At 44.4% G+C, this 288358-nt stretch overlaps 2 protein-coding genes and 1 pseudogene across 2 annotated transcripts in view; 2 read left to right on the forward strand and 1 right to left on the reverse strand.

The window, feature by feature from the left end:
* The first annotated feature begins 30014 nt into the window (after positions 1–30014).
* LOC127184222 (high mobility group protein B1-like) lies at positions 30015–32191 on the forward strand (annotated as a pseudogene).
* A 19546-nt stretch (positions 32192–51737) lies between these two features.
* On the reverse strand, positions 51738–181897 carry Lrrc1 (leucine rich repeat containing 1). Its single transcript, XM_051140113.1, has 14 exons — positions 181498–181897; positions 132619–132736; positions 102972–103050; positions 98739–98828; positions 80569–80625; positions 80332–80395; positions 79933–80007; positions 77736–77880; positions 74105–74223; positions 72641–72724; positions 63027–63142; positions 55414–55586; positions 54404–54540; positions 51738–52744 (listed from the first exon to the last, which is right to left on the reverse strand). Exons 1-14 carry the CDS (start codon positions 181654–181656, stop codon positions 52586–52588), a joined length of 1575 nt encoding a protein of 524 aa, XP_050996070.1. The 5' UTR covers positions 181657–181897; the 3' UTR covers positions 51738–52585.
* Positions 181898–279796: 97899 nt separating this feature from the next.
* Positions 279797–288358, forward strand: part of Klhl31 (kelch like family member 31) — a 19462-nt gene continuing 10900 nt past the window's right edge. The window contains exon 1 of the mRNA XM_051140326.1: positions 279797–280075. The gene's annotated coding sequence lies outside the window, so the exon portion shown is untranslated. The remainder of the gene's footprint in view (positions 280076–288358) is intronic.

The raw sequence follows: 288358 nt of genomic DNA on the forward strand, positions 1-288358 counted from the left end.
CAGCAAGGACAAGGTATGCTTTCACGTTCTCAAAAAAAAAGAAAAGAAAAAAAGCCTTGGACTCCCGGAAGGCAAGCATGCCTTGTATTTACTAAGACTCCCCCACCACCTGGTTCTGATGCCTGCTGCGGAGGACCAATCTCTCTCAATCTCTCTCTCCATCTCTCTCCGTTGCCCTCACCCTCACCCTCGCTCACCAGTCATGGAGGGTAACCGATGTGCCTAACGTCACTCCACTGAAGAGATCTGAGTTTCCCTTTTCCAGTAGCTTTTTGACTCCAGGTGGGACTTTGTATCCACTTCAGAAGACAACTTTAAATTATATTTTCCATTATAATTTAAGTTATACTGAGGTGGCTTTTTAAATTATCTACAACTGTCTAAAATGTTAGCATACCCACCCAGAGACTATTTAAAAGGCAGCATGAGGCCTCAGGGAACATAAAAGAAGTCAATGCCAACTGAAGAGAAACATCATTCTGTTTGTGTCCAGGTGAGATAAGACTGATACTCAACCTAGTTATATAAAGTCACGGCCACTGCAGAAATTATTAGCTCCTAAACCAAGTTTCCTTATGCATACTACACTGTACATGGCTAACCAAATGATTTAATATATTATATTGATGTAATTACCAGAACTTGTCCTTTTAAGAACTCACTTGCTGAAATCCAATGACCACTCCCAACCATGGTGTGTGTGTGTGTGTGTGTGTGTGTGTGTGTGTGTGTGTGATATTTATAAATAGATATGCATATGTTTGGCTTGCAAGCTCAAAAATGACAGCAGTGATATTTTGAATTTTTAAGTACGACTAAACCAAGAATTTGCCTTTTTCTCATTCCTAGAACACAGTGCCATCTGTTGGTACCTTGAGATAACACACGTCTAACATTAAAGCATTATTTGTAAGTAGGCTTGTCATTCAAGTGATACCATAGCATCCTAGGTAGGCTTCACAAAACTTGACCTCCATCCATAGGAACTGTGAAAATAACATTTCTATGTTTCCCAGGCTTCTATGTCCCTTTCTTTTCTCCTTTTCTCTGTGTCCAAGGCAGATCCCTCCCCCCATCCCCATCCCCCAGTCCTCACCGCCACCCTCAGTAAGTCTCAAATCTTTGCTCTCCCTGCCTGGGCAAACTTCTGCCTTCCTGACCTGCCTTTTCTTGTAGTTGTTTTCTTCCTCTAAGACTTATTCCCTGGCTAACTCCTTTGATCCTTTGTAGGGCCACCTGCTTGCCAGCTGCACCTACTCCCCTAAAGCACTGGCCCCAACATGCAATGTTCTCCCTGCGTGACGTCTCCGTGTCCTTATAAATTCTGACCAATCGCTGTCCAGCAGAACAATAATACAAGTCACATGTGTACCTTTAGATTCTCCGGTAGCCCTTCAAAATATAAAAAAGAAACAAGCAAACTTCCCTCCTGTGCTTCATCCCAAAGTAATTAAATTTAGAAACATTAACAACTCAATCTTTGTACTTTTACATTGCCTTCGAAATCCAAGATGTGTGCTATCTGTGTAGCATTTCACAATTGGCACCCGTTACCAGCACACAGTCACTACATGTGGCCAGAGGCTATTGTAAGCATAGTGCCACTCTGGAGGCAGGGTCTGGCATCTCCTCATACTAATGAAGGTTAATCACGTCCTTTAAAAGCCGCTTCAGATGGTCAATGCTATTAGGTTTTCTCTGGGAAGACCTGCCATCTGTAGATTATACATGGGCCCTGGGTAAGTAAACACACAAACACGTTTCTCTCATAAGAGAAAGTTAGAGAGGCTCTGTAGTACAGCATAGCTGTGCCATAGTCCCTGGCTTTTGGTGATCAGCGTGTCTCTTCATCGCTCCCTTCCTTGAGCTCCTGTGGGCTTTATAGCAGCCCTCAGAAGAGTTAGGTCAGGTGCTGCTTCCTGGTTTACACACTTCAGACAGTTACAGAACCTACCAACAGTAAAAACTTAAGTCACGGCCACCTCTAAATTAAACAGATGTCTTCTCTCTTGAAATGGGTTCCCATTGGCTGTCACTGTTCTGCCTCTGAACACTGAGAATCAATTCCTAGATCATTCAGTTTTTAGTACGCTACTGTCTGATATTTGTAGTTAACTTTTGTTTTGTTTTGATCTGCCTTAAGTGGCTGGTATATAGACACAGAGGAAGAAAGCCCTGTTCAGAACACAGAGTACTAAACAGCATCAACACCAAAGGAATGGCGCTGGCAATACACAAACACATCCAGGCACCGTGATGAGGGCCAACATGTACTGATGTGCAGTCAGACTGGGTATCACATGACCCAGAAAAGTGCCAAGTAAAAGTATAACCTTGAACTTTCCATCTGTGAACAAGAGAATATTAGTGAAGCTACTGAGACATCTGAAAGAGGAAGATGTGACTGAAGGAGGCGGGCCCTAGCCCAGGCAACCCTTCTCAGCTAGAAGGTAAATGTCATCTGAGCCTGCTTTCTTTCTATCCCTTCCCCATAATTACAAGGATTTCTTTTTACTTTTAAAGCACTCAGAACATTCTAGAAAAGGCTATTAAACACTCTGGTAGCAGATAGCTTGAGACTCAAGCCCACTTTTTTAAAGTGGGTGGCTTTTAAGACAGACCGTTTCGCCTCATTTACACGTAATTTAGGCAATCCCACAGCTTCCAGAAAGATCTCATTCCAGAGAGAGAAATAAATCAGAGCTGCAGCTCATGACCCAGCCTCAAGCACCCCTGAAATACCACCAGTGTGAGACATGTATCCTCGCCATCAGTCATACCTCGGGTGGCCCACCTCTTCCGGGTAAGCCTGGCATTTCTTTGTTTCCCTGAAGCAACTTCAGGGTTCAGTGAGGCACCCTAAAAAGAAAAAAATCTTGTCAGAACTTTCCACCCACATTTCACACTTGAGGTCAAAGGAAAAAAACACAAACCCACCCAGCTGAGACACGGAGACTCAAGTCTGGTTACTTCTGTATTTGCTGAGTCGGGGACTTCACCGGTGTTTGATTTCTACCTGTGACAAGAAACAGCAGCGGGTATGTGGGATCACTGCATCATGGTTACTTTTTGGATGACCACACAGCACAATTAAGCAATGATTAGGTGCCACTGGGCCTTCATGGTAAAGCCTGGGGTGGGGGTAGGGGCAGTGAAAAATGGCTCCTCAGAATATTTGCACTTGAGCCCAGAACTTGAGACTGCTTCACAACTGGTGAAAATTAACTGTATAGTCTCCTTATACTTTTTTAAAAATTTATTCAGATTACTCAATTGTTATCACCTCATTTTTATCCTCCTGTTCTTCCCTCCCTCTTTCACCTTATTCCTCTCCCCTAGGTCTGTGACAGAAGGGGACCTTCTCCTCCACCATATGGTCACAGCCTATCAAGTCTCATCTTGGTAGCCTGCTTATCCTTTCTCTGAGTGCCACCAGGCCTCTCCACCAAGGGGAAGTGGTCAGATATGGGGCACCAGAGTTCATGCCAGAGTCAGTCCCTGCTCTCCACATAACTGTGGAGAATGTCCTGTCCATTGGCTAGATCTGAGTAGGGGTTCAATGTTTATGGAACTAGAAATGATCATCCTGAGTGAGTTAACCCAGACCCAGAAAGACTCACATGGTAGATACTCACTTATTATTGGACACTAGCCCAAAAGGGATGGCCAATGAAAGGCTTCACTTACCAGGAGGTCAGGATAGATGCAGGGACTTCCTATTGGGACTCTAGGTGAGGGAAATATGGGAGAATGGAGAAATAGTAGAACCCAGGGGGTCCTAGAAACCCACAAGAAGAATATCATGATGGGTGGATCTGGACCCAGGGGGTCTGCTCAAACTACTGCACCAACCAAGGACAATACATGCAGTAAAGAAAATTGTGTCATCTCAAAAAACAAAAAACCAAAAAACCAAATCGCTTCTACAGTCCACTCAATTCACGCAGCATGCAGCGCTTTCTCAAGCACACAGCCTTCTGCTAGCCCTTTGAGAGAATGGGCATAATACTACACGGCTCCAGTCTCAAGGGACAGACGCTTTGCTTGAGAGGGAAACACATGAAATGTGCATCCCACTGAATACAAAGGAGTAATCCAAGAGTTCAGAGGCTAGCCCAGAGCCTGTGATGTCACATACCCAGCCTGGGCAAACAGAGCAGTCACTGTACTCACTTCATCTATGTGATGGTCAGCACTATTTTCCTACAGTTAAGACCCAAATACATGGGATAGGAATTGGTTTAGCCTCAACTGAATGAAAGGCTGTAAGAGATTCTTGAGTGAGGGGCAGTGTGGAGATGGTTCTGTCAGTAATGTGTCTACTGTATAAGACTGATGGTCAGAGTTCAGATCCCCAGCACACACACACGGCAGGCAGGCATAGAAGTAGCTGCTTGTGGTGGAGGAGAGAGAAGGGAACTGGAGAAAGACAAGTTCCTGAGGCTCATCGGCCAGGCAGCCTACCTGACTGATGAGTTCCAGGCTTGGTGAGAGACCCTGCCTCCAAAACTTAAGTGGAGGGCAATTGTAGAAGACACCTTACATTGACCTCTGATCTCCACACACACACACAGGTGCACACACACTTATCTCACTACATACATACATACATACATACATACATACATACATACATAGAAAGGCTTCCTGGAAAATACAGTTTTATCATCTGAAGTAAGACTGGAAGGAGTGAGGAGGGCCTCAGCCCACATAAGAGGGACCATGAGGAGGAGAGTAAGCCAGGAGCATTTAGAAGACCAAGAGAGGTGCTGTTTGTCCTTTAAAAGTAAGAGAGGCTACTTCAAGGATGAACGGCCATTACAGAAGACCTGAGCACCAGATGGAGTGTGAAGAGCCAAGCACCAGATGGCCTGGTTCTATGCTTTAGGCAAAGGTGAGCCTTTGAGGATACTTGGGCAGGAGGTTGTGAGGGGAGCATTTACAGGGTTGATTCTGCAGCACTCGGAGGTATGACTTGAACCGGGAAAGACTGGGAACAAAGTGGCCAGGTACAAAGGGATACTGGTGAGAACAGAAAGAGCCGCAGGGGCACCCACAAAGGGTGTGGCAGCTGATTGGATAGGAGAGAGGGCATTGGAAGACAGTGATGACAAACAAGAACAATGATGAAGCCAGAGACACAAATCATCAACAGCTGTCGGGAGGGAGGCCTGAAGAGGGAACAGAATTCTATTCTGGAAAGAGACATTAAGAAAACAGGGCAACATTCAAAATCAATCTTCGAAAGAACAGATGGTGGTTGGAAATTAATGGCAGAGAAGGTGTTTAAGCTTGAAAAATACGTTAGGGATTCTCAGGTCATTGAAGCCAGAGGAATGAACACATCCACAAAGCAGATCAATACACACAGGAAAGACATAATGAAAAAGACATGCATCATAAGCAAGGCCTTCTCAAGGCATCTGACCGTCTCCCCACAACAGGAGGGAAGGAGAAGTGTCCATGTGACACAGGAGGACAATTGATGTTGTGTTTTGGGGGGAAATGTGTAAACAGATACGCCCTGAGCTAGAAGTCAGAGGGAAAGTTTTGTACAAGCGGGGTGTATCGTCATACAGGAAACTAGAAAATTCTATGTGTTTCTAGTAATATCCAGTGCATCGTTATGAGTAATGTTTGTTGTCTATAGGTCCGTATTAGCTACTGTTTTGTTGTGATAAAACACCATGACGAAAGCAACTTAGAGAAGAAAGAGTTTATTTGGGCTTACTGTCCCAGAAGCTTAGAGTCCATCATCATTGCAAACATGACAGCAGGCAGGCATGATGACGGGCACAGCAAGCTGAGGGATCCTGTCACAAATCACAAGGAGGAAGCAGAGAGAATGCTACAAGGCCTCTGACCCTTCAGAGCCTGCCTCCACTGACACGCTTCTTCTAACAAGGCCACACTTCCTCCACCTCCTGTAGTGGTTTGGGTAGGAATGGCTTCCACAGACGTGTGTTTGAATGCTTGGACCACAGGAAATGGTACTATTAGGAGGTATGGCCTTGCTGGAGGAAGTGTATCACTGCCAAGGGAGGTCTTCAATGCTCAAGCTCTGCCCAGTGTGGCACACAGTCTCCTTCTGCTGCCTACAGATCCAGATATAGAACTCTCAGCTCCTTCTCCGGCACCATGTCTGCCTGCATGGTGCCACGCTTCCCGCCATGATGATAATGGACTAAACCTCTGAAACTGTAAGCCAGCCCCAGTTAAATATTTTCCTTTGTGTGGTCATGGTGGCTCTTCACAGCAATAAACCCTAATTAAGACTGCTCCCAAGTAGTACCACTGTGGACTAAGTGTTCAAATGCACAAGACTATGGAGTATAGTCCATTCAAGTCACCACAATCCCTAATAAAGGTTTACTTTTTTTTTTTTTTTTTTAGTGAGGGAAGAAATTTTAGAAGTTTGTAAAAAATCTGACTGACTACAGAGAGAACTACTTTAAGTTCCAAAGAACATAAGTGTATATATTAAAGACAGTTTGCACAAATATTTGTAATGTATTCTATTAAAAGAAATTAGCGCCAACGTTTAGATGATCTATACAGCATGATCCTTAGGTCTAAATATCTGCATTCTTAAGTAAACAAAACAAGTTACTTTTTTTTTTTTTTTTGAAACAGGGTCTCACTGGGTAGAACAGGACTGTCCTTGAACTTAGAGATCCTCCTGCATCTGTCTCTTTAATGCCATAAAGTCATACACCACCACTCCTGGCCTTTTCATTTCTATTTTCAATGCTGTGTTATGAGCCTAAGGCAACTGGTCATTTCTTTAAAAAAAAAAAAAAGCAGTATCCATATGTAAGTCCACTTCTAATTTTGTTTTCTGTTGGTGTGATAAACACAATGGCCAAAAGCAACTTGGAGAGAAAAGGTTTATTTTATTTTAGGCTTCTGGGTAACAGTCCGTTGCTCAGAGAACCAAGGCAAAAACACTCAAAGCAAGAACCCATGCACAGGAACTGAACTAGAACCCATGTTTGGAATAATGGTTTACCATATTACTCTGCTTTCTTATAAACTGGGGCCACCTGCCCAGGTATGGCACTGCCTACAGTGGGCAGGGCCTTTCTGCATCCAGCATTAATCAGATGCACCCAATCTGGTGGAGGCAATTCCTCAACTGATATCCTCCCTTCCCACATGAGTCTAGTCCTGTCAGGCCAACAAAAACTAGGCAGCAAAAGTCCTGAAAATATCCAGACACTTCATTTCTTCAGCAAACAATAGCAAATGTATTTGGTGGATGTGCTGTTAAAAAAAAGGGGGGGGAAGGATGTGTGATCCTGCACAGCGATGACGCAGGGACGATTGGCTTTTTCTCTGTGGCATCTTCCTTTGTTCTCCATTGCATCACTGACCTGACTTAGCTGCACATGTGTGACTTCTCTACTTGTGACTGAGAGCAGCGCAAGACAACACAGAACACATAAGGCTGAGTTTACTGTCCTTTCCTAACCTCTGGGAACTTCACCAACTAACTTCTTCCTCTTGCTCCCGCCCCTGACATGCTGCTGAGCTCCTCCCCTCTCTGCAGAGATCTTGCCGTGTGCCTATTCGTGCTCAGGTCAGGGACCTACCTCCATCCTTCCCGCCAGCCAGTGGAAGGACCCAACCCTTCACCATGTCCATTAGACAGCATAAGGCAGCTCTCCAAATCCTTCCTAGGCAGATCTTAACTTGTATGTTGGATGTGAGAAGTCATGGTGTTAAGAACAGGGTTGTAGAGTCCAGCCAACCCTGAGTCAGTAGTTTGGAAACGGGATTGGATTTGGAAATTTGCATTTATAACTACTTTTGAAGATTGGTGGGGACCTACCACACTCTGAGGACTTCTGTTCAAAGGGTGCTCAACATATCTTTCTGCAAATGGACTTAGCAATCCTGCTTGGCCTCACTCACTATTGTCACACGAAGGGAAAACAGAACAGAAGCTTTCAATGTGTGTGTGCGTGTGCATGTGCGTGTGTGAGTGTGTGTGCATGGGTCTGGAGGGGGGGGTTAGTGGTAAGGCACTTGCCAACAATGTGCATGCAAGGCTCTAGGCTCAATTCCCAGCATCACTACAATAAGTAGTTTTCTTTATCTCAGACTTGGGTAACATAGTAGCTCCTAGCAGCCCTTTCTGCAAGTGGAGTCCTTCTTAAAGCATTTGTTCTGCCCCTCCTCCATTGCCAGCATTCCTTTAGTGTGGATGCCAGTTTTGATGTGGGTGTAGTTGGTTGTTTATTTAAGATAGGATCTAGCTATGTAGCCCAAGATGGCCACAAATTCATAATCACCCTCCCTCAGGCATGTGACTATTTTTCTATGGTTGTCTGCCCACAGCCATTAGGCCTCACCTTTCCCTCCTCCCCTCCAGGCAGGTCGATAGGAAAGCTCTCTGCTTTGGTACCTGAGATAAATGCAAACCACACAATCCTCCTTGCCATTTCAGAGGAATGACCTGCCTCTCCAAGACACTTCAACTGTGTAAATAATACACCTTTACATAGACTCAACTGAAACAAAATTTGATTCTGGGAGAACCGACCTCCTTTGGCATCACAAGTATAAATGGGTTTCCCTCCTTGTATTGAAAATAATCAAGATTGTCTAAGGCAACTATCTAAGTAAAATTAAGAGAAATTTTCCCTGTGGGATCTGAGGACACAACAAAGTACAATGAAAGTTCATACCAACATTGCCAGGCCTATAGTAATGCCCTAAAGATGTTGAAAGAGTAAATGCCATATGGCTAAGACCCCTGTTAGCCAGTCCCATTCACAAACACAGAGATTCTGAACAGCTTTCCATGTTCCATTTTAAGCAATGAGCAGACAGATCACTAGAGACCTGAAGACAGTATTTCAAAGTAGATCAAATAACAGGGAAAGGATAGAGTCATCTTCCAGTGTCATGACTATTCCCCCAAAGAATGCTGGGAGCATAGCTCAATGGAATAGTATTTCCCTAGTATACTGCAGGCTGGTTCAGTCCCCAGCACTGCAAAAATAAAGAAATAAAATATTTATGAAATATTCTCAAAGATATAAGAGCTAGTGTCTCTATAAAGAAAAAACAAAACACTGTTTTTAAATATGCAGAGAACACACACAAAAAGAGAAATCAAAATTTACAGTATTAGAAATTAAACAGTTGGTAGAAGGAAGAAAAATATCTTTCAGAGGGTGAAAAAAAAAAAAAAGACAAAAAACATACGTGCTGGAAAGTTTTCATGTCACCTAGAAATGAGCAATAGTTTTTCTGAAAAGCTGGAACTTCAATTGAAAAGATGCCCCACCAGACTGGTTGGCCTGTAAGCAAACCTATAGTTTGTTCTTTTGATTGGTAACTGATGTGGGACAGTGCAGCTCACTATGGGCTGTGATGCTTTTGGGGTTGTGGTTCTGAGGGGTATAAGAAGGCACACTGAGCAAGCTATGGAGGGCAAGCCAGTGAGCAGCCTTCTCCATGGCCTCTGCATCATCAGTTCCTGCTTCCAGATTCAAGCCTGACTTCTTTGGATGGTGGACTACAAGCTGTAAGATGAAATAAACCCTTTCCCTCCCAAGCTGCTTTTTTGTCATGTTGTTTTCTCACAGCAACAGAAACTTTAAGGAAAAAAAAAAAAAACATAGAAAATACTAAATTAGAAAAGCACAGCAAGTCAAATAATAACAAGTAGAGAAAGAATGGGCAACAGAGAAAGCAAATAGTCAAAACATAGCATTAGAAAAAAGTCCCAGGTTTAAAGACAATTGGTTTGCACATTAAACAGTATAGAAAAATCCTAGCATGAATACCTTCTCTACGGAGCATCAGACTGGCAACAGACACAATCCGAAGGCTCTAGTAACTTGTTTATTAGAATCGGAAGGACAACGGACAACTTAGTAACAAATTGAGAACTAGAAGTCAAAAGTATGAGGGAAGAAATTTTCCAACCTGAAATTCTACACCAGGCAGTTGGTCAAATATCAGAGTAACATGTAAATAAAAATTCTCTAACTTAAGAGTTGGGGGCAGGGACACTTTCCTAACATAGATAGATAGATAGATAGATAGATAGATAGATAGATAGATAGATAGATAGATAGATAGATATCAGAAAACAAACAAGGGATGTGCTTCTCCAAAACAAAGAATAAACTAAGAAACAAGAGGACCAGAAAGATGAAACCCAGACAATGCTACATGATAGCCGGTTACGCAATGTGTAAGAAGGGCAGGGCTTCCCAAGCAAGGGGTGGGGAGAGACTCTGAGTCACCCAGCGTGGCCTGGAATACTTGCCTTAGCCTCCATGGAGACAACACGTATGCATCACTATCGCCGGCCAAAAAGAGAACTACAGAAGCTCTAAATACGGCTACTTAAATTTGAATAACTGACAGTATTCAGAACAAATTTATGAAGCTACCAAGTAAACTACAACTACTGCAGCTATTAACCACCAGGAAAAGAAAACGTTTTACGAGGAAGAAAAGGAATCTCCAGGCAGTGGCCAGCATACACACAATAATTTCAGCACTCAGGAGGCAGAGGCAGGCGGATCTCCAAGTTTGAGGCCAGCCTGATCTACAAAGCAAATTTCAGGACAGCCAGGGCTACACAGAGAAACCTTTCTCAAAAAAAAAAAAAAAAAAAAAGAAAGAAAGAAAGAAAGAAAGAAACAAAAAATAAATGAAAACAAAAAGAACAGAAGGAAAGAAGGAAAGAAAGAATACTATAGTTCCACCTGGCTCATCTAAAAGGAGCATTTTCATAGCCAAAATAAAACTGAATACCGATTTAAAGAAAATTATGCTATTTTCTTTGTTGAGAGACTAAAAGAGGGAAAGGGAAAGCCAAAAGAGAAATCATGGAGCAATACATTTTGATCAAACACAAAACATTCACTACCAACAGGGTTATAGCAAAAGAAGCAACAATGAAAATGATGAACACAAAATCGAAGGCATCCTTAGCAAGTAGCCCTCTTGGTGGGAAATGGTCCCTGCAGACTGGAAAGTGGGAAAGCCAATAGGGCCACCCATGGATCGCGTTTTAAAATTTAAGTCCTTTTAGCAACTCCTGGTTTCTCAAACTATGTTCATGTATAGCGTTAGGTTGTGTAAATATCACATTCCTTGAAAATAACGTAGCCCATAAAGATTACTTAATTATCTTTTTAATCTGTACTCTTCCTGGAAATAACTTGAGTTGAGGTATCAAAACAGAAGAGCAATAAAAAGTAAACATGCAGCTACAAGAAAACTATGGGAAAGTGGGAATACAGGATTTGTTTTCAAGAATTCCAAATTTGTGGTTCTCTCTTTCTTTCTTTCTTTCTTTTTTTTTTTTTTTTTTTTTTTAACTCTGTTTCCTCAATTTGGTATAGTGGTATAGCCACGACCATGATTCTGTGTGAGCTTTCTGTCTAAGGTGGCCATTTTGTGAGATGTCTGTAATTCCTCTTCCACTTTGCAAAGATAGCCTCCAACTTTCCAATCCAAGACCCAGTGAGCTGGAAAACTGTTTCTAATTTACAGGCTAGAGCAGATCTACTTTTCAGATATGAATCCATCTCACTAACGCTCACACCTCATCTCTGCTGCTCCCGAAGGACAGCCACGGAGAGTGGAGGCCGTTCCCACCTGCAGGTAGAAGTGTGTGAGTGGGATGCTTGCGCTAATGTTGCTGAGCCTGGTGCATTTCTGCAAATGGAAATAACTGTGTGTCTCATCGCCTGAGAACTACCTCTCACATTTGATATGCTGTTTGTCAAAACTGTAGATTCAACAGCTTAAGAAACTGGCAATGGTTATATTTTTCAACAATATTTAAATAAACATTAGGCTCACTAGCAATTCCTAATAGAGTCTGAGGTTTCTTATTTTCTACCATTTATGTTTGTTAAACTAGATACTCAACACTTTCTGCATACGTCCAAACTCACAGACTTGATAAAAGAGTTCTTGTGATTTTAATTGTAGCAGATTTCTGTTTCTCCTGACATCAACATTTCTCTTCAAAAATAACTTTGGTTTACGTAAAAGGAAATTTGTGAGAATAGTAAAGAAAGTTGGTATTATCTTTATGAGGAATATGCATTTTTTTAAAAAATTGGGCATGGGGGAGATGGTGAAAGCACGTGATGTAGCTAGGCATGAAATGAAGGCACGTACCCACAGGTCCAGCTCAAAAGGCCAACCTGGGCTACGTAGGAGACGCTTGTGGGCAGCGGCCCTGTCAACTGGTTTCTAAGATAATACTGGAACCTGAGGCTGAAGAGAGAAGGTAAGACTGAAGATGGACACATATTTGGATATCAGATTCATAACGATTGCATTTAAAGGCAGGGGCGTCACTACAGTCATTTGAGAGCCAGAGAATATGGAAGAGCTGGAAACCCAGAGATGGAGAGCAAGGAAATGCAAAACATAAAGACCAAGGGGAGGATCAGATGCTGACTCCTGAGAGGAGGGAAAGGGATGAAGGGAGCACTCACTCCTGAAGCCTTCGATGCGCTCAGAGAAGGGGCAGCTGGCGTGCACATTGAGTAAGTCAGTAAAGCACGCTCGCTCAAGGCTACTAGGAATCAGTCGACGGTGCTGCTGTTACTCTGCCTGGCTGTGGTTCTCTCCAACCAGGACAAAAAGTGACCCAAAGGATGTAAGTGGAAGATGCTCACTCAGTGTGAGGATTGACCAGGTCAGTGAGGCAAGAAGGACAGACAGGAGCTGTGAGGCACTTTCAAGACAACAACTACGGTTACAGTGGTTCAACTGCATTCACAAGACTGCATACAATCCAAGCCAGCCAAAATCCCAGAATGGATGGGGGAGGGTCTCCCTAACTCTCCCCTCTACACGAGGAGCTGTTGGTACCTGATGGCTGCGAGGGGATGGAGAAGGTGTTTTCTCCCAGGCTGAAGCCTAATAGGTTGTCCATGCTCCAGTGGATGGTCCTACAACCAAGCACACACTGGCATGGTTAAGTGGACACACTGGGTTTTAAGAAGAATACATTAAGTTGAGAGGTAAAAGTTCAGGGGATATGGGAAACACGGGAGGGGGGAAAAGGGATGTGGAATTTATCAAAATACATTATATGCATGTATGAAGTTTACAAACAAATTTTCAAAAAGGATGAAAGAATGTAATCTATCTAGCCTGTAAAGGAACAAAATCAAAACATAAGAGGAATAGTTTATATTTAAAATGTCCTACCTATATTTTGTATATAATTATTTCCCCATGTATATGAGGATATAATTATATGAGAGAGAGAGAGAGAGAGAGAGAGAGAGAGAGAGAGAGAGAGAGAGAGAGAGAATCATTTTCTAAAAGTAAAATTATTATGTCTAAGGCTACAAATGGTTTAAGTAATTTGACTCTTGGTGAAATTGTTTTCAACAAAGCTGATACCACTTAAACCAGAGGGGCAAACTATATTGCCTGTACCACAGCCTCTGGCCATTTTCAACACAGCTTGAAAAGTCTGGCTAAGCGTAACAGTCCCTGTAAAACCCAGTAAACTAAATCCAAGCCCTCCTTGACCCTTCATTTTCATTCAGAATAAACTCACCTTTTAACACTGATTCAGCTTTGAGTCAAAATCTTTTAAGCAGCTGTAAATTCTTCATTCAAAAAAATTGGAACAAATTTTTAAATCATAATGTTGACAAAAAAGTGGATTAAAACTGGCAGAGATTTTAACAGAGTAATTCAACATGATCTCCACCTGTTTGTTTCTGTACCAAATTTAAATCATTTCTCTGAAAGAGCCTTCCCAGCAGTCTTCCAACACTTATTCCTAAGTAACAGGAGAGGCCATGCATGCATTTCTGAAAAGATTTAGGAAATTCAAAATAGCAATGTCCTTTAGATTGTTAAGTCATTCCTACAAATGACTGATAGCTTTGTGGATTAAGTAACTTCAAAGACATCTTATTTCCTTTCTAGTTCTTCTGTGACTGTCCCGATTTCAGGACAACAGGATAACCAAGACATCTTAGGATATAAATGTTTTAAACAAATGGAGACTGGAGTCAGGAAAGACAGCTGGTCAGCAGTTAGTGTGCAGGGGAAGAGGAAGTCAACAACGCCCAAGCTAAGTCTGCTCCTGCCATGCCCGCATGGATGGTGGGCGGGGCGGTACTCAGATAAAGGTGTTTCTGGGTAGGTGGAGACAAAGCAACAGAAACTTCAGGTGATGCCAGGCAGCAAGATATACTTCTCTATCTTCTAATGACAAAGAAAAATTCATCTGTGAAGACTGTGAATAGGTAACAGCTTCAAAGTACATGGTCCTGGGAAAATCCACTATAGGTCCAATTGTTGCCTCATAATTAGACTATGATGGAGGTGACATGGAGACTTCTAACTATATAAAATTTAATTAATTACTCTCAATCAATTAAATAATAAAAATTTATATAATATGCCTAATTCTTCCTTTAAATCAGTCCAAAAAAAAAAAAAAAGTAGCGGAACATAAGGGGATCCTAACTCTAAGATTTTTTTAACCTCATTTTTATTAAGATAATAAACAGTCTGCTAAAATTACCAGAAGACTAGTCTTAATAGCTAGGAAATACTGACGTCACCAGTTCTCCAGGGAGTGTAGACATGAAGAGCATCTTACACTGATAAAGCACCTTTCTTTGTAAAAAGCCTTATTTAATTCTAAAACATGCTGCTCTGTAAGGTGCAATACTGCATCAGTAGACCATACTCCATCTAAAAGGAAGGCAAATGTGGGGATGAAATGGCTCACCTGGTAAAGGTACTAAGGTACTTGTACCAAGTCTGGGGACCTGAGTTCAATCCTCTGAAGCAAAATTGTAGAAGGAAGGAATTAACTCCAGAATTGCCCTCTGACATTGTCCATACTCTCATCATGGTAAGTGTATATATACACACACACACAAATAAATAAATATAATTTTAAATGAAGATAAGTCCAGTTGAAGTTGCAGCTTCAGTAGCAGAGCAGTCGAAGGCCTTAGGATAAATCTCAGTACTGAAAGTTGAAAGTGAATTTTTAAAAATCAATTTTTTAAAAGTTTGAGCACAACGTATATTGACAAAAATTTATCGGGGGTGGTTTTAACGCCTCTATGTATAAATAGCCAATTTTTCACAGTCCTTCAAGGAACTCGTTAGATAAATTGGAATAATTAAATTTTCTTCCCTCTCTCTACTCCCTTCCTGAAACTGAAAATAGAAAATCCTATTAGCAGGTCCATCTTCAGGAAAGCAGGCTTGGCGATACCATGGCAACAGGCTATCACACACAAAGGGGATCAGTGTGGAAAGGCTGAGAGAACCAGTGCAACACATTACTAATGGTTCAAAATCGGTGTGGTGGCCAGGTAACATGGTTATCCCAACCTACATTTTTGTTAAAGCCCAAACTAGCAGTATTTCTTTTAGTTGTTGAACTATATAGCCACAAAAGGAAATGTCTATCACTATTTTCTTAGACTTATTTTAAAGGAAGCCTCCCTGTGGGTGCTCTATCTCCCTGCCTTCTTATGCCTCCTTGTGGGTGCCCTATCTATTTCTGTGTCTTCTTGCTCTTGACTGGCTGACTCTTCCTTCTGCTCTTCATTAGCTGGTCTGAGTTTGCCCAGGTAATGAGCTCCACTGGGGATCTCTTATCTTGGCTCTTAGGAGATTTCCTAAGCCTCTTTCCCATGTCCTGAGAGGCAGGAGGGACCAGGTAATTGATCTCATCCATAATAGCATCCTCTATGGAATGCTACTGATACCGGAGACAGCCGCTGCTGCCACTAAGAATTTAGCACATTTACAAAGAAATATCTATTAAAGCAAAAAATGCCCAAGGACACTGACTTGGAAAAAAATCAACACAGTGATTTTTTTAAAAATCATTCTGAGCTGGGCAGTGGCAATACATGCCTTTAATCCCAACATTTGGGAGCAGAGGCAGGCAGATATCTGTAAGTCACGGCCACTCTGGTCTACAGAGTGAGTTCCAGAACTGCTAGGACTACATAGAAAAACTCTGTTTAAAAAAACAAAACAAAAAAAAATTTTTTTTAATTCCAGGCCCTCTTTTACAAAATGTCATTACACTAAATCACTGGATTATGCTTGTAAAATTTCTAAAATTATATTAGCCATTAAGATACTAAGAGTATCTCTGTGACCATAGGATGGACTGTACCTTCTTCCTCCCTAAACTACATAGGCTATCAATTTTTTTTTAAAAAAAACTTAGTGTAGTAAGAATTATGGTTTCTTCTATAAGAACATTATGACAGGTGGATCTGGGCCCAGGGGTCCTGCTCAAACTATGGCACCAGCCAAGGCCAATAAGTGCAGTAAACTTTGAACCCCTACCCAGATCTACCCAATGGACAGGACATTCTTCACAGTTGAGTGAAGAGTGGGGTCTGACTTTCACACAAACTCTGGTGCCCCATATTTGGCCACATCCCCTGGATGGGGAGGCCTGGTGACATTCAGAGGAAGGATAGCAGGCTACCAAGAAGAGACTTGATACCCTATGAGCATATACAGGGGGAGGCGGTCCCCCTCAGTCGCAGTCATAGGGGAGGGGAGTAGGGGGAGGGCAGGAGGGAGGGAGGAATGGGAGGATACAAGAGATGGGATAACAATTGAGATGTAATATGAATAAATTAATAAAATATATTTTAAAAGAATTATGGTTTCTTTAAAAACAAATTTATGTTGTGTGAATATGTTTTTGTTTTAATCCCAGGTGTGGGAATATGGGGCTGCTTCAGATTATCCACAGCAGTTGACTATGATTTGTCTCATGCTTTAGAAGGGACATAATTTTTGCCAGATGCACATAGTTTAAGTTTGGAAATCTGGGGACTTTTGAGTGGGTATAAAAAAAAAAAAAAAAGCCAGAGCCCTGAGAGAGGCAATGGCAGCTGCTCTCCCTGCTGCTGATGTTTTCTACTGCTGCTTTTGCTGTTTGCTGGATTTGCTGGGCTGGTTGGAGATATCCTGATGACAAAGATTGGAATTTCCCCAAGGAACTTGACATGTCTAATCAAAAGGAAGTAATCTAAAGAGATCTATGCCCCCTTCCCCCTCTATCCTTTTTCTCTCCTACCTAGTACTGGGGGATGGAACAGATTAGGGAGGAGAAGGGTAATAATAGGTAAGAGACCACAAGTGGTGCTTGGGGCTTAGTAGAATGGGAAATCTGATTTCTAATGCCATCGAGGAAGTGGCAAGGTAAGAAGGGATGGCTACTCAGTTTTAAGATGTCAGCAAAGGTTTATTGCAGCTTCTGCTGCTGGTTTCTCTCCCATTTTCCTCCCAGGGGTATTTTCTATTTCTTCTTCTTCTTCTTCTTCTTCTTCTTCTTCTTCTTCTTCTTCTTCTTCTTCTTCTTCTTCCTCCTCCTCCTCCTCCTCCTCCTCCTCCTCCTCCCTCCTCCTTTTCATTCTCATTCTTATTCTTCCTGTATTCTGTCTCAAACAAACAAAGGCTGAAAGCATGGCTGAGCAATTTGAAAAATGGAAATGTAAAAGCTGTGGGTAGAGGTGGAAGCACTTGGGAAGATAACAGAGCTGGAAAAGGGAGAACAAAGGGGCTCAGGCCCAGTGACTAAGCAGGAGAATAGGAGATGCCCACAGAATGAAGAAGGGGAGCTAACTAGGCTAGAAGTCAGATCTTGGCCCCAGGCAGGGCCATGAACTTGTGGTTTCAATTCCCTGCAGCCCCTAGGTGGGGCAGAGAGCCAGATGTGTAGCCAGGAGGATGACACGGCCAGGTAGGGTAACAGGGTTAAGGAAAAACAACCTGTTTAGAGAAAAATGGTTAATCTTGAGCTAATTGAACCACCAGAGGTGGGGTGGCCTGGAACTACAAAATCACAATCTGTTTTCCTAGAACATGCCTGCTAATGATGCTGATCATGATAATGATGAGGTAACCTGTCGTCCTATAGAAATGATAGATCCGAGCCATTTTAAAGAAGCTATGATTTCTTACAGAGTGCATTTCCCTTATGTGAAACAAATACTAAGTAACTGGGCAACCCAAAGTAGAGTTATTCCCCAAGATTGTTAGAGTCTGGTAACAGCTGTGCTAGAGACCAGTCAGCAGTTACAGTGGTTAATGTGATGAAGGGAGGAAGCCAAGAATATAGAACAGCAAACTAGAGCAAGGGGGAATCAGCATTATCGATTGCTTGGTGAAGGGCAGTATTATTCTGATCTACAAGAACAGATTCAATTTGATGATGCCATTATAGAACAATATGGCCTGGCAGCTTTAACAGCTTGGGATAAATGTGAGAAACATGTGAAAAGATCCACCTCATTTATTAAGATTGTACAAGGCCCTAAGGGAGCCTTTACTGATTTCTTGCAAAGATTGGTTTCAGCTGTAAACAAAACCCTATCAGACCTAGACGTGAGACATGTGTTGATAGAGAAACTTGGCATTTGAGATGGGAATACCAAATGTAAAGGAATTATTAGACCTTTAAAGGCATGGCAGTGCCAATGGATCAATGGATAAGGGACACAACTCATTAATTGTGGTAAATTTGGCCATTTACAAGGAAACTGGGTCACTAAAAGCTTCAGATCTCAAAAAGTGAGGTGCATTAACTGTGAGAAGTACAGTACTTTCAGAGCCAGATGTCAGAATGCCTGGTGTGCTAACTGTGAGTAGTGCAGTATTTCCCACCATAGAAGCAAACAAGCTGTTTCTGGCAGCAATGGGCTCTCCAAACAAATGCCTAGGAAATGTGTAAGGAAGAAGAAAAGCCTTATATTGGCCTTAAGGGGAGGAATGTTGACATGCTGTCACTGTATACTGTGTACAGTTTACCCTTGTATCATTCATATGCCAATTTCTCCATGCTACTATCTGGTTTCAATCTGGGCATGCATTGTAATGTTTATTCTAAGGATCTCCTGCCTCAAGTTTGTGTAAACATGGCTCGCCATTTATTCTCTGTCTTGTCGAGCAAGGTGGCCCGCAAGTCACTGGGCAATAGAGAGAATAGGGGTAGGACTTTCCTCTGGGGAGGAAACAAACAGGAGAGAGGGATTCAGCTACAAGGAGGAGAGAGGAAAGGACACCATGAGAGGGCAACTAAAGCGTAGAAAGCCATAAATGCAAGTATTGTGGGGGTTTTGTCTGGGAGGTAGCTATATTATCTTAGAGGATTAGGATAGAATAATAACGCTAGTTGTTGTGCGTTTAAGCTAATTAAATAAATCATAGTCTCTCTGTGCCTATTATTTGGGAACTAGCTGGGCAAAGAAAATTGTTGCATTACTAATTTCGTGTTACCATAGGGTTCCCAGAGGTTCCAGATGCTGTGAAAAAGGATATCATTGAACCAGTGAGTGCATGTCCAAGAGAGAGATCCAAGGTAATCTCTTGCTGTTGGGAAACAAATTGGGGCAGTGGGGGGAGGGGGACTGCCAACTCAAGGCCCACAGCAAAAAGTGTGAGCTGTTTCAGACAAGAGCAGCTGAGAGTCTCTAGGTTATCGGGGCAGGGGTGGGGGGCATAGGGCTTGGGGGGGGCGGAAACCTTGGCCACTGGTCTGAAAGGTGTTTAGTTTCTGTTTAAACAAATTAGTGGCTTATAACAGAAAGGGGAAAATAGAATGAGAATTTTGGTTTCGTTAAAACCTGGTTATGTCATATGAGTATATTTTTGTTTTAATTCCAAGTATGGAATATAGGACTGCTTGTCCACTGCAGCTAATTATGATTTGCCTTGTGCTCTAGGAAGGGCATGATATTTGCCATCTTCAGACAATTTATGTTTGAAATTCTGGGGACTCTTGAGAGGATATAAAATGCCGGAGCCTCAAGAAAGGTGGTGGTCGTGGCTGCTCCCCCTGCGGCTGGTGGTCCCTGCTGTTGCCCCTGCTTTTGCTGTTTGCTAGATTGCTGGTTGTTGATTGGAGATATCCTGATGATGACACCCCTAATCAGCGGGAAGTAGTCTAAAGAGATCTATGCCCCCTTTCTCCTCTAGCCTTCTTTCTCTCCTACCTCTTGTTGTGAGGGTTGGAAGAGGTTGGCTGGTATGTAAAAGTGTGGGGCACCCCGTGGACCATGCCACCAGAGGAACTGGCATGGAACTGGCGAGGTGGAGTGTGTTCAAATCTCAGAAATCTCAAATTTGAGATTTAAAATCTCAGCCTGAGACCAGCAGGAGTGGGACCGCTCCCTCCTTGTTTCTCTGCCGGCCTCAGAGCATGTAACCTGATGACCCCCAATTTACCTAATGAGTCATGTAATGGGCACCAGGGTGCAAATATAGCGTCAGCATCATGCTAGCCCCAACCTACGGAAGGTATTCACCCCCTACCCCACTCACTTCCCAAGGTTTATATAGTTCACCACAGAAAAGGAGAACTTGGGCTGTTTCATTAATAAAGGAGCGCAAGCTACCTCACTGAACATCATCTGAGACTGACTGTTTTTACTGGGTTGCCGCATTCTCTCTGAAGCATTCGTTGTTGGACCCTCAGACCCGCCTGCCTGGTCAGGCTCCCGCCGCAGCCACCCACAGTCACCATGACCACTGCGCTGCCTGGAGTGCCACCAACTACTGGCAAGCTAGCACAAACCACTGCCACTGCCCAGCCAGTGTCGGAGCCCTGAGCTGCAACAGCAGCCTGGCCCAAGTTCCCGCTGTTGCCTGCCAAGGAGCTGCTCCTGCCCGCTGGTGCCTGAACTGCCTCATTCCTCCTTCTCTCTCTTGGGTGAGGATGATAATCACTCATCAATCGAAAAGAGCTATAACTCTAAAATCCTCGGAGAAGATCTTCCTCTCCACCAAATGCAGCCAGACCAGAATTCTGTAGACCCCATCACTTCCAGACTCAGCTTCATCCTTTTTAGCTCAGTGTCTGTGGGGTGGTCCCCATACCTCCAGGGAGAAGTAACCCCAAAGTTCAGTCATGTCTCAGCACATAGGTTACCTATTTTTGAGTTGTTGGTGAATAATGACCCATAGACCCCTTCAAACATAAGCTCTTGACTACCCTCCGGAACTCAGTGATAAGACCCTGTTGCTGAAAACACCCTTACCTGAATCACAGGACACAGAAAAGGGAAGTTGATATTAACCTGGGAGCTTTAGTCCTACTGGCTAGCTTTCATAGTTATGGAAGACTCTATGCATGCTAGTCAGAAAGAAAAGTCTTAGCTAGTACTGCATAACTGTAAATCCCTGCTGGCTACATTACCAACTTGCCTCGCAAGTTCCAGAGGTCCTGTGTTCAATTCCCAGCAACCACATGGTGGCTCACAACCATCTATGAGGTGATCTGACGCCCTCTTCCAGCCTCCAGATGTACATGCAAATAGAGCATTGTATATATAATAATAAATAAATCTTTTTAAAAAATATATGTGCAGTGGTGCAATAGTGGTATGAATATTATGCCGACCACTTTATAATTAAATTTAAAGCCTATTTTGCAGAACAGAACCTAGAAACCTAGTAACAATAACTGCCAGGGTGAAAAACTATGACTGGAAGGTCATAGGGGACAGCCTAGTAATATGACTATTAGAAGAGAGGGGTCAGGACCCCTTTGGGGATAATGACTTTTTCATAGTGATTACCTAAGACCACCCTACATCCTAGCTATTTACATTATGAATGATAACAGTAGCAAAATTACAGTTATGAAGTAGCAATGAAAATAATTTTATGGTTGGGGGGGGTCACCACAACACGAGTAACTGCATTAAAGGGTTGCAGCATTAGGAAGGTTGAGAACTGCTGAGTTAAACAGACATACTCATAAACTGCCCCTTAATTTTGTATCTTATACCCATAGATTAATATTGCTCTCAACCCTCACCAGAGAAGCCTCTTTTAGGCATAGCTGGTAATTATGCCAGTTAACAATGTAGAGAATAAAAGCCTATGAAGTTCTCAGCTCTGGGTGAGGCAGCTCCAGGATCAAGAAAGAAGAAACTGAAAGACCATAAGGAGGCAGAAAGAAGGAATGTGTGTAGTGAAACAGCGTTTCCTGGGCATGGCAGCCAAGCTGTACCCATGAACTCACAGTGGCTAAGACTGCATGCACAAGACTTTCACAAGATCAAGTCAACCCAAATCCCAGCTTAAATGCCACACCTGTCTAAGGAGCTATTTGTTGGCAGGTGATGGCCACTGGGGGGAGGGAGAGAAAGAGAGAGACAGAGAGAGACAGAGAGAGAGTCAGCTTTCCTTGGGGATGTGGCCTCTGAGAGGTGACCCATGCTCCAATAGATGGCTCCATACCCATTCATATAGAGGCAGCACTAAATGGACTCTGTGGGCACTAACGGAGAGTGAGAGAGAGAGAGAGAATAAACAGGAAGGGGAAGGAAGAGTAGGAAATAAGGAATAGAGAGGAGGGAATGGTGACATGGACTGGATCCACATATATTAATATATGCATGTGTGGATGTTAAATATAATATTTAAAAAACTACCCACCATGAATTTTACCTATTACCTAGTAAAGATGTTATATTCTGGTTTCTTGGAGAAATAGTGACTTCCCTATCCAAAAAAAAATTGATGAAAGATAACTAGAGATTCCTTGGACAGTTTTGTATCTAGATACCTCCCAAATTAAACCAGTCTTAGAACTTACCATGGCACTGTGATTTTGGAAATAGGATTCACTGAGGGGATCCACATGAACTCCAATGGGAAAGTTTCTGAAGGGAATTGCCTCTCAGCAATCCAAAAGGAAGACAGCAACGGCCAACTCTTTCCAGTAGGATCTCAGTCACTCAAAAAGATTCAGGTGAACAGATTCAAGAACCTTCTAGTCCCATCACTGATTACCATACATAATGATTAACCCTGCTAATCAATATAATTGGTGGGTGAAGCATGCTGTAGTGATATTTGGGATGACACTCCAGGAGACAATGAGGCCCTGGGGGCTATGATTAAAAAAAAAAAAAAACAGATCACTCCATTGGGGGTGCTCAAACTATAGCGGCATTATTAGAAGGTGATGAAAGGGGAATTAGTAAAGCCTAGATAGAGGAAGTAGGTCAGTGGGACCAAGGTGCTTGGAGCTCGATGTTGCCTGTCTTTCTTGTAACTCTTTTGTTTCCCAGCTGCCAGGTTGTGAGCTACTCTGCCACACCTCCACGCTGAGTGACTGATGCCTCTGAAACCATGAGCCAAGACAAATCCCACCTCTCTGAGATTGCTTCTGTCAAAGGTTCTAGCTACACTGATATCCAATTAATTGGCTGGGCCTACCTCAGCTCTAAACAGAGACTGTGTGAAAGAACATGACTCCCCCTCTGTCTGCATGAGATAACAGGAAGGAGAGAGTGGGACACAGAAGAGAGCTTTGTCTTGTACTATATACATGTGAAAATCATATATACTAAGCAATATCAATAAATATGGAAGCCACATTCTAATAAAATGACAGCGATACAAATCAACAAGAAAAAGATGTCCAGACTGAAAATGCAGGTTTTAGGACATAGCAGCAAAGCTGGACACAAGACAAAGAAAGGAGAGGCCCTGCCTTGCCACACTTGCTTTGGGAAGATTTGAAATTCTATGAGAGCAATTTTAATTAAATGACCACAACAAATAGGATACCTAGTTCCATTTTGATTGCTGTTCTGAAATGCCCTAACCAGGGCAACTTACAAAAGAGATCATTTAATTGGGATTATGGTTCCTCAAGGCTTGGAGGCCATGAAATGAGGCCAAGGCCTTAGAAACAGCTGAGAGTCCAGACCTGGAAGGGCAAGAAGGGCACAGAGAATACACTGGGGATGGTATGGGTCTTTTGAAACCTCAAAACCCGCTCCCAGTGACATACTTCCTGCAGGAAGAACACACAGCCAAATCCTCCTCAAACAGCCAACACTTAGGAAAATGCACAAGACTTACGGGAGATATCTCACTCGAACAACTGCACAAGACAAGGCAATAAAAACGGAGCATGTTAACACAATCTAACGCATAGAGTGTATTCAGTATTATAAACAAAAATGGGCTTTAGAGGAGTATGATGTTGATGATTTTATTAAAAGGTATTTTATCTGTAGATGAAACGTGATGGATTCAAGCCTATAAGTTGGGGTGCTCTGGTACTCTTTCAAGGTAATATTTCTGTTATTAACAAATATGTATGAGACCCTACCAAGGCTGGGTGATTGGATTGACGCAACATGTTCATGCATAATGAACTCATAAAACTAAGAGCAATGCACACCGTGTGTTGGTCTAGACGTGGTAACATAATATTTGTATTTCTGAAAAATAGACTTTTTCTCATCTGCATATTTTATACTCTGTTTTACGTTAAATTATACACGGTAGATGACAATGAGCAAGGACTACTGGCTGCTTAGAGAAGGTCTTAATTTCATCACAGACGCCACCATGTGTAGGCTGTAAGCTTGGTCTTAGCAATATAAAGGTAAATGGTTGGTAGATGACAAAACTTGACAACGCATCTGCTCGGAGCTGAGGCTGCCTAGCACTGACTTTACTAATGCAAGAAATGCTAGTCCTCGATGGGCATTTTTCTCTTGTGCTTCTTACTATATTTTCTGCAGTAGAACAGCGCTGTCCCACAGAACAAACACTGGCTAAAGGAACCAATGCATGCTTCCTGTGGCTATCTTAGGAAGGTCCCAGATCTGAAACTTCTGAAAGCTTTGAGTCTTCCTTCTTTCTTGTTATTTCCTGGGCAGTGTTTAAATGTTGGTGGAACTGGAACTACTGTTACGAAATATCTGACAGGTCCTCTCTCATGGCAAGATCATCTTAGCCTAGTGCCAACTGCATTGTTTTGATCTCCTAAAATCCAAAAGAAAACTCTCCTCCCAAAATGTGCTGGCTAATCACCGGTGTCCTCAGGATGTCTGCCGAGAAGTCTAGCGTTGCATAAGAGAAATGCCACCCAGTACAGACCTCCAAGAGGGACGTCCACAGTGAGTAACGCCGAGCTTCCAACCACCAACATCAATTCCCCCAACCCCACCCCAAGGAAAACAGGACTAATGTTTTATCTACCCATTGTATTTCTTCTGGAGGACAGGTGTGGGTGGAGCAGTCTCTCACTCAAAACTGCTAACACAAGCTCACAAGAAAATGCATTTCAGTTTCTAATCCACACCAAGTCTCAACATAGAAACATAACTTACAGTGGTCATGAAGCCAAGCACTTCAAGTTCAGGATTTTAGTGGTTTCTCACAGGCAAAACTCTGTGTGTGTGTGTGTGTGTGTGTGTGTGTGTGTGTGTGTGTGTGTGTGTGTGTGTGTTTTGTTTGTTTGTTTGTTTTGTACTGCATAGTAAAAGCTCAACAAGCCAGAAGAAATAAGCAACTTGAGTTAAAATCAGTAAGTGAATCGGGCATAACAGCACGGACCTGCAACCCTAGCATTTGGAGCCTGAGGCAAAATGGGCTGCCAGGAGCTCAAGGCTAGCCCAGGAGCATAGTGGAAGCAAGGCTCAAGGCTAGCCCAGAAGCATGGTGGAAACAACATCCCACAGTCAGAAGTCACGAAAGACCCACTACTGCGACATCTGAGATCCTATAAAATGTAAAACAAGCATTGTTAACATTTCAAAGAAATAAACAAGACTTTCCAATGTGGGTATGGATTTCTGAAAAGGGACCAAATACAGCTTCTAGAAATGAAACTTTATATAGGATAAGCAATGGATTAGGTATGGCTGAAGAAAGAATCAGTGAGGTAGAAATAATCACCTAAAGGACACCACAGAAAATTGAATTCACGAATAAATATGAGAAAAAGGTTAAGAGGACGCAGAAAACAGCCCAGAAGAAAATAACTCAGAACGGGGAAGATCAGCACTGAAGACAGAACATATGAGGAAGTTGTACTGATGACAGCTTTCAATGCTCAGATCACAAAGTCCAAGGTGGGCAGGGGGGATGAGCAGAATTGACAGGCATGAGCTCATCCACCTGTAAAATACCCAAGTAGGAAAAAGGCTTTTTTAAAAAACCAACAATTTACAGCTCAATTGGAAACTAATTTCTCACAGGATAGTGAAACCCAAGTGTGACAGGATGAATGTCTCAAGAATATTGAAAGAAAGTATCTGTCAATCTACAATCACATACAGTGGGCAAAGCTGGCACATAGTAAAGAAGGTGTCATTGGCATTAAAGTCCTGGGCTCCACCCCCTGCTCCAGCATGTGCCCCATGGCTCTGTGATTGCCCCTGTCCTGGGCCATCACACCCCTGCTCACTTCTCAATGTCCCCATGTTCCTTTGCCCTTTCATCCACCTAGCATTCACCACAGCTCCTACTTGTCTTTCCCTCTTATCAAAGCCTTCAGCCCAGTGGGGAAGGGGCAGGCTTTCTACAGTGCCGAGACTGGAGGAGTTGTGCCTCTGTTTCCCCAGGCTAAGACTGAGCACTCCTGACACACAGTCCCCTTAAGAGATGCCCTTCAGCAGCCCCTGAGGGTTGGCAAAGGGCAGAGACCAGCAAGGCAATGGTGGGCAGCTGGGTCAGTCACTCACCGTAGACACTCCCACACTAGCAATATCTAATGATGTATGCTCCACCTGTACATTAAATCACTGTTTACGGCCTTCCCACAAAGAAAGACAAAATCCACACAGCTTAGAAGCAAGCTCTTCTGTGTATCCAAGAAAGAGATGAGCCCACTCTTATGCCACTTCAAAAAAAAAAAAAAAAGAAGGAAAGTATGCCCCTACTCTTTCTATGAGCTGTGTATTAATGGGATGCCCAGTCTAGACATGACTATCAGAAATTCCAGGTCCCTGATGAGCATGAGGACAAAAGCCCTAAACGAATCATCAGTGACACGAATTAAGAGAAGTACAAACATGTCAATTGATTGTGGTCTAAGTGAATTTGTTCAGGGCAGATTCAACAGCACAGTGACTGTAGTGTATGCTGCCAGCAGCGTGACTGTCTAGTAATAATAGGTTCAGAGATGGTAGGATCAGGTCAAGATGCATAATAAACACCAATAACATTCAATAACGATTACAGATTTTTAAGTGCCTTTCCAAAATAATATAGACAAAAAACTCACTGATCTGATAAAGTTAATCTACCAAAAATAAAAACTATAAAAATGCCTTCCTTATTGGTGAACCGTTAAGGAATTTCTTTTAAAAACTGTAGCCAGATACAAACAAATAGATAATCTCTCTCTCTCTCTCTCTCTCTCTCTCTCTCTCTCTCTCTCTCTCTCTCTCTCTCACTCACACACACACACACACACACACACACACACACACAGAGACACGCGTGTGCATGTGCCACACACACACACTTCAAAAATTGATTCATTATATTAAGATATATTAAGATAAGGCAAGAAAAAAGAATACAGCATGAAGCTTAAAGGGAATGAAATCTTTATTGTTTATCAATGATCCGAGGATCCACATGGAAGCAGCAAGTTATACATGGGAAGCTAACCTTAGTGAATGCAGCGGGTGGACACGATTAAGATCGAAGCATTAAAGAGAATGACTTGATCTTATAAGGTAGCCATGAAGAAAAGCAATGTAAAAGAAGATACAACTAGAACTCTGCTGATGTTTCCGGTAATGGTTGATCAAGTTGACCTTACTTAGAATAAAATTTTTAAATGTAATATTATTAGATTAGGGATACAAGAAAATGACAGATCATAGAGATCTTTGGAAAGGTTCACGTGGAGAACTGGGAGGATCTAGTGTGAGCTGCTTATGTTATGATGAGAGTTAAGGTCAGGCAGGGAAGGGGCTGGGAACAGAGAGGGCACTTAGAAAGCCTCAGATGGTGTCTGCTCCATTACCTGGGTAGTAATTACATAGATATTTATGATGGCTACTTAAGCTATGAAATTTTTATAACTATATTTGATATGAATGGGGTTTTAAATTGGCATCTGTAGCTTTTTGGATAAAAATGTGAACTTAATAAACTATTAAGAAGACCTATGTAAGTAGCCAACACAGGTTGGAAGATTAGATTTGATGATGATACCAACTTCAGTCAAATTAGCAGATAGATTAAAGTAATATAAATAAAAACCCAGACATGCACTTTTGTACAGTAAAACAAGCTGGCTTTGTAATTTACATGAAAGAGCGAAATAGTATGTTAGTCAAAGTCAAACCAAAGCAGAACTGAACAGTTTAGGTATTTATGTATGCTGGGACAGGAAGGCAGCAGGACATGGAGCCAAAGCAATTCCTCACCGCCACCGGTGGCCCATGTGGCTATAAGGACTTAAAGTCCGGGGCTCAGTGAGACTCTATGGGGACAGACCAAAGCTGCCATCTCCACTGTCTTCTCATGGGAAAACCTGTCCTTCCTTTGATGTCTTTCAATAGCTCAGGCTTGGCTCACCCACGTCATCCATGATAATCCTCTTACTTAGAGTCAGCCCATCAGGGACTCCTCTCACATACGCGAAGTTCTTTCACAGTGACACCTAGATTAAGGTTTGCACAACTGTGTCTGCAGCCCAGATGAGTTGGCAGATGAATGCAGCTCTTGAAGACAGGCAGGACCTATTCGCCCAAACAGTCAGACTTCCTTCTAAACATCAAGGCTTCTGAGAACATGCTTGGGATGTGTGGTAGTGAGTGGCACGGGTGGTGGGGTATCGGAGTGGGATCAAGTGCCAAATTTACAAGTATAGTGAAGCCTGGAAAATGCCTGAGCTGGCAGTGAAGATCCAGGAAGAAAACGGATTAGACCATATGTAGTGCTTGATAGATAGAAATGAATGAAAATAAGTTCCTAGGGCTGGAGAGATGGCTTAGAGGTTAAGAGCACTGTCTGTTCTCTCAAAAGTCCTGAGTTCAATTCCCAGCAACCACATGGCCCATGCCATGGTGGCTCACAACCATCTATAGTAAAATCTGGTGCCCTATTCTGTCATGTGGGCAGAATACTGTATAAATAATAAATAAAATCTTTAAAAAAAAAAAAAAGAAAGAAAAGTTCCTAACCTTGCAAACACACACACGCACACACACGCACACACATATGCACATGCACACAGACATACACACATGCACACGCACAAACACACACACGCACATGCATACACACATTGTAAGAACAGAAAGGCTTAACGAAACACTTTCCCCTCTAATGTGTAGCACCAGCTTTTGGTTTCCTTCTGTGAGTACTGCTCAGATTATTTCTGATAAGAATGCCTAATTGATGAACTGTTTCTGGCCTGGGAAGATGATTACCAAGCACAAGTGTCTGGTCAGAAGTATCCTTCATGCCACGTAACCTGCAGTGGGACATTTCCCGGTCTGCTCCTGGAAGCATCTTCTATATTTGATAACTTCCGAGCTGCTGTTGTGCAGTGCCCCTCGAAAGCTGAGCATGGTGTCATATGCCTGCAAACTCCATTACATTCTGGTCTCATGGTAAATTATAGTACAGAGCCCTGGAAGAGCTTGCTTGGAAATACTAGGTACTCCCACAAATCCATTAAGGAGACACCTACTGGGCCCTGCAGGATGCCTTGCTTCTTGTCTTCAATGTTGGCACTGCTGTGGCCTATGCAAGAGAAAGTGTCTAAGTGGTTAAGTTTTGGACCCCCCCCTCTCTCCCTCCCTCCCTCCCTCCCTCACCACATGGATTGAGAAGTAAAGTGCTATAGGTAATTTGGAAGAGAATCTAGGAGCACCTGCTTGTGACTTCAAAATAGGAGAGATCTCTTAATGCAAGCCATGATGGTAAACACTGACTGTGTTACATTTTCTAAAAGCTCCTGTAATGCCTCATTTATCAAAGACTGTTAGATCACAGGCCACAAACTAAAAGGCAACATTTTCCAATACATCGGATCCTACAGAACAGCAGTGTTCATGATACAATAGGGTAAATAAGTTCTATGAAGTACACAGAAGATGCGTACGAGAACTGAAGAGGAGCACAGCCACTGCAGTGCACTGAGCTCCACAGAGACAGCACCAGGGCAAGCATGAGCCAGAGGGCGCTGGGCAACTCTGTGGGAAAAAAAAAAGCAACCAAACATGGGCAGAAGAGACCCCAAGAAGCTGAGAGGCAAAACGTCTTCATTGTGGTGCCCGAGCCACCATGGTACCGAGTCAAGGGCAAGGGACTGTGAATTTAACACGCACACATACACACACAATAACACAGCGGGTCCTTCATGCTAAGAGAGCAGCGGCGGCGGCGGTCTTTATTCGGTGTTCAAAGAGCCTTCTTATAGGCAGCAAAACAGGAATGCCACTTGCAGGTGAAATCCCTCAATAGGTGATTACGCACAGGAGGACAAGTCCCAAGGAGGGGAGGGGTGCGTTCTCAGAGCAGTAAACATGACTAGCTAACCAACATAAACACAGACATGGAAGCTGCTAGAAACAGGACATGAAACAGCAAGACAAATGTCCCCATAATGTTACTCCTTTCCAGATCCTCAGGCATAGCAGCCCTACCCAGGCTGCAATTAGTCAAATATGGACATGCTGGTCTGCTCAGACCTACTGGCATCAGAATGGGGGTGGTGCTCTTCAGCAGAGCCCAAATGGTTTCCTGTAGGCTGGGATGACTCTTGTGGAATAACAGGACACACGTAATGCCCAAGAACTACTGGAAAGACTACTCCCCAAGAGGGAGCAGAAGGCTCTGCCAAAGATAATTGACTTTGATAATCTGGGTTATACACCAGGGGCCGCTCTCCTCTAGTTTCTTTTTCTTTGATCTTACACTCCCTCAACTTCTTCTTTAGGGCCTGTATTTCAGAGGTTAAAGTTGCCTCTTCCTCCTCAGAATTAGAAGAAGATATATCAGAGGCAATCTCAGATGAGACCAAAGATTTTACAGATTGCTCCTCCTGCACTTCACTCAGGGCAAGTTCCATACTTCCTAGCTGCTCTCTTATTTTCTCATCTTTGTTCCTAAGCACATCTCTAACAAGATGCCATAAGGAAAATGTAGCAATAGGAACACAGTTGGACCCTTCCCTTCGTAAAATCCTCTGGAGATCAGACTTCACCTGATCCCAATCTTGGATATTTAGCTCTCCTGATACCATAAACCAAGGACTACTCAATTCTATTGTTTTATAAAATCTTTAACATTCACATGGTTAATCCCAGTGCCTTAATCCTTTAACAATCTCACTAGTCCACCAGAACTGTGGACGAACCTGCGGCACCCATTTCCAATACGCCCGTTTCCTACCTCCCTGAGGTGCTGGCCAGCTTCCCCAGGCGATCTGTCAGCTTCCTCCCTTCTTTCCCCGATCTCGGTCGAAGCTCCACTTGTGGCGCCCGTGCCACCATAGTACTGAATCAAGGGTGAGGGGACTGCGAATTTAACACATACACATACACACACAATAACACAGCGGGTCCTTCATGCTAAGAGAGCAGCAGCAGCAGCGGCAGTCTTTATTCAGTGTTCAAAGAGCCTTCTTATAGGCAGCAAAACAGGCATGCCACTCGCAGGTGAAATCCCTCAAGAGGTGATTACACACAGGAGGAAGAGTCCCGAGGAGGGGAGGGGTGCCTTCTCAGAGCAGTAAACATGACTAGCTAACCAACATAAACACAGACATGGAAGCTGCTAGAAACAGGGCATGAAACAGCAAGACAGGCAGGCAGCCCAGTCAGGCCTGGTTCCTATACTTCATGTGCACTCTTTGTGCAAACCTGCCGGGAGGAGCACAAGAAGCAGCACCCGGAGGCTTCTGTCAGCTTCTCAGAGTTCTCCAAGAAGTGCTCAGAGAGGTGGAAGGCCATGTCTGCTAAAGAAAAAGGGGAAATTTGAAGACATGGCAAAGGTTGACAAGGCTCACTATGAAAGAGAAATGAAAACCTACATCCCTCCCAAAGGGGAGGCCGAAAATAAGTTTGAGGACCCCAGTGCACCCCAAGAGGCCTCCTTCAGCCTTCTTCTGTTCTGAGTACCACCCCAGAAACCAAAGGAGAACACCTCAGCTTACCCATTTGTGATGTTACAAAGAAACTAGAGGAACTGTGGAACAACAGCGGATGACAAGCAGCCCTGTGAGAAGACGGCTGCCAGGCGGAAGAAGTGCACAACGGACACCGCTGCCTACAGAGCTAAAAGAAAGCCCGACGCAGTGGAAAAGGAGGTGGTCAAGGCTGAAAAGAGCAGGGAAAAGAAGGGAGAGGAAGATGCAGAGGAGGATGAAGAGGATGAGGAACAAGAGGATGAGTAAGTTGGTTCTAGCTCAGTTTTTTTTTTTTTCTTGTCTATAAAGCATTTAAACCTCCTGTACATAACTCACTCCTTTTGAAGAAAAAAAATTTTTTTAAAGAATTGGAGAGGAGTAAAATAATTACAATTTTTAACAGAGACACTAATAAAGTCAGAAAATTATTTCATACATGTAGTATGAAGTAATTATATATATATGCATATATATGTACTATACTGACTATAGTAATACAAAACGTAAAATTCGATAATAACAATAACAGTCAAAGATGTAAGTCATTAGGGACTATACAAACTTTGCTTGCATGATTATAAATTGAAGTAATTACTTCGGAAAACACATCAGTGTCCCTCATGAATCTGGCACCTACAAGACTCCTGCTGCGTATCCTTAGTCCAAAGATGACATGTAAAGAGAGCCACTTGCTGACACACTGCAGAGGTCAGGCTTAACGATGGTCCCAGCATTAATGTTCATAATGCTTGAAATATTCATATATTTAAAAATATATCATATATTCAAACAGTGCCAGACAGGAAGGCCAACCACACACATCTACATGATAAATCTTAAACGTATCATACACGTGAAAGAACGAGAAAAGTTCCATTCTATAAAGTTAAAAAAAAAAAAAGAGAGACAGGCAAAACTCACAGAACACGGATGTGAGGGCAAATGTAAAAGGGGAAACAAGGAACTGACAACCCAAAATGTCTCCATCGTGGTGCCAAGTTCAGCCTGGGCACAGAGGGGCCGGGCTCAGCTCAGGTATATAGACGCATTCAGAAGCCTGTGCGGAGTTCTTCTGTCTTATGGGCAGCAAAGGGAAAATGTGGGAGTTGGCCTTGTTTCTACAGCCATAGTTTAGAATACAGACATGACAACTCTCCTTGTGCCTTACATTACTGATGTAAAAACCAGTCCAAGCATGAGTGTGTCTTAGAAAACGTAACTGGCACACCCAGCAGCAACCAGTGGATAGAGACAGCTTCCTGCTGTAGTCACTCAGGACAGGGTTGGTGGTGGCCGTACAGAGGTACAGATTAGTAGCCCTTTCTCAAGCTGTTTCCTTCTGACTCATGCCATTTTAGGCTCTTGTCTAAAATTGAGACCTTGGTCCCTACTGCTAAGTCCTGATCTCTAATTCCATAATAACAGGGGCATTCATTCCACACAGACTTTGTTGTGAAGGAAACCATTTTGCAAATGATTTGTGGTAAAACTGAAGGTGATGCCTCGTCACTGACATCATCGTCACCCATGGAGCCAGCAAGCCTTTGCTGAAATATTCCAGGTTGTCAGTTTTCTTCCACTTGGTTCTTTCTGGGAGCTCAACTCGAGCTGCTGATGAAGAGCTATCTGGTCATCTGTGGCAATTTTTACTTAGATTGAAATCAAGATATTTCTCTCTGGGGAACAAGAAATCTAGATAAGCCTTTCAGGGAGTTTGATCTTCACTAGAGCACCTTCTGTGTTTCCACAGGGTGTTCAGTGACTGGATGGATTGTCCAGTATGTTGTTCCCCTCTCTAGAAAGTTCCAGAAAAGACTGGAAAAACAACTCACTCCTAATCCTGAGAATGCTGACATGAGAAAGATACATGTGGGGAGGCATGTAGCCAGAAAACAGGCTCTGCACTTAATTTACTTGTAATTGTCTTTCCTTGCTGTCTGTCTGTCTTTCTGTTTGTTTGTTTGTTTGGGGTGTTTGCTTGTTTTTCCACTTTTAACCAATACCCATGTTGCCAGTTTACAAACAAATCATTTTGCCTTCTAACTCCCTTCCTTCTAATTGCAGTACAAATAGCTACTGTTCTACTGGTAATAATAAACATGTCACTGTTTATACAAGTCAAGAATGTAATGGAGAAGATTTTTGACTGACATAAATAAAAAATGGCAGTAAGAAGGGGAGGGGGCTTGGTGGTAGAACATTTGGCTAGCATACATGAGACCCAGCATTCATCACCTAGTGCTGCCATTGGCCTGATATTGGGAAACATAATCATAGAACAGTGTTAAGCTTTTGCCCTCTGCTTGCTAATGGTAAGAACACGGCCGAGTCGATGGTTTTAGTGACCGTTCATAGTGAATGCAGCACCTTCAATGCAGAAACCGAAAACTGCAGGCCGCTTGTGAGTACAGACGAGCACAGGATGTGTGGTCACACCACCCATCTCTCCTATCTCAGCAAGGCCCAGCCCAGGCAGGACTCCAGCCTGAAGAAAGGGTGGTATCAGCAGCTCTCCTTCTACCGGTTGATGCGTCTCCTTACCTCTGCCAACTTGCCCTCTTGGTGTTGAGCTCTTTCTACAGGGTGGAATAGAGGCAGGGGAAGGAGGGAAAGTAGGAAAGGAACTTGGCTCCTTGATCCACTACTACTACTGGCTTCATACTCTTGGGCTGGCAATGGCCCAAGGCAAACTGTTTCTCTCCCACTTTAATGGATGTTTCTGGCAATCCCCTTCATTGGTGTACATCTTTTTCCCAGCAGTTCTCTGGACATATATACATATCCATTTCTTTTTATTTGTTATATACAAGGTCTCACTGTATAGCCCTGGCTGGCCAGGAACTCACTAGGTAGACCAGACTGGCCTAGAACTCACAGAGGTCACCTACTTCTGGGATTAACAGTGTGCCTTGCATGTGTATTTGAATCCCCTTTCCCCAAGGCTCCTGTCCCATCTTCATATGTAGCCTCTCCGGATAACCCCTTGCTTAAGACTTGAAGTTATCCAGTGCTGTATGTTGTACCCAGATGTCATCTAGGAGAAGACTCATGACAAATCCTGAGAGGCCTGATTCCCACCAGGCAGCTCTCCAGCAGAGCACTGCCCAGCTAGTCTCTGGAAAGTGCTAGCCTTCAGCGCACACTGAGGGGTACATACCTCTGAGTGGTACATACTTCTGAGGGTCCTCGTGAGCCCTCCTGCAATGCCTGAAGAGCAGGGCAGGCAACCCTAACCTCTCCTTTCTCTGGTGGTTGTGGGAGACATGCAATGTGCTGCAGTTCTGTCTATGAAAGCCTTGCCACTATGGCCTGCCAATGTCTAATGCCTTCCATGTGGTGTGACAGTCAGAAGTCATCAAACTAGTCATAAATCTCACAGCACAGCACCGTTGCCCTTCAAACTTCAGTATTTCAGACAGAACTTTTACTTAACACCCTGCTCTGCCAAGTAAAGGAAAGGGCAAGGCCACCGGGTCTCCTTCTTCCAGGCAACTGGACGAATCGCACAAGAAGAGAAATGGTACCGTGAGGGATCCTTTAAGCAGAAACTGGCCTGGGCAACGATGGTTCAAAGAAAAGTGTTGCTTCTGTCAAGGAGGAAGCCAGTCTACACAAACAGAAGGGGTCTCACTGTAGATTTGAGAAGGAGGGCAAGGTCTCACCGTAGTAGGATACAGAGATGAAGAGATAAGCCTTGTGCAGTGTACACTTAGTCTGTGGTCCTGTTTTATCATTCCTAAACAAAGTGGTCTAATCTACTCATCTACTCCAACTTTATAAACATAGGTTTCGTAGGTAGATAAATTTACCAGTATTACTGACAAAGGTTGGAGGATTAGTCGTACAAATACAGAGCAGTTGTTCAGGGCAAGATTCTGGAGGAATGAAAACCTTGCTCTTCTCAGAAGGGGTAACAGGGCTTCTTAGAGAAGACAGCCTGGGAACAGCTGGCGATGACCATCAGTGTGCATCAGAAGCGCCATATTGGAAAAGTCATTCCAGGAAGAGAACATATCAGAAGCCAAAGAAGCAGGTGGGAGCAACTAGAAAGGGCTCTCCCTGGGAAATCGTACCTCGCCCTCTGCAATGAGCAAACACACAACATGTTAACGAAGAAGAAAAGAGAGAGATTTGTTTTTGGAGATGGCAGGTTAGAAGATAACAGGTGGAATTTGAAATTTGTAGCAGGAATGCCAAGCGAAGATTGCAGCCAGTTTGGGTGGGAATACAGATGCTTAGGAACCCATTATGAAGTTAACCCATAATGGGAACTGTATTAATCAGAATGCAGGAAAACTGCTAAGACACAGAAACTCAAAATACAATGCATTAAAACATATGGAGGTTTCTATCTCTCACACAGTATCCCCAGTTTGCAGGTGAGGTGAGGTGAAGTAGGGGGTCAGCCACAGACCCCTTGGGGGTCAAATCTAAAGTGCTGGTTGTTAAGTACAAAGAGGTTTATAGAAACGCAGCCAATGCCAGTTGTTTTCCCGCTGTGTGAGTCAGCTTCCCTTTTAGAAGAGTAGGTATACACTTTCAATAGAGACCTCATGGCCAGAGAAACAGTAAAGTATTTGCTGTCCAACTAATTACCCAACAGACCATAAGCATTGCATCTCAGGTCAAAGACACGCTCCAAGCTCCAGGCTCTCTCCGCTCCAGGATGAAGAATAAGCACCGATATCTTCAACAGGGACCTTCCACATCAGGTCCCTGGGAACCATTTCCCAGGCAGAAGAAAGACAGAGGGTAAAACTTAGCCTCCCTCAAACTCTCCACTTCCTAAGTCACTAGACACACCCTCACTGCAGAGGGCTCTGGGAAATTCAGTCCCTCGCCACTTGGCTATAGGTCCAGCCGGAATCCATGACCACCGCACTCCATCTCCTGGAATACATATTCATGTTCATGTTCTGACATATCTGAGGCCAGGATTCGTCATATGGTCCCTCGGCCTAGACCGAGGTTATGTTCTTCCAGAGGTGACTCTCGTCTCTTTCCTCTGGAAATCCAGTGGCACTGTACATCGCAATCGTTATCCCATCCCTTGTATCCTCCCATTCCTCCCTCCCTCCCACTTACCCCCTACTCCACTCCCCTATGTCTGTGACTGAGGGGGACTTCTTCCCCCTGTATATGATCATAGGGTATCAAGTCTCTTCTTGGTAGGCCGCTATCCTTCCTCTGAGTGCCACCAGTCCTCCCCATCCAGGAGACGTGGTCAAATATGAGGCACCTGTACTTGGGATATTTTTTAAGCCACACTTAGTATGACTCTAGACCATGACTCAGTGAGAGTAACTGCTCCTAGTTTAAGTTCTCAGGGGAAACAGCCTTTCTCCAGTCTCTGCCAGTGTGAGAGGCTTCAGCTACTTTTTGTTCAGTAAGTGAGAGGGTGGCTTTCTTCATGTCCCTTTCATCAAAGATCAGCCCCCTTAGTGTCTCTTGTTTGTGGCTTCTCCTTAACCTCCCCACTCTTAAATAGGTTTTGTTTCTAATATGTAAAAATCTGGTGAATGTTGCCATAATATCTTAAATATTATGAATATTAGCCAAAGCTAAAAGAGAATTCATACCAGTAGGCAGCTGTGGAGACATCCACTAAAAGTTTCCTAGGATGTAGGAAATAATATTCTTTTAAACTCTGCTCAGTGAAAGAACTACATGAAACAGGAGTAAACTCTTTGAGAGCTAATAAGAAACCAGTAACAGGTGTTCTTGAAATGGAAACTGACTTCTATAGTGCGGGGAGAGAGAGGTCAGAGTTTGTGACTGGGTGCTTACTGTGTAGAGCTATGGAAGGTGAGGGGTGGACACAGAGTAACTCCAGACCTGACTGCTGTTATGGGTGTCAACAGCTCTCCATTCCCATAGTGTCATCCTCTGAAAATAATTGGGCACACATATAAAATATGACCTAGGGCTTATAATCTGTGTCTGGTAAGCACATATCTCAGCATGGTCCGAGGAAGGGTCAACATGGAAGGTCCTGAGGTCAAGACCCGGAGTGCAGAAATAGAGGTGCAGAGGGACGCACGTGGGGAAAAAGATGGTGGGTGGTGGATGTGGGCAGTAGAATGCTGTGGACAACAGCCCTGCTAGTGCTGTTAACTAAACAGGGTGCATACAGAGAAGCAGATTTAGGTCCTGGGTGAGACGTGGAGGAAAACTTGATTATTCGGGAGCAGAGAGGCATCCCCTAGTTAAATAAGAAATGGGGCCAGGGAAAGGAACACCATAAACACAGTCTAGAAAACAGCTTTTCTTTACATTGTCAACAATAGTAACTCGGGATGTATGGAGGAAAAGTGGGATATTAACAACATGCCAAATTTATCTGACTGAAAAATTAATAAAACAGAAAATGAGTTGTGTAATATGCATTGGATCATTCCTAACCCCTCCCCCTATGCAGTGAGTCCAATACGACAGAAATTAACAGATGAGGTCAGGAGCCTTGGTGTGATTTGCCAACGACTCTGGGCGGGCCTCCGGACAACCACCCCAGCTCTCAGCACACAGCAGCAGCTCCTTAAATGCTGGTGGGTGAACTACACCTTCCTGCTGCCTCGTGGGGTAACTTGCCAACTTTGACCATAAGTCACAGCCTTTCTACTTGTCCGGTCACCTTGCCTGGCAGACAGCTGTGGCTTTTATACTGAGGTGGCTCTCTCGGAGCCCAGCATGTCACCCATCACGGATTCCCCCGTCTCATTTCTTGGTCCTGTCCTTTCTTCTCTTTCCTTTCTCCTGGCTTGCAGTTCCACAGTCTTTTCCCCATCCACTGTAATGTCTAAAACTACTTACAAGTCAGGGAGTTAGCACAATAAAATTGAAGAATTAAAACAAGTTACAAAACCCCAGAAAACATCAAAAACAAAACACAAATCAGATTTTAAAACAAATGTTCACATACATTGAAAGTCACATAAACTTGAATTTTCCACATGAAATAAATTCAAATTATTGAATGTAGTTTCCCAGAGAGTAAATATACAAAGATTTTACTAGTGGAGCTATTTAGGATAGGAGTGGTACCACAATATGACTGGAGTCCTTTCTGGATATTATTTTAACATTTATTTTTAGTGTATGCTTGTGGACACATGTGTGAGTGAATTACATGTCTGCATGTGGGGGGAGCTATGCTCACTTACGCCATGGTGTGTGTGTGTGTGTGTGTGTGTGTGTGTGTGTGTGTGTGTGTGTGTGTGTGTAGGTATGTAGGACAGGGGACATCTTCCAGGAGTCAGTTTCTCCTGCCATGTGGATCCCAGAAATCAAACTCAGGTTCAGGCTGGGCAGCAGCCACCTTCACTCACTGAGCACCATTTTTCAGTCCCTATTTTATCAACTTAGAGTGTCCTATCTGTTTCCCTGCCACGTTCATGCCTCTTGGGCAGAGAATTCTCTCAATGGTGGTGCCCACTGCTGTCCTGCTTTACAATAGCATGTCCATGTTTTACATTCCAGATTTGAACTTGGGAGCACAGTGTCTCCTAGAGCAACATTCTGCAGTGCAGTAAATACTTGTACAACATACTGCTGCAGAATATAAAAAAATTTTTTTAAAATCTGTTTTATGGAGACACTTGTCAGCAGAATTCCTTGCATAAATTTGAGCCCTTGTAAACATCCCTGTGCTCACGTGCTGTGTTCAGGAGAAAGGCTACTTCACCATGAAATGAAGAGTATTTACTCATCCAGCCAGCACATTCATTTATTTTTTGTAGAGAGAAGACTAAGGGAGGTTGATGTCATGTTTTTTGCATATAAAATTAATTTAATTTTATGTAACATTTTTATATGCACAAGGAATATGACCATATATGAAACATCAAAAGAGTCATGCCCTTTAGGACTTTTTAACAGGACAAACAGGATTACTTGCTTCTGTAGGCATAGTTCAAGTGCAATGCTGAACACGTACAAATAGCTTCTGAATATGATGGTGATGATGATGAAACAGAAAATACTGCGAATCAAGGAAACACAGGCCCTACAGTTATGTAAATCTATTTCTAGTCTCTACAAAAGGAAAACCTGAAACTACTTCCGAAGCCTTTTGAGAACTAAAACCCTCAATAGCAGAACAGCATCATAAATAGGTCAGCTACAAAAGTGGAGGCTTTCTCTGCACCAGAAATAATGAGGATATAAGGAACTAAAGAAAGAAATATAAATTTATATAGTTCAGGCTTATGCAGTGTGTGCGTGCGTGTGTGTGTGTGTGTGTGTGTGTGTGTGTGTGTGTGTGTGTGTGTGTGATCGCCCTGCCTGCTGATAAGCCCACAGAATGAGCAGTTATTCATCCTAAGTGCATTCCAGAAACTGCCTCTACCCAGAAGAGCTGCCTTGTCCAAATTATACACTCCTCCTCTTGAGTGGAAGCCCAGTCAGAATTACCGTAGCCTATGGGTCTCCTGCTGGATTGGCCAACGCCTCTGACAGAACTGCTTTGTGGTTCCACTCTGGGACCATTCCCAAGAAAGAGTCCTGTCGGTGTCTCTCAAGCTCAAAGCCTATTTCCAAGGACTCATTTTACCAAATTAAATTGGTTTTTAGAATGAGTTTTTACATAGCAATCAAGAAAACATTTGCCGGCAGTGGTGGTGCATGCCTTTAGTCCTGGCACTCAGGACGAAGAGGCAGGTGGATCATTACAGAGTTCAAGGCCAGCCTGGTCTACAAAGTGAGTCTAGGACAGAGCCAAGGCTACACAGAGAAATCCTGTCTCAAAAACAAACAAAGAAACGAAAGAAAACATTTGCCTAATGACATTTCAGATAGCCAAAGTGAGTAACAAGTGATGCAAAAATGCAAAAAAACAAACAAAAACAAAACAAAACAAAACAAAAAAACCAAAAACCCACCTCTATATTTATTTAAACCTTCGAACAGACGTGGTGTTGAAACTCTAGAGAGGTAACAGTTAAATTTATTTCAGGCCGTCCTGGAAAATCCCCAGCTTCTTAGGATGATTATAGTCTGCCCTGCCCAACATGCTGTCAGCCTGGGAAGCACGGGCAACCAACCAGCAGAACCTTTCAGAGATAAGCCAGCTGCGATGCGCCCTGGGAAGAAGAAACCTGGTCCAATAACTTGTGACATGGCAGACAACATGGGGCTCACCACCGAACGCTATCCGTCTCGGTGAGGCTCGTCCAGTCCATTTTTAACAGGGAGGAGAGCGAACATATGCATCGTATTTCATAATGCTGTGTTTCTTTCTAAAGTGCAATATCCACTATGAAGCTACTGTTCCATCTTAAGATGACAGGGTCCTGTGTAGGCCTGCCGAATACGCAGAATTGTGTCCTCTTACGGTGTGATGCGTCTGCACTTCCTTCCTTACAGTCTCAGTTTCCGCCTCATCCCTTTCTTCACTGCATCAACACAAGGCCCAGCTGCATCTCATCTTTCCAGTCCTGCCTCCCTCCCCCCGCCCCCCTTCTCACAGGAAAACAAGGTTCACCCAGCACAGCTTCTTACCTGTAGAGCCATACTCTAGCTGGTAGCTGGCAAGAAGCGTCATAGGTGACTGCGTCCTTCTGGACGTGGTTCAGTTCGCTTCCTTCTTTATGCACTGCCATAGCTAGTGGCCAGAGGTAGACATTTTATTAGGAAAAACGATTAAGAATGGATCTTGAGTAGCTTGTACCTTTGTGTGTGTGTGTGTGTATGTGTGTGAGTGTTTCTGTTTCTCTACATTTACTGACTCCTAGTTTTATCTGTCCTGAAGGGGTTTGTAAATCCTGAAGCTGGGACTGTCCCTGAAGGTGGCATAGTAACAAAGCCTTAACTGCAGTCACCAGAGCAGCACCTGCCAGTGAGTCTACTGCCCTGGTTATGACTCAACTTCCTAACCATCCAAATGTGTCTAATGTCTCCAAGCACAGAGGATTATGAGGGAAAATGTCAACTGCAGCTTTGGGAGGGCCTGGCACAGAATAGTGGTCACTTGACGAATGAGAGCTGTGTTCGTTATTTGACACATTGACGATATGACTAACTCTGATGCCAGACGGACCTGGAGACTCACATCTAACTGTGAAGAACTCCTCCTGGAAGGAAGCTGTGTCCGCAGAGACTGATTGGCTGGTTAGAACTGCAGCACCCTAGAGAGACTCGAACACTGCTGGTCCAAAGGCTGATTACCTTACCTTGGGTTAGCTTTATCCTAGAACAGCTATTCCTTGCCCATCTCTGTATCAGAACAAACATCAGATAAAAAGCCTTTTGGCTTTATTGACTTGGCAGACCATCAACTTCCACCAAAATGAATCACTGATAGACAGGCCAAAGAGAGGGAAGATGAGAGAGTAGCTAAAAGAGAGAGGGATAACGTCTAGGAAAAGATGTCAGAACAAGCAAATTTACAGGGGCCCAGAGGGCAACAGGACACTGGCGTTTCACTCAGGAAAGCCAGGATTCCCCACTAAATAAAGCTCACTCTCAGTGGTACCTTACTTAACATAGGGAGTAAAGCCCTGAGTGAGCGTGTGTGATTGACACAGGCAAATCCACAGGAGTGGCAAAGCCTTCCCCAGGTGAGGCTCAGAGGGATGGCACAGCCTTCCTTGGGTCCATGGGCAAATGTGTGTGCAGAAAGTGTCCACCATAGTGGTCTCCCCTCAGATGTTTATGCCCTGGATACTGCTCCCTTACAGAGGTTGCTTCTGCTGAGATTAGCTGAACCTGCCTCTTTGTTCAGCTGTTTATAAAACACATCTATGTAAAGCTGATGCTTGTTCAGTTGTATATAATACAAACAGACTGGATATAATACAAACTGCCGTCTTGCTTATCTGTATGTAATAACCCCACCTCCTTGTTCAACTGTATGCAACAACCCGACCTCTCTGTTCAACAGTGTATAATAAACACACTGACAAGTGCCCCGGCTTCTCATTCAAAAGCCTAGACAAGCTGGTCTCAGCTTCTCTATGTCCGTGTGTCTGTCCTTTCTGTATTCCCTTACTGCTCCAGCTGGGTCAGTCCCTGGGACTGGGCAAGAATGAGTCACCTCAAGGTCCTGCCTTGGCCATTTTTAAATCGCTTCTTCATAGATCATGCTACAGCTTCAGCTATAGACCCTGCAAGTCATGTGATAAAATTGCTCAGGTCAATAGCAGTAATAGGACCACGGAGGGGCGCCAAGAACATCATAAAACTTCTGAGCAGTCTGATGAGGTCCAGTCCCAGAAATGTGGCCCAGAGTACTACACAGAAGAAGCAGTGAGCCAAGGCTGTGCTGTTAGGAGAGACTATTATCAGGTTCTCTACAGTCAGCCCACCTGGAAGATCAGCATCTGGCTGATAAGCAAGCAGCAAGCACATCCATAACCCTGTAGTGGCAAGATGCAGCGCTAGGTACCAAGTGACTATAGGGAATCCCTGAAAACTTAGTAAAGGCCATATGATAAGCATTTTAGATTTAAGGGGAATCTGGTCTTTGTACATTAAAAAGAAATGGGCTAGGGGACTGGAGAGATGCTTCCATGGTTAACAGAACAGGCTGCTCCTGCAGAGGAGCTGGATTCGATTTCTAGCACCCACACAAGGGTTTCCTCTAGTCCTAGAGGATCTGGCACCTTCTTTCTGAGCTCCCTGGGCACTAGGCACTTATGCAGAAGACAAAACACTCATACACAACATAATGAGTCTTTTTAATAAGCAAATTGACCCAAACTCAGGTCATTACAGAAGATGAAGAGGTAACCTCAATTAAGAAAACTCCTTTGGGGCTGGAGAGATGGCTCATCGGTTAAGAGCATTGACTGCTCCTCCAGAGGCCATGAGTTCTATTCCCAGCAACCACATGGTGGCTCACAACCATCTATGATGTGATCTGATGCCCTCCTCTGGTCTACAGATGTACATGCAGGCAGAGCACTGTATACATAATAATAAATAAATAAATAAATCTTAAAACAAAGGAAGGAAGGAAGGAAGGAAGGAAGGAAGGAAATGTCTTCAAGGCAGGTGGTGATGGCACACACCTTTAATCCCAGCACTCAGAAGGCAGGAACAGGTAGATATTTAAGTGCAAGGCTATCCTGGTTTATAGAGCAAGCTCCAGGATAGCCAGGGCTACACAGAGAAACATTGTCTCAAAAAACCAAAAGATAAAAAAGAAAATGCCTTCATCAGATTGGTCTGTGAGAATGCCTATAGGCATTTTCTTAATGATTGATGTGGGAGAGTCCAGGGCATCCTGGGCAGGGTGGTAAAACAAGCAAGCAAACAAACAAACAAACAGAAAAGCTGAAGCTGGTCATGGTGGCGCACACCTGTAATCCCAGCACTCAGGGAGGCAGATGCAGGTAGATCTCTGAGTTCAAGGCCAGCCTGGTCTACAAAGGAAGTCCAGAACAGCCAAGACTATGCATGCAGAGAGACCCTGTCTGGGTGAAAGAAAGAAAGAAAGAAAGAAAGAAAGAAAGAAAGAAAGAAAGAAAGAAAGAAAGAAAGAAAGAAAGAAAGAGAAAGAAAGAAAGAAAGAAAAGAGTTGAGCATACATACCATGTGGAGTGAATCAGTAAGCCACATTCCTTCACACTTCAGTTCCTGCCTTGAGTTCCAGGACTCCAAAGTGTAAGGTAACATAAATAAATATATCTCTTTCCCATCAATGTGGTTTTGGTTATGGTCTGTATTATATACATCAATAGAGCATAAACCAATACAACCATGTTTGAAGACAATTCTGTTTTCACACTCAGTGATTTCCAGCTTAAGGATCCTTGGATTTTATTCATAAAAATGTTATTGGAAAGAAAATTTTAATGTTATTGCGTAACAAAGCTGTGGGACAGCAAAGGACATCACTTAGATATGAACCAACCATCAAGCAATCGCTAAGTGTGCATGCATCATCTGGGACTTTCAATATGGCTGACTAGTTGGTACTTTAGATGACGAAATCGGGCTTCAAAATACGTGTGTTGATACATATTTACATATCAGACATCTACTTTGGAGGACGAAGCAGGGGTGAGGCAATAAACTTGGGAGAGCCAACAAACTTGAAGCTGTTGGAAAAAAGGCATTGTGGCTTCAGGTTCCCGAGGACACTGAGCATCCTGTTGCATGAAGGGAAAACGGGTGAGCTGTGCCATCCTGGGGCCACTGCAGCTGGGTGTTTGCAAATCTGAGATGTCAAGGCAGGGTGCAGGCTGTCCTTCAACAGCCCAGACACAAGGGCTGGTTGTAAAGTCGGAGGGTTTGGGACTGCCTGCCAGGCACTAGCTCGCAAATGAGTAAGCCTAGGTTTTTGCTTATTGGCAGCCCACGCAGCTTTTGTGCTGTTGGGCAAGTCAGGAAATGTCGATATATTCTCACCACATCTGGCCATCAACACTTGCAGCCTGTCCTTTGGTCACCCAACCAAAGGTAAGCATAGCTCTTGCTTCTGTTAGCTCTCTATCTACTGCCCTTAGTGAGAACATCTAACAAGTACCTAAGGGTCAGCAAGTGGGGAAAGAGTCCCAAGTGCTTTTATGCCTCTGTATGGAGCAGGTCTATACAAACCCATTCTCATGTACTTTTCTAGAAAGGTCCGAGGGTTTTCTGTTTTGTTTTGTTTGGGAATGGGGGGGGGGGTGTAGGGGACTACAAGTGAGGGAAGGGAAAATAAAGACCTGCCAAGATGACATCAAATTTCCTTGTGTCTGAGCAGTGGCTCTCTAGGTGTGGCCCCAGACCTGCTGCAGCACCTGGGAATTTGCCAGAGCACATTTGGGGCTCCGCGTTGCTCTACTGAATCAGAGACTGGCTTCCACATGCCAGCAGGTGATTCTAATGCAGGCTCCAGTGTGGGAACCACTGTCCATCACCACCTGCACGAGGACACTGAGTAGATAACCTGGCTCTCCAGGGAGCAAGATACACTCGGTCACACTCGGTTCCTGGTGAAAGTAAGTCATGCGGAGGGAAGAGGGCAGCCAGGGCCCCAATCTTTCTGGCAACTCACGTTGTGCTAGCTCTTCCCAAGCTGACAGTAACTACGGTAGGCCGCTGGGGACACAGCAAAGAACCCTATTAGGCTTCGCTCTTGGTACTGCCATTGTTTCTAGTGCCTGGGTCGCCATATGGGAGACTGGAACAGATGGTAGGTAATTTGACCAAGGTGCAGTTATCACAGGTGTCAAACTGAATTTCAAACTAGGTGTGAGGCCTTTACCTGCCCTAATAGTCCTCAAAGGGAGGGCAGGTAGCCATAGGAAGAAGTCAGCACTTTCGCCAGGTGGTGTTTTTTCTACACTGCACCTTTTCCGAGCATCCAGCAGGAATGGGGGTTGCTTCCCTGTCAGGCCTCTGCATCTGCAGCCATCCATCAGAGGGAAGGTGGAGCAGGCCCTCCCGCTGTGCCTATGGCAATATTCCCGATCCTCAGATGCCCTAAAATGATTAAATCCACAGGCAACCATAACCCAGCCCACAGCCTGTTCTCGAAACTTCCCAAACTAATACCGAAAGTCACCGCGCCCACTACGCCTCTGGGCCCAATGGGCAGGACAAAAGTCAGAAAGAACTTCCAATGCCTGAACAAGTGTTGTTTTGTTTTTTCCACGCAGTGCGGAGTTAGGCTTAAACAAACAAGCCTCACACCTCCAGCCTGAGGAACCAGCAGCAGCCCCGCCCCCCTCAACCCCTCCTCCCCATCGCCCCTCCCCCCCCAACCCCATGTGTGAGAACCAGAGAGGAGCCACAGGACCGGAGAGCCTACTTCCAACTGAGTATTTTCTCAGGTGTTCAGGGTAGCAGCTTTTTCCAAACTACTTATTAGAATCGGTACCTTTGTGACTTACTTCTACGAGCCGTCTAAAGCAGTATTCGATGTAGGGTGCTACCCTACTACACCCTACTGCCAGGCTAGTTTCTTTGGCTGGTGGAGAATGCATGTAGCTTTCTCTTTCAGCCACCAGGCAGTAAAGCCTGTTTCAAAGAAAGCTAGAGCCAGGGTAGTCACATGGCTTTCTTTCTTTTTTTTTAAAGAAATGCTTTTTTTTTTTTTTTTTTAAAGAAATGCTCTACGCAATACAGCTTGTCAACATCTTTTACAGCAAGCCTTTTCGAAGGGAGATTTTAAATGAGAAACCGCCAGTCACATTTCTTATCCACAAAATGCACGAAGCTCAAGAGGCATTGTGTAGATTTCCTACAACCTGCCTTCTCTCCAGCTAGTGATGATTTAAAAAGATAAAAAAAAAAAAAGAAGAATCCTAACTGGTTGGCCCACTCTCTAGAGCTGCTTGCTGATTTGGGACACGTTAATTCTCCGAGAAAGCGGGCTCCTAAGCTGTCTCCAGTTAACATGGAAACATCAATTTGTTCTGGTCACGCACTGACCAAGTGAGTTGTCTCCCAAGTTCCTTATGATTTGCTGAATACTGGCCCCGTGGGGCTTTCTGCAGCACTGAAGTAGGACACTGTGGTGTGGAAGCGTGTGAGAGGCAGGCAGCTGGATAAAATGAAGGCCCGGCTGTGCGTACATCTCGTGCAGCTGTGGATTAGTGTTTGTCGGCCTCATCTGAGTACACGCAACTCTAAATGTAATTGCAGATTCACAGCTGCGGCTGGGAGAAGGACATGAGCGAAAGGAAAACAACGACTCCATGTTTCAGTGGGCAGAGAAGCAGATTTAAATTGGTGAGAGAAGCAAGGGAGAATGGGGAAATAGAAGGATCCAGAGGGTCCTAGAAACCTACAAGTAGAACATTATGATGGGCAGATCTGGGCCCAGGGGTCCTGCTCAAACTATGGCACCAGCCAAGGACAATACATGCGGTAAACTTCGAACCCCTACCCAGATCTAGTCAATGGACAGGAAATTCTCCACAGTTGAGTGGAGAGTGGGGACTGACTTTCACACGAACTCTGGTGCCCCATTTTTGACCATGTGCCCTGGATGGGGAGGCCTGGTGGCACTCAGAGGAAGGATAGCAGGTTACTGAGAAGAGACTTGATACCCTATGAGCATATACAAGGGGAGGCAGTCCCCCTCAGTCACAGTCATAGGGGAGGGGAGTAAGGGGAAAATGGGAAGGAGGGAGGAATGGGAGGATACAAGGGATGGGATAACAATTGAGATGTAATATGAATAAATTAATAAAATATATATATATAAATTCTAACGTTGACACATATGGCTTGATATTGGGCTTATTTATGCAATCATTCTAATCTAATCCATGGCTTTGCAAACTGGAGCTGTGCTCTGCTTCCTGGGCCCATTCTAGAAAGCAGGTTGTGTTCAGTTAGCTGGGTGGGAGGGCCGCCTGGACACAGCAGCCACCGGTCTCCTACCTAACCAGGAGCAGCCCATCTGTTTAGAAGCTAAATGCTGATGCCTCAAAAGAGACGGGGGTTGGGGCCAGCGGGGTGTATGTGGATGGACCCTATTAGCTTCCTGCCTGTCATGGTGACTGCTTGCCTGCTCCCATGGTTGGAAATGATTGCCCTTCTGGCCAGCAGGCAAGAACACAAATCCTCGGTGCAGCCTGCGGATGCGCAGGCTCCCCAGTCACGTTCTTCTGGTTTGTCTCCCTTTCCAGCCAGCAGTCTCTGCCCTTTAAAGAAAGAAATATCCAGCAAGGCAGACAGCCAGCTCCACCCTCCCGACTCAGGCTGCACTAACCTGTGCGTTGTTTCCAGGTTTGTTTGTTTGAAACTACTTCCCCACCTCTCCCCTCCATTCCAGACTAGGCGCTCCTTTAAGAAATGAGACACAACACAGTATGCGAAGAGGGAAGAAATGATAAAAAAAAAAACAAAAAACAAAACAAAACAAAACAAAAAACCCAGGGTTAAAACTGAGATCAGGAAGATGAGCCCCATTGACCCAAACTATAACACTGAGGCCACGGCAAAATGGAAAATATTTTTTGAGAAAGGTTTTATTTTTCTTTTCTCTTGATTAGGTATTTAATGGTTTCCTGGTAGAAACTACTTTTATCTTAAGAGTGGTTCTTAAGTCCAGTAAAAATGAGGAAGTTTGACAGAAACCATTGAGAACCTCACTATTAGCTAATTAAAATGCACTTATCCGAATTAGTCACTGTGATGCATGCCAATAATCCTAGCACCAGGGAGCAGAGGCCAGAGGATTGCCAGTTTGAAGCCAGCAAGTTTTTGCTGGCAAAACTTCCCTCATCTAACTTGGAGGCCTATATTTAAAACAGTGGGAGAGCGTTTAGGTAAAGTTACCTGTAAAGCGTGCTCCTGAGAACGCTGCTAAGTGGTATGGATGGCAGAGCTCCGGATGACATCACTGTCACAGCAGCAGGGCCCGGGACAGCAGCAGCCATCAGTTTCCATATATTCCATTTAGTCTCCTTGTAAGCTAATTAGAGGCTAAATCACTTAATCAAGTCCACGTGGCATGGCTCAGATTCAAACTCATGATTTTATTGGCATCTTGACTAAAAACAAACAAACAAACAAACAAACAAAAAAACCCCTCCAAAATGCTATTTTAAAGAGTACACTTAGGTCCTTTCTTTGTTTCCCTTCCTTAAGCATGCATGTGGTTCCCTCTCCCCACTGCCCCATCCCCAGGTGTATTTTAAAACATAATTTCAGTCCCTTTAAAGGCGCCTATTGGTCTTATATTGATACTTGGCTGAAGGTGACAGGCAGCAGCGTATAATGCAGCTTTTGAATGTCTTGGGATTCGCCACAATCAAAAGACAAGGGCTGCTTTAAAACACGGTTTTAACTGGCTCTTTGCAAAGTTGGGTGAAACAGGTCAACAGTGGCTGGTGAAGTGAGATTTCACCTCTCCAGGGACGTCACCCGAGCTCACCAACAGGCTCTAGGGCAGCGTCCCTCACCACACACGTGCCAGGGCACCCGCGGCACAAGGAGAGGCAGTTTCACAAAGACGGGACTGGCTTGTCAGAGTCACTTCCCAACACAGAGGCCTTCTTCACGCATACGGTGGCAGAAGAGCCGCTGTGCCACCAGACTGGTGGTTCCTCCCCTCACAAACAACCAGTTAGTAAACCCTTAAGAGTCGGCTGGTTGTCAATATTCCTCTAAAATTTCTAGAAGAAAACCAGTATGTTGGTAATCATTTTGCAGTTTCTTTCTGGTCCCCACTTTCATCACCAATGACTATTTCTTTGACTTCATCTCCTCTAAGGTGTGACCTTTGTTTTACCATTTTATCCATTGAGATATAACTCCCTTGCTAAGAAAAAAAAAAAAAGGAAGAAATAAATAAAAGTTTGTAGGAGAAAAGTGGGTGGCTATGTTCCTACAAACATTGATCTTTTTCTCCCTTTGCCTGTTACTCCCACTGTCACTAAGTCAGCGGAAGACTGAATTCCACCCTTCCCTAAAGGATAGCAGGAGCAGGGAGAACAGTGACAGCTGCCCACCCGCGCCTCCTACCAAAGGGTGAGGAGCTTTGCCTACTGGAAAGGACATTTCCACGTCTTCTCCCTTCTTAGACAGGCGGGTATCCCGAGGCTGGGTATCCCAAGGCTGGGGCCACTCAGGTGGCCCTGACTACACTATGGAGCATAAGTTTGGATCCATCACGCTGAAATTTAAGAGCATCACAGAGTGGGCCAACATAAAAGATCAAGATGAAACAAAACCTCTCAACCCTCTACTCAGGTCCTAACAAACCAACCAGGTGGAAGTGGCACTAAAGAAAACAGGCCGAAGGAAGCAAGTAACTAGGCACAAAGCATTTCTGATGGTAGCCAACTCTCCCTCCCCAACCTGTGTGTCTACTTCTACCCGCTCACAAAAGCCAAGCTAAAACTGAGTGGCCTTTCTATGAAAACCACACACAAAATGCACTAGAAATGTTTGGCTTGTTCTTCCAGAATCAAAATGATTCTCGTAAAATAAAAATCTCTATTTTTATCCCACATAGAATCAGTCCTTGAATTACAATGATCAGTTTTCTAGGTTTAACATCAGAATATGTCAAACTCTTAAAATAGGGAAAAGAAAATGGATCCGCATCGATTAGGAGGCAAAGCTGAAAACCATTAAATGCCTTGTACTTTCACCTCTGGGCTTTAAAGAAATGCGTATACACATGACATGCCAACTCTATGCACTGAGTGTACACAAGAGAAGGTACTGCATTTGCTTGGTTGAAAATGGGTTTCCAAGGAGTCCAACTGGCTAGATGCCACAACTCACAATGATGAACCACACTGAAGGCAGCTCTGGGCTCTGCCCTGTGTGGAAAAATGACTCATGGACATAGTCTCACCAGGGGGTTACTCAAAACTAACTGGCTAAAACTAGACACTTAGTGGACAGAAGCTCTATCCAAGGACTCAGTTTTCTGCTATAATTTTGAATACACAAGGTAATAATTTTTAAAAAGCTATGGCCAATGATGAGTTTATTTCATAAGAAAGTCCCCCCTCACCCCCAAAACCCCCACAATTTTCCCAGGCAGCACACAGTGACTGGCACTTTGCACTCTCTCTTTCATCACAGCACACATAAAAACAACAAAAACACATTTAAAACATACCCCTTTAAGTTAGCAGATTTAAAGGGAAGTCTTGAAGCAGTGCCTTGTCATGCTTTGATTAAAACTATTTACAGATCAAAGTGCGCTTGTGTAAAGATAGCAACACCTCTATCATGGCATAGGTTATTTTGCTTTATTGTGGCCTTTTATCTGGATAAAAAACTTTTAAAGCTTCCTTTGACAAGAGCCATTCTTCTGCAATACATAAGTTATTGATCCACTGAATTTCTGAACCAGTGTTTTCTTTCTGTGCTTTCCCGCTGTATATTGCTACACAAACGGGGCACGTGCCATTGGAGTGGGCACAGCCTGCCGCTGTCAGTCAGGGGACACGTCAGTCAGGGGACAGGGGCTGTGTCAGCAGTCTAACCCTTTGGCTCATCTTTTCGAGGAAGTCACCCGATGAAACTTACAAATCACTGATAAAAATTCCTCTTTTTTGGTTACAAACAAATCAGTAGATTACTGATTAAAATGCAACACCACTTTAAAATGACCAACCTCGTGTTCCCATCTTGCCGTTCAAGGATGCCACTGTTTACAAGTGGTATTGACAGGACAGAACACAGTAAGGCACGGAGTGGATGGTACAGGCAAGAACGAATACTTTAGGCCTAATTTGCTTTTCTGCACAAATACGAAAATATGTACCGTATTCAAGATAAAGTAACAAAGAAATACATAATTTTTTTTTATGAAATACCTATACAAAATTTAAAATTTACACCATCTGAGCTGCCAAGAAAGGTTAAAAAAGTATCTTTTTTTGTTTTCCATACATAAAGCTTTCTCTCATCAGTAGGTCCGTAAGAACTTGGGTCCAAAATGTCCAGCACTCAACGGAGGAGAGAGTGCCACAATCCCCCTTCCTGCTCTCTCTAACCCCAACATAAGACAAAAACAAAGGTCAGATGCCGACAGTAGTGTATTCTGCTTATTACGCACAACTGCAATTGAGACACATCAGGATGGGAGGCTACTGGTACGATGGCTGGCTGAGGGATGCATAAGGCACTTGGTGCGAGAGCAGCTTCCTGGCACAGGGGGCGGTGAACACAAGGACGGCAGGAGGCTCTGCAGACGTGCACCCAGGAACAGCTCCACAGCAGGGAGGACACGGCAGGCAGGTAAAACTCAAGAGGTGACTGCTACACCGATGTGGTCACTCGGTCAGGGGCATGGCTGACCTCGTTTTTGTTTGAATCCAGTCCTTTTGCAGCATTCATGTCATTCCGCAAATTCTCCACTGTCTTTTTCATGTTCCTTAATTCCCCTGGGTGCGGAGTGGCTCGCCTCTGAAGTGTTCTCTGCAAACAAACAGAGGCCCGAGTGTTTGGTTTTAGCCACTACTGTTTCAAAGCATGCGGGCTTTGAGGTATTAGCATTCCAAAACAAAGTTTACAACTTCAGAAATCCAAGTTCTGGGAGAGACAACTTCCTCACTGCTCTGTGTGTTCATCCACTGCTCAACCAGAGCTCATGAACATTAAGGTAACGTTATAGTCATGACCGAATATATTTGCTTTTAGAATAAAGGACTACATTTTAAAATATTAATAATAAGTTTCTGTGTGTTCATGGAAAATAACAAAGTTTAAGGTACAGTTATGGAATAAAAGAGAAAAATATCTTAAATTAAATTTGCAAGAATGTTCTTCTATTACTCAGAGCAGCTCTGATTTCTTTCACTCTGCAAGACTTGGGAGTTGAAAGAGATTAAAGCAGAAGGAAGGGCTTCGTCTGGTTTGACTGCTGCTCTGGTGAAAGTGCATGTTCTTCTAATAAAGATCACAGTGCTGAGAGTCAAGTAACAGGGCTTAGCAATTTGTACATTTCCCTATTAGTTAATGTATGACATGCTTAGTATCTCGTAAAGCGGAGTTTACATCTTTCGAAAGACCTGTCTTGAACACATTAGCGGACCAAAGAGCATTTCTGAGGGAATAAGACAACCACTAAAATAAATGCGCTCTGAACCGTCTGTGGTAAGCATTAAAGTGGCACTGGCTTTGAAGTTATCATCCCTAGCTCCCGTGCTGCTCTCTGCTAAGGCAGATGCTTTAAGTCCCATCTAGTAACAGCGGAGCTAACGGAGGTGGCAGCAATGCCTGTAAAGCAGCCTCTGTCTGGAGAGCTGCAAACGCCCTTCTAAGCACTGCTTGTGAAAACCCCAAGTTAAGAGTGAAGAAGCCCACATAGAGGCTGGCTCACAGCGGTGAGGCGCTCACCCGGGCTCAGTTCCCGGCACCCACGTTGATAGATCAGAGTTGCCTTTAACTCCAGCCAGAGCCAGAGCGTCCCTCCAGGGGCAATGAGAACACTCAAATACACACACACACACACACACACACACACACACACACACACACACACACACACACGACTGGAAATCAGAGTTAAAAAAAAAACAAAACGAAAAACCAAACAAAGCAGCCAGTGTAAACCAGTATCAAGAGCTAAGGCTCAGAATGTCTCAGCAACATTTTCGATTACAAACCGAAAAGTGGGGCTTCAAACATGTTCCTGATTTCTAAATGGAAACTTGCCAAGATAGTTCAACCCAGATGGCCAAACTCCACACAATGGCCATGATGGCCTGGTACGCAGGAAGAAAGCTGCCTTGTATTGAGTCACGCAACGACATCAGAATAGAGTGAGCACAGCCTAGCCAGGAACCGTTTTGGAGATAGGAAAAAAAACATTTATATAAGCCAGAAAAAGAAATGAAAATGAAAAAAAAAAAAAAAAAAAAAAAAAGAAATAGACATACCAAAAACTACTCCAGTAACAACAACAGCAGAAAGTTCAACCTTCCCCCATTGACATGTCATGACTCGGTGCCTTGGGAACTAAGTTAAAAATAATTCTAGATGTTAAAAGGCAAAACAGAAAATATACTAAGTGAAAACAAAGAAGATCCAGGTTAGGCGCCACTGTCAATCTCGGGTGCACGTCTACCCTCATACCGTTTCGCCCTCATCTTCATCCTTCTCATCTTCCAAAAACCGGATTGCACTGACTCTGTGTACTGCGCGGTCATTCCAGGCTTCGTCAGAGACGTCATTTACCAGGCTCTCCAGGGCACCGCAGCGAGGCAGACTCTCTGCAGGGACAAAGACAACATCAGCAGGGAACGCAGGCTGTGGGCCTGGGAAGGGCTGCACTGTAATTTAGTGGCTGCATGGTTGGAATCCACATGGAGACCCACAGGGCCAAAAATAAGGAGGGCAGACCACTGCGCTTCAACCTCTAAGCTTTGCTTTCGGTTAAAATATTTAAAAAGGGAGAAAGGTTTGAGCAGAATTAGCCGTTTATAGCGGAACTCCATTTGGGTTCCCCTCTGGGGTGTCTGACAGATTGGGATGCTTGATGTTTCATCATGGATAACATACATTAAAGCATGCTGTTTGTGGCTCTTCTCACCCAGTGAGCACACAGTCTTTTTCCGACTGTGCTGTGGCTGCTGTTGCAGAGGCTGGTACTCTCTCTTGCGGCATCCTGCTACACTTTGCTGAGATTATCAAGGTCTCGTTGGAGTGTTCCAAGCCCATCTCTCTCAGCAATGGACCCATACATCAGGTTTTGTGAATATTTTTTTTTTAATCACAAAATTTACAAAACAAAGATATAATGACTCAAAGTACCTCACAGGTTTAACGATAACTGTGCCTGTGGTGTTGACTGGGAACCCTCCAATGGCAGTTCGGATTTTAACAAGCCACTCCTTGGATGAGAACTGTACTTTTACCCTTACTGTATAATTCCAAACCAAAGGGTTGCTTTCAGAATTTCAGACACGATGAATAGATGTGAGTAACCTTTCCCTGTGAGGACCTAGGGCGCTCTTGCCGAGTAGCCCACAATCGCCTCACGTTGCCTCTAGTTGGGCAAACTGACCAATAAGCAAGCACCCTTGGGAGGAGGAGGCCCTATGGTAGTCATTAGCCCCAGCTCCCCGTGCTGAAGAGAAAGTCACCTTGGCAGATGGGTTCAGAAGGCAGCTGAGGAAGTAAGACACAGGTTAAAATCTTCTCCCCTGTGGTGCGATCTGTGTCCGTCTGGAAGGTGAGGAGAGGCTGGGACTGGTTGTCAGATAACCACAGGGCTTTTAATTTCAGGGTGGTCAGCGACAGGGGCAGATGACGCAACCTGACAGAAAACAAGAGGTGTCACGACCTGAAACGTCACAGAATTGACTCCTCTTAACACAGATGGGAAGAAAATGAGAACGAGAGCCTGAGATTGGGTCTGGAAGGGAAAGAGATGTTGTTATCATAATTAGATTTGTGGGTACAATCTTCAGTGGGGTGCCCACTTCTTTCTTGCTACCAGGTCTCTCTGTAGGACCCCCAGGACATGGGGCTGAACAGTCCAAAGAAAGTAGAAGACACGTCTGAAGTCAGGTTTCAGTTTAAGGAGAGTAAAGTAAACAGCATAACTGAAAGGTCCCAGACACAGCTCTTAGCGCTGTGCAGGGCTGCAGATTCACTGGCTGGGCGGCCCCAGGGAGGAAGGAAGGACAGTCAGAGGGGCAAAGAATTCTGGTTGCGGCAGAGTCAAAGGTGAAGAGCCGCCCCGCACTTGTTGTCTCTGGGGAGGTCCTTCCAGGTATTTCAGTTGAACTTTGACCTTTGGTTCCCAGTCACTCCAGTTCTCAGACTCGGGTGATACTTAGCATTCACGTCACATTATTTAGTTTCAGATGACAGCATCCACATAAAGGCACTTTAAAGATTGAGGTGTGATGCCTGAATGCTAGGTGTCTATTTATGCTCACACTGAGCTTTGCTAGATCACAACTGTCAAGAACGTACTTCATAAAAAGCAACGGCAGATGACGGACAGCTGCTGCTTGAGAAGGCAAGTGGAAATCAACCCTTTCCTCTCCAAGCAATAAAAACATTCCCTAATACAGAAGTTGGCACGAGGGTTATGGTTTGTTGACAGACATTATTGTGCTGTTTTGGGGAGGACTGTGACAGCATCTGGAACTTTGGGCTGGGAATGACACTAAGCACTTCAGTTCAGTGGGCGATTTTGTAAAAGACTAGAAGATAAGATGTTGAGTGTGCAGACAATAGAGGCCTGGCTTGTAGCGCTTCAGAGGGAGCGCTGTGTGGCATTCTGACTTAACAATCTGTCAGATGAGCAAAAGGCCAGTACTACTGAAGGGAAACCTATTCAGGGGTTCTACTGCTGTGATAAAATGCTGGACAGAAAAACAATTTGGGGAGAAAAGGGTTTATGATGCTTACACTTCCACATCATAGTTCAGCATCCAGGGAAGCCAGAGTAGGACCTCAAGGCAGGAGCCTCAAGGGAGGAACCTCAAGGCAGGAGCTGATGCGGGGCCATGAAGGAGTGCTGCTCACTGGCTTGCTCAGCCTGCTTTCTTGTACTCCTAGCAACACCAGCCCAGGGGTGGCACAGTGAGCTGGGCCCTCCCACATCGACCATTAAGAAAATGCCCCATGGCAATTCTCACGGATAAATCTGATGGAGGCATGGCCTTAGTTGTGGCTCCTTCTTCCCAAATGACTCTGGCCTTTGTCAAGTTTACATAAACCCAGCCAGCAGGCATTGGTTAAGAGACCAGCACACTGGGTAAGTACTTCTGGGAATATTTTCCAGGGTCATGTAATACCCATGTAGTTCTCGGGGGGTGGGGGAAGAAACCAAAACCTCATGGGAAAGTCTGGTGGCCTATGCCTCTTGTCCATATAAATGCCTGCCTACAAAGGGTCCTCCAGGGAGTGATCTTGACCAAAGTCCATCCTGGTCAGTATTTATTAAAGTTTGCTCTAAATGTGGCTCAAAATGGTGGAACTGGTTTTCTCCGCCCAGTTTCGGGATTAACAGTCAGTGCACACGAGTCATGGTCCAGAGGGGTCCAGGGCTGCCTGTGATGTTGGCAGCTGAACTTGGCAATGTCTAAGGGTCTCGGGGTGGTACTAGTTCTGAAGGCATAGGGGGTGGGTCGTGGAGCACAGCTGAGGCTTGGTGCTGTAAGAGGCCAGCAGAGGCACTGGTCCAACCTCAGTTAGAGGAGAGACCCTAGCGTGGGAGAGGTTATGGAGCAAAGCTGAAGCAAGGTGCCGTGCAGCAGACTCAGAACGCCTAGCGGGAGGCCAGGAGGCCAATGCTGAAGGTGCAGCTGTGGTAATGCCAGCACACTGGTGATGCCAGGACCAGACCCCCAGGGACAGACAGCAGCAGCTGTGCAATGACGCTGGCCTGAGCTGATGTGACAAGCTGTGTTTACTGCGAGTGGCAGAGCTAAAGGCATGAAGCCCCCCTTTGGAGCCAAGACCACCACCAATCCCTGACATCAGACATGGCGCTGTTTAAACTTCTGAACTTGGGTTTTACTTTGATTTGACATGACTGTGCCCTGGTTTTTCCCTCTTGGAGCAAAAAAGTATGTTGATTAAAAAAACAAAACCAAACAGGAGTACACAGCTGAGAGATTAGGGATTTTTTGGGGGGAGGGGTTTCTTTGTTTGCTTTTAGAGGGTTTGTCTGTGTAGCCTTGACTGTCCTGGACTAGTGTTATAGACCAGGCTGGCCTCGAATTCACAGAGATCCACCTGCCTCTGCCTTCCAGCATGCTGGGATTACAGGTGTGGGCCACTGAATTGCCTTTGAGATATGTTTAAAAAAAAAAAAAAAAAAGACTAAGCTTCTACAATGTTTGAACCCTTAAAGACTGTGGGGGATTTTAAAGTTTTTTATGTTTTATACTGTGGTATTAATATGAATTATGGATATGAACAAGGAAGGAGAGGTTACTGTTGAAAAGTGATGCATTTGTGTGTCAAGGTGACAAGGGGCTCAATCGTCCTGGTTGGTTTTGTTTTTGTTTGCTTTGTTGTTGTTTTTCTCTTTCTTTTTGGGTTTGTTTGTTTGTTTTGGTTTTTTATTTTTTGAGACAGGGTTTCTCCGTGTAAGAGTCCTAGCTATCTTGGACTCACTTTGTAGACCAGACTGGCCTCTGGTCTCAAACTCTTAAGAGATCTGCCTTCAGAGTGCTAGGATTAAAGGCATATGCCACCACCTGGCAGTTGTTTTCAGTCAGCTTGACAGGAGCTAGAGTTATCTGAAAAGAATCTGCAGGGCATTTTCTTGATTAATGATTGATGCAGGAGGCCCAGCCCATTGTGGCTGATGCTACCTCTGGGCAGCTTGTCTCAGGATGTATGAGAAAGCAAGCTGAGCAAGCCTTCCCGACTTCTGCCTCCAGGTTCCTGTCTCGGCTTCCCCAGTGATAGAGTGTTACCTGAAAGCCCAAAGTAAACTAAACACTGTCTTCCCCAAGTTGTTTTTGGTTGTAGCCTCTATCAGAGCAGCAGAAACCTCCCAAGGCAATACTTCACTGTGAAGGCCACACTCATTTCATTGTAATGAAGAGCTCATACAAACCACAGCACATCTGGAGAGTCTGAGGGAAGCAGCTGGTCACCATCCTCTCCTCACGTAGTTGTGTTTGCTCCTCAAGGGAGACAAGTGAACTCTCTCGTGGTACCGAAAAACCATTGCTCTCTCTACCACAACTCTGTTGTACACACATTCCAATTCAAGGGAGTTAAAGACAATTCTTTTGCCAGGCACTGACAGAGATATGTGCGTGCATACATGCATGTGTGACCACCCGCTGCACGACTGAGGGCACGGCTCAGTGGGAGGGCACTTGCCTAGCATGTACAAGGCCCTGGGGTTTGACTCACAGCAGCACTAACATAGACAGACACATGGACGCACAGCACAAGTGTCACATTTGAAAACACTTTTATATCAGAGAAATGAAATGCTCTGAATTTTTACTGTTTCTTTAAAAACAGGAGTAAAGCTGATATCCTCTAAAATGCGAAAAATGCCAAGTGCTGCTCAAGAACATTACAGTCAGCAACTCCGCTGTTCTTGTTCACAATGCACAAGGAAGGGGAGAAAAAAAAAATCAAGACTTGAAAATTGGCACAAAACAGACAATCTGCTCTCCGAATGCCTCAGGGCAATCACCAGCTTCCCAGTGAGCACCAGCAAAGGCAACCAGAAGGCTAAAAATATCGCCAACATATAACAGCTTCCAAGGATGACAAGTGGGTGATAAAAGCTAAAATAAATTACTAGACTCTACAACAGCAGGCCTTATAATCCTATTCCAACTCACACTAACGAGTTGTCTGAAACACTGGCTTCCCTGCAAATAGCTAAAGGGCCAGCTAACTCCACTACGGATGCTGGTGACCAAGTGCGCACCACACACCAGCCCATCCTTGACAGGCCAGTGTACAGAACTGTTTCCTGTTAGTTCTCCTGGCTCTTCCTCACAGGCTGCACGCACTCTGCTGGCCAGGCTGAGCCCCTTCTCGGGACCCGCTGTGGCCTACTCACTGATGGCACACACACACACACACTGCTCTGCTTCGCTCAGGAGAGCCGTGTGACTAAAAGTCAGAAAATGACATAAGTATATTCCAGCTGCCCAGGGGGGAGAAAGGATATTGTAGGTTTTAACTTGGCACTTCTGCGTGCCACCAAGTAAACAGGATCAGCACAAGCAGCCATGGTCTCATTTGCACACATCTCTATGCTCCACTCGGCACCTGCCCCCCAGAAATAAAAAAGCTGGTGTTTACTATTTTACGCTGATGGCCAAGGATGAGAGCCAACAAACTGCAACCAACCCCAGCCTCAAGTGACCTTCCCCGCCTCAGGAACATTACAGCAACTGCTTTGCCAAAGGTATTTAAGAACCCAGCCTGCCTACTGGCTAATGGAGTGTTAACCAATAGGTGAACACCGCTATGCTTTGATGTTTTATCTGTTTGTGACTTCCAAGTAAAATTTCCTAGTTTCAAACAGTTAAAAAGAAGAAGAGGAAGAAGAGGAAGAAGAGGAGGAGGAGGAGGAGGAGGAGGAAGAGGAGGAAGAAGAAGAAGAAGAAGAAGAAGAAGAAGAAGAAGAAGAAGAAGAAGAAGTCTCAAATGTATAAAAGGTTAGAACAAAAGCAATAAAAAAAAAAAAAAAAAAGCAAAATCTCTGAAATGAAAGTCCCAAGTAGTCATAAGTCTCTACCATCCGCTACCATCAGGGAGGCTACTGCCAAAAGTTTGGGGAAGTACACAAATATGGTTTTGTTTTAGAAAACAAGGGAACAAAACTGAGTGCAACACCATTCAAACTAGCTTTTTCACTCAGAATCATGAGTCTTCATTTGAATCCAGGAAAACAAAATCTCATTTCTGACGACTTAATATTCTATTTTTAAAATGTTTAAATTGTTTTATTGGGACATATGTACACACAACACAAACTCAAAAGTCTAACCTATTTCCCTACTAACAGACACTATTTCTAATATTTGGTATTATTTAGATCGAAGCAAGAGCCTCAAGTCTCCTGCTGTGTATTCCTGGTGAGTATTCTTGGCAGAGAGTTTATTAGGAGTTAAGAAATTCTGTTCTGTGTCCAAGGGCAGCTGATAATACAGGACACATCCCATCCCTGCACAGACGGCTTCATGGTTCCCACATGGTGGTGCAATGCACACACGGGGTCCGCTTAAGCAAGTTCCTGCACAGCAGCGGGCAGTCTCAGCGGCAAGCACTTTTATAAGCCTGAGAGCAGAGCTACAGGCTGCGACTTCAATCGCCTCCCATGGATGACATCTCTGCAAGTCTCAACACTGACATGGGAGCCTTATTATTATTGTTAGTGTCGATACCAAAATTTTACAGTGAGTGGTGACTCAGCATTTTTAAAGGCTGAGAATTTACACACGAATAGACAAAATGGCCCATGTCACTGATTCAGACGACGGCTGTGGACTGCCACATCTTAACTGGATGCCTCCACCCCAAGCCGAGCATAACAGAAGAGCAATGCCCCTTTCTTCTGGGAGCTGGAGGATGGTGCCCCTGTTCATAGGAAATGGCTCTCTGCTCAAGAGTTAGGGATGCAAATTCAGGCTCAGCAGTGTGGTCAGGACCAGGGAGATGGGCAGAGTCTCTGAGTTTGCTTGGCTACAGAAAGGAAGCTGGGAAAAATAGGACTTCCTGAGCTACCAAGGCTCCAGTGAGCGGCTAGCAGAAATTGACCTTCAGTCCATAATCAATCCTGAGTTCCCAGTCACCACTTAATGGTCTTAACACTCTACTGAGACGTCCCCACAGGAGGAACCTTTCAACGGTGAGCGTTCCGGGGCCACACCTCACTTCCAGTTAGAGCTTACTCGGCCCAGCCATCTAGGGTCCATTGCAAAGGATGAAGAGTGGTGACTTTTGCGTGACGTGAGTGACCAGCTGATGAGTATGTGGGCACCAGTCCCCTGGCACTCTTCACACTGTAGGTCTCTAGCAAGTAAAGCCAGCTTTCCCCAGGTTAACACATTACCACTGATCTATCCCTATCACATTCAAAAGCTTTATTTTTTTTTTTTTTCCTTTTGGTTTTTCAAGACAGGGTTTCTCTGTGTAGCTCTGGCTGTCCTGGACTCACTTTGAAGAGCAGGCTGGCCTCGAACTCACTCTGCCTCCCAGAGTGCTGGGATTACAGGCATGCACCACCACGCCTGGCTCAGAAGCAATTTTTAAATTCCCGTTAGCCAAGAAGATTATGACACATTTTACAATGTCATGCTGCTCCTTCTGCAAAACGAGTAACATCTTTTGTTCAACCATGCATTTGCCAGACATCCCCCGTGTGCCAGACGCAGTGCTTGGAAAAGCACCGACACAGCCTGTACCGTAAGATAGCGTCACGCTCAGAAGGGGGACGCAATAAATGACAACAGGCAGTGACCACAGGGGAAGCTCTTTACAGAGGCCCAAAGGGAAAACCCAGAGAGAAGACAAAAAGGGCGATGACGAACAAAGGCAGAGTCAGAGAAGGGGGTCCCAGCTGGGAGGCTAGCTTGTTCAGTCCCAGTGGCTTCCAGATAGCTCACAGTGCTTGAAAGGGGGGGGGGGGGCTGCATTCTACAGTGAAGGCTAGGTGCGGCACGGAGCTGGGAATGTGAGGAATAGTGTCACCATCTGCTTTTAACTGGAGTTGGATTCCGACTTATTCGGATCCTCTGACATTATGTAGCCTCTCCCCACGAGCATATCCCTGTCCCTACGCACACAACTTTATTTACCAATATTCAGGAGGATGAACATCAAGGCCCTTGTTTAAATTCACCCAGGTGTGGCAGTATGCAACCCTGGTCCCAGCTTCTTGGGAGGGTGGGGAAGGAGGATGGCCAGGGCACCACACCAGAACTCTGCCTTGCCTCAAAGAAAAAAAAAGTTCAAACTACCTCAAGCACATTTTGTAGATGAAGAGTTTCTAAGGCTCACTGTGACAGATGCCGGTCTGCGCTCTGGGTCTTTTCAATGCACTATCAGATGCAGGAAGTGTTGTGCTCTGAAGTAGCCTACCCTCATGTTTGCCACCACCCTGCCACCTGGCTCAAGTAGTTTGGTCCCCATCAAGAGTTCCCTAACCCTTCTGGCTGTTCAGTTAAGCGGAACGGTCCTCGGCCAAGCCACAGCTGCGGAGGTGCAGCAAAGACTGGGGCTGGGTAGATATCTGCTTCTCCTGCCTTACCTGTTCCCCGCCACGTCTAGGACATGAAGTTCCATGGCCTGTGACATCTCTGAAGGTATGCGAGTTAGTCTGTTGTCCCGTATGCAGAACACGGTGAGGCTGCAGCACCCGCCGATCTACAGTGGGAGAGAAAAGCATCTTTCCTATCCTCCATTTTGAGGATGGGTGTGGGAGGGGGAGGGGGTGGTGGTGGGGTGGTGGGGGTGGTGGAGTGGGGAGGGGGGGGGGGGGTGCGGGGGTGCGACAGGGTATTTTACCAACAGCATGAGAAAGATGCATAAAATATATCATATGACTTTTACATTTCACCAATGACCATATATGATTACTGTACATTATACAAAATGTTAAATGTGTTTTGAATCGAATAAAGAAAATAAAAATTACAGTTCAAAGTGGCATTCTGAAAAAAATGTTAGTTTTCACTGCTGCTACCCAATGCAGCTGCACTGGTTAAACGTTAACTAGACTACGAAAGTCCAGGCCATATAACTTAATAATAAGGGAATTAAACAATTCTAGTTTAAAATATTAGGCTAGAGGTAAGGCTGACACCAATACACAGCTCAGGGCCTGCCCTATAACTCCAGTATTTTTGATATTCCAGAGTTAAGAAAAGGAGGGAGGAGCTTGATAGATTATACATGAGTTGTCATTAAATACATTTTGATAGCTTTTGATTGCTCATAGATTTATTTGATAAAGTCACCTTACCTTAAGGAATGCAAAACCAGTTAACATCTTAGCAGGAAGCAACATTGGTAAGTACACATTTGTCTCAGCCATGTGTGAACAATGCATTAAACCAACAGCTGCATCCACACCTGAGTCTACTCATGGGTGGCTGAACTTTCAATGTGTGGTCTTCAACACATACTAGTTCAAGACTTTCCTGAGCAAATAGGCCATGAATTTCTGAGTCAGAAAGGCTGAATGAAAGGGGAGGGAAAACAACTTGATCGCACACACAACCTTCTCCAAGACTCCATAAAGCGCTGCATTCTTTTAGCCTTTGCCATCCTGAGTAGAGAAAGCTCATGAAGGGATCTATTGATGACTCTTTGACACGTGGAAAATTACTAGGGCCTCTCGCTGAAGGAAGACTTTTGAGTCCTCAACTGTCTGAAAAAAAATGTATGCATGTATATGTGTGTGTGTATATATATATGTATGTATGTATGTATCTGTGTATCTATACATATATATACATATATGTGAATATTTTTCCTGCCCTGTTCTACTTATGTGTACACTTAATATATATATATATATATAAATACTCTAAAAGAGGAGAATGCATCTTTACAAAACTGCTACACAGTTAATTTCACGTATAATCCTTTTATTTCTTCTAAGAATATCATGATTGCCAATTGATGTATTCAGCTGCACAGTTCAAACATAACTGATGTAAACGTATTAACATTACAAAACACACAGATTGACATCTGTCTCTTGTCACACAGAGAGCACCCTAATGCACAGAAAGGCTGGGCTGTCCCTCTCAGGCCTCAGAATTCAAGCTCCCATGCAAGTAAAACTAATTATTATTCACTGCATTTTTACATAATTACTTCTTATAGAAATTCCTTTCTCCTTCTTGTTTTTAATATTCTTACCAGTAATCCAAATTGGCTGAACATCTTTTAGCCCTTCCAGTTTTCCCAGAGCCTTCTGGTCATTATGGTAAACTATCTTTACATTCCTTTCATAATTAAGGGCTAACACTCTAACAGGACAAAAAGTCTCCTGAAAATTCTCAAGGTAGCCATGCCTGTAATCCCAGGACTCACGAGGCAGAGGCAGGCCTCTGTACACACGAGGTGAGTCCAGGACAGCCAAGGCTACACAGAGAACCCCTGTCTCGAGAAAGAAAAAAAAAGGCAAAGGAAAAATTCTCAAGGTCACTTGACTGGATTACTTTGTCCCTGTATACAGAGAGTTAGAATACATGACAAGGTTAGTACTGTTCGTATCTACCCACCAGCACCTACAGAAGCTCAAGGATGCTTACACAGTTTATTTCCTTGCTTAGGAAAGATTGATTCACTAAAGTTTGAAGGACAGTAAAACTCTTCTTCATTCTAGCAAGAGTCACAGCAGTAGGGTTCTGAACTTTTGAAACTGAGAGCCCAATGCAGTGCCATGGAAGAGGCATACAGCTGTACCACACAGCTGCTTAGCACTGCTTGAAAGGGAGGAAGGAAATCACTGTCTTGACCAAGATGGCCAGGAGCATCATGGGAAGAGAGTAAAGCCCCATCCTTCTGAGGCCTGACACCACGGTCTCTGAAAAGCTCAGGTGGGCCTGACCAAGACCTCCTTGGGGGAAGCTCTCACAGCACACTGGTCCCAACCCACCAAGGAGGGGGCATCTGCAATGAGAGCTGAGTGCACTGTGGGCTATGGATAAAGGTCGTTTTAGAGCAGCACTCAGCTGCCATGCCCCTGGCTAACTTTGAAAAGGCAAGCTTTATTCATACCCAAAGGAGGCAAAACAGGCAGTGTTAAGTTATTCACATAATTGTCTCATGGACAGTAACTCCCAGAAGGCACATTGAGCGGACACTGCATCGTGAGTAAAGAGATAGGCATCTTGGCTTGACACTGTCCAGTGCCTCAGTTCCCCATAAGATATGTGTTCAGAGACCCCCACAGCTACATACCATGTGAGTATTTTCCACTTGTATCCTATGCATATATTAAATAGTAAAAATTACTCAGTAGACCAGAAGGCCCTAAAAAAATCAGAACAAGTTAATACCCCCAAGTATTTGACAAGGACAGCATAAATGTGCGCCCGAGTGTGTAAGCTATCTGCTGGGCTTATACGCTCATTTTCTCTCGCTTTTTCTCTCCTACACTCCACCCTCACTTGAGGGGCAGCCTGTGGAAGGCAACTGTGTCCAAGAGCCTCTTAGGGCCTGGGTTGTCAAAGTCAGCAGCCTTCGGATAGCTAGTGTTTATGTCCTCTGGAGGACAACGCCAGCACATGGCACTTGTGCCAAGTATTAAAGAGGCGGCCTTGGTCACTGTTAAAGCCACACTGTCTAAGCACCCTTTTCATATCAAAACCTGCTTCCACATCAGCCAGGAAGGAATGACATACAATTCTGATTTTTAGGGGGAAAAAAAATCATGAAAAGTATGAGCTTCAAGACAGCTCAAAAAGCTGGAGTTTATTATGGATGCCGAGGTAGATGTCACGCACGGAGAAAGGGGAAGCTGTGAGACTGTGCACACGTGTGTTAGAATTTAGGTTGAGTCACATATTTTACAGGTTTGGATAGATTTATTTTAGCCAAAATTAACAGTAAGAAATTGAATAGAACCACACATGTAATTTGGTGCCTGTCCTATCTATTGCTGCCAGATACATGCAGTGGTTATTATTTTTCCAAGAAGTGAAAGCCACAGATGAAAATGACATGTCTAATCAACACTTGAGTATTTATGGAATTCTTGGAACTGTGCTGGCAGTGGCCATTTTTTTTTTTTTTTTAAACAGAGTTCACCTGGAAATCTTAAAATCTGCTTGATCGCAAAGGCCAACACCCTTTTATATGAAAATCAGTCTGACGTGAGCTCACTATCATGTAACTTGAATTCACTCGTGTGTGTTTTGATCTCTCTTTTGGTTTCATGGCAGAATTTGAAGGTTCCCTGGCGGTCACCAGGATAAAATGTCTATTATCACTTAGAAATTCTGGGAAGCAGAGTCACTATTTAAATAAGCTATTACCAGTTATGTAGGAAGCTGGTATTTTAAACCTCCCTTAAACCACTAATAGCACCTTCCAAGAATACGAGGATTTGGATTTGGAGTCTCTGAAAACTACAGAATGTAGCAGGAAGCCTTAGTTTAGTTCTCTGTGTCTATGGTGATGCAAAATGATCCTATCTTTAACCATCTGGCCCCGAGCTAACCCAGGCAGGGCCTGGAGATCACCACGGGAGCCTCTAAAGCAGCGGTTCTCAACCTTGCTAGTGCTGTGAGCCTCTAACACAAGCTCCTCATGTCATGGCCACCCCCCTCCACCATAAAATTATTTTTCTTGCTACTTCATAACTGTACTTTGCTACTGCTATGACTCATAGTGTGCATATATCTGTGCTTTCTGATGGTCTTAAGTGACCCCTGTGGAAGAGCCAGGCAACACCCCAGAAAGGGACTGCGACCCACAGGTTGAGAAGCGCCGCTCTAAAGGGTGAGTTTTTATGGAGCAGCCTGGAGGCAACCGTCAGACCAGTGACTCTGAGAAGCGGCCTGGGTCAGCGGCGGGGCTGCTTTTCATCTTGGCAACTGGCTCCTGACACATAAGAGACTGTTTTCTCTCAGTAGTGTCCTTTCAATATTGGTAGCAGAATAGACGCCACATTTCACAGGCAAAAGCGGAAACTTACAAAGCAAACAAGACCTGGCTTGAAATACAAGGTGAGCAAAAATGACATACATAATTTTAGAATCCTTCTAGGAGCCTGTGCTATGATGTGTGCGTGTATGTATGTATGTGTGTATGTGTGTATGTGTGTATGTATGTATGTATGTATGTACATACGTACGTATGTTCCCCACTTCATGAACAGTTTTGAAATTATATGGCTTGGGGAATTCCACATATACTGGAGCACATATGACCTTGGGCATATATATCATCAAGACCATGTTCTAATGTCACTGTCTTTCTCAAGGGTTTTATTGAACCCGCAATATTTTCCCCTACAGATATGTAACAGATTACTTAACAAATCATACATGTTTGATGATGCTAGTTAGTTCTAGCCTCCCTCTCTCTCCTTCCCCACCCCCCTCCCAAATCACCACTATTTTTCAAGGCAGGGTTTCTCTGTGCAGCCCTGGCTGTTCTGGAACTGGTTCTGTAGATCAGGCTGGCCTTGAACTCAGAGCTCTGCCTGCCCCTGCCTGCCAAGGGCTGAGACCAAAGGGTGCGCCGCCTGTATGGTCACACGATCAGTTCTGACACTGTTTTGCTTCTCTCCAAACAGTAGTTTAATAATCTGTTGGATGTTGGTTCATATAGTGTCTTGTTATAGTTTCTGTTGGATGTCTTGATGCTCCAAACTGGGTTGTCTACACCGCACAAAAGTACAATAAAAGTCAGACAAGAATAAGCACTTGACCTAAGAGGCTGGTCCGTGATGGCTGCCTCTGTGTTCACTGAGGACAGCTTCTGGTCCATGGGAGCTACGTCATGTGTCCGTAGGACGGGACCTGGAAGCATGCTTGGGGCTCGTGTATAAAATCTGACATACACTCTTGTGTGTGTCTTAGCATCAGTGGGTTATATTTTAGGAATAAACTTCCAGAAAGAGAAGAGCAAAAGGCATGTGTGTGTTTAAAATTCTTGATAATACTAGTGGTCTCTCCCATGATAGCCCTAGCAGTTTATACTTATAAAATAATAATAACAATAATAATAATAACAACAACAACAACTTCCCTACAGTATTAGTCAATATTTGGTATTTCACTTACAATCTTAAAATTCTGATAGATTAAAATGTTTTCACATGTCCACGAAAACCAATGATGTTAATTTCCCTGCCCGCCCTCCCTTTCTCGCGATCTTTTGCTCAGTGACATGAACTTTCTGATGGTTAAGATTTTCTTCATGTGAGATTACATGTCTTCCTACCCATGAGTTGTTTTGTTTTTGTTTTTGTTTTTATCCTCTTTAGATAAGAAATCTTGCAGGAAACAAGTCCAGCATAACCAGTTGTTTTGTGCTTGCATGCAGGCCAAGCTTGGTGTGTATTTGCAGGTCAGGTGGCAATCTCATCTTTCCTAGTATCTCGTTCTCCCACTGGCCGGGAATTCCCTAGTGAGGCTAGGCTGGCCAGCCAGGAGGCCCCAGGAACGCAGCAGTCTGTTTCCCCAGTGCCGGGGTCACATGCTTAGCTTTTTAAGCAAGGGCTCCAGGGACTGAACTCAGGTCCTCCTGCTTGAGTGGCAGGCACTTTACTGGCTGAGCCATCTCTCTAACTCAACTGCTTCTTGTATGATTTATTTCCTCTTTCAAACTTGGCAATGAGTTTTCAGTCTTCAGATCTTATGGTCAATTGTACTTTATTCTATAGGTTCTATATTATACTTAGTATCAATTATCTTAGACTGCATGGGCATCTTAGACTAAAAATTAAAGTATAAGGCAAAAAGCTGTCTAAGGACTCAATACTCTCACAGACATTTCTGAACATCAAAATACTTGTAGGAAATTAATATTTGCACACTGCCTGAATGAAAAAACACTTATGAATGTTCTAAAAAGTCTACTTGACTAAACAGGTGTGATATAGCTGGGATATCTTTCTCAGTTTGATCCAATACAGACAAAAACTAAACAAGCAAAAATCTCTGCTGTATTCTAAACTTGGCCATGTGCTCAAGTTCTTCTGGCCAACAGGTGTTTGAAGGTAGCATCTGGCTGGGGGACACTGAAGGTGCTGCTCCTGGTCACCAGACGCACGGGCACCAGCCGGTGGCTTCCTGCCTACGCTTGCTTCCACGGAACTCTTCCCCGTCCCCAGAAGTCCACACACTTAGGCAACGGAAAGGGAAGTACAACACACACGTGAGTGGCTGGGAGCTCAGCAGCATGCCATGTGCAGCCAATGGGCCAGGCCTAGCCTTTCCACCATGAGCTAGAATCATGCTGACAAAGCACAGGGCAGTGAAGGCAGATGGGGCGGCAAAAGACACCTTTCAGCATTTCTGAATGACTTACAGCGTAAGTCATAGAAAAGCATTCTTTTGTGGATAATCTGAACAAACGTGAAAAACACATCATGACACAACAGGCTGGGCCATGCAGTTCTTGTGGCGCCCATATTGTACAATGATGAACACACAGGGCGGTCAGCCAGTTTGAGTCTCCATGCACTTACAAAGCAAAAGGGGAGGGTGAGATGTAACTGCAGTCAGAGCAATACTTACAAGACGACAAGTTTACCTGACTTTTCTAAAATTCCAAGCAGCTAACAATTAAGAAAACAAGAGACATTCATTGATTTCCCAATGTTCACTACAAGTAACGCCACGAAACACAAGCAGGATCCTTTACAGTGGCCCAAACGGTACAATCGCCTTCCCCTCAGCCATCGGGGAAAGAAGATGGAAATCCATGCGGCTGGAGATTAAGGGATGGACAATACACAGTACCATCAACTAAGACGATGACACAAAGTAGGGAGAGCTACAGGGCCAAACCAACAGCGACTGTACAGCTATGGATTTGAGACGTAAAAACGCATTAGCTTTTGTTTAGCTTAGATATGCTATGCATGAAACATAATTCATCAAGAAAAAAGGAAGCACGCTTTTCCAAAGGGAAGATCTGATCAAGTGGATGTGGGCACAGGCGATAATCACAGGGCAGACCACACTAACGGTACACACCGGGGACTTGACACGTGCTTGAGACACACTTTGTGGCTTAGTTGTTGAGCCCTGATGAAAGAAGCAGGCAGACCACTTCTGCTGGGTACCACACTGTGTGTGTGTGTGTGTGTGTGTGTGTGTGTGTGTGTGTGTGTGTGTGTGTGTGTGTGTAGCACACACACTCGCTGAGTTTATCCTGGGAACTAACTGTGTATAGGTATAGCAGAAGACTGTCTAGAAAGACCTCACTCCTAAAAATCAAAACGTTTCTGCTTTATCAAGAGGCTGCTGAAGAAGAAGAAGAAAAAAAAAGGACTTGTTTTATTCACTTCTAAAACCCTACGTGCCAGGGAACAGGCAAAATGTGATAGTGCGAATGCCTTAAAGCTAAACATATCTTTGTGGTTGACTTAAGCAGACACAAAGAGGCCTTGTGTCACTCTCTAATCAGAAATGCTCCGGAGACTCATTCTTCTTAAAAAAAAAAAAAAAAAAAAAGATGAATCATTGTTAAAATGAGAGTGGCCATTTTATAATAAAAAGATCCAAAGATGCTGAGAGAATGCTGCCGCTAAATTTTAAAGTGCTCTCTTTAGCAGTTGCCTCAAACACACCCCTGCGCTGCAGTAATGTTCTAGAACACCCAGGCTAATGGTCACTTGACCTTTCCTTCCTTACTTAAGGTTTTGTACAACCCCCAGGACGCATGTGGTGAAAAGGTCAAGCTGCATTTGAATCCCTGTGCTGCCCGGTTTTCACTGGCTAGGCCACAGCGATTAGAGATTGGGAGGGGTCACTTTGGAGCTGAAGATTGACTGACCCTCATGACTTAAAAAGGCCCAGTGTGTGGAACTACACAGACGTACTATGTGCCATTCAGGACATTAAGGAAGAAAGAGACAAATCTTCTCCCTGTGCTGGCTCTGCATCCGACCCACTCCCCATCCACAAGTGCTATTCCATAAAGGGGAAAAAAATATCAGTGCCCACACTATCAGCCGTGTGTTGGTTTACTGCTCACAGTGTAGAGCCAAAATGTTTGGATTAGCAGAATCTTAGTTGTGTCCCAGTTTGGCTGAGCCGAAGATTGGAGTGTTTCTGTTGGGAGACAGTTTTGCTTAGATGTGATGGCTCGTGTTGAGGGTGTGTCTTATTATAAGTGTGCCGTGGTTTTCACCTGTAGCCTCTTGCTTCCGCTCAGGAAGGTTATCCAGCCTACCCAGAAGAGAGTGGGCCCTGTGAGCAGAGATGCAAGCTGAGGAAGGGAAGGAGAAAGCCCACGCACCCTCTACGGTAGCCCTAAGAAAAGAAAGAGGTGGCCCTCAAGTTCTGGCTGGTTAGATACCAACACTGAAATTACTCCATGACAGGGTGAAAGGGTCAGAGCAGAGAGAAATGGCCAATGATTGTGTCAAGGACAGAGGCTTTGTATGAGGACCCAATGACACAAATCTCACCTATAGTTTATTACCTCAGCTTCAGACCAAGTTACAAGCACTGAACACAACAGCAAAAAGGCAAGCTCAGTTTTACTCTATCCAGCACAGCTCTCGGTTCCCACTGCAAAGAAAGCCTTCCCCAAAAGGGCACGAGACGGCTTCGTGCTTTATTCGCTGTGGGCTCTCTTTGGTCAGCTTCTCTAAAGAGCCCTCAGCTACTCCCCGCAATGGAAGGGGGTTGTCTCTTTTCACTAGTAGAGGTGCATGGTGGGGGGAGGAGGGGGTGATGATGCAGGAGGAGGTGGGGTGTAGACGGCGGCTTCTTGCTGGCCTTCCTCTGTAGGTGTGGCTTTGTAGAAGATTCCCATCCTAGACATTAACATGGCCTGGTCTAAACATCTGCCAAAAAATGGTTGCATGGAGACCCACTTTTATAAGCACAATAATAGTTTATGGTTAAATGCGACAGTTAAACCCCAAACCATGAGCACTCTGTGGCAAGCTCCCAAACGATCCACTTCTGTCAACAGACATTCTCTTTATACCAAGATGTCAATCTTTGTCTTCTTTGCAAAAGCCTCTCAATATGTCTTTCTTGACTCTCTCTCAAACATTCCTGATAAATCATTCTTGGATCCAGTCCTCCAACCAGATTCATACTCGTAACTTTAAACACACCATGCATCTTTTAAACATTAAAACCAAAACACTTGTGGACATTTTTGATCCCTGATGTGTGACAATTATTACCGTATTGTTTCTTTAGTGGCACATACCTCTTTTGGTAAAGACACTAATTTATTTCTGTCTGCATTCAAGTTGCTCAACTTCTTAAGTTTTCCAATGCTCTTAGGTAAAGTCTGTTAAAATAATATTTCTGTTATTAACTTATCACTAATTTTTTTTAAAACATAGCTCAACAGAAAAAAAAGCAATTATTTACAAGGACTTTAAGAGTATCAGCAAAGGAAAATACTTCTCCTGAATATCAGATGTCTGTCATGGTCACTCAAGGAAATGTAATTAGGTATTCTCAATTTCTAGTGATATGATAATATGTTTGAAAGAAATTAAATTAAAGGCAGAGACAGGGGAGTGTCATGTTCTTCCACTAAAGAAAGCATGTGCTTACACACTCAAGGTTTATACCTGTCCTACCAGCATACCAGACAATCACAGGTGGATGGTCGCTTTGACATGTGAAAACCAGAATGTTACATAGGTCTTGTGAGGAGACCAGGGGAGAAAACAGACCCAGGTGGGCATGGAGAAAGGTGAGCAGGTCTGGAATATACAACCGAGCCCTACAGGGGCAGGCTGGGCTCACAGGCGTGCTGTGACATCTCAGTAGAATGTGGGCGTGACACTGTTGTACCTGTTATGGTTTATATTAGCAAGCTTAAAACCACTAAGATGGGATGATCTGGACACCTGCCACCTTCCTGTCTAAGGAAGGATGCTGCTGGCCCCCCTCCATGGCGAAGTTCTTGCTCTTCGGCTAATGAACAAATATTTCACTAACAACACGAGAAGACAGGAAGCAAGAGGGAAGAAATGAAGGAACTGCAGGGTCTAAAGAAGAGTGACCAAAGGAGACAGAGAAAAGAGAGCAGAGGAGCGGCCTCTTGAAAAGGAACTATAAGACAATTACAGTAGAGGAAAGAAGATGGACAGTGGACCTGACAGATGAAGCAAAGGGAGGGGCAGGAAGGGGGCACAGAGCAGGGACTAGAGCGCCACTGTGCGGACCCACCCTGGCCAGGTGTTGCAGACACTCTTTGCCCCTGGTAAGGTAAGGAAGCTGGTTAAAGTGTGAGTCTGGGAGCTGCCCTCAGGCCTTCTTTCTAGGGTGAAGGTGGCAGTGGTCTGGCTCAAAGAGTTTGACACCTTTCTCCAGCTCAGAAGACAGAGCAATCTAAGCATCGGCCCCCTGGGGCTTTCCCTGGGAAGTCGTTGCTTCTCCTGGGTGCACTTAGACTCCGTGGACAAATGCAGCCTCCAGGCAGGCTTCACTAGGCATAGGAATGGTGTGAGTTCAGTGAGGACACGTGCTCTGAGTGTGGAACCCAAACACTCGTTGCTGATGTAGCTAACGGTGGTCTTAGGGCCACCCCTCGGTACGCAGGTGGTGCAGAGGATACGCCACAAATCCTCACCACAATGCAACAAACAACAGACAGCACACGCACACGCGCGCGCGTACACACACATAAACACCCGCACACACACAAGGCACTCACCAGGAGACGGTTTTCTGTAAGAACTAACTCCGTGAGATTTTCACACTCCCCAATGGCTTCCGGCAACTGTGTGAGCCTGTTCTGATCCAGCTTCAAGATTGACAGCTTCTTCAGCCTCCCTACAAAAAGTGCCATTCACACTCGTTAGTCATGGCTCCGCGCCTAATCGCCACTTGGCTTCTTTCTATCTGCTGCACTCTTCTGTTTTAAATAATTACTTAGCTTTTTCTTCATGCAGCTTTTCAGGCTGAAACTGTACCCTCATTTAGACAGCTGAAGGTTGAGAGTCCCCACAGCCTTTGCTGTCAGAGGACATGCCGGCAATACCCGCAGGGCACACTGCAGCTTGACACGTCTCCTTAACCCTATTCCCAGCTAGAAATTCTAAAGCCTCCCTAGTTGGACTGATGGGGCACTTGTTTCTCCACTAAGAAGTGCAAAGTCATCTGTAGCAGTTACCTTTGTTTTTGTTAAAGCTTTTTAAATGAATCTGAGATTTGCAATCCGGGATTTTGCCCATCTGAACTACAAGACTCGCTGAGCCTGCTGCAGATAGTGCTTTGATGCCAGCTCCCATCTGCCGGGTCCTCCTATTCCAAACAACAAAACATCCTGTCTCTACAGCACTCGATGCCACATATGGTTCTGCATGAACATTTCTACAAAGTCAAAATCCCCACCCGCTTTTCAGCTGGTACTGACCAAAACGCAGTGTCTGTGGCTTAGCTGACTGCCGTCACCTGTTATCATTTTCATTTTGACCAAATACCAGAAAAGAAGAGGTCCTTGGTCACACTCTTCTCTACAATCGTATGACAATCTGTGGTTAAACATAGCTCCTCACAGGCACTGGGCAGGCACTGTGATGGGGCTACCCGCCCCTGGGTTTACACTCTGTCTGTCTGTTTGTCTGCCTGTCTATCTCTCCCTCTTTCTCCCACATGTGTGTGGGCACATATATGTGCATGTGCATGAATGTTTTAATTATCAGCACACACTTAAAATTAACATTTTTAAACACTTGTGCAAACAAATAAACATTAATTTTCAAACTTTCTGGATTATTTGGCTTTCTACCTGAGAAATTCAAATAAATGAACAACAACAAAAAAAAGCACATTAACAGGCATTTCTTTTTCTAACAAGATTAGCGGTGTATGTAGTCAAGGAAAATATTGCGAAAACCCCTATTTAAAAAAAAAAAAAAAAAAAAACAAGTTCAGGCCCTTGTTTAATAAGACGAGATATATGATTTGTTTTTCACAGCTTAAATAACAACACTTGTTCTATCACATTCTGAACGATTTCACACACTGCTCTAAGTTCCTTTATAAGAAAGGAAATGGAGTGGCAGGGGTATGATGGTACAAGCCTTTAATCCCAGAATTTGAAAGGCAGAGGCAGATCTCTGTAGTGAGAATTTTGGAATTTTTGTTTCTTTGAAAGAAACTACAGAAATATTATGGGAATATGTTTTTGTTCTTTTTTTTTTAATTTTTTTTTTATTAATTTATTCTTGTTACATCTCAATGTTTATCCCATCCCTTGTATCCTCCCATTCCTCCCCCCCCCCCATTTTCCCATTATTCCCCTCCCCTATGACTGTTCCTGAGGGGGATCACCTCCCCCTATATATTCTCATAGGGTATCAAGTCTCTTCTTGGCTACCTGCTGTCCTTCCTCTGAGTGCCACCAGGTCTCCCCCTCCAGGGGACATGGTCAAATGTGAGGCACCAGAGTACGTGAGAAAGTCGTATCACACTCTCCACTCAACTGTGGAGAATATTCTGACCATTGGCTAGATCTGGGAAGGGGTTTAAAGTTTACCTCCTGTATTGTCCTTGGCTGGTGCCTTAGTTTGAGCGGGACCCCTGGGCCCAAATCTGCCTATCATATTGTTCTACTTGTAGGTTTCTAGGACCCTCTGTATCCTTTTATTTTGCTATTCTCCCATGCGTCTCTCATTTAGAGTCCCAATAGGATGCCTTCCCCTCTGTCCCAGTTTCCTGGTAAGTGAAGGCTTTCGTGGGACATGCCCCTTGGGCTAGTATGCAGATATAAGTGAGTATATACCATTTGAGTCTTTCTGCTTCTGGGTTAACTTACTCATTATGATCATTTCTAGCTCAATCCATTTATCCACAAATTTCGGGAATTCCTTGTTTTTAATAGCTGAGTAGTATTCCATAGTGTATATGTACCACAGTTTCTTTATCCATTCTTCTACTGAGGGACACTTAGGCTGTTTCCATGTTCTGGCTATTATGAATAAGGCTGCTATAAACATGGTTGAGCAAAGTTTCTTGTTGTGTGCTGGAGCATCTGCTAGGGCCCCCGAGAGGCAGGGTGGGTTACAGTTTGTTAAGTAGATGGGTGCAAAGAAAAAAACAAGAAGAAATTGGACGTCCTGACGCAAAGATCAAACTTGCCCCAAGGAGCTCAATCCCCCTAATCAGCAGAATGTAGTCTAATGATAACGCTGTCTCCTTTCTGACCCCTGACTTTATTCAGTGATCTCTTTCCTTTCCTCTCCATTCTTTTTTCTCTCTTATATCTATTGTTAGGGGGTAGAAAGGAAAGAAGAAAAAGGGTGGAAGAAAAAAACCCATAAAGTAGCAAATTCTGGTTACAGAGCTCCATGAGTTTGAGGCCAAACTGCTCTACATAGCCAGTTCTAGGATAGCCAGAGGTACATAGTGAGACCATGTCTCAGAAAGAAAGGAAAGATGAAGGGAGGGAGGGGGGCAGAGAGGAAAGGAGAGAAAGGGAGGGAGGAAGGGAGGGGGAATGAAAGGAAGACGAGAGAACCAAGAGGAAATAGCTGGATTATTTAAAAAGGAAATACCAAAGGATAGCTAAAAGATCTCTCCTAGCACATTACAAAAGTCTCAGCTCTGTCACTGTCCCCTTTAAAAGCACCTTCCCAATGTTCTAAATTCACTGGACCAAGTCCAATGCAGACATAAATTCTAGTCATGTCTGAGTTATGCTCTCATGAACTGTGTATGAGACAAACTAGTGCCTATTCATTTGCCTTAAACATGTCCTCTTATTGTGACTAATCGTGTTTATAATTATGGATAAAGCAGACATGAATCAACGCTTGAAAGTAACAATATTATAGGTTTCGCCAAACCAGGATGAACAGAAGTTATGTGAAGCTTACACTGCAATGGATTCCCTGCTTTTCATCTTTAAAAGCAAGAAACAAGGAGCCATATGCCCAGAACTGAACAGAGATGACCAAAGAATTAAGAGTGAGTTCCAAAAGCTCAAGACAACAGCAGGTGGAACTCTATGTCTGGGAAAGCAGGTGGAACCCTATGGCTGGGATAGTAGGAGGAACCCTATGTCTGGGACAGCAGGAGAAACTCTATATGTCTGGGACAGCAGGTGAAACTCTATGTCTGGGACAGCAGGAGGAACTCTATGTCTGGGACAGACTCTACTGATCTGGGACAGCAGGTGAAACGCTATGTCTGGGACAGCAGGAGGAACTCTATGTCTGGGACAGCAGGTGGAACGCTATGTCTGGGACAGCAGGAGGGAACTCTATGTCTGGGACAGCAGGTGGAACTCTATGTCTGGGACAGCAGGTGGAACTCTATGTCTGGGACTCTCCAACACTTACCAATGCCATCAGGAATTGTTTCCAGTAAGTTCTGGGAAATGACTAAGTCTGTCAAAGAAGTCAGGCCACTGATTTCTTCTGGAAGCCTTTCCAACTGGTTTTCAGAGACGTCTAAGCAGAGGAGGCTCTTCAGATTCCCTATTTCCTGTGTTAATGGCACGGAAAGCAAAATGCATGCTTGAAACCGGCATAACACAAAGGAATAGGGGTTTCCCACAATCAAACCCCAGGTCTACACCATAGAAACAGAAGCAGGGAGAGTGTAAGGGTGAGAGGACGGGGAGGAGTGCTGTGAAACACTACCTTCTGCACTCATGAACTCTTATCAGATGTGGTTACCTGCACAAAACCAAGCTGGCCAGAATCCAAGCACAAACTGGGCAGAGGCTCACAGAGCCTCACCCCAAGTGAAGATCTACTGGCAGCAGCAGACGGCTGCTGGGGAAAGGGACATTTTTCTTTGGGAGTGTGGCCCATAGTGGGTTGCCCCATGTGCGTATGGGCATCGCTGACTGAACTCAGTGGGTAATAAAGAGGACACGAAGCTGGGAAGGGACAAAGCGGGATAAAAGGGGGGCTGGAGGAAGGGAGCAGAGGGTAGGCATGATCAAAACACATTGTATATACATGAAAGGATGGTTGTTAAACGTCTCAGCTTCGAGGCTGGAGAGATGGCTCGGCGACTAAGAATACTGGCCATCCTTCCAGAAGATCTGGGTTCGATCCCCAGCACCCACATGGCAGTATATAACCATCTGTAACTCCAGTCCCAGGGGACCTGATGCCTTCTTCTAGCCTTCAGGGGCACTAAACAAGTGGGGTAGACAGACATACGTGCAGCAAAACACTAAAGTGAAATACTAAAACAAGATAGAATAATTCAAGGCCTGAGTTCTAAGTATGTCACTTTAGCCCATGTCCAGGGGTAAACTCTTAAGGAAATTTCTAGACTCCTTTCCCACGAACATGATCAGCAATATGAATCACAGCCACAGAATGGGAAGGAGGCTCTGCGTTTACTACTTGATACTAGAGGCAAATGAAACTTTCAAGTAAGTCTCAGGATTCACTGGAGATTCGGTTCCTTTATGATTAGAATGCCATATGCCACATAGTCATTTATACACATCTGTGCAGATGTGATCTCCCCTTAGTGTCACCTGGCTGGTGTTGGTTACAGTCCTGATATTCCACGGTTCTCTCTCCACCCACGGTTCTCTCCACCCACGGTTCTGCGCACACTGCAGTGAGATCAGCGTACTAGGCAAAGGCTACAGCAGTTACGTATCTGCTTCCCTTTCTGCGCTGCAGCTCAAACCGCAGAAGTGGTCTAATTAGTTTCTCAGCACCGCTGGTGACATCACAGTAACCTTGGTGTGGCAATGGTGACAACTAAAATTGTTGCCGAGTGCTTCCTCCTAGTGTCAGACTTCCTGTCACTTCCCACCCAGAGCTCACAGCCCCATCATCACTGGGCCAAACAGTCCAGTGGGCAGTGTGCGAACTTTTTAAAAATGTGACCACCCACACCGTGCAAGGCATGTGAACACTCAAGATTCAAATTCTGTGACTGAGGAAAAAAAGGGAAGTAACAAAAAGAAATGCCTGCTGTGCTGGGGAAGGACTTTGGGGGGGGCCGGGGGCAAGGGATTTCTCTGTCAATCCATCTGAAACCAGACCTGCCTGTTGGACTCTGCTCACAAGGTGACTCCGAGGTTCACTTGGTCACTTGGTTCATTTAGAACAGCTGACAGCAGCAGAGATATGACTAACCACAAGGCACACCAGCGCAAACCCTGAGTGCTGTGGGGACAGGGCAGGGGAAGCTCTTAATCCTGTTTCACATTTTAACACAGTCAAACTTATCCTGCAGAACATGGGCACATCACTAAACGCGGCAGAGGTTTACACTGTCAGAAATACGGACTTTATAATGTACGGACATGCTGGGCTCGAAGTAAGCTATACTGGGTAGCAGGGTGAGACGACAGATTTGTGTCTTCGGAGATGGTGGGCTGCGGTTTTCAATCTCCCTGTGGTGGCGCACCATGGTGAGAGCTCAAGGCTGATTTCCAAATGGGCTTTTAAAACAATGGCTTTGTGCTCCCTCTGGAAACCTCCATGGTTGCAGGGAACACGCACACTCTACTGTTGCTGCTGTGCACGTTCAGAGACACACTAGAGAATTCCCACTCACCTGAGGTAACTCAGACAGCTGGTTTCCATCTAACCAGAGGTCCTTCAGATGTACGAGCGCCCCAATTGATTCTGGCTGAAACAAAAGGGAACATTACGGTTGCAAGGCCCCAGACCTCCTCCCCCCATCACACAAGAAAGAATCATCAAGCGACCACAGCTGGGTGAGTTGTGACCTCTCTCACGTCAGTGCTCTCTGTTCCTGAAACTGCCCCAAACCTTCCCCTAGAAGAATGCATACACCTCCCTTCATGCTCACATCTCCAGGCCTGACTCTCCCCCAAACTGTTTTCCTCAATCACTGTGAAGTACATTTCCAGGGTCCTCGGCGACTCCTCAAGAACATTTGTGATCTTACAGACAGTTTGAGAACCATCAAGTCTCTCCCATGCACACTTACCAGATTAAAGATTTCATTGTTTCCTAAATCAAGTTCTTCTAGTCTTCTTAGTTGGGTAAGAGAGCTGTTGAAACAACCGACAACAACACAAATGCTGAGAGAAAGCTCAAGGCACGTAGGGAGACACTTCCCTTCCCTAGATTGGTTTCCAAAAGCATGCTTCCTTTGGATGTGGCAGGAAGGACTACACTTGCAGTCGCTCTACAAAATCCCCTTATTTTCCCCCCAGAGACTCACTCAGGAAGACACGTAAGAAGATTCTCTCTCAGTTCCAGCGAAGCCAGGTTGTAAAGACTAGAAACACAAAGAAGAAAACAGGTTAAGGAAGCGCCGTAGACATTCCTGCTCTCCCTCCACTGTCCACGTGTCGGGTGTCCATTGCCCCCCCGTGCTGCTCTTTCCTGTGACTCCCCAGCCCGAACATGTTTACCACCACCACCCAACATAATCTTGACCTCCCAGATTTCTGTACAGTGCCGTTAATAAGAGCATAGTGTTGTGACTCCAAACGCCTTATACATCAGACACATGGAAATAACTCACTAGCCAGTAAAGACGACCACTCCCTGAACTAAGACAAAAGCCAACTATGTACCTCTCTACTTCAGAATGTTAAAAATGTGCTGTCCTAAGAACACTGGTGCCTTTACTCTCGAGGGGCCAGGAGTCCTTCCTGTTATCAGTGAACGAGCATGCCTGTTTTAAAGCAGAGTGCCTTAGTCAGACCAGATGGCTCAGGGGGTAAGGGCTGTTACCACCAAGCCTGACAGCCTGAGTTCAACCCCCTGGATCCCCTGGTAGAAGGATAGTACCAATTCCTTCATATTATTTTCTGACTTCCACTGTGGCATGCACCCCAGCCCAGATAAATGTAATCAATTATATATTTCTTACGTATCTTATTATTACATAAATATAATGCATAAAATGTTATAAATATATATAGTAAAAAATCAACTAGGATGTCTCGTCTCCAGAAATCCTCTGCTCCATGGCCAACAACCACCAGGGATAATGCCCTTTAATGCGTCCAGGAAACTGAGAGGCCCTGACCATACAACTGACTTAATACTTGCAGCTACACTGACACTGCTCTCATCCTTACCAAGCCCCAGAAAGGTGCTCTTTGCAGCAGACTCTCCCACCTTTCAGACAGGAGAGAGTTGACCAGGACACTATACGGCAGACAGATGCCCTTCCCTGACAATGATTATCTGGGGGCACAGTTACTGCCCACCAGCACAAGCCCCCACACCCTGGAGGCACCACACCAACTCTAAGTGATTTTGCTAATATTGCTTAAGCAGCATCTAGATTTGGAGGGATTTTATTTCAGAGCATACAGGAGTCAGACACTATATCAACACTAATCTGCTTTAACCCTTCACTCTGTCTCTCCAACAACAAACAACAAAACTAGGACCATGTGGAGTAAAACGCTGCTTTTATAATGCCAGAAATCATAAACATGGGTAAACATATTGATACAGATATGAGTCTGCACATACATAAATTCAACATTTGTTTGACTTTTGTTTGCTGAGATTATTTTTTAACTGTACTATGGACTGTTTAAATTCCGTATCCTATCCATTTAAAAACTGAGAAATGGCTCAGCAGTTAAGAGCACCGGCTGCTTTTCCAGGGGATATGGGTTCAGTTCCCGGCACCCACATGCAGCTCACAACAGTCAGTAACTGTAGTACCAGGAGAGCCAACGTTCTCTTCCGGAACTCATGAGCACTGTGTGCACACACATATAAAAATAAAAAATTTTAAAACAATGAGAATTTCCATTTAAAAAACAAAGCAAATAGACAAAGCTGTAAAATGTACATGATCTAAGAAAGAAAACCAAAACCCTTGCTTTAAATAAGCCATCATGGACTTAATCCCGATGGGTGCTTTCCCAATGGAAGGAACTACCTGGCAACTGCAAGTTGTAGCTTTTTATTTTCTTTCCATCAAGTATCCATGTGGAAATACTGCCGGGTGGGGGGGATGGGGGGGTGGAAGGGTGGGAGGTGGGGGTTGAGGGTGGGGAGGTGTGGGTAGGGGTGTTGTGGGTATTCAGGACTGAGCTGCACGGTGCTAGTAGTTACACTTGAAAGGGAAAAGCAAAGATTTGATTTCACGTCACTCCACCAGTTTTCCCGGAAAGGTGGTAAACCCGTGTCTGTGCTCGCATTCAGATCTTTAAAAATCACTGGTTGAATTGTCATTTTGTCCACTCAACAATCATTGCTTTCATATCTACTTTGATAAAGTACATCTACTGACACAAGGAGGAAAGTGCCTTGGTTCAGAAAATTTCACTTAATAGGCATCATCAAAAGCACTTCAAGATTTTAAAAATTGTTTAAATTTTTAAAATTATGTCTTAATTTTATTTGTGCGTGTATGAGGGCTGTGTGTCCACATGTGAGTGTGGGAGCCCAAAGAGACTGGAAGATGGCATCTGATCTCCTGGAGCTGCCGCCTGATGGCGAGTGCTAAAAGTATGACACATGGAATTCTATTCAGTGGTAAAGAAAACTGAAATTTTCAGGTAAATGGATGGAAGTAGAAAATATGCAGATCGACCTAACCAAGACCCAGAAATACGGAAGACTGTATTCTCTTTTATTATGGATCCTGGCTTCTAACCTACAGACGTGAGCAACCCGGAGTAAAAAGGCAACAGGACCATGGAGGGTAGTAGGACACAGACACCACGGAGCTGGAATGAATGGAGGAACTGGGTGTGGTTTAATTGAGCAGGAAAGGGAGGGCAATTCAGAGGAGAATAAAAAAACACTGAAGATGCCCGAAAAAGCCATAGAGGAAATTATTTTATGCTTACTTAAGGTATATAAATATATACTTTATGTATATACACATACATATATGTTGTTTACATGGCTCCACTTGGGGTAATAATACCCCCTCAAGAACCACTGAATAACAAAACCTCAAGTATTAGGCATGGGAAATCTTTTTCCTGTTCTTGGCCGGGGGAGTCCTGCAGAGTCCTGGAACAGTATAAGATATGGCTGTTGCTTCTGGTTGCCTCCTAGTCAGGTGACACCTGGCTGCTGGAGACAGCACACACTTCAGACACAAGACTTGGGGGAGGGGGAATCAAGCTGGGACTGACCTGAAAGCCTCGCTCACAGTATCCAAAGGGGCATCATAAGCTTTGATAGGGGAAAAGCTATCAGTAGCCCTACACTGGTACAAAGCCTATAAACAGCACTGGCTAGCTTGGCAAGATGCCTCCAGGGTACAGCTGTGCACTGATGATTTAGGGGTAACCAACAGCTGTCCGAGTGGACTAAGTCATGTACCATAAACCCAGCCAAACGTCCATGGCTTTTGAGGTCATAGACCCTTGAGGAGACCCTGTCACCACCACTTTCCTAAGCCAGTATGAAACAACTACACCTATAGGCAACTGTTATCTCTTATCCCTCGCCAAAGATGCTCCTTCTTGCAGCCGAGATGACTACAGAAATCCACAAGTGATCAAAATGCAGAAGGCAACAGACAGTGGGGTATCCAACCACAACTGATACACCTAAAACACAACATGGGGGAGAGGGGAAGAGAGACTGTGTGAACCAGACAGAGGACCAGGACAGCTGCTGCCAGACACTGTCTTCTCTATATGACAAGGGAGCTGCATCCATGAAATCTTAGCAGCATGGCACCAGATCTAGATCTGCACAGTGACACCACCAGTCGATATAGATGGGAGGGAATCTCAACACACACACACACACACACACCCAACACACACAGATAAAGAGCCACGGGCAATTAATGGCTGCTGAGAGGGGGACGTATAGTTTTATCCAGAGACGAGCATCTATAAAATGTCCAATCTCCAGTGGTCAGCCCTAGGCAGGAATGCATACACACAGGAGAACTCAGCAGTCTATATTTATATATACAGGCAGCATGTGTGTGTGAGAGAGAGAGAGAGGGAAAGGGGGAGGGAGAGAGAGGGTGGGAGGGAGGGAGAGGGAGAGAGAGGGTGGGAGGGAGGGAGAGGAAGAGAGAGGGTGGGAGGGAGGGAGAGGGAGAGAGAGAGGAGGTAGAGAGGGAAGGAGAGAGGGGGGAGAGGGGGAGAGAGAGAGAAAGAGCGCTGACAAGTGGTGAATCTGAGAGGTGGTACAAGAACTTGGGGAAGAGCTGAAGAGGGAAGAAGGGGTAAAAAATGATGTAAATACAGTACTTGTATACAAAATTCTCCAAAATTAAAATACTAACTTAAACAACTATCTGTTTTTAAAACTCTCCTTAGGTGAAAGTGCATAACATAGTTATCATTTGTATCTGATACCCAGGCCAAAACATTAAAATGCCTACAAACTTGCGGTAGAGTTCCTCTCCTCAGCAGGACCCTGCCCCATCCGCACCCCCGCCAGAGCAGCTCCTGGTCTCTATTGCTTTGGAGGGGAATGTGGATAGAGAAGAGCTACATTTGGCAGCCACAACAATATCCACTGAGCTCCTTTTCCACAGTCTCACGCACTGCTCAGGATGCCTGCCATGCTCCTGCTGAGAGTCTCCTGAGCAGCTGGGGTTACTCCTATGCAACATCTCAGAAGCAAAGTGAGACTTGTAGCCTTACACTTACCGCTAACAGATACATGAATAATGGCCTTTCTGTGGTAATGGCTCCAAGCGATTAAAAATAATGATTTGGACATTATAATCAGGCTCAGCAACCTCATGATGGAAGATAGACTCTAAGTCTGAAAGGCTCAAACCCTGGCCTGTTTGGTTAAGATATTTCATCACTAGATCTCAATGTCTTCTAAAATACAGCATCTGTTATGGTAATTAGGGCTTAATACGTTTTCCTTTCAGATTAACTGGTCTAGTTTTTTTTAAACCTTTGAGACATCTCTTACTCCTAAGCACAACTGGGTACATTACAAGAACACAAGTCCATTCAGCGTCTGCAGAAGGACCAAGGAAATCAGCTCCCTCCACTGAAATCTCAGAGGGCAGACCCCAGGAAGGTGAGGTGCCACGGCCGTTCTGTAGCTTAGATACAATGATTTGTGATTCATAAAAGAAGGGGCAAATAATAAAGAAAAGGCCTTGGCTAGAGTCTCCTTCCTCCTCCCTGAGCCCGCAACTGAGTGTAATCTGGACAAGCCATTCTCAGTCCGGGGGACAGCAGGCGAATCTGAAACCACCTCGGGCTTCATTCCCATTAGCATCTTGTCTTGGAATGTGCTAGAACAAAGTACAGGACCTACCAAGCTCCCGTGGAACATGATTCTCTAGACTGCTGTGGGAACAGGATCTGGGTAAAAGCAGTTAGATACCGATAAAAAAAACAGTGTCTTTCCTCATCTCCCAGAACACAGCATTAGTACAGTGTCTGCACCCACTGAGGCAGCAGCTCACTTCAGGCAGCATTTCATCTCTTCCCTAAGAATGTGCCAAGACAGGGTAAGCAAGTCCTCAATAGTTCCTGCCTCACAAATATGTCTGTCAGATATATTTGGCTAGAAGGCTGAAGAAGATGTTCCAATGTTATAGAGAGTTTTGGGTGACTATTCAGGCAGAAAACTGTCTCTGTCATCTTTTCATTTGGAAAGCTACTAACCTGCACTCCCGGCATACTCAGATAATCAAGTTTAGTCCTTCTCAAGTCTCTGAGGGAGTTGAAGAACCAGGTAGCTTAGTTTTACAATGAAGCTTTGTTGCTTAGGGGTTAAGATGTTTTTAGGTCTAGATATGTGTTCTAAGTTGATAATGACAATATGTGATGGAGATTGATTTACATTCAGAAATTTAGACACACCAAGATAGGAAAGATGTCTTCTTCACGGCTGTCAAATACAAATAGCTAAAACACTAAGAATGTAACATTTATATAATTCCTGATTGTGTCATGGTTCTTCTTGCTATAGGTAATCTATTGTAGATATGTGTAACAATATAAATGTATATGTAAAACAATTGTTCTTTGATCAAAAAAAATGGGCTACACACTGAGGAGTCAGGTGTGGCGGTGCACGCCTTCAATCCCAGCACTGTGAGGGCAGAGGGAGGTGGATCTCTAAGCACAAGGCCAGCCTGGTCTACAGAGTAAGTTCTAGAACATCCAGAACTACACAGAGAAACTTGGCCTTAAAAAAAAAAAAAACAAAAAACAAAAAAAACAAAAGAATGTGCTACTAAGAGTTGTTGCTGGACGAGGTCTAAATCAGGAGGTCAGCATGCATCTATTACTTCAGTAAAGGACACTGTTATCAACATAAAAAACAATCATTTTTAATACTTTTATAAACATGCTAAAAGTTAGATACTAGGCGTACATAAAATATTAGGTTTTAACAGTCCTACAAGGACTAATGACATTGTCGATTGACTTTACAATGTATTATTATAGAACTGCTTTATAAGAACTGAAGTATGGTGAGAGCCAAGGCAGGAGGAAAGAAGCTGAACACTGTCTCACACAGCCAGGGGTCAAAGGCCAGGACACACCGGGAGTCTGTGGCACAGCTGCTCTACCAGCCTACTTCTGTCTCTAGAGTTGGTGATGAACCTCTGTACTGGCAATACGTACACATACACACGCATTAAAGATATGTTCCTTAAATCCGCATGGTCAGCAAAAAGTTCTCCTTCCACACTTATTCCCTCCTAATACGTCCTCACAACTACTTTTCATAAGACGTTTTAACTACAATTTTGCTTTATTCAAACACAAGCAGGTATGACTGCAGTCTTTTTTAAAAGGTTAAAAAAAATCCCTCCCTCCCTCCCTCTCTCTCTCCCTGTCTCTCTCTCTCTCTCTCTCTCTCTCTCTCTCTCTCTCTCTCTCTCTCTCTGTCTCTCTCTCCCTCTGTGTGAGTGTGGGTGTGTGTCTACATGCAGACCTGCATGCCTGCCTGAACATACGCTCACCATGTGTGTGCAGATGCCTGCTACAGCCAGGAGAGGGCAGTGGATTCCCTGAAGCTGAGCTATGGGCAGTTGTGAGCCACCTGCTAAAGGTGCTAGGAACAGAGCCTGGGTCCCATAGAAGAGTAGTAGGTGTTACCACTGAGCTATGTCTTCGGTTCCCACTCTTGTTTTTTTTTTTTCTTTTAAGATTTATGAATTGTATATGTGAATGGCCTGTGTATATGTAATGTGCATTGGCTTGATGCCCTTGGAGATTAGAGAGGAACTACAGTTATGATGCTTGTGAAACACTATGTGGTTACTGAGAATTGGACCTGGGTCTTCTGCAAGAGGAAAAAGTGCTTTTGACCAATGGGCCATCCTATAGCTCTGTCTTAGTATTTAAACTACACAGCTGATATCTACTGTACACCTGCACACTCATTTCCTCAGCAGACTGTGTCTCCTTTTCACCTTATGTACGCTGTATTTTTAAACAGCTGCAGACAGTATCTCATCACCTACACAAACCTTAAATTTTCTGTTGTTTTTTATTTTATCACTTTATTCATATTACATCTCAGTGGTTATCCCATCCCTTCTACCCTCCCATTCCTCACTCCTTCCCATTTTCCCGTACTCCCCTCCCCTATGACTGTGACTGAGGGGGACCTCCTCCCCCTGTATATGCTCACAGGGTATCAAGTCTCTTCTTGGTATTCTGCTATCCTTCCTCTGAATGCCACCAGGTCCCCCCATCCAGGGGACTTCGTCAAATATGAGGCACCAGAGTACGTGTGAAAGTAATACCCCTCTCTCCACTCAACTGTGGAGAATGTGCTGTCCATTGGCTAGATCTGGGTAGGGGTTCGAAGTTTACTGCATGTATTGTCCTTGGCTGGTGCCTTACTTTGAGCAGGACCCCTGGGCCCAAATCTGCCTATCTTAAACTTATTCTTGTAGGTCTCTAGGACCCTCTGGATCCTTCTACTTTGTAATTCTCCCATGCTTCTCTCATCTAGAATACCAGTAGGATGTCCTCCCCTCTGTCCCAGTTTCCTGGTAAGTAAAGACTTTCATGGGACATGCCCCTTGGGCTAGTATGCAGATATAAGTGAGTATATACCATTTGATTCTTTCTACTTCTGGGTTAACTCACTCATTATGATCATTTCTAGTTCAAGCCATTTGTCCACAAATTTCGGGAATTCCTTGTTTTTAATAGCTGAGTAGTATTCCATAGTGTATATGTACCACAGTTTCTTTATCCATTCTTCTACTGAAGGACACTTAGGCTGTTTCCATGTTCTGGCTATTATGAATAAGGCTGCTATGAACATGGTTGAGCAAATCTTCTTGTTGTGTGCTGGAGCATCTTCTGGGTATATTCCAAGGAGTGGAACAGCTGGGTCTTGAGGAAGCCCTATGCCCAGTTTTCTGAGATAGCACCAGATAGATTTCCAAAGTGGCTGTACTAGTTTGCATTCCCACCAGCAATGAAGGAGTGTTCCTCTCTCCCCACATCCTCGCCAGCATGTGGGGTCGCTTGAATTTTTGATCTTAGCCATTCTGATGGGTGTAAGATGGAATCTCAGAGTTGTTTTGATTTGCATTTCCCTGATGACTAAGGAGGTTGAGCATTTCTTTAAGTGTTTCTCAGCCATTTGATATTCCTCTGTTGAATTCTGTTTAGTTCCGAGCCCATTTCTCAATTGGGTTATTTGGTTTGGTGGTGTTTAATTTCTTGAGTTCTTTATATATTTTGAATATTAGACCTTTGTCAGATGTAGGGTGGGAGAAGATCTTTTCCCAGTCTGTAGGCTGTCGCTTTGTTCTCTTGACAGTGTCCCCTACCTTACAGAAGTTTCTCAGCCTCATGAGGTCCCATTTATTAACTGTTGACCTTACTGCCTGGGCCGTTGGTGTTCTGTTCAGGAAGTTGTCTCCTGTGCCAATATGTTCCAAGCTCTTTCCCACTTTTTCTTCTAAGTGACTTTAGTGTCTCTGGTTTTATGTTGAGGTCTTTGATCCACTTGGATTTGAGTTTTGTGCAAGGTGACAAATATGGGTCCAGTTGCATTTTTTTACACGAAGACATCCAGTTAGACCAGCACCATTTGTTGAAGATGCTATCCTTTTTCCATTGAATGGATTTGGCTTCTTTGTCAAAAATCAAGTGACCATATGTGTGTGGATTCATATCTGGGTCTTCCATTCGATTCCACTGATCAACCAGCCTGTTGCTCTGCCAGTATCATGCTGTTTTAATTACTGTTGCTTTATACTACAGCTTGAGATCAGGTATGGAGATTCCTCTGGGGGATCTTTTATTGTACAAGATTGCTTTTGCTATTCTGGGTTTTTTGTTTTTCCATATGAAGTTCAGAATTGAATTTTCAATGTCTTTAAAAAATTGTGTAGGTATTTTGATAGGGATTGCATTGAATCTGTAGATTGATTTTGGTAAGATGGCCATTTTTATTATGTTAATTCTCCCGATCCATGAGCAAGGAAGATCATTCCATCTTCTCATGTCATCTTCAGTCTCTTTCTTCAGAGTTTTGAAATTTTTTCCAAACAAGTCCTTCACTTGCTTAGTTAGAGTAACTCCTAAATATTTTATATTGCTTGTGGCTAATGTGAAGGGTGTGGTTTTCCTAATTTCTCCCTCTGAAAGCTTGTCGTTTGTGTATAGAAAGGCTACAGACTTTTTTGAGTTAATTTTTTATCCAGCCAATTTGCTGAGGGTATTTATCAGCTGTAGTAGTTCTCTGGTGGAATTTTAGGGTCATTTATGTACACTATCATATCATCTGCAAATAGGGATAATTTGACTTCTTCCTTTCCCAATTGGATACCCTTGATCTCCTTTTGGTGCCTTATTGCTCTGGCTAGAACTTCGAGTTTTATATTGAAGAGATCTGGAGAGAGTGGGCAGCCTTGCCTTGTTCCCAATTTTAGAGGAATTTCCTTGAGTATCTCACCATTTAATTTGATTCTGGATACTGGCTTGCTGTATATGGACTTTATTATGTTGAGGTATGTGCCTTGTATCCTGATCTCTCCAAAACGTTAAACACGAATGGGTGTTGGATTTTATCAAATGCTTTTTCTTCAAGGAGATGACCATGTGGTTTTATTTTCAGTTTGTTTGTATGGAGGATTATATTGATGGATTTCCATATATTAAACAATCCCTGCATGCCTGGAATGAGGCCTACCTGGTCATGGTGAATGATATCTTTGATGTGTTCTTGTATTTGTTTTACAAGTATTTTATTGAGTATTTTTGCATCAATGTTCATAAGAGAAATTGGTCTGAAATTCTCTTTTTTTTGTTGGGTCTTTGTGAGGTTTAGGTATCAATGTGACTATGGCCACATAGAATGCATTTGGTAAAGTTCCATCAAATTTCTATCTTTTGGAGTAGCTTGAAGAGTATTGGTATTAGTATATCTTTGAAGGTCTGATAGAATTCTACACTGAAACCATCTGGCCCTGGGCTTTTTTTGGTTGGGAGACTATCAATGATTGCTTCTATTTCTGTAGGGGAAATAGGACTATTTAGCTTGTTTATCTGTTCTTCGCTCAATTTTGGCAAGTGAAATTGATCAAAAAAATCACCCATTTCCCTTAGATTTTCAAATTTTGTGGCATATATGCTTTCGAAGTAGGATATTATGATTCTTTGTATTTCTTCAGTGTCTGTTGTTATGTCTCCCTTTTCATCTCTGAGTTTGTTGATTATGATACTGTCTCTCTGCATTTAGTTAGTTAGGCTAATGGTTTGTCTATCTTGTTGATTTTCTCAAAGAACCAGCTCTTGGTTTTGTTGATTGTTTGGCTGTTCTCTTTGTTTCTAACTTATTAATTTCAGCCCTGAGTTTGATTATTTCCAGACGTCTACTCCTCTTGGGTGTTTCTGCTTCTTTTTTTCCTAGGGCTTCCAGCAGTGTTGTTAAGTTGCTTATGTGGGATGTTTCCAATTTCTCTTTAAAGGCACTTAGTGCTATGAATTTTCCTCTTAGCGCTGCTTTCAATGTATCCCACAAATTTGGGTATGTTGTTCCTTCATTTTCATTGAATCTCAGGAAGTACTTAATTTCTTTATTTCTTCCATGACCGTGGTGTCATTAAGCAGAGAGTTGTTTAGTTTCCACGTATGTGTAGGCTTTTTGTTATTTCGGTTGTTGTTGAATTGCAGCCTAAGACCATGGTGATCTGATAGGATACAAAGTATTATTTCAATCCTCTTGTATCTGTTGAGGCTTGCTTTGTGACCTACGATGTGATCAATTTTGGAGAAGGTTCCATGGGGTGCAGGGAAGAAGGTGTATTCCTTTTTGTTTGGGTGAAAGGTTGTATAGATAACTGTTAGATCCATTTGATTCATGGCATTGGTTAACGATGTTCTTTCTCGGCTTAGTTTCTGTTTCAATGACCTATCCTTCAGTAAGAGTGGGATGTTGAAGTCTCCCACTATTATTGTGTGGGGATCGATGTGTGGTTTAAGCTTCGTTAACAGATATTTTACAAATATTGGGAGCATAGATGTTGAGAATTGTGATGTCATCTTGGTTGACTTTACCTTTGATGAGTATGAAGTGTTCTTGCTCATCCCTTTTGATTAATTTTGGTTGAAAGTCTATTTTGTTAGATATTAAAATGGCTATGCCTGCTTGCTTCTTGTGACCATTTGCTTGGAATATTTTTTTCCCTGAGGTAATGTCTATCTTTATGGGATGGGTGAGATGTGTTTCTTGGATGCAGAAGAATATTGGATCTTGTTTATTTATCCATTCAGTTAGTCTGTGTCTTTTTTTTTTTTTTTTTTTTTTTTTGGAGAATTGAGACCACTGATGTTGAGAGATATTAATGACCAGTGACTGTTAAGAGTCTTAATTTTGATGTTGGTTCCAGCAGAGCATTTATGTGGTTGTGTTTTTGTCATGGTGTAGTTATCTATTTCCTGTGTAGTTTTGGTTGTAGTTTGTCCCTTTGGGATGGAGTTTTCCTTCTAGTACCTTCTGTAAAGCTGGATTTGTGGATAGGTACTGTTTGAATTTGTTTTTGTCATGGAATATTTTGCTTTCTCCATCAATGGTTATTGATAGTTTTGCTGGGTAAAGTAGTCTGGCCTGGCATCTGTGGTCTCTTAGGGTTTGCAGGATCTCTGTCCAGGCCCTTCTGGCTTCTCTGGTCTCTGCTGAGAAGTCGGGGTGTAATTCTGATAGGTTTGCCATTAAATGCTATTTGGCCCTTTTCCCTTGCAGCTTTTAATATTTTTTCTTTGTCCTGTATGTTTTCTGTTTTGATTATTATGTGACGGGCAGTTTTTCTTTTCTGGTCTATTCTATTTGGTGTTCTGTAGGCCTCTTGTATGTTTATAGACATCTCTTTCTTTAGATTGGGGAAGTTTTCTTCTATGATTTTGTTGAGAATATTTTCTGGGCCTTGGAGTCTGATATCTTCTCTTTCCTCAATGCCTATTATCCTCAGATTTCTTCTTTTCATGGTGTTCTTGATTTCTTGGATGTTTTGTGTCAGGATTTTTCCAGATTTAGCATTTTCTTTAATGGTTGTTCAAGATCTGTGATTGTATCTTCTAGACCTGAGATTCGTTCCTCCATCTCTTGGATTCTGTTAGAAAAGCTTGGCTCTGTGTTGCTCGCCTTCTTCTCTGAGGTCTCATGTTCACAGTTTTCTTCTGTCTGTTTATCATTGACTCCATTTTCATCTTCAGATCTTGAACTGATTTTTTGATTTATCTGATTGTTTGTATATTCCTGAGTTTCTTCCATTGCCTCTTTATAGCCCTTCAGAACTTGAACGGTTTTATTGATTTCCTTCATCTGGTTGTTAGTATTTTCCTGAAATTTTTCCAGTGCCTCTCTATGGGCCTCTTTTATGTCTTCCACCTGTTTGGCTGCGTCTTCCTGCATTTGATTACTAATTTTATTTGTTTCCTCCATTATCATCCTCATTACTAAGGATTTGAGGTCATTTTCTTGTATTTCCATTGTGTTTGAGTTCTCTGGGTTGTTTTCTTTGGGATAGCTGGGATCTGGAGACGCCAAAATGTTTTGGGGGTTTTGTGTATGATTTTATGCTGTCCTTTGGACATCTTGCCATCTCTGTTTTTGTTGGGTAGCTTCCAGAGTTGGGTGGAGGGAGTCTGATGACAGATTCACCTGTTTTCTCACGATTTCCTTAGGCCGGAAGTTCTGATGCTTCACTGGTCTGGATGACAGGAGGCTAGGCCTGTCATTTTGAACTCTCACAGCCAGTGATCCCCAGCTCCCCTGTACTGTGGGTCCTGCAATCGTTCTGGGTCTCTGAATGTGCGCTGGGTCAGGCCACAGCCTTCTGGGTCCCTTTGTAGCACCAGAGCTCTCCAGGGACTGAAGCAGGTTGGGTGGAGGTGGCCTGATGGCCTCTCTACTCTTTGTCTCCCTGAGATTTCTTTAGTCCTGGAGCTTTGAGGCACCGCTGTATTTTTCTGGTTTTTTATGAGACTCATTTTGTAGACCAGGCTGGACTCTAACTCACAGTGATCTGCCTGCCTCTGCCTTCCAAGTGCTGGGATTAAAGGCATGCCCCATCACACCTGGCCTCAAACCTTCATTTTTAAGATCATTACCTATTAATAAACCTCATCTTTCAACTTTGACTCCTGGCAAGTTAAATTTCTGTGCAATACTGCTGGGGTGGCCTCCTTGCGTCCTAACACGGATTACCTCTTGCCACTAGTGCTATCCCTGTCTTCAGGTAGTGGCAGCATAAGAAAGCTAAGACCCTTCAGGGGAGCGCAGGAAGCCCAGCCTCCTGCTTTCAGAATAGTAGAGCAGAAGTTACACTCTCTCCCTAAGTCACAGTGGAGACCGACTGTATTTTTAGGATTCTATTTCAAGGGATTGAATGAATGGTTATTTTGAGAAATTCACACTTTTTAAAATAGTTTTAAATACTCTTTTTAATTCACTTTGATTACCGCTATTTTCATTACCAAACCATTTAGAAAACAGGAAGATATTTATACCAGACAAATGGCAATATACTGCAAAAATAATTTTTTAAATCCATATATATAGTAGCAATTTGAGTGGAAAAAAATACAATTTTGCTGGTAAAAGTACTCTACCTGTAAACTGTGCCCCGAGACCCCAAACTTGAAAAAATAAAAAAAGTATTTACTACTTCCTTTGAAACTATTTTCTAGCAATTGCCAGATTTCAAAAAACAACGTTTTACGTGGCACAGCTTTCTCAGAAGCTGCTCTCTCCTACCACACTACAGCTAAGCTGCCTAGCGCTACACTGTCAGCCACGGCCCCAGGGCTTACTTAGTTCAAGTCCACTGAAATCAAGGTCACTGGCTCCAAGGACTGCACAGACAAAATCGGGCCCACATGTCTAGCTCAGTCTGCCAGAGAACATGAGGCCTGCCTACTTGTTCTATTTCTACCACTAAATTATCAGAATTACATGTTTCCTGATAAGAACTATTTGGTGACCGATGGCTGTGCTAGAGACTACACCAGCTCAGCATAGCCATTTCTGCTATTCTAAGCACGCTGCGCTTCGAGGAAAAAAAAATTCAGTTAAAGAGTACGCTTTGGCTAACTTCTTTTTTTATGGGCATTCATTTCGCAGCAAATAATAGGAATTTTTCATGGTGAAGTTACACAAGACCAAGACCGAGTAGCACACTGCCCAATGTTGGCATGCTCTGCTGGGTCCCACTGGCCTCCAGCCTTCAGCTGCTCTCTGAATCACCGGAGCACTGTAAAGACTGGCTCCGTGTGTCTGCTTGCTCGCCGGGGAGAGGTCATTGGACTAATGACCTCAGAGCAACTTGTCAATCCTTGCTGAAGTGTACTATTTTGTGTTTTTAGGTGCCTTTATGCACAAGCTATGCAAACATTAATGCTAACTCCTGAAAACGTTTGCCCTGTCCAGAAGAATCAAATCGTTCTTGTATGGACATGTTTTTCATTCTTTTGAGTACATATAACCAAGAGAATTCATTAAAATTCAATCCTTCTTCTCTGAGCTTGCTCTGCCCTTCCACCTCTAACGACTGCTAGCTTCCTTTCTTTATAGACTTGACCATACTCGCTACTCTGTATTAACAGAGTTAGATGGTATGTGCCTGTTAGGGTCTGACTCTTATTTTTAACTTAATACCTTTTCAAGGTTTATTCATGTTGTAGCGTGTTAAAAGCACTTCGTTTCTTTTATACTAGTTTACTGATGGGTGCACATTTTGCTTGCTCATTCACTCACAGATCCCAATCTGGGTGGTTTCGTCTTGGGGGGGGGGAGGGGGGCGGGTGTTATAAAGAGTGCCGCTGTGAACTCACCAACACATTTTTGTATGGGCATGTCTTTAAGTCTTTGGAGTACCTATGACTAGGAGAAGAGCTGGTTTACATAGGAACTTCGTTTAACTGTGAGAGAAAACCTGTCCAAACTGCTGCAATGGGGCTGCCCTGCCGCACTCTCCTGTCGGCAGCAGGTAAAGGTTTCGACTTCTCTCAACCTTCAATGACATGTGCTGCCATGCAGTCTGTTGATAACCATCCTAGCACGGGTGAAGTACAAACGCACAGAAAGGTTCGTGAACCACAGCACGTAGACCGTGGGAAGGCAGAGAAAAGAGATGTGCTTACTGTGAAATGTTCACAATTTCAACCCTGCACGGAAGGCGTGAACTCTGCGGCTGGCTCGACCATTCGATGCCAACGTGAAGGTTAAAGGTTACCTGTCCACACTGCGAAGACAGCGCTAAGGGCACAGGGGGTGGCGGGTGCCAGCCTGGGAAGCAAGGCTGCCCTGGTGCCGCGCATGCGCTTGGGTGGTGGCTGCCTCACAGCAGCTGCCAGCAACACCTCACCAGATTCCCCACTTCCCTCCACTGCACAGAAGGTAACGCAGCTGCTCCCACTACACATCAGAATTAGCTCTAAGCTTTCTGGCAATAAAGGCAGGGAAGTAAGTGTGATAAATGTCAGAACTATTACTAAAATGAGAAAAGCTTCCCATTCTTTTAACAGACATTTTTCCCCTAAAAATAACTCCCTTTTCTCCCTAATAGCTCCTGATATCAGGAAAATTATGCAATATTAATAGACGACACTTATTCTTCATTAGAAAGTTCTATGGCAATAGAAGCTGTACTCTTTAACAGTGGCTTCTTCATAGCCACCTCCCACAGCAGCTGAGCCCAGGGCACTGCATAGGGGCAGGCTAACATGGTTCCGGCAAAGATTCCAGAACTCTTGGCCCATCGTGCCTCACTGTGCTGAGGGAAAGACCTCTGTGTGCTCTGTTGTGTGCGCACCTAGCAGGGGAAGAGGAGTGCCAGCCAAGGTCCCTGCTGTTACAGGAGTGGCGGTGGCTCAGGTGCGCACACTGACGGGACACCTACCCTCTTCTGTATAGACACGGAAAGGAAGCAATTACACCACAGGGAGTGAACGGCTGCTGGGACCCTGTGGGTCTGGAACCGACTTCCCCTCTACCAGCCATCAGAGAAGATGCGGCAAGGCAGGGAGGCGTTCAAGCATCTACTTCAGCCACTTTGCCAAGAGAGGGCACTGGGCAGACTCTAAAGTTCATTTGGAGAAAAGGCTTTGGAGTTTTCTCCTTGCTCCATGCACGGACCTGCACCACAGTAAAATGCACACAGTGCGTGCAGCTACAAATATTAACAGAGTGTCTGTGGCTGCAGTCCCCAGATTTGACTGGAAAAAATGTTGGTGGCAGACTTTTAAAAAGCAGAGCTGAACTGACGTGAAGATCAGCGGAGGGCGTCCAATCGCTGGTTGTCACTTCTCTGAGTGATCGGGGAAGACGTCAAGGAACCTGTCCTCCCTCCCCCCACCCCCCGGAGGGGGTGCAGGAAAACAGAGCTGGGGAACAGCTGGCACAGAGCTTAGCTGAGTCCCTAGCAGTCTAGAATAAGACGGTGCACTCCACACGCCTAGAGGACATCTTTAGAGTCCTTATATTCGTTAAATGACGGTTATACGCCAATATGATGCTTATGTTAAAAATAAGACAAGTCACTGGGAGTGGTTGTGCACGCTTTTAATCCCAGCACCAGAGAGGCAGAGGCAGGATCTCTGTAGGTTTGAGGTTAGCCTGGTCTACAAAGTGAGTTAAGGACAACCAGGGCTCTTGTTACTCAGAGAAAAGCCAACTAGAAAAACAAAACAAAAAGGTAGGTCTTAGTTTATAGCTTCGGATGTAGCCCTGAAACTCACTACGCAGACTAAGCTGGCCTAGAGCTCCTAGAGGTCACCTGACTCCTGGATTCAACTTACTAAAATAAAAGGCTCTATGGTATGTGCAGTACTGCCCCCCCCCCCTGCCCTCCCCCCCCCCCCCCCCCCGGGGCACTATGCTGACAATGCTTATTATCTTTATGCACATACATTCCAAACATTTTCCTTTACATCTGGCGACAACAGACCAGGTGAGGAGTTGCCAGCTTCCTGGCTGTAAGTAAAAGGGACACGCTGCAAAGGCAGGCGCATTTGCTCAGTCACCATGCCAATTTTTATATTGTCATCTAATTATGGAAAGGTCTTTGCTAATATTTCTTGATTGCCATTTTTCTTTTTTAAGAAGTCTGAAGACAGTATTTCTTAACCATTGCTATGTCTTCTCTTGGGAACTCTGCTCAGATACAGGGCTTGTGTTTTAATTGGGCCATCTTCTGGATTCTGTTTTTGAGGTTCTTTGTATATTCTGGACACTGATGTACCAGCCAGCAGAGTTTCTCTCCTACTCTGGGAGGTTCCTCTTCGCTCAGCTGATTGTTTCCTTTGCTGTAGAGGAACTTTTTAGTTTTAAAAAGTGTCATTTGTCCAGTGTTGGCCTGAATTCGGGAGCAAAGTCCAGAATTCAGTTCCCAGCTCCCAGTTCCAGGGAGCCCAACACCTTCTTTTGGCCTCCCTGAGCACTCACAAGTACATGGCATATTCCTACACAGACACACAGCACGCATATTTAAAAGAAAAAACAAATTAGATTTCTTACAAATAAAAGCTAGCGGCACAGTTTATAACCATTAACTATAGAGACAGCTGGGCCTTGGAGAGATGGCTCAACGGGCAGCGCACGTGCGGTCAAGTGAGAACGAGAATCTGCAGAGCTGTCAGGGGCGGAGATGGAAATCACTGGGGACGGCTGGGTCCCAGTCCAGCTCCAGGCTCAGCGAGAGACCCGGTCTCAGAGGAGCAGAGCACACAGTGATAGGGCAGGCCCCCTACCGTCCCCCAATCTCCAGCTTCCTCGCGCGCATGCGCACCACACACACACACAGGGGAGCACAGACAGACAAGCGCAGACAGACAAGCACAGGGAGCAACAGGACACACAGCCAGGAGGTGGTAGCGGAGGGAGGAACGGGGAATGCTGCTCTGTTGAGAAGGTGTAAGGGGCAGAGGGACCGGCTGATAGTCTTCCTTTTATGCCCGGTACTCACAAGCTTCTGTACAAACTTACTTCCCGATGTTCTCTGGCAGAGACTGCAGTGAGATGTCATTGACAGAAAGGCATGTCAGGTTCTGTAGTTCGGGGAAGCTCTCGGGCAGCCTAGAATGACAGCAGCAAAGACGTTGATTTTACAAAGTAAAGCAGCATACTTCCTCCACAGGCTGGCTGCAACAGCCCCCTGCAGTTACCATATATCATGGAATATCTGCCCAGTCTTCCTATGTATATACTACACCCGTGTGCAGTTACCATATATCATGGAATATCTGCCCAGTCTTCCTATGTATATACTACACTCGTGTGCAGAAACAAAAGGCTTTGCCCACAAGGGAAGCACAGGCCATATAGATACTTATCGGTCAGTTAACGCAATCACGATCACAAAGGAGGGCAGATGCACAGGTCTCGGGAAGAGTGGGCACTGTGGAGCACTGTGAGCCCTGTAGGAGGAAAGGCGCTGCCACTGGAGCCGAAGCTGCTGAGGTTTAAGTGGGTGTGACCGCACGCACCTATAATCCTGGTGGTGTTCACAGGCAGAGGCAGGTAGATCACTGTGAGTTCCAGGCTGGCCAAGGCTGCACAGTGAGACCACATCTCAAACAAACCCCCAAAATGCTAAGAAACAAACCAAAATGAAAAGCTACTGAGAATAAAAATACTGCACTGATTACAAGAAAATACAGAATTTCGCCAGCCCGTGGGGCTTAGCCACAAACAGCTGCTCAATAGGTCTTTTCCTGGAGCTGGCATTGCCCACCCACAGCAAAGGATGACTCTGCACAGACAGGCCATCGGCCAACTGCCTCAGTCTTCACTTTTTAATCCAGGATGTCACTCACTTAAGATAATTCTATCTTTTACCATGTAGTCTACACAAAAGCACACAAAGCAGTAAGGATTCAATACAAAAATCATTATTTAAATTTTACAAAGAAATTCTAGTTTCGATATTCCTACATTTACCTGTATTTAGGAGAAAACTCATGACTAAAGATGAAAGGATCTCATCTAAAAATGAGATGCAACACACACACACACACACACACACACACACACACACACACGTATTCTGTTGCTGGAACAGCTTGCTGAAGACAGCTATCTGTACCTCAGAAGACAACTTCCTTGGTCTGTCTTGAGTTTTGCCAGAAGTATATGTCCCTTTATAATCTCAAAAGTAGCTAAAATGTTCTTAAAGCAAGTAAAAGGCATTAGCCAGCTGGTCTGCCTTTTTCTGCCAGATGCTAGCAGTAAGAGCAGCATGTATGAGTGTAACATGGTGAGTGTAGCATGTATGAGTGTAACATGGTGAGTGTAGCATGTATGAGTGTAACATGGTGAGTGTAACATGTATGAGTGTAGCATGATGAGTGTAGCATGTATGAGTGTAACATGGTGAGTGTAACATGTATGAGTGTAGCATGATGAGTGTAGCATGATGAGTGTAACATGATGCGTGTAGCATGATGAGTGTAACATGATGAGTGTAACATGGTGAGTGTAACATGTATGAGTGTAGCATGATGAGTGTAGCATGATGAGTGTAACATGATGAGTGTAACATGATGAGTGTAACATGATGAGTGTAACATGATGAGTGTAGCATGATGAGTGTAGCATGATGAGTGTAGCATGATGAGTGTAACATGATGAGTGTAACATGATGAGTGTAACATGATGAGTGTAACATGATGAGTGTAACATGATGAGTGTAACATGATGAGTGTAGCATGATGAGTGTAACATGATGAGTGTAACATGATGAGTGTAACATGATGAGTGTAACATGATGAGTGTAGCATGATGAGTGTAACATGATGAGTGTAGCATGTATGAGTGTAACATGATGAGTGTAGCATGATGAGTGTAGCATGATGAGTGTAGCATGTATGAGTGTAACATGATGAGTGTATTATGATGTAACATGATGAGTGTAACATGATGAGTGTAGCATGTGTGAGTATAACATGATGAGTGTAGCATGTATGAGTGTAACATGGTGAGTGTAGCGTGATGAGTGTAGCATGTATGAGTGTGACATGATGAGGAAGCTCCGATGCTCTCCACACTAGCCGCAAGATCTAGAGGTCCGTTCACCTAGCTGAGGTTCGGTTTCCTTAGCCATAAACTAAGCGGGCCAAGCCAAGTAATTACCAAGTTCCCTTCAGCTCACAGATTACATCTTAATTCTTAACATCAGGACACTGGCCAAACCGAAATGGCTTTTCTCTAAGAATCCTGCCACGGATGAGGCCAGGATAAAAACAGGAATGAAGCCTCACATAAGCTGGGTGTGTTCTAGCTGGGAGTGCCTTCAGATAACTGCGGAGTCAACTATTAGCAGACATTAGAAAGGGAAAAGGAGAAAACCAGAGGGCAATTTAAATCACTGGTTAAGTCTCAGCTGCAGCCAAGACCGCTCCCCAGCTCGAGCCATGTAAGCCGCCTTAGGCTCGGCTTGCTGGGCTCAGCAGATGTTAGTGAGCGCTTCCTTCAAGAGTTACAGTTGGGCTGGAGATACAGTAACAAATGAGCGAAATGCAAACCACTTCCTCATTTCCAAGGGGGAGTCCATCAGAGGGGTAGCTTAAGTGCTATGAAACCAGGCTGCAGAGAGGGTGCTGGGGAGGTGGGGGTGGGAGTGAGGGTGGGGCAAACAGGGAGTAAGAGGAAAGGCTTTCTGAAGGGGGGAGGGGGCTCTACCTGTAGTCTGAAGGAAGGTGGAAGGACCAGAACTGTCAGGGACGGGGAGCTGGGAAATGAGACTGACCAAAGCAGCTGAGAGCAATCAGGGAAGAGGTTGCCCAAGCACAAAGGCGCCAAGGCGGCTTCCAAAGCCACATGGGAGCAGGGAGAGCACTGATTTATGGGGACAGGAACCTGAAGAGGCTTTGAGAAGTGAGAGGACTGTGTGCCAGTCACTTGGAGGGAGGATACAGCCTGAAGACAGTGATGAGCTAAGAAAGGTATTAGGTTTGTACAACAAAAGAGATTATTATTTTTCAGTTATAAATGGTAAGAGTGTCACAGTCGCTGAAATCCAAAAAGAGAAACCAGAAACACTGTAAAAACATATTTGATTCTTGGAAATGAGATATGGGTAGAAGAAAATTAAGTAGGGAATTCTTCCATACTCAAGGAGTCTCAATTTTGAAATGAAGGAGATAAATCCAGTTCAGTCGCAAAGGGCACAGCTATGCACAGAGCCTTAAGACATCCTACAAAGGTGCTTGCTGGGCCAGAGAAACCTCTAGAATACACACCCAAGAGCTGTTCCTGCACTGCCATATGGGCAGTGATATATCTATCCTGGCAGCAGAGGCCCCTGGAGGCAGGGTGGTGGTGGACTCCCAGCTCAACCAGGCCACAAACAAGGAGTCTTGAAAATGCCCCCTCGGCCACACCCAGTGTTCTGTGACGCATCAGGAAGGGCAGGGCTGCACTAAGATGGGGCAGGTGGCCATACTCAGAATGACAGACCCAAGGAAACCCCCAGAGCTCCGCAGCTGTGAGGGAGGAATGGAGTTAAGAGGTTTTCTTATGTGTTTCATTTTATAAAAAGATGAGATTATGAACGTTTCGTTACTGGGCTATAAAAGACTTCTCAAGCTGGGGGTGTAAGTCAGTGGGCAAGCGCATGCCTAACAACATTGTCAACAAAGAAAAGTCACTTCCTGCGTAAATATGCTGGGATCTCTGGTCTCAGTCTTATCCCACACCGCTGGAGACTAATTGAGAATTTGTTTTTAATTTAGCTTTACACTTATTTAGCGCACACACACACACACACCCTCCAGCGTGCACACATGTGCCGTGGTGCATGAGTGGAGGTCAGAAGACAACCCACGGGGCGTCGGTTCTCTCCTATTATGTGGGCTCCAGGATCTGAATCCTCACGGCCAGGCTTGTAGCCAAGCACCTTTACCTGCTGAGCCATCTTGCCAGGCCAACTCAGAACAATTCTCCCCGCAGCTTGGGAAATGTGCCCTTTAACCCCTGCTCTGTACGGTCCTCGGTGGTCCCTTGTCCTTCTTTTCAGTGACTCCATCCACACCACTGTGTGCTATCTTCCACGGCTTATTTGTCCCCCGCGGTTTATTTGTGAAAAAACATTTGGAAAACCAATCGCATTTGGCAGAGACAGTGCCCCATCAGGCACCTCTTGGATGTGCCACTTGGCTGTGGGCCCTGTGCCTGGCTGTCACAAGTGCTGCCCTGAGTGAGGTGAAAGGGAGAGGTTACCTGGTGAGCGGGTTCCCGCTGAAGTCAGCTACCTGCAGCGCTTTGCAGAAAGAGATGCTCTCTGGGATCTCAGGAATATCTGGAGGAACAAACAAAGGCCGGCAGTGCTGTCAGCATTGTCATCACTTTTAGGACGATCACAAGAGAAAACCCAGACGCTGTCACCTCGCTCTAATGCAGCCCTGGCTTGTTTACAACTATTTTTCTACATCTCTTCAGAAAATATATGCTCTTTAGGAAAGCATATTAAAAATGTATGGGCCCCATGAGCACGAATTCTGGGCTGAGTATTTTAGCTGACTTAGCGGGTTGAAAAGATGCCAACAGTCTAGCGCAAACGCCCTGGAGAGGTCGGATCTCCTTGGCTTGCTGTGGATGAGGTAAACCCGAAGCTCAGGGAAACTGAAAGGCTGGAGAAGACTTGCTATGTAAAACCTAACCCTCCACAATGGGGGGGGGGGGGGGGATGGTGGTGTTGTAGAGAAGACATACCCTTCACTCACACTCCACTGTCTTGTGAGAGAAACAGCAGCACATGCGAGGAGGCGCCATTGCTTCTCTCTGTATGCCAGACCTTACAGTGGGAGCCATGGCTGCTCAATGGTCAAATTGGACCGCAGAGCAGCAAGGCTCAAGAGGAAGCACTGAACCACTGAAGTCAAGGTGAGCAAGCTCGTCGTAAGGACAGCGTGGCCAAGGTGATGATCTTGAGGGTCTCACTCGTGGAGACCCTTGATGCCCCCCAAAAGGGAAACAGCAAGTATAAGCTTCTGCTTAAGCTGCATAAGCAGAGAAGTTGCACAACCAATGAAGAGCTGTGTTGAATCACAGCAACTGACACTTGTGACACCTCGGCCAATTTCCAGACTTCGGCTGGCTTTTGGACCCAGGACCCCTTGGATGAAGGGGAGACCATGCCCCCTTGAGGAAGGACTCCACTGCAAGAGTGGGTGGGAAGGCTAACTACTCTTCTTCCATCTTTCACTCCCAACCTTCCTTCCCTAAAGGAAACTACCGTCTTTTATACCGGGGAAACTCAGACCTTTCAGGGCCTATTTATTATACACTAGCTCACAACTGACACTGATTCTGGGAGCCCCCTGCCCCAGCAAAGCATTGTGGCCCTCCAGTTAAGGTAGGAGCTCATAGAAGCAGGTGACAGGATGACTGCAGCTTAGTCAAGCTGTGACTCCGAAGACAGCTGTTGGAGCAGACGCCATAGAGCTGTCCTTGTTTGAGCAGCCATTGACCTTTCAAGTGCTCTTATCTCGATACCTGTCCTCGAGGGTCCCGTGGACCAATACTTTCCTCTTCTCCCTCCAGAGTATCATTAACCCTCCAGCCCTGTACCACAGCTCGGTTCACAGGGATTTTGATTGCTTCTCTTTCCCGAGTGGTATCACAACAGACTAATTATCTTGATGGCACGATGCTGGGGGGGGGGGGGGGGCAATGGAGTAAGAAGGAGCCACCACTCTGAACCTGTTGGCAAAGCAATTGTGCGTCCAAGGATAGGAAAGTGATCCAAGCAGAGCTCAAGGGCCTTCTCCCTCAGGGACAGGCCCAGAGGTGTTGGGTTATGCAAAAATGCCTTCTAAGAGGAAGAATAAATGGTTGTCCCTGGCCCTTCCACCACGGAGAAAGCGGGAGGTGCCGAGCGGGCCTCCTGGGGTTCTGGGAGCAGCACGTTCCTTGCTTCTTCGTTGTGTTGCTTTGTCCCAGTTACTAAGTGACTTGGAAAGTTGCTAGTTTTAAGTGTGGCCCGGAACAGGTCGCTGCTGCCGTGCAGGCCCTTCTGCTTCTGGGGTTCTAAGATCCAGAAGTCCCAGTGGCAGATGGAGATGGCACTGTCCCCCCCCTTGAATGCCCCCCTTCTAGGTACCACCTATATATAAGTGGACACGTGCGGTGTCATGACCCCTTTCTGGGACAACTCTGAAGGGCGGTGTTAAGGGAACTCTTTATAATGGGGAAAAGTTTGGTTTGTGCACATAATTGTACACTTTGCTTAGAAGGAGAAACACTTGGATGTGCATGTAAACAGAGATTTATGAGCTGTGGCCGTGTGGCTGAATGGTGCGAAAGTTGAGAGATGCGGGGTTAGAAAATCAGTGATTAGAATGTTGGTGAGAAAGGCAACTGGGAAAGAAACGTGCAGACAGATCTCCAGTATGCAACGGATATAAAGACACTCGTATGGCGTGTACACTCTGAACTGAAGGTCCCTCTCAGCAGAGGAGAGCAATGGTAAGTAGACGTGGTGACCCATTCTATAGTCCGTAGTCAACCTCTGTCCCTGACTAACTCTGTCACTGCCCAAAGTCCACGTGGACAAAATGGCCATGGCGGCAGGGAGGGAGGCTATGCACGGGTTTAATAATGTACATACTCCCACTCACAAAGGTGGGCCTGCATCTGAGTGCCAAATACATCAGCTGCAGAGATCAACACTGAGCCCCCAGTGAGCACCATTCCTGGGGTGATGAGCCAAGGAATCTGGTAGCAGGCACTGTCCTTACTGGAAGGATAACAGACACTTCTGACTGTGGATCTGCCTTCCTGCATGTAGTTCTGTCAAAATTACTGTCCATTAAACTTAGACCTTGCCTTATCACAGTCACAGTATTCCATACAGTGCTGCTTCTGAGCAAGGACTCGCTACACAGCCAAAGAAGTGAGGCAGTAGGCTTAGGCGTCCTGAAGCAGCTGGCTTGACAAAATGGTGGAATAAGTCACAGTCACAACGCCAGTTAGGCCTGGAGGTCTAGGACGGATTCTCCACAAGGCTACATCAGCATCCATCAGGTAGGATTGTTCCTTCTCTAGCCAGGGTTTATGGCTCCTGGAATTAAGAGGTAGAAATGGAGACAGTACCACCGACTTACTCACCGTCATCCTTGGTGACCCGCTAGAAAAAGTTCTCCTTGACCTCAGGCTCTGAGGGTGGAATGCTCTGATCCTAGACAAGGTAATGCTCGTGCTGGAGACAACTAGCCCACTGAACTGGAAACTGAGATTGCCCCCTGGCCACTCTCAGCTCAGGCGCCTTTGAGTCAACAGGCAGAGAGATGAGTTAAGTGTTAGGATGATTCATCCAGGCTTTCAGGAGGAAACTGGACTAGATTTTTGGTTTTGGTTTTTGGGTTGTTTTGTATTTTTTTTTTTTTACTCCCACAATGAAAAAAAAAAAGGTATATGCAGAGCAGAAGAGATCCGTTATGGTGTCTTTTGGTAGTATGATATCCTATGATTAAGGCCAGTGAGAAACTACAACTCAAAGTGCACAGGGATGGTAAGTGGTCCGCAACCTCAGAAATGACGGTCGAGTCGCCCTCCAAATAAGGGGCCCGAGCAATACCTGCTGAGCTGCTTGCTGAGAGCGATGGACGTACAGAATGGGTATTAGGAAAAGATGGTTATAAATACCAGTTACGGCCAAATGGCCAGTTACAGGCATGAGCACTGTATAATTGCCAGGAGGGTTTCTGTCCTATTTCATTAATAACAGTGTTGTTAGTTGTGTGTGGGATGGTTAGACCATGTTAGTAGAATCGAGGCCATTACTGGTTTCACTTGGAAGTTCAGTGTGACATAAGGAGATATAATTAGGTATCAAGCTGACGAGCACTTGAACTTCTGATGGTTCATCTTGATCATCAACTTCACTCGGTCTAGAAAACTAAGAGACACAGCTCTGGACAGGCCAGAAACGGTAGTTCCTGGAAGGATCACAGGATGTTGGAAGACCTTCCGCAGAGTGGGTGGCACCTTCTGGCAGCAGCCCAGACATGAATGGGTCTGAGGGAAGGCGGTGCTGCGTTTGCCTCTATGCCTTCTCAACCTGCTTATGACAGCATCTAACCTGTGGCTGCCACTGCTGCTGTGCTTCCCTGCCATCAGCCTTTCAACACGGACTGAAGACAGGTGGATTGCCGAGATTACGACTGCTGAGCCATCCAGCCTGGTGGACTGAGCGAACAACAGGCCCTCAGCCTCTCCAGTGCACATCCGACCACTGCTGGACTAGTCAACTCAAATAACGTAAGCCAGCCTAACACACGCCCTTTGTAATAAACACTGCGCTAGTTCTGCTCCTGTACAGAGAGCCTTGACAAATACAAAATACCAAATGAGGGTCGGAGGGGGGAATCTCTGCCAGTTATTATTCAGACAGGGGATAATGATTCAGAATATTTAAAGAACTCAAACTCAAAACAATAAATAATCCAATTAATAAATGGACAAACAAAACAAAACAGAAAGCTGGACAGTTTTCACATGAAATACAACCTTCCAATAAACGCAATGCTTTACGCCCTTAGCCATTAGTGAAATGCACATGAAAACAACACTTACTCCAACTCATCCCATTGAGGAAAAGTAAGAGCCACTGGGGAAGAAGAGGTGGAGGCTCCAGTGTACTGCTGGCAGGGAGGTGGTGAGCCCAGTCACTACCAACTCAGCCGAGAGATTCCTCAGAACACTAAATACAGAGCCACCATAGTACCCAGTGCTTAGGTATATACCCAAAGGAATCAAAGTTGGTATGCACTGAAGATGCCATTCCATATTTACTGTATCACTCGACATAAGAGCCAAACTACATAACCAACCTAGATGCCAACAGATGCATAAAAGGGTGAAGAAAATGTAGTCTATGCTCAACTCTGTAGTTCTACTCTGCCATAAGGAATAAAACGATGCCGTTTGTAGGAAAACGGGTAGAGTGATTATTAATCACATAAGCAAATTAAGGCAGTATCATTAAGACAAGGGTCACAGGTGATTCTTCTGTGGAAGAAGAGGTGACAGGGGTGACAACTAAACCTGGTGGGCACAGGCCTGCAACCCCAGCACGTGGGACGCAGCAGCCGGAAGATCCCAAGTCTGGGCTACACAGTGAGAGCCAGGAGATCTGGGAGACGTAATGAAATCCTATCTCAGAATGATAACAAGTGAGGGGATGAGAAGTGTGACTATTAAGGATGTGGAAGAGGGGAAGGAGACCAGAAAAAGAGAGTGGATATGATCTGACCAGAGTGCAGTATGTATACGCAAGGAAATCGAATGAAACCCATTACTTTGCACAATTAATAGCTTCTGATTTAGAAACTGACAAAGGGAATAAATTTTAAAAAAAACAACAACAACTCATGAACTTGTCACAGGATGTTGCACTGCTGTTTTAGCAACCTAGGCAACTACAGAACACAGGCCTGCATTGGTCTGACAAGTGCTCATCAGCCTGGACAGACCACAACAGGCCCTTCCTGCCACGACTTTGGGTGTGCTGGGAAAAGAAGGGGGAAGGACACACCTCAGGGAGCAGACTTCCGTTCCGTCTGGGTCGTCACGATCATTGTTGAGGCCTGACAAGATGGCCGGCAAGCAAGGGTCACATGAGTTCCAAAAATTCTGCTCAATGACAGTTTGGAATTCAGGGATCCCAGGATAATGGAGGCCACAGCTGGGCAAGTCTACACTAGGTCTGGGCTAGAGGAGGGCATTCTTGTTCCATGTTAAACTTTGGGGATATATAAAATAGGAGACAGAGTACAAAACCAAACATGATTTCTTTCCATTGCATGCACATGTCAATCTTGAGCTTTAAATATCTGTGCTCCAAACTAATAGTCTCAGTCAAGAAGGGGGTGGGTGTGACTTAGAGTGCTGGGCACTGATGTGCTTTAAGAGAAAGTTACTGAAAGCATGGAGTTCCCTTGACCTCAGTTATGCCTTTGTAAGATCTGTGGTAGCATTAGCTAGCCAAGTAAATGTTTGGTGACAGTCCTCAGTTGAGGACTCAGGAGGAGGAGAGAGAGAATGAATCGGCTTCTCAGAATGGATGGCTGAGGGCCTAAGGTTACTGTGCTGCTAAGAGACACTGCTCTTTCCTTGAGTCATAAAGTATGCCCATGGTTAACTACCACCTCTGTATTTACCAGTAGGAATAATGCTTTTCCTACAAGAGGCACAATAAGGCTTGCAGGTTATTCCCAGCTGAAACTACCATTAGCTGGTACCCAAATTAAGGCCAATGTGTATGGAAATGACCACCTTTCCAGACAGGCCTAGTGTGACCTCATAAACAAAACAAAACAAAAACTATCATCCAAATCCAACCACCCTTCCCTTTAGATATACCCAACTTCAAGATCTTTTAATTTTTATTTTTTTTTCAAGATCTTTTAAACATTCCGTAAGTCTTCCATGTTTTCTTGCTTACTGTCACTATTATCTACCTGGCTTGGTCACACCACCTACATCACTACACATACCCCTAAATGCCGCCAGTATTATCTGCACTGATTTCCTGTATTTATTAATCCTGGGTGTCCCCCGGGCAGACTACTGACATATCTGCACCTCGATTTCCTTCTCAGTAAAATGGACACCACAGATTTTTTAAAATAATGCTGGTAGATCATAATGTAAATATTACAGAAATTTGAGAAGTGAGGAGGCAGATAGATAGAAAGGCCCTATAGCTTTTAACCAATAGGAGCGGAGGACAAGCCCAGGCATGACTGTGACACTTGATTTAAAAAGTAAGGAAAAGGTGACTATGAGGACAGCACAGACTGCCAGTGGGGGTTCTGGAGAGAGGACTGAAAAGGTCCCTTGACACTGGATCAGCCTAACAGTCCACTATTAATTTGCTGCACACAGAGTCCCCTTGTCTGTAACAAGCAGCCGCATCTCCACCCTACAGTTAACATCAGGATGAAGGGAGCCAAACGCACCGAAAAAGACTGAAATCATTAACAAGAACTTAAAGACTTTTGCTGCTGCCTTAATTATTTGAGAAGCGAAAATGACTAAACCCAGAATTAGTGTGTATTTCCATATAAAGGTTAGAGATATTTAGTAGTATATATTCTTAGTAAATTATTACTTTAGCATTAAGAGTTCCATCAATTCATTAAATTACATAACCCAAAATTTGCCAATATTATAAAAGCAAAAACAAAAAAAAAAAATTTAACCTTACCTTTTACTTTTTATAAGTCATATGAGCCATGTCCATTTACAAGCCAGAAAATGACAAAATCTCTCTCAGTCATTTTCTAAGTATAAGATTTTGTTCTTCCTACCTCTTTTTTTTTTCCCCATAACTTTCTGAAGATAACCTTTCATTCAGATCCACTGCACATTATCATTTCTGAGTCTGAACTGCTTTTGACAAGCGGGTTTTAGCTGTCTTGGAAGGAACGTACCACACTCACAGTTTACCAGCAGGCCCATTTCTGGGGCCCATGTAAGGAGACTCACATCAGCACCAAGCTCCGTCCACAGAGCCTGCACAGCAGGTACAGCACTGTAGACGTGATTTCGAGGGACAGTCCTTGCCCTTCAGCACAGGTTGGGATTCTAGTCCACCTTGCACCAAAAGCCACGCATACGCTTAGTTTATATGTTCCTATAAGAAATAGGTGGGTCACCGCTGCGTGCCAAAATTATCAAGGTGGATCCTCTCTTGATGTTCACAGTAACAACCCACCACTGTTTTAGGGATATAAAGGAGTGGAGACAAGTTAGACAAGCGGCCTTTTCCTCCTACGCACAGGTTTTCAGAACTTGGAGCCCTTCCTTTTGGGGAAGTCTGTGGCAGCCTGCTTTGTCTATCACGGCCCGTTACACTTGAATTGCTCACGGGCACTTCCTACTCTGTAACAAATACTAAGATGGATAGTAGCAGACCTACTTAGAGACACAGAAACATCAAATAAATGGTCCAAGATCATCCCACTGACATCTGGAAAAGCAGATCAATCGCTCTGCAAGAGATGACACAAAGGTTCCATAGAACATCTGCAGAGCCACGTCTGAGGCACGCCAGACACACTGCAGGGATTACAGACGACAGAGGAATGCACACAGAGAAAATACAAGATGCTGTCAGGTTGTCGTCTTATGCAGAAACGGGGGTGGGTGAGGAGTGTGGGGGGACAGAGGGAGCAAGGGGGAGTCTTCTGTTTTAAGGATGCAGACCTGATGCCTGGAGGCCCATTGGGGAGAAGAGAAAAGAACTAAAGAATAGCCAGAGGTCAAAAGGAAAGCACAGCTCAGAGCACGGTCAACGAAGCAGCCACAGAGGGTGGGGCTGTGAGCTGGTTTCTAGGAATAAGCTGTTATCTTTGCAGGCTGAGTGAGGAGAAGCTAAGCTGCAAAGCCAGAGGGGCTAGGAAGAGAGTGTAAGACAGCGGCAACCAGACTCTATAGTCTCCAAAACAGTATCCACTGGTTGACTAGAGGAGAAAAATGGAGAAACTACACCATGGTACTAAATGAGTTGATTAATTCAAGAGAATTGTTGTTTAATATGAAATGATACAGTCTGTCTTTTACTAAATTACGGCAACCATTTTTCTTAAGCAAAATAAGAGGTAGTAATCCTATGTCGAATGCCAATAAAAATCAGCACACTGCTCATCCGGCTAGCGCCAATCTCATGGACACAGAACCTGAACGTAACGTTGGGCAGCATTTCTAGTCAGTCTGTGTTTTGCCTAGAACTAGTGACAGGAGTCACGTTGGCACTGATAGTTTCTAACAGCAGATTTCTCAATTAGGAATGGCAGCTCACACACAGGAACTTTTGTCACTGTCATTATCAAGGGCAGAGGCAGGAATGGCTTTGGCCAAGGCAAGCTCACCTGCGCCACAGCTTTGCACAAATTACGGAGCTGAGCTTTGTGCACTCGTCTATACATAAACAGTCCAGGTCCCTAAAGTGTAGACTGTACACCTGTCACTTTCCCTCACAGAGTCTCGCTGAGTCCTCCAGAGTCTAAGCACCGTGAACTCTCTTGACCTTCGTGGCAGTTCCCTGGTCCACATCTACACCTTCAGACTCCAAGCGCTTCCGTGAGCTCTAAATGCAGTACCGTCGGACCCTGTGCACTGGGCGGTCTTTCACCAGGGAGGCAGGGAGCTCCTAGCTGCTGCCCCCATTCTGCTCTTCCCGCTGCGGTCTTCCTTCCCACCTCTGCTTCCTGTTGCTCCTTGGCCCACATCCAAAGGCCAAAATAAAGAGTTTGGTGAGATGAGTAAGAAAAGGCATTCCGTCTGTTCTGTTCCACCACGGGTTGTTCCCACTGCTGTCACACTCCCGCCAAGCCTCTCACTCACACAGGATTCCCGAGCCACCTCTCATCCTGGTGCACTGCCGCCCACCTCCAGTGCAGTATATGACAGATGGTACCTGGGGAAAAGAAACCTTCAATGGGAATTCTAGATCTAAGCGTGCTTCCCCAGTCTTTTCTGGTTCACAGTGACAGAAGTGACAGATGCATCTTTGTAGTCTGCAGAAATAAAATTTGTGTTTTGAAAAATTCCACAGTCACAATGACTCTTCACATCAGAGAACTTGGAGTGGACCATGCCCTTCAATAGACCTGGCAACTAGAGAAAGAGAAAACAGGTTTTGTTTGAGAAAAGTACCAAGGTCCAGGGGAAAGTCACTTCAGTGTGTTTGGATTGTTTTTACCCCCTTTAATTGAAAAATCTAAGCAGCAGACAGAAACCCTTTCTCAGCAGGCAACAGAAATGCAGGAGCATACCGTGGGCAGAGGGCATGAACACGGAGCCTTCAGAACCTACCTATGTGAGAAAGACCGGGGAACAATGGGAGCAGAAGACAGGCCTGCGGGGGGGGGGGGGGGGGGGGAGGCCTGGGGAGGCTGAAGGCATGGCGCACGACAAGTCTATCAATGGAGAGCGGCCTCCTTGTATGTGACCCCTCCAAGCCACAGGGGAGCAGAGCGATAAGATCCCAGCATCTGAAGGAAATGGGCTGCCACAACACGAACCACTCCTGGGCAGAAGAAAGTGAACCATGTGTCGACTTGACAGTGGAAGTGAAGGAGGAAGGGAGAGAGAGGCTCATGGTGGGCAGGGAATTCCAGGTCCTAGTATGCAAACACCACGAATTACGCCTCGGCCAAAGACAGAAGCCAACCACTTACCAGAACCATGACGACCAGCAGTGAGGAGAGCATGTGTGTGCAGGAGCTGCTGACAGGCTGTGGTGACATTGAACACTGTGACTCTGGGGGGACAGCCCAGTACATCGTATTGACTCATTTAGAGTTATTTACTACTAGAATAAAACAAGGTCTTTGTGTGCCACACAGGCTGGCTGATTAAGACAGTTTGAATGTTGGGCTGTCGGCTGTCTGACTCAGCCCTGTTTAAAAATATCCGGGATTGTCAAACAAGACTAAATATGAATGCGCTCTCCCAGGCTCCCTTTTGCTGTCACAGCTGCTCTTCTGGTAATGAACGGGAAAAGCTAAAAGCAGAATTTCTTCCAGTGTTTCCATTTATCATATTACCCCAAGCACTACAGACACCCAGGAGGCAGCCAGCCAGCCAGCCTTGTACACAGAGCCCAGTTCCAGGCATCCATTTCAGTGTACAAGGGGGCTGAGAGGCTTGGGCCTCACATGCATGAAAGAAGGCAAGACAGTCAGGGGCCCTGCATAAATGTTAACTTTGTGTAAGTCTTGGATAAGTAGTGTTAGTTGAGCTGGGAAAAACAAAGACAACAACAAAAAGAAAAACAAAAAACAGTCCTCACTGGATGTGGTGGCACCCCTATAATCTTAGCAGCGGCAAGGCCGGGACGGAAAACTCAGGAGCCCAAGATCAGCTCTGGCCACGTGGTGAATTCAAGGCCAGCCTAGGACACATGGCGCCCCGGCTCAAAAACAGGGTTCCAGCTAAGAATTTCAGCAACAAGCATCAAAACGATTGTTCGTCCTTCCCCGCACAGTTGGCTTCAGAATGTCCGGAGGTACAATGTCATGTTTCGTCAAGGCAACATTAAACACTAGGTCTCATACAAAGTAACAGATAAGAGAGAAATGGAGCCACGTGGCATTCGTTTTACTGTTTTCTCAAACCAGTTATGTTTAAATACATATTCATATATAAATTTGATTAAGTTATTTATACTTCAAGAAAATATCAACTGAAGATCTGAAGTGAAATAGTTTTATTCTTCAGAATCTTTCCTTTTCATTCAAAGTAACATCTCTTTGAAATTATTTTGATTTAAGATAGCTGAAACGCGGTCACTGGTACTTCTACATCAAATTCCCTAGAGAATTCTAATGGATGTATATTTTGACCCAGAAAGTCCAACTCCGCACTCCTGCCCCAACTGCTCCCTTGTTCTTCAATCACAAGACCCTTTCTCCCTCTCACAGCACTCCTTCCATGCCCACTCCCCACACCCCTGCGATGGCCCACTCCTCACACCTCTGCCATGGCCCACTCCCCACACTCCTGCCATGGCCCACTCCCCACACCCCTGCCATGGCCCACTCCCCACACCCCTGCCATGGCCCACTCCCCACACCCCTGCCATGGCCCACTCCCCACACCCCTGCCATGGCCCACTCCCCACACCCCTGCCATGGCCCACTCCCCACACCCCTTCACCCCTGCCATGGCCCACTCCCCACACCCCTGCCATGGCCCACTCCTCTGACCGGTTTCCATGCTGTTTTAAAAGTATCTCCCGCCCTTCCGGTTAGGACACGCCCTGCTAAGCCATGTTTGCCAGCCACACCACTAGACATACTACTGACTGTCAGCCGGGAGACTCAACCACAGCCTAAATGACTCACTCTTTGGATAACGCACGCAGAGTAGGTAAGAGTGCAGGCCAAGAGTGAATGCGGCTCTGTGTGAGTGCAGAGGAAGCTGTTTGGTCCACATAAGCCAGCCAGGACACTCATTCTCAACCATTTCACTGGGTTTTTCCAAAGCGCATCCCTAATACAGTAATATAACCACTGACTATCCTAGCAGTGAAGGATTTTCAGTCTTCGGGCACAGAGGAAACATCAGGGTTGGTGAGGACCGCTTGAGCTTATGGAGTAAGATCCTGAGGAGGGTGGGAGGGAGGAGAAAGATGAGCTAGAGAGAGGGAGGGTCTTATGGAGACCTCTGAAAAGTGCTGAGGCATCTGGAAATAAACGGTGGTCTTAGAGACACCTCTGAAACACATTGGGGCGTTGACATCCAGTGGTTCTCAGCTCTAGCGTCATCAAAATCTCTGGAGCCGCCATCACCCAAGAATTCACCCAGGCAGCCTAAGGTGGTCCTAGGGCACTGCCGCAAACAAAACCACCCCCGGCCTCACTTGAATCCAGCCCATAGCCAGACTCAGCTCACTGCTGATTGAGGAGACGGCCATTCTAGCATGGTACCCCACAGTGACTCCCATGCAGTTTACTTCTACAGCAAAGGGCTCTCCTACCCTGACAGAGTCATCTCCCAAAGTCTGCGCTGACGGTTTGGTCAGACTGCCTAGGATGGAAGGAAGACCAATGTGGGCAAGAAAGATGTTCTGTAGATGGTTAGGGGTGAGGAGGGGAATGGTGGGCAGAGGGAGAAGAGAGTAGGGAGGGTCTGTGAGGAACTCACACAGCCTCTTCTTCCTCACGGGCATCAGGTCCCTTGGAGCAGGTACCTGTGAGCTGCCCAACACGGATGCTGGGAACTCAGGTCCTCCACAAGAGTGGCCCATTCTTAACGATGGGGCCATCTTTCCAAACCCTGAAATGTACTTTTTTTTTAATATTCTCTACCTCCAACTCAAACTAACATGTTCTTTTTTTTCCCTAAAGTAAACCTTAAAAGATAAGGAGGAAAACGGAGCTTTAAAAAAAAAAAACACACACACACACTCAAAAGAAAATTCAAAACATGTTTACACTACTCAAAGGAATACTGGAAAAGCTTTCAAATTACAAGTTGTCAACTGACAGATGAAAAAATACTCATAAGGGTGTTTAACTTCCTCAAAAGACGCCACAGAACTCACGCGCTGAAACTGGCACTGCCTCTTCAAAGCATCCATCACACACACACTCTCATATGCTTATCCTCCCTCCTCCCCCCCATCCTCTCTCTCCCCCTCCTCATCCTCCCCCTCCCCGCTTCCCCATGTTGGCACTGGATGAATATTATGAAACACATGTTGTAAAACTAGTGCTTTCTCTGTAATTTACAAAAAAAAAAAAAAATCAAGACTAGGGATCAGAACAAACTATGTAGTGCATCCCAGTTAAATAGCACCATGAAGATGCTGTGCTGAGACATGCTGGGTCAACTGCCATGCCCTTAAAGTGGTCTGCACAGGCACCCACCATGCAAACTTCCGGTGAAAGGAGAGAGAGAAAGAAGGTGAAATGATTGCTTTTACTGAATAGCAATCCAATCACTGTGACAGACAGGATTTTTTAACTGGGCAAAAATATTGGTAGGTAGATATTGACTATCCCTTATCCAAAATGCCTGAAACCAAAAGCATTTCAGATGTTGGAGTTTTCTGAATTTTAGGACACTTATGTAGACTTTGCCATGTGTCTTAAGAGTTTCTGTTTCTGCAATATGACCAAAAGCACCCTGGGGAGGGAAGGGTTTATTTCATCTTATAGTTCATCTTAGAGGACCAGAACCTCGAGGCAGGAAGTCGAGCAGAGGCCACAGAGGAGTGCTGCGCACTGCCTTACACCTCCTGGCCTGCTCGGCCTGCTTGCTTACAGCATTTGAGAATACACTGTCCACAGGTGGTACCGCCCACCGCAGTGAACTAGGCCCTCCCACTTCAATTATCAATCAAGAAAATGTCCTACAGGCTCGCCCACAGGCCAGTGGGCTGGGGCAGCTAACGGTCCCTCTTCCCACCAAACGACTCTAGCTCAGCGATTCTCAGCCTATGGGTCAGACCCCTTGGGGTCCACATATCAGATGTTATGTATATCAAATATGGACATTACAATTCATAACAGTAGCAAAATTAGAATTATAAAATATCAGTGAAATAATTTTATGGTTGGGAGTCACAACATCAAGAAGGCTCCCACTTGTACCAAGTTGACATAAAATTAGCCAGCAAACCAGCTGAAAATCCCTATAGCCAAGATTCAATTAGGCACTCAATGTTTCAGATTTTTGAGTATTTCAAATTTCAGAGTTCAGATTTTCAAATTAGGGATACTTAATCTATCCATCTGTAAACTACTGCAGATTTGGACGAAGACCAGAGAGGTCAGACTGTAGCATCCTTTTGGCCTAAACACTTCTTAGCATCTGGACCCAATCAAAAAAAAAAAAAAAAAAAAAAAAAAAAAACGGTCCTGGATCTGGTAAGTGGCTCCCAGTTTAAATTTAAAGTTCGCGGATTTTAAATACAAAGTTTGGTGTCTGGCATCAGAAATTCTGACTTGGCTGAGATGGAATTATGGAATTCTACGTAGGTGGTCTGAGAGCACATATGCAGAAACAACTGCTCCAAGTGAGGGGAGACAGACCACAACCCAAAGTTAAATTTTCTAGAAAGAATCCCAGCTGCCATCGCTGCTCTCTCTGGTCTAACGGCAGTGACGGACTTCTAAGTCACTGTCCTCGGACATGTTTTTCTTGTCTACCCTTTGAAACCTACAAGCATGACTCAGCCAAGGAGGCTAGAACATCACTGAGAACACAAGGCATCGCGTCCGCTCCTGGTACGCGTGACCACAGCCAGTGCCCGGCATGCAGAGCAGTGGGCAATTTCTAGGCTCTCTGAACTTAACGTAGACGTCTTGGTGCCCTTTATAGCAGCTTAGAATGTGCTGTAGATCTCAGCTGTGTGACCATCCAGCTCCAGCATGGCCCGTACCTCTCATCGGCAGCTTCTGAGTAGATTAACCCTTTCTACAGTTTATTTAGTACAGGCTGTATTCGGAGTCTATAGACCTCCCACCTTACTTCCCAGAATCATCTGTATGATAAACAGGCCTATAACAAAAAAACAAAACATGATGCTCTCTGCTCTGATTACCTCTAGAAATGCATCAGAAGGGATAAAAATGATGACACAAGTGGCAAAGTTCAGAAGGTTACCCAAACTCCCTCTGCTCATCTGTTCATTTGTCCATACAAGCTTGGAGATGACATTTATGCTGGACCACGTGGCAGCAATTAAGAAGGTGTGAGATTTTTCCGCCCACTTTGATCTCAGCAGTCAAGAGAGTTATAAATGAGCCAAATAACGGCAGGTGTGGTTCATGCATGCACCTGTAGGCCCTGCTATTTGGGAGGCTGCGGGGGGGGGGGGGGGGGACCAGTTTCCTCCATTGGCATTTTTATGATGAACACATTGCTTTTCTAACTGACAAAGAAATTGCAAATGGAATACACCTGCAAGCACTATATGACAAGTGCAATTAAAAGGCTCACAGGGGAACATCTGTCAGGGACCCTCAAGCCCTACTGTGCATTAACAGACCTACAATGCTCCTCACCTGGTCCCATCCACAGCCAGTGTCTCCAGAAAGACAACACTGAGTGGCTGGCTACGCATGCTCTTTTCCATCTACATCACCACAGCCAGCACAGCTCACTGTCACATCACACAGTGTTCAAACGCGTGCGGTATACAAGCTGGCTGTTATGAAATTACTCCATCAATTAAATCAACAGCAGCTGTCTGAGACACACCCCACCATCAGCAGCAGCCACCCTGCTCAGCACAGGCAGACCCACAGCAAACAGTAATCACTGCCGTTTCCTCCAGGAAATGAGACTGCTGATGCTTCTCAAGTTTCCCTCTGATCTCTCAAAACTGTGTGTGAAGAGACACAGCACTGTGTGTTGTGACTGCTTCCTTTTGCTATGGCAGGTGACCTCCCAAGGGCCAAACACAATGGAAAGTTCAATGCACTCTTAATCAGCCCTGCCTCGGGTGCCCAGGTTAGCCCCCTCAGCTCCCATTTCTTTACTTCTTCCTTCCTGGTTTGCTTTTCTGGGCTGTTTTCAGCGGCCCTCTGATGATGAAGGAACACAGGGTTCTGTCCTCCCACAGAGTGGATTCATCCATGACAACAGATAACAGCCTAATCTGCAAGGATTAGCTGCATCTCTGCACTGCACCCCTGTGTGAAGGACCGCTCTGCCGTCCCCTGTCTGACCTGTTCTATAAGTGCCAGTCAGCACTGCTGGCCAGTTCTCCCCTGAGTTCTTCCAGAGCTCAGGAGGCCTTCTCCCCTTCACCCCCAGTTCTCCCTCCCTCCGTCCCTCCCTCCCTCCCTCTCTCTCTCTCTGTGACAAAGATGTCCTCCATGCTCTTCTGCCCCTCTAAGACTTGCGGCTCCTCACCAGAGTGGCTTTGTTCCTGCTAGAGCTTCAGACCTCAATAAAGACAGACGATTCTCAGCCCTTCATCTCTTCCCCGAAAAAGTCCTTTAAATCTCGGGTCCACACATTTAGATGCCATAGCACATCTCCATTAACAAAGACATCTCACTCTCCCGTGCCCACAAGTGAGATTCATCCTTTGCTGTCTCCAGTCTCTCAGGGTGATGAGTGTGAGGTCATCTCAGGCATAAACTGTCATTTTCCCCCTGCAGCACCACTCCATCAGGAAGCTTGCAGCTAGCTGCCATCAGGTCTGCTCCATTTAGTCCCTCACAGATGCTTAACCTTCTGCATCCGGGCTGTCTTTAAATAACTTCAAGCCTCCTGCTAGGTCTAGGGAGACATGCACACCACTCCTCTACTGCACCACCTTCGCAGCTTCCAACAGCTTTCAGGAAGATGTTCACTAGCTTCAGCCTTTCAGATCTTGCTGTCTTCCTCTCTAGCAAAATCATTCATTGGCTCAAATAATGTATTTTATTTTCCCATTACCTCAAACCTTTTCATTCAAATCTAATCATGGTTTAATAAGCACAGATTAGAGTATACCTATTTGTCTCCATCAACAACTTATTCCCCAGAGCTTAACTGTCATCATGCCCAGGAAGCGGTCCTCAGTCTTGCCTGATAGACTAATTATCTCAGATCCAATTGTCTGAAAGGCCTGGTCCTTAAGGCTTTGCAACACCATTACACGAAAGTTGAAAGCAAAGTTAAACACTTGAAGACATCAAATACTAGTGTGCACGGCCCTTGCAACAAGCACTCTACAAACAATACATGGTGGGCAAACAGAGACCAAGTGTCCTCTGCCCTTCAGAAAGTGACACATTTATTTATCCCTCGTCTGTTCCTGCCCACATGTCCCCACGCACCTGTGACTTCATGGCTGCAGCGTCAGTGTGGCTCCCCAGCAGGTTCCATCAAGCGTGGGATCTGAAACCAGTAGGCTCTAAAGCTGAACACTTAGTCTGGCTGGCGTTTACATTACGTTCTTCTGGAAACTGCCCTGTCTTGTGTGTTAGCCACACTACTCCAGTCTTAACCTTTGGCATCTGTAGCTTTCCCACTGGTGTTAAAGTTACAGGTATGTTCATATTTTCTCCAGAAAGGTAAAAATGGTTGAGTTACAATTGATTGCTCTGAGTAAGCAGCAATGATGGCACCAGAAATGCTCATAACCTACAGTAAGTAAATTAAAACAGTAGACAAGTATCTATTGGTGAATGATGCCAATTTTTATGAAACAATAAAAAGGAAAATGAAAAACAGAAATAATGATATTTCTGGGTAAACAGATATAATTTTTATAATGAGAAAACAAAATTATGACTTTACAACTAAAATGCCCAGGCCAGTTCTGCTCCTAAACCACACAGCTAGAGACAGCTTTGAACCTGGCCTTGGCTTTGGTATCTCTAGAGGGGAGTCGCAAGTTGATGCCAGGGAGATGGTTTGAGGACCGAATGAGAAAATGCCTACGAAGGGCTCCACCTTATACAGTTAATGCTAGTCAGTCAACAAAGAAGATTTACACCGTTCTCCGTCTGTTTACAGAACTGGTTCTTTATGCCTCTTGCCATTCTCCTTAATAGTCTAAAACACTGAGACAATGGTGACCCTCACAAGTCACTGCTGACTTTCTCAGGAGCTTCTCTTGTCCCTTTGGGGGTAACTGTTACCCTGAGTTGCAAAGACAATTTCAGGAAGGAGAAACCAGTGTGCTTGGAGCAGAGTTTGTACAGATGGCACTGGTGGGATGCACTGTAGCAGCGAGCTCAGAGCCCAGGAAAAAGTTTACATGCAACCAAGTGACCACCGAGCACGATGCCACCACTGCCCACTCACCACCCTTCTCCACAACTCAGTCAGGACTCTCAGCTTCCCTAGCACACTCAGTGAGCAGCCACACCCTTGGAAAAGAGTGTGGGGTGAGCTAGGCAAAGGGCCACCAGAGCTGCACAAAGTCAAACGGGAAAGCCACACCTGCTTCTAAGGGACATTCACTGCTCTCTAATCACTTTGTTTTTTCCTTTAATGGTACAAACCGTGTTCATTCTGAGCTCTCTTCTTGGATCTTGACTCCTAGAAATACACTCACATTTCTTGCCAAGTAAGCCCGCCACCACCTCAGAAGGGTTGTGTCATGACTTTCTTCACTGGATAGCCTGTTATTGACCATAAGACGGTCACAAACAACAAGCTGTCATCTAGTTTTGGTGTACCTAAACAGATCATAACAATGTGACTGAATTAAGTAGAGCCTTTGGGAAGTGACCAAGTTATGGACAGAGTTCATTCATTATAAAGAGGCTCCAGACAGCTCCTTTGTCCCTTCCTTCCACCAAGGGACATAGCATCAAGGTGTCATCGTCAAAGCATACAGTAGCACATCCTCACCAGACACCACATCTACTCTGGTCCTGAGCTTCCCAGACTCTGAATTACAAACACTAAACTTTCAATGTTTATAAACTACTCAGCCTAAGGCAATTCGTTACAGAAGCACGAGATAAGAAACTACCTCCTGGATAACTTTTTCCTGTGTCTGTCTTCAAATTCAGAGGTAGTCAGTCCATATACTCAGCTCTCTAAAATATTAAATAAACTATCAGTCTTGGCTTTATTATCTTCAGTATTCTCAAAAAACAATGATAAGTGCCAGTCTCCCATGGTGCCTTGCTTCAGTCCCACCACTAATGAGGAGAGATCTGGGGCACATCACAGCATCTTCAAACCTCAGTTTCCTTAGCCATCCTGAGACAATGGTACCCCATCCCATGTCCCAGGACTAGGTGAAGGCCACATAAAAACGGCGCGCCTGTGACAGTGAGCAGCATTTGTCACACGCTCCTTCAGCTGCATCTCTGCTGGGTGTTCCCCCTACTCCTGAACTTTGATCCTCAGTACTAAACACAGATTTTCACATCCTGAGAGGAAAACAGGCGACTGCAGCACCTGCTGCTTGGTCCACGCAGGTGCTGCTCTGAGCAGCGCATCCATCCTCTTCGTCACTCTGATGCATTACGTCATTTCACAGGTGGAACAAACTCGTCCTCGGAGAACTCGTCCTCAGAGAGGTCAAAGCAACCTGCTGGCTCAAAATCCTTTAATGGCCTTTAATGACCTTGTGCTGCCTAAAGCGAGTGCTTTGAGGATCCCTCAAAGTGAAATGTCAACATTTAAACTCTTAAAGTAAGCTTCAAGTTTCAAGTTAGAAATCACACACATTAGCATGGGTTCTGTGCTGTCTACTAACTCACCGGTGGCCACCAATGATCTTGACCTGTTCCTGGTTGTATGCACTTTTCTGCAGATGTGGGAAGGAACACTCTCCTGGCTATGTTCTGTTCTGGGGTACGATGGTATGTTCCACAACTATGGTGCTCTCTGCTGGGAGGCAATAGCGTTGCTGCAGGACCGTTTGCACGGATGTTTACTAGGTGTTGAGTAAGTTTACGCGTTACCTTGATTACAGCGCGGAGTGCCAAACTAAACATTTCTGGGTGTGTGCATCAGGATGTATCCAGGTGAGATAAACATTTAAAAAGTCACACTTGATGAAGCCAACTATACTCCCCAAGTTCAGAATCAGACAGGAATTCCATCACTGCTTTTCCTGGAACTCCAGTTTCCTGAGGGAGCAAGACCGTGGATTTTGTAGTGTTCCATGACTGTGTGAGACAGTCTCCGCACACATCCCTCTCCCCTGCTCTTCTTGGTGTTCTTTCTCTCGCATGAAATGGTAATATTTCAGCATCTGTTAAATCCAAGGTTTGCAGATGCTCTTGTGCTGAACCAGGAGACATGTTTCCTCTCTTCTTCTGGCTGTCTGCCATTTCTCCTTCAGCCAAGCAGCCCGTACATGTCTCCCATAAGAACCCTGAAGACCCTGGATGACAATGGGACCACCACAAGGAGAAGCCTAAATCTTGGAAGCCTTCACCACCTACCCCCATACTATCCTCCACACACAGCACAGTAAACTCAGCAGTAATAAAAACTGCCCCATTTTGTTGAAACACCAAGATTTTTTTTTTTTAAAGTACAAGTCTACACTGACTACTGAGAAGTTACTTTATCTGGCAAAGTTCCCTGTAACACAGCAATCAGCTATTTGTGTAATTTTAGCTCTTTCGTTGTTTTGGTTTTTTGTTTTGTTTTTGTTTTTTCAAAACAGGATTTCTCAGTGTAGCCCTGACCATCCTGGACTAGCTTTGTAGACCAGGCTGGCCTTGAACTCACACCTATCCACCTGCCTCTGCCTCTCAAGTGCTGAAATTACAGGCGTGAACCACCGCGCCCAGCCTATAATTTTAGCTCTTATTTCATACTATTCCCATGACTTTATGAATAGTAAAATTGTCAATGGGTAGCTAATAGGTAAACACTGATGTATTTCCATGTTAATGGTATCACTAGTTCTATAAATCTACAACAATATTGCAAATATATTTATAACAAATGAGTGACAGACAAGCTGAGAAAGCCACTGGCTCACCCTCCAGCTCGAGACCGGCCTGGGCTACACGAGGCCCTGCTCAGTACAAAAAGCCAACAAAGGAAACAAGCAGCTCTGCCGCTGAAGGATAACTAAAAAGAAAAAAGGAATTCAAACAACTTAAAAAACAAACTATCAAACCTGCCACATTTCAACATCAAACCAGTACAACTGCTCCTATTCTGTGTACTGACATATTGACAACTTAACAGACTCCAGTTACTGAAAGCTTGGGTGTTTGCTATGAGCTCTTAGCATTTAATTTACACCCTAACAGCCATTTTACCTGCAGTTCTTAGCTGTGGTACTTGTGGATTTTCCTCTTCAAGTAGTAGGAGAACTTAACACCGAGCCTTACACCCTTTATAATCCTAGCACTGGCAAGGCAGAGCCAGGAGACTCTCTGGGGCTTGCTGTCCAGTCAGTGTACCTAATTAGTGTGTATTTTGATGCTAATCAGTAAAAAGCCATCACCTGGGGAGGGCAAATGAGCTAGGTGTGGCCAAGGTTCCCAGGTTTAGAAAGACAGAATCCTGGGAGGAAGAAGAAAGTCAGAGAGGATAGGGAGAAGAGGAAGGCCGCCATGGGTTAGGTGGAAGAAAAGCACATCGCTGGTGTGGATGGAAGATTCGGCCCAGATAAAGAACATTAGCAAGTATTTGGGATTATGGATGGGAGGTAGCTTGATAGACATGATTAGAAGCAGATGGCATGGATGGGATTGGGGCAGGTATAGGATACCTGCCCCACTATGGGAAGTAGTTTAGAGGATTAATGTCTGCCCTGGCCCAGGTTAACTAAGGCTATTTAAAATATAACAGGTGTCTGTGTCTTCATTGATTGCTAGTGGGTTATACTGAAATAGTAGTAAGTATAAGCCTAATAATAAACATTAGGCTGTACTGATTAATTAAAAACAACAAGTGCCATGCCTCAGAAACCAAGGTGGAGAGCCGAGGATGAAATCCACCATCAACCTCTCACATGCACACACACACACACACACACACACACACACACACACACACATCATGCATGCAAACAACGTGTGCATACATATTACACACACAAACACACATAAACAATCAAAATCAAGAGCTATAGTTAACTAAAAAGCATTTTTAATGCACAAGAGTCTAAGGCTGTTTCACTCTTCAGAAGGACTCTGTGGTCACCTTCATTCTGGCTTTGAGCAGATACGCTGACTGAGGGAAAGCTTATTCATGACTCAGACAATAACTTAAAATCGAGCCAACACCGTACATAGCCACCAAGTCACGGTTCTCAGTGATGCTCTCCTCACTCCCAGGCTTCCCACGCTCCTTCGTCCCTCGCCCAGAGTTCTCCTTTCGAGCTTGACACGCTATGCAATGGTGAGAGCATATGGAGGTACCATCCAGCATCCAGCTGCCCTGAGGCTCAGCACCACTTCTGCCTCAACCCAGAGTCACACGACCAAGTGGATGACCTCAAAATCAAAGTGAAGCAAGCAGAGCGGGCACTCTTCCCCAGCCACTTTCGGGGCTATAAACAGTAATGCTGATACCTACAGAGACAATGGCCGGTGTGGGTCAGAAGCCACCACACTATGGTGGCTGTGAGCTCATTCCAGGAGAAAGCATTACATTAGTTTTGCTTTCTACAACAGCCTGCTGGATGTAATCCCGCCATTTATTTGGGGGGGGGGCGAATCAGTAAGTGACTTAGTATATAGAGACAGAGGAACATGGGGGAGGAAGGCAAAGAAAGCAAGATAAAATGCCACTGAAAAATGGAGAAAACCTTTAAAAGAACCTATAACTACTAAATAAAGAACTTATCCTAAACTATATATACTCAGAGGTGTTGTTGTCAGGTATTATGGTCTTGCTAATTTAAAAAAAGGAAAAAACAGAGAATGCTATATAAATACACAGTACAATTTTGCTGATTAATAGGTCAGGAGCTCCATTGAAAGAAGTCTACCTTTTCATCCCTGTGTTCTGGTATAGTGTGGGGAAGTTAGAAACCCTGGGGAGAGCTTTCCAGAGTTGGGGAGGAAAAAAAAAGTCTGAGGAACAGCAAGAACATTCAAGCAAAAAATATAAAATATGCTGATCAAAGGGGATTTGTGGCTTAACCACTAAGCCATCACTCCAGCCCCGGAATATGATTTTTCTAATCACACAAGCCCAATTCCTTTCTGCCTTCACTTTAAAAATAACCACTATAATCTGGAATTAAGTACCACGGTGGTTTGAGTAAGAATGGCCCCATAGGCTACTGTGTGTTTGAATGTCTGGGTCTTGGTTGGTGGACTATTTAGGAAGGATTAGTGTGGGTGTGGCCTTGCTGGAGGAGCTGTGTCACTGAGGGTGGGCTTGGAGGTTTCAAAAGCCATGAAAGGCCTAATCTCTGTGTGCCTGCCTGCCTGCTTCCCCACCATGGTGGTCACAGAATAACCCTCGGAAACTAAGCAAGCCCTCAGTTAAATAAATGCTTTCTTTATTGTGTGTGGGGGAGGGGGCAGGGGAGAGTTCAGTTTCATATCCTTATTAAAAACAAGCTTGTGGGCTGGTAGGCTGATCATCAAATAAAGACACTTGTGAACCAAAAAATAAAGTAGTTAATTAAATTAAAATTAAAAAATAAATGGTTATGAGAGTACAGGTTAGTAATAAGCATCTGCCAAGCAATGGGTAATGCCCTTGGGTCAATCTTTTTATTACTTTTTTAATTTTTTACATATACATTTATATTATTATGCCTATATAAAATAAACTACATACAGCAAAAGAACCACAGAACATTCAGGAATTACATTCATGTTACAGCCATAGTGTTTTGGCTGTTTTTATTTGGCAACCTTGAAGAAAACATTTTCCTATGTCGGTGAGTCTAAAATTCTGAATGTAGCTCAATATCTATCATATCTCATCTCTACCAACTTAAAACATCTATCCAGACCTAAAGATATCTTAACCCCTAAGCAACTAGGCTTAATTGTGAAACTCAACTATTTGGTCTTCAACGCCATCAGAGACTTGGGAAGGAGTAAAATTAGTAAACAGGAAGTGGAGGGTTAGCAGCTTCCTAATAAGAAGGGGGGAAAAATGGCAGAGACAATTTGCTGCCTGAACAGTCGCCCATAGCTCTCTAAAATGTTGGAGCATCATCTTCAGCCTTCTGGCCCAGTAAATCTGACAGACATATTTGCGAGGCAGGAACTACTGAGGACTCGTTTATCCTGTCTTGGCAGAGTTTGGCCATCTACTTACTCTGCCTGCATCCAAGCTTGCCAAGTTTTAGGCACAATTCTGTCAGTAGTGGAAACGAGGACATTTTGCCCAGTGGCTGGTTTGCCACATTTGAAGCCATCTCCATGAGGAGGTTCATTGATACTCATCATCTTCTTTGAGGTAGGCTGGGTGTTGCCAGGAGTTAAACCTGTCTTGCTGTCGAAAAATCATTAAAACAATATAAACATATTTAAATGCCATATTCTATCGGACTCTGAGGTTTTTTCCAAGACCTTAACTATTTTACCTTTATCTGTCTAAGTTGCTTTGGTCATGGTGTCTCTTTATAGCAATAGAAGACTGACTAAGCACTTCACTTTTCTCAAGTGGAGGGTGACCCTATTTTTTCTGTATTCACCCACAAGAAGGTACAGACAAAGGCAGAAAGGGCTCAGGAAGGGAAGCAGAAACCCTTGTAAAGCAAAGGATGGGCTCCAGAGGCCGAGTGCTCCCCAGGCGTCCTGCATCAGCCGAGCAAGTCCAGCTGTGTGCTTCCTTTTGCTGATGTCCTGCATGCTATTGGTGACAATGATGAGCAGACTCTCCTGGTCCAGTCACCAGACAATGCGCTGAGCACAGTGTCAATCCTGGGCCCAACTCAGGCAGCCGGAGACACCAGAGCATCGGGCACGTCTGAAGTGCGTGTGGGTAAAAGCAGACTTTGCGCAGCTTCTCTGGCATGGACGTGTATAGTTGACCACAGAGAGAGCAAATGGGAGAACTGTGAAACTAAGGAGGGGGACAGACAGACAGACAAACACTCTAGATCTGTGCTGCCAGTGAGGCCTTTTCTCAGGGCTGACTCGGAAGCAGGCACTCAGTCACACAGCAGGTGTCTAGCCTGGTTGTAAGTGACACTAACGAAGCCACAGGCTGCAGACCACAGGCACTGCTCAGTATCCCCTGCTTGGACAGATAGAACTACCCCTAAGCATTAAAGAGATGAGAAGATGGCTTCTGCTCACCCTGCGGGCGGCCATGGCGCTGGTACTTATGCTGAAAAGACCCTACGTCTACATCTGCGTTCTTGCGACCTCGAGTTTGCTAACTAGCCAATCGCAAGCTGAGATTTTCCTTAAAAGAGAAATGAGCCTGACAGCATCCCCTCACCTGGCCATCCTCATTCTACCTTCACAACTATTATCCTCCTTTTAGTCTCTTAAATTGCCCTTTTAATCTCAACATTTATTTCAAGACAAAATGTTTTAAAGAATACGAAGCTACTTCCACCATCAGAAATGTGTGTTATATAAACAGAATGTAGTGTTTTAAGATCTTATACACGATAACTCACGGATCGAACTGGGAAAATGGAGAGTGTTCTCACCACAATTCAATATTAAGTGTCATAGCTTTTTTTCCCTTCCACCAGTAATAGCCTCTAGCAGTGCCAAGCAGTCTCGGCCTTATACTTTGGGGAAAACGAAATTAAAAGGACAATGACACAGTGTAGTGATTTAAGCCAAATTACAGCATCAACAATAAAACTCCATCTACTAACACCAGGGCTGGATGCATGATGCATATTATCAAAGTCAGCCCGGGATGTCTGGGTACCAGATCATATTATGGATCAATTATATGACCAGAGGCCATTTCCCCAGGACAGGTAAGGACAGGTGGGCACAGAAAACAGCATCGAGCTGCAGGCACTGCACCAAAGAAAATGCCTCATGCTTGAACTGTATGTAATGTCTATACAGTTTTATGCAAGAAAATTTTAACACCTCACCCAGGTACCAACTCCGTATACCATATTCCAGCCATCCTTTAATCTATATTCAAGGAAGACATGCAGTATTGTTCCCTCTCATTATACTTTGGTCCCTTCCTGTTTAACATGATCTCTGGTGCTCACTTGTGTCAGACAAGAAGTCGGGCCCCATTCCATCTGGTCACAGAAAACAACGCAGCAGAGACAAGAAAGAGCCAATCCAAAGCTGCTCTGACACTGATGACAGACCCAGGACTCTGGCCTAAGAGCCTGAGCCTCTAACTCCATAGCCTCCCCCCGCCAAAAAAAAGAAAAGAAAGAAAGAAAAAGAAAAGAAAAGCCTCAGCCTAGAACACCCGTAAATACTGCCCTTGCCTCATACAGTCACTCTTTGCTGCACGGCCCATATCTCCCTTGACTTTGAGGCCCAAATACCAGAAAACAAAGTCACAAAAGTGAGTGAGGGGAGGTATTGGCAGTTCTTCTTGGCTCAGGGGACAGACAGCACTTTGAAAATGTTAGTTACAACAGGCTTCCTTAGAAACACAAAACTTCTCTCAAGGAAAGAGAAACCCCATGAATGTGAGCTCAAGGCAGCTCTAGCAACTGTGTGAACCAGGAGAGCTTGAGGATTCCTCACTGAGCAGAGCTGCAGGGCTGTCTGAGGCAGGGAGATGTTAGGCTCACGATCAGATGAAACTGCTGAAGGGAGTGTGAATGCAAGTGTGAATGCTGACTTCTAAAATCCTGCTACTGTCTGTGGGGGCGGCCAGCAGGGTCAGCAGGCCCAGGGTCAGCAGCCCCACTACTTCAGAATCTCCAGTTTAACAAAACTGTCAGGCAGTCAACACACAGTAATCCAATGGCTGTGTGGCCCAGCACCAACACCTTGCTTCCTTCCTCCATGGTCAAAGCCCCACTATTTGGAAACAGGAACGGGGGATGCCACTGAAAGCCCTATCAAGAAGCGGCCCTGGAGAGCAGGCAAACTCAAGACAATCAGCTTCTGTCCGAAGCAGGCAGCTCCAATTAGTGCAACTGAAAAGCAGAGACTAGACAGGCCTCAGACAAGGGTCCCAGACCCTCACAGCCCGCAAGTGTGCAGGGCAGGCTCTCACACTGCCTCTCACAGGCCGCAGGCTTTGTGACTTTATTTATCTACTCAGTTGCCTTGGAAACTTGTATTGATGCAATTTTATCTTCCAAAAAATAATCATAAATAAAAGGAAAAGGAAGCGCATTGAGATCTGCCCGTCTGGAAATGGCCTGAGCCCCTGTTCCTGTCGGTCATCACAACAGTGACCTTGTTTTACTGTGTCATCTGGCAAGGCTTTTATGACCTTAAAGAACAGCCCACCCTCCCCCCAGCCCACCCATGCTCCATGCTACCTTCTCTGTGCACGGAGGGCGGTTCGTGCCCCATCCCATGTGTCTGCCTCCCCCACTGCAGCATGCTACAGTCCCTAGCAGACAAAAGAAGGCAAGGCTCTCCCAGGAGGGTTTCAGACTTGGCATTTCTTAAACAGCCTCAGGGAACTTACAAAGGGAGGGGCATGAAGCATTATGCCCTGACACCGACGTCAGGCACACTTAGCTTCCTCTGTCAACATGCTGAGGGTTAGAAATGAACATACAGAAGAGGCATGTAGCTCTCTCTCTCCTAGCTAAAATGAAAGTGCTGTCCTGAGAACTGCTGAGCCAGGAAGCAGCCAGCCCTGCCAAGCTCCCAGGTATCCCCAGGCAGGTAACCCGGAACTAATCACTTGCTTTCCTTTCGAGTAATTTCTGGGCCCCTATTTAATTTCCCCTTTCCAATTCTAATTTCAAATTTGCCTTTTATTTTCTCAGACTTTGACACTTCAGTTTCATGTAACACAGTCATCACTTCTCTACAGAATTAACTGGCAGCGTTGTCACTTTCTTTTTTAGTAACTCAGGTTACTTGTAAGACAAGAAGTCATTTCTATCATGTAGGCCATAGTACAGTCTTACAGGCACTTCTGGCCAGGCCACGCCCTATCCCAACGCAAGTGTAAAAAAAGAAAAAGTCTGCTCGAGACTACAACTCCTCGGGGAGGGAGGAGTCACTTCTCTCGGGGCCGCCATCATGTAGCTTACATCTGATGGTTGGCATCAAAGTTAACCTGGGAGAACCACTGGCAAATGGCTACTACATCAGAGACAGAAGCCGGAAAGTACAGAAACACAGGCCATAAAAGTTGGGGTAGGGGGATACCACAAGCTAGTCCTAAGAGGGCAGGCTAGGGGAGAGGGAAGGGCACAGGAGCTAACGCGGAGGCTATGAGCCCTAAGTATTGTCAACGTCAGCTGTCGCTATCGGAATGTCAGTTCTGCTCCCAGCCTTCATGTAAAGTCCTCTTTGCCTGAGCTGTCTTTTGTTCTGTGATGTATAAGCCTTGTTTGTACATTCAAAGGAATAGCTTCCATGGAAAATAAAAGATGCTATGTCAATGAAACACAGCCAAAGAACAGCTCCCAACTTAGAGAATGAAATAGGTGAGAGCGATTTAAGAGGTGTTAAAAGAGAGAGGGGTCGGTTTTCTTCACTGCTGTAACAACAGTCCAGTTATAAATATAGTACCTGGGGCTATGTCTGTGAAAGAGAGAGGCTGAACCATGACAGACAGACAGACAGACAGACAGACAGACAGACAGAAGGTGGATGATAGATAATTAGGTAGGTAGGTAGGTAGACAGACAGACAGACAGACAATAGGTGGATGATAGATAATTAGGTAGACAGACAGACAGACAATAGGTGGATGATAGATGATTAGGTAGGTAGACAGACAGATAGACAGACAGACAGACAGACAATAGGTGGATGATAGATAATTAGGTAGGTAGGTAGGTAGGTAGACAGACAGACAGACAGACAGACAATAGGTGGATGATAGATAATTAGGTAGGTAGACAGAAGACAGACAGACAGACAGACAGATGGGTGGGTGATAGGTAGGTGGACGATTGAGTTCATTCTGGCCATATTGGGCCCTAGCCTGAGGGGACTGGCTACACGGGTCCTTATACAGTTGAATCCTGTCTCTGGAGAGGATCGCACCAGAAGCTTCCATCCATCCATCCCTCCGCAATGAACAGCAGTGGGGCTGGAAAGGACTCCAACCACACTCCACTTCAAAACCAGAGGTGTCTGGAAAGAATGTAATAGCAAAATCTGACATTCAAAATAAACTCACAAATTAGCCTCATGAATGCAGGAAGGCAAAACCTGATTAAAACGACAGAAGACGGCCGGCTCCCCGGCACCTCAGTCTGCTGGGGGACAGCACACTAAGCCATCATCATCAGGAGACAGCAACCTGTCCCTGGGGCGTGGCTTCTGTACACCAGCATCTGAGGTGTTCTCCATCAGCTCTCAATGCCAGGTACCACAGAATGAGTGAGTGCTGCCCATGGTCACCTGTAACCCTAGTGTTTGGGAGGCTGAGGCAAGAGAAATTGGCAGTTTACACAGCGAGTAGCAGGCCTAATGGTTACATAGTAAGTAAGACTTTGACTCAAACTGAACCAAACCGAGCAAGACAGGTCACATGGTCTCCAGCCAAATTGAGAGGTGACGACTGAAGCCACTTTTAAAAGTTACAAAAAACAGTTTTGGTAAATGTTTGAAGTTAACCAAACTATTTAAAGCGTTATTGGCCAAGCATGGCGAGACATACCTGGGTCCTCCTACTAAGGGGGCCGAGGGAGGGGGATTGCAAATTCAATGGCAGCCTGAGCTACCAAGTGAGACCTTGTCTCAAAAAAAAAAAACATAAAATTTAAATCTCATTAATCTCATTAATTTCTACGCCCTCCCCAAAAAAAGGGTACACACAGCTTTCCCATAACCAGAAAAGGCATCTCCAACAACCTGTATACACTCTTTTTTATGACACACGCCCCCAGCATCAAGGCTAAGTGGGGTCTACTTACCGTTCCTTGACACGTCCAGTTCCACCAGCTGCATGAAGTTTGCAATCTCGGGAGGGAGGCGCTGGATTTCATTGTCGCTGAGCCCAAGCTTCCGCAGTTTGACTAGCTGAAAAAATTGCTGAAAGGGAAAATGACCTCGCGTAAGTTTCATATGCATCCGCATGCCCTTTGGGCTGGCAGGACATTTCAGCTTTGCCATTTAGAGCTAGTGAAGTCTGTACTGACAGCAGGTTCCTGATCTGTTTAGGAAACAGAGCATATGAAATGTCTTCATATTTGAATATAAAATATAAGAATATAAACATAAAAGTATCTTCATATACAAAGGACCTTTTGGGACGTACAATATTTGTGAATTCCTATCCATCTCTAAGTCTTTAAAAATAAAAATGTTTAAAAAGCGAATAAGCAACTTCAAGAGAATAGATTGCCACATCTACTACTTATCAAAATATTAAAACTATGATATTAAATACATGTAAACATAAGAATAACATATTTTAGAAGAATTTTAATTAAAATTGTTTATATAAAATTAACACAGTAATTTGATTTATTATAGATGTAATATCTCACATTTGTGCAGCAAGTAAAATATATATATATATTCTAAACCAGGTACAGTGGCACATGCTTTTAATCCAAGCACTCTGAAGGCAGAGACAGGAAGATCTCTTGAGTTGAAGGCCAGCCTGGTCTACAAAGTGAGTCCAGGACAGCCGAGGCTACCCTGTCTTGAAAAACCAAACCAATAAAAAAATATTCTAACCAGGCATCAAAAGTCTGCACTGGATCCAACTGCCTGCAGCAGCCTGAATAGGCACAGAGTCTATCTTCCACACCCTTCAACAACTACTAAAATTAATAGAGACGAACATAAATATAAAAATATGCAATAAGCCTATGAAGACTACTAACATAAAAGCAAGAAGGAAACTAGATAGTTATGCAACAAAATCCTTAAAGCCAAAAAGGGGGATAAATAATAATAAAGTTTTAAAAAGGAAAAAAACTGAGCTGTGCCATAAGTGGCCATAAAGAAACCAAGTCAAGTATCTCTAAAGGAAGGAAAAGTGATTGAAAATTCATTTTTAGGAAGGAGTTAAATTTTTGTCTTTTCTTCTCTGCCCTTAGGCAGAAACCTAACTAAAAGCATGGGGGCTTTCAGGACAAGAATAAGGCCACCCTAAGTTAAAAACCCAACTTAGGGCTATCGGCGAGAGCTCAGCCTCTTGTCTGGGGCAACCAGGACCCCAGGCACAGGCACAGAGCAGAGATACCAAGCACCCTGCAGAGAGCTGACATGATAACCCCCTAGCCCAGCGCACATACACACATACACACACACACACACACACACACAGGTTCTGCACATGCTCATCTCTCCCACCCCAGCACACACACACACACACACACACACACACACACACACAAAGTTCTGCACACACTCATCTCTCTCACCCCAGCACACACACACACACACACACACACACACACACACACACACACACGTTTTGCACACGCTCATCTCTCCCACATTCCTAGGACCTGGATCTTTAATTTAAACCGAGTCCAGACTCTCTAGATAGCTTTAAAAAAAAAAGCCTAGACCATATACAAGAAGCCAACTGTGGGTGCACACACATGAAGAACTACACAACACACACACACACACACACACACACACACACACACACACACACACATATGAAAACTCTTCAGGGAACCAGAGAAAACTTTATCTGCTAAAATGCATTGCATGGGGTGGGGAGGAATGGGGACACACACCAAGCTGAAACTGTATTTTAGCAAGTCAGGAAAATTCTGAATTTAAAATGCTGTAGTCTCCACAAAAGAAACTAAGCTAAGTAAAGGAAATTAACAAACTTCCTCAGAAGTTGGGCAAAACTGAGAGATGGCAAAATGGGAGGCGGGAGAAACAGGAAAACTAAACAGTTCTCCAAGTAATGATCCGTGTGGTAACACGGAGTTCAGACACCTGAAGCTGCACAGCATGGCTTCCTGGCTCCCAAGGACACATCATCAGGACAACACGGCTGAGTTATGGCTCAGGTCTGAAACACTCACTCCCTAGCTGGTGCTGCATATGGAAGCTTCAGCAGGTGGCAACCTGGCTGGGGAAAGAGTACCACCATCACTCCGTGGCTATTGCTCAGATCCAGGCTTCATCTCCCGCTCTCTGAATACTGGTCCAGGACGATGTGAACAGCACCCCCCTCCCCCCGCCCCGTGCTTCCATGAATCCATCTCTTCCCACTGCCATGCCCTCCCTGGAACTGGAACTGTTAGCCAAAATAAATCTTTCCCCACTGTTTCTGTGGGTTGTTCTGACCGCAATCATGCAAAATAACCAATACAGAACGAATGAAAAAAAAAAAAAGACACAATTAAGGAATGTTGTAAACTCAGAACTGTAATCTTTAAACTTCTAAAAATGAGAGGAATAAACGGGAAAACCTAACACGGACATGAATGCAGAGTGTACTGGGCACGACACAAACCTCAAGTAGAAAGTCAGGGACAGGCTGCCTTTGAAAAGACAAGACGCTCTATGAAAAACTTGCTTTTCCCACACTTTCCCCAGAAGTCTATCAAAATGTGGATGTAAATGTAAAAGAATGATAAGATATTCAGGACACAGAACCAACAAAACTCAGAAAGGCAAAAGAAACCCCCAGAACAAAACATCAGAGATCGCCATATGGCCTGAGCCAGGAGCCCTGAGAACAGCCAGTCTCTCTACACAGAAGCCAAATGTATAGGCTCCCAGATGGGAGTTTCGGGAGAATGCACTAAAGCATCTCTGCTCAGGGCTTACCTGACGTGGTAGGAAGTACAAAGAAGACTGCAACTCCCTGAATATTCAGTGATAAACCGGAAACAGGAATGTACTTGTTTGCAACAAAACAAGTAAAGAAGGATGGGTTAATTCCAGGAAATGTATAGCAAAAGAAGAGAAAAATCATAATATAAAATGTAAGGGTTAGCTAGGAAGCATATACACCAGTCACAACAGTATTATACCATCTATATTGATTAAATCATTATGTCAGTATTAGAAGGGCAAGAAGCTAAAAGGGTTGAACTGTCAACTTCCACTAAAGGGCGTCAGCCACCGGGTGGGACGTAATCCAGCTGGAAAATGGCAAACAAGCCACTGGCCGCATGGAAGCACACCTATAGAAACGCTGCAGGGCAGGAGGTCCGCAAAGGCCCAGGGACGGAGATGTGGAAGGGAAGAGACCCGTACTCTTCATTGAGTGGCTCGCGGCTGACTAGAATTGTGAAATGGTTGCATAGATTACATTGTCAAAAGTAGAAAGTGAACTGACAAAGGAGAAAGCCTATACCAGGATGACAGAATGCTCCGAATGTTGATTAGAAGATGCTAGTGTTTACTAGTTGTATCTTCTCCTTTTATTGGTTAAAAAAAAAAAAAGAACTAATATTTTTACAATAATGCAAAGAGGCACTGCCTATAAAAAGTGGGCAACACACTAAAGACAAATGTTTCTCAAGTCAGCTCTCCTCACGCTAAAATTCAATAGCAAAAATAAGCATAATGCACAAATACATCTTTGCATTATGATACTAAAATTAAAACCAGGAAGCACATTGTGAATAACAAAACAGGCTCAGAAGCTGCTAAATAATTATGCAAATAATAAAAATGATTATTATAAACACAGTACAACTTGGAAAGGGTTGACAAGGCAAGGAGAAAGTCAAACCAAAGCTTCGGGTTCTCTGTAAAAGCCATGCTGACTACGGGAGGGAGACTACACCGAGAGAACATTGGTGGGTGGAAGTAGATCACACTTAGGTCAGGTGACAAAAAAAAAAAAAATACAGATTACCTAAATGAACTGTGAATCTGCACAAATGGTTCTCCTAATTGGACGTACAGGATAATGAAGAAGATGCTCAGCGGGTGCTAACCCTTGAGATTTCTTTAACCATCAGTTGAGATTTGTTTTTAAAGAACGGCAATCCCTTTATATTACTTGCACTAAAGCGCTGGCAAACACAAGAGACGTTGAAGAGAGTCACATATTTGAATAACTGAGCAGATGCCGATTGTTCAAAGAGTCTGACAGCTTCATAATACATCTATGTGTTTACTCGGGCATGAAAAGCTTACTTTGTTTTCCAAGAAAAAAGAGTAATAGCAAAAGTACAAAAGCCATCACCGATTCCATGTATCCAGGGCCCATTTGTATATAACACAAGAAATCAGGTAAATCGGGTGCTCGGGTCTGCAGTCAGTAACAAGAACGACAGCCTTCAAATCCCCACGTCTAATAGAGGTCACAACAAGCAAATAGATGTAGGGTTTTTTTTTCCACAGGTTGAAAGCATCCTCACCTACAGCCTGTGCCAAGTATTGCGTTGGTCAACATGAAAAGGCACATAATAACTGTAAAAGTACAGCATGCTATGGCCTCCAAACGAGCCCAGTGACTCTGTAGTCCTTTCCTGCATTAGGCTGATGGACGTTATAAATCACCTACTTTCTTATGTAATTGAGGAGATGTCACTTAAACTATATCACATTGTAGTAAACTTTCAGCGTCCTTACATAGTCAGAGGAAGAATTCATAAGCTATAAACCCTTCTTTCTGCCTTGCTTCTGAGCTCAGCCAGGGCACATGAAGAACAGTTTGTGTAGCTCTTCTGGCAGGGTGCCTGCACACTGAGCAGTCATGTGATAGAACACACAGCGACACTATTCTTCAAATCTGCATGTTTGATTACAGCTCACTGACCCACTTAGGCTACATTCTGTGCAGTTGTATTCAGAGAACCCCAACTGCCCTGGGTTGTTACATGGCACCAGGCTCCTTACAGCCACTATTGTTTTTAGTAGATACTGAGTCTTTCATTCAACAAAACAAAATGTTGTTCCCACTCTCCATCCGACAAGGTCTTTTGCCCCTCTGGTACTAGTAATGCTTCTTTTCTGCATTTGAGAAAGGGGCAGAGGAAATCTCAGTTCTAAAAGAGCCGCATCCTTTCATGTTATTATATGGCCAACCACCAATCTGCTGTACCCAAAGTGCCCAAATTCTTCCATAAAGTAGAGAAGAACCACTATCATGGGTTCCCATGGAGCAAAACAACAGTGTCAAGAATGACACAACCCTCTGAAAACCTTGTATAAATTAATATGTAACTTACATTCAAATCCCTACCCCCTGTCCTCATCAAGCTAGGCTGCCTTTTTGATCAGCCACCTAGACAGATATGGTAAACCGGAAGCATTGCCTACAAAATCAGGAACAAGACAGAGGTGCCCACCATCCCCAATCTTATCCTACGGTGCTGGAAAGACCTAGATCAAAGACAAGAGAAACAAAGGGGATAGAAACAGCAAAAGCCAATACAATGGAAACTTGGAGACAGTGAGGAAAAGAAAACACCAGAAGATAGAGACATCCCATACTCACGGAGAGGCAGTTAATACTGTGGAAAAAGTTAAGAGTAGCAAAACTGATCTGCAGATGTAACACAGTCTTCAACAAAATTCCCATGATATTCTTCCAGAAAAAGATTTCTAGAATTTATCTGATGATCATTATCCCATGAAGGAGAAAGGTAAAGCTGAAGTATCACACACCTGGTACCAAATTATACTAGAGCCGCAGGAACAAAATTTGAATGTTTTTGCACTAAGACAAGAAATAGAATAGAGAATGAAGAAATAAGCCCACACAGCTACACAACAGCCAGACACCTAATGCTTGACAACGGTGTCACACGCATACTGAGGGAAAGCCAGCCTCTTCAGCAAGGACGGTGAGAAAGCTGGATTTCCATGTACAGAAAAGTGAAACTAGGTCCATCTCTCCCATCCTTCAGCAAAAAACAAAACAAGCATAAAGCAGAGAAAAAGCAAATCAAACACACACCAATCCAAAATGGATCAAAGACCTTAATATAAGACCTGAAACTTTAAAACTGGCAGAAGAAAGCCTAGGTAGAACACTTCAAAGCCATATCAATACCCAAAGGTCATCCAGCCAATAAATGGACCAACAGAATAGAGAATTCTCCACTAAGACATACATGGCAGAGAAGGAGTTGGAGAAGGGATAGCTAACTCCAAGGATGTTTGAAAAAGCCATAGGAAAGCCTACTATTTCACAAGCTTCTATATATACATACATACATATATACATACATACATACACATATATATATTCCTATAAAAATGTTTAATAGGGCTATCCAACACAAGAGATTGTGCTTGTCCTAGAAGCCACAGGTTGCCAACTAAAAAGCCATTGCCAGGTATGGTATACCTCCTCTCCTCTAGTTGTTGGACAGGTGTGTCCCAGAGACACGCCCCCGCCCCAGAAACAATGCAAACTATTGTTGTAATTCTTTGTTGCCACTGAGAGCTTGATGGCTGAACTCGACCACTTAGAACACCATGCACACTGGGCACAACACATGGAGAAATGGAGTTGGTACTGACAAGGAAGCTTCCGCCCTGTTGGCTAGCTCTCAAGTTCCAACAAGTACTCTGCAGGCTGCTGAGGATGGTTATCAACAGTCCTACCCAGTTGTGAACTTCTTTAAGGGTGTGGGTCCTGGCTGCCCACACACAGAAGTACATGCACAGCACACATTGGAGTTGATGAGTTATTAAATAAAAAAACAGGATGTGACGTTGAGGACATAGGGAGGTGAGGGTGGATCTGGGGGGAATTACAGGGTGAAATGAGTGGCTATGCTAAAAATAGATTGTATAATATTCTCCAAAAAAAAAAAAAAAACATACATAAGGCCAATAAATATTCAATAAAATATCTCACACCCCTAGGCATCAGGAATATAAAAATTAAAGCTGTAGAGCTGAAGCTATCACTCAGCTGATGGAGTATTTGCCTAGCATGCATGAAGCCCTTTGGGTTCAGTTGGGTACAAACCACAATACCACATAAGCCAGGCGCACACCTATAATCCCAGCAACTGGAAGGTGCATGCAGGAGGACCAAAAGTTCAAGGTCACCCTTCACTACACAAAGGACAGCCTATGCTATGAGAAATCCCGTATCAAAAGAAAAGGAAAAACTGGGTTGACTACTTGAGTAAGAACAGCTATCATCAAGAAACCAAATGATGAGAAATGCTGGTGAGAATGTGTGGAAAGAAGAGCACGTGGTGACTGATGGTAGGAATTTAAGTATTATAGCAAATATGGAAACCAGGGTGAAAAGTCCTTGAAAAACAAAAATTAGAACTATCATGCGACCTGGCTACACCACTGGTGGTTTTACAACCAACGGACTGTAAGTCATTGCATCCTAGAGCCAGGTGCACATCTGTGTTTACTGCTGCGCTTATTCTCATAGCTAAGGAAATGGAACTAACTAGATGTCTTTCAATACGCATCAATGGATTTAAAAAAAAATGTGAAACATACACATACATACACACAAAATGGAATTTTACTCTGCCACAAAGAAAAACATTTGCATGAAATTGTATGGAAGTGGAGATCAGCATGCTAAGTGAAATAAGCCAGACTCCAAGACAGATACTTGTTTTCTCTCATAGATGAACTGATTTAAGTATGTGTGTATATGTACAAATGTATGGGTTTGCATATATAGGGGGGCTGTGAAAATAGAAAAGAGACCATAAAAAAAGAAAGAGACTGTGACTTGCCTTGACTAATAAAATGTAGGGATTTTAAAGTCTAGGGCCAAGAGGCTCAGTGTGTCTTAAGAGAACAAAGGCCCTGGGAAGATGAGATGGTACCGACAGGTAAATGGGGCGCAGACCATGGAAAGGAAGATGAAGCCTCCTCTATCTTGCTAGTCTTCACCTACCCTCCAAACACTCTTCAGAGGCGCATGCGTGTGTGTGTGTGTGTGTGTGTGTGTGTGTGTGTGTGTGTGTGTGTGTGTACATACATGCATGTGCCTTAGGGGTTTGTGTCTGTCATAAAAAATAAGGACCCAATCCTGGAGGGTGGAAAATAGTCTCTGCTAGTACATGGAAACAACAGAAAATATGTTTTTAAATTGTATAGGCAATTCTGCTAGCCTAAACAGTCTACCACAAAATAAGGTAGAAAGTTCAGATCCTACAGGAGAGTATTATTAAATCTGGATAAAGCACACTACAAAACTCTGTAGCTGAGTATGATTGCTAACTTTTCTAACAGAAATTAAGACAGAAAACAGCTGTCTTAATTTGAGTAAAAGGTTTCATAATAAATGAAAAAGTTTATAATAGACAAGGGGAGAAACTTTACAGAATAGTAAAGAACCAGCCGACCTAAGCAGAGGTCTAAACAACCACACCTCACATCCAGAACTGGAGTTTGAAATGGTTTTAGCAAATGCTCAAAACCGAGAACGACTTGAGGCTGGCAAGAGGGTCCAGCAGGTGAGAGCGCTTGCTCCAGAGATGCCAGCGCCTATGCAGTGACCCGAGCCTAGCCGTGAAAATGGCAGCCTCAGGTTGAGAGAAAAGAGAGCAGGCAGAGGAAGTCACTGCATACCCTCTTCTAGCCTCTGTGCAAGCACAGGCACCAGCAGACAAACCCTCACACAGTAGCTCCTCACCCTCTCTCCTACTGCACAGCATGCTAACTATAGCTGTATTATACATTTTGAAATAGCTAAGAGTAACTTTCCAGTGTTCTCAGCACATTTTTTTAAATGTTAAATATCTGAGGTGTAGATACAACTAGATTGATTTAGCTGTCCTGTACCATATTCACAAGTCATAGCATTATTTTGTATCCCACAGACTTTTTCAATTATAAACTGTTAATTTATAACAAAAATGAATTTGGAATGCTGATTCATAAAATAGAAAACTCATATCCATATGCTCTAGAATAACAAATAGTTCATGTAGTTGATAAATATGAAATGGGACAAGAAGCTCCTTCCTTTACAAGAACTATTTTTTCTATAATTGGAGAAATGATTTATTTGCCAGTTTATTTCCTCAGAAGACCAATTAGTACTATTTAATAGGTATGTGTTTTAGGTGTACAGGAAGCCTTTGTGCAACAAAGAAAAGAGCATTCATTTCTTTCCATAGCTCTAAAATCTCAGATGAGCCAATTTTAAACAGACAAATCTGCTCCCCGCCTGAGTGCTAGCAGGTGTGCTCTTGGGCACTGGTAACAGGGGGCTGCTTTTATTTTGTTCAAAATAAGTCTTCAATTTTTGAGTATTTTGTTCCCATTGATAATTCTATCCTCTCATTTGCTGGCATATTGAAATATTCTCATGGCGCTTCTATGCCCAATTACTCTTTCACCATTAATGATCTTTAATAAAGATGTAAATGCTCAAGGTTCCCAACCATTGTTGGAAAGGCTCAGGGGTAAATCACCTTGAAAATCACAAAGCTGGGAATGCTCTGTTCTCTGTGCTTGATCAGAGCAGTGGACAAAACTGACAGTGGCTTTTGCAATCACTTAGACAGTAGAAACTCTTAATTAAAATCAGAAGACATTAGAACAGTACTACATTTCTGGGAGCCTACATAAGCTGTTGATGTGGAAAGACCAGGCTGGTGGTGCCACCGAGAAGCGACAGAGGCTAGGCAGAGCTGGCTGGCCCAGGAAAGATGAACTAAGAAAATGCTATCAACCAAAACACATCAGAGGAAGGAGTAAACAGAGATGCCAGATGCAAGCAATGATATTCATCACTAGCTATTAAAATCCATGCATCTGGAACGTATTTAATAATATAATATAATGCACATATGCACTCTAGGGTTGGGGGAAACAAAATTAAGTTACATAAATAGTATAAACCTTATTTTTGCTTAAAGGTGTGACAGGATTATGGGGGAGGCAAAGGGACAAATCTGTTGAAAGAAAATAAATTAAGCCAAACGATTGGGGACCACTGAGCTTGTGTACTTCTATGCTGCTGCTGTGAATCACAGAAAATCAAAGAGGCAATGTGTACACTGTTACGATTTCCTTCACATTTTCTCTCTTGGGTTGTTTTGGTCTGCTTTTCTGAGACAAGAGTGTTGCTTTGTGGCCCTGTGTAGCCTTGAGTTGGGATTACAGAAACATATCACTGATCTTTTTTTTCTTCATAACTTAAACAGTGGTAACATAAAAAAAAAACAAAAACAAAACTTGAAAAGATAAATAGATAACTATTTTACATGTAAAGAAAGGAAACCAAGGAGGCAGAGATGTGCTTCCTCGAGTGTTTGCCTGGCACGCGTGAAGCTCTGAATCAAATCTCCTGAGCCCCTAAAGAACTGGGTGGGGTGCACTTGCCCCGGTTGCCCGCATTTGGAGGGTAGAAGGCAGAAGACTAGAAGTTCAAGGTCATACTCAGCTGTGCAATCAGCTCAAGGCCAGCATGGGATTAGAGAGGAAAAATACAAAAGCCAAGTATGTTAGGCCGCGTTTATTAAACTGGACTAATGCTTGTACACCGGTGTTTAGGTTTAGTTACGTTTTCATTTTTCGCACTGAACTGCTGAGGTCTCATGTTGAAGCTGAGTTTAAACTAGTTTAATTAGTAATGGACTAATTTGTTTGGCGAAAGAATTTTCAAGGCAGCATTCAAACTGTTATCGGTGTTGCTCGCTACCCTCAAGCTGGTCCACAGTGACAGGAAGTGGGAATGTGGAGGAGGATATAAAGGACAAGTAGATGTGGCGTTCAACAGGGACAGGCCTAGGTCCCCTTTCAGAGGGGAGCGTGCGGGACACAAAACATCTGGAATCATCAGGATCCGACGGCGTCATTAAAGAGACCCCTCCAGACCTGCCCTGGAAAAGGTGCCTCAGAGTAGCAGCACTTAGGAGACATAGAAGGCTCCACCTTGTAAAATCACACTCAATTGAAGGACACTGCCTACGCTGAGAATACTGATGAAAGTTTCCCTGGACGTCAAAAGCAACTGTCTAGCAAAGTACACCTCCACCCATCCCAGGTCAGCACAGAGAAACTGATGCGATGTGGGGAGGGGGCGGCACTCCGTCTCAAGAAGGTGGCAGATGTTGGTCATCATATCAAGATAATGGTGTTGCATGCATGAAAGATACAGGACTGAAGGGATCATGGGGGCTTGTGTCTAAGTCTCAGAGCGCTCCTGAGGCCAGACAGCAAGTGGCAAGGTGTGTGTTCTGTTAAGAGACTCCTCTGGGAGACTACTGAATGAAGCCTAAGTTACAGTGCAGACCTGAGGATGCTGACGTTGCCAGAACCATGTGACATCCCCCAGGAAAGCGCTGTGGACGTAGAGGGGAATCAGCCCAAGAGAGATGGACAACCTAAGTCCTTGGGGCCCATAGGACTCTACCATGAGCCCCAGACACTGGACATTGCTGTGAAAGGCTTGGTGGTTTTTCTGTTGCGTTTCAGTCTTGCTCTGTTCCCATCATTCTTTGCTGTACCCTGACTCTTCCCTTTCAGAATGGGATATTTATTCTGTGCCCCTGTGTGTTCAAAACACGTAGCTTGTTTTTAGATGGTAGGAACTCACACTTGAGTGAATGCCTTCAGGCTGGTCATAGTAGTCCATGTCTTTAATCCCAGCACTCAGGAGAGAGAGGTGAGCAGATCTGTGTGAGTTCAAGGCCGGCCTGATCTACATATGGAATTATAGGTCATCTAATGGATATGTGAAATCCTGTCTCAAAAAACAAGTAAACAGACAACACTGTCTTCAGTCTCAGTTGAGACTCAGCCTTTGGACATGTAAAGCTGTATTGAAATTGTTAAACAAAACACTGTGGGGACTTTGAATCTGGACTGATTGTGTTCCACACTGTGAGATGGCCACAAGTCTATGAGGACAAAGGGTGGAAGGTAAAGGCCCAAAAGCGGTGTGTTTGGGTGTCATGCTGACAAGGGTGTCATTGTGATGGTTGATCGTGAGTGCCAACGTGATGTGATGCAGAATCACCATGGAAACCCAGTGCAGATCTCCCATTTGTCTTCTGCCATGTCTCTTTTATTTACTACTGTGCAACTTAAGGAAGAAAGTGTTTACTCCTCCTAGTTTGAGAGTGCCGTCCATAACAGCAGGAAAACTGTCATGGCAGGAGCTCGAGGCAGCCGACATGCCTATGAGGGATTTTTCTTTTGTTTTGTTTGTTTGAGACAGTTATTATAGCCTGAGGTGGCCTAGAACTCACTGTGTAGACCACACCGGCTTCTAGTTCACACAGATCTGTCTGCCTCTGCCTTCCTGACTGCCAGGACGAAGGCATGTGTCACCATTCCTGGCTCAGTGAGGAACTGCTTTAGATTTTCTTTTTAGACATTTTTTGGGTTAACTGAAGTAGAAAGTCCTATTCTAGCTGTGGATGGTACCATTTGAAGTTCTGGGATTCTCAGACCAGAAAAAAAGAAAAGAAAAGAAAAAAGGAAGGAAGGAAGGAAGGGGCAGAGAGACAGAGAGATGGAGAGGGGAGGAGAGAGAGTGTGTGTGTTAAGCAAAGACAGTCATCACTTTCTGCCTTCTGACCAGGGATATAGTGGAACTAGCTGCCTCCAGCTCCTGCCATCATCACCCCCTCCTCCCCCCAAATGACACACTCTGGAGCTACAAGCAGTAATAAACAAACACGTTCCATGTTAAGTTGTTTTCGTTACATATTCTATCATAGCAATGAAGGAAGTAAGGCAGACAGTTTAAAGAGATGTTCGAACAAGGAGCCCTGACGCCTAAAGGGATCTAGAAGATGGCATAAGGCAAGTTGGAGAGTAACTAACACATAAGGTAGGAAGCGAAAAATCACAATAAACGAGGAACATCCTGCTAAGAAAGACCATGGACCGGCAAGATGTCTCAGTGAGTAAAAGCCGTTGGCACAGAGGATAATTATCTGAAATTGATCCCCGAGAATGACATGATAAAAAGAGGGAGCCAATCCCCACAAGCTGTCCTCTGACCTCAACAGACACGCACTGTGCCTCACACATAGGCGCACACACAGAGAGAGGGGGAGGAGGGAGAGGGAGGGAAATGTAGTAAAAATGTTTTTAAAGAAAGGATAGTTAAGTATCTCTAATTATAATAAACTACATCTGTTATACTTCCTCAGGAGGAAAAGCATACTGTTTTATAGACAGCCATGCCATTAACAATATGTGCAAAGATTCCCACAAGGCATCCACTAGAAATGGATGCCGGCAGGCTGTGCCAGAAGGTTCTTGGTCAACTCTCCCAGTGTAACACCAACCTTCACACAGGCACTATGTCTACAGAGTAATGGGCTCAGCAAAGGGCGAACTCAGGAATGTGAGGTAACGAGTGCTCACGCTGTGTGGACAGGGATTCCCGCGCTGCATCCTGACTGCTAAGGGGCTTTTCATCTTCTGAAGAGATAAACTGATCCTATTCCAAACTAGATTTGAGTCAACAACTGGAAGACTCTGCAAATAACACAATGCCTTAAAAATTAAGCTCAGCTCGCTTCCAAGGCAAAATGTAGTTACATTTTAATGAATAATTACATGGAAAGGCCTTTATTTTATATTCTCAATAATGTTGTTGACAAATTTTCAAACTATTATCAAGAAGTTTTGAAGGGGATGGGAATAAATAGCACAATTTACCACGTAATGCAACATAACACACTGAAGCCAAGGATCTGTATCTTTTTTTCTTTTTTCTTTTTTATTCTTTTAGGAATCTGTATCTTAAACCATGATGCCCACCAAGCTTTGTACTGGTAGCCATAATGTCACTGCACTTATTTTAGAAAGCCTGTTTCAAGATCTTGCCACAGTACTTTTCCAAAGCAGACAAAGGGGATCTTTACGCAGGAGAATACAGCAAAGACTGCAAACTCACCCTGTCACCAGATGCACATACCCCGGGGTCCCAGAGGACCCCAGCTGATGCAAGAACAAGTCATGTGAACTAGGTTAATGTGCAATGCTGTGCATTCAGGCTGTTAGGCTCTATATAGATTTAGGCACTTATGATCACTGTAGGATTTAATAATGTAAGTGGGCTGAACTTGAATGTTTGCTAACATTAGTCTGGATACACATAAGCTATAACACTTTTATAATTACAAGATTTACATTCTGTGGTGTTAATATAAGGGTTTCTCGCTGGCCCCATAGGCTTCTATTCCAACGTTTCTGTAGCTCCTGACGGGGCAGCCTTGTCTCTTCAAAATAAATGTTGTATGTTTAAATTTCTCAAACTGGCTTAAATTCATGGTATTTCCTACTATTTGACCAAAACAGTGAAGTGAACAGCAGGATGGACAAGCTCAGAACATCCCCCTAGCAACTAAGCAATACAAACCCAAACAGCTCTCACACTGACCACCACAGCTCAGCGCCACAAAATATCAAATCCTACCATTAATCCAGATGAAGATCTGCAGACACAGCCCTGCGTGAGAACCATCTGAACTGCGCCACTGTTTAAGGCACAGAGTCTGCCCACCTCCCCTGACCTGCACTTTCTTCTGATCAAATGCTCAAGCCATGAGGCTGCTTGCTGCAGGACGGAAACAGGCAGCCACTGGAGCCATTCAGCTAAAAGATGTTCTTTTCAACAATCTGTGAATTTTTTTGTTTGTTTGTTTGCTAGCAACCTGAGTAAGAGGCAAAACATTCTTGATGTTGTCCCAATACAAAATCTTCCAAGCATGATGGATGGTGGTCTAAGGCCACAGAGCGAGCTACACTACTACTACAAGTGAGGGCTACAGTTCTTTCCCTGTCACTAAGCTCTTGAAGCTAGCTTTGGCTGTGTCCTTGCATTTGCTGGCTAGATGGTTGCTCAAATTCAGCACCATCATTTGAAGTTTCTAGAGTCAGAAATCTCTGTGACATGCAACCAGAAATTCATGAAACCCTATCTCAAAAACTAAAGAGGAGGAAGAGGAAAAGGAGGAAAAGGAGGAGGAGGAGGGAGAAGCAGGAGGAGGAGGAGTAAAAGGAAGAGGAGGAAGTGGAGTAAAAAGAGGAGGAGGAAAAGGAGGAGGAGGAAAAGGAGGAGGAGGAAAAGAATTCATGAGGAGGAAGAAAAGAATTCATAAGGGGGAGAACAGAAAAGCTTGGGAAATGGCTCAGCAGGTTAAGTACCTGCTGTGTTAGTGTAAGGATGGAGTTTGCATCTCCAACAGCCCATATAAATACCTGATGAACATGACAGTCCGCAATAGTGCCAGCACTCAGAGACAGACACAGGGGTCCCCAGGGAAAGCTAGCTAGCCAGACTGGCCAAAATTGGAGGCTGTGGATTCAAGTGAGATACTCTATTTGAATATGTATGAAGGTCACACTCACATTGTGCACCTGCATACACATGAGCACACGTAAAGGGGGTGGTACTGTAAAATACTCCCAAACATAATTCCAATGTGAGGTTGGGGAGAGCATCCTTGGCACCTGAACCTCCAGGAAACAGGAAGAGCTCCCAGGTGCCCAGGTGTGACTGGTCCTCTTTAAGATCCCTGAGCAATTTTCTGAGCTAGTTCAGTGGCCTCCATGACCTCTCTGTTCCAATTTCCCAGTGTCTAACTGCCAGGTGACAGTTGTTTCTTTACCCAGATCCATACAAAACAAGGAAGCACAACTACTGTGCTCTGGCTCGCTGGCCCTATCCTCAGGACCATTAGGGGTCACAGGAGAGGTGGTCCTCACTTCCTCACTCTGCCTCTGAAGGTGTGGAAAAATCTCCCAGAGCCTGACACTTGGGGCCTGGTATGCCCAGACTTCTTTAAAAGACTTTATCATAAGTAGGCGTTAAACCACCTTAAAATTCAAATGTATCACTAAGAGAATGCTTCTGAAACCCTAACTTCAAAAACTTCACAACACTGCTTTATTTATTTTCACAAGAGCAACTGTAAAATAATGGGAAATCATCCCAATGTGCCAGATATTAGGTAAGGCTTCTACACACACATACTTGCGCTGGAGCTAAAAGCAGCCCTAATCCCGGCGGCTACCTTGAATTTACCAAAGAAGAAAATAAAGCAGAGATGGCGCCTGCCAGGTTGGTCACGCAGGGGAGTCACTGCTGACACCCAGTACCACACTCAAAGCCCCACGCCCAGTTACTATCAACAGCAGAACAGAGTGCACTATGGAGCCCAAAGTCTCTAGTGCTCCCTAACTAACCGGCTGGCTAAGTCAGACATGTGCCTCAGCCTCCCTAACACCCTGGTTTCTCCACGTGAAAATTAGTAATCATGGTGTCTGTCTCTACTGTGATGGCCATTGTGTGAGCACTGGTAATTCTGGTAATGTATCTAGAATAGCAGCTGCACATGAGGAAATGTAGAATTGTTTGTTATTTAAAAAAAAAAAAAAAAAAAAAAAGCACATCCTTCTTCGTATCCAAATTACCAACCGTTCTCAAATGCAATAACCGGTGGTGACCCATCCATCTTGCTAACCCTTGGAATGTACTCTCAAGGTGCAACTCAGTTCTAAACAGCAATAGGACCAATACATTTTTGAGACTTTCTTTCATTTGCAGCAGCAGAGAAGGACCACACAGAGAAGACACTCTAGAGGGTAATCAACAGACTGCTAGGATCTAATGTTACATGGTCTCAAAGACTGGACCTTAAATACAAGTCCCATAACCCATAATCAGTCAGGTACTGGGGCTTCTATCAAACACAGCAAGGAAATCTGAAAGTGTACTTCACACTAATCAAGCCAACAAAAACAAAACAAAGGTGAGCTAAAATATAAAGGAAAGGGCTGGAGAGAGATTAGGAAAGCTCAGAGCTAGGTCCAAAAGACTGAGTGACCCTTAGGTAAATTATGTAGTGTGGTTTTTTTTTTTTTTTTCCTTAGTCTTTGATGAAAGAGCCTCTATCTCCACAACAGCTCTGCTCCTAACATTCCTTTCTAGGTCAGGGCCAGGAATGCAGGACACATATATAGAAATATGCTCAGGAACCCTATAAAGAAGACTGCATCTTCAAGTAGGCCCGCTGAACTCCATCTGCCCCCAACACAATATAAACATGTCTTTCAGAGCTTTCCCCTGGCTGACCATTCATTACAGGATGAGGTAGAAACTCAAAGAACCCTGGTACGCGCTATGACATCACTAGCATTAGTGGGTTTTAAGAGTTTATCAAGCGCTGGTTACTACGCACTGATTGGCAGATGTGAAATGCCAGAGCCACACCTCACGCCAGCTTCTGCTGCAAGTCCAGTGTCCTACGGCTCTGTCCTGTCGGCAATTTCTAACTTCAGTTCCCAAACACACAAGGCCTGGCACCCTATGCTCCCACGCTGATGAGCCAATTGCCATCAGTTATGACTTTCTTGTGCCTGATACCTTTTCTCCAGCAACTACATCTTACATTTTTTCAAATACCACTTCTCTGAAGCCTTAGCCAATTCTCTAGGCAGAGCAAAAGATGTTTCTTTATCTCTCTGCTCTTTTAACAGGTGGACAAACCCCCAGCTGAAATAAAGAGTAAACTAAATAGGTCGTAGTGTGCCTCGGAATACCTACCACTCTTCGGCTTGTCAATAGGCGTCCAATGCCCACGTGTCCAATGAAGTAGGGCGATGCATTTGAAGTTCTGGTTCAGAAGACTTAGCTCACATATATTCCCATTCTTGGTCAGAAAATGGGGGAAAGGAGCAGCTCTGTGCCAGAAGAGTGAGAGTCAAGTCTACCAGTCTTGATGTTCCAGGATAGTTACACTAACTAGGCATATGGTTCCTTGGGCCCATTTATTAATGGTTCCAAAACCAAGACATTGAGATCGGGCCTCTAACGTACTCTGTCAACTCTCATGAGGCAGCAAATCTTGGAAAAATTTGGTATATAAGTTAGTTACCTTTTTCATTGCTATGGGGACAAAAAAGATATCCAACAAAAGCAATTTAAGGAAGGAATGGTTTATTCTGAGTCATGGATTGAGGGCACAGTCTTATCACAGAGAGGGAAGGCCTGGTGGCAGGTGCACCAGGCAGCTAGCTGGTCACACAGCGCCCACAGTCAGGAAGGAGAGATGATTAGTTGATACACCACTTGCTTTGCCCTTTCAGTTTGGTAGAGGCATCAAGAGCCCTAGCCATGGGGTGGAATGCCCACATCCAAGTAGATCTTTCCTCTTTGGCTAAACCTCTCTTGAAAGTCTCACAAACAAGGCCAGAGCTGTTTCTCAGAGCACTCCAGATCTAGCTGGGCTGACAATAAAGATCAACAATTGCACTTAGTTAAATTACTTCCTCAAAAGCATGGCTGCTTCTTCGAATCACGTAAGGGGCAGCCAGCTGAACCTTCTGAGACCTGAGCCCAGGGGACTGGTGAACAGGTTAAAGTACGTATTCACTACAGCAGTGACAACACAGTCCCCAAGAGAAAATGTGTGGAGCATAAGGAGCTAGAAGTAATAACCTCAGTTATTACAACACTTGAATTTATCTAAAGTAGATATAAAACCCTCATTTCAGAACTGGACAGTAAAAATATTCCGGTCTGTAGTTCTCCAAGGAGACAACGTCCCCCACCTGCGTTATTGGGAGGCCCCTAGGCCCCTACTATCAGAGCTTGATTCGGGAGGTCTGCGGTGGGTGCTAGGCTGCAGTTTATAAATATCCCCAAGTTGACTCTATGAAGGAAGAGCCAAGCCTCAGAGACTCTGATTGTGTGGATATGGAAACTAGCTGGGGAGGGGAGGGAGGAGACAAGGAGGCTGAAATGATGAACAGAGCATCCTTCCCCACATATGAAGAAACTCACTCCATACCAGTCTTGATTCTGTATGCCAGCACAATATGACTAATTTTATTTTAACTAAGATTCCTTTTCTTTTTTTTTTTTTTTTTTTTTTTTTTTGGTTTTGTTTTGTTTTGTTTTTTCGAGACAGGGTTTCTCCGTGCATTCTTGACTGTCCTGGACTCACACTATAGAACAGGCTGGCCTCAAACTCACAGCGATCCACCTGCCTCTGCCTCCTGAGTGCTGGGATTAAAGGTGTAAACCACCCCCCCCAGCTCAAGATTCCTTTTCTTAGTATGTCCCTCAATGTGTTCAGAGATGCACACTAAAAGTCATTTTCTATCACTCACCACCGTAGTTTTTGAGAAAGGCTCTTTCATGGAACCTACAACACTCGATGTTTCACTAGAACAGCTGGCCAGGGAGCCCCCAGGATCGGACGTCTCTGCTTCCCCTCTCTCTGCTACTAAGATGCAGAAGCTCCAGTTCATGCTACCATGTCAGACTTTCAACGGGGATTCAAACGCAGGTCTTCATATCTGAACAGCAGTTTTCCCACCGAGCCATGTCCTCAGTCCAATATTGGTTTTTCTGAAGTCACTATCACCGCTGCCTCCAGCAACAGAAAGCACACCTATGCTTTGATGATTTCCCCATGTTCTGTGCCAAGGGCCTATTAGCAATTTCCAGTGTTGTTTTTCTCTTTCGCCCTCTATTTTGTTAGCTTACAGAACACAGGACTCCACCCATATCAGAAAAGCATTTTATCACCAGACTACATCCCAAGACCTCTTTTTTTACACTGTCTCCTGAAGCCGGCTTTGAACTAATTTCACAACCCAGGTGGGCCTTGAAGTTGTCATCTTCCTGCCTCAGTCTCTCCCAGTTCTTGTCACTACAGGCCCAGGACTCGAGGTCTCAATTTCCAAGGTTAATTTTAAACGCAGTAGCAGTAGAGTTCACCAGACACCTGAGGGAGAGCCAATGTGATGTCCAGGCTTCTTGCTCTAAGGCCGCCCAAACTAGCATTCAAGATAAATTACAGTTTTAAGTATGGCAGCCAAATTTTCTAAACTGGTCACTTTCCAGAACTTCAGATTTACAAAGACGTATACAGCAGAGTCTGGTCTACTTCTGTTTCATGGTCAAGACCATGATGGACAAACTCTAAGGGACAATGCCATGCTCTGTCCCCGTGTGTGGCTAACAGGCAACAATGAGGAATGCATAGGATACAGGAACACAGAAAAGAGCAATCGGACTACAAGTCTAGTGATAAACTTGGTCATGCTCCATGAAGGGGCTAGTGGGGATCAAATAACTAACTGCATGTCCAGCCATGGCTCTGAGTATCTAAAGACCTACGTGAGAAAGGAATTAGACTTGCTTGATACGGTCCAACACCAAGACAGTAAATATATGCATAAATCTATGAAAACAAGTAAGTGTATGTGCCGTGTGTGTGTGTGTGTGTGTGTGTGTGTGTGTGTGTGTGTGTGTGTGTGTGTGTAATGTGGCAGAGTCTGGGAATGCAGTGAGGTCTATGCAAGTGTGGGCTGGAGGACAACTTGATATAGTTTTCTAAAAGAACTGTAGAATCAGACATGCAACTGATCTAGAAAGTTCCTTAATGACCCTACAGTTATCTATGTTCCATGTCTAGGCATATTTTCAGCCTCATATTCAAACTTCGCCAAGGTAATTTATGGTAAGACTGGATGATGTGCACTTTGGCCTATAACTGACTAACATATAAATACAGCATTTACAGGAAGCAACAAGGAAATCTATAGATTATCTGGGATCATATTACAAAATCCAAGCACAGCACGAGGTATGGAATAACCCCTGGTAAATGAAAAAGAGCGTGAAGGAAGCAATAGTCAGGTAAGTGGCAAAGTCATAGAAATTTTCTTGAGGACTGTAAGAAAGAAGAAAGACCAAATTTATAATCTTCCCTCTTCAGAAACCCCAGGTATGTACCACCACTCACGGTGATACAGACAACTCTTAGATGAAGAAATATAATTGATTTCTTAGCAAATTTTTCCATGCTGATACTTACATTAAACTTTAAAAAAAAAAAAAATGCTTCACAGAGGACAGTATTATATAGGATCAGCACGATAGGCCCAGGTAAGGGGCTGTGATGGGTACCTCAGCTGCCTCGGACACGGGCAGGCTGGAGCCAGCACTAAGCCTGAATCACAGCAAGGACAGAAAGAAATGAAAAGCCTACAGGGTACCCAACATCGTCATCTACAAATGTGCTGGCTGAATTCACAGACCTCTTTGAAATATGCAATCTGTTCTCAGGGCTATGCTTTGGAAACGCACCCAAGTCACTTGAGTGTTGTCCTGCTTAGCCCTGATTGTCAACCTGACACCGTCTTGAGATCCTGCTGGCTTCCTTCAGTGATGGACTGTGAGCTGGAAACATGGGGGTGGGGTGATAAACCCTTTCCTCTCTTTTGGTCAGTGTTCCGTTGCAGCAATAGAGATTAAATCGAGCAGAATCTGTCCTAGTCTCCTTTCTGTTGCTATGACAACACTCCAACCCAAAAGCAACCTAGTGAAGCTCTGTTCTGTTTACAACGCGCGGGGAACAATCATCACTGACAGGAAGTCAGACAAAAAACTCGCCCATACCAGTGAAGGGCGGCAGAAAGCATGGAGAAACACTGCAATGTGGCTCGTGTTTAGCTGGCTTCTTACAGGCCGGGACCACCTGCCTAGGGGTGGTGCTGCTCTCCTGCACCAATTAATAATCAGTGCTCCACATACTGTACACCACAGGCCAATCCGACCTAGGTAATTCCTCCTCTCAGATGGCTCTAGGCTGTGTCAAGATGTCACTCAAAGGTAGCCAGGGCATGGGTATCTGTGATGGCTATTCTGGGAGAATCAGGATGGCAGTCTGTTCCTCTGTCCCTTTCTAGCATGTGGGAAGGCTTGCACCTAACTGAGCTCAGCCTTCCTCGCTCATGGGACATACCTGCATCTCCCAAAAATAGGCATGCAGGTTAAACGTCTGCGGGAACTCAGTGGGAATGAGTTCTCTGTGCAGCTCATCTCCCTCACCCTCTCAAAGAGCATAGTCCACAGGGACAGAGTCGCGGGAACAGACCAAGAGTTAAGTTATATTCAGTGAGGTTACAATACTCTGCCAGTGGCAGATGAGATGGCCATTTGTCTGGTAAACCTGCGTGAACCAGAGCTAAATGTGAGCCAACCACTTCCCAGCCCAGGAGTCTCCGAGGAACTGGCCTCCTGCCCAGTGACAATCTGAGCCTGGAAGCTCGCCCTCCTCATCAACCATTAGCAACACATGTTTTCACTGCTTGTTTTGCCCTGGCTTGTGAAGGCGATGGAAATGCCAACAACTTTCCTGGTTCTCAGAACAGTAGAGATGCCCTCTCTACTCCTGGGTCAGAGTACAGCAACTCTGACAGAATACACGGCGGCATCGCCCCCTTCCCTCTCCCCTCCACGTGGGATGTGCATGTCACTGAGCATCTCTCAGGCTTCTTGTGGTCCTTTATTTTAGAGCTGCCCATTTGTCTAAAGAGTGAAAGGTCAAGTTTAAAGCATGCTCCTTGCTTTCCTGGGCATGTCAGCCTTTGCTGTCTCTAGACCCTCCCTCAGCTCTTCTGCACTTTCACTCCATTGCTATGTTTTTATCGCCGCGGATCTGTACTCCATACCAGCCACCTGACCCTTGGGCAGTTCTCAGAACACCTGGAAATGCAGAGCGGGTAGGAACAGAGAGAGATGGTCTCTTGACACATGACCGGTGTGGTAATGACATTCTCTTTGACCAACTTTATTTCAAAACCAGCACTGAAATACTCTTTACTGGCCCCACTTAAAAAGCAAAAACCAATTAATCTCACATTAAAAAAAAATAGTAATAATAAGTGGCTGAGCATGGTGGTGCACGCCTTTAATCCCAGCACTCCGAAGGTAGAGGCAGGTGGATTGCTGTGAGTTTGAGGCCAGCCTGGTCTACAAAGCGAGTTCAGGACAGCCAAGCTACACAGAGAAACCCTGTCTCAAAAAACAAAAACAAAAACAAACAAACAAAAAAAGTGAAGGGGCTGGAGAGATGGCTCAGTGGTTAAGAGCACTGACTGTTCATCCTGAGGACCCAGGTTCAAATCCTATCGCCCCACATGGCAGCTCACAACTGACTATAAATTCAAGATCAAGCATTCTCACACAGACATGCATGCAGACAAAACACCAGTGCACATTTAAAAAATAATAATAATAAAAATAAGTGAAGAAAGGATGAAAGAAAAGTCAAGCGTTATAAAGAAAAGCACTAGCTAATTGTCACATCCTTCCAAGTCCAACTGCACAATGTATCTGCTAACACACCCCTTAGGACCATCTAATGGTGTGGCAGCTCCAGCGTCTACACAGAACAATGCCCTGAAATGGCGGGAGAAGTAACGTACTAAGAAGAAGCAAGGCCAGGTGTGGTGATGCATGCCTACCATCCCAGTCTCCAAAGGCAGAGGCAGGAGAATAGTCACTAGTTCACAGACATGAAGAACTACCGAGTGAATTCCATGTCAGCCAGAGGGACAAGACGCCTTATCTCAGCATAGCAAAAAGAGGATGGAGAGGGGGAAGAGGAGGAAAAAATACTCATATAATCAAGACTACAAAATAGTTTCTGAATAAATAAGACACAAAGCAGAGAAAGCATCATCATAACTCATGCTTCTAAGTCCCTGAGCCAGGCGGCCTGGTTATAGGGTTTAGGAGACCCGGTGTTGGGGAGGGAAGGGCAGCCTCAAAAATGTTCTAATTTCTTTAATATCAAAAGTGAAAAAACACTGAGTAACAACGAATATGTAATAATGAACTAACCCTGGATTATATTTGTCTAGAGCAGTCATAAGCTACAATTTACATTTTATGGAAGAAGTAGCTATTAAAAGCAAAATGCCTATGGGAGGGCTCAGGAAAGTCACCAGTGGCTTTGTCCTTGGAGAACAAGCAGAGCAAGTGAGGCAGGTCACTAGGGATCCAAGGCAGACACGGAACCCACAGGGCGGTCAAGCGATGTACGAATGCCGCTCTACAGAGAAAGGGCCAGGGTGAGCCAACGCTGCACGCTGTAACAAGCATGGAGTAAAGGAATCAATGTTTGCTTTCAACTGCTCAGAGAACACTGGGTGGCTGGTTTTTGTGTAGAGAGAACAAGCTCGAATGCCCCGAAAATGAACGCAGATAGATGTGGCTCCAGCTGGCTGCTGGCTCTACAGGGTACAAGTGAGCCATGCCCACGGTGACCCTAAGTGCTGGCGGGTTTTGTGTGCTGCTTTGCTCTTTTTCCCTGCTCATTTTACTACAAGTGGCTTCAGCCTGCACCTTTTTCACTACAGCAAATAATGTCTCACACCTTTCCAGGAAGCACCTGCAATTCAGTAATGTGTGAATAACTCCTTCCTTATGGTACTCTAGACAAAACAGAGAAACTCAAAAATGAGGGGTCGGAAGTCAAGCTGGCTGGACCAGGAACAGCCACTTGACAAATGCTGACTGACAGGCTCATCTGTTTGTCAGAAGACCCCGGGGGGCTGAGGGGATGGGCAGTGCTTTACATAGCTGGAGACCTGAGCTTCAGCTGGTATGCCAGGAAGCAAGGTGTCTGCCCAGGGAAAGGCGCCTGCAGGGTGACTAACATACTGGTCTGTCGTGCCTGCGCGCCCGGCCTGAGATGCAGAGGCCGCTCCACTTTATTCCAGGGAGATTGAACAGGAACAAGAGCTCAAAAGGTGAAGTATTCGGGAGAGCGTGCAGCTAGTGAAGAGCCTCGCAGGACCTGGACGCAGGCTCCAGCCCCTGCTTTCTTCTCATTCCATCACATTAATCGCTGCCAGTTTTAGGGTCCTTGAGACTGACAGGTACGTTGTATAAAAGCAGAACTGGCTCCCTCATGTTTTACACTAATGTTCTAATCTAGTTAGAACAGATTCAGCCTCGGGAAATGCAGAGTTTTGCACTGAGATCCAAAATCCTAAAGTTCAGTACAGCTGTGGAGACCTGGCCTAAAGGCTGCAGAAAGATTTTAACCGTGTGCATAATTTGAGGCCAAGAGTCACGTGCCTGAACTACTCGTATTAACTAAAACTATAAACTCAACAGGAATCCAACAGTCCCGCACGCAATGTTTCGCTTCTTCCCCTGAGGAGCTGCACAGAACGCCTACTCTGCCAAGACAGGACCCCAGCACAAATGGAATGGTGCTATTCAACTCCAGCTGGCTGAGCCAATGAGTCTCTAGCAGCTACGTCGTCAAAAAAAAAAGCCCCACTATTCTGGGACAAACACAGGAATTACTAAAGTCCGACCCCCAGTCAACCTCCCACCTCCCAGAGCAGTGGTTCTCAACCTGTGGGTCATGACCCTTTTGGAAATCAAAGGACCCTTCCATGGGGTCAACAAAGACCATTTGAAAACACAAATGTTACAATTCATAACAGTAGCAAAATTACAGTTATAAAGTAGCAACAAAAATAATTTTATGGCTAGGGGGTCACCACACCATGGAGGAGCTGTATTAAAGGGTCACAGCATTAGTTAGGAAGGTTGAGAACCTCAGCTTTAGAGACTCTAGGGTCTGCCCCACCCACCCACTTGCCCACAGGAGACCACAAGCTGCAGAACAGGTTTAAACACAACTAGGTAGGGGCAGAAGCAGGAAGTGACTTCCCCCTCCACTCACCTTCTAGGGCTCTACCATGTGAGCTAAGTTCCCCAGCTGACAACCGGATGACAAATGGCCATCTCATGACCTGAGGACAGTTCCACAGCATGCACCTTCTAGGGCTACATTTATGACAGGACCTCTCAGGTGATGGGTGTTCTGCCCGATGCCCACATCTCACTTTGTTTGCCATATGGCATCAAAAAAGGACGTGGTGACATACAACACCTCTCCGGGGGCATAGCCTAACAAGCCAGCCGACGAGGAAACTCTAGTGGACAGGATGGGAAGGCTCAGGATCTGAGGGTGCTGGGGTGCTCCCGGCTTCAGACACACGCAGAGCCCCACCTCACCCTCTTTCCTCTCTATTCAGCTTTCCATCTCTTTGGTCCACAGAAGAGAAGTTTCCCCTTTACCTGCATCCAAAGTCCCTTCACAATCTGGGAGTAAATAATTCAGGGTTCTGCTAACAGCAGTTCAGCTCCCCAGAGGTTTGCAACAGGCACTTATATGAAGAGAAGTAATGAAATGCTGTGTTTTTCAAGCATTTTCCACGTCCCCCTTGAATGACATCTCTCTTTTCCTCCTTCATAGTTCTACTTGCTGGGAGCACAAATTAAAAAAAAAAAAAAAAAAGATAAAAGTAAGATGTGTAACAAAGGAGATATTTTAAAAAGCAAAATGAAAAAGACATCAAAAAGTCTTTCCCCAAAATGCATTTCCATTTTTAACTTTCCCCACTGTATCACTCTGCCACTTTCCAGAGAGACACTCCAGTTGCCGCCCAGCCCTCGCTGCCTCTGACCCCGCAGCACTGTACTTGAGGTACGTGATGGCTCCCGTGCGGACCACCCCCTTGCAGTGCAATTCTAGCTGGGTTCTATCCTCCAACGGGGACACACCCTTGGCTACTGACGGGGTCACCGCCCTCCCTGGAAGCCTGAAGTCAAGATAAACTCTTTGTACCAAAGAGTTTTGCCATCCTACGTGAGTCTGTATTCTCTGCCTTATGTGACTCATGCACCAAAGGATAAAAGCGTGTATGAGATGGAATTAAATGGGGATTTAACTACCCACTGCCATCTCCTGAAAGTGAAAGGAAATAGATTTGGCAATAACATCAATGACCTTGACGTCTATTCTGGGAAAAAGTCAAGAGCACATTAAAAAGGAAGAAAAAAACTTTAATTGTGAAAGCATTTTTTTTACCTAGCCCCTCCCTTCCTTAGGATTCCTCATGCTTATTTCATCATCTGTTAGTGCACATACACTCGGCCACACACAAAGCTTTCCACGGTCTGTGAAAATGAGATTATTATGTAATCTTGAGATCTCTACCCCTTCTTTATGAAGACTGCACCACAGCCACGCCACAACTTATCTAACAATTTCACAGGCACGCACTCACTTTATTTCCTTTTTTCTGGGTGTTTGTTGCTTTTTTTTGTCACCACAGAAGTGAACTGACAAACCCCTTCACTATATATCTTGGGGCGTTCACCATATTTACAGCCAAATACCAGAGCTGAGACGGGATGCTGCGTCCGTCAGAAGGGCCTTCACGTGGCCACCACAGCCCTGCATTTCACAGGCAAATTTCGTAGAGACCAAATGTAGCCGTATCTGTGTGTATACAGATGATCTGTGGAAAAGTATGCACCAACATACAGATGTCTGTCCTGGGCTTTGTAATGGGGGGAAGGGATCATTTGCCACTCATCACACACACTTCTTCTGTCTCTGTATGCTATACACCACTCAATAAAAAAATAAAATAAAATTCTCCTTAAAAACTGTAGGGGAAAAATGAAAGTACAGACTATATACAGCACTGTCCGCATTCAACTAAATGGTGTAAAGTCAATCCGTTTCCAGTACCAACATTACCATCAACACACAGTGAAGTTCCTCCCTGCAAGGAGCTCAGAGTCCCATAAAGAGACTTGCACTATGCCAGGTAAGCAGGTGTGGTGTGCTGGGGAGTGCCAGGTGGCAGGTGCGGTGCTCAGGGCAAGGGAGGGACACCTCTAGGCTCCTTCAGCAACTGCCTACTGGGTAAGCAGGCAAGGCACCAGCCGGTCTCCTAGGGCTGAACTCTTTTAAGTAGAGGTTAAAGGTGTCTTTTTTTCTTCCTTTATAAACATTTCTGGATTTGTCAAGTTTATAAAACTGACATTGATATAGTTTTGATAATTGGGAGCAAACAAAACAAAAGCAAAAACCCTCCTTTAAAAATACCAACCCAAGCTTCCTAGCTTAACATTTAAAGCCCTAATTGAAATTCTGGCTACTTTCTCAGCGTTTAGTCAATGTTCAGAGGTCTTTTCAAGGAGATGAAGTTAGATTTTTAGAGGAATTCAGACTGTTCAGCATATATGAAAGTAGCTACAAGACATGATGGAAGGAGACAGAAGAGCCAAGGGCAGGTGTCCACCCTGTCCTACCCTCCTTCCCTCCGCCCCCCAGCTCTCCTGCCTCCCTCCCTCCAACCCCCAGCTCTCCTGCCTCCCTCCCTCCATCCCCCAGCTCTCCTGCCTCCCTCCCTTCACCCCCCCAGCTCTCCTGCCTCCCTCCCTCCAACCCCCAGCTCTCCTGCCTCCCTCCCTCCACCCTCCCAGCTCTCCTGCCTCCCTCCCTCCAACCCCCCAGCTCTCCTGCCTCCCTCCCTCCAACCCCCAGCTCTCCTGCCTCCCTCCCTCCAACCCCCCAGTTCTCCTGCCTCCCTCCCTCCACCCCCCCAGCTCTCCTGCCTCCCTCCCTCTACCCCCCCAGCTCTCCTCCCTCCCTCCACCCCCATCCCCACCTGAGCTCTCCTTCCCTCCACACCCCCAGCTTTCCTACCTTCCCTCCCTCCCCACCCCCAGCTCTCCTCCCTCCCTCCACCTCCATCCCCACCTGAGCTCTCCTTCCCTCCACACCCCCAGCTTTCCTACCTTCCCTCCCTCTCCACCCCCAGCTCTCCTGCCTCCCTCCCTCTACCCCACCCCCAGCTCTCCTCCCTCACTCCCTCCACCACCCAGCTGTCCTGCACAGCTTCCTAAGGGCTCTACAGTTTACGAAGTACTACAATCCAGCTCTGGAAGAGCTTGCAAACGCTGGACCATGACAATAATGTGAGAAGGTGAAATCCTAAAGGTGTGGGGCCTATGGGGGTGGGGGGCAGGTGCTCACTGGGGACATGCTCTTGAGGGAAACCAGAGAGTCAAGCTCCCTGGCTTCTCCCTTTTCTCCTGATCATGAGAAGTTCAATTGTCACACACCTTGCCATAGAGGCCTAAAGGCAGCAGGACCAAGCAACTGTGGACTGCACCTCTGAACTGAGGCAAAATAACCCTTTTCTCTTTGAAACTCATCTGAGGTGTCTGTTACAGCAGCAGAAGGCTGGCTAACACACACATTTTCCTAGAAAACATGTAATATGTTGACTAAGGGACACACCCCTCACACATTCTTACTGTGGTAAAGCTGTATTCAGAGCCAGTGACTACAGCAGCTCTGTTAGGATTCTGGCAACTATAAATGACTACAGAAGGCTTCCTAGTGGTTTCTGTAGTTACCAGGCCTAGCATTTTCAGTTAAATCACTCTCCTTTATGCAAGTGGTTTGTTTGTTTTGTTTATCTGTCTGTCTGTCTGTTTTTTCGAGACAGGGTTTCTCTGTGTAGCCTTGGCTGTCCTAGACTCACTTTGTAGACCAGGCTGGCCTCGAACTCACAGCGATCCCCCTGCCTCTGCCGCCTGAGTGCTCCAGGTGTTTCTGTTGCATAAGATTCAACAGCCAGTCATTTGGGAGAGCCATCGGGACAATCAATTCTAATCTTCAAAGGCTCCTACAATCGACTCTGTCAGGTAATGAACAATGACGTAACAATAAGTCCGGAACGTACCCAATACTGATATGTTATCACCAAGTTAAGAACTAGGAAACACCAAGCAACAATAACGTGCTCAGGTCACTGATGTGTGAAGCACACAGTGAGTGTGCACTGCCAAGGGCACACTGAAGAGTAATGCCTAATGGTTTCTAACGCTGTAAATACGTCAGACACACCTCTGTAGGCTTCCATGATAGAAACCAGACTTCCAGTTAAAGCTTTAAATGACAGGCAAGAAGAGAAAGCAGAGTCATTCCTCTTCAAACACTGCAAAGGAAAGATAAGAACTAACCGCAGCAGCACTCTTGAAGCCCGCTAAGCAGTGCTTGGGCCCAGCTAAACGCGCATCCCTCCCAGCCAGAGGAATCCTTCATTCTGTTTTCACAGCACCATGGGCCAAAGCCAGGTATTACCTTTCACTGCTGGCACTGAAAGCAAATACAAATTTTTTTTTTTTTTTTTAATTTTCTTTTGAGACAGGATTTCTCTGTGTAACAGAGCCCTTGGCTGTCTTGGACTCACTCTGTAGACCATACAGGCCTTGAACTCACAGAGAACTGTCTGCCTCTGCCTCCTGACTGCTGGGATTAAAAGTGCCAGCCGCCACTCCAGCTTCAAATAAAACACTTTTAAAATGCGACCTGTCTCCCAGTAAGACCAAGATAATATTACCCAGAGCAAAAGGTTTCTGAGGAATGTTTGCTCACTGGCTGTTGGTGGCCTTAATTTCTCTATAGGCACAAAGGGAGGCCAGTGTCTCTGTCCAGAGACGGTTCCTACGCCTTGGTAAGCCAGTATTATAAATAAGTGTCACCATATTCCCTGAACAGAGGGGACCTGAATTGAGCTTCAGGCACAATATATAGGGGGAGGAGGTAATCCCCCTCAGGAACAGCCATAGGGGAGGGGAGTCAGGGGAAAATGGGAGGGAGGGAAGAATGGGAGGATACAAGGGATGGGATAACCATTGAGATGTAACAAGAATAAATTAATAAAAAATTTTTTAAAAAAACAGGCACAACAACAGTTCCTTAGAACATGCTCAGTGCATGTGCTCTCCCTCGCTTGCTCTCTCTCCTTCCCTCCGGCTCTCTTGCTCTCCCTGCCGTGTGTGTGTGTGTGTGTGTGTGTGTGTGTGTGTGTGTGTGTGTGTGTGTGTGTGTGTACACACAAGCAGATGGAGAAACAGAGTATAAGGAAGAAGAAAGAATAGTAGATCTCACATAGGAAACTATGAGGGGAACCCTGACAGACTGGTGACTTTCAGTGACAACACATTTTACCACCGCTGTTCAGGAGAGCCGTCGGACCCAAACTCGACATGCCTCATACAGCAGACTGTGTGCAGTACACTGCAGTGCAGGGCTTATAGTCTTGGGTGGTCTACACTCCCTCTGACAAACTCATCGGCAACTCAGAGCAGGAACCCTTTCTTTCTAACAGTAAATTAGCATCATATAGTGTGTGGGGGGCAGAGCTGGGTGCTTTGTTCATATTCGTTGCATTCCTCACAATGTCCATGATGAAGTCATCATTCTCACTGTAAGGATTAAAACGAAACAAAAACAAAAAACAAAAAACAAAAACCTGAGGCTCAGAAATGCTAAGAAACTCTGCAAGATCACATGGCCATTAGGTAGTAGAAAATGGACATGAACCAACATGTGTTTAATACCAAAGGCCTAGACGCCAAAATGCTTCCCATAGTGGGGCCCCAAGAGTCATCAGCAATAGCCCCATAGGATCCTGACTAAGACTACAATGTTCTTGTACCATCAAGCACCACCAGGGTATAAGGAGAAATGGATCACATCATGGGACCTGGGCCGTGAGAGCACTTCTTTAAAGAACTCACTGGTGCACAGGCATGGTGGCGCACACCTGTAATCCCAGCACTTAGCGGGGTAGAGGCAGATTGGGCTCTGAGTCCAAGGCCAGCCTGGTCTACAAAGTGAGTCCAGGACTATGCAAGGGCCTAGGTCCCCTACACAGATGCAGCAGATGGGCAGCTCAGATCTCATGTGAGTCCCCTAGTAAAAGGAACAGGGGCTGTCTCTGTCTCTGACATGGACTCTGTTGCCTGCCTTTTGATCACTTCCCCCTGGCAGGGCTGCCTTGCCAGGCCACAGGGGAAGAGGACTCGCTCAGTTCTAAGGCAACTCGATGAGCTGGGGTGGGTTAGGAGGGCTTTTCTTTTCTGAGGAATAGGGGGATGGGGAAGAGGAAGGGAGAGTGGGACTGGAAAGAGAGGAGCGAGGGGGCTGCAGTCGAGATATAAAGTGAATAAATTAATAAATAAATAAATAAAACTAAAAACCTCTCTGGTGCTTCTGACAAAGTTTAAGGCACTGTGCTGGTCCTAAACTGACCAGCCAGAAAAAGCAACCCAGTTGTTGATTTAACAAAAATCCAAGTGTCCACAGTCATGGACCAACACACATCGTTATTTAAAACCTCTTAGGGGAGCCCATTTCCCAGGATTCCTCCTCTGGAGGACGGCAATACAAATTTCACAATCACTTCGGATTTTGGAAGACCAATAAAAGCTGCACATTTATCTCCAACGACAACAAAAACCTAACTAGACTGTCTTTGGAGGTGGGAAATTTTAACTGTTAGTCCCTTAATAAACACATCACATTGGAAGGCAAGTGTTTTTAAAAGCCGTGTTGGAAATGGAGGGACCGGCAGCACACCACTGCCAAGCAGGCCACGGCATCTAAGTATCTGTGCGCTTCCCCGTCTGCACAGAATCTGGACTCAGCGAGTCAGCGCACCATGGCTCTGTGTTAGCACAGAACCACATTTCCCAGCTGATCAACAGCCTGAGTCTTCAGACTCAGCCACGGGGAGTATTTCCAGAGGGCCAGGACACGCAAACGAAGACCGCAGGGACACGCATACACAACCTGAGAATACTTCCTATCGAGTTTCAACACTGCTTTGAAATGTGAGGAAACTCAGAGAATGATTGAGGGGCAGAGCATCTCCACCGATGTGTGTGTGCCTTTCAGCTGCTGACTCAAAGAAACAGTTTCTCTACTGCGTAGTCCCACCCTTCACAGTGAATTCACTGAGTTCAAATACATAGAATACAGAACTGAACTGAATCATTATGGGGGGGGGAGGGCGGGGAGGGGAGGACCTGACCTATATTTTAGCCAACTAATTTGAGCAGAATTCTACAAAGAAACAAAGCACACAGCGCACAGTGAGGAAGCAAATACACTACGGGAGCAAAGGGGGGAGGAAGTGCGGACCGATGATAAGCACGCTGCGCTGCGGGGCTGGAGAGGTGTGCTGCTCCTGAACAGGACCTTAGCTCAGTTCCCAGAAGCCATGTTAGTGGCTCCAGTTCCAGGGATTCTGACAGCTCTGGCCTCCGTGGGCAGCCGCACTCACGGAGGGACCCACACACATACGCATAATGTAAAGATCATGCAAATCCTTAAAAATAAACGAGAGTGCCAACGGGGTAGGGGGTAGGGGGGTGAAGGGGTGGGGGGTGAGGGGTGGGGTGGTAGTACTCCACATGAAGAGAGAAGAAGCAAGCGTGCAAGGCCCCAGAAGGAGAAGAGGCTAACTCATGCAGCCTGCAGTTCCCTTGAGCCCCAGGCTTCAGATTACAATCAAGGCCTATTAGCTCCTACTGAAAACTAATTAGCTGCTGTGTTCTTTATCTTCCCAGCCGGATGAGATGAACAAAAATGGGAAGATGTTCACAAGCACCATCCAGTCTGCCTCCTTCCCCAGTGCTAAACCCTGTACTCATGCAGCCATGGTGCCTTTCCCCAGTTCTTGAATAGCTGTTGATTTTCAAGTGCCCGACGCTTAAAAGTCAGGGCACTTCTGCGCGCGCGCGCGTGCACACACGCACGCACGCACGCACGCACACACACACACACACAATTTACAAGGATGAGGGACAGGGTGGGGAGGCAGTGACACAGCCTCACGGGGTGGGAACAGACACCCACTCCCACCTGGCCGTGCTGGGTGGGACAGGTGGATCCATCCCTTGCAGATAGGGCTTTTGGGTTTGCCACAGGCCTTTCTATAGTCTTCGAATACTATAATTTGCCCAACTGGCCTTTCCATGAGCTGCTGACTCTGTGCTGTGGCTCATGTAGAGCTGTTTCACCCACAGAGCAAAGGCCGCCACGCCCCTGTCTGCTCCTTACCATCCACCCATGAGTCACCACAGCCTCACCCTGAGCTTCCCCTCCCTTTCACAAATCGTCACCTTCAGTGTCTCAGGCCTGGCTGTGGCCTCTTGTACAGCCTCACCCCATGACCACTGGTTCCACTTTCGCTCTGGCCGTTCACTCCTTGCTGGAACCCCTCCTCTCTCTGGCCCGGCCTACAGCATTCCAAGTACCTTGCCTTCAGGATCCCACAAGGCCTCAAACCCCTCCTATGCAGCCACTGCTCATTATACAGGTGGGCATGGTGGCCACATCTACCTTTCTCCATGCCAGGCTTGGATAGCAGAGCTCTCCAAAGAAAATTAGGCAGCAGAGGCTGGTAACAACAAGACTGCACGTGTATCCAGCAACTAACGCCCTCCCACCTTCAGCCCCAGAAGCCCCCATGTTCACCCTCCACCCTGCTCACCTAGCAGGCTGCTGCACCACGAGAAAAGCCACCACGCTCATCCTGTCCCTTCCCCTCAGACTCGGAGCCGGGTAAGCATTCCAACTGAGAAATCCTCAGCTGCCTGCCTCTAGTTTCAAATCTGGCTAACCTACCCAGACTCTGCCCCTGCTTGGCTTCCAAACCTTGCTCCCCTCAGATCCATCCACTAGCTGCCATCAGGACACGGGTCCTGAATCTGTCTTATGAGACACTCATTCACCCAGGGAACGAAAGGTAGACCTTTCCCTGCACTCGAAGAAACTGCTGAGAGGTGCCAGCCCTCTCCTTAGACAACTGTGCCTTTACTCCTGGTTGTGTGTGTGTGTGTGTGTGTGTGTGTGTGTGTGTGTGTGTGTGTGTGTCCCCGTCCGTCCGTCCCTGCCCGCCCTTTCCCAGGCTGCCCAGGACCCCCAGAAAGAGGCTGCTGCTTGCTCACAGCCTCATCTATCCAGCTGTCCGATCCCAATGCTAAGCCTGAGACGCTTGGAAATGGCAGTTCTCTTTCTGGCTTCATGACCCAGTAACTCACATTTAGCGGCACAGACATGGCAAGGGCCCCTTCCTTGCTGGACCTGCATAACTGACAGCAAAAAGCATCCATCTTTGGGGTCTGGCAAACGGGGCTTTAACTTTGCCTGGTCTTTCCCACCTACCCCCTCAGCGAAACCCTCAGTTTCGGCCTTAAAAAACATAAAATTCCCACATACCACCTCAAGCTGGCCTAGGGACCTAATTCTGAGTAAGTGCAACTAGAAAAAAATCCCAGCAGTTAATATACAGCTGCTATTCATATTTCAAAAAATCTGACCGTGGTTTCACTTAACTCTTTTTAGGGGGGGGGATTCCAGGGGGAGGGGGGCGATTATCTGGCATGTGGACAGCAAAGGCCAAGGCTTCAGAAACACTTCCTGCCTTTTGGCCATTTTCTCCTCATTAACGCCCCTGCTAAGAGGCAAAGGAGGGGCGGAAATGTCTTTCTGTCAACATGACTAATGACCTGTTATCTTTGGAGCTACTGCTGACCCTCTGCCAGCAGGATTTGCTGACTCAGCGACGCCCCTGCTTTCCCTCACAGGTGGATAGCAAACATGCGCATTATTAATTAATACAGGTACCTTGGGCCAGTGCTGCATGAAGCCTACAGCAGACAACACCAACACAGGCTCTGAAGAAACAAAGACTCGTCAGACCTTGTACTGGTTGGGTTTTTTTGTCAATGTGACAAAAGCTAGAGTCATCCAGGAAGAGCTACCTCAACTGAGAAAATGCCTCCATCAGATCGGCCTGTGGACAAGTCTGCAGGGCATTTTCTTGACTAATGAATGCCCATGGGAGGGCCCGGCCCACTGTGGGCGGTGCCACCCCCTAGGCAGATGGTCCTGGGTTGTATAAGAAAGCACACACACACACAGGCAGCCAGGGGAAACAAGGCAGTAAAGCTGCACTGCTTCATGGCTTCTGCTGCAGTTCCTCCCGCTTTGGCCTGCCTCAGTGATGCACTGTAGCCTTCAAGGTACAACAGACCCTTTCCTCTCGGTGTTGCTGCTGCCGGTCGTGGTCTTTACTGCAGCTTCGGGAAGGAAAGGAAACCTAGGCAGTCCTTAAAGGCCGCTAGAGACTTGGGAGGCTTGAGGAGGCAGGAGTCCCAGTATGGGTAGTCTAGAGTCCAGGCTAAGGAGTTTACATTATCTTAACTACATCACAAAATACAGTGCGTGCGTGTGTGTGTGTGTGTGTGTGTATGTGTGTGTGTGTATGTGTGTGTTTAATACAATGGGCTTTGTTTTTTTCTTCTTTGTCTTCTGTGTGATTCAGGCACTGAGTTTCCCAATGCCCGAGACAGGCACACATAAATTCAGACCTGGTGGAAAACAGGGAAAAAACAAACAGAGGCATGGCCAATCCCACCCTCACAAATAAGCAGAGAGGCGAGGGAAGCACAGAGGAATGCCTGGGCTGTGTGGGCTTGGTGACATGGGCACGGGAGAAGGGACAGCACCGGCACTCATGGAACTTCCACAAGTCATAGACTTCAACTTTTATTAATATCTTCCTTACTTAATGTGCGTTCTCTTACAGAATTCCCCAGGCATATGGTGAGAGTAAAGTCAGGTGAAACATCTACGCACACAGTCATTCTTTTTGCTTTGTAAAATAGTCTGAAAAAGTAATCATGGCTGCTAAGGATTCTTCCTGAACAGAGAGTCAGTCTCTGGTTTTGGTGGAAGACATAGGGTTAAATGAGAGACAACAGACTACCTGCAGCTCCCTGATCGGAAAGACGGGTGTGGACAAAACCCCAGCAGGCTCAGCAGGCTGTGCTGCCTACTCACCTGCCTTCCTGCCTTCCCTTCCTGCTTTCCGTGCACCTCGCCTCAGACACAGCAGCGCGCACACATGCCATTCCTACCCTCTTTCTGCCTACATGCCCCCCCCCATCTTCTTTTCACCAAAAGTGGGATGAGGAAGCCAGGCACTGTTAATCCCAGGCTCTCTGATGGCTCCCTCAAGCCACTGACCAGCCATGCCTTCCCTTCCTGCTTAGAAGGCCACTGCACAAAGCAAGTGACCTACTGACCTAACAGAGCTCTGTGAGGTCACCAAATGCCTCTTTAGCTGGGAGCACCTCAGCAGGAGAGCTTCTGTTACTTGTAGTCGAGAGTATTCTGAAGGCACACCCGTCTGCCCAGGACTAAGTTAAGTGCTTCTGTCTGAAAGTGCCAGAGTACGGAAAACACTTACCTGGTACCTTCCCCTCAACCTTAGACATAAACCTAAACACGATTAAAACACAGAGCCTTCTTAGAAGATTTTATCAAAAGCAAAGAAGGGCTGCCGTATTTACATTCCAAAAACATCTTCCCAGGGACTTTCGGTTTTTAGCACAAGTTACTACAAAAGGGTGAAATGAAGGTACAGTTGGAATGCTGGGGTCTCATAAGCTTTGTCTTTAGCTCATGGACAATTTCAGTGGATCACAGCAGTTATAGAAAACAATGGAGTATAGCTGGGTGGTGGTGGTGCACTTCTTTAATCCCAGCAAGTAGAGTTTGAGGCCCGCCTGGGCTACATATTGAGTTCCAAGACAGCCAGAGAGAGCTACACAAACTGTCTCAAAAAAAAAAGAAAGAAGGAAGGAAGGAAGTAAAAAAGAAAGAAAAGGAGAAAGGATAGAAGGCAGGCAGAAGAAAACAGAGAACACTGGGCATGTGCTACAGTCCCTATCCTTGTCATTTTAGAACAAAGTAATGGAAATAGAGACATGTGACTGTCACACACTATTAGGTAAGGTCTGGGCTGATCCGAATCTGAAACACCTCCTATGGACGATGTTTATTTGGGACACTTCTGCAGCCAGCGGTAAGATGTTTTGAAAGCTGTAGAGCTTTTCCAGATGGAGCCTGGCTGGGAACGAGGGGTCACTAAGGTCTGGCCTAAGAAGGACATACCCTTGTCCCTGGTTCCAGCTTTCTCAGCTTTGCAGTCTCCACAATGATCCCTCTACTGTGAACCAACTCTATCCTGCAGCCATCCCTGCTCGGAAGAGCAAAATCCTGAAACCAGGAGCCGAGACAACCCCTCCCTCTTTAAGTTGTGTCTGCAGCTATTCCTGTCACAGCCAGTGCAATAGGAGCTACTATAAAATACTCAAATTTATTCATTAATAGCACCCAATAAGAATACAGTGTGAGAACATGTGTATTCCCAGGAACTATATTAAGACCCACTTTACAATATTAGCAGGCATGGTCAAGACCAAAGAATGTCACAGTCAGTTTTGTTGTTGTTTTTGTTTTTGCTTTTTTCATGCTCTGCAAATAGGGACAGGTAATACAAGGCCAAATCAATACGAGCAGAATTATAATGGGGCACCACTCGGAGAAAGCCCACACTTGTGATTCCCACCACTCTCTCCTAACAGATACACTTTTGCTGTGAAAATGTGTAAGGACTCCACTCCAAGTTATCTCCTGAAGGTAAGAATTCCAGACCCAAAGAACGGACACCCCTGATCTTTGAGACATGATACATGAATGAGCTCATTAATACTCCGTGACCCGATTCTGAAAATGATTTCTCAGCTCAGGGCTCTTTTTCTTAATGATGCAAAAATAGCCCAAACATCGTGAGTCTCTTATTTGCCCTTTGCAGAACAGATGGGACTCCTGGCTCAGTGGGGGCTTCTGATCCCTTTGACCTTGAGGCAGGAAGATGCAGTGTGGCTCAGGGCCCCAACTCTTGAGAGACCGTATGTCTTCATATGCCAGCTCTGCTATTTAATAGTTGGGGGTCAAGTTGTTTGGGGTCTCGGTGCCCCAGTATCCTCATCTGTAAGAAAGAGCTACTTATGTGAAATGAGGACGTGTGCTTTATGAGGCTGAAACGCGTTAATCACAGGAAGAGCTCAGAATAGACAGAGGCGCTGTACCCAGAACATGCTCACTGCCTCTGTAATTCTCATCGTCAGGCTTTCCCTCCTTAATTCTAGGTCTCTTTAGAATTCCTACCATGACTCAGACACTCCTCGGTTCCTATACAGCTAAGTCCACCTATGCGGGCCTCCGTAACATAGCAAGATCTCACACTGACCACACGCCATACACCAAGGGGTGACAAGTGAACCCTGCCACTTTGATTTCCCACTGCTACCTCTCTCATGCCAAGACTCCAAAGCACCAAGCTCATCTCTGCTGCACTGGAGTGGCTGCCTACGGTGGTTTAGTGCAAGCGTCACTTTCCTAAAAGGGCCTTTTGAGAAATGGGACCCTCTTACAGACTTACTCTCTGCTGTTTTCCGGGTTTTTGCAGGGTTTTGTTGTTGTTGTTTGTTTGTTTGTTTGTTTGTTTTGTTATCACAGATTTGTATTTGCTTATCTGGCTTACCTGAAGGCTCCAGGGACAAAGATTCTATCTGCCCTGCTGGAAAGAACAAAGCCTGACACACAGCCAGTATGCATTAAGTACCTGGAAGGAAGCTAGGAAGGTGGTAGAGAGCCTGCCTGGATACAGAGTCCTATCCCAGGCCCAACTCCTGAGGAGCTGGGATACCTAAAGCCCAGCACCAATATCCTGTCAGAGCTGATACTATTCCCCAGGGGCATGGAGCCACAGCCTGAAAAGCCACCGTGGGCTGACCCCCCCCATCCCCACCCCGACCCCTGATCCACTGATAATCCTGATGTTCAGGCCCCGAACTACTGTTTCCATATAGTCTCTTGGTTATAAAGCCAGCATAAGGGAGTACCGCCACCCCTGACTTGCTTGAGCTAATTTACTAAAGACACAAAAAGTCCTAGCCAAATTCCCCAGTTCAGTTCCTTGCAGCTTTAAAAGCTGAGAAAGGACAAAGAACTGACAGACAAGAAGTATTCAATACTCGAAATGAGTGTGTGGGCTGGGGAGAGATGTGCAAGCCCACATATGTATCAGTGTGTACATGTTAACCAGAAGAGAATCTGCTGATCTTTCTTCCTTAATTGACTCTGGGAACCAACAACTGACCACAGAAAGATAAGCATTTGGAATAGCTTTGACTGATTATCACATCCTTGATTATAATAATTAAGCCTAGATTTGTGGTCCCACTGACCTCACTAAGCGGCCCCTGAAGCCTGTGCACAGGTATGGTACTGCTCCCCTGAAGGTCTTCCTGGGCTATCCACTTGTGAAGTGAGCATCGAAGAAAGGCAGAACACAAAAGGACCCAGCATCATCCACAGCTCCATCATTCACGTAAGAGAACTGGGCAGTGACAAAGAACTAGAATTGTCCCTGAAGTCAGTGCTATTTCCATCATTGTGGTTCCGCATACATAACAGGGACTGCTCACATCTAAGTGCTCCCTGGTGTAATCGTTAGTCCCTTGTTTACAGGTGTAATCAACAGCCACTGTATGCGCTTGTATGCGTTTGGGGGGGGGGGGGGGCAAGGAGGGGAAGAGACTAAGGACTGAGAAACAACAGAGACAGGAGTGATAGAGATCAGAAAGGACAACCCCCAAGTAGCGGTCCTTGCCTGCTGTCCTGTTTGAAACAAGGTCTCATTTCCTGCTGCTGTGTGTGTGCCAGGCTAGCTACCTGGCCAGAGCTCGTCTCTACCTCTTATCTCCTGGGAGAGGCTCTCTAGGACTAAAGCTGCACGTGCTATTATCGCATGCCCAGTTTTTCGGGGGCCCTGAAGATCCAAACCCAAGTCGTCAGGTGTGGGTGGTAAGCATTTTTCCTGGAGAACATCTTTCATGTATGCAGATGATGCCTTCTGTCTATGCTAGTTGCTTTAATGAACAACAGAAACAAACACAGAGGATGGGGGTGGGGGGTGGGGCCATAGCTTCCACAACACTTGCCTTGAAGGAAGACAGGGATATTTGTAGTCAAGGGTGCCTATCAGGGGATTCCAGAGGCTTCTCAGAAAAGGATTTCTCCTGATCTCTGCCCAACAGGAACAGGAGCAGTGAGCTAGGCAACAGGGTGAAGTACAGAAGCGAGGGTTCAGTCTCTGACATGACGGCACACAGCATCACGCGGTGCGTTGATGGCCCAGGGCAGCTAGCTGTCGTGCGGCATGGGTGCAAGGTGCAGAGAGCGCTGAGAAAGCAGATGACAAGAACGTTGCCCAACTTAACGCTGCGGGGGGGGGGGGGGGGGCGCGGGGGGCCACTTTAGAGGCGCCACCCTTCACATCTGTGTTTTAGGTCACTTAGACCAGTATTAAGGAAGGACTCAAAGGTGGGGACAATGGAGGTCTTTGGGCTTCCAATACTAAACAATCAATATGAATAAGGATAAAACTGCATTGTCTTTTCCTATCTGCCAACTACTGTTGTCCTCAGTGTACAGGTGTGAACACGGTTACTCTTCACAGAGTTTTATGAGGTAGGGACTATACCATTCCTTTCTTCCCAAAGATGATCAAAGCACAGGGTCACTGAAGATAAGTTGCTTATGCAAAGTGTCACAACTAGACCAAGCTCACACGCGCCATGCAGATCTTCTACTTCTACTTTGTTGCCAGACATCCTCGTAAGCACTGTCACCTTGCTCTGGGAAACAAGACCATGTCAACTCAGACTACCTTTTCTCCTGATGCCGTACTGCGTCATCTTGCGAAAGGCAGCTGTCAGCTGCGCCCTATCCATTGTCAGGACCTCGGGGCTCAGCCCAGAAACCTGGAGCAATGAGCTCTTCCAAAGCACTCAACAGCACTCGGTCTTCATGCCCAGGGGACCCTTATCTACTTGAGGAATTCCAGAATGCTAACTTCGCTCCCTAACTAAAGCCTGCTGGTTCCCTGAGGGCAAGTGTTGCATGCTATTCTCCCAAAGACCTGGCACAAACATCTAAGCAACTGACTAGAGCCTCTACCCCAGGGGGACTCTTCTGCAAGAGAATCTGCAGCCCGGGAGAGAAAGTCCACACTGTTCATTCTTTACGTTCATTTTAAAGATGCATCCGCCCAAGCATACAATGTAATCCACAGCAACAGAGCTGAACCAGCATGGAGCATCGCTGCAAAAAAATGAGAAACAATTGAAACACCTAACGTTAGGAGAACAATTTTTTTAAAGGATGACGTAACGCCCAACAGGAAGCTGCATCAACGTTAACTTATAACGCATACAGTGTGAAAGCGGAAGCACAGAGCAAAGCCACCAGAGTCCTCTTTTTGTTTAAATGATAGTATGTGGCATTGTATGAGGAGAAAGACAACCCTCTTGAGAATCCTTTATTTTCTTTCTTCTCCCTCTTCTTCTTCTTCCTATTGTTTTTTATTAATACACTGTCTTGCTATGTAACCCAGGCTAGACTTGAACTCCCAAACCTCCTAGCCCAGCCTCCTAGGTACCTAGCGTTGTAGGCAATACCACTGCAGGCAAGGAAAGAATATATTCTTTTAAGAGCGGATGTTTGGGGCTAGAGAGACGGCTCAGTGGTTAAAAGCACTTGCTGCTCTCCCAGAGGACCTGAGTCTTATTTCCAGCACTGAAATATTGATTCACAACCAAAACGGGAAGGGTTTTCACCATAAGGTAGTGAATGGTAAAAATGTGAGTCGCACAGCAGCACACCTGTCATCCCAGCACTCAGGGAGGCAGAGGCAAGCCCATCTCTGTGGGTTTGAGGCTAGCCTGGACTACAAAGCAAGTCCAGAGCAACCAAAGCTACACAGAGAAAACTGGTATCAAATTTTTAAAAAAAAGATATAAGTGCGCAGGGGTGTTGGGGAGTCTGTATGCATCGTTTTATGATTTATACGTGCTCTGCAATACTGCTCTGTGCTCCAAAGTTAACAACCATTAGTTACTGTTGGAAAATGTTAAAAGATATAAAAATAAAACAATTAATGGGTGATATCACTACAAAAGAAACAGCTTTCTTTCTTTAATTACTACAAAATCATAGGAGACAAATCAGTCGGTCACAGCCGGAAGCCCAGAGGTGTGTAGCCAGCATCTTTGAGTCAAGTCAAACAGCCTGAACTCACGTCACATCCTGAAAGGTCTGGAAGCCACTTCTGACCATCACAGCTGCCTGTCTAAGCCAGAGTCCTTATCCCGAGCCCCAGCTGACTGCTCCTCCTATGGTTTCCAAAGAAGCAGGTATGAACTATGGACAGAAAGGGGCCAAAGTGCTCCCTCCTGGCCAAGCCACCAAGAAAACATCTAGAGGCCTCCATAACTAGGCATAATGCCTCCTTCCACCCAAATTTACCTTGAGGTAAATTTATTCCTTGGTGTTCATAGAAACAAAAAAATAGCATTTTCCTCTCATGAGTCTAGACGCTACAGCCCTCAGAAGTAAACTCTTCAACAATCAGGGTAAACTTCCTTCGAGGACTCCAAGGTAAAAAAACACACACACACACACACACACACACACACACACACACACACACACCCATTAAATCTTCTAAAATACCACATGCAATAGTAAATTACCATTCCTGTCCACTAAATTACACCTAAGAGAAAGCTAATGGGCATGCAGAAGCTTCTTCTGGGCGCTTACCAAGGCCTGACCCGTGATTTCATCACCCTTCACGCAGATCTTGCGGCAGAAGACAAGCGTCCTTCCAGCCTGCACTCGAGATGGGGACCTACAGCTGTCGACCTTACCCTTGCCCTTGCATGAGCACAGGGCAAAAGTCGACTGCCGCCCTCCGCGACTGCCCATCACAGGCCACAGCCCTCCCTTCCATGTTTGAGACGGTCCCACAAGTAGTGTTGGCACTCTGTGAAGCACACATGGCACAGTACACGCCTATAGATGTACTCCTATTTCTTGGAAAAACAGAGCCATGGAGTGAGTTACCAGACTCACAATGGGTACACTTTTATACACACGATGTCTGTCTGTATTTACCTGACAACAGAAAGAAAGAAAAAAAAAATTTCATGTGTTCCTCTTCCTACCCACAACACATCTGGCTGGCCATTTCCTTCCCAAGGCGAAGCCTACATACGAAATTCTCGATGTTTTGGCGCCCCACATTCAAGGAAAAGACACCATCGTAAGAAACTCATACCCAGCTGTGTCATCATACACAAAGTTCCGTGAACTCCAGGGGTGAAGATCTCAAAGCCTTGTCCTGACTGTCCTTACAAGTATGCCACCATCCCTCTGGCTACACCACGCAAGGGCTCGTGGCCTATCTTCCAGCATCATCCTCTCCTAAGAGGACCACCAACAGCCTCCGCTGCTAAACGGGACGGAGTTCAACTCCACTGTAGGGTGGCTCCTGGCTGCCACCAGGCAGATGGCCCCCTCAATCTCCGCACCTGGGACGATGCACACTCCTTTGTCCTAATCTATTCTGAGTCACCACCTCTATCAAGTTTTCTCTCGTTTCCTCCAAAAGTCTGAAACTCCTCAAAGCTGTAACGGCCCCACAGAGGCTCCCAATCATCCCCACTGCCAGCCTTCCCCCCCTTTCCCCACCTCCACCCCCACATAGGTGACACGTGGTGGCAAGACTGCCTCTTACCTTTAAGTCTTTTTTCTGAGTTTGGTGGTGCACGCCTTCAATCCCACCACTTGGGAGGCAGAGGCAGGCAGATCTTAATGAGTTCGAGGCCAGCCTGGGCTACAAAGCAAGTCCAGGATAGCCATGGCTACACACACAAGAGAAACCCTGTCTCGAAAAACCGAAAGAAAAAAAATGAAATTATAATGGTTAAAATGGGCTGTTATGCTGTGAAAGAAAAATGATTTGTGTACGAAAACTACTTCGAAGCTTGCAACTTAGTAGAGGGTGGATGTAGTGACTGTCACAGATAGATAATATCTGCATGCTGCCTACACTCTAGTCTCAACTAGCCTATGAAAATTACAGCTTCTCTCGCTTGGCTTTCTCACCTCTAAGTGTAGGGAATGAGGAAACCTACAGGGAAGGTGTGAACCAGCACAGAAAACAATCAGAAGGCAATTAAGTGCTAAATTGTATAGTAATAAGAGAATGTCTGAGAACTAACTGTTTCCCTAGCTCGAGAAATCTGTGGATCAGTAGGGAAAATATTCCTTTCGGTCCCCTTTGCTGTAAGCACTCACATTCCTTAAATGTGTAATTGGTCTTTTATTGACTGAGTTGATTTTATTATATACCCATTTAAATATATAGGTGTGTCATCCCTATGCCTCGGCTTTTATATAACTATAAATTGAAACAACTCTACAATTCAATAAAGACAAGAAAGGAGACCTCAACAGTGACTTGTCAGCACAAAGCGTGTAGATGCTCTCAGCTGCTCCCAATGTATTAATATTAACCAGCCGCAGGTCCCTGGGTTTAACTGAGTAACTACCCCACTGTTACCTCTCCACTCCCATCATTTCTCTCTAATGAAGTACAGTCGAGGCTCTACTCTTCCAACTTAGACTTGACCTGACTCCCATGCAGCCACACGTACTCCTCCCCCGTTAGCTAGAAACATTAAAAGGAGTGCCCAGAGAAAGCTATGCAATGATTACTCGTTTATAAAATCATCTAGACAGTACAGGATATGGGGGGAGGGGTATTTTAATTGCTGAAAATAATATCAAAAAAACTTAATTTGTGTTTAGCAAACTCCTTAAAGGGAGGAGGAGCTCTCTAAGTTTCAGTGAAGAAACAGTAATAAGTAGTTCTTGCCAGAGTTACTCAGAAAGACCCTGCACGTACACTGATCCAAATCCTCAGACTAACCCTATGAAGCAAGCAGTACTGTTAACATCTGCAGAAATTAAGGCTGGAGGAGAGCATCCCAGAGGCACAACCATGTCTTAAACTGTCTCAATCCAACACATGGGCCCCGTTATCCCTTCAAGCCAAGGCCCAAAGAGCCTTGGTAAAAGATGACCAAAAGGCCATATGAATCCAGGTGCAACCCAGGAGGTGGGTATGAGAGACTGAAAGAAAAGAGGACATTCAGAGGAAAAAACAACAGGGCACAGCGACAAGACAGATGGAGAGGGAAATGAACCAAAGTTAGAGATCAGAAAAATGGATGCCCTCAGAAATGGAACTGCAGGAAGAAATACCACTTCCAAAGAGAAGACCTAACTGAAGCAGAGCTAGCCTGTTCCGAGTGGGGACGGCAGCCCCTTGCCAGAGCAAGTTTCGGGGGCTGAAACTGAACACACACTCATGGCAAAGGAGGTCGAGTCTCTTCTAGTGCAAAAGACACAGAGGACAATGCCTTCCAGGGGAAGACAAGTGATTCTGAACAAATAGGGATGACTTCCTCGTTTCAACAGACTAGTAAGTCAGGCTGCAGGAAGGGGAATTACAATGGCCAAGAAGGTAAGGCAGCCTTCTGAGGTCAACGCATGAGGACACATTTGTGCAACAAGCACTTGGCCCATAGTGGCCTAGGTTCAGGCCTGCCCTTGTGGAGGGCAACGATTTAGTTGGGTAGACAGACAAGGAACACGTAAGCACATATAGGCTAAGCTTAGGTCATGCTACGTGCTCTAGAACTAGAAAACAAATAAGCCTGGATAGGAGAAAGAGTGATGGAAGTGGGGGGGTGGGGCGGGAACAAATGCTTGAAATGTTTTCATCAGGAAATCAACCAAAGATTAGCTAGAGGCTAAGAGGAGGCAACAGAAAAGTATGGAAAAGTACCTGTTTACTGAGCGAGACCCACTGATGAGGCTCTGTGCTTACAGGAGAGGACAAAGCATGCAGGAATTTCAAGGAGCTGAAAGCAAGACAGTCTGTTAGGATAGATTAACAAAAGAATCTAGCTGCAGGGACAGGTGAAGGCAGACGCAGCAGGCAAGACAGAATAACTGTCACGCAACCAGAGGCAGGCTCGAGATGAGGGTCCCGACCCTCGACCTGCACCGTTAAGGAGCCACCACAATGCTGACCCGCTTCTGACGTAGTAGATTAGGTAAGTTACCAACATGTCTGTGGCCGGCGATTAGGCTGATGGGATGAGGTATCTTCTCCACCCGATACTGGCAACATCTGTATTTAGGTCATCAGCCTCTCCACAAGCCTGGGAGCAGCTCATAAGAATCACGGCTTCTTTAATCTCTATATTCCTAATAGCTAGTAAGTAATGGTACCTCCATAAACGCTTAACGAGGCCAAGTTTAAATCACATGACTCAAAAGAGGAGGGACAAAACAGCTAAAGGTTTGGTGGATGTGAGAAGCAGAACAGGCCAGGCTGCAGTTGTCTGACACTTCAATAAATGGAGACAGCCAGAGACTGCAGAGCTCTGGGAGGGGAAAGGGGTAAAAAAAAAAAAAAAAAATCACTGCAATTCTGTGTCTCAATTTGTAAATGAAAATGTTGCAGCAAATGAGAGGTTGCAGGCCTCTCAGTTGGAGAGGAGGTGCCTATCATTGCTGCAAAGCCTGCTGCTCAGGTAGAGGGTGCCGGCCTCCTTTCTGGCTGTGCTCCCAAATTACAGGCAATAAAACATACAGCTGGGTAAGGCCACCACCACACTAAGGACCTTTGAAGCCTCCCGTCAAGATCGGCGATATGGCTGTGAGGAGTTGGAGGCCAGACGCACCAGTCAGCAGTCGTAATGAGGTACACTGATCTCAAAGGTGAACATTGGCTAGCCCAGGGAAAGACTGAAAGGGAAAAAAAAAAAAAAAAAAAACAAGCTTCCAAGGTAGTTGTTTCTGTCTGGCACACACAAACCCAACAGTTTGGGTGAAATAAAACAGAGAGGAATCCATTTCACAGGACCTTGACTTAAGGCTCTTACAAATAAGGAAGGCCTTCCTTTGGTTTTGAAACGTTTATTTACCGTATTTACAGAAACGCCATCAGACCTTATTTTGAGCTTCTGAGTTGTCGTTTACCATCTGTAAAAATAACTGACACTTAGAAAACTGTCAATCGCCCAATGCCAAGCAAAACTCTACAGCAGTCCAGGAAATCTCACAAACTGCACACGGGAAAGAAACGCCAGCCCAACCCAAAGAGTGTCCAAGTCCACAATAAAACACAAACACTGCAGAAAAGCACTGGGAAATGTAGTGTCAAGAGCTTTTTTTTTAACTAAGTCTTTTAATAACTTCACTTCAAATCCCTTGAAAAGCATTAAGTCACATTTGCTAGATTTCAAAAAGTATACAACTTAAAGCTTACCACTTAAGTAAAACACAGTGGAGCTAAAGCCCAGATCGTGTGTTTGAAAACGCCTGCGAAATAATACGTGCCTGAGGGAACCGGATGGTTTTTCTACTGAATTAAATTAAGGGGGGGAGGGGAGTGCTCTGCAAAGATCCTGGTGAGGGTGAGCTTTGTGATCGCACAGAGGCGGCCATGGGAATCAAGGAAAGTTAACTCAAGAAGAACATCATTTGAGATGTTGAAAAACACACGGTTCTGATTTTCTAAACCGTCAGCACTGGAGATGCTTATCAGTTCGTGTTCCGACAAAACAGACATCTAACCAGTTTCTTTTGAAAATGACGGGGCATTGGCGTTACCAAAGGACAAACAAGGTATTTGCATTCCGCGGCTCAGGCCTTTAGGCCGTCTCTCCGCCTCCCACCAGTCTTCCATTTCCTGCACCACAGGCTTACTTCCTACACACACCTGGGTTAGAGATGCTTCCTCTTTAACTGTTAAAGCTGAAGTCCTGAGACAAATTCAAGAGTTAAAAAGTTCAGCGTCTACCAGTGCCAGGACCCTCCTAAAAGCACAATCAGTATCTGTCACTGGTTCCATCGGGCAGATGATTAATTTTTGTAAACACTTCTGAATAGGTACTGCATCCGACAGGACTGACTCAAAGCAAGCTCTGTGGCGGTTCAGGAAGAGGCAGCGGCAAGGCTGACTCGCGAAGGGAGCCACTACCGACATCCATCGCAGTTCCAACCACGCAACAGGTCCACGCACCCAGTGCCCCAGCGGCGGGAACCTGGGCACCTGCACCAGCTCTCCTCCTGCCCAGCACCCCCATGCCGCCATCGGGCCACTGGAAAGAACGCGCCCTGTCTCCAGGGCACAGCCCACAGAGATAAGGCCAGGGGTACATTCCTTACAGATGCCAAGATACAGAGGATTACTTTCACGCTGCCAGGTCCCAGCGTCCTCTGGAACCTGCATTAGCCTAAAGAGAGGAGCTCCAGGCCACTGGCTGCCGATCTGCCCTGGGGCATAACAGGGTGCATGGTCGCCCCCAGCCGGGAACTGTGTGAGCTACCTGGTTTCTCACCTAACCGGCGTTGGTTCCTAGACCGAGGATCTAAGCTACTTAGTGGACCAGAACGTTTCTCCTCTTGCCAAGTAACTACTTGTTAAATACCAAGTCTTTCGGTATAAGTGGGGGGGGGGGGACAAACTTTTATTGGGGGATGAGGTTCGGGAAGCGAGGAGGGATGGGGCAGCTGAGGACAGTAGTGGTTCCCCGCTGTCGGGAGTCTCCCAGAGCGTAGCAGTCGGCGGAGGAGCGCGAGGACCCGGTCGCCCTACCAGGTGAGGCTGGCACTCACCTCGGGGAGCTCCCGTAGCTGGTTGGCGTCCAGGAGCAGCTCCTCCAGGCTGCGGGCATAGCGGTAGATCTCCTCGGGGACGTAGACCAGCGAGCAGTGGCGCTTGTCGATGGCCTCCACATGACGGTTGCACCGCCACAGGGGAATGCAGTGGAACATCGCCGCCCCCCGCTGCCGGAGCCGTGTCCCGAGCCGTGGAGCCCGGGGCTGGGAGCCCGCTCCGCCCGGCCGCCCCGCTGCTCCCCGCCCGCAGCCCGCTCTGCGCTCGTTGCTGGCCCCAGGCTCGCTCTTGCCTCGCAAGGGCTGCACGGTCCAGAACGCCCTGAGAGGAAGCCGCGGGAACCCTGACCGCGTCCCGCGCCTTCGCCGCCACCGCCGCCGGAGCGTCCCCTCCCACCTCCCCCCTCCGCTGTGCTCCGCTTCCTACTCGCGGCCGCCCTGCACTGGGCATGCGCACACGGCCGCACGCGGAGGGCGTGTCCCAACCGGGATGCTCCGCTCCGGGTTTTCCTGGAGACCTGGCTCCAGGGAGGGTCGTGGCGACCGGGGTTTCTGCGGTCCCCCATCCTCCTCCAGTGGGGATTAGCACTGCATGGGACTCTGGAAGGAGCCGCGTGCTAGAAAGACCTGAAGATGACCGAGACCAAAGGCCAGAGGGAGCCGAACAACTTCAGAGTTTTAGTTTTATTCACCATGCCTCTTCGTCTAGCTCCCCTTCCCCAAAACAACTTTCTCTTCCGGGGTCAGGAAGAACCGCCCCGCCGGGTACCTTGAGAGTGAAGGGCCGTTTCTGGCTTTCTGATACACACACACACAACCCTGGCTCCCCTTGTCCCCAGCGTCCACGCACACTCGCCAGCTGGCAGACTCTGTGACCTGAGAGCATCTTCAGTAAGCAGGACTTACTTGAGGTGTAAGCGTCACCGCCCCCCCCCCTTTCCTGGTGACACCAAAAGCAAGAGTGTGAAGAGTCTCCCAAATCTTCTAAAAGATGCTCCAAGAAGAAAGGAGCTGGCAAAGGTGTTTCTGGGCCAGTTCTACACCGGCCAGATGTTGTGCCTTGCGGGGTTAACCTGGGCAGAAGAACCAAGGGACTGGTCCAAAAAAGCCAAATGAGCCTCTTGTACCTGGCTCCTGTATTTCTTCGACAGCACCCCGCTCCTTACAAAAAGGAGACTGCAACCCAAGTAGTAGTTTGGGGGCGGGAGTGGGGGTCACCATGACAGGTTCCCAGTGCCACAGCCAAACACTTGAACTACTAGCCCCTTTTCTTCTCTCTTCCCAGTCAACACTCTCAGAGTAACCAAAGTCATGAACCATTTTTTTCTTTGGTGTAAGCCAAATACAATAATGAAGAGCTGTTTTAAAAGGCTCTCCCTCTGACTCCCCGCCCAGCAGCGCGACTCAGATCTGGAGTCACCAAATTCACATTATTGTAGAAGACTGAAAATTGAACATGCGTAGTAACCAAGGCAAAGTTTGCTCTGAAACGTTTGTCATCGCCTTTTCAGTGCTTCTAACAGAACGGGGCACTCTGCCCAGGTGGAGAGATGAAGGGACACATAATCATTTCATCTCTATCAGGAGGGCCTTTTTATATCTTAATTGGTGAGAGAGGGGCGGCTTTTGTCTCTACCTCAGGCTTGATAGTTCGAGCCAGTGCCTAATTCCTGCTACTTTGCTGACTTGATTCCTGCATTCTTAAGGAGGACTTTGAGCCTCCACTCCTCCTTCATTCTTACATTCCAGAAGCATGTATAAAGCCTGTTTTCTGCCACCTCCCATGGAAAGCTCTGAGACATCAAAGAAGATAGGCCATTAACTTTTCGAGTTTCCCAACTGCTTTTTTAAAAAATTTACAGAAAGCTGACCTGAGTTTAATATTGATTTTCAGAGGTACTCACACTAGATTGTTTTAATAAATGACAAGTGTGTTTTTTAAAATGTATGTTCTTTTAAGGATTCCAAACTGAATTAAGTATTCCTTATGCTTCTTGGGCTGTAGTCACATATCGTCTTTCCAAAGACACCATCGCCCTCTGAACACCAGACATGCTCACCTGCTTCACAGATCCTGAAAACTACCACAGTCCACATGACTTAACTGCCAGATTTGTGACCCATCAACTGTGTTCTGGTTTTCTATTGGTGTGATAAACACCAGGACAAAAAGCATCTTGGAGAGGGGAGGGTTTGGCTTACATTTCCAGATCACAGTCCATCCTTAAGGTGGCCAGAGTGGAACTCAAGCAGGATGGGAACCTGGAGACAGGAACTGAAATAAAGGTCCTGGAGGAATGATGCTTAGTGGCCACCAGTCTGTGGGTGCTACCAACCACAGTGGCCTGGGCCTTCCCATATCCGTCTTAACAAGAAAATGTGGGACTGGAGAGATGGCTCAGAGGTTAAGAGCACTGACTGCTCTTCTAGAGGTCCTGAGGTCAATTCCCAGCAACCACATGGTGGCTCACAGCCATCTATAATGTAATCTGATACCCTCTACTGGCCTGCAGGTGTACATGCAGGCAGAACACTGTGTACATAATAAATAAATCTTAAAACAAAAAGAAAATGCCTTGCAGACTTGCCCATAGGGTCATGTGATGGAAGCATTTTCTCAGTTGAGAATTGCTCTTCCTAGATGTCTCTGCGTTGTAGCAAGTTGGCAGCTAACCAGCACAGGGAGATGAGGAATTGTCTGGTTTGAATGTCAGGGTTACAATCCATCACTGGGATAAGCAAAGACAGGAACTCAAAGCAGGAACTGAAGCAAAGGTAATGAAAATAATCTTTGTAATTATTGGCTTGCTTTCCTGGGTTTACAGAATGTGCTTTCTTATATAACTCAGGACTACCTGCCTGCTGTGTGGGTATAATTCAGGGTAGTTTACGACATAACAGATAATAAACGTGCACATTATTCACCAGACACATGCTAGATACTAAAAATGCAGCAAACATCAAGACAGCGCTTACTCGAGTGAGAAAGAAAAAGGTTCGAGTAATGGCCTGTTATTTTAATTCCTAACTCTTTTGTAGAATTTTTAAAGTATAAATCCAAAATGGCAGTTGGTAAGATGGAAGTGACTGGGAATTCAGAAGTCTAGCCATTGCAATAAAAATCAAACAAAAGAAAAGGAAACCATTTATAATCCTAAGTGTTATTAAAGATGCAATGTAACAGGATCTCAAGCATTGCTGACAAGAAAGCAAAATGTTGAAACCACTGTTCAAAATAATTTGAAGTTTCTCTGCATATCTGCCCTAATGATCCAGCCATTCCACTCCTTGGTGGTTACACACACACACACACACACACACTTTAAAAACCTGGTCTAAGTTATTTGTCAATATCTATAGTAGTTTTGTTAATATTAGTAAAAACATTGAAATAATTAAATATTCATCAACAGATTAAAAATGTAGCCTATAGAAATGATGGAATAGAACTCAATGATAAAGGGAAATAAAACTACTAAAACATGTTAACAAATAAATGTATCTCTTTTTTTTTTTTTTGGTTTTTCGAGACAGGGTTTCTCTGTGTAGCCTTGGCCATCCTGGACTCACTTTGTAGACCAGGCTGGTCTTGAACTCACAGCGATCCGCCTGCCTCTGCCTCCCGAGTGCTGGGATTAAAGGCGTGCGCCACCACACCCGGCTAAATAAATGTATCTCAAAAGATCATGTCCACACAAAAAGCCATATATTAAAAAGCACATACTATATTATGCAACATATAAAATTTTTTTTAAAAACTACTACAAAATGATACAACCTAAACAAGTGGCTGCATGCAGCTGGTTTGCACGGAAATCCAAGTGGGGCATGGATGGCAAATGGCTTGAGAGAATTGGGAAAGTGGAGGAACTATTTATTTGGGTGATCGTTACATACATTTGTGCATTTACCAAACTCATAAGACAATCTACTTATAAAATAGCAACCTTTACCTATACAAAAATGTAAATATGAATGTATTTAATTTTCTTAATTAAAAAGTAAGCTTGCAAGATGGCTCAGAGGGTACATACAATCACTGGATACATAAGCCTGAGTTTGGCTGCTCGGCATCTATATAAAAGCCAAGGTGGCTGCATATGCCTTTAACTACCAGCACTTGCTTGACTAGACAGCCTAGAAAAAAAAAAAAAAAAAAAGCTCCAGGTTCAGTACCAGATCCTATCTCAAGGGAATATGGAAGAACAAGAGAAAGGACACCCGATAGTCTCTCCTAGCCTCCTCACCCAGGGCATTCCCGTGTGTGCGCGCATACACAAACACATAAAACGAGATAAATGTATCTACAGTCATTGTAAATTAAATCCCAAACCGAGAATCATATCTTGGTTAAGTGGTTACCAAGTATCTGCCATCTGCCAGGCACTGGGTTACTTTCCTGGGAAACAAAGGGAATGGGGTGGAGCTTGGCATCTTCCTGGAAGAAAGCCTGCTGCCAAGGAAAGGTATCAAGATAGAAACTACAATGGGAAAGAGGGCCGTTTCTCCTCATCCAGAAAGTCTCTGAAGAGGCTGGCCTTTTCATCTCGTAAAGGAACAGAAGTGACCCTCCAAGGATACACACACACACACACACACACACACACACACACACACACACACACAGATCAAAGAGCTAATCAGATCACATGCAAAGCTGGACACTGAGAAAACAGCTCAACTCACATAAAAACCCCAGAGCACCCTCGGTAAAACTCTCAGACTTTAGTCATGTTTCCCCAACTTTAAATTTGTTTGTTTGTTTGTTTGTTTTTTCGAGAGACAGGGTTTCTCTGCGTAGGCTTGGCTATCCTGGACTAACTTTGTAGACCAGGCTGGCCTCGAACTCACAGAGATCCATCTAACTCTGCCTTCCGAGTGCTGGGATTACAGGCATGTACCACCATGCCCGGCCCCCAAACTTAAATTTAAGAATATTTTGCCAGAGATTTTAGAATACAAGACATTCAAACCATTCAGAAATCTGAGAGCCTACAGAACTCCATAACTGAGCAGTGCAGAAAATCAGCCATCTTAATATTCAGAAGCAAGGTCCTGTTTCCAACTAGTGCTTACATTTTGCCCTCCACCCTTGGCTTTTAAAGAAATTACATTTACTTACGTGTGTGCACACACATTTACATGTTGTCAGGCTTGCTGCCGCTGAGGACTGAGCCATTGGCCTGACCCCTCCCCTTGTTTTCCATTCAAATGTTTATCACATTTATACTCAAGATAGTCCAGAAATTGTTGTACTTGTGTTTTCTGATTATTTTTTGTTGTACTTACGTTTTCTGTTTATTTTCTGTTGATGCCATCTGACTCTCGTTCTTCCTTCCCTTGTAGAACAGTTTCCTCGGAATGGAAACACTCCTCCTCAGTGGACAAAGAGCCAGTAAACAAACATCCACGTCTGGGAAGAGAAAAGTTGAAACATTTGTAAAGCTCCCTAAACTTACAGAAGGAGCAGACTGTGGCCGGGAGGGGAGACCTACCAGCCAAACTGCCCGGAGCAGCTTTCTCAGACCCCTTGGTCTGCTTAAAAGTTGTACAGAGCTCCCGGGTTACAGCTTTCATGAGCTGTCACCAGTCTTGGGTGGGCTTTTGGAGGAAGTAGCTGCTTTGAATTCATCCCTGCTCCTATAAAGAACCTCCTAACCAAACTCCCATTAGAGAGCCCAGTAAAAACTCACTGGCACACCAAGAGGACTTTTGGTGCAATGGTTGATTACTGCGAATTGGTTCCCTTTCTGGGATGAAGAGATCTATGTGCTGTCCTGTCCCAGGACACTTTCCTTTCCTCCCATCTTTTGAGTCTGTTTTCAGAATCCATTTGATAACATCTGCTGGGGATAGCAGTTGTCCCAGTGAACTGAGCATACATCTTTCCATTTTCACAGTCTGGCTGAACAATAGAAGCAGAAGTTCTTGGGACCCTGAAACAGGGCGCCTCTTATAAGAAGAAAGAAATTGCTTGAAAATCATGCTTCTTGCACAGTAAGCAAGCCATGTCTTTCACCAAGGGGGTGAAAAGAGCCCAGACAGCGCCTCCTTTTGTTGAGGGTGGCGCTGTGGGTTATGTACATATTTGATCACTTCTTCAATGTGCAGTTGATCAGTCACAAAGTCGTATCTGAAAAACATACAAACAAAATCATGGAGATTTTTGCATCTTATCCAGATTATTGTATGAAGCTACGCATGTAATTCTTACCTGTCTTTATTATGTTCTCAAGTGGAAACTACTGCTTTTAAAAAAATTATATTCTGGGATACTGGATTTTTAAGATGCCTATTTCATTAAGTGAGGTGTGGTTGCTCATCTCTATAGATGTAAATCTATTATTTACAAGGTTTTTCTAAGTGAACCTTTTCAACATTTTTATTTCAGTTGGAGAGTCCCTCAAGAGCTAAGAACTGTTTACTACCCTACTTGTGGGAAAATAGGAGGCACGTGACTTCAAGCTTGAAGGTAGTGGGCGTGACTACAGGCAGCACCTGATGAGCATCTGACCCATCAGGGTACTAGCCGACTAGAGGTCAGCTCACAGCCTGCAGACTCTAGCCTGGCCTGACAGAACCTGAGTTAATCCTGCAGAACCTATGCATGAGGTGGGAAAAAAAACCCGGTGAGCATGGGGCCCAGGTTCTAGCCCATGTGCCAAGAACCTGTGGGTTCTCTTGAGGCGGGGAGTCTTGATTTAGTCATCTGTGGAATAAAGAAGTTTATCTCAGTTCTCTTTGGTCCTTCCAAGCCTGAAGACAAGAGCTCAATCCCCACACTTCACATGGTGGAGGAACAACACCCCAACAAAAACCCTTTGTGACTATTTTTGCTGGTAGGATAATTTATTGAGGCAAGAAATATAAAAGCCGATTTTTTTATTTTTCCTGAAAAGACAGTCCAATTCCCCACGTTAAAGAAAAGCTAAGAGAAACCACAAATAAACATTTGAGAAGGTGGCATATGATTTGATCTAGGGGGTGCTATCTGTCCATTCCTTTGAATGTGTTTGGGCAAGCATCAGAAACCAATGACATGGAAACCAAACAATGCCTCAACAGGTCACACTGGGAAACACACTGGGTGACAACCAGAGACTATGTGAGACCAAGAGGCAACGCAGACAGAGGTATGAGATTTCCTCACTAGGTAGGGGTAATCGATGGCGTAATAGCTTAAGTTTCTCTTAACAGGACAGGCACTGAGAATTGCTGGAACCGGAGTGTGTTTTACTGTTTCACGGGGACAGCTACTGTAATGACAGTTTCTTCACTTACGTCTGCATATTTGCCCAAACCTCTAACCAAGGTTAGTGGGGAGAGGGGTGTAGTTTTCCTTAGCTACTTCCTGCTGTTCAGGGTCCTCTGGTTCCTTGAGGCAAGTCCAATCTTTGTCTCAGGAGATCACCAGCTTCTCTCCTCACACTGCATCAACAGCAACCAGGAGCAGCAGGGAGGAAACGCCAGCAGGCTTCTTCTTTCTCAGAGCCCACAGTCTCTCTTTGCGTCTGACTTTTATCCTCACTGACAAAGACTACGCCGCCACCCCCCCGCCCCCAGCACACACACACACGAGGTAATTCACAGCTGACAAACATCATGTGCCCTCTCAGGAGGCAACTATCAGCTGTGGACAAACTGGAGCAGCCCCCATATCCCACACCTGGGATTAAAACAAAAACATGTTTACATAGAAACCAAAAGTTCCACAACACCTGTCTCTCATATCAGCGGTGCCATTGCATTGATCAAACACGATTCCAACATTCTCTGCACGCATTAGGCTCTCCTCGTGAAGGGTCACACTGCTTAGAAGCTCCAGAAGGTACCAGAGAGATTTGCCATGGGCTGGTGGTGGCAGCCTTGGTGTTTAAGAAGGGCTTCCAATCCTCCTCAAGATCCGTAGTTTTGGCAGACGCTCTGAACTCAGGGTAGACATATGTATTGAACGGACCTGGCAAATCCTGATGTCCAGATTCAGACCACGAGTGATAACATTAATATCCTCATGCACAGACTGAAATATCTATTTTCTCACCCTTTCTGTCAAAACCCATTTTGATATCTGCAATTAGGGTCACTGGTTGAAATACAGTCTGTCAGAATTAAGACCTCTACAAGATGAGATCTCCCTGTCAACCACAAACGGGCCACCGTGTGGTTTCATGAGCATCCTTGGGTCCAAGGTCAACATCATCTCATGCTTTGATGACGGCTGTTTGGGATCACCTTGGATCATTGCTTATGAACATCAATGTCATAATCTGCATTTCTCTCCCGTTGTAATGAGATCCCCACATGTAGATGGCAGGGTACTCATGCTGGCCTCATCCTCAGAATGTTCCAACCTTGTGACACACTGCCCTAGTCTTTCGCACCTCTGTATGTGGCTCTTTTGGGGCAGCCACGTGTTGTCCCCTGTATGTGGCTCTTTTTTAAGGTTGTGTATCCTCTGTGTTCATAGTTTGGATTTGTCATCATTTTGGCAATGCATTGCCCTCCCTTGGTTTTAATAGAAAGAGTAACCAAGCCACCAGTCACAGATCATAGGTTCACTGTCCCCAAAAGTGCTTTCTTTGTCAGTAGAACTTTCATCTCTACTATGACCTCAAAATCTTAAAGCTAAAGCGAATGCTTTGGTTGCTGTTGACTCTTTCTAAATGAGGTCACTCCCTTCGGTAAAACATATCAGCTGGCTAGGCAGTTCTGTGGAGATCAGGTGGTGGCGCTCTGTCCCGCAATACTGTGTTCTGGTTTGTACCTCCCAATTACAGGCACCCCTTTGAGGGTGAGGAACTTTTGTTGCAGCTGGCATAAGCACGATGTACAAAGAGGAAATTCTGTGTTCTTCTGTATCACACAGGATCAGAGGCATTGTAAAAGCCCTTGCGTTTATGGCCACTCCCCTTGGATCCATGCGCCTCTTCATGGGCTGCCCCTTTGTAGAGGGTACAGGAGCAGGCTGCTGGGATACTAGGGAAGTGCAGGGCAGGAAGAAGGCTTTCCTCCTAACCCCATGCAGTAGCCAAAGGTGGAAAGGAAGGCAGTGATGCAGTGCAAACAGAAACACAGCAGTTTGTCTGACAGAGAGCCCAGGGACTTCCACTCCCAACCATCTCACAGAAAGGCCACCCTACAATCTCACTCACTTCTCTGCTTAACAGCCATTCTGACTGTGCTGAGATGAAACCACAAAGCAGTTTTCATTTGTGTCTATTTCCCTTAATGGCTAAGGATACTGGAGGCTTTTGTCAAGTACTTACTGGCCATTTGTATTTCATTATGCTCATTAGGGTATGACTTCACTGGATGGCTTATTGGGGGGTGGGCAACTCCTGGAGTTCTTTATCACACCAATGCTTTACTAGGTGTGTAATTAGCAAGGATTTTTCTCCCATCCTGTAGGCTGCCACATCACTCTACTGAGTGTCTTTTAATCCATCAATTCTCAGGATAATTACCTGTATGGCTGACATTGTTTTCAAAAAGTCCATTCTTGTGCCTGTATGTTGAAATATTTTCCTCTGCTGATCACAGAGACTCTGGTTTTGATTTAAGTTCCTTGATAGAGTTTGAATGATTTTTGTGCAGAGTGAGAGACATAGATCTGGCCTCATTCTTCAACATATAGACATCTAGTTTTCTAAGTACCATTTGCAACCCAAAGCATTGCTCTTTCCGCAGTCTTTTGTGTTTCCATATGAATTTTCTGGAAAGAATATCCTTGGAATCTTAAATGGTGATTGCACTGAACCAGTAGACAATGTCCAGTGATGTAAAGCACTTCCTGGATATTAATTCTACCAACTCATGAGCTTGGAAGGTCATTTCATCTTCTAGGGTCTACTTCAGTTTTCGGCATAGAGGTCTTTCATGTCTGGGAAGTGTGCTCATAGTTAACTTTTCGTGCTATTGTGAATAGGATTTTTTTTCATGATTTCTTACTCAGCAACTTTGGCATGATATACAGAAAAGGTACTTGGTTTTGTATGCTTTTATAGCCTGCTTCTTTGCTGAAGGCACTTGTGAAATGCAAGAGTCATGCAGTGAAGTCTTTGGGGTCTTTAAATATACATTCATGTTGTCTGGAAACAGGTATAATTTGACATCTTGCTTTCCTAGCTATATTTCTCTTGTCTTTTTAAAAAAAATATTTATTTATTATTTATACAGTATTCTCTTTGCATGTATTCCTGCAAGCCAGAAGAGGCCACTGGATCTCATTATAGATGGTAATGAGCCACCATGTGGTTGCTGGGACTTGAACTCAGGACCTTTGGAAGAACAGCCACTGCTCTTAACCTCTGAGCCACCTCTCCAGCCCCTCTCTTATCTTACTGCTTCAAGCACTTCAAGTAGATTGTGTTCCTTGTCACATCCCTGATTTTAGAAGGAATGCCCTCAGTTTTCTCATTTAGGTGGCTATTGGTTTGTCACATATAGGCTTTATTATATTGAGACAAATTCCCTCTATCCCTAGTATTCTTGGGGCTTTTATTATGGGAGATGTTGAACTTTATCATAGGCTTTTTTCTGCATCTTTTGGAGGTGATCATGCTCTTCATTGTATTCATAAGCCCTGTTAAATTTATTGATTTGTGTGCATGCAACTTTCTTTGCATCCCCAGTTGAGACAAACTCAGTCATGAAGTAGAATCATTTAAATGTTTTTTTTTTTAATTTGGCTTGCAAGTGTTTGTGTGTTTGTGTGTGTGTGTGTGTGTGTGTGTGTGTGCATTCCAGGAGAGGCATCAACAGCATCTACACACCCCAGTCAGGAGACTGACAACAGACCAAAGTATAGCCACCAAAGTCCAACTTCCTGAACCAATGAGTTTATTGGGGCTACTTACAGGAGATGAAATTACTCAAAGACAGATGCATCGTCAAAGCCCTCCTCACCGTGGGTGACATCTCACCAAAGCTGGAAACCTGGAGCTCACTGCGTATGCCACAAACAGTTTAACAGGTTGGAGCGTTAGTCATTTCACAGCTTAGTTGATCCAAGCCTCTTCCAGGCAGCTGTGCTGTGCATTCCTCCACATCAGTGAGATAGTGCCATGTTCTGTGGTGTGTCCCATCTTATCAGTGAGATAGTGCCAAGTTCAGCACTGAATTCCTCCCCTTCCTGAGACAGTGCCCAGTTCAGCCTTGCATTCCTTAACCTGGCCTGTTGTTGCTCACCCAGGCAGTGATGGCAGTGATGCCATTACCACTGCCTCCACAGAGGAACTCCTCTTCTGATCTCTGTGACTCAATCCTATCTCTATCTCTACAGCCTATGGTGGCTTACTATCTCTTGGTCTATGGCTCAAACAGGGCCCAGTGTTGTCTCCGTAGAGCAGTCAGTATCCCTCCAGCTCGCTGTTGCTATAGTGCAAGTGTCTGGGAGAGAAGGACATATCCCCAGCAACTCCTGCAAACCAGCGCTCAGGGTAGGCAGTGCAGTACATCTGGACACCAGTCTGTTGAGACTCCTGATGATTCTCAGGAAAGGTGCAGGCACCTTTCCTTCTTCCTTCCTTCTTTTCTTCTCTTCCTTTGTTTTCTTCTCTTTTTCTTTCCTCTGCATTTTCTCTCAAGAACTTAGTCTATTGTTTTCTAAACTGATTCCTTTCTTTTACTCAGTGGCACAAAGGTGCCTTTTAAGCTGCCATTTTACCTGGAAGAACGAACAAATCTTTACCATTTTCTTTCCACAAAATACAAGGTGTTGGCAGGGGGAGTGCAATCTTTTTAGAAAATACCAGCTTACTGTAGCTAACCAATAAGTAGCTAACAAACAAATGCACTCTTAAAAATTAATTCTACTGGAACCATAACAGAGTTGAAAAGGGGGTTTTGATGAAAACATCAGCACCTAATATAATTGAACATTCTAAGTAAATCACCTGATACAAAAGCTGCGCGGTCAGCATGTCCTGCTTTAAGAAAACAAAACGCATAATTAACTTATCCTAGACACGTTTCCATGGGGAGTTGATCCTCATTCTTTCTGGGAATGCTAAAAGGCTTTACTGAAGGCTGAAATGGATAATTATTTGGAAGCCACCAAAGCAAAATGTTCTTTACTGAAACTTAAGTGTCATATACTTTTATAAGCAAATGTGTATACATAAAGCTAGGCGTAACTATACTTAGTCCTTAATTTACTGTTTGAAAAAATTAAAAGAGAAAAATTATACCAAAAGCCACCCAAGAAAAAGTGTTTTAAACAGCTTGAGAACCCTCATCTGAGGGCTTTACTTTTCCTGAGACTCACTGCATGACCAAAACTGGGGAAGACTCACACTAAAGGCATGACTTCCTAATATCTGAATATTCATAAAATATAAGGATATTATTTCAAATTTTAGATGTCTTACATAATGTAGAAAACACACTTCATATTTTTTCAATAAAAGAAACTATTTTCATCCAGAATATGAAATATGATCCTGAATAAAAAGCAACTGGACCTGGAATTCAGCGAGGCTCGGGGCTGGTTTTACGACAGATTGCAGAGACATCCCCTCTTATCTGCTGGAGCCTCAGATGAGGACGAAGGCGCAGCCAACTCTGAGGGACCGTGGTGGCTTTTCTTCACAAGTGATCTGCTAAGACATTTAGCCCCTGTAAGCGGCAGGAAGTCCAGAGTGTGTCCTGTCCACTTTCCATTTGTACACATGTGCTTTTCCAGGTCACACTCAGTCCTACTCCCCGCCTCTCACCCCCTACTCCCACCCACACCCTGATCTCTTCCATTATCACATTTTTCTTACTTCCCAAAGCAACTGTTACAGTCAAACCCACTTACCCCCGGACTATCCCCTGCCCATGGCTCCCTATCTTCTTTTCCTTATTATGCATTTGCCTTCTCGTTTCTTTTTTACTTTACTGAAAAATAATTAATGTGGAAATAGATTTTGTTAAGAATGATTGGCAGGGGCAGGAGAGGTGGCTCAGAGGTTAAGAGCACTGCCTGTTCTACCAAAGGTCCTGAGTTTAATTCCTAGCGACCACATGGTGGCTCACAATCATCTACGATGAAATTTGGTGCCCTCTTCTGGTGTGCAGGTATACACATGCAGGCAAAACATTGTATACTTTATATTTATATATATATAAATATATATATAAATATGTATATATATATATATGTATACACACACACACACACACACACACACACACACAGTATGGTCACCTCCATAATTAACAAAAACTGAATAAAATAGGACATCAGTAATTCATAGAAATGGAAACTAGAAAACATAACACCCTCCTTGTTGGTCACACAGGGGATGTTTGTAGCACATACATGTTTTAATAGCTATACAGCAAAACAAATTTTTATAATAGATATCTTATGCTTTTTATATATTTCTTGCATATACCCTAGTAATTATACAATTCTTACTTTTAAACCTGAATGAATAGATTCAGTTTGATTCATTTCTCCCAGTGTTTTCAGGTTTGCAAGTTAATGTCACCAGACAGTGTAATAGGAAAAAAATAGACAAGTCAGAGCAATGACCTCTGCTCAAGGGAGGTTGCTGGAGTTCACTAACTGATGTTTCCCACCGGGTACAGGGTGAGAAGTGGTAGTTTTATTCCCGTGTGACTGTCAACATGACGGGTCCCTTTGACCTTCCCTCAGGAAGGAAGGAAGTCTGTGTATACTGACAGGAGAGAGAAGTACAAAACGTACCACCAAGAAGACAGCCGAAGAGAATGGCTTTTTAAAAAGCAGACCGAATCAAAGGGGAAGGCAGAGTGATGCACGCGGGGCTGATAACTTGTACAACAGCGCGGAGCACAGCAGCGCTGTCATTACTACCCTGTGACTTGTCTTGACGCTTCCCTCCCCTCCGCCATCTTAGCAATACTGACCTGCCCAGAGTGGCTAAATCCCCTTCACGAAGGCAAAACTAACTTTTCCACAGAGTAACGGAACAGGCTTGGTGGGATCACAACCCAAGCTACCTCTGCGGGACTAAGTCACGTGCTATAGACAAACCCTGACGTGGTCCCAGGGATCCCTGCGGCTGTGGGGCACCGGGAACGCATCTATCTGTCCCTGCTTATGCTTCTGTGTTACTCCTTCGTGTACGTGTTGTGTGGACTTCCTGACGTACAGATAAAATGCAATAGATGTCACTCTTGAAAATCTACTCTAAAGAGGTGGTGGCTTTCCTCTTGGGTGTTCGCTCCCTTTCATTTGGAGTCCCTGGGGAAAGCCAGCTGCCCGTCCAGAGACAGCCTGTGGAAAGGACTTATGACTCAGCTTGAAAGTCCTGCCCATGGCAGTACTCCACCTGGGAACTTGCAAGGTTCTCCCTGCATCGAGCCTAGAGACAGCTGCAGCTCAGCTAATATCCCGGCTATAACACCTCCAAAAAGGGTCACCCCGAACTACCTAAGCTGAGCTATGTTCAGATCCCAGACCCGCAAAGAATTTAAGGTGATGTGTGTTTTGTTATTTTAAGCTGCTAAGTTGGAGGTGATTTATGAGCCTCAGGAGATAAGCGGTGCCGCCCACAGCCGATAAGGAGCAGAGCGGGAGTTAGAGGCCGGCAGTGGAAAGATCAAAGAATAGCCATGCTGTGCAGACTAAGACGCCAGGAACCTTGCAGGTCGCCCCCCTCTACGCTCTAATGTGAGCCTTGTGCTGAGTGTGATTAGCCCAATGTTAAAGAAAAAGAATTTTGCATGTACACTATCTTAAAGATTTTTCAGAACCATACACAACTTAAAGCATTAAATAATGTTATGGTAGAATAACTTGATACAGTTTTAAACAGAAGAAAAGACTAGTTACTAGATACATTTTTTTTTCCACATTAACCTGTTTAGAAAAGGTGATTTTAAGATGTTCTGAAGAGGGGATTTGTAACCTGAATTTTTTCTCTCTTTTCTTCTGTTTGAACTGTATTAAATGGGCCAGAGAGATGCTCAGTGTTTGAGAGCACCTGGCTGTTCCAGAGGGCCTGAATTCTAGCCTCAGTACCCATGTCAGTTGGCTCCCAACTGCCTGTGACTTTGGGCTGGGAGATCTGATTCCTTCCTCTGGCTTCCACCATCACCTGATATGCATGCCATACGGTCATCATGAGACACATATACCTACGTAACTGTGCTGGGCTGAACAGGAATGACCCTCACAGGTTCATGTGTTTAAACCCTTGGCCCATAGGGAGGGCACGACTAGGAGGTGGGGCCTTGTCAGAGGAAGTGTGTCGCTGTGGGGCCTTGAGGTCTCAGATGCTAAAGCCAGGCCTAGGGTCGCTTTCTCTGCTGCCTGTGGACTCAGATGTAGAACTCTCAGCTCCTTCTCCAGCACCATGTCTGCTGCATGCTGCCATGCTTCCCGCCATGATGATAACGGACTAAACCAGACCTAATTAAATATTTTCCTTTATAAAGTTGCCATAGTCAAGTGTCTCTTCATAGCAATAAAACCCTAAGACAGAAAAACAAAAAAAAAAACAAAAACAAAAAATCAAAAAAAAAAAAAAAAAAAAAAAAAAAAAAAAAAAAAAAAAACCTCACCACCACCACCAACTACATTTAAATAACTTTTAAAATGATACAAATACAATTTAAAGAAGAGAGCTGAAAAATGTGAGGCTGCTTCCATGTGAGCCACAAGGGGACCAAAGGGAGGGGGGAATAGATTTTATCTCAGAAGAAATAGAAAAACAGCTCAGAAATCAATGAAGTATTTAAATCTTACAAGAAAAGAGCAGAGGAGAAAGATGCTGTGCCAAGAGGGGGCAGCTGAATACAACATCCATTGCTCTTCAGGAGGGAGGAGAGACTGAAGCCATTTCCAAAGCGGAAGGCCGAGGAAAGCAAGAGATTATCTGCTCAGGCCAGGCCCATGGCCCCACAGACCTCAGAGCCAGGTTCAGGTTCTGGTGTAACCGTGGTTCCTTTGATGGGCAGGAAAGGTTAATGACCAAGAGACGTCTCTGGTTGTCACATTGTATGACTCAGAAGCCAGTGACCACCACCCTTCCTCCCACCAAGTCCCCATTCCACTTTCATGTCACTTTGTTTTTTGTTTTTTTGTTTTTTTTCTTTGTGACCCATTGGGTTAAAGCGGGCCATTGTCATGAGCAGCAGTGTGCGGCATGACTAACTCACCAGTGTCACATCACTAAGGATGATGACTTCTTAAACCCGCAGCAGCTGTTCCCTCCTATTGGCTCCCCTTGCGCAGGGTGGGGCCCCTGAGGCCTGCCCACACTCTATGATTCAGTGAGTGCTATCTTGACAGAGGATCTTTGTCTTGCTTTTACTATTTGTGTAGAGCACACATGAGTGGGGGCTTACATGTGTGTGCAGGTATGTGTATGTGTTCATCCCTGATCGCTCTCCACCTTACCCATTGAGGCAGGGTCTCTCCTTCAACCTGAAGTTCGCCATTTTGGATAATCTGGCTAGCCAGCTTGCTTCCTGGTTTTCCAGTCTCTGCTAGCTGCCCACTGGGCTGACAGGCAAGCCACCACACCCACCTGGTTTTTGCATGGGTTCTGAGGATCAAATCTCTTGTCCTCAAGCATACAGGACAAGAACTCTTCCCCACTGAGCCATTGCCCTAACACTAATAATCTATTTTTAAAAACTGAGCTGCCTTAGGGGTCTAGGATCAGGGATCCACAGCCTCAAGAGAAAGCCACAGCTTTCTGAGGAAGCAAAGGCCCAGAGGGACAGCTATAAAGAACGAGTGGACTGGCCCAAGGGTGTGGGCAGCAGGCGGCTGGCTAGGGCTGGCAAGTGCTTGAGGCGATAACTCCACCCTTAGTGATTGGGGACAGATCTTATCAACTGGGAATTACCCTGGAGCCTGGAGTATGGTAGCTCTGAGTCTGAGGCCAGCCTGTGGATTAAACCCTTGAGCCATGTATTAGTCATTTACTTCCCAAGAACTCTGAAGTTGTGAGGCATGTGTGTTGCCCACAATGCATCTCTCCAGTGGAGAAGATTGATACTCAGGAGGCCTCAAAAGTAAAGGGATGGGCCATTTGCCTGGCCTGATCTCATGCAGTTGTTGCCTTACACACTTTCAATACACTACACTACACACACACACACACACACACACACACACACACACACACACACACCAGCTATAGAATCTACTCCAGGGGGTCTGAAAAGTCTCTAGGGTTAAAGAGTATTTCACCCACAGAATGCAAAACCAAGTGTGGCAAGCAGAGGGTTTTGCTATGCAAAGAGGGAAACTGCAAACATTGAATACAGCTCTCAGCATAATCTATAAGAAATCTAACGGACCACAAGTTAAACTGACTCCCTCCCCCTTGCAAGTAACTGGCATCTCCAATTTTTAAGAGCCCCGCTGCTCTTACTGCCCGCCCCCCCCCCCCGCCATTTTCTCTTGTGATTTGTTTTTTATTTCCTCCTCTTCTTCCTCCCACTTTTCTTTCTACTCTTGCTTCTTTGACTTGTTTATCTCTGGCTAGCCTCAGACTCACCCTCAGCATGTAGCCAAGAGCCAAGGACGACCTTGAAATTTTGATCCACCAAACTCCCTGCCCTGAGTACTGGGATTATGGACAGCGGAGTCACTGTGCCCGGGCTGTGCAGGACTGAGGCCACTGTGCCCGGGCTGTGCAGGGCTGAGGCCACTGTGCCCGGGCTGTGCAGGGCTGAGGCCACTGTGCCCGGGCTGTGCAGGGCTGAGGCCACTGTGCCCGGGCTGTGCAGGGCTGAGGCCACTGTGCCCGGGCTGTGCAGGCCTGAGGCCACTGTGCTCGGACTGTGCAGGACTGAGGCCACTGTGCTCGGACTGTGCAGGACTGAGGCCACTGTGTTCGGACTGTGCAGGACTGAGGCCACTGTGCCCGGGCTGTACAGGACTGACAATGAATCCGGGCTTCGTACACACTGGGCAAGCCCTGCTTAGCTGAGCTGTATCCCCAGCCCTGACTGCCTTCCACCTACACATTCACAAGTCTTACAAACTGTATTTATTTTTGAGGTTCAGGTTTCTATTTGTTATTCACCTTCACACATTCACATACTTTTTTTTTTTTATCTTTCCCGTTTGGGGCAGCATCGTTTCTTTTCCATAGTTATTTGTTTCTGTGTGTCCCCCACCTTTCTAGAGCTAGCAGCTTTTTGACATTATATCCAGTTTTGTTTTCTAAATAAACTGATGCTTTTATTTATCCTTATTGTTCTAAGATATATTTAATTTTGTTCAGGAATTTTTTTCCTTATGGAGTTGTTTTTTTTTTTTTCTTTTCCCAGCTAACATGTTGCATTTTCTCTTCATCTCAATAATATTCCTACTCACTCCCTTCTTTCTCCTCTCATGTATTTAATCTTGATTTTTCTCCACATATTCCCCTTCAGTTTCTCCCCCTTTGGCTAATTAACTTACTATTTTTACAATCACTCTAAGTTTTAAATTGATAACATTTTTAGTTTTATGGTCACTGGTGATATATAATTATATTTCTTTATCTTGTGTAGTTTGATGTTGTCAATGTTACAGAATTTTGTTTTTCTTCTCCCTGGATATTGAGGATTCAAGAATAGAGTATTATTCTATCATATCTTGTATTTATCAACTTAAAAAAAATACCTTTCTAGACCTTAAAACATTTTCTTAAATCCTAAACAATTTTAAGCCTCACTGTGAAATTATCTATCTAGTACTCAACCCCATCAGAGACTTGAGAAGGAATAAAATTACTATTTAAGTAGGAAGTGCAGGCAAGCAGCTTCTGAAACTAAAAGATGAGACAGTTTGCTGCCTGGTCAGTCACTCATTAAACAAAGGAAAAGGAAAAAAAAATTTTTTTTTAAGAGTAGAGTATTCAATAAAAAAGATCCCCTTCCTCATCAAAATCCAGAGGAGGCATCCAAATCAACAGATGTTGAAATTACAGTTATAAGAAACAGGAAAAGGCAAGGCAATGTGACTTCCTTGAGACACCATAACACCGCAACATCTGTACTCCAAGATTCTGAAATGGGAAAAATACCAAATGGAGATTTCAAAAGTTTTCTGGAAAAAAAAAAAAAATGTCAGTTACATCCAAAATGTTACAAATGAGTGGATGGATCAAATCCAGAGCCTAGGAAAGAAAGTAAGCAACTAGGGGGGAAAAGCAAAATGGATGAAAAAAACCAACAATATAAGTGATGGACGCATTGAGAAGCACAGAGAAACAGAAGGCATACGCAGAGGAAGGAACAAGCAGCACGGTCCAGCTCTGGGCTCCCAGTCAGTGAATGACCTCATCTGAAAGGTGATCCAGGCAGCCTAGTAGAGACCAGTATCCTGGCCCACGGTGCATGCCTACAGTTCTTAGGCGTCTTCAGCCTGGTTGGGCATGTGGGGAGTCAGCAGTTCTCCAGTGTGACTGGGGACCATTCAAAGTGGGGCTCTATTTTGTCACTCTCCAGGTCTGAGTGCTGGGTCCAGGCATCGCTTTGACAGGTAGCCTGGTATCGATGACTAAGCACTCTTTGAAGAAGAAAACAAAGATTAATCAACAGTCAGGCACCCCAGTGAAAGTCTGCAACTCAAAAGGAGAGTTGAGAACACGAAACACCGAGATTGAAATGTTGGCAATGAAAAACCCACTGGATCGGATGGAAACCACACTGGACCACCGATAGACTGCATCAAGCCAAAGAAAGAACGCCAGAGATGGGGAACAGAGACAGAGAACCTGTGTTCAGAAATCAATACGGAAAAACAAAAGTAGTAAAGTGACTCTGAAAGATGATCAAGCGGGGAAAGCCCTACAGATCTGTAGACAAGAAGGCACTGAGGTAAGAAATTAAGGGTAGAGAGAATCTTGTCTATGAAATTACAGATGAAATCTTCCTAAACCTAAGGAAAGATTCATATGGGAGCGCAAGAAACCCCCGGAACCCCAAATTCACATGGAGAACTCTATAACACGTTGTAGTTAAAATTCAAGACTGTAAAATCGAGAAGGAAATTTAGCTGGTTAGGGGACAAGATCATTTTAGGTCAAGATAAAGAAGTTAAGCTATTAGAGTTGAGATAAGAGAGATATTAAATCTCATTCAGAAATCTAGACCCAACAAGATAGGAAAGAAGACACTTACTTCAAACAGGACAAATGCAGATGGCCAAGTCACTATGAATGTAACATGTATAGAACTCATTATTCTCATGATTGTCACATGGTTCTCCCTGCTGTATGTAGTTTGTCTTATACATGTGTAATAAAATAAAAGTATAAAAAAAAAAACTGAGAAGGAATTCTAAAACCTGCAAGAGAAAGGGACAGAAGCAAAATCACTGGACTAACATCAGACATCCCAGTAGAAACCCTGATAAAGATGGAATGACATGTTTCAGGCCTTGAAGGTACATGATTGCCAACTAGGTCACCTACTACATTCAAGCAAAGTTAACTTTTAAAATCTGTGAAGGAGAGTCCCTTGTGAAGAAGCCTTTAATGTCACCGCCAGGGAACTTCCTGCAGCAGTGAAATCACCAGGGAATTTCTACTTTGAAGGTGGACACCTGCCAACATCACTGCCGCAGTGCTCACCATCCACCCGCTAAGGCTCATGCTGCTGTGACTCCTGCCACCTCCCGGCCACGGCCATCTTGATCACAACCAATCAGTGGATCAGCACAGTCCCCGCCGGTTCCCCGCTGTGAAGGAAGGACACCAGAATTTTAATGGACAAGCCTGGTGAAAGGCAATCCAAGGCATTAGACTAGAGTAGGGAAACTGTGGCAGTAGACACGATCAATTATGCTTAAGGAACCTGGATACTGGGAAGCAACCAGGGGAAATGACTTCCTCACCAAGGGGAATGCAGAATAGAACCCAGGGGTCTGTCCCCACTCAGAAGTGAGAGGGTCTTCAAGTCCTTCAAGCCCTGCCCATATTGTGCTCTTTCCCTTAATCCCAAGAGACAAGATTATAGCTTGCTGTGGTGGGGAAAGCAGGGGGGAATCTGGCCAGGGAACAGCGGCAAGAAGTGTGATGGGCACACTGAGTTACTTTGCTGAGCTGCTGAGACTAGCAATCCTCTGGCCGTAGAGACAAACACCAATGACAATTCTAGCAGCTGGAGAAACCAAATCACTGCAATGGGGAAAGAAATGTGGATATACTCTTTCCTAATGTTTTCTTTTTATTTTGCTATTCCGTCTTTTGAAATCCTAGTTTAGTGTTTCTCCCCCCTCCCCCACTTCAAGTTTCTTGTCTTTCTATTACCACTTGAAATTGTATGCATTACTGTTGCCAGTCTCACTCAGAAAGGCTTTTATGACAATCCTCTTTTATTCCTACACCTATTTTAAAAAAGCCTATTCTCCATTTCCACAGCTGTAATGATCTTTCTACTTCATATTCTTCCAACCCACATCGTTTTCTCCTCACTCATAGCTTATCCTCTTTTCCCACTTTCTCCATTCCTTCATCATTTCACTACTCAAGTATTGGTACCCGAAGCTCGGGATGATCTATGAATGATAATGTCTTTAGTCAGTACCCCCGACATTGCTGTCCCTTACCAGTGACATGGTGAGATACGTACCTCATGTAGCAGTTCAAATCTACGACTGTCAAGGAAGTTTTAATGGGCATTGCTGTCACGCTCCTCGATGGCATCAGGAAAATAGCACAATTTTTAAAAGATTAAAAGAAGAAGACCAGCAGTAACAAATGTTGAGAATCACGGGTTGAAGGGACTCATCCATTGCTATAAGGAGTGAAAATTGAGCCTGCCTCTTTGGAAACTGGTGTCAAGGTCCCCTCAAAACTAAGAATGCAGCTACCATGTGACCCAGCTGTATCACTTCTTGGTATATGCCCAAAGTCAGTGGGCTACAGAGATCCCTGCACATCCATGCTTTAGGATTGTGTTGCTAAGCTACAGAATCAGCCTAGGTGTCTGTCAGTAATATGAATGGATGAAGAAATACATAGTTGCAACTTGATATCATCATGTTAAGTGAAATAAGCCATAGAAAGAGAAACACTACATGTTTTCTATTATTTATGGGTTCTAGAATTCTGTATATCTACACAAAGCATATATGTATATAGAAGATAGGAAATCAGATGAAAGACTGAGGGTTGGGATGAGATAGGTGGGAAAGGATCTGAAAGGGGGCTTAAGGGGGAAGAATAAAACTGAGGCAGATATGCTCTAGATACATGGTATATTTAAAAGAGCTTGCCTTTATGGACCCCAACACTGTGTACAATATATGATATATGCCAATATCTTTTTTCCCCAAGTCACTGTTTCGAGGAGGTAAGGCCTAATGATGCAAGAAGTGGAATTTTCATTAAAAAGTCTTTCACTGGAAGTGTCTATGGCCAGGTGTGAAATTACATGAATCACATATCTCTAATCCTACCACTCGGAAGGCAGAAGCAGGAGAATTGCAAGTTTGAGGTTAGCTGTACAGGAGTGCCTGCACAGGCTATATAACGTCTCAGAACAACAGAAAAAAAGGGAGAAGTGAAATGTTTACATTACTTTATATGCATATTATAACAAGTAAATAAGTTTTGATGAAATCTTTCATTAAGGGTCAGGGAGACCAGGGGCAGGGTGCAGGCCTTTAATTCCCGAGGCCTAGGTGTCCAACTCGAAAACTGTTCATTCTGCAATGTTTTATAAGGGAAAATTCCAAGGGAAATCCCAAGACGTTAAATTAAGGCTTCGCAATGAAAACTCTGTCAAGAGGAGTAAAGCAAGGTGGCCTCTTCTGAACTCATTAAGCTACTGAGAGGCCCCTGTATTCTAGATTCACCTAAAGCAACTGTCTGTCTAAAAGCTGTACCGCCCACTCGTGCTTTGTGCTTCTTGTTACAGCCTAGTGTTCTTTCTCTCATCTTCCCGTGGAACCTGTCAGCAATTACAGCATGCACTCCTTTTAAAAAAAAAAAAAATTTATTTATTTTATGCATATGAGTGTTCTATCTGCATGTACACCTGCACACCAGAAGAGGGCATCAGATCATACTATAGATGGTTGTGAGCCACCATGTGGCTGCTGGGAATTGAACTCAGGACCTTTGGAAGAGCTGTCAGTGCTCTTAACCCCTGAGCCACCTCTCCAGCCCACAGCATGCCCTCTTGACAAGGTCCTTCTGCGGGAGCACGTCTGACTGCAGCTGCCTCCGTGAGAGGTCAGCGGCTTTAGGAACAGGGCAGAGTTATCTGTCTTTTCCCAAGCTAGGAGTTTTTTTGTTTAAACTTTCCTACGGCTCTTGGAGGTGGTTATTCTTGTGCGAGCGCAATTTTCTTTTCTTGCCACAGGAGCCATCACATATAATTAAGCTCTGAGCTCCAAAATAGAGGCAGAAGAACTGGTCACGTTACTCTCGGCTGAATGCCACCACCTCTGTCCTCAAGAAACTCGGAGGATCTTATGTCAGCTATAATTCGTTTGATTTTCACACTAACTCAGTCCATGCGTCCATGAAACATTTTAGGTTGGAAAAGGGAAGTGTGAACCACTCCATCAGATTGTAGATAAAGGGCTTTCAGCCTGTCCACTCGTCATCTTTTTGGGCTGGAGAAGTCTCTGTAGAGAGGTGGGAGTCCCGTGCTTTGTGCAAGATGCTAAATAGCATCCTTACAGCTTCCCACTCGATGCCATTAACTCCCTGGTCACTACAATGACGAATATTCCTAGATACTATTGTACTTCTTTGAACTATTGTTCTAGTTAGCTTTGACTGTCAACTTGACACAACCCATAGTGCCTGAGAAGGAATCTCCCAGACCAGACTGCCACGTAGGTGTATCTGTGGGGGGTCGTCTTGGTTATTTAGTTGATGTAAAGGGGCCCAGTCCATCATTGGCAGCACTGAGCCTAGGCAAGCAGTCCTGAGCAGAACAAACGCTAGTTATGCCGGCAGTGTTGGCGCACACCTTTAGTCCCAGCACTCAGGAGGCAGAGACATTTCTCCGTGATGGGCTGTGAAAGGAAACAAACCCTTTCCTTCCTAAGTCACTTCCGTGTCATTATGTTTTGTCACAACAACAACAACAAACAACAGAAAGGAAACCAGGACAAGGATAAAATGCCCCCTGTAGAGAATCACTGCCCTTGAGGGGCTGCTATGGCTTGTTTCTAGTGTACATTTTATTGTTTCTTTCACTCGAGCCTCACAAAGCCCTTGCCTCACATTGACGAATCACAGAAGTACAGTTCTTGGTCTAATTTGAGTGATTCCTAATGACTTTACTAACTAAAGCAGGAATGGGGAGGGATTCGGTCTAGTAAGCTAAGCGATATGATTTATCCACTGTAGGGTACTTAGAGAGACGAGAAGCAAATTGGAAGCAGGAAGGTGTGCCACGTTACTCTCTGTTGATTTCAACTGCGAAGCATTGTGAAATGTGTTTCAGCAGTTCCACTACCATTCAAGGTTGTTAGATTTCCCCAGCAACCTTGACACACGCCCTTTACAACGAGAGACACTGATGCCCTTTGTGCATGGCAATTCAGCCAAGGACAGGGACAGTGTCAAGAAAAGTGTCCTGGGGGCTGGTGAGATGGCTCAGCAGTTAAGAGCACTGACTGCTCTTCCGGAGGTCCTGAGTTCAATTCCCAGGAACCACATGGTGGCTCACAACCTTCTATAATGTGATCTGGTGCCCTCTTCTGCCATGCAGGTGTACATGCAGGCAGAGCACTGTATACATAATAAATACATACATACATAAATAAATATATTTTAGAAAGAAGCACTCCTGTCTCTACCTCTACATTACAAAGAAAGAAAGAAAGAAAGAAAGAAAGAAGGAAAGAAAGAAAGAAAAAAGAAAGAAAGATGTCCTGAGAGCTGATTCCATGACTTCTGCCTAATTCCTGTCTCCTTCAGAAACCCAGCAGGAAGCCAGCTCAAAGCCCAAGTTCCCAGAAGAAGAGTGGGGTTCACACCAAAAGGGTGATTACAGAGAAGAACTGTCCTAGAAAGTCTTTGCTTTGTGATCTGGCTCAGATGTGTACCATGCCCTTCTTTTTCAAAAGTAATTGCATGTATTTAGTGTGTGCATGTGTATGAAGGTACATGTGTCACAGCATGCATGCCGGGGTTAGAGGATAACTTGTAGGAATTAGATAATCAAGCTTGGGGATTACCCACTGAGCCATCCTTCCATTCTTATAAGGCAGCCTTATATGTAAATAAATAATTGAATATATATAGCTTTTCTTATAAGACAGGCTTATACGCAAATAAGACCACCTGGGAAAGTCATATAATGTCTCCAAGCCCTAACCTCATCCTCTGCAAAGGGAACAAGAGAAGTCCTGCTATAAGACAGAGGTTAATACCATGACAACCAAATCAGTCAGCACCCAACACAAAAACACTTTGTCAGTTCATCTGATATTCCTGCTATGGTTACTGTTAGTTTGGTAAAGGAACCATTTGAGCCGCTCTGCCAGGGATGGGTGATGTATATTCTTTAGTCAGGAAAAAAAAAAAAAAAATCAGTAAGGCGAAAGACATATAAGCGGTGAAAATAAAGATCTGAGAATTGGACCGGAGACTCCTAGGAGACAACTTTGGAAGGGGAAGGCCCAAAGTCAGAGTTTCAGGACCTGGAAAGGGACACAGTGAAAATGAGACACACTGGAGCTTGTGAGCAGATGTGGGTCTTCTTTCAAGGTGGGCTGGCGTGAGTACCTGCTCCACTAAAGGCTGCCCATCCTACGCAGCTGAGCTGACTCCCCATAAAACGCATCCCTAGGCCGGGTGTGGTGGCGCACGCCTTTAATCCCAGCACTTGGGAGGCAGAGGCAGGTGGGTCACTCTGAGTTCGAGGCCAGCCTGGTCTACAAAGTGAGTCCAGGACAGCCAAGGCTACACAGAGAAATCCTGTCTGGAAAAACAAAACAACAACAACAGCAACAAAACAAGCAAACAAAACCCGCTTCCCTAGTACGGGAATCCCAGGCTCCTTTTGTACTTAAGTCCTTAGCATTTATCTTCAATAGTAGAGGGCACATTTTCTTGGGATGCTAATAGGTGTGGCCTTGTTGGAGGAAGTGGGTCACCGTGGACGTGGGCTCTGAGGTTGTACGTGCTCACGCCACACCCAGTCAGTCCCCTTCTGCAGCCTCCAGATCATGATGTAGAACTCTCAGCTCCTTCTCCAGCACCATGTCTGCCTGCACGCTGCCATGCTTCCTGCCATGATGATAATGGACTAAACCTCTGAAACTGTAAACCAGCACCAATTAAATGTTCCCCTTTCTAAGAGTCGCTGTGGCCATAGGGTCTCTTCACAGCAATAGAAACCCAAGCTAAGCCAGCTATTATACAAAACAGATCCCAAGTCCAAAGGGATAGGGGATTCTGGGTGAACAAAATATTAACAGATTTCCTCGACTTTCCAGAGCTTTAAAGATGCTAATATTCACGGACAATGTCCATGAATATGATATGACTATTTCTTCAATTTACTTGACCAAGAGCCCTGCTCACACAGCATCCCAAGGACTGCTTCACCTTTCATCTAGTGTGACAAAAAATCCAAATCTGCTTTAAACTCACAGTAGGGCCACAGCAGATGGCTGTGAAACTGAGAGCATCACTCTTGGGGTGCTCTACAACAATGTCCACAGTGCTTCCTTAAAATGGTGTGTGCCTGGGAAAACCCCCAAGCCAGAGCTCCCATACCCAGCAACACTCTTTGCCTTTCCTCACACTCACAGGAACCTGAGGCACAGCACATCCTCCCAAATATTCCTCCCAAATTTGTTAGCATCAGGTTCCCCCACCAATGACTTCATGGGAGGAAAAACAGATGGAGTTTACTTCACACATCTTCAGTGAGTATTTTTAAAACTACCTACTCAACACTGCAATTACTCTGAAGACACTCTTTCGCTTTGCTATTAGTGTGAGCATTTCTTTATACTCCGTGCGTCATGTTCGTGTTGAGTTTCCTTTTGCAAGTTGTGATTTCTTTGAACGACTGTAATAAAACATTAAAAGTGTATGTCCTTGAGCCCACCATAGAATCTTAGTTATATTCTCAGAGAGAAATGGCTAGTGTTTGAACATTTTCAGGGAGGGAGTATGGGTGTTAGCAAAACAAACCAACATGGAAACTATGTCAACGCATGACAAGGACCTATCCTTATCAATTGCCTCATGTTATGCAAAGTCTACATCATGAATAGGAATAATTTTGGGGTCAGAGTGACAAAGCAGGAGTGCCGTACATGTCAAGGTAGTGCTTGAAGTCTTAGCTGAAGCAGTAAGCCTACAGAAATAGAAGAGATTCAAAGAGGTAAAGAAGTCGAAGCATCCCCTTTCTCAGAGGATATGGTCCTATACACTAGAAACCCTAAATACTCTACCAAATGCCTCTTTGAGCGGATTAAAATCCTTCAGTAAAGTGGCAGGATACAGAATTAACGCACAAAAGCCAGACAATGTGCCAATAACAAACTTGCAAACAAAGAAAACACAATGTCCTCAACAAAACTGTGGGGGGGATTATAACCTAGCAAAGGAAGAGACAGACGTCTATAATGAAAATGTTAAACCTTCAAAGAAGGAAATTGAGGGAAGACTCTAGAACAGCAGTTCTCAACCCGAGGGTCGCAACCCTTTGGTGGTCAAATGACCCTTTCTCAGGGGTCACCTGAGATTATCTGCATATGCAGATATTTACGCTACCATTCATAACAGTAGCAAAATTACAGTTATGGAGTAGCAACACAAATAATTTGTGGTTGGGAGGTGAGGACCACACAAGGAGCTGTGTTAAAGATCTCAGCATTAGGAAGTTGAGGACCACTGCTCTAGAAGATGGGCAGCCTTCTCATGCTCATGGGTGGCTAACGTTAAAATGGCCATCTTCTCAAAAGCAATCTGCAGATTCAACACAAGCTGAATCAAAATATCAGTGCCATTCTTCACCAAAATTAAAAAAAAAAAAAATCTTAAAATGTATATGGAAGCACCAAAACGTCTCCAGATAGCCACATCAATCCTGTGCAAAAAGAATACTTACCTGATTTCAAATTATACTACAGAGCCATAAAATAATGATATGGTACTTTCATAAAAACAGACTGTGGATCAGTAAGATAGGTGACCAAGATATAATTTCCCACAACTACAGTCACCTGAGTTGTTGTTGTTGTTGTTGTTGTTGTTGTTGTTGTTTTTTAGAGCTCAAAAAAAATGCACACTGGAGAAAAGACAGCATCATCAACGAATCATGCTGGGGAAACTAGATGTGTAAGTGTAGCATAAGAAACTAGATCTTTACCTCTCACCTGGCATGTCGCTATAAAGTGTGAAATTTCTAGAGTTGGTGTTGAATATGCTACAAGGTGCAGATGTGGGTGAGAATTTCTTTAAATAAGGCAGTCACTCAGGAAATAAGGCCACTTAATCAATAAAATGGGACTTTGTGAAATGAAAAGGCTTTCCACAAAGCAAAGGAAACTGTCAGGTGAAGAAGCAGCCCATGGGAACGGCAGAAAATCTCTGCCAGTTATACCTCCGGCAAGGATTAGCACCTAGAATACACAATGAACTAAATAATCAAAACATCAAGAAAACAACCCAGTCAAAAAATGAGCTATGGGAGAGCCGAGCCCTGGCACAATGCATGACACTCTGCTATGCTTACAGACAGGAGCCTAGCATAGCCGTCCTCTGAGAGACCCCACACAGCAGCTGATGGAATCAGATGCTGAAACTCACAGCCAAGCAATAAGGCTTGCATGAACCTCTGAATCAACCACCTGCATGTATGTATGTGCACCAGGCACATGCCTGGTGCCCACAGAGGCCAGAGGAAAGTGTCAGATCCCCTGGAACTGGAGTTACAGCTGATTGTGAGCTGCCAAATGGTTCTCTGCAACGACTGTTGCAGTGCTGTTAACCCCTGATCCATCTCTCTAGCTCCTCAATTTTAGATTTTTGTGTTAGAGTTGTATTGTCTTTAAAGACCAAGAAGGAAGAGAAAGACCACAGAGGAGGGGAAACACAGGAATGGGGTAGTAAAATACATATAATATGAACGTAGCAGGTGAGTGCTAACACGGAAAGGTTTACACAGGAGTAGGTCAGTGGGGTGGGGAAAATGTATGGATGTGGAGTAGGGCTAACTAAAACTAAAGATATATGAAACAGCCCAATAGAAACCTAGTATTTTATAAAGTAACTAAAAGATGAAATTTTAAAAAATAGTTTGAACAGAGGTATCCCATATAGGTAGACAATGCTGTTCCCAGAAGTCGCAATTTTTAAATGAAAACCCCACTGCCAGGGGCAGGATGCTTCTCTATGGCATGTTGGCTGTGGAGCCCCCGCAAAACATCAGGATATGGCCACTGCTCTCGGTCACTTACCAGAACTACATGGTAAGACTGTTGCTGAAGACACTGCACACTTCAAATACAAAACATAGAAACATTAGCCTGGAGCTGAGCAGGGAGGGAGCTTGCTCTCTACGGTTAGCATTTTCAACAACAGAAGGTGCTATGCAGGCTGCTCGGGGAGGAGAGTCAATAGTCTTGCACAGGCAAGACACGGCAGCTGGCATATTTGGGGGGATAACCCACTTCTTTCTCATCGGATTTGAAGGCTGTTCTACTCATGGAAGGGAATACATACCTGTCACTGTGAAACTAGCCAAAAGCCTATTGCTAAGGCTGGGAAGCAAACACGAAGGCCTGCCTTTAATCCCCAGTAGCAACATAAAAAAAGCTAGTTATGGCAGTGCCATGCTATTCCAGCACCCAGGAGGTTGAGGCAGGAAGGTCGCTGGGGATCACCAGCCAGCCAGCTTAGCCTACCCTACTGAGTGAATTCCAGGCCAGTGAAAGACCCTGTCTCAAACAAATGCACAAACAAAAGCCTGTGGCTAGAGAGGCCTCAGGCCTGGGATGGCATATATTATAGTTGTTGGAAAATGGACACAAAGTCCACACACACACACACACACACACACACACACACACACACACACACACTAGCTCTGGTCTCAGCCTTGGGCACAGAAGCTGATTTTTGCAGTGGGTGGTAGGTAATGCAAGGACTCATAGCTTGGCAAAGTGCTGAGAAAAAGTGACTGTAGAGTGCTTGTCCCTAAATGAGGCATCCATATCAGCCCCTCCATCGTCTGTGGAACTATGAGGGTGAGGGCCCGATGGTGGGAAACAGAGCTGTCCGCGAACACTGTCTTCTGGATGTCTCACAGCCCTCGCAATCATAAACAGACAGCTGCCAAGACTGCCTGCATGAGACCTGCATGAAACTGGACCCGCCGTTCCATCATGGGTTTGCAGCTGTTCATGAGGTCCCATGTCTCAGCAGTAGGCAGCTGATGTTTGGTAGGACAAAGGGGTTTTCATTTGCTTCAGTGTTGTAGCCGTCGGTAAGTTCCTCATGCTCCAATAAATAACTCCCTAGCTGTGCTCATACAAGCAACCCTACTCCAACTCTGGGGCGGGGGCTGGGGTTGGGGGCCCCTGAATGAAAGCAGGAGGGGAAGTATTTGGGAGGAAAGGGGTCAATAGAAGTGGGAGGGGCTTAATAGGGGCATGGGGCATGAACATGATCGGGTTGTGTGTGTGTGTGTGTGTGTGTGTGTGTGTGTGTGTGTGTGTGTGTGTAGAATTATAAAAATGATGTTAGATTTTATAAAAATTTTATTAATTAAGATAAACAGATTTGAAAGGAGACTTGACTCCCTTCCATGCTGTAATTTCCAGAAGGTCTGGACTAGAACAGACCAACTGGACTTTGGCAAGTCTGTGGATTAAAAGAGCTTGACAGCGGGTGGCTGGAGGCTGGAGATATCCTCCTCAGAAGGAGGGCACTTGCCTAGCGTGGGAAAGATTCTTTGTTTCCTCTCCAAAACCAGTCAGGGCAGGAGAGGAGTTGTCAGCCGAGCTGAATAAGATGTACATTGAAGTGTACAGCTGGGTCAATAAGAAAAAGTCGGGTGCTAAGGGCACTGTTGATGCCGAAGGAAACAGAAGCATTTACTTATATTTTTGCTTCATTGCAGACTCTTTTGAGAACCCAATGAAAGCTAAGGGTCACTTTGCTGCTGCCTTTTAAAAGCCTGCATGCATGACTGGGTGGTTGGTGCATAGGTTCCCGCAAGTCCATCAGTGGAAGCCCATCTCTAGACTGCCTATGCCCATGGCAGATACAAGTGGAGTCTAAAGCAGAAAATGAAGCATTAAAATATACAGGTAACTTCCCTTTATCTTGAGAATTGATAGAGGATGTAGAAGGAGTGTGTGTGTGTGTGTGTGTGTGTGTGTGTGTGTGTGTGTGTGTGTGTGTGTTGTGTATGATATATGTTCCTGTGTGTGAGTGTACACTTACATGTGCTATGCGAGCATGTGGAGGTCAGAGGATAACCTACGCTGTTGATCCTCACCTTCCTTCTACATTCCCCGTCATCCACAGCCGCAGGTGCTGGACCAGCCTTGGGGGATTCTCCTACCTCTGCCTTCCACCCTTCCCACAGGACTTCAAGGACCGCAGAGGCGTGTGCTACTGCATCCAGCTTTTATGCGGGTTTGGAGGATCCAAGCTCAGGCCGTCAGGTTTGCATTGCAAGTGCTTTACCCGTGGAGCCATCTTCCCTCCCTGCAGTAGGGTTTTAAATGGACTGATGAGATTTTGACTAAAAAGATAAACAACCAAAAACAGTTTTACTAGAACATGGCAAATACATGTTCATACCGGCACTTGCAGGGCAACACAGAAAAACCCTGTCTTAAGAAGAAGAAGAAGAGAAGAATAAAGAAGAAGAAGAAGAAGAAGAAGAAGAAGAAGAAGAAGAAGAAGAAGAAGAAAAGGATCAAGCCATCTACATGGAAAAGAGACATTGGCTCTACACTAACACTGAAACAGATAGCAGAAAGGCCAAAAATTATTCATCAAACACCAACAATAATACGTGTACTGCAAGCATTATTGGAGAAGGTTCAGAAAGTAGGCATTGCACAGAAATCTAATTTAACTAACATTAACATTCCTACGGTTCTACTGTCCTTTACTGATTTGAGTCATGATGTAGTTGACAACAGAAAAAGTACAAGAAACACATATAGACGCAGAGACACACACATTCGCACACACAGCCATAACATATACAAAAGGCCCTATAAGATAGAAAACACACATTTTAAAATGTTATGAGATAAAGACCCTCCAAACGTGCCTTTGAGTTTATTTTCTGTTGACCATCTCCTGCTGGGAATGGGGCTACCCTTAAGGGTTCCCAGTGAGATTCCCTTGGAGAAAATCACCTTTTCATCTGCAAGTGGCTACCAATTGGAGAAGCTTCTGGGTAAGGGATGGGGTGTGTGTCTAGTTCTTTTTCTCTGCCCCAGGGTCCCATCTGGTGCTGACCTGTGCATGCTGCCACAGTCTCTGGGATTCATATATGTGCCAGCACTGCTATGTCTAGAAGGCCTTGGTTCCTTGGCATCTTCCATCCCCTCTGGCTCTTTCACTATTTCTTCTTACTCTTCCCTGAGCCCTGAGGGGAGACTTCTTGTGGGGACATCCTTTTGGGAGCTGAGTGTGCCAAAGGTCTCTCACTTTCTGCACAATGTCTGACGCGGGTCTCTGTATTTGTTCCCATCTGCTGCAGGAGGAAGTTTCTCTGATGATGGCTGAACAAGATACTGGACACCGATCTATGAGTCTAGCAGAATGTCATTAGGAGTCACTGTATTGCTATGTGCCTGTAGAAAAACAGTACTATTTGGTTTTCCCCTAGGTTTCTGTCCTATCCTGTCTCAGGTCCTTGGCCACCCCTCCCTGACATGAGGCTGCTTGTCTGTGACATCTATGCCGTAAAAATCATCGTGGATTGCTCTCTCTCTCTCTCTCTCTCTCTCTCTCTCTCTCTCTCTCTCTCTCTCTCTCTCTCTATATATATATATATATATAATATATATATATATATATATATATATCTTTCTGTCTCTCTCATGTGCGGGTGTGTGCATAAGCACACACACACACACACACACACACACCACTCCTCTCTCTCTCTCTCTCTCTCTCTCTCTCTTCACTCTTTCATCGTCTTCTTCCAGGCAGCTGATGAGGTTTACAGCTTGCCTTCCCTGGAGATTTTTCTTTGGAACACTGTTAAACGTTGTCCTCAAAATTCTGTTTGGAAGATGTGGAGACTCATAGCCAAACACTGGGCAGGCATAGGGAATAGTGTGGAAAAGCGGGAGGAGGGATGGGTAGAAGGACCTGGAGGTGACAAGAACTCCACAAGAAGACCAACAGAGGCAACTAATAAGGACCCAGACGGGTACCAACCAAGGATGACGAATAGACTGGACCTAGGCCCCCTACACAAATGTAGCCAATGGGCAGCTCAGGCTTCATGTGGGTCCCCTAGTAAGGAGAGCAGGGCGTGTCTCTGACATGGACTCAGCTTGATCACTGGCAGGGCTGACTCACCAGGTCACAGGAAAGAGAACTTCCTCAATCCTGATGTGACTTGATGAGCTTTTCTGAGGAATAGGGGAGGGAGGGGGACCGGGAGGATGGGGAATGGGGCGCTATAATGGGAATGTAAAGTAAATAAATAAATTAATTAATGTAAAATTTTCTGTTTGGATCCATCCTTAAAGTTTTTCACCAATGAGACTAGGAACCTTGACAGCTAGCCCTTATTTCTTTTGTGTCATCTGGCAGCCCAGCTAGAGCTCTCTCTAATTCCAGTAATATATTCATTGGCTTGACATGGGAACAGTATGGAAATTAAGAATCAGGTAGGCTTTATCTTTCTGCTATTCTGTGCGGGGAGTATACAAAACTCGAGGTGGCTTTGCCTCCCTGGAGGGAGAGAAAAAGAAGACTGTGTTTTCCCTTTTCTCTCTTGGGCTTTTGTTCCTGACTAAAAGTCATGTAGTGGGAGGTAAATAATACAACCTCACACCCAGTCTTTTTTCTGAAGGCACAGGCTCCTGCTCTGCCTTCTTTTCCTCTCCTGCGTGGTTTTCTCAGAGAACCCAGGAACTTGGGGTCAGGGTTACCATCTCCTGGGATTGGGGTGGTGTGTGGCTCAGCGAAGGCTTCCTTGGCCTGCTTGATGTTTCCTGTCACTGCAAAGCACAACAGTAAAAGTGAGTCCTTGAGGCAAAATATAAAGTAGAGAGGGAAGTAGAGAGATTTGCCACCCAAAGATAAAAAAGCAGGCGGTTAGAGAAAATGACTACATTTTTTTAAAGAAGCCTGTCTTCTACCTTACAGTTCATTTGTAGACCGTGAGCCCCAGTGATTTTGATACCTTAAGATCTTGGACTTGTAGAGTGAGTCAAGAGCAGGGCCAGAGGCATCTTCCCACAGGAAGCTGAGATACTACAGCACAAGGATGTGACTGTGAGGACCAGGCTGTCCCTGCTGACAGAGGCATCCTGTCCCTTCTTCAGTCTTGTGGTCCTGCACTGCCATAACAGTATTCTACGATAGTTGGACAGCTTCCCGGCTCTTTGGGATTTCCAAAAATAATTTACGTCCATTTTCTCATTTAAATATATTACGGGCCTGCTATTGTTTGTTCTTTCGACCTCTGAGCTTCCAAGGGAAGAATACTGAAAAGGTCCTAGCAGCTTATCTGGGAGGTGTGTTGAAAATTTCTCTCTATGATTTAGAATTTTTCAATTTATTCATGGAGCATGATTTCTTTTTCCCTTTCTAGAAATATCTCTCCTGCTCTCTCTTTCTACCTTGTGTTGTTAGAATTTCTCTTATTACCCCAATTGTAATATATAATCTTTTGCTTTATTCCTCCTATTTGTGTTGAGACTTCACTTGGGATATGTAAGTTCAAGACAGTACAGTAGGGAAAGCAGGATGCAGGAAAGGAACTGATGTGAAGCTACATGAAACAAAGCGTCACCGTTTGCCACCTACTGTTGAGGACCATATTTTTCTGAACACACATCTGTGTTCCAGTGTTAAGGGTTTTATCCGCAGAGGCCTAGCTCTGCCTGCTGACAGAGCCATCCTGTTCCATCGGGGCACGTAGACCTGCGTTTCCATCATGGTACACTATGACGAGAAAAGAAGGATGGAGGGTTTATCTGCCTCCCTCCGCTCCCCGCCCCCTCCTTACTTTTGCCTTTTATGCTACTTGGACCTAATTTCCCACTTCCGTCCTTGGCTACATTTGTTACTTTCCTATGCTGAGACTGAATATGCGACAAAAGCATCTCAAGAGATGTTTGACTCGTGGGTAGAAGAAGGGATACAGTTCACCCTGGTGGGAGGCTCAACACTGTTACCGTGAAGTGACTGTCTTCACAGCAAGCCGAGAGACAATGCTGGCCCCGGGCTTGCTTTCTGCCTTTCCTCCCATTTATTCTGCCTAGGACTGTAGTCCGTGGGATGGTCCCACCCACCCTCTGAAATAGTCCATAGACATGCCTAGGGGTCTGTCTCTTAGGTGAGTCTAAAGCTAGTCAGATGGAAAACTAGCAATCCTATTCCACCCCCACCCCTGCCACCACCCAAGCCTTCCAAAAAGCCAGACCCAATGCATCCAAATCCACAAGGGAGATTTCTTTCCCCCTTCCTAATTCATGCTTAGTCCTTAGCAAAATTTTAGATAGGCCATCTAGTCTTTGGCCTCTTTCTTTTCTGCTACTTCTGTCTTTTGAGTACTCATGTGGCTTTAAGCCTACATGCACCCTCCAACTTGGAAGATCAGACAGGATGGGTTGTGTTCCCCAGCTGACACCCCCCCAAAGGAAAAGGATTATACTCATTTTAATCATAGTTGGGTGGCCACTCACTTTTAACCTACCTAATGTTTCATCCTCTTGCCTTTTAAAAACTTATCTATAGGCAAATTGCTAATCAGAATCATCCTCCATGAAGCTATACAGGCTGGGATGGCCCCTGGTCCATCTTCCAAGGAGATATGCAGGCTGGGATGGCCCTGGTCTATCCTCCAAGGGTATACGAAAGCTAGGATGGCTCCTGGTCCATCCTCCAAGGGAATATGCAGTCTGGGGTGGCCCTGGTCCTCCTCCAAAGAGATATGCAGGCTGGGATGACCTGTGGTCCACCCTCCAAGGGGATATGCAGGCTGGGATGGCTCCTGGTCCATCTTCCAAGGGGATATGCAGGCTGGGAAGGCCCCTGGTCCATCCTCCAAGGAGATACACAGGCTGGATGACCCCCAGAGCTTCCCTAGAATTTGAACATCATATTTCCTGTATGCTTAGATCCAGGCTCTTTGACCTCCAAGACTTTTCACAGCTCCTGTGAAGGTTCTCTGGCCAAATGAGAAGCAAGGCCACCTTGGCCACAGCAGAAGGAGAGCTCATGTTGCCCTTGACACTTTTCCACTGTAAACTTTCCTCTCTATATTCCTTTCTTGCTCAGCATAGTCTTCTTCGTGTGCATTCGACGTATCACATTCTTTGGTTAGCAAAAGACCCAGAGCATAACTAAAATTGTAATTGCCTGTTTTTAAAGATCGCTTTATTCATATGAGAAACATGTAAAAAAAAAACAAGCTCCTCATTCTATCAGATTAAAGAGAGGGATGCACCATAAATTCTGACATGTTTCTCCAGTTCTTCTTCTTCTTCTTTTTTTTTTAACTCCTTTCCAGACGGATTTATCTACAGTAAGTGTATGAAAATTTCCTTCTCTTAATGTTCTTCTCAACTGATATCAAGTTGTCTATTAGGAAAGACCGACAGGGTAAGCCACACAGTCTTTCACACCGCGTTTAGCTTGGCAGGGTCCTCCAGAGCGCTCTCCTGCCCTGAGCCAGAGTCAGTGACACTGGGATGCACACAGGCAATGTAAATGGAAGAGCATGGAGCCGCCCTGAAATGCACACAAGCAATGTAAATGGAAGAGCATGGAGCCGCCCTGAGATACACACAGGCAATGTAAATGGAAGAGCATGGAGCCGCCCTGAGATGCACACAGACAATGTAAATGGAAGAGCATGGAGCCGCCCTGAGATGCACACAGACAATGTAAATGGAAGAGCATGGAGCCGCCCTGAGATGCACACAGACAATGTAAATGGAAGAGCATGGAGCTGCCCTGAGATGCACACAGGCAATGTAAATGGATGAGCATGGAGCCGCCCTGAGATGCACACGGGCAATGTAAATGGATGAGCATGGAGCCGCCCTGAGATGCACACAGACAATGTAAATGGAAGAGCATGGAGCTGCCCTGAGATGCACACAGACAATGTAAATGGAAGAGCATGGAGCTATCCTGAGCACTGCATCTCTTCCTACCTTTAAAATCTCGGTCATAAGCCCTTCCCCATGACATCCACAGTTAGTGAGAGCCTGTGACCACCCATGAAACACTTGAAATCTGTGCGTTGAAGCTATGCCAGGACCTCAGCAGGATGGGGCGAGCGTTCTTTGACAGTGGAGGGATGCAGCTTGAGAGTCAAACACAAAACCAAAGACAGCAACGCAATAGTAGAACTGTGCTCAACAATGATTGTCAAGATGTGCAACCTCTTAACGCCAGGTTCTTCTACTGAAGACCAGCTTCCATGTGAGCATCAGGTGCCCCACCCTGACCCATTCCTCCTGTTTCCCCACACATTGTCACCGCATTGTCTTCAAGTTAGCCTAGACCCTCCTACTACTCCCTGACCACGGACTTTGTGGCATTTCAGTCCGTCGATAAATCTAAGTGCCCTGCTTCAAAGACGCATGATAACACGCGTCCCAACTCTATCCTCATAGCCCTGGTCTAAGCTAAAACCCAGCGTGCATTGTTTTCACCTTGTTGCCTACTTTGAAAGGCTGGTCTTTGGGAACTTTGTTTTTTTCTGTGGATTCTGTGGATAAGTCTGATGGTGATTTCCTAACAGCCTTCCACTGGTTTCCCCCGCTCCCATATCAGCCCCAGAGCCTAGCCCTATTCACCACTGTTCAGCCGGTTCTGGAGAAGGATGAAGGACAAGTATGTACTAGAGGCAGATGACACGAATAAGCGCACAAGGCAGCACCGTTCGGTGAAGCAGTTTACACGCCATCTTGGGAGGTACTGGAAAAATCAAATGGCGTAAGTAAGCAACCTTTTCAGAGTCAGTTGTAGTGGTTATATGAACGTTCTTACATTTGAGGTAATCGCAGCATAATAAGCTGGGACCTTTGAACATGTGGAAAATCCCTGCCCCGTGAAGACATAAAGACTCTAGAAGTAACAGTAGGATGAACCATGGTGTTGGGGAATGCAAAGCCATTCCCTGCCTCAGGAGTCTCAGGCACTCAATGGACAATGACTAAGTGAGAGGCTCATGCCTTCCTTCATTCCTTCTCTGCTCACTCATTCTATCAGTAAGCATTTGGGTGCTACAGTCTTTCCTAGTCTGTAGTGCTGTCAGCCAGAAGGAGCTGTGCTTGGGTCATGGCGTAAGCCAAGACCTTAGAAGCTGCCTAGGAGTAGTTAGACATCCTCAGGGAAGCCGTCATTAGCCTTCTGCTTCTCCTTGCCTGGCCTCTATTCCATTCCCCGCTAATGTGACTTTAAACTCTCAAATGTTTCCATCTACTCTTCCAGCTATGAGTCAGAAATGTCACATCTTAAAAAATTAGGATGAAAAAGGAAAAGATAGAGCTCAATAGTCGCACTGTTTGGCTAGCATAAAAACTTAGGCTGGGGGCTGGAGAGATGGCTCAGCGGTTAAAAGCACTGACTGCTCTTCCAGAGGTCCTGAGTTCAATTCCCAGCAACCACATGGTGGCTCACAACCATCTAGAATGTGATCTGATGCATACTGTATACATAATAAATAAATTAAAAAAAAAAACTTAGGCTGGGCGGGGGGGGAGTGGGAGAGGAGGGTTCCATGCTTTAAGGCAACTTGCTGCCTGTAGTTATCACATTTCAAACCAGCGCCATCATTACTCCTGGGCTGGCAATCAGTTGTGTAGTGAGTGCTTGTTCCCTGTTAAAGCCTTTCTTTTGGGATGAGACTTTACAACAATGACTCTAATTACAACTCAAGGCTAGGCTGGGAGACAGCGTGTGTAGCCTGTAGCTGCTTTGGTGGTGGGAGGTGGGGGGGGGGGATGGTGGGAGGGTGGGGGAGGTGGGGGAGGAATGAAAGCTTATAATTTCCTTCGAGGTGTCTTGAAGTCTGACAACACCCTGTCCTTGTGATGTGAACGTGTAGTGACCAGGAGTGTCAGTAGAGACTAAACCAAAGTGGCACGCTGTGCCACTGCCACACGGATCACTAGTCAGCGCAGGATGAAGCAGCATGGAGCTGATTCCTCTGTGTGCCCTTTAAGCGGAGTGGCCTGGAACAGAATGTCCTAATGTCTTGAACTCGAACATCACGGCCTCTTGATGGTTGTCAAAACTGCTTCTTCCTTTCTGGCACTAAGTTTTCCCCCAGCCATCGGTAGAGGAAATGCGTACTATCACCAAGCAACTACAAATATGTTATTACCTTGAAATAAATTAGTTTCATGAATGGAACATCTATGCTTTAAAAAATGTGATTTATTCAGTTTACCAAAACAAACAAAAACAAAAAACAAAAACCACAGCCTTGAGTGTTTTCAGCCATGTGCTGCAACTCGGAGACTAATCTGATCCTCCCTGTCAGCTGCTCCTACCTCAAGGTCAAGGCATGGAGCAACATGTTCCTTGCATATCTGTCTAGTTAACTTTATTTCATATGAAGTGAGTAAGACCTACATGCTATGGTCTCAGAATCAAAGTGAGATAACCTGCCTTGAGGAAACACGTCAGACGCACTCATTTGTAGCAGGACGATAGGCACGAAGTAGGACATGGCCATTCCTCTTGGAAGAGTGGTTAGAAAAACTGTCATCTAGAAGGTTCCTCAGCCAGCTGTTGGCATGGCATTGTGAGGGGGAAAAAGTCACTCAAAGACGTGGTCCTTTAAATCAGTAACCCTTGGATTCATGGTCTACAAAGCAACAACAAAGCCACGCGTGCGTGACTGGAGGCTTTGGGCTCTGGGGTCTAAGTGGGTAATGGGATCACATCTGTTTCACAGGGTTCTTCTCTTCCCTAGCCTGAGGTACACGTTCACAGTTGGTCATTCGCTGAGCAGAGAGGGATCGATTACATAAGGGGTCAAAGGACCCTTTCACAGGGGTCGCCTAAGACCATCAGAAAACACAGATATTTACATAATGATTTGTAATAGTTGCAAAATTACAGTTATGAAGTAGCAACGAAAATAAGTTTATGGTTCAGCTCACCCCGCCATGGGGGACTGTGCTAAAGGTCTCAGCATTAGCAAAGTGGAGAAGCACTAACCCCAGTCACTTCTGCCAACAGGAAGCGGGGGGCCTCAGTCAGCTCACTGACTCTCTGAACCAATGTCTGTTATAATGAGCAAGTGGAAGTTGATGACTTCTAAGTTCTCTTCTGGAAAACACCTGAGTACACGAGGTATCCAGCCTACAGCTGTATGCTGAAAGTGAAGCATGATCTCCCATGACTTACAGTTTTAGAACATTTATTTATATCCATTGTACCTTAGTGTCACATTATGATAAAATTCAAATTTATATGAGCAATATCATGCCATAAATACCCATTCAACATTTTTTTTTGCTGCATTTTCTTTTCAATACATAAAATGGCTGCAATAAATCCTTTTCCTTAGATGCATCTCTGTTCTTGAGGGTAGAGTTCCTGACAGTGGGACTTCTGGACTACAAGCTTTTTCTGGTCTGTAACTTCTTAAGTGTAGGGTAAACACGAAGAAACTTTAGTGCCAATCCAACTGAGTGCTTTAGACCTAATAATGAAGACGAGTCAGGCATCCACTTTGTATATCTATTTCTAGCAATTCATTTTTACCATGTTTGTTTTTAAAATAAAACTAGATTTTAAATCAGGGACTGCTTGAAACTGTCTGTGTGGTTTCTACTCACACACAATCTCCCGCTTGGCAATGGGTGAGCTCTCAGCTCTGAGGGGTTTTCACACAGAGCACCCATCCAATCCAGTCTCACGTGGAGTGTGTGGATTTCCTCTTCCCACTCCTCCGGGTTTGTGGCCTGGCTTTTAAATATGTCTCCACATGAGAGCCGTGGAGAAAGATTCCATTTTAATTAGCATTTCTGTTTAATAGTGAGGCTGAGCAGCTATTTCTATGCTTACTGGGTTCTCAGCTCCCTGACCGGGCAAGGCAGACATCTCAGTTTGCAAGGGAAGGGAACATAGAATACTTTAACTTACAGCTAGAAATTTTAATGACATAACTGGTATAACTTGTTTAGAAGAGAAAAGGCCAGGAACAGCAAGTTTTGACTTGACGGAGGACAGGAAGTGCCAGCAACAGACGAACGCTCAGGCAGGGACTGCACTGCTTACATGTGTGGAGATGACGGTGTCTTGGGTTGCAGTCAACCGTCATCCCCGTCAAGACACTTCCTGATGAACAGCTTCCACAGAGAGTTCTGAGCCTGTTGCCAGTTCTGGTTATCTGATGGGTTTTTGGTGCTAATGAGCTCAAGGACAAAGAGTGGGCCTGAGGGCTCCTATGCGCATGGTGGTTCCCATGATCAGACCTTTCGCTCACTGAGCCTCATGAACTGGATCAAAGGAGAAGTCTGGGTAGGACATGTGGACTGGTGGAGCATCGACAGATAGCACTCTTTGGATCTATCCTACAGTCAGCCAGAGAAGCCGCATTTCCTTTGTTAAGGGCTCGCAGCAGCTTCCTATAGTGTGATTAGCTCAGAAGGACCTGGCATGGACTGTCCCTTCCCTTGCACTTCATCTCACCCTCTTTTCCCGTCCAGCCTACCATGTAAAATTGCTTGGAGAGCCATGGTGTATGGCAAACTGGCTCACACACATTTGTTCCCGCATGCATGACTTTCCTACTCCCAGGACACCTGCTCTGACCTCACACTCTTAACTCGGCAGGTGAACCTCCTCCCAAGGCTGTATGCTCCCCTAAATGAAAACTTTTCAAGTATTTCCCCACCTGGGAAACAAACTTTTATTCAAGGCACATAGCATTATTGCAAAGAGAGCTACCGATATGACCCACACTTCCTCTCTGTTATATCTGTGTTACTTACCTTTGTGTGGCTGTGACCATAATATCTGACGGAGACCCTTATAAGAGGTGGGGTTTAATTTTGGCTAACGATTCCAGAAGGCTCATTTCACAGTTTCTTGGCTCCAGACGTGTGGGTAGAACATCACGGTGACAACAGCACGTGATAGAGGAGAGCCTTCATTGCATGGTGAACAAAAAGGAAGCAAGAAAGGACTAGAGGGCAGGTGTAACCTTCAAAGGCTTCCCCACTGCTCTTCCAGCTGTACCCTACCTCCTCAAGTCTCCATTAAATAGCGTCTTCAGCTAAAGAACAAGTATTTAACATATAAACATGTGGGTGGACATTTCATAGCCAAACCATGGCATTTTTATTAGTTAGCATTTCATATACATTCAATCATATGGTACGTACTTTGTGTGTGTGGCTTGTTTGCTTTAATCATATATTTGTAAAATTTGCTCATGCTGTCGTACACAGAAGCGTTCCTTTGGCATCATATCGCGTCTTTCTTACGACTCCACTACCTGTGTTGATTTGTATCTTTGTTTGCTTGCTGGCTTGTTTTTGTTTTTTCGAGACAGGGTCTCTCTGTGTAGCTTTGGCTGCTCTGGACTCACTTTGTAGATCAGGCTGGTCTCGAAGTCACAGCGAACTCACACCCGCCTCTGCCTCCAAGCGCTGGGATTACAGGTGTGCACCACCCCTCCCGGTGTTAATGTGTATCTTTAACCTGCAGATGAACTTTGAAGTTCCTTTTACTTTCTCGCATTATGATGCTGCCTAGAACATTAATACAATGTTCTTTTCACACACACACACACACACACACACACACACACACACACACGTGCATGCGCGTGCGCATTTGTCTTAGAAATACACCTAAAAATGTACTTATTGGGTCATGAGACTTTTGGATTCAAATCCAGTAGATACTGGGAACCTCCCAAAGTGGTTATATGATTTGTATTCCCATGAGTAATCTTTTAAATTTTTAGCTCCCTTTTTGAGCTGAGGCTTACCAGCTAGCTGCCAATCTAGCTGGGGGAAAAAAAAAAGAGTCGGGTTCAATGAGAGATCCTGCTTCAAGGGAGTAAGGCAGAGTGAGCAATGGAAGACCGTTTGAACTGGTTTGTCTCCCTGGAGGATGACCCTGTTTGCTTCTTCTCTTAAATCTGAGGAGACCCTCGTGTGAATTCTGCTCACGCATGTCCACTCCATTCATCTGTACATACTATTTTACCTTTTGATTTTTTTTTTCCTGTTCCATTCTCCTTTTGAGTCCCAACCACCTTCCCATGCTCTGCCAGTCCGAGAGAGAACAGTGCGTCTCTTCTCTCAAGTGGCAGCTATACACAGTTCGAGTTATACACTATTGAATGGGGGGGGGGGGGCGGATAGCAAGCCAAAGAACCACGTTAGTTCATGCCCTCTGATGTGTGCGTGTTCGTGTGCTAATCCCCAGGTTCGGAGGTGGAGCCACTGGGAAGTAATCAGCCTAAGGAATGGGATCCTCTCACAGAAAGACCCCAGAGAGTCTTTTCTCCTTCCACCATGGAGGAAGGCATTGCAGAGGGTGCAGCAGCTACGAACCAAACACTAAATCTTTTCGCCATTGGATCATAGTCCTCTCAGTTTTCAGGACTGTGGGAAATAAATGTATATTCTTTATAAGCGCCCCAGTCTATTTTGGTATAACATCCTGAGAGGCTGCTCAAACGGGCCAACCTGAGTGTAGAGCCATCCAAAATGAGCTTAGGCAGACGGAAAGACCGTGGCTGACTTTGAGCACCCACTGGCTTGTCTTTCTAATAGGCAGGAGCTGAGGAATGTCTCTGAGATGCTCCCCGGTGCTTAGTACATGCTTGGCATAAGCCTGCTTTGGAGTCTTTGGATTTCCCATCCTAGTCTTTAGAGCACCCGTCTATGGAACCTCAAGGCTTGTACCAGGGATAGATGTAAAACTGGCAGAACGATTCCTCGAGTAACAGCGGCTACTGTGTTAAGAGGGAAAGGTCCTGTGAGCTCAAGGACAGCTGCGTGGGAGAACAGCTAGAAGTCAATTAGGGGAAACTGATTGCCATGCAGAAGGGAGAAGAAAAAAGCACCTGGTCGTGAAGTAAACACAGATACAGAGCTGTCATGGCCAAGGTCATGGTAGGAGGGTGGTAAGTGGTAGGTAACTAAGTGGGGAAAAAAAAAAGTTGACTCACAAAATAAATTGCCATCGAGTAAGAGATAAAGAGTCTTGGCTTTCTCATTGTGTTTCCTCGAAACTGCTTAACTTAGTTCATTCTTAGGATTTGAGTGCCAGGGATGTACCCGTAAGGTGTAAGCAATTGATTTATCAATGCTTAATTACTCAGGGCCTGTGACGAGACTATTCAGGTTCGAGTCCTCCTCCTCACATCTTGACTTTGAATGCAACTGTTAGCCATGCTCAGCTTCTGGCTCCTTATCTGTAGAAAGTGGGAGGGGGGTTGGGGGGGGGGAGAGGTGCCAATCAGCTGGGAAACTCAAATGGAAGAAGACGATAAGGACATTCTTGCTATACTGCTCATCACACAGCAAACCTTAGCTTGTAGGAGTTCATAAAATTCTTATTCCTTTCACTAAAGATGATTGAAAATTCTTCCCTAAGGAGCAAAGCTTGTAAGTACGATGCTGCTTTTTCCCAAGACACCAACCTAATAATTATTGTCCCACTCTCCCCAGACACTTAGACACAGGTGTGAGTGCTGCCTCTAAACTCTTGCTCAGCCAAATAGCAAGGTGGCAATGGCCGCCGAGACTCAAGTCCACAGAACCAAGGAAAGCCTTGAATTTCTGGTCACTTTTGCTTCCAAAAGCTATTTTGGTTTTTTTGTTTGTTTGGTTGGTTGGTTTTTTCATTTTAAGTTTTCTGCCCCTCCCAAAGCTTAGCTTTCTAAAGGATGATGGAAAGTAAGACATACACGGTAACAGGGTTTTAGCCTTGCCCTGTTTTATAAGCAGTTAGTCTGTAGCTGGACATGTTGCACAGAAGTAGAGATGCGTAGCTGAAACAGGAGGAACAACACCCGCAAAGGCAATGTGACTACGTCAAAAAGGTCACAGTTCTGGGCTGGATTTTACTTGTCTTTGGTGTGTCCTGAACAGTTGGACAGAGGGACAAGAGAACTAAAGCAATGTCGCTTGACATTGCTTAGGAAAGTCACTTGACGAATCCTAATTTTGCAAAGAAAGGCATTAGAGTTATGGCAGCACCCTGGACACTATAACTGTGCCTGCATCATCCTCCCACTGGATGGTCTTCATATCTAAGCTTTAGTGTTTTTAACACATGCCTCCCAAGTCTATTTTCAGCTATATAGAAAGGATTAATGAAAATAGCTCCATCTCATATGATTAATGTCTCGGAAGTGGATTCCATCTGAGAGTTAATAGGAAATGTGAATCACTTTCGAAAGCTCTCCAAAGGAGTCAGGTAAAGAAAATGAGAGCAGATACGTAAGTTTAACATTGGAGTTTTTTATATTGACACTGAGACACAGTCATGAACTTCGGTCAGTGAGCATCCATTTTATTTTTTTTCCCCACACTTATGTTTATTAAAAACTGACAAACAAACAAAACCTGTACAAAAACATCCTAAATTTCTTATCACTTTGAAACAGTAATCTTAAGCATCCATTTTAAAAGAGGCCATAGCACGCACCACAGCTTTCCTCCTCACCATGAGGAAGAAACAATAGACAGTCCCAGTTCTGGCCTGATGGAGGTTTCATTAAATGTTGATGCCTTCCAACAACAGACACAGACCCACAGCGTGCACAATTGCTACCCCTAACCTCTCAAATCTTCCATAAAAGAAGGAGAAAAACTACTTACTAAAAGGACAATTATAAAAACAAAGTAAAACCAAATCAATCATTTACAAACCATTAAGACCATGTAGTGATGAATGAATGAAAATGTTAAGACAAGGGAGACAACAAAATTCTAAATAGTTGTTACTGTTTTGAGATTATCAGATGAATATATATGCTTGGTTTTGGTTGTGAGCCTAGCCTTTAATGGCTGAGCCATCTCTCCAGCCTGGATATGTATGTTTGTATCTATGTATGTATGTATGTATGTATGTATGATTTCTCCAGCCAGAATATGTATGTGTATATGTATGTATATATATATATATATATATATATATATATATATATATATATATATATATATATTTTGTTGACTTGAAGTTGAACTATACAACGTTACCTATCACAAAAATATATGAGGATTTTACAACCAAGTCTAGAGATTTTCTATCACATATCAAGAACTTTGTGTTTTCTAAAGCTTTAAGAGCACATTTTTATTATCCTCAAACATGATTAGTGGTTATTTGAGTAAGTGCAGACAGAATTACATAAAAACAACAGATGCAAGAACTCCCAGATAGACTCGCTAATTGCAGAGGCTGGGGATTTGGAGAAAGAGGTCCAAAATACCCTAGAAGCAGGTGCTGTAGGCATTCCTGTGGCCTGCGTGGGCCCGCGACGTATTTGATGTGGTAGACAAGAGCCTGCTTAAACGCGGGGCTGAATAAGGCAGTTGGCAAGAGGATTAGTGGCTGTGGGGAGTTACAGATTAGAGAATAAGGAAGGAGTGATTCAAACCCCATGTGCGAGCCCGACTCAGGCAGTGCTGGCTTCCGCTGTCTGTTCCTGCTTGTTATTCAGGCTCTCTGCGCTAAGTCCCCCACACCTCCCACCCCCTCATTTCCACCCCCACCCCCACCCGCGGCCTAAGCTGCACACTACTTCCCTGAGTGGGCCGCCTCCTCCTGCTCCTCTCAGCACCTCTTCTATCCCACCTGTGAGCCTTCCCGCCCCAAGTTTCTCCTCTTGACTGGCTTCCTCCTTCGTTAGGACTCCGTCTTAATTCTTATTTCTTCATGGAAAAGAGTCTCTCTCTCCCCCTGTTTTTCCTCTCCCGTAAGGTTAACTTCCTTTGCAGCCTTTATCGGGATCTGTATCTTTGTGTGTTCTTCGTGTGTTGCAGAAATTGAGATTTGTGAGAATCCCAGCAGTTTCCGTGCTATAAACATACATCAAATAATTGACAGATGGATGGATGGATGGATGGACGGACAGACGGATGGATCTCCAGGGTATCTTCAGATGTTCCATTTTCTGCTTGATAATCTCTTTCTTTAGTGGCATTGGTCATGTGCTAAAAGTACCCAAGTTCCTTGTTGTCAAGATCCCTGAGTTAGTATGTTAGCCATGACTACTTCTCTTTAGTTTGTTAACCGGCTAATAAGGTCAGTGTACTAAATAACAAAACTCTCTAATCTAGATAAAAATTATTTTGTTATTTTTTTATCTTAGAAGCATATATATTATAACAGATATATATATTATCCATTTCTAGCAATGTAGAAAACTATAGTATCTCACATTACAAAACCCTAAAATGCTGAGTAAATTATGACAAATACAATGTTAAGTTTAACGGGCAAGTACCAAATATTGAATTTTGAATGATGCTATTTTCTATGGTTGTGAGACTCTTGAAGAAATTCATCTGCTGAGAGGGAAGAAGCATGCAGTTGGCTTAGTTTGTTTTAGGTTCCAAAGGAGAAAAACATCTCCCACCATAATTCATGATCAAGACTTTCCTTGGCAAGGATTTGAGGTTTATCTCCCAGAACTCAAAACTCTTAGAATAACTGACATAGTAATGCATTAATGGGTTCTTACCCTTTGGATATTTGGCAGAAGCAAATGTTAATCCTTCCTAAAGGAGCACAACTTAATCCAGGACTCACAGGAGCCTCACAGGCAGAGGCTTAGATACAGGTTTATAATCCAAATCTATGCAACATTCAGTGTACAACCACTCCCGCCCCCAAAACCAGCAGCATGAATGAATGCCTGGGAATCTAAGGGCAGTTGGGTATCTACTGAATATTCATATTTTAAAACAATTGCACATAAAATGATAAAAAAATTAGGAAAAGAAAGCTGTAGAAAATGAGCAAATACAATGATGATAAATAAAAAATGTATCCATGCACACTGATAAAAAATGTAAGGAGACAGAAGAGGAATTAGATGGGGGAGAAGGGGTAGAAATGATGTAAATACAGTGTTTTCATGTGTAAAATGCTCAAAAAAATGCTTTAAGAGTTTTGTCTTGGTTTCTGATGTTTGCTGCATCATGTATACACAGGTCTGTCCTTATTTACATTATTTAATACTTTTTGAACTTTCTGAATCTGCTAAGTCATGTTTTTAAAAAAAAAACTTAAAGGATGTAGAGTACATTGCTCTAGGCTTTTCTGGGTTTTAAGTGTCCACGGAGAATTCAGCTATTAAAATCTGACCAGCTTCTCTTTATACGACTTGTGGATTTTCTCAGGCAGATTCCAATACCGTTGTTGTTGTTGTTGTGTTGTTGTGTTGTTGAGCCTAGTTAACATTTTGACCACAACATGATGTGGGTCGTTTCTTTTGCAGTCCTGTCAGTTTGGTGTTCCGTGTGCTTCTTGTTTCTGCATGGGTTTGTCTTTCTTTGATTTGTGGAAGTTTTCTTCTATGATCTTGTTGAAGAGCTGATCTGTGCCCTTGGCCTGGGATCGTCTCCTTCTTCTATCCATAGATGTCATAGATTTGGCCCTTTCATGGTGTCTGAGAGTTATTGCATATTCCTTTAGTGTGTGTCCTTTAAGTCTTACTACATTCTTTGATTGAATGGTCTAATTCTTTTATTTTATATTCAAGTACCTTCTACTTGATCTATTTTATGGTTAAAGCTTTCCTCCGGGCTGGAGAGATGGCTCAGAGGTTAAGAGCACTGACTGCTCTTCCAGAAGTCCTGAGTTCAATTCCCAGCAATCACATGGTGGCTCACAGCCATCTATAATGTGATATGATGCCCTCTTCTGGCTTGCAGGTATACATGCAGGCAGAGCACTATACATAATAGTAAATAAATAAACTTAAAAAAAAAAAAAAAGCTTTCCCCCAAGATTTCTGATTAGTTTGTTGCATTTTTCAACTCTACTTTCATCTCAGCTTGATATTTCTTCAGTAATCCTATCTCTCTGCTGAATTCATTGTTCAAATCCTGAATTGTCCTCTTAATTCCATTCACCCTGTGTTTGCGGTTCTTAGATTTCAGTGAGGAGTTTATTTCTATTCTCTTTACCTTCACTCTGGTTTTTGTTCATGGCCTCTTTAAATGCCTTGATTTTACTGATCATGTTTAGAATTGTTTCTTTTAAATTCTTTGTCCTAAGGCTTATCCAGTTAATTCTCATCAAACAAACAACAAAACAAAACCAAAAACATTTCCATAGACACTAGTGGTTGTGGTGATGCCTTGTCCTTTCGTATTAGACAGTGAGTATGCACATAGGTGAGACTCCAGCCAAAACAAAGATCTTAAGAGGCAAAAGCCAGATTATCCACAATGAACAATGACATTGCTGTCATACGCGGTGAATGAGAGGACAGTGTACCAATGTTTTCAAGACAGGTAGAAGAGGCAGTTGGCTTAAGTTCTAAGTTCTGTGTCCACATAAGTTATTGCTAGATTGTAACGATGAAGTCGACTCACCGGGCTCTACGAATAGACGCAATTTAGAAGCAAAACAGTTTCAGAAGAAAAAAAGTGAGCTTCAAAAATATATAATAAAGCTGGGACTTAGCAGATATAAACAGTCAACAAGATGGCTCTGCTGGTAAGGGTGTAGACCTACAGGCTAAAGATGGAGTTCAACCCTGGATTGAAGGTGACAGTGAGAACAGACTCCTGAGAATTATCTTCTAGCCTCCACAGGTACACAACACACACACACACACATCACACACACACACACACACACTAATAGAAGTGGATAGGTAATCTAAAACATAAAACGTAAGTGATAATAAACAGAATTGGTTATGAGATTACCTACTGATAAGGACTAATTTGTGGTGATAGGATAAGAGAGACTTAAAACATGATGGAAATTGTTGGCTTAGAGTATGCTAATGGTCTTCTACTATTTGGGAGGTAAAGATACCTGTTGACTGTACACTTTGAGTCACATGTGTGGGATCGAATTGTGGATATTACCACTAATGAAAGTGAAATGAATGATTTTTCTTAAATGTTAAAGTGCTCTTAAAAAAAACTGAGGTCTGCTTATGAGTGAGCATATACCATGCTTGTCTTTCTGGGTCTGGGTTACTTCACTGAGGATGATCACTTCTAGTTCCATCCATTTGCCTGCAAATTTCATGATTTCCTTGTTTTTAATAGCTGAGCAGTCTTCCATTATGTAAATGAACCGTGGTTGGGCAGAGAGCCGGGGACTGACTCTGACATGAATTCTGGTGCCCCCTATCTGATCACTTCCCCTTGCTGGGGAGGCCAGGTGAGCACACAGAGGAAGGGCAAGCAGGCTATCCGGAATGAGACCTGATAGGCTGTGGTCATACGGTGAGGGAAGAGGTCCCTTTCTGACAGAGGTCTAGGGAAGGAGAATAGCGCAGAATAGGGAGGGAGGGGGGAACAGGAAGTTACATGTGAGGGGATAACAATTGGGATGTAATCTGAATAAATTATATAATATAATATAAATAAATAAACAGACAAATAAATGAATGCTGGCATTTGGTACAGTTCACAGTGTATCCTACAGCAGGAGAGCTAAGGTGTGACCAGCTTTGTGAAAGCTGTGTGTCCACTCCCCACAGACTCCTTCTCCCTGCTCTCAGTCAGCCTGGATAAACCTCCTTCTGAGCACAGCTTCTTCAGCTCTGGCTTGTGACTACATATGGAATTGTGAGAAGTTGGCAAGTGTGAAAAGGTTTCTGCGTGTGCGATGAGTAAAACTCAGTATGAAGCCAAATGCACCATCACCCGATGCTTCTGACGGGGTTCACATGCGTTGCATTGTGAAACGTCACTGTAGCCGTGGCTCCTGGGATGGATAGGGTCAAGTTCTCCAGGAAAAGGCCAGTCCCTCCCAAAACCTTCTGAGACCCATCTCCATCCCCACGATAACCGTCAAAGGGGCATCAAAGCGTTCAGAAATCTCATGTTACACTTGTGTTGGGAAAACTGGATATTTGCCAATAAAAGAATGAAACTTGATCCTGCTCCCTCATCCTGAACAAAACTCAATTCCACGTGGATCACACACCTTAATGTTAGACCCACAGCTCTGAAACTTCTAGTGGAACGCAGGGAGTATACTACAAGATACAGGCATAAATAAGAACTTTCTGAATAGAACACTTGTTACCCAGGATATAAAACCAACATCTAGCAAGTGGGATCTCACATAATTAAATGGCTTCTGTGATGTAAAGGAAACTGTTATTTCAGCAAAGGAGTAGCAGATAGAATGGGGGAAATCTTTGTCAGCTAAATATTAGTCAGAGTGTTTAGTATATACAAAGAGCTTTAAAACTGAACAGCGGGAATGCAGACAACCAAACTGAAAAATAGATGGTGTAGGCCTGGAGAGATGGCTCAGAGGTTAAGAGAACTGATTGCCCTTCCACAGGTCCTGAGTTCAATTCCCAGCAACCACCTGGTGCCTCACAACCATCTATAATGTGATCTGATGCCCTCTTCTGGTATGCAGGTGTACATGCAGGCAGAGCACTTCTACATAATAAATAAATAAATAAATAAATAAATAAATAAATAAGAAGAATGGATGGTGAGCCTGAACAGGCAGTTCTCAAAAGGAGAAATACAAATAACTAGTAAGTTCTTTTAAATATGTTCAAGATCAGAGAAATTCACATTAAGATTGAGATTTCATCTCACTCCAGTGAGAACGGTGTTATCAAAAAACAAATAACTACAAATGCTGGGAGTGTGGGGAAAAAGAAACATTTGTTCATTGCTGGTGGGAGTATAAACTGTTGGCAACCACCATGGAAATGAGTGTAGAGGTTTCTCAAAAAAGCTAAAAATAGAATTTCCCTATAACGCTCGCGTGTGCGCACGCGCGCACGCGCGCACACACACCCCATTCCTGGTCATATAGCCAAATAATTTAATAGCTTACAACAGAGATAACAATGCTTCAAAGTTCATTGTGGCTCTACGCAAGAGAGAGAGGAAATAGAACAAGGCTGCATGTCCATCAAGTGACGGGTGAGTGATGAAGATGGGTACAAAGAATGAACTTACAGTCAATGGTAAGGAAGAATTAAATCATGAAAATTTAAGAAAAAAAATGGAAGGATGTGGAAAATATACTAAAGTAACTTACGTCCAGGAAGGCAAATGGCAGATGTTCTCTCCTGTATGTAAGCCCTAGGCATGAATTTGTAGAATACTGTGTTTAGCACTGAGTGCTTATAAAGGCCAGAAAGAAAGGAAGGAGCCATTAGCAGAATGAAGGGCATAAAAGAACACATTGGACATGAAATGAGGGGAATTCTTGGAGGTAGAAAAACCTAAGGAAGGTTTGGGAGGAGAGGAAAGAAAACAGGGTAGGAAGGAAGGGTAATCAAAGCTAAAGAAGGATGTACCAGGCATGATGGCACACACCTCTAATCCCAGCACTCAGGAGGCAGAGGCAGGTGGATCTCTGAGAGTTCAAGGCCAGCCTGGTCTACAAAGTGAGGCCAGGACAGGAAAGGCTACACAAGGAGAAACCCTGACTCAAAAAAACAAAAACCAAAACAAGCAAACATACAAACAAACAAACAACACAAAATAAGTACGTAAAGAAAAGTCAAACAGAAACTTACTCGTTCATAAATTTATCAAAAATATAATCAAAAACCTTTTTGGACAGATTAATACTGCTTCTTCAGAGGCCATGGGATCTGGTTGTCAACCAAAGTGAACCCAGAGATTCCTCAGACAACACCAACTAAGCCATGCTCTTGATTGCCCACCTGAACTTTCCGGTAAAGACATCTCACACATTGACCACAGGGCATAGGGGAATCAAGATAAAACTGGGCTGGAAGCTTCCTCCCTACCAGCTTTCTTTTATAATGCTAAAGGTGTCATGTAGACTTCTAAGCTATGAATTCTGTGGTCTACAATAATGACCTGTGAGAAAATATGTACCCTCTACTACAATAGTGGCATGACTGCTACAGGGGCAACCAACCCCCCTTTCTGCTCAGATGTGAGATCCACCCTGTAGAAGATAATTCATGCATGGCTCTGTGAACTTGGTCAAAGCCCTCTGGCTGGAGAAGTCAAAGGCCTGGGGGGACAACTACTCCTATTATTTTGTCAAATGGTCATAGTATCAAACCGTCTTCTAAATACCCACAGATGAGTGATGCACTCAGCCTTCATCCGAAAAGCTTCTCACTGATCGCAGCATCCAGGTAATGTAGAAACCCATCACAGGGCTAAGTGTCAAGAACAAGTGATGGTACAACTGTGTCACCTCTTCAAGGCTCAGGAAACATAATGGAAATGGGACAAAAAGATGTAAGAGCCAGAGGAGGAGGAGATGGGCTACAAAAAGAGCCTCCTTGGCTGACATGAGCTCCTGAGCTCAGGTTTTCGCTGCAGCAGTGGTCGTCTGCATGTGATGGGGCCAGTCAGTACTTTTTCAAACTTTACTAAAAAATGACTCAACAACATCAACCAGACACAAAGACTGGATAACTAACTCAGTGAACTTTTACGCAGTTAGAATACACATTCGGAGGAGAAGCTGTGGAGTTCCACATCACAATTTAAACTCCCTTTTTGTTTGTTTGTTTGTTTCTTTGTTTTTAATGTAAACTTTCAGTATCAAATATGTCTTATGCACTTAGCTACCCCCAAAGTGACAAACCCATGGCAGCATTATAATTAGAAAAGCAATTAGATTTATACCCTCTTTTATAACTCCTGTCAATCACCTGCATTCACTCCTTCCTTGTCCCGTAATGTACCTTTCTAGTTCTCTTTTCTATATGCTATACTATACTCACATATACATTTGTTGCATATATACATATGCTATTGACTAGATTCTGCATATGAGAAAGAACTGTGGGATTTTTTTTCTGATAGCATACAATCTTGCTTAATATTATATACCCTAACTCCAAAGCCCATCCATTTTCCTGCAAATTTTGCAATTATGCTTTTCTTTAGGGCTGAATAGTGTGTGTGTGTGTGTGTGTGTGTGTGTGTGTGTGTGTGTGTGTGTGTGTGTCTGTTTGTCTGTCTGTGTGTTAACATTATCCATTCATCTGTATTTCATCATGGATGAGGAAAGCCAAAAAGGACACAGCCCTACATGAGGCACTAAACAGCAATTACCAGTCTGTGGGGGCTCAGATAAGCTGTCCTTATAGTCTTGGGCTTCTGAGGACTTGGTCCCCAGGTAGTGACACTGTTTGGGCAGGTTTAGGAGGTGTGGACTTGCTGGAGGAAGCATGTCGCTGAGGGTGGATCTGAGGTTTCAGATAGCATGATGGGAGCCTTCGGCTGCTGCTCCACTGAATAAGCCTGCCAGCTGCCAGGTTTTTTGAAGCAATGGAAATGGAACCTTAAGGCCCAAACAACCCCTCTGTTCTATAAACTGCCTTGCTAATGGTGTTTTATCACAGCCTGATGCACAGTCTTTGGGAGAGGGGTGTCATCTTCTTTAGTAAATTGTCCCAATCCAGTAAATAACCTCACACCCACAGTCAGGGAAGAAACTCTAATTAAACTTGGAGGACCACACATAAAAAGAAGCTGTGACAGCAGGGGGCGACTCATTGAGAATAAGGATTCCAGAAGGACGGGGGGGGGGGGGGGGGGGGGGGGGAAGGGGGGATGAAAGAGGGTGTGTAAAAATAACTCGCATTACATTCTGTAAATGTGTTAAAAAATAATGTCTTGTTATAAAGCAGCTTGCCTTGAATTCTTATTTTTGATAAGCAAAGATGGAGGAAGGTGGTGGGGTGTTTGAGACCTTTCCCTTGGGATATTCTGCAGTTAATTAACCAAGAAGTGAAAGAAAGTGCAGAGACTGGGGAGGAGAGAGAGGAAGCTGGAAGACAAAGGAATTGACAGACATTTAGGGCCGGTTTTTCAGGTTTTACCCTTAAGAATCTGCACTTAAAGGGGAAACAGCCTGGCTTTCTCTAACCTCACAGCAAGTGCGCAGAGGCAAGGAGGAACCCTGCAATGCCTCTCAAGCCCCTTCCTACCGGTCCCAAGAGGGGCGAGGTATTTAAAAGTGACTTTTCCCTCAGGAGGAGGGTGACAGATGATGGCACATACGGGCTTGCAGGCAGTGAAGAACTCTGCATAGGAAGAGAAGGAATGGAGGGTCAGAGTGGATGAGACAGGAAGTCAGATCTGAGCTCTTCTGCCTCAGCAAACAGTTGAGGTAACATGCCTTTGACAGTTGGTCAAGTTCCCAAAAGCTGGTTTCAATCACAGAGGCACATCTTTCTTGGCCTTGCTGCGTACCTGGAGAGAGAGAGAGAGACAGACAGACACAGAGACAGAGAGACAGGGACAGAGACAGAGAGAGAGACAGAGAGACACAGAGACACAGAGACAGAGGAGTATATATATATATATATATATATACACACACACAAGGAGACAGACAGACAGACAGACAGACAGAAGAATGAGCTGAGGAATGTACAACATTTCTACCATATTAAAGTGAACTAAAGTTAATGTTTTTCTACCCTAGATATCTCTCTCTCTCTCTCTCTCCCTCCCTCCCTCCCTCCCTCTTTCTCTCTCTCTGTGTGTGTGTGTGTGTGTGTGTGTGTGTGTGTGTCTGTCTGTCTGTCTGTCTGTGTCTCTGTCTCTGTCTCTCTCTTCTCACCTCTCCCTCTCTCTCATCTAATTAATCTCCTTTGCCCTCCTTCATAGAATTCTGCAACTTTACCAGGAAGGGAACATATAACTCACTTTAATCTCTGGGGGCCAGGGACAAGGTATAAATCTGCAGGTTCCCAAGGAGATTTTTTTTTTTTTCCTATTAGCATTTCGGTTAAAGTCTTAGTGCCACAAACAGAAGGCACAGTGTGGAGCAAGAGGTCTTGTCCCTGCGTATTCTGCCTCTGGCTCGCCAGGGCTTTCAATACGTCTATTGTTACCTAGCGCTGAAAATAGCGCTTTCTTTCTTAAGCCTCGTTGCTATTTGTGCGTGTTCAAAATGCCTGACTGGTTGCTTTTATCTGTGAAAACTTGTATAATTCCAGGGGCGGTGCTGTACACATTTATTGGGAGAGAGAAACATGTTCTCTCCCCGCTGTGTGAGAGGTGAGAAGAGTCCAGCGTACATTTTATCAGGCAAGCCAAGGGTACGGATTGTCATTATCGCTTACCCAAACAATAATAACAACAGTGAATCAACTGCAGAGTTAATTAGAACCCACTCTTGCAGCCCATCCTCGCCTCACAGCATGAGCACTATTTTCCTCTGATCTAATTACAAGATCATCTTAAATATCATCATTTTGTAAAAGACCCTGCAACTATAAATTATTCTGTGAACCGTATTATTGGGTCCCAAAAATGTGGCTGTAATCTGAAGACTTTTGCAATTTGCAAAACAAACACAAACAAACAAACCTGCTGTTGCGCGGGGAAAGCACTGTCTGTGAACCGTATTATTGGGTCCCAAAAATGTGGCTGTAATTTGAAGACTTTTGCAATTTGCAAAACAAACACAAACAAACAAACCTGCTGTTGCGCGGGGAAAGCACTGTTATTAGGCGGCAGGACTACCCGGCAGATACTGTGCTTTTCTCTCCCCAGCGTCTCCCACACCTATCTTAAAAAGGAGATCGGACCGCGTCTTTGTCTTATTAGCAGATTACAGATGGTAGAGTCCAAAAAGCTGCTGCAGTCAGTGATGTTTGGGTTTGGCAGCCACTTCCCGCTAACAGCTTTCCAGTGTGACCCCCAGGGTAGAGGACCCAAGCATCAAATAATTGTTTAAAATGCTATGTCGCCACCACCAACAGCAAAACAACGCAGAAGTTAAAAGAACTTTCTATAAATAAGTTCGATTAAACTCAGGGAACATAGCAGGCTGCTTTGCTGTGTTACATCATTATCATAGAATTTTATTTGACTATCTGACGCTGGGGACTATAATGCTGGAGAGTTACGGAGCCCCGGTTTTCCCAGGTGCCCCAGTGCCGTGGGGAGGAATGTCTAGGGCACAAAAGGAAGAAACTCATGCCAAGTGGACTGTGGAACGTTACCAGAAAAATCTGCCACTATCAGAGTGACGAAAACCCTGTTCTCAAATACACAGATTCATTAGTGTGGGGGACTCCAGACCCTCGAAAAATCACTTGAAACTTTTTTTTTTTAAGACAACAAAGGAAAGCTGGAAATAACACGGTAGCTTGGGAAGCTTTTCCTGCGGTAACTCCCCGCAATCCTTAATAGATGTTCTACCACGAAATGACCACTAGAGGGCGGAACAGGCTGCTTTCATTTCCTAGGACCTCTTCCCCACTAGGGGCGCAGAAAGTTATGGAGAGAAGCAGGCTAAACTCCTAACAGAACTTTTGATGCAGGGGAAATTGGGGTTCCCCTTCGGGGATCTTAGTCTTATTAATAGAAGAACTTAAGAATGGACTTCATGGCCGGGCGTGGTGGCGCACGCCTTTAACCCCAGCACTCGAGAGGCAGAGGCAGGCGGATTGCTGTGAGTTCGAGGACAGTCTAGTCTGCAAAGCGAGTCCAGTACAGCCAAGACTACACAGAGAAACTCTGTCTCAAAAAAAAAAAAAAAAAAAAGAACGGACTTCATGCCGTATAAGATGGCATGGAGGTCAGACACATGACGCATCACATGTGGAGAGGAACACGTTAAAGAAAGAGAAAGGGTGCCCAAAGCGTTAAGAAATGCATAGGATAGGTTCTGGCTGAAAGAAAGAGACCGAGAGAAAGAAAAGGCGAGAGTTGTACCTCTCCCAGGCCTCAGAAAGACAGGTAAGTCCCGCCAAAGCTCACGGTGGCTCCTGGGGACTGTGCTGGGGTGAGTGGGGGAGGGTCATAGAAAGGAAAATTACAGTATCTAATTAAAGGAACAATTATTGTGCCTATCTCTTTAGCATAGCTTAAGGTAAGCCCACCTTTCTAGGGGTGGTCCCTTGCCTGGGGCGACAGCCTGGCTCACCTGAAATGTTCTCTTGACCAGAAGGAATTTTCCATAATGGGCAATTTTATTGCTGCTCTAACACTTTGAACCTAGCAAATCTCTTACCCTCTGTATGAGTCACTCTGGGCTATTAGGAGCCCAGGGGTGAGTAAGCAGCAACCACCACATAAAGAGTATGCCATTGAAAGCAAAGCTTAGTGCCTTCAACAGCTTTTGTGTCTTTAAAAAAAAATTTTTTTTTCTACTCTCCACATTCCAAAGACTGCATTTGACTCTGGGGATGTAACACATAGCAATCAGCTATTTCTTCTATAGGTTTATAGTCTGGGTCAGGAAACAGGCAAGTAGATTAATCAAGAATCTATAATGTTTACATGCAATACGAGATCCAAGGGAAGAAAGCGGTTCACAGTTGTGAGGGGGACAAAGTAGGGTGTAGCTCGGTGACAGAGCCAATTACTGAGACATCTGGAAGCCTAAGTACCAAGGCACAGGTTACAGTGGGAAGAAGAAAGATGGGGCAGAAAGTCACCATCTTCTAACGGTATCTATGACAGAAAATACGAAAGCAAGCAGGAAAGAATCCAATAGGTAACTGCAGTGGCCTGCACTAGGCTGTTAAACACAGACCCTGCAGTGTATGCATGAGCACTTGTGGGAGGAGTTAGGTGCTCCAGGGCAGCCTCCTGGTAATGATGTGGGCTAAGGCCTGACGTGAGGGGATGGTTTCCTCATAGCATTTGTCTTACTTAGGGTTTCTATTGCTGCGAAGAAACACCGTGACCAAAAAACTAGCTGGGGAGGACAGAGTGCGTTTGGGTTGTTAAAGTAGTGAGTTATAGCACAGATACCTGATGCAGTCCCCTCCAGCTCAGGGGCTTGCTTCCTAGGTCTCATGGAACGTCGATTCACTCAGACAACTCTATGAGAAAGGCAGAGATAGGAAATTGTTCTCAGGAGAATTTACCCAAGACCCTAATGGCCCATAGAGCACACAGACAGCATTTCCAGGACATGGCTGTAGGACACCCAGACTCCATCAATTCCAGGCAGCCATAGTCTCTTCTTATTTCCTTTGCTGGTGTTTTCTATTAACCTCTGTTGGACACAGAGCATTGCAAGAAAGCACTGCAGCAAAAGGATTTCCAACTCTCTAAAGGTTGGCATGAGGCTCTGGGGAAGCTGGGGTTCCACTGGGAAACCATCAGCACCCTCAAATTAGGAACACTGCAGGAAAGCTTAGATGCTGGTGTGCAGGATGTTGAGATAGCACAGGCTTTAACAGAGCCAGGTGCTGCAGTGTGCACACCGGGAGCACTAGAGAGGAGCACAGTGGGAAGGCCAGCTTGAGATAATGGTGATTCCGTCCAGCCAGGGTGTACTCATGACCCCTCTCTGAGAACACTGACTCCTTTTCCTGCCGTCCTGTGGACCTGTGCTTGTGTCTCCAATACCCCAAGCAAAGGAGTTGGTAGATGCAGTCTTATGGAGTCTGTTTTGTGGAAGATACCAAGCTGGATGTAAGCATACTCACTTAAAACAAAGCGTTTGGGTATTCCCATTGTTTGTTCAGAAGCACGCAGACCAGCCTGGCACTGTGCCTCTAGACCAGTGGTTCCTCACTTGTGGGACACAGTCCCTTTGGGGCTTGCATATCAGGTACCCTGCATATCATATTTTACATCCTGGTTTACAGCAGTAGCAAAACCACAGCTATGAAGTAGCAACAAAAAATGATTTTGATGTTTGGAAGCAGGGGGGGGGTGTCACCACGACATGTGGAACTGTATTAAAGGGTCCCAGCGTTAGGAAGGCTGAGAAGTGCCGCTCTAGCCCTAGATAGCAAGGGTAACGTGATCAGCCAAGAAAGAGCAGAAAGAGAAACCAGACCTGCTGCAGAGACAGTATGTGTGTGTGTGTGTGTGTGTGTGTGTGTGTGTGTGTGTGTGTGTGTCAGAGTCTAGTCTTTCCTCGATCTGTTTCATCCCCACTTTTCTCCTCCTCCTCCTCCTCCTCCTTCTTCTTCTCCTTCTTCTTCTTCTTTCTTCTTCTCCTTCTTCCTCTTCTTCTTCTTCTTCTTCTTCTTCTTCTTCTTCTTCTTCTTCTTCTTCTTTCTTCTGCTCCTCCTCCCCTTTCTCCTCTTCCTCCTCCTCCTCTTTCCTCTCTCCTTGTTATTTCCTTTTGCTTTTTCCTCTTCTAAAAAGTACCGACAGGCCAAGTTTGCCAGACCCCTGCACCCCTGTCTCCTGAGAGGCGGGGCCGCTCCATTGTCTGGTGGGATGTCTGCTTGCTGTGTCCTCTCTTTCCTAACATGCTCAGTGCTCAAGGGTGATTGTCGCACAGCCAACTGTCACTCTCTTTTCATAGTGAGTCTATCCATGGCTATGGCTGTTACAGGGAAGTCATTAGTTGTGGGCATGCTTTGAAGCCTGGCCTGTCGCTGGTTTCTTGGTTTAGCTGAGAATGTTTGGGATAGGAACACAAACCAGCACTGTTTACATCCTTGGTTTGGGATCTTGGAAAACCAACCAGGCACTGAGTTCGAGCCTCAAACCTTCTTAAGAACTGGCTCAGTAAATATTCTTAGATGAGGTGGAGTTTTTGGTTGGTTGGTTGGTTGGTTGGTTTTAGTGTTTTACCATTTTACTTAAAGAAGAGGTCAAAACTGCACAGTTCCTTGCTTCCCATCGTTGTGTGACAACCTTCAGCATGCTAGTTTAAATAGGTCTCTCTGGCCTGCCTAGAAGGGCCCTTCATTTCTCTCTCTCTCTCTCTCTCTCTCTCTTTCTCTCTCTCTCTCTCTCTCTCCTTTCATGTGACTAAGTATCTCATTCTGCTGTTAAAATCAAAGTCATAAGTCCAAGTGGATGGAAAGACACCCTGGGAGCATTTTTGAAATAAGGAAACTGTCACAGTAGCTTTGTACAATGAAGTCTGCGCCAATACTACTAAAATAACAAGCTTTTTTCATTCTCACAATAAATCATCTGGAAGTCCTCGGACAATCCATTTCATTCTTTCTGGAGGAAGAAAATAAGAGATAAAGCTGCCCAGGATGACATAATGTACCAATGAAGCCAGTGTATCTGAGACCCAAGTTCAGGATCGTCTTCACAAAAATCAGAGCTGTTGCCATAAGGTATGGGGACTGTCTTGTGTGTGTCAACAGCTCCCTAAGTATTTTTCATCACATCTGCTTTCATTCAGGATTCTCACCAGCATTTCTAGCCCAGGACCACAGAAGGAAGAAGACCCTTGGAAACGCGGTGCCTAGCCTTAGGGGAGGCTGTGTCTGTGAGCCTGGAGACAGACTACCAGAGCTCTCTGATGAGTAAGCCAACAGCCCTTTAGCTATCTCGGGTCACACATGAATGTGTGTTGAAAGTGCAGCCATGCCTTTGAAATGTAAACGAGATCACTGGATGCTGTTAGAAATGCTCTTCTCTGCCAAACAAGCATGATGAAACTTAATCCTGCATTTATCGACGGGCTTACTATTGTCCATAGTCTGCAAGAAAAACCGAGAGGCTCATTACAGACATCTCGGGGCTTATGTTTTCAGACTCGAGGAAGCACCCATCCCTATAACCTTTAAATAAGTTATAGTTCCATTTGCCTAGGCTTATGAAGCTCTTGGAGCTAAAACAATGAGGTAGGCTGGTTAATTATTGTGCCTATGTACAGGCAGTTAGTTCTCTTTTTTACTGCTCTCAGTAATTTGGTCTTCCTAGAAACAAACTCTGAAGAACAGTAAATATTGTATTAACTGCTTGAGCTAAATCTCCTACTTGCCTGAGGGAAGTAACCATAGCCACAGTGTGTACTCCAAAACTTCCACGGACCTGACCAGTAAGGACTGGCTCTACCGCCTTGAAAAGGTGAGACCATGCACGCAGGATGGAAAAGGGCTTCGTGTGCCCATTTTCTAAAGTGCCTTCTGCACATTTTCTTGACTTAAAAAAATACCAGAACTAGCCGGGTGTGGTGGCACATGCCTTTAATCCCCGTACACTGGAGGCAGAAGGGATCTCTGTGAGTTCAAGGCCAGCCTGGTCTACGGAACCAGTTCCAGGACAGCCAGGGCTACACAGAGAAATCCCATCTCAAAAACCAATATATATCAGAAGTAAGCAGAGACTTCTAGTTTATTGTCATTGACATTCATGGGAGTATTCCTTTGTTTTCTAAATTCCAAACTTCGATTCTGAGACATTTGCAAATGTAACACTTTTGGATCTATTTCTCAGTAAGGAAGACTTATTTCAAAACCAACGTTTAAGTGCATCCTGACCAACGACAATAGGACGCAAAGTCCCTTGGGTATATGCTACGGAATGGTACACCTGTGTCACCTGGTAGATTGCTGGGTTTTTTGAGGCCCCTTCCTACTAATTTCCAGAGTGACTAGGCCAGTTTGCAATGCCACCAACAGTGAATGAGCCTGCCTCTTTCCCCACACTCGGTCAGCAGCCTCTGTCCATCAGTTGTTTTGCTGATCTTAGCCATTCTAAGGTAATAAAGAAATCTCAGAATTCTTTTAATTTGCATTTCCCTAATAGCTAAGAATGATGAAAACTTTTTGACGCATTTCTTAACCCTGTTTCATTTTTGAATTTGATCTCTGTTTAAATCCCTAGCCCACCCCCCCCTTGCCTTTTTGTTTGTTTTGTTTTTCGAGACAGGGTTTCCCTATGTAGCCTTGGCTGTCCTAGACGCACTTTATAGACCAGGCTGGGCTTGAACTCACAGCGATCCATCTGCCTCCTGAGTGCTGGGATTAAAGGCGTGAGCCACCACACCCGGCCCCTAGCCCATTCTTAAGCTGGGTCATTTGTTTTCTTGTGTTAATAGATTCTGGATATTAGTCCTCTGTCAGATGTACAGCCGGCAAAGATTCTCTCGCCATCTGTGAGTTTCTTCTCCACTTAATCAGCTGTTTCCTTAGCTGTACAGAAAAACTTCAGCTTGATGAGGTTCCTCTTGTGGAGTATTCACCAGAGAAGACTGCTCAGACATGGTGTTAAGCCAATAGGAAGTCTTTGTTAGTCAGCTGGCAACTACACTGGGTGTTGAGGATCCCAGAGTAGCAGTGAGCTTTACTCAGGATGCGCTTTTAAGAACAGAAACCATACTCTGGGTTGACATATTTCAGTTAACAAGACAGCCAGATGCGGAGCAACAGAAGCCAAAAAGCACACTTAAAGACTTTCCCAGAACTATAGACTTTGATGGATGAGGTCTTTGTTTTAGTTTTGGCCGGTGGTGCTGTCTACGTGCTGACTTTTATGGCTTGAATGGCACTCCTATCATGGAGCCAGTTGTGCTAAGGTCTGGGGGCCCACAAAGTTCTGGGGCCCTATTACAGTCCCATGTGTCAGGTATTAACCTGAATTCCTGGCCAAATGGAGTCCTATTCAGAAAGTTCTCTCTCATACCTATACCTATATCTTGTACTTTTGATTTTTTTCTTCTAGCAGTTTTAAATTTTCAAATTTCAAAATAATGGCTTTGATCCACTTGGAGCTAATTTCTGTGTCTGGTGATAGATAATGGCCTAGTTTCATCCTTCTGCATGTGGGCATACAGTTTTCACAGCACCATATGCTGAAGAATCACTCTTTTCTCCAGTGTATGACTTGGCCTCTTTGTTAAGTACTATATGGCTAGAATTAGTGTACTCATGTTTGGGTCTCTTATTTTTTTCCATTGATCTACATGCCTATTTTTTTGCCACTATCATATATATTTGCATGTATATATACATATTTCACATATGTTTACACATAAATTGATCTACACACATATATAATATATATAATGATGTGGTTCTAGAATTTGCCATGAAGTCTGAAATGGCTCTCCAGTATTACTCTTTTGCTCAGAATTTCTTTGGCTATCTGGTGTCTTTTCTAGTTTCACATAAATTTTAGGATGGGTTTTTCTATTTCTGTAAAGAATGTTGTAGGTGCTTTGATCCATGAACATGGGACATCTTTCCATTTTCTGGTGTCTTCCTCAATCTCTTTCTTCACAGATATGATGTTTACATTGCACTTCCTTAGTTAGATTTTTTTTCCCCTGAGACTTTTTTTTTTTTTTTTTTTTTTTTTTGTCTCTGATGCTATTGCAGATAGTAGTAGGCCCAGTCTCTTTCTCAGTGTGTTCACTGTTGGTGTAAGGAAGGACACTGGTTTAGTAAGTAGATTCTGTACTCTGTCACTTTGCTGAATTTGTTGGTTGTTTCTAGAAGTATTCTGATGGAATTTTCAGATCACTTATGTGTAAAAAATACTGTGTGCAATTAAGGACAATTTGACTTCTTCTTTTCCTATTTGCATCCTTTTAATTTTCTTCTCCTGCCTCTTTGCTCTGCTTCTAGAACTCTGTTGAAAAGTAGTGGCTATAGTGAACAGCTGTCTTATTTCTTATTTTGATGGAGTTGCTTCTAGTCTTCATCCATTCAGGATGGCGCTGGCTGTGGGTTTGTTACATATGCCTTTCTTTATCTTGTTGAGGTATGTTCTCTCCAGTCTAATTCTCTCTGGGACTCCATCATGAATGTATGTTGGATTTCTTTTTTATAAACTTTAGAAAGGTCAGTTATTTTTTATTTTATGTATGAGTACTCTGTTGCATGTACCCCTGAGTGCCAGAAGAGGGCATCTGACCTTTATATAGATGATTGTGAGCCGCCATATGAGTGCTGGGAATTGAACTCAGGACCTCTGGAAGAGCAGCCAGTGCTCTTAACCACTGATCCGTCTCTCTAGCATGTTGGATTTTGTTAAAGACCCCTTTCTGCACCTATTGTGATGGTTATATGATTTATTATATTAACTGGCTTATGTATGTTGAATCATCCCTGTATTTCCAGAATACTTGCTCAGTAATTTCACTGCCATCCTATTCTCAATAGCTAGGAAATCAAACACCCTAAATGTCTTTCAGCTGATGAGTGGGTAATGAAAATGTGGAATATGTACCCCACAGCACGCTCTTCAGCTGCCTTGTAAAGTGAAGGTTTCAGGTAAATAGATGGACCTAGGAAAGATCATACTGAGTGAAGTAACTCAGGTGCAGAAAGACAACATGTGATGGCGTGTTCTCCCATCTCCCATTTCTAGCTACAAATCTTTACATGTGAATATGCAACCTGGAGAATGGCAGAAGTTAAGAAAGTTCAAAGGACAATGAGGTCAGGGGAGGAGGGGACGGCGGCTTCAGAGGGAAATGGCACAATACCGGTGATATGAAGACAGGAAGAGGAAAATAGAAGTTTCCAGTTGGGAAGCGGGGAGGGGGTTCAACACACAAGGAGAAAGATGGGGAAGAAACAAATAGCATCAAAGTTGTTGATTGGATAAAGCCTCAAATAATCTTTTCCTTATTAACTGATTTATTTATTCACATTCCATCCCTATCACAGCCCTCGCCCTCCTCCCCTCTGGGTCTCACTCTCCCAGCCTCTTCCCCTTTTCTTTCTTCTCCTTTTCATCAGAAAAGGGGATCCCCCCTCTCCTTCTTCTCCCATACCAACCTGCCCCAGCACATCAAGTCCCATGAGGCCAGACAAGGCAACCCAGCTAGGGGAAAGTGATCCTAAAGCAGACAACAGCATCCATGTCAGAGACAGCCCTTGGTCTAATTGCTAGGGGACCCACATGAAAATCAAGCGGCCCATCAGCTAGATATGTGTAGGGACCTAGGTCCAGTCCATGCACGTGTTTTGGTTGGCGCTTCAGTCTCTGTGAGTCCCCATGGGCTTTAATTAGTTGACTCTGTTGGTCTTCTTGTGCCCTCAAAGAATTTTATATTCATATTACATTTTATTTTTAACCTAAGTGTATAATACACACACACACACACACACACACACACACACACACACACTGAGATATATATTGTAAATGAAGTTACGTCACTTGGACTGAAAATGCTCTCCAAAAGAACTATACATTAACAAAAACCCAAGTGCCAGGCAAATAGGCCTACTGTCAACATGTTGGTCAGGGTAGTCCGCGTGACTCCCGAGACAACGAGGCTCCTGCTGCGGCCCTGGACACTACTGCAGTCTAGCTTCCATGGTAGCAGGAAGTACATGTACGCTGCCAAGAGAAGGTGACAAACAACACGTCTACCCAGTTATCACATCTATGAGGCGCGACAATGACCAGCATGGCAGGGTATCTGTAAAGGAGCAGTGAGTGAGACCCAGATGGTGGTGGTACCCGATTGCTGTCTATGTGGACTATGGCCGCTCAACAGGAGGAGGACCGAGCCTGGTACTAGACACCTGGCCAACTAGCTGGGGCTGGGAGGTTACAGGTCTTACAAGGGAACGCACTATCACAACTTTGCTACACCAGATTAACTCCTTACCATATTCTAAACCTCACCCTTACGCCCACAGACAAGTGGAGCTACCACCCTTCATCAAACAATCTTCTCTTTACAGCAAATGGAGAACCTCACAAAACCTCATAACCAGACACAATACACAGACCAACAGATTGTGAGGGACAAAGCCCCAGTGAGTACATCTACATTATTGTTCCTGCCTATGGCCCAGGGACCGTGGCAGAAATGGGGACAGAACGCCTGTAAGAGCCAGAATACCAGGGAGTCAGCTGTGAAACAGTGCCCCCTAGAAATGGCTGCATAGAAAAGATCTGAGCCAGGCGTGGTGGCGTACACCTTTAATCCCAGCACTTGGGAGGCAAAGGCAGGTGGATCTCTGTGAGTTGGAGGCCAGCCTGGTCTACAAAGTGAGTCCAGAACAGCCAGGGCTGTTACACAGAAAAATCCTGTCTCGAAAAACAAACAAACAAAAAAACCAAGATCTGAACCATGACAATATCAGTAGACATATTAGCAGAGAAGATGTAAAAATATCATGGAGTATTTATATATTTGCACATATATAATGTGTATATTTATATGTACTGTGTATGTATGTTATATATTTGTGCATATACATATATTTATATACATATATATGTATGTATTTGAGAGTGCACAAGTACATGGGAGGGAGTACAGGAAGAATCTGAAGGGAGGAAAGGAAAGGTGGAATGACAATCTTTGAATTTAAATGTATTTAAAAATAAAATAAACCAAATGAAAGATCAACAATATTTAAGTAGCAATGGACTGTAGAGTCTCATTTTCCCTCAGAAACGTGAGCACAGTGCCCTCTAGTGGACCTGGTGGAGCCTTGGCTGCCTGCTGCTCACTGCTGCAATCATTCCTTGAAAGAAAAAAAAAAAAGACTTTGTTCTCTTATATATTTAGTTGTCTAGCCTTTAACAGTGGCGCACACCTTTAATCTTAACAGTTGGGAGGCAAAGGCAGGTGGATCACTGTGAGTTCAAGGCCAACCTGGTCTACAAAAGCGAGTCCAGGACAGAGAAACCCTGTCTTGAAAAAAACCTTGAAAAAAAAAAAAGACTTTGTTCTGATCTGAAGAAATTGTCAGCTTCTTCCTGAGCATCAAGGCTGGGGGCAACAACATGAAAGTACTGTCTCTCTTCCTCTCTAATCTCTGTTCAGGCTCTCAGGAAGTTACACTGATGGGAAGGATTGCGGGGTTCACTGTACCACAGGCACTCCATCCACTCCGCTCCAGAGAACCACATCAGCACCATCCTCAGGCTCTCCTCAGCAGGCGGCTCAGTTACCCCAAGACTTCAAGACAGCCTGGTGCTGGCTACTTTCTAAGGCCACACCAGAAGCTCCGGCTGCAATCCAGGAATTGTTTTCACACCATGGCTTCCATGTGGAGGTCAGAGGTCAACTTTCTGCATGGAGTCAGTTCTGTCCTTCTATAGGACTAGAACTTGGGTCACTGAGCTTGCCCATCAAGCACTGTTAGCTGCTCAGCCATCTCACTGACCTACAGTGTATCTTTCAGATAACTTCCTATAGAGCATAGAAATCTTTTACCTATTTTTTTTTTTTAAAAAGCTGCATATTAGTCCCTCTTATGGAACTCCTATCATTTCTTAATGTTTTGGTTGCTAGCCTAGCCTTTAACGGCAGAACCATCTCTCTATTCTTTCACCCACACTCACACCCCCCCCCCCTTTTTTTTTTTTTTTTTTTTTTTTGAGACAGGATCTTTCTAAATAGCTCTGGCTGTCACAGAACTCACTGCATAGACCAGGCTGGCCTTGAACTCACAGAGATCCACCTGCCTCTGTCTCCTGAGTACAGGGATTAAGAGCATACTCTACCATGCCCAGTTGGAAATATTATTTCTAACTGGTCTCCTATTGGTTTTTCTCGATCTTTTGCTATTGAACAAAATTCTAGTGATTGCCCTTACACATAGAAATTGGCAGGTCAGTGATACGGAATTCAAAAAGCCTTTTAATTTTGGTAAATGTCGAAAATTGCCATCTTTTGGGGTTTGATACTTACCAAGGCAATACTGGCAACCATCTACTTAACTTGTCTTAAGTACAGAGCTCATAAAACACTTCACGGTACAACAAAGAACACATTTGATCTCCATGTCCATGTTCCTAGCACACACCAGGGAATCTGAAACTTCCTGAGTGTCAGACAGTCTTTTGCTGGGACTCAAACTCGGGAGTGACTCCCAGAAGGACTTTTCTTAGCTTCTTGGGAGTGGTGGGTGTGCCAGAAGAGCCAGCCATGTTATTGGACAGTTGGAAGTTTCAGACCCATTTTCTGACATCTGGAGGAAAAGCTTGGGTTAATCTTCCAGGGACATGAACATATGTGTGTTCCAGGAAGGCAGTGATCCATGTATATGTATATATACACATACATATGAATATATTCATATATGTATGTATATATACACGTGTGTATATGTATATGTATATATACGCATACACATATATATGTCGCCTATATAATTCTCATCCTCTGTGGATAAAGGAGATGGGTCTCTGCATCCATAGGAAAAGAATAGAAAACAAGAAGTCAAAAAACAAAGCCCAGTTTTGTGTCCCCTACTCTGTTCTGCAACACCGTGCTTGAATACTTGCTGTCTCTGAGGCCAAAGCCACAGCAGGACTTCCCAGTTATCAATAACTAAGCCCGAATTTTGAACAAAATCCCATGCTTCTTTAGATTTTTAAGCTTACACGCAAAAGACTTTCAGTTACAGGGAGTAACCCCACAGTGGACTGTCACCAGAAACTTCTGGGAAGTCAGTCATGGGGGTCCCTGTGAGCTCCGGCACTCATTTGTAGTGTCTAGCATGTGATTTAAGACCTTAAACTTTCATTTCAAAAATGGGGTATGGGGATCTCCAAAGGTCGAACACTGAGAAAAGACAAGTCAATTTTCCTCCTGGGATGTTTACCCTGAGGGTGGCAGCATCCGTCTTCCGCAGGGTTCCAGGCCTGGGACAGATCAGAGTCTGGCTGCAGTCTCTAGGAACTGGAATGGTTCCTGGTACCTGCCTTCTGTTTTATGAGGAACATAATGATAAACATTAACTTATGCAGGCCAAAGGGAAAGCATGATTAAGCATTGCTTTTCTCTTCCAACGTCCCTGTTGGCCCTGGGTGTGTTGTCAAAGGGCTGAGTCGAAGCGTCAGTCCATTCCTTCCCGCTTCCTCTTTCTCTCCTGAGCTTCTTCTTTCTCCTTCTCTTCCTCTTTTACTTCTTATTTCTTTTCTTTTCCCACCATTTAAGTCCTCAGGGTTTTTTTTTTTTTTTTTTTTTTCTTCCTTATTTAATTTATTTATTCGCTTTACAGCCAGCCTTTGGATCCCTTTCCCCTAGTTGGGCTGCCTTGTCTGGCCTCAGTCCTCACATTTATTTGTTTATCATGTATACAGTGCTCTGCCTGCATGTACACCTGCAGGCCAGAAAAGGGCATCAAATCACATTATAGATGGGTGTGAGCCACCATGTGGTTGCTGGGAATTGAACTCAGGACCTTTAGAAGGGCAGTCTGTGCTCTTAACCGCTGAGCCATCTCTCCAGTCCCTCACATTTATTTTTTTATTTGTAGGGTTTCCATTCCCTTAGTTTCTCTCCATGCACTGCTGACTTGATCTGGACCTTGAAAGGGTATTGTTTCCGGAAATGTTTGATTATCCTTTTTTTTTTTTTTTTTTAATAAGCTCACACTGGAGAGCCTTCAGACACGTGATCAAAACCGTTTCTAGATATGATACCCACATGTCCTCAGGGTGTCATTCTCTGGACAGCATTCTTATTTCTAAATTTAAAATGTCTCCGACTGAGTGGAAAATGCCACTTTATGATTCCACATCCCTGAAAGAACAGGTGCTAAGATTACAGGTCCTTGGAAAGAAATTACTATTATCATTTTTTTTTTCCTCGCTGACAATGTTCTCTGTATCTTTTGCCACAGGAAGATCTTCATGACCCCATCCTTTCAATGACAATGTGACATTTGAAGGTGGTCTGGCTCCATGTGGGGAGAAGGGCTTAGCTCCTACTTCCTGTGTCTCTAAGGCCGTCCTCTCATTCCACGGTCCTTCTTTGTGTAGCCCTGGCTGTCCTGGAACAAATGCTTTCCCAGAGATTTTTCTTTTCTTTTCTTTTCTTTTTCTTTTTTTTTTTTTTTTTGAATGACTGAAAGTTTTAGAGGTGGATGCAAATTGCTCTCCTGGAATTCCGACTTCTTGGTTTTTCAGCTCTAACAACAAACAGCCTCTTTACCAGTTGACACATGAAGCCTTCCTCAGCTGAATCTTTTTCTTATCTCCCGCACCTCTGCCTGTGGCTGATTCCCCTGCCTCAACCCCCTCCTTCCTCCCTTAGCTCCTCCTCCCCTGGCTGACAGGAAGTGAAGCCCTATTCTCCGCCTCCCCCCCCCCCTCAGTGATTGGGTGTAAGCTGCGTTATTGGCATACCAGGGCACAATTGGAGAACAGATTTACACATCATTTAGACAAGAAATTCTCAGACCAAAGCTTGCAACCAGATACGGGGAGGGTGTGTATACAAAAAAATCAACATTTGAATTACACAGTAACCCTATGCCAACAGGGGAAAGAGAGAAGAGAGAGGGAACTAAAGTGCATGGATTATATTGGGAAGAGCCTCGGGGAGGGGGAAGCCCCGCCCCTGGGCTAGAGCTTCAGGGAAGAAGGGTATGCCAGCCTTGCCCTGCAGCCGGTAGGGACCTAACAGTTCTTCTAAGTGACCCAGCTATATGACTCCTAGGCATTTATCTAAAGGACTGTAAATTGACACATCACAATGATACTTGCACATCAGTGTTCATTGCAGAACTGTTCACAATGGCTAAATTATGGAATTAACCTAGAGACCCAACAACAGAAGAATAGACAAAAAAAAAAAAAAAAAAAAAAAAAAGTATTTTACATAGTGGAATTTAATTTGTCCACAAAAAAATGGACAAACTGGAGATAATCATATTAGGTAGACTAAGGTAGCCTCATAAAACAAAGATCATACATTCCCTCTCATTTGTGGTTTCTAGATTACATATGTGTGTGCATGGATGTTTTTAATATTTGCTTAATTTTAGTTTATGCATATAAATCTTTTGCCTGAAAGAATCATTGTGTATCTCATGTTTTCAAACGTCCTCAGAGGTCAGAAGAGGGCATCAGACCTCCTGGAACTGAAATTACAGATTGTTGTGAGCTACCAAGTGGGTGCTGGAAACTGAATGCACATCTTCTGAAAGAGCAACAAGTGGGACTAATGGGAAGGGGGAGGGGAACCTGGGTTAGAGGATATGATGCTTCGAAAAAAAAATGGCCCCCAGAAGCTCATATATTCGAATACTAAGTCACCAGAGCTTGGCACTATTTGAAAGGATTAGAAAGATTAGGAAATGTGGCCTTGTTGGAGAAGTGTGTCACTTGGAGTGGACATTGAGGTTTCAAAAGCTCATGCCAATCCCAGAGTCTCAGGTGCTCTCTCTCCCTCCTTTCCTCCCTCTCTGCCTACAAATCAGGATGTAGCTCTCACCTACTGCTCAGTACATGTGTGTGCCACTGTAGAGACCAAATCAACACCATTTTGTGTTCCGGGCCTGAACACCTGAACATTCCCCTGCCCCTCCCCACCCCCACCACCCTCCCGGAGTTTCCAGGGAGAACCACAAACACACAGCTAACAACTGTTCCTAGGAGCTTGCACCTGGGGCCAACCCATCAGAGTTACAGGTCACAGTGACCAGAACAAACGAAAATTTCCCTCCTGCAGTCTGGCCCTGGTCCCCTTGCTTAGCCCTACTCACCCAGCCGATCAGCTTAAAGGTCACCCTGTTAGCCAATCAAGTTTTTACTAATCGCTGTTGCTGAAGTCCGCTTCTGTAAAGGGTATAAAAACCCACAGCTTTTGCCGCTCTGGGTCTCCTCCTTCTCGAAGACAGGTTGACCCCATCACGACTGATTGATCAATAAAACCCTCTTGCGTTTACATCAATCTCGGACTCCGTCTCTCATTGAGGTTTCCAGGAAAAGACTCCCCGGACAGAGTCTTACAGCACCATGCTTCCCTCCATGGTGATAATGCACTGCACCTCTGAAACGGTAAGCCAGCCCCCAGTTAAATGTTTTCTCTTAATATAGTTTCCCTGGTCATGGTGTCTCTTCACAACAATAGAAGAGTGACTAAGAAAGAACATGTAGAAAAGAATGCGATCAACGTATAATACATGCTGTACACAACCTTAAAATACATTAATTAAAAGTAAAAATATATGAGCAGTGGTTCAAGAGAAAGCACCTGGGGTGCATGCCAGACTCTGCTGCACATTTGATTTCCTCTTGGGGGTGACTGGAAACAGGAGCTCCTAGGTAACACATTAATTTGTGGGTTCGCAAGTGCAGCTCAGGGTCATATTGTACATATTGTACATTGGACTAGGAGTCAGCTTGTACCATATCATAAACATTACCTTTGCCATTACCAATAAACAGTCCCAGGAGCCAAATGTTTTCAGGTGAGTCAGAAAACTCAGCCACTGACACAGTTCACAGTTTTAAAACCTTGTCTTCTATTCTGAAAAGGATTTAAATTGTGTCTCTCAGATTCTGAGAACTTTGCTGTACATAAAACCACCCAGAAAGCTATATTTAACTCATTGGGTTACCGGCAATCTTGTGCATCTAGTCTAAGCTCTAATGGTGACACACAGCCACTAACTTAACCCCAAACATCTCCAGAGTTTCTACACTAATTATTCCACTTGCTAACACATTTTCATCCTTGATTTCTCCATTCTTGGTACCTCAAAATAGCCAACTATACAAACCATTTGTCCCCTTTGGTTCTATTTTTAGAGTGGCTTTCCCTTGGGCAGGGCCAATAGAACAGGTGCAAGGGTTGCTGTTTAGTGCATCTGTAACCAGAAAATAAAACAAAACCTGCGCACTTGAGAGGTGCAGAGACCAGCTTCAGACCCAGTCCCATGTGGCTCTTAGCAGGTGGCCTTAGAGGGCACTAAGTCAGTCTGTGCTTAGAGATCATCTCAATGGCAATAAAATGAAGAATTAACTTGTGCATTGTGTTGACTTTCCTCAGGGAGGACTCAACTGCTGCTTGAATTCTTCAGGGGTTAGCAGGGTCAGACAAAGAGACACGAAATAAAAACTTAATGTATTCCTATGTTATTTAGTATTTTATGCAGTAGCAAAGTTTTTGAGAACTTTTATCTCATCCTGTCAATGCCCTGGTGAAGGGCACTGCTAGAAAAACAAGACAGGAACAAAACAAAACAAAACAACAAAACACTTACCAGGGTCCTCAGGGGTTTTCAAAAGTTAAAATGTTTATTTCTTCTTTTTCAGTCTGAGGCTCTGTGGACTAAACTTAAATACCAGTTAGATGGAAGGCTGAAGGGGATGACAGGGGACAACCTTCTAGTAAAAACCACAGTGGTAATTACAGCAGGCCACCTGTGTCTGTAATCTATCCACACACCACAGTTTGAGTTTCTAAGATGCAGAACAGAAGGGAAGGACTAGCCTGGAGTTAGGAAGACGAGATATCACTGCAATCTCATTTTATAAGTGTTAGAAACACCTGGTCAAAGTCCACACTCAGCTGATTTTTAATCCCAGCTCAAAATCCGTTAAAGTAACCACATTACTCCCCAGGAGTAACTGGAGTGTTGAGAATCGGATTTTCATAATGTGACATCAATTTATATTAAAATACCTTAGTATCACCTGTGGTGTCAGGGCAGGCTTTTCAAACGCCTCCTTGCCGTTGGTGGCAGTGCTCTGACTGTGACCCTGGTTTGGAGCAGTAAACTAAAGGCCCCGGCTTAAGGCTGTGGCCTTCTGTGAAGCACGCGGAGGAGCCAGGATGTGCAGGTCAAGCTCATTGCTTCTTTCCAGAGTTTACTGCTGAATCCTCACTTCACAACTTCATGTTGGTGTGTTCTGGGTTCAGAGAGAATCAAAGATGTCACTGTCGGGGATGCGCTTCCATTACTCTGAGTGACAGAGTGAAAAATTCCACTTTCCACTCCCCTCTTCTCAAGAGCTACCATCTGTGTTAGGATACATCGCCTGTTCAGGGGGTACCTGCAGAGGATTTTTTATACAACGTTTGTCATGAACTCTTAAGTAGGGACGACCCAGAAGAGAAATTAAAGATAGTTTACTAAGCTGAGAGTGGTGGCACAGGCCTGCAACCCCAGCATTCAGAAGGCTGAGCAAAGAGGGAAAGGCCTTGGCAGTATAGCAAGGTCAGTCGGCCAGCCTGGGCTACATAAAAAAGACATTATCCCAAAAACATGAATAAATTGTGAACTTACTGATGTTTATATCCTTCCCCTACTCTGGACAGTACAGTATAGAAATGTAGCAATTACTCATATTGCTGAAAACAATAATGCTTATTATATTTGTGTTCCTTAACCAAATCCATAATGTCAGGGTTTTTTGTTTTTGTTTTTGTTTTGTTTTGTTTTGTTTTTAACCACTCCATTAGCCACCGTAAGGCCTTCACTAGCTGAAACCACGTTTCTTATGAAATGTTTATGAAGCAACATCTAGAACAAGTAACCCGGAGTGCAGTATGAATAGAACATGACCGTGCCCCACGCGTGGGACTCACAAAGCAGCACAGAGAATAGACGCTGTACTTAGTACGGGCAAGAGGAAGTGCTGCGGGGGGCATACAGACAGAATGGCATGGCAGTTACTTCAAAGCATCCGTGACCACATATGGGACTGGAGGGGGAAGGTGGCTTCAAGGTATTGAAACAAAGCTCTTGACCATGGGGAGAACTTGTTATGTACAGACAAGGCTGGTAAGGAGACCAGGAGCATCTGTGGATGTCATCAGGACACAGGAAGAGAGCTATATGGTCTCATCAATATGAGGACACGTCAGATCAAGAGGAGACAAAGAGTTAGATCAGAATAGTTACAGGCTGCAAGTCCAAACATGAGTACATGGGAAAATTTCTTTGTGTACCTTCCGAAGAACCTGACAGGATGATACTATCATTGCCTCTAATTCATAAATAAAGAAACATGCATAAAAAGCTAATTTACCTTGTTTCCTGCTTAGATTCATATTGGAAGTGGGCAGGATACATGTTCCTGAATCTTTGGGTTAAGTTAGCATTGCCTATGAACCCTGATGTCCCATGATGCTAGGTATTTACATGGCTGTATCTACTTTAGTGTGCTGGCTGGTAGCCCTGGCCATACATAACACTGCAAAGTGTATGGAAACACATTTAAAATTCAGATTTGCAAGTCTGAAAGCTAATAACACAGCATATCACGTGGGGATATCACATGACTGCCGGCTTGCAGGCATAAGCACCACGGTGTCCAATGCCATGTTGCAAAATCATATCACTTAAGACAGTTGCCCAGATAGTGACTATTGACTCCCAAACAGCCCTGTAAATAGCAAGTTCTCTAGAGGTATCTTGTTTAATTGATCCATTTAGCTAAGTAGTATTTTCATAGTCCTTTCCAAAAGTCTTGTTAACATACTTTAGTTAGACAAAGGACTTCATTTCTTTTTCATTCATGCATATGATATGCTTTTGGGTCACATTCACCTCCTCTACTAACCCTTTCTCCTTTTGATTCCCTATCAATCTTCTATTGCTGTAAAGAGACACATATATTTTATATATTTATATATTACATATATTTATTTATAAATATATATTTATATTATATATTTATAAAAATTTATCTATAAATATATATTTTTATATTATAATGGGCAGCGTTTAAACGGAGCTGCCTTAACGTTCAGAGGTTCAGTCCATCAGCAGCTGGATGGGAAGCATGGCAGCACAAAGGCAGACATGGTGCTGGAGAAGGAGCCGAGAATTCTACAAACACATCTGCAGACAGCAAGAAGACAGAGCCACTGAGCCTGCCTTGGGCTTCTGAAACGTCAAAGTCAACAGCACACCCCGTTCCCCTCCTCCCCACCTCCCCCCCCCACGTCCTCCAACAAGGCCATACCTCCTAATCCTTTCAAGTACTGAGCTCCCTAAGCATTTAAATGTATAGGGGAGGGGAGTAGGGTGAAAGTGGGAGGAAGGGAGGAATGGGAGGATACAAGGGATGGGATAACTATTGAGATGTAATATGAATGAATTAATAAAAGTAAAAAAAATTAAATAGATACATGAGTCTGTGGGGACCATTGTCATTCAAGCCACCACAATCGCTCCCTTTCCCTCCCATCCTTTATTTTCCCTGTCTCCTACATAAAGGATGTAATATGTATCTTTGTCTCACTTCCCACAAGGAACTTCATTTCCATAGCCAGTCTTAAGGCTATTGTGGCAGAGAGTCCAGAGTGGTAGGTGAGAGAAAACAAAATTCCAAAAGATACAGAGCATCAATAAAGAAAGAGGGCTCAGGTAACAGGGAATAAGCTCGGTCACATTTTTAACAGCTCGCCTGATCACATTTGGAATTATTTAAGTCATCGCCTAAGCTGACAGCGATTTGTAGTGAGGAGCAAGCCCATGAAGAAATAGCTCCCCAAGGATGCCACCGTTATTAATAATGTGGGTATTTTCATGAAACATATACCCTATGTTATGAAAGCTTGTGCCCAGCCTCTAAACCACTCAAAGCTTTAACCCTAACTTCCAAAAGGATGGTAGTAGGAGCTCGCCTTTCAGAAACTGATGAATTTGTGGCAGGTTGGGGCTTTATAGACAGGCCCAAGGATGTCTACTCATTCCTTCTGTCATGTGAAGGCATCACTTTGAGGAACTAAGTGGCCCTTCCAAGCACAGAGTCAGCCAGTGCCTTCATCTTGATAGCCCAAAGAGATTTCTGTTATTTATAGAGTCCATCCCATCTAGTCTTGTGATGACAACCCAAAAAGCCCTAAGGTGGAAGGGAATGTGTACCTTCTAACGCTGTGCACTTTTAACCTTCATTACAGACACGGCTAGAAAAACCACTCACTGTGATAAGTGAATTGATTTTCATATTAAGAAAACAATGACAGGAATTTCTTTTTAGAACGGAAAACAGTGACATCTCCCTGCAAATGAAATTCTCCCATGAAAGACCCGAGGGGCACCATCTTTAGGATATTTCCTATGTGCAATGAAACTGTTTGCTCAAAGGTTTCATTGAAAGGTTATAATATTCACTGTCAAATTCAACTCCAGGATGCGACCTCCGGGCATTGCGTAGGAATACTGCTTCCTGTGTGCTCGCCTCTGGTTCTCTGCAGCTGCTTTTGCCTTCCAGCCCGGGGACGCATGCGTACATTCTGTGTGGTCTTCTTTTCCTTACTCTCTGAATTTATGTCATGCAAGTTCTGTCCCCATCCACTTCTATTTCGCAGTATTTATATTTGGCAACACAGATCTCCTTCAGCTTTTTCTCCCATCAAGTCAAAGATACTACAGGCTATAAAGGGGTTGCATCCTGAGAAATTTCTTGTAAGCTGTAACTATTCTAAGTGGAAAGTCCATTTGATGCACTTGACCTACCTAATATCACAGCATAGCAATCTAGATTATCAGATTTTCCTCATGAGCGGTGGCTCATGGGAAGCCTGAGTCTGTCTGCCCTGCTGCCCAGCACTGCCAGCGAGCATAATGCAGCGTGTCAAGAGGAGAAACATCATGCAGTGAGGTAGTGTGTACTGAGACCCATGCCATCTTTATATGTATTCTTCTCTCTTTATGGAATTTCTCCTCCTGTTTTGTCACGTCATATCAAAATACATGCTGACCTGGAAGGGGGAATCTCATGGTGTCCCATCCCTGGACAAAGAACTACAGGCAACCAATGACTGCTGGGGGCAGGAGTAGCTTCTTCCAAGGATGATTCTCTTATTGCTTATTCAGTACAAAGTTGCTCAGTCCTGAAATCATATATATACACACTGTGTGCGTGCGTGTGTGTATATGTGTATATATATATATATGTATATATATAGTGTGTGTGTATATATTAGTGTGTGCATATATATAGTGTGTGTATATATATATAGTGTGTGTATGTGTGTATATATATATAGTGTGTGTGTATGTGTATATATATATAGTATGTGTGTGCATATATATATATAGTGTGTGTGTATATGTGTATATATATATGTATATATATAGTGTGTGTGTATATATATAGTGTGTGTGTATATATAGTGTGTGTGTGTATATAGTGTGTGTGTGTATATATATAGTGTGTGTGTGTGTGTGTGTATATATAGTGTGTGTGTATATAGTGTGTGTGTATATAGTGTGTGTGTATATATAGTGTGTGTATATGTGTGTATATATATAGTGTGTGTGTGTATATATATAGTGTGTGTGTATGTGTGTATATATATATATATAGTGTGTGTATATATATATTGTGTGTGTATGTGTATATATATAGTATGTGTGTGTATATATATATAGTGTGTGTATATGTATATATATATAGTGTGTGTGTGTATGTGTGTGTGTATATAGTATGTGGGTGTATATGTGTGTGTGTATATATATAGTGTGTGTGTATGTGTGTATATATATATAGTGTGTGTGTATATGTGTGTATATATAGTGTGTGTGTGTGTGTATGTGTATATATATAGTGTGTGTGTATATATGTGTGTATATATATATTGTGTGTGTGTGTGTGTAAAATGATAATTAGAGAAACAAGGCTATTAACTTCAGGAGGAACATAAGAAGCGTTACAGGGACAGTACTTGCGAGAGGCTGGAATGAAGAAAAGGAAGGGGGAAAGCGGTGCAATTGTATTTCAATTAACAATATATTTTAAGACGTATAAAATTTAAAAATAAAATACATTAATGAGATAATATGAAAAATAAATGAATAAAATAAGTTGTAGCTCCATCAGCCTGAGCATATATATACACACACACATATATATATACACACACAATATTTATACATACATACACATACGCATGTGCATATGCATATACCACCTGTGTGTATACTCACCAATATGGCATAATTTATACTCATGACTCGTCCTGGCAGCCAGTAGGAAGAAATACATAAAAGTCAGATTCTGAGAGGTTGAAAGGAGGACCACAGGCAGCAGCTTGGTCAAAGGAGCACACGGGAACATGAAGACGTTAGTGGGGGAGGTGCAGGACCTGTAGGCTCCCAGAAGTCTTGTCTAACGATGCCAGGCCAGGCATGATGGCTGTCTGTCAGGTTCTGGGTTCACAGCAGGAAGCTTCCGTCTCATTGATGTAACCACAAAGCCGGGCTGGGTGGAGAGCCCAAAAACCATGCACTGGAGACCGTGGAAATCAGGCCCAGTCATGAACCCGGTTCACTTTCACAACTGTATACAGCCCAGGGTGCCCTGTTCAGGGAATGTTTCTGCATTCCTTCTGTCCAGAACTTTAAGCTTGCTGACACATCTTTTTCTTCTGACAAACAAATTAAAACATTATTAATAAATTCAGCTTCTCAGTTCCTCAGGATGTGAGCAGAAGAAAGCCAGATTCTTGGCTCCTAGCTCGGTTTCTTTTTGTAGTTCTTGACCCCACCCCCCCAATGAAAGCCCCTGTGCTGAGCCTCCACCGTCTGTTTCTCTGAGCATTTGTGTCTTCCAAGCTGCCCCCAGAAGAGCAGGCTAAGCTCAGCTTACAGCACCAAAGAGTTTTCCTAGCCCAAGGTTCCAAATGCTTTCACGAAGCCTGGCGTGGTGGTCCACACCTTTAATCCCAGCACTCAGGAGGCAGAGGCAGGCAGATCGCTGTGAGTTTGAGGTCAGCCTGGTCTACAAAGTGAGTCCAGGACAGCCAAGGCTAATACAGAGAGATCCTGTCACAAAAAAACAAAACACAAACAAAAAACAAACAAACAAAAAAACCAATAGCAAAACAAAAACAAATGCTTTCGCGATCTTCCCATAGGCTAGTTCCGAAGGCTGAAGATCTGCATGGTTAGGTTTGTCACAGCGATGGGCCTGCATATCAGTACCAACTTCTGCCCCTGTGTCGTGACCTGTTGTTGGAACATATGTTCTAACAATATCTACTGAAGGGAGAAAAGGTTTATTTTAGCTCACAGCTCAAAGTACAGTCCCTCCTGTCAGGGAGATCAAAGTTGAAAGAGCCAAAGCTGCTGGTCACAAAGAACCCATTGTCAGGAGACAAGGGAATGAACATTTCCTTCTGCCTAACTCACTTTCTTCATCCTGTACTGCCCTGGAGCCCCTCCCCAGGAAATGATCCTGCCCCCACAGACATGCCCAGAGGCCCACCGTCTTCCGTGCGAACCTTTATTCGGTCAAGTTGATAATATCGTCACTGATGTGATGGTATTAATGCAGAAAGGGATGCAGAGTAAAGAGCTGGTTTGAAAAATAAAGCTGCTTGGGAAAGAAGCTAATTCACTGTGGTTTAAAGAAAAAAGGTCTTCTGAAACTTTCTGTACTCTTAAAAATAGCACGCAGAAAATGAAAATGGGTGTGTCATTCGTCCCTGCACTCACTTGTTCATTAGTTCAATCAACAAATATTTATCCTGATAATATACTGTTTATGAGGCTACTATGGAGAAGGACAAATGAGACAGACTACTCTAGAATCAAAACACTATAGTGATGGGAATGCACACACTGACACAGGGAGAGGCCCTATTAATACCAATTATATATTCATTTTATTTTCTACCTTTCCATTTAGTCTAAATTCCGGCACCCATTTTCCTTGCTGTGTTTGCTTAATGAATCCTCTCGGGGTGACCGAGTTCTTACTGCTCTTCCGCCCCTGTCTACCATGTGAACTCCTTGCCTCACTCACACTTGCACATGCCGTGCCAAGCCCACTGGCAGACAGACACCATCCTTGTTCCATCTTGTCTGTCTGGCTCCACTGAGCCACTCCAGAACCAGCACTCTTCCCAATTCACTCTGCTTGGATGAAAAGCCCTGACCCAGGAGGCTCACCCACATGGATGCCTCATCCCTCTAGCTAAGCACTGATTCCATAGTGCATGCTAGGCCAGGATAGACACATCCCTAACCCTTCTTGGGTATAAGCCTTGAAAAAGAGTCATGCCTCCATATGAACAGTGTCCTCACAGGGCTTTGAACCTGCAATCTTATCAATATTGTCAAACAGGCAATAAAAGCACAGAGCAAAGATGACCCAGCTGGCATATCTATTAGTTACGGTAGCAGGGTAGGAAAGAGTGTTAGAGTGATGCTTTCCCAGCAGAGTGCACCAGCTGAGTCTTTACCTTTACTTCCACATTATTAAAGCTGGATGGTAGTGGCACATGCTTTTAATCCCAGCACTCGGGAGGCACAGGCAGGTGGATCTCTGTGAGTTCGAGGCCAGCCTGGTCTATAGAGTGAGTTCCAGGACAGCCAAGGCTACACAGAGAAACCCTGTCTCAAAAAACAAACAAAAGGGCAGTCATCTCAAGTGGCTGCATCATTTGAACCAACAGCAGTGGTTACTGGCAGCCAGTGTGTGTGTGTGTGTGTTAAAGGAAGCTTTTTGTTTCCAAAACTTTCCACCAAAATTAACCCAATACTCAAGATCCTCTGTGGCTGTTTTTATGTTTTTTGTTTTTTCAGAAAATCCCTCCAGTGTCAGGCTGACCTGTTAATAATGCAAGTGTGTCTTACAGTAGGTGCTTTTAGTCTTCGTTTTATCTTGTTCTTATATGTTCAGGTCCTGAATTGTCTTCCTAAGTCTATGGCAACTTCGGGGGATTCCAACCCAGAGATCAACAATGACATCTTAGGTAGATGGCTAGAAACTTACCTGAGGATTTCCCTTCAGGGCCCAGCCATGGTCTGTGAACACATGTGTAGAAGAGTAATGCACACAGCACATGAGAATGAACAGAGGATGCAGAGCACGTTGAGACACCCACAAGTGTGTGTCCTTGGTGCGCATCTCTGCCTGAATCTCTAGGTGCCCAAACTGGCACTTATTTGTCCATCTCTGGAACGTGGTTCTGGAAGAAAAAGAAAGTGACTTCCATTTGTAAGCCGAGAATTGATGACTGAGGTAGAACTAAAATCCAAGTTCATTATACGTTTAGTATAACCCAAGTTCTGAGGGTTTATATTGGGGGACTAACCACTGCCTCTGGACCACATTCAACGCCACGAAGCAGTTGTATTTACCCATAAGAATGGTTAAGAAATGGATGGAAGTGTTTCAGGCAGGGGTGTATTTCTGAGCCCAAAGGTGCCCTCTCCTTTAAGTTTCAGAGCAGCCGCCATGCCCTTCCTAGGCATATGGGGCTTTCTATTGCAGAACCAACCCACGGGTTTGGATTGGTTAATTTTATGGCCAATAATGTGGGCTATTCAAATATATACACATTTCCTTCATTGCTTTACCGGTACAGGCCATTTCAACAATTCCCATTCTTTTAAGGCGTCTCACTGTTTCCTTTCAGGGCCCTGCTTCAACCTTTCACCACACATTCCTTCTAACCATCCAACTCAGTCAGAAATTCAGAAGTCACAGAGCCTGGCCAGTCCATATTTTTTTTGTAGAAAAGCAAGAGACTGAACCATGACGTCTGCCTTTGGTTTTGATCTCCACCCGTGATGGGTCAAGTGTTGCTGAGCAGCTTACTGTGGCAGCCACAGCCTCGATTTCCTCATCCGGGAGTGAGGAACAGGAGCGCAGGAGCTTAGCTTCAATCAACTGGTGTTACCCTCTTTGGCTTCCTCTTCTTACAATGTGTATATGAGAAAGTAGCAGAGATGGAGTAATGCCTATTTCACACATTCACTAAGATGAATGAATAAGTGCTAGGAACACAGAAGAGGAAAAGGCAGGCATGTCCGCTGTGAGAGGGGCCAGACAGGAAACAAATGGACATCACAAGGTGACCAGAGCTGTCTAGGGAATGAAGTACAGCAATGCGATGAACAGTGGTTGGGTAGAACCCATGGAAACCAGGAAGATGACCTCTGGCTCATAACCTCAGTGGGAGCAGACCTCCTTCCAAAGCTCACCCAAATTTGCTCATGTTCTCCTATCCAGTCATCAAATTGTTGCACTGTTCTGACTCCCCATGCTACTTCTCTGAGTGCAACCTTCCATCAGCAAAGCCATTTGTTAAAGTTGGCTTGTGTCCAAATAACAAAAGCTTCATCTGGTTGAAATGTTCTTAGTCACCCTTAGCAGACCTTTCAGTTAATTTCCGCTTGTGTGAGAGTGGAGGCTTATGCTCACATCCCCTCCACCTCAGCCCTAGAAAGTCATCGACTTTTCATAGCTTGAATGGCTTACAGGTGTGCCTCACACCCCAGACCTCACTCTCCCAAACTCCTGTAGGAGCACTATTAAGCCAGAGTGCCATGTTATTGAGCAAGCTCTCTTCCCTATTGTAAGGCACTGTGCTTGTAAGAGAGAAACCAACACTGCCTCGCTGTATGTACCCAACTCGACTCAGTCATAGGGTTGATGGAGAAGCAGATCCCAGCTCCTGTCTTGCCTATCTCACCCCCATCCCAGTCATTGTAAAATGAAAGCCAGGGCCTGGAGAGATGACTAGGTGATTAAGAGCACTTGCTCCTCTTCCAGAGGACTGGAGTTCAGTTTCTAGCATCCATTTCTGGTGGCTCACAGCTGCTCTAAGAGATTCAAAGCCCTCCTCTGGCCACCGAAGGTACTCAGTACATATGGCATATATTCATACAAACACACAAACATTAAGATAATTATTTTTCTTTTTACTTAAAAAGAAGGCAGCCAGGTACAGGGGAAGATGACCTCCTTGCCTCAAACTTGAAGAAGAAAGAAGTATTGCTTTTCTTTTCCTGTTTCAATAGATCGATCTAGGCTGAACAGGAAAGTTAGGAGAGATGATGATGAGGCTGAGAGGGGAGAATAGAGGATTGCCCTACACATTTATGTGAGACAAAAGCACCTGCAACAAGTGTGAAAACCCAGGTACAAGATGCTTAGGGAATGCATAAACTCCTCAAAAATGAGAGTTTATATAAGTGTGTAAACCCAGGTACTAATGCTTAGGGTATACATAAGTTTATTTAAGGCTTAATGCCATTTCTTTTGCTCAGAGCGACTGGCTTGTCTCTAAAACGGGGTGCATTTCCTCAGGATACAGGTAATGGCTTATTCTATCCATCAGGTGCCATAGAGCCTAGAGGACATTAAGAACTATACAATCTTGTTTTGATTTCAATTAAATATGATTTGTATGGTCTTTGGTAATGGTAATAATATATTTCCTTTTCGGAAGAGGTCAAAATAAAACAGACCTGGATGAAAAGGAGACGACTGACTTAAGTCAGTCTAGACATACATTAATTCAAACTACAGTACAAGCCTTGATTGTGTAATGCTTGTGCATCCTGCACACCTCATGTATTTATAGTTTTGGAATTGTATAATGCTTGTGAGAAATTATATAATTTCAGAATTAAAGTACCAGACACTGATGCCGGATCAGACCTGGCAGGATTCATCCTCTAGCATGCTAATATGCTGACATGCTGCGTTCCTCATGTTCCATCCACAACTGTTTCAGTTACTGTTGTCATCAGAACAGAGCGTCTCCCAAGACAGCTTTGGACAAAGCTCCTGACTCCAATTGGTCCAGCATATCGGACCGTCCCACACAGGACTTTTATTAAGCCTGAATTTCTCAACAATTAGAGACTAGACCACAAATGCTATCTCTAGCTTGTTTAACCAGTTTCCTAGTTTTATTTGGGCCCCTGTATAGGTATTATTTGTCCCAAATCAGCCTGAAGAAGCTTTAAAAAGAGAACACTGTCCCATTTCCCTAAAAGGGGGTTGAGTAAGGTTTTGGGCTATGGAGGTTTATCTTCCTTGAGAATTGATTGTGTTATTATTGGCTTTGTTCAGAGAAAGAATGAGGCTGAACTCAGGGATTTTTCTCTGAAAATATAAAAATATATAGGAATGATAGGACAAAAGGTAGATTATTGAATTTACTCTTCAGCTTAAGGCCTGAATTGTTACTCATAAGGCTAGTTTTAATTCATTGGTATAGAATATTAGATATTGATATAAAATAGGTTTATTTTTAATTCATTGTACTATTCAATTTTATCACAAGACTATACAACTTAGGTTTAAAAGATAAGGTAAAATATTTAGATTAAGTCTCCAAAAACCTCAGAGACCTACAGAATATGGCATTTAAAGAAATTTTATTTGTTTTGAGGAGTCTTTGAAAATGAGACAGGTTGACTCCTGGCAACACCCAGTCTGCCTGAAAAAAGGTAAAGAGCATCGAGGAACCTACATATGGAGATGAGTTCAGATATGGCAAACCAGGCACTGGGCAAAAAAATGTCCTTATTGTCTACCACAGAGAGAATTCTGCCCGAAATGGGCAAACTTGGATGCAGGTGGAGTTGACAGCCTAACTCTGCCAAGACAGGGTATGCAAGTCCTCAATAGTCCCTGCTTCACAAATGTGTCTGTCAGAAAAAGTGGGCAAGAAGGCTGAAGATGATACTCCAATGTGTTAAAGAGTTTTGAATGACTATTCAGGTAGCAAAGCGTCTCTGTCATTTTTTTTTTTTTTTTTTTTTCCATTTTGGAACCTGCTAACCTGCACTTCCTATTTACTCAGCCAATTAATTTTATTCCTTCTCAAGTCTCTGATGGGGTTGAAGATAGTAAAACATTATAACATAAATATAACGATTGTTTTGTGGTTCTTGTGTGTGTGTGTATATGATATATATAATATATATATTGTTTGTTGGTGTAATGATATAAATGTATAGGTAAAAGGGGTTTTTTTTATTAGACTAAAAGGAGGAATTGTGGAGGAATGCTGAGTGAATGTATCAACCATCAATAAAGTGCTGTTTAGCCAATCAGCTGTGCAGAAGGACAGGAAGTAGAAGGCGGGACGTAGGAGGGGAGGAGAAAGTTTGAAGGTTGGAGGAGAGGGGAGGGTTTTTTGGCGGTTGGAGGAAGATGGTGGGGACTTGATGAGGACTGACTCAGGGGTCATAGTGGCAAGTGCTTAGAATATATGTATGTTATAAGATTTAGAGTAGTTTGTTTAGTTTACAAGTAGATTAGAGTCAGTTCAGACTCTGCCTGGCGAAGTGCTGGCAGCTTTAAAGTACGTTTCAGTCTCCCTGTGTCAGTTATTTGCTTTGTAGGCCAAACGGATATAACACACTGTAACACATTTACCTGAGCCATCACTGTATGGAGAGAGACTCTTTAGTAGCTCTTCCAAGAGAAGTTGAGCCCTAGGCCAGAAGGCACCCAAGTAAGGACCGTTCCTCCCTAGGAGTCTGATTCCTCTCTCAGCACAGTCCTTGCTTATTCTTTATTTCTCTATCCAAATGTTGGCTTCTCAGAAAGCCTTTGTCCTCCAGGTCACAGGCTCAGAATAATAGTCCCCACCCCAGTAAGTGGGGAAGGAGGGCAGTTCTGTGGGGCCCACCATTGGAAAGTACATTGTAGGTGTGTGCTGTCCTCAGGCATCTCAAAGTACGTAAATATTAGAAAACCAAATGAGTATAAATGGTGAGATGTTGGGTGTCCCCTAGGGAGAGGGGAGGAGTAACCATGAGGAAGGAAATCATTTCACTTTAGCTGGTGGTTCAAATCCCCATACCCACCCCAGTCTCTGCATGTGGGAAGGAATAGGCTGGGTTTACTGTTAAAGACTTTTTCTCCACAAGAAACTAAAATCACCTTTAACAAGATAGAACAGTTCAGATTTTAAATTTTCCCTAAATGCTTGAAGGGTTTTTTTTTTTTTTTTTAATTTTTTAATTTTATTTATTTATTTATTTTTGACTCTGTGAGGAATAATCACAGGTTGACTTTTGCACATAAGTTCTACAGGTCCCACTTTCAGGATAACAGTGGCCACAGATCAGTTTACTATCTGGTTTTTCAAAAACTCGATCTTCCCTTGATCTCACACCCACAGCTTTATGCAAACGCTACTTCTTGGTGGTGGTGTTTTCATTGTTTTGGGTTTTCTGTTTGTCTTTTTGATGTCATGTCATTGTTATCATATTGATGCTTCATTCCTTAGAAGTTGGTCATATTTATTGCATAGTTTATTAAAGCAGGTTGGCTATCACTCGGGTTGTTTGGAATGGGAGTCAAGCCATGCTCAACATATGAAGATTGCACATGTATGTATACTGAAGACGTACATGGTTTGCATTTGCATAAACTAATTCTCTATGCAAGTGCAAGCATGGGTGTGAAAATAAATCATACAGAAAAATTGGATTTGGACCTTTCAATTTTGTGCTGTTTACCTTATGTAATTAATTACCTGTGCCATAAGACACATTTTAGTCTTTTTATGGTTCCTATGTCTCCCACACTCCTTTTTGAGTAGATTTTAAAAGCAGCCATTAATGTTTGGATAACAGCAGGATTCAGTTCAGGCAGTAGCATGAGACACTCAGGGCAGAATCTCTCAGTTAAGCCATCTGCGGTGTCTCCCAAAGTTTTTGTTTTTTGTTTTCTAAACAAAAATCATTTTCGTTTGTTCGTTTTTGAGATAGGAACTCACTATTTAGAACAGGCTGGTCTAGAACTTGCCCATCCTCTTGCCTCAGTCTTTCATAGTGTTGGCGTTACAGGAGGATTCCTGTAGGGGAAGGTCGGGTGACTTTCTCCATAGACTCTGGTGAAGGACCGGCATGATCTGACCAGATGGAGAGGTTGGAGCTACTAGTTTAAAATATTTTGGTTTCCTCAGTACAGTTGTTATCACAAAGCATAATTAACTGGTTTTAGCATTCATGTATTTGTTTTGGAGTGTGTGTATATGTGTGTGTGTGTGTGTGTGTGTGTGTGTGTGTGTGTGTATACAAATGTACAAGCACATATAAGTTTGCCATGGTGCACACATGGAGCTCAGAAGACAACCTGTGGGAATCAGTTTTCTCCTTCCACCATGTGGGAGTTGGGTTTCAAAATCAAGACCTTGGGATTTGGTGGCGAGCCCCTTTACCTCCTGAGCCATCTTGCAGGCCCTAGTTTTATTTTTATAAGAATACATGCTTTCAATATGCAAAATCTTCTTGCTGGAAGTTTATTTGCTTCATAACGAGCAGTATACTTCCAGCTAATGTAACTTCTGCCATTGACAGTCAGTGCTCTGGGCCTGACCCGCTTCTGCAGTGAGCCTGACTTACTAGCATTCTGAGTGTTCAATTATAGTTCAGCGTAATGGAGCTGTCTCCTTGCACCACACATAGCTGCTGACCTCATTGCACACTCAGCCGTTCCATTTTGGGCCTTGGAATGGCTCTCACGGTTCTGGTGACACACAGGTGGCACTGCTGAATTGACCATGACCCATAAGATTAGATTTCCAGAATACATTTCCATGGGCCTTCCATTACACAAATGTGTATACGGCTTGTGCTTGGGTAAGGTGAGTCTGTGGGACTCCGTATCAGTGAGCTATATCTCTTAGAGAAAACACAGTCAGGTCTCATTTTGTTAATTGAGGTCATTTACACTTACGGTCATCATTGGGAATGATTTATTAATTCCTTGAACTCAATGGTAGTTTTTCTGGCTGGTCTAGATTATAGTTTGTTCTTTTTTTTTTTTTTTTTTTCCTACCAATGTGCTAGGTACTTATTGACTTAATACATAAGATGTGATAGATTCCTTCCTAGCTCTCCCACATCCACCTATGGTGAAACCTAGTCTTCATTGACTCTCACAAGTGAGATGGTCTCTCTTCTCTTAAGCACCTTTTGTGGTGCTGGTTGGGTGGCGACAATGTGCCTTAGTTTGTCTGTCCCTGTCTTGAACCATCCTTACTTTGTCACCGATTTTATAGGACAGTTTTTCTTGCTATTGTCATCTTGGTTGGTCCTTACTGGCTTTTAGGGCTTGAACTAGATCCCTCCACGACTTCCTGGTTTTGGGGGTTGCTGATGAGGAGCCCATGTTTTCCTTGACATGGGTGCCTTTCTATGATTTGGTGCTTTCACCTTACAGTTTAGTATCACTTTTTACTTTGCATTTTAATTTTAAATTGTGTGTGTATGTTTATGTAGGGCTTTGTGTAATGTGTGCAGGTACCCCTCAGGGCCAGAGGCATTGGATCTTCTAGCACTGGGTTACAGGAAGCTGTGAATCACCTGACATGGACACAGGAGTTCAAACTCAGGTCCCTGGAAGAGCAGATTGTACTTCTAAGCCCTGAGCCAACCCTCCATCACCGGCTTTGGTTTCTTGACATTTTGGCTGTGTCATCGAGAGGTGTCTATTTGGAGTTCTCTATACTTTTTGCAGTTATATGTTTATTTCTTTCTCTAGATTTGGGAGTTTTCCTGACATAGCATTATTTACTATATTTCTTATGCTTTTAGCCTGTATCTCAGCAGAAAGTGGTCTCCTGAAGCATCCACAAGCTCCTAGACACTGAGACTAGACTATGCTCATTAGCTCTTTTACTCTATCGATATTTGAGTGTTATTTTTTATATCTACATGATATTGCTTTTCTTTCTTTGGTGTTTGGCCGAGTCCATTGGTGACACTTTCCACTGTGTGCTTTATTTGGTTTAAGGCTTTCATTCTCAATATTTGTATTTTTTTTTATTTCAATTTTCTTGCCGGATTTATTATTATTATTATTATTTTTTTTTTTTTTTTTTTTTTGCTGAATGCAAACCCATATTAGTAACTTGCTATCCATGTTGCTGATTTTCTCATCAATTTTGATGATTTTTTTCCTATGCTGCTCCTGATTGGCATCTTTTCATTCAGTTGTAAAAGGAACTTTTATTTGCCTACTTTACTTATTGTCTTGGACACTTACTATCTCTGACTGCTAACCTAGGCCTAGTCCTGGAAGCTTCTAGCCTCTATACAATCTGACCTAGGCCTAGATGGTTTTCATTCTCTGAGATTTACTGCTTAATAAGCTCATCCTTTCGTGTTCTTCCTGAGCTCATAGCTGGCTGGATCAACTTAGATGTCCTGGCTCAAACATCTTTCCCACCTAACTTATACAGTCTGGCTTTTCTCTCAGCCTCTGACTTGCTCTACTTGGCCTCAAACTAACTCCAGCAATCTTTTCTAATCTTCTGGCTCCTTCTCATTCTCTGGCTCGTTCTGTCCTCACCTGTGTCTAGTTTTTGTTGTCTCATTCAGCTTCTCTCTGTAAAACTCTCCTGGTAAAACTCCCTCCCTCTCCCTCCTTGCTTTGTCCCTTAAGTAGCTTCCCTTTCCTCTCTCTTCTCATAAGAGTTGGGTGTGTATCGTCAAATCCTTCTCTGATTTGTCACTTTTTCTGCCACTCAATTAAACATCACTTTTAAACATGGGTGCTTCCTTCTACAAACTAACTTGACCTTCACTGTTTGGGATTAAAGGCACGTGCCACCACACCTGGACCTAAGCTTTTCTTTACTTGAAACTTGCTCTATACAAGGCTGGCATTAAACTCAGATGTGCTTGCTTCTGTTTCCTGGATTAAAGGTGTGTATGTGTTCCAGCCAGACCACATACACCTAGAAGGTCTTGGGATATGTTCTCTTGCCAGAGCAGCCATGTTCTGAATTAAAATTCCTTTACAGTGAGTGGTTTCACAGCTGTGGCCCTTCTGGAGGTGTGCTGCCTCGCTCGGCCATGCTTCTGTGTTTCTCCTCAGTCACACCGCTGTCAGTTTAGATATGGCTTCCTGCTTCCTTTGGTGACCAGCCTAGCAAATGGGCTACTCTTAAGGACCAATCACTGATACCGCTTTTGTAAGAGTCTTCTGTCTTTTCTAGTGCCAGTTGGTTGCCTGATATAAACTCCAGGGTCCTCAACTGTGATGTGCAAGAAAGCGGGGTGTATGTAAAGCACCCCGCTGGGCACAGGGCAGAACTCTGTCGATGGCAGTTTCATGGTGGGGGTACCACAAAGTATCTGCCCAGAACAATGGCATCTCAATGGATTGACAATCTGCTAATCCCCATCTGAGCCACCTCTGCAAAATGCCCAGACCAAAGCTAAGGAGACAGAAAGCTCAGTCTGAGGAGGTGGCTCCCCAGTGAGCAGATGTTTCTTACCAGTTGTTAACCACAATCTGTTGGGTGTGTGCCATGTTGTGTAGGTCAGTAGGAAATTACTGACTCGCACAGTTTAGTGAAACATTACATAAACCACAAGGACATGTTACGTAAGGACATGTTGGTTTGAAGATAGTAGAAACAAATGAACATACGAAAGCAATGATATATACTTGAAAGGGTGGACACTACAATTATACAATAGTGTCCAGCATTAAAGTAAGTCATATAAGTAAATCAGAGAAATTTACTATCTTAGTTACTCCTCTATTGCTGGGAAAAGACACCATGGCCAATGCAGCTTAGAACAGGGAGCATTGAATTGTGTGATTGCGTACAGTTTCAGCGGGTCAGCGCTCCTGCAGTCACTGGCGAATCATGGTCTGTGTTTTGAATGCTATGTCATACTTTAAGAAGATGTGTTACCTCCACACTTACAAGCATAGTTAGGACAAAATAGTGCCACTGCCTTTGAAATGTCACAGCAGAGCATGTGACTGGCAAGCTCCACTTGTCTCAAGAGCCTCTCGGCATTCCTGAGCACAGCCCAAGCACAATTGGTGCTGTAGATGGTTGTGGGAGGGTGCATAGTCAGAGCCGGCTACAGTTTCCATTAAAACTTGTGTTTCATTGGGCTTCGTGTCTATTTTCAAAAGAAGGTCATTGATGGACCTTCAAATTATGTATTATGTGCTTAAAAGTTATGTGTTTGAAAAAAATAGAGCATACCCCTTTCTCTCCCCTTGACCAGGGCATAAATCATGTCTGTCAGGTGAAAATTTTTCTCTTCACTCCTCTTCTTGGAGAAGAGTGAGCTGTCACTAACAGTGGTTCTTTCAGGCAAATAGTATGCAGACCGCCCTAATTAGGAAAGATAATAGTTGCCTAGTGCACGTGTCAGCTTAGTTCTCCAAACCTTGCTGAAACTCCAATAAAAGTGACTTGACATTTTTAAGTCTCCCAGCTGTGGGAAAATCTGTGCCAGAATTTTGGGGTGTTTCCTATGTCCTTAGACTTGTGTCCCCCTGGTTCCAAGGGACTGGTCAGCTGAACTCCAACCCAAGCCTGGCCATCGCTCTCCCTTCATGCCAGCAGTGTGTCACACTGGGTGACATTTTACTAATTGCCACTCAAAACACCCACCAAGGGGACTAGGCAATGGATTCTGCTGACATTGTTGTGCTGTGGAGAGAATATTTATGGAGCAGAAGGAGTGTCAAGCTACCTGACAGAAACAAGAGAGAGGAAGGGACCACCACCACCACCACCCCCACCCCCCCAACGCCCAGCTAATGGCTCCTGTGTTTATTCCGTGCTCACTAGATCCTGTGCACTAGAGGAGCATCATGGCAGTGGCAGCATGTGACAGAAGATAGCTGTTCATACTGTGGTGGACAAGAAGCAGAGGGGGATGGGCCAGAAACAAATGGCTTGTGCCAGCTAAGTCCAGCCTTCTAAAGTTTCTAGAATCCCTCAAAACAGTGTCACTAGACAGGAAGCAGATGTTAAAAAAAGAAAAAAACAGCCTGTGAGGGATATTTCATATAAAAACCAGAAGAGTTTTCTTACTTTTTGAGCTCTCTCCTCTCTCTGTGTCTCTACTTCTGTCTCTCTGGGTGTGTGTGTCTCTGTTATTTATCTGTGTGTGTCTTTTTCTGTCTCTATCTCTGCATGTATATCTCTCTGTCTCTGTGTGTCAGTCTCTATCTCTCTGTGTGTTTGTCTGTCTCGGTGCCTTTCCTCTCTATGTGTCTATATGTGTCTGTCTGTCTGTCTGTCTGTCTGTCTCTCTCTCTCTCTCTTTCTCTCAGACTTTGGCTATGTTTCCCAGCACAGTCTCAAATTCTGAGCCTTCCTCCTACTGCAGCCTCCCTATTAGCTGAGGTTAACAGATGGACGCCAATGTCCCCAGATTCCAGTGCTGAGTAGCAACTGTTCTTAAAGCCTCGCTGTTAGCAGACTATGGCCCCTTGGACTGGCAATATCAGGATTACCCATGAGTCGGTTTAAAGGCAGGTCTCAACTGCCCTCCTCAGACGTACCTCATAAAACAAACTCTTCACTCTTCTCAGGTAATTCCCGTCTGTGTTACTGTAAGATATAGCACTTATGATTACTTACTGTTAGTAGAATAAGTGAGTAGGCAACTAAATAGCAGTTTATATATAGTACAATATCCAGGCATGCTCTTAGAATATTACTTGTTGACCAACTGTTCTTTCAACTATAAGTATTTCTTATCTTTAGAATTATTTTTATTAAATCACAAATGCACAACAGCTTAACTCTACATACACTCCTAAAAATTTAAAGGAAAAATATTCCATCCTATTACACCATGATCCAGGCTAACAGTGTTTCAAAACTTTAGAGAAAATCCTTAGAATGGTTTCACATGCTGGGCAGTGGTGACACACACCTTTAATCCCTGCACTCAAGACAAAGAGGTAGGCAGATCTCTGAGTTCAAGGCCAGCCTTGTCTATAGAGTGGGTTCTAAGACAGCCAGGACTACACAGAGAAACCCAGTTATGAAAAACCAAAACAAAAAGGCTTTGCACATCACCTGAAACTTACAAATCTAACATTATCAAAGAGAGAATACATGTACAAAGACCACCAGAAAGAAACAACAATTAGTATGCTAAGCAATTGTCTAAAAAGCATGTGCATGCATGTGTGTATGTGTGTGTGTGTGTGTGTGTGTGTGTGTGTGTGTGTAAAAAACTCTACCTACACTGTAAAGTAATGTTATGCAATAATCCAGTCTATTCACAGAATGACTCTCTGGATCTGCTCTGCTGTCTTTGGCAGTATCACTCCACATTTGTGCATGACTGAGATAAGAGTCCTCTTAACACTGTCATTTCCATAACCTGATGCTGTTCAGTTACTCTGGGCTCTCATCCTCTTCATTTTATACCCCAAAGACCCCAGGAAACAGGAAGGAATTTGTCATTAACTTCTCCCACCTTAACCCCCACTTCCTCCACTGCCTCCAGGACCACAGCTTCCTGTGCAATATGCTTCCTCCATGTTTCAAAGTTTTCGCTCCTCGTTGTGCTGTAGCCAAGAGTGGTGACTATAATTTCCAAATTTCATTATACTTTTGACTTTCGTCATCTGTTGTGTTAAGTGAAAATCCCAAACATTCTATTTTACCCATTAAAAACTCAGGAGCCAGATGCTGGGGTGAAAACCTGCTAGCTCAGAGAGGCAGAGAAAGCACCCAGATGGCCTTCCTACTCACATCACGTAAAAGACCCAAAAGGCTCACTAGCTCAGCTGACAGCCCAGGAGGAAAAGCCCAAAAAGCCCAAGGCCAAAGGCTTGCTAGCTCAAAGCACAAAAAGCACAAAAAGCCAAAGGCCAAGGAGCCGAAGAGCTAAAAGCTAAAAGCCCCTTCTACTTCTACACGCTGTCTTAAATACCCCTCAACTCAAAGTCCCTCCTACTCTTTAATCCCTGTCAGCTGGTTTCTTGCTCTGCCTCTTGACCTAGGTTAACTTTATTAAGTCCCATGTACAGAAAGCTCTTGGGTTAAAGGTGTGTGCTAGGGCTCAACCACACCAAACGAAAGACAGGTTTTTACAGTTCACAATCCCAGGGATGACAATGGGGGTCAAATGTCCTGCAGCAGTCATCTCCTCCCCTATGGCTGTCATCATCACCTTTCTTGCCCCAACCCTGCTTGCCACAGCCAGGCTTCCCTCACCATGTTCATTTTTTCTTTCTTCACAGCCAGGGCCATCTTCAAAGTTGCCACCTCCAGGCCTTCCATCATACCCATGGTAGCCACCCCCAAATCCATGTCCTCTTCCATATTCATCAACCCCACCCCCAATAAAGTTGCTGGTCCTGGTCCAAAATTCCCACCACCACCATGAGATTTCACCAGAAAGAAAGTTCCCATCCTCTTCCATGCCTGGCTCTTGGTACTTCTGCATTCTTTGCCTTTCTTGTGTCTGCTTCGTGACCATTGATGGTGTTATATTTTTTCTGACACAGTTCCTTCCTGCAAGACCATGGTCATCAAAAGAAACAAGCCAAAGCCTCTTTTCTTCCCAGACTGCTCATCCATAAGTCAAGAAAATATGATTATTTTGATGGTATCACTTTTTCCACATTCTTCACAGTAGTATCGAGCGATGCTCTTCGGCATCTTCTTCAGACCCACAGACAGCTTCCTCAAAGTCGTGCGAGGGTCTGGGTTTTCAAGATTTCTCTCTGGTGACGATCTGGCTCAGCGGCTCCCCCATCAAGTGAAAGAGGCCTTGCTTCCAAGTCAGCTGTGGGTGATGACCAGATCACCGTTATCCATTGTTTGCAAGGCCCCTCATAACTTCACCGTCTATGTGCTCTTCCCGTTACCCATAGTAGTTTGTCAGACTTTCTTCTGTGGTTTCAATGCACAAGCCACTAACAAAGAGTCTACGGAACTATTCCTTTTCTCTTCTTCTTCTTCTTCTTCTTCTTCTTCTTCTTCTTCTTCTTCTTCTTCTTCTTCTTCTTCTTCTTCTTCTCCACAGAAACAGTTTCTAAAATGCCCTCCATCATGGGCTTAGCCTCTTCAGGTCGATTTCCCACAGCCTGAGTGAGATAAGAACTTACTGCTCCTGCACTGTGCCACCCTACTCCTGAAATCACGCAGCCGGGAGCACCTGCTGCCACTGCAAGCTGGCCTGTGAGCTTCTGGGTGGGTTCCCTGTCTCTGCCTCCTGCTTTGCAACAGGAATGTTGTGGTGGCAGAAGTGAACCCTGGCATCCTGCCTTTTGTAGGTTCTAGAGACTGAGCTCACACAGGGTTTTAGCCGCTCAACCATCTCACTGGCTTTTTTTTTTTTTTTTTTTTTCTTTAGTATAGAGAAAATGGGGGTTGAATGCTCTGGCTCTTTCCCTGCATGGGGGCAGTGGGGTTCACTGGTACCCACCTTATTCCACGGTGCTCTGGAGATGGAAGTAGGAGGAACTCTTGAGCCTAGGATTTCATCATTAGCCAGGCAACACAGCACAACTCCATCTCAAAACCCAAAGTAGAATGGCTTCAATGTGGGCCTCTAAGTAAACTACCCTAGTTTGTTTTTCCCACATTCTTGCTAAGGATCCATGGGTGGAACCCAAACATTGATCAGGCCAGACGTGGAGGCCTGAGCGTAATTCCAGCAGTCAGGCGACGAGGGCAAGAAGAGAACAAATTCAACACTGGGCTACACAGTGAGTTTCGTCCTGGCTTTGAGTTGCATAGTAAGACCTGGTCTCAGAGAAAGAAAGAAGGAGAGAAGGAGAAAGACAGAGAGAGAAAGAGGGAGAAGTGAAAGAGAAGAGGAGAGGGGGAAATGGAAAGGAGAGAGGGCGGAAGGCAGCGGTGCTTTCTGCATCACACTGCTTTGTAGCTTCCCTGATGTCCACTTTTCTGTTTACACAGAACTGATTCCTTACTAAGATGCCAATTTTGTCATTAGAACTCAGTTGTTTCCACTTCACTGATTTTTTTCCTTGTGTTTACTCCTTCGGGCTTCCTCCCCTCCCCCTCCCCCACCCCCCTACCCCCCGAGACAGGGTTTCACTGTGTAGCCTTGGCTGTCCTGGACTTGCTTTGTAGATCAGGCTGGCCTTGAACTCACAATGATCTGCCTGCTTCGGGCCTTTTTTTTTTTTTTTTTTAACACAATAGACTATGTAATATTTTTATTTTTTGTTGTTTTATGTTTGTTTGTTTTTTGAGACAGGGTTTTCCTGTGTACCCCTGGCTGTCCTGAACTCATTTTGTAGACCAGGCTGGCCTTGAACTCGCAGAGATCCACCTGCCTCTGCCTCCCTGAGTGCTGGGATTACAAGCTTGTGCCACCTGACTATGCACAGTTTAATTGCACTTTCTTGCCCCACAACTCTTACTTATGGGGGGAGCCTCAGTTTGTCTTTAACTTCTCTTTTCATTGTGATTTTTTTTCTCTTGTTCCCAGTATACCAGACTGCTGATGTTTTTGTTGCTGCGGTGTTTAAAGATGCAAAAAGGTTTCTCAGTAGGCCAAGACATCTGACTGATAGAAGATAATTAGGATGTTTCTTTTCAATGATCTATCTGCTCGTCCCTAAAGCTGATACCATATTGACCTTTAGAGCAGTCATTTCATACCCTAGGTGCCAATTAAAAGCCATTGGCCAATTACAATCATTTGAATTGCTTTTCTTGCATGAAATGTTGGCAAAGTAGGTATTTCCTAGCATGCTTCTGTGCAAGTGTGTTTATCGCAGACCCTCCTGTGGGTCAATGGCTGATGAAGGGCTGTTCGCAAACCTGGCTTTATTAAACTAAGAAATGTCAGCTCCATACTGAAGTGTGGCAGAGCATCTCCTGTCCTGGTAAACATGTCTCCTCCTCTACGGAACAATCTATTTATAACCAGTCTCCTCACAGGACCTGAGGTGACGGCTATTTACCTTCCTAGAAACGAAGTTTTGCCCACAATTCTCTGCTTAGTGCTCTTCTCGAGTCCCGGCTTCTGGCCATTGCAACTGAACATCCAGTTAGCTAAATTCCTTTCCTTGCACCCATTGAATCCTTGACTTAAAAACAAATGAGCAAATCAACCTGGCCAGGTCAAGAAACCCAACCCCTCTCCACCAACCAAGGCACCGCCCTCTTCCCCAGCGTTACCCACAAGCTCAAGACCAAAGAGGGCTCAGGCTGCTCCGGGCTAGCAGCGCGCAGGCTCAGCCCGTTTCCTCCAGTGGGGTGGCAAAGAGCTATTCTAAAAATTACTGCCACTAGGGTTTGTCAGACGGCTGCTGCTTAGTCCTCGCTGGCTTTTCCTTCTTCCGCCCTCCCTTTCTCTCCACAGATACCTCCCCAAAGGAGTCTGCTGTTAAACCTTTACCAACGGGGGCTCTCACTTCACACAGGAGGGAGAAGCTGGGATTGCAACTGCCACTGCCAACTCTTGCCGTCTGGATCTTAGGGTGTGTATGGCTGGCTGTGTGGGTGGGAGCCGGTGGGGGTGTCCGAGTGTCGGTGGCAATAGAGCTGTTTTCCTGCAGGACATCTCCAGCTGGGTGCTACAGGTCATGTCCCTTGATCTGAAGTTGGGAGTCAGAAAACTTTGTCCTGGAATTTGAGAAATGTTGTAACCAAGGAAACGGACACAGTAACTGATATGTATGAGTGATACCCTATAAAAGTAAAATTACATGTGCTTTGTAATGATTGTTGTAAATCTCTAAATTGTAGAAGTTTTTCTTCCACTACTTTATAGAGAGGAGGAAGCAAAGAAAATGCTTAGGGCTTGCTCAGGAGGGTAAGAATTCCATCTTTAATTTCATAGTAACCACTTTAACACGTGGTTTAGTTTACACAAAAATTCAGGAGAGACACAATTTTATCAGTTTTAACGGAATTAGTAGTACAAAACTCAAATTAACTCTTTGACTTTCCAAAATATAACTTCTTGACAAAACTGAACGCCTACCCCTGAAAATACCCTACATTTGTTACTTGACAGAAAATAATATAGAGTTTTGTTCTGCCTATGCACAATGGTTATCATGGTCTGTGTTTCACTTTTAAAAAAAAAAAATCATTTTGGCAATGAAATGGCAAAGTGGAATCCCCGTTCCGATGGACTTAACTAAAAATGGTCAGCAGGGGCCAAGCCTGCTTCTATTCCGGGAGGCAGAGCTGATGAGCCCCAACAGATGCAGCCATTGGAATGCGACAGGGACACGGAGCAGGCACAGCTGATTCACAGGCTCAGCCAGAAGTGCCCCGCAGTGACAAGTGACGCTTCGGCACATGTGCATGCTCAGTGTGGTGGGCGGTGGGGGAGCATGCTCTCACACAGGAAGTGGCCCAGCTTCTAGAGGCTTTCACCGGAAGTTGGGTAAAGAATTGGGACTACTTTTAGTTAGAGTCAACACATGTACATGGTCTTGGCCACTTGCAGGTGAGGGCACTGTTGTCTCTGTTTCTTGGCAATATCCAGTTGCATTTTGGATTATGGACTTTTCCAGGAACCTTATATAAATATGAAACAAAGGTTCTCTGAGCCACTTTACAGAAAAGCAGCGTGACGACACATGCTCTGTGTGTTTAAGAATAGTCCTCAGGGCTCCTGAGGCATCTGGAACCAAACACGAGTGGGGATGCCAGATAAAATACAGGGTACCCTACAAACTATCTTCCTTATAAACTACCAATACAAACCAGCTTTTACAATAAGTGTGTCTGAAAACATGTCTACGTATGTGTGTGTGTTGGTTTATCTGTAATCCTAAGTGCACATATTGCATTTTATTTGCTGACTGACAACTCAGACCTAGCTGAGTATATCATACTTAAAGAATTTTGTCTTCATCGTCTCATCTCTCTCTGAGAGGAAGTGGTCTCCGGGCCAGGTCCTGGCACCTATAGCAGAAAATGCCAGCTATGTAAGATTTTAGAACTAAGATGGACGTAGCTTCAATGTGACAGGAACTTAAACTAAAACCCCAAAGGCTGTGTGTTTCATTCAGGCCTCACAAATGGCTAGAACAGAGCTGATGCTGAAACTGAGCTCCATTTCTGGGATAAGCCAAGAAATTTGAGTCTTTGAGACTCAGTTTCAACAGGCCATCCTCGGGGAGAGAAAGAATCAGAAACTCAATTTCTAACTCCCTTGCAATCATACAAGACATCAAATGAGAAGAAAAACCTTATTAAAAGTTTTCTGGGCCTGATGGCACATGCCTTTAATCCTAGCACTCCGAAGGAGAGACAAGGGACCTTTGTGATTTTGAGGCCAGCCTGGTCTATGTAGAGAGGCCCTGTCTTGAAAGATAATTTTTTACCCAACAAAACCAATACCGATTATTTTTTTGGATCCTCTATCTTGAATGCATAGAACAGAATTGCAGTTAGAATAAAATTGTAGTTACCTTTGTGTTTAAAGTCTCTATAAATAAACCCAAGCTCGGTTCTTACCTAATTTAAACATATGACATGGACACTATTTGTAAGAAAAAAGTGCTAACTTCATGTTCAGTCTGACCCTTTCGAACCAATTCATTTGCAGAAGTTTCTCTCCACCCTTACCTTTTTGACTGGCCCAACCTACTGCAATTTTGTAGCCTTATCATCTGTAACAGGAAAAAGAAACCCACAGGATTTATGCATCTTGAAACTTTACTTCTCACTAAAAGACACTTACTAAAAGACTCCAGGGATGGAAAAAAACTGTTTCACAGTCTTGATGTTTACAATTCGCTTTTACATGCCATGGGTCTTCCTCAGTCAGCCTCACTTTTCTCATGTTAGAAAAGGCTAGCTTCTCATTTTCCACAGGCTTCCACTGACCTTGGGTTAAAGGGAAGCAAAATAGAGGATTTGATGCTGTGTGATTCTGAATCTTTGCTCCAACTCACACTGCATATGATTTATGTGATTACAGAAAAAAATGAACTCTCTGAGTTTTGATTTCCCCATTTGTAAAAAGAGCATGGTACAAGATTTTTATTTTAAGATTTCTGCATCATTTAAACTTAGAAAATTAAATTCTATAAAGTAGGGAACTAGGACGCTAGCATACAGTAAGCCCTGTGTACTGAGTAAATCCTAGTTATATACTGTTACTCAGGGCAAAATGGAGGCGTCTATTTACATTAAATGCAAATAGATACATACTTGGTGATTTCTATTTTGAGTTATTAATGTAGTTACATTTCACAAGTACAAAAGATGATGGAAAACGTGACTATTTGCATAAGCTGTCCCAGTTGCTAATCGGGTATAGACTACATTATATCACCACTGTGGAAGTTGCCTAGAAGACAGAAGGCGCGGTGGGCACTGAGGAAAGCTTGTGGAACAGTGTCCTTTATCACTCTCCCAGTTCCGGTGGGAACTCTTCTAGAGGGATGGAGCAAGGAGGAAAAGAGGCAGTGGCACCCATCACCAGTGATTGTTAGTAATTGTTATTACATCTGGGTACCCTCCGAGGAACGAAGGTAGTGCTTTGGTGGACAGGAAGTCTCCTCTAACCCTCTAACCCCGAGAAGGAAGAGACACATAGGGACTGGCAGTGCTCACCCTGTTCTACAACCTCAGCTGCTGTGGAGGACCTGCTCTCTTCAGTGTTTCCTACTATGGTAGGAACCCCCATGAGTGAGAAGAGCATGTGAGGAGAGATTCCTGACACCCCTCTCCAGGGCAGCTGGGAGAGCGCAGAGCTCACTCCCCAGTGCTCTGTGGAGTTTCCTCAGGGAACGGGAACCCTGGTGATTATCTGGATGCCAGGTTTGGAAGCATGCACTTGGCTTATTGGGAAGGAGGGGGCTGAAAAAACCAGGTTAAACCCTCATCCAGCTTTCAGCTCACGTATAAGTTGAATACAAAAGAACAGAATGCTCTCAGAACTTATTTCTTGGTGTCTAGGAATATTCTAGATTATTGTAGGCAAGTGAGTAAATTAAAATAAGCTAAGTTGTTCAACTTTCCATATATATATATATATATATATATATATATATATATATTTTAGACACACACACACATATATATGCATTGCATTGGCATGCCAAGTAGTATCAGTAGTAGCAGCAGCAGCAGCATACTAGTCTGGTTCAGCGACACATATTGTTGACAGCTCACGGGTGCATTTCCCCTGTCTTGTCTAGGGGACAGCATCTATTAATAGGCATCCTGAGCCTCTAGTTGTTACAAACTTTCTGTCCCCTCTTCCACGATTTTCCCTGAGCCTTAGGCATAGGAATTGCCTAGCAGATGTATTGGTGGTCATGGTTGGGCACCCCATGCTTACTTATTCTCTGCATTTTGGCCAATTGTGGATCTCTGTAATCGTTTCCAGCTGTTGCAAAAAGAAGCTTCTTTGATGAGTAGTGAAAAGTATGCTTATCTGTGGGTATAAGGATGAACATCTAGGAAAAAAAAAAAAAAAATATATATATATATATATATATATATATATATATATATATATATATATATATATATATATATATATATACACATACTGGCTTGGAAACTTGAGAGTAGTAAGATCTCTTGCATCTGGCCTCAACAGCCAAGGGGTAGTTGGCTAGGGTTACTGTACCAAGCATGAGTTCCCTCCAGTTGAGTGGACTTTAAGTCTAATTATACTGCTGTTGGTTACTCTCATGATGAAAAATTCCATTTCACTCTTTGGGGTGTCTTGCGTGTCTATTCACTGTTAGTGGCCCATAGGCTTTGTAGCTGGGCAGGACTACTGACTGCTCTTCTAGTTTGGCAACTTGCATAGCACCTTAAGATACTTTGAGAGCCAGTCTTCCCTGATGAGCCTCGCGAGTCAGTTCCGGCTCCATCCCTCTAAGTCCTATGTCCAAAGTGCATGGTGTCCTCAGTAATAAAGTCCTTGCCTTCAAATTCTGGAAGACATTTAAGAGCAATAACAATAGCTTATATTGTTTTGGGGATCCTCTTGGACTCTGCTAACCAACAACCCCAGAGGAAGGTTCTCATGGTTGGCACTGGATTTTTTGTTAGATTATCCATGGCTCTTGGGGAGAACATTAACAATCCAAGCAATGTAACTTCTTTAACCTATGTGTCTATATGTGATTTTAGGTGGACATAAAAGAGTGTGATTCCCTATGTCTTTTCAAACCTTCTTAGTATTATTTATTGCCCTTTTCTCCATCTGTATTGTGCTCCTTCCCCAGGCCCAGTTAAAGACTCCTGACCACTTCCCCATTCCCCCTTCATAGCACCTGTATCCCACCATTGCCCACTCTAGTTATCCCATGGTCCCCCCTCAATTTCCTGGTTGCTGTGGTTACTACGGGTTATATATTCACACCAAAAGATCTGTGGCTTAAAATGACAAGTGAAAGAACATGCAAGTTTCACGTTCCTAAGCCAGCTTTTCATTTCATTCGGTATATCTTCTAGTTTCATCCATTGCGCTAACAGGGGTAAGATGAAATCTCAAAATTGTTTTAATTTGCATTTCCCTACTTGCCATTTTTTTATTTATTCTTTTGAGAACCCTCAGTTCAGATCCATAGCCCACTTTTAATTAGCCTTTTGTTTTCTTCATTCTTTGTTTTCTGAATATTCTGGATATTACTCCTCTGTCAGATGCGCAGTAAGCAAAGATTCTCTCCCACTCTGTGGGCTTCCTTTCTACTTGATTGATTGAGGGTTTTTTTTTTTTTTTTTCTGTACAAAATAGTTTTCATTTTATGAAGTCCCACTTGTTGGGTGTTGGCCTTAATTTCTGTGCCATGGAGTCCAGTTCAGAGAGTCCTCTCCTATGCTTACATCCTTCAGGGCACCACCTATGGTCCAGCATTTCTGGTCTCACATTGAGGTCTTTATCTATCTAGAGTTATTTTTATGAAGGGAACTAGACACAGATATAATGCTGTTCTCTTACATGTGGACAGTTTTCCAAGCATCATTTGTTGAAAATATTTTCTTTTCTCCGGTGTAAGTTTTTGGCATTTTTGTCAAATATCAGATGGCTGTAGTTATGCATATGCATGTTGGATCTTCTATTTTGTTACACTGTTCTCATGTCTTTGTTCTAGTACCATACTGATTTTATTACAATGGCTCTGTAGTATATCTTGAAAATTGGAAGAGTAATCCCTCTGAGAAATGTTCTTTTTGCTTTGAATTGCTTTAGCTATCTCAAGTCTTTTGTGATTCCCTATGCCTTGTAGGAGGTTTTTATTTATTTATTTTTTTCTATAAAGAATGAGCAGCTGTTTTGATTGAGGTTGCACTGAATCTTTAAATAGCTTTTGGTAGGGTGGTCATTTTCACAATATTAATTCTACCAATTCATGAACAGAAGATGTTTTCCCATTTTCTAGTGTATTTCTCAATCTCATTCTTCAGAGATTTAAATTTCTCATTGTAGGGTTCTTCCCCCTCCTTGGTTAGGTTTATTCCTACACATTTTATTTTCTTTGAGGCTATTGTGAATGGGGGAGTGTGCCCATGATCTCTTGCTCAACGTGTTGGTTTTGGTGTATAGAAAGGCTCTTGGGTTTTGTAAGTATATTTTGTACTCTGCCTCTTTGATGAGTTAATGATTATCTCTGGAAGATTTTTGGTGGATTTTTTGTATAATATCTTATGTATAATATCATATAATCTACAAATATGGATGATTTTACTTCTTTTCATGTTCATATCCCTTTAATCACCTTCTCTTAGTTAGCTAGTGTTTTAAGAACTATGTTGAAGAAGAATGAGGAATAGTGGACAACTCTGTCTTATCCTGATTTTAATTGAATTTCCTCAGCTTTTCTCCATTTAGCAGTGTGTTGACTGTGGGTTTGTCATATGCTCTTACTATGTTCCCTTCAGTCACACTTTCTCAAGGACTTATATTATTATGAAGGCATGTTAGATTTGCCAAAGGCTTTTTCTGAATCTTTACCTATGGTCATGTGATTTTTTTTCCCTTTCAGATTACTTATATGATTTATTCCATTTGTAGACCTATGCATGCTGGAGCATCCTTAACATGTCAGGGAGAAGCCCACTTGCTGAGGTGGATGATCTTTTCACACATGCCTGTTTTCAGCTTACAAGGCTTTTACTGAGGATTTTGTACATTACTTTTCACCATAGATGTTGGCCTGTAGCTTTCTTTGCTTGTGTCTTTACCTGGTTATGGTATTAAAGTAATATTAGCTTTGTAGAAGGACTTTGGATGTGCTCCTCCCAGTTCTATTTTTTGAGTAAAATGTTGATTGTTGCTCTTCTCTGAAAATCTAGTAGAATTGTTCCAAAACAATAATGTCAACAGTCCATGCGGCTCATGTGTGCTGCACCTATGTTCCTGGGTGTACCGCCCTCCGCTATAGTGTAGTCAACCAGAAGTTCCAGAAGCTTCCACATTCCTCTGCAAATATGTATGAACCCCATGGCCATGTTTATCATAGCAGCAGCCCCATTTCTCCATAGCAATCTTCTGCATGGGCTACTGTTCTTGTTAATGAAGTCAAATAAATACCCAACAAAAGCAACTTGCGGAAGGGTTTGCTTGGCTTACAGCTTAGAGTAATGCTTGCTATGGCCAGGAAGGAACTGGGGCAGAAGTGTAAGACAGTTGGCCACGTTGTGTCCAGAGTCAGGAAACAGACAGGTGAATTTTGGTGTTCAGGTGGCATTCTTCTTTTTTTTAGCCCAGGACTGGATCCTATGTCATGTTAGCATCTACGTTCAGGATAGGGCCTCTGCCCAGCTAAACCTTTGTGTAAACACCTTTTGATGTGCGTGTGCTTCGTGGTGAGTTTAAATCCCATCAAGATGACAATCAAGATTAACCACTGTATTCACCAGCAACCCTGTGAGGAGGTATTATTTTTCTTTTTAAATTATTTAATAATTTCATATGTATACATAAGTTATTTTGAACATATACTCCTGCCATTACCCTTTCATATCCCCTCTCACTCCTACTAAACCTCTTCTCTCCAAGAAATTCCTGTCTCTCAGTCTCTGTCTTTCTCTCTCACTCCATCTGGCCATCCATCCATCTATCCATCCATCCATCCATCCATCCATCCATCCAGGTATCCATCCATTTATCCATTGAGTCATTAATTAGGGTTACCAGTATGAGCATGGGCAAAGAATTATTTACTGGAGCACAAGTAACTACCCAGTGGCTACACCTCAGAAGGAAATGATTGGTCCTCATCCACAACCTTTAACTGCCAAGGCCATCCTCCACCCATGATGTAACATTGACAGGCCTCATTTTCCAGTCTTGTAAAGATAACCAGAGATTCTATGATTTCATGAGTCTGATGACCAAGTCATGTCCAGATGTCTATTTACAACATTGCCCCTCATCCTTTAGCCAATATTTTGTCTGTCCCCTCATCTGCAATGTCCCCTGAACCCTGGAGAGGGTAATAAAGATGTCCCAAATAGGACTGCACACTTAACAATTCATTCAGTTCTCATCACTGTAGCCAACTAGGTTCTTTTCATTAACTGATCCCCCACTGTACGTGAAAGCGTCTCTGACCAAGGCTGAAAGCAGCTTGACAATGCACTGACTCACCCAAGCAGTGGTAGTAGGTTCCTCCCTAAACTTGTGACTTTTGTTATCATTGGCTTTTGACCAGGTTGCATATCAGGAACGAATTCCCTCTAGTGAAAGAGATCTCAGGCCCAAGCAGAAGGCAGTTAGTTACCCTCAATAGCAACTCTGCCACTACTGCACCACTCTGCACAACTTGCTTGGT

The sequence above is a fragment of the Acomys russatus genome, chromosome 32 (assembly GCF_903995435.1).
Source record: "Acomys russatus chromosome 32, mAcoRus1.1, whole genome shotgun sequence".
NCBI classification, from domain to species: domain Eukaryota; kingdom Metazoa; phylum Chordata; class Mammalia; order Rodentia; family Muridae; genus Acomys; species Acomys russatus.

Excerpts from the sequence above, each read along its gene's own strand:
- Lrrc1 (XM_051140113.1), bottom strand. The coding sequence starts at position 181,656 with ATGTTCCACTGCATTCCCCTGTGGCGGTGCAACCGTCATGTGGAGGCC. Across the intron at positions 72,725-74,104 it reads TTACAGAAAACCGTCTCCTG|ACTTTACCTAAGAGCATTGG; the intron begins GTGAGTGCCTTG and ends TTATTTTAACAG. Across the intron at positions 54,541-55,413 it reads TTCTGAACCCATCTGCCAAG|AGAGTCTGCCTCGCTGCGGT; the intron begins GTGACTTTCTCT and ends TTGTCCCTGCAG.